The sequence below is a fragment of the Amblyomma americanum genome, chromosome 6 (assembly GCF_052857255.1).
Source record: "Amblyomma americanum isolate KBUSLIRL-KWMA chromosome 6, ASM5285725v1, whole genome shotgun sequence".
NCBI lineage: Eukaryota > Metazoa > Arthropoda > Arachnida > Ixodida > Ixodidae > Amblyomma > Amblyomma americanum.
The window spans coordinates 186,258,735-186,540,980 of record NC_135502.1 but is presented as its reverse complement, the minus strand read 5'-3'; positions in this window follow the sequence as shown (position 1 = coordinate 186,540,980).

The window sequence follows — 282,246 nt, the reverse complement described above, 5'->3', positions numbered from 1 at the left end:
ACTAGATAAACAGAATTCTTGTGAGATGGTCAGGCCGGCGCACTTGTTTTTGGCTTGGAAATACTTCAGAACTTCTAGGTGCAGCCTGCGAAGGATAGTAGACGCAGTTTAAGGGTGTTCTCCAATATCGTCCACTGCTGCTGCGTGCGAGTGCGTGCGGATCGCTGAAGTGGTGCTTTTAAATGCTGCGCCTCTGGGCCTGGCTTGCGCAGACCACTCTATGCGCAGAATCTCTGGAGATGATCGGGCCGGCGCACTTGTTTTTGGCTTCGAAATACTTCGGAACTTCTAGGTGCAGCCTGCGAAGGATAGTAGACGCAGTTTAAGCGTGTTCTCTAGAGTCGTCCACTGCTGCTGCGTGCGAGTGCCGGCGGATCGCTGAAGTGGTACTCTTAAATGCTGCGCCTGGGTGCCTGGCCTGCGCAGACCACTCTATGCGCAGATTCCCTGGAGATGATCAGGCCGGCGCACTTGGTTTTGGCTTGGAAATGCTTCGGAACTTCTAGGTACAGCCTGCGAAGGAAAGTAGACGCAGTTTAAGGGTGTTCTCCAGTGTCGTCCACAGCTGCTGCGTGCGAGCGTCGGCGGATCGCTGTCGTGCTGATTTTAAATGCTGCGCCTGGGGGCCTGGCCAGCGCAGACCACTCGATAAACAGAACTCTTGTGAGATGGTCAGGCCGGCACACTTGTTTTTGGCTTGGAAATACTTCAGAACTTCTAGGTGCAGCCTGCTAAGGGCAGTAGACGCAGTTTAAGGGTGTTCTCCAGTATTGTCCACTGCTGCTGCGTGCGAGTGCCGGCGAAACGCTGAAGTGGTGCTTTTAAATTCTGCGCCTGGGGGCCTGGCCTGCGCAGACCACTCGATGCGCAGAATCCCTTAAAGATGATCAGGCCGGCGCACTTGTTTTTGGCTTCGAAATACTTCGTAACTTCTAGGTGCAGCCTGCGAAGGATAGACGCAGTTTAAGGGTGTTCTCCAGTATCGTCCACTGCTGGTGCGTGCGAGTGCCGGCGGATCGCTGAAGTGGTACTCTTAAATGCTGCGCCCGGGTGCCTGGCCTGCGCAGACCACTCGATAAACAGCATTCTTGTGAGATTGTCAGGCCGGCGCACTTGTTTTTGGCTTGGAAATACTTCAGAATTTCTAGGTGCAGCCTGCGAAGGATAGTAGACGCAGTTTAAGGGTGTTCTCCAGTATCGTCTACTGCTGCTGCGGGCGAGTGCCTGCGGATCGCTGAAGTGGTGGTTTTAAATGCTGCGCCTGGGGGCCTCGGCTGCGCAGGCCACTCTATGCGCAGAATCCCTGGAGATGATCAGGCCGGCGCACTTGTTTTTGGCTTGGAAATACTTCGGAACTTCTAGGTGCAGCCTGCGAAGGATAGTAGACGCAGTTTAAGGGTGTTCTCCAGTGTCGTCCACTGCTGCTACGTGCGAGTGCCGGCGGATCGCTGAAGTGCTGCTTTTAAATGCTGCGCCTGGGGGCCTGGCCTGCGCAGACCACTCAATGCGCAGAATCCCTTGGAGTAGATCAGGCCGGCGCACTTGTTGTTGGCTTGGAAATGCTTCGGAACTTCTAGGTACAGCCTGCGAAGGATAGTAGACGCAGTTTAAGGGTGTTCTCCAGTGTCGTCCACAGCTGCTGCGTGCGAGTGTCGGCGGATCGCTGACGTGCTGGTTTTAAATGCTGCGCCTGGGGGCCTGGCCTGCGCAGACCACTCGATAAACAAAATTCTTGTGAGATGGTCAGGCCGGCGCACTTGTTTTTGGCTTGGAAATACTTCAGAACTTCTAGGTGCAGCCTGCGAAGGATAGTAAACGCAGTTTATGGGTGTTCTCCAGTATCGACCACTTCTGCTGCGTGCGAGTCCCGGCGGATCGCTGACGTGTTGCTTTTAAATGCGGCGCCTGGGGGCCTGGCCTGTGCAGACCACTCTATGCGCAGAATCCCTGGAGATGATCAGGCCGGCGCACTTGTTTTTGGCTTGGAAATACTTCGGAACTTCTAGGTGCAGCCTGCGAAGGATAGTAGACGCAGTTTAAGGGTGTTCTCCAGTGTCGTCCACTGCTGCTACGTGCGAGTGCCGGCGGATCGCTGAAGTGCTGCTTTTAAATGCTGCGCCTGGGGGCCTGGCCTGCGCAGACCACTCAATGCGCAGAATCCCTTGGAGTAGATCAGGCCGGCGCACTTGTTGTTGGCTTGGAAATGCTTCGGAACTTCTAGGTAGAGCCTGCGAAGGATAGTAGACGCAGTTTAGGCGTGTTCTTCAGTGTTGTCTACTGCTGCTGCGTGCGAGTGCCGGCGGATCGCTGACGTGCTGGTTTTAAATGCTGCGCCTGGGGGCCTGGCCTGCGCAGACCACTCTATAAACAGCATTCTTGTAAGATGGTCACGCCGGCGCACTTGTTTTTGGCTTGGAAATACTTCAGAACTTCTAAGTGCAGCCTGCGAAGGATAGTAGACGCAGTTTAAGGGTGTTCTCCAGTATCGTCTACTGCTGCTGCGTGCGAGTGCCGGCGGATCGCTGACGTGCTGGTTTTAAATGCTGCGCCTGGGGGCCTGGCCTGCGCAGACCACTCGATAAACAGCATTCTTGTAAGATGGTCAGGCCGGCGCACTTGTTTTTGGCTTGGAAATACTTCAGAACTTCTAAGTGCAGCCTGCGAAGGATAGTAGACGCAGTTTAAGGGTGTTCTCCAGTATCGTCTACTGCTGCTGCGTGCGAGTGCCTGCGGATCACTGAAGTGGTGCTTTTAAATGCTGCGCCTGTAGGCCTGGGCTGCGCAGACCACTCTATGCGCAGAATCCCTGGAGATGATCAGGCCGGCGCACTTGTTTTTGGCTTGGAAATACTTCGGAATTTCTAGGTGCAGCCTGCGAACGATAGTAGACGCAGTTTAAGCGTGTTCTCCAGAGTCGGCCACTGCTGCTGAGTGCGAGTGCCGGCGGATCGCTGACGTGTTGCTTTTAAATGCGGCGCCTGGGGGCCTGGCCTGCGCAGACCACTCGATGCGCAGAATTCCTTAGAGATGATCAGGCCGGCGCACTTGTTTTTCAGTTTGGAAATAATTCGGAACTTCTAGGTGCAGCATGCAAATGGTAGTAGAAGCAGTTGAAGCGTGTTCTCAAGTGTCGTCCACAGCTGCTGCGCGCGAGTGTCGGCGGATCGCTGACGTGCTGATTTTAAATGCTGCGCCTGGGGGCCTGGCCTGCGCAGACCACTCGATGCGCAGAATCCCTTGCAGATGATAAGGCCGGGCACTTGTTTTTCGGCTTGGAAATACTTCGGAACTTCTAGGTGCAGCCTGCGAATGATAGTAGACGCAGTTTAAGCGTGTCCTTCAGTGTCGTCTACTGCTGCTTGTGTGTGTGTGCCGGAGGATTGCTGATGTGCTGCTTTTAAATGCTGCGCCTGGAAGCCTGGCCTGCGCAGACCACTCGATGAGCAGAATCCCTGGGAGATGATCAGGCCGGGCACTTGTTTTTCAGTTTGGAAATAATTCAGAACTTCTAGGTGCAGCCTGCAAATGGTAGTAGACGCAGTTTAAGCGTGTTCTCTAGAGTCGTCCACTTCTGCTGCGTGCGAGTGCCGGCGGATCGCTGAGGTGCTGCTTTTAAATGCTGCGCCTGGGGGCCTGGCCTGCGCAGACCACTCGAAGCGCAGAATACCATGGAGATGATCAGGCCGGCGCACTTGTTGTTGGCTTGGAAATGCTTCGGAACTTCTAGGTACAGCCTGCGAAGGATAGTAGACGCAGTTTAAGTGTGTTCTCCAGTGTCGTCCACTGCTGCTGGGTGCGAGTGCCGGCGGATCGCTGCCGTGCTGCTTTTAAATGCTGCGCCTACGGGCCTGGCCTGCGCAGACCACTCGATGCGCAGAATCCCTTGGAGATGATCAGGTTGGGCACTTGTTTTTCGGCTTTGAAATACTTCGGAACTTCTAGGTACAGCCTGCGAAGGATGGTAGACGCAGTTTAACCGTGTTCTCTAGTGTCGTCCACTGCTGCTGCGTGCGAGTGCCAGCGGATCACTGACGTGCTGTCTTTAAATGCTTCGCCTGGGGGCCTGCTCTGCGCAGACCACTCGATGCGCAGAATTCCTTAGAGATGATCAGGCCGGCGCACCTGTTTTTCAGTTTGGAAATAATTCGGAACTTCTAGGTGCAGCATGCAAATGGTAGTAGACGCAGTTTAAGCGTGTTCTCTAGAGTCGTCCACTGCTGCTGCGTGCGAGTGCCGGCGGATCGCTGAGGTGCTGCTTTTAAATGCTGCGCCTGGGGGCCTGGCCTGCGCAGACCACTCGAAGCGCAGAATACCTTGGAGATGATCAGGCCGGCGCACTTGTTTTTGGCTTGGAAATACTTCGGAACTTCTTGGTACAGCCTGCGAAGGATAGTAGACGCAGTTTAAGCGTGTTCTCAAGTGTCGTCCACAGCTGCTGCGCGCGAGTGTCGCCGGATCGCTGACGTGCTGGTTTTAAATGCTGCGCCTGGGGGCCTGGCCTGCGCAGACCACTCGATGCGCAGAATCCCTTGGAGATGATCACGCCGGCGCACTTGTTGTTGGCTTGGAAATATTTCGGAACTTCTAGGTACAGGCTGGGAAGGATAGTAGACGCCGTTTAAGGGTGTTCTCCAGTGTCGTCCACTGCGGCTGGGTGCGAGTGCCGGCGGATCGCTGACGTGTTGCTTTTAAATGCGGCGCCTGGGGGCCTGGCCTGCGCAGACCACTCGATGCGCAGAATTCCTTAGAGATGATCAGGCCGGCGCACCTGTTTTTCAGTTTGGAAATAATTCGGAACTTCTAGGTGCAGCATGCAAATGGTAGTAGACGCAGTTTAAGCGTGTTCTCTAGAGTCGTCCACTGCTGCTGCGTGCGAGTGCCGGCGGATCGCTGAGGTGCTGCTTTTAAATGCTGCGCCTGGGGGCCTGGCCTGCGCAGACCACTCGAAGCGCAGAATACCTTGGAGATGATCAGGCCGGCGCACTTGTTTTTGGCTTGGAAATACTTCGGAACTTCTTGGTACAGCCTGCGAAGGATAGTAGACGCAGTTTAAGCGTGTTCTCAAGTGTCGTCCACAGCTGCTGCGCGCGAGTGTCGCCGGATCGCTGACGTGCTGGTTTTAAATGCTGCGCCTGGGGGCCTGGCCTGCGCAGACCACTCGATGCGCAGAATCCCTTGGAGATGATCACGCCGGCGCACTTGTTGTTGGCTTGGAAATATTTCGGAACTTCTAGGTACAGGCTGGGAAGGATAGTAGACGCCGTTTAAGGGTGTTCTCCAGTGTCGTCCACTGCGGCTGGGTGCGAGTGCCGGCGGATCGCTGACGTGCTGCTTTTAAATGCTGCGCCTGGGGGCCTGGCCTGTGCAGACCACTCGATGCGCAGAATCCCTTGGAGATGATCAGGCCGGCGCACTTGTTTTTGGCTTGGAAATAATTCGGAACTTCTAGGTACAGCCTGCGAAGGATAGTAGACGCAGTTTAAGGATGTTATCCAGTGTCGTCTACTGCTGCTGCGTGCGAGTGCCGGAGGATTGCTGACGTGCTGCTTTTAAATGCTGCGCCTGGAAGCCTGGCCTGCGCAGACCACTCGATGAGCAGAATCCCTGGGAGATGATCAGGCCGGGCAATTGTTTTTGGATTAGAAATACTTCAGAACTTCTAGGTGCAGCCTGCGAATGATAGTAGACGCAGTTTATGCGTGTTGTCCAGTGACGTCCACTGCTGATGCGTGCGAGTGCCGGTGGATCGCTGAAGTGCTGCTTTCAAATGCTGCGCCTGGGGGCCTGGCCTGCGCAGACCACTGGATGCGCAGAATCCCTTGGAGATGATCAGGCCGGCGCACTTTTTGTTGGCTTGGAAATGCTTCGGAACATTTAGGTACAGCCTGCGAAGGATAGTAGATGCATTTTAAGTGTGTTCTCCAGTGTCGTTCACTGCTGCTGGGTGCGAGTGCCGGCGGATCGCTGACGTGCTGCTTTTAAATGCTGCGCCTGCGGGCCTGGCCTGCGCAGACCGCTCGATGCGCAGAATCCCTTGGAGATGATCAGGCCGGCGCACTTGTTTTTAGCTTGGAAATACTTCGAAGCTTCAAGGTACAGCCTGCGAAGGCTAGTAGACGCCGTTTAAGGATGTTATCCGGTGTCCTCCACTGCTGCTCCGTGCGAGTGCCGGCGGATCGCTGACGTGCTGCTTTTAAATGCTGCGCCTGGGGGCCTGACCTGCGCAGACCACTCTATGCGCAGAATCCCTTGGAGATGATCAGGCCGGCGCACTTGTTTGTGGCTTGGAAATACTTCGGAACTTCTAGGTGCAGCCTGCCAAGGATAGTAGACGCAGTTTAAGGGCGTTCTCCTGTGTCGTCCACGGCTGCTGCGTGCGAGTGCCGGCGGATCGCTGAGGTGCTGCTTTTAAATGCTGCGCCTGGGGGCCTGGCCTGCGCAGACCATTCGATGCGCGGAATCCCTTGGAGATGATAAGGCCGGGCACTTGTTTTTCGGCTTGGAAATACTTCGGAACTTCTAGGTGCAGCCTGCGAATGATAGTAGACGCAGTTTAAGCGTGTCCTTCAGTGTCGTCTACTGCTGCTGCGTGTGTGTGCCAGAGGATTGCTGATGTGCTGCTTTTAAATGCTGCGCCTGGAAGCCTGGCCTGCGCAGACCACTCGATGAGCAGAATCCCTGGGAGATGATCAGGCCGGGCACTTGTTTTTGGGCTGGACATACTTATGAAATTCTAGGTGCAGCCTGCGAATGATAGAAGACGCAGTTTAAGCGTGTTGTCCAGTGACGTCCACTGCTGATGCGTGCGAGGGCCGGAGTATCGCTTAAGTGCTGCTTTTAAATGCTGCGCCTGGGGGCCTGGCCAGCGCAGACCACTCGATGCGCAGAATCCCAAGGAGATGATCAGGCCGGCGCACTTGTTTTTGGCTTGGAAATACTTCGGAACTTCTAGGTACAGCCTGCGAAGGCTAGTAGACGCCGTTTAAGGATGTTATCCAGTGTCGTCCACTGCTGCTCCGTGCGAGTGCCGGCGGATCGCTGACGTGCTGCTTTTAAATGCTGCGCCTAGGGGCCTGACCTGCGCAGACCACTCTATGCGCAGAATCCCTATAGATGATCTGGCCGGCGCACTTGTTTTTGGCTTGGAAATACTTCGTAACTTCTAGGTGCAGCCTGCGCAGGATAGACGCAGTTTAAGGGTGTTCTCCAGTATCGTCCACTGCTGCTACGTGCGAGTGCCGGCGGATCGCTGAAGTTGTACTCTTAAATGCTGCGCCTGGGTGCCTGGCCTGCGCAGACCACACTATGCGCAGAATCCCTGGAGATGATCAGGCCGGCGCACTTGGTTTTGGCTTGGAAATACTTTGTTACTTCTAGGTACAGCCTGCGAAGGATAGTAGACGCAGTTTAAGGATGTTATCCAGTGTCGTCCACCGCTGCTCCGTGCGAGTGCCGGTGGATCGCTGAAGTGCTGCTTTTAAATGCTGCGCCTGGGGGCCTGGCTTGCGCAGACCACTCGATGCGCAGAATCCCTTGGAGATGATCAGGCCGGCGCACTTGTTGTTGGCTTGGAAATGCTTCGGAACTTCTAGGTACAGCCTGCGAAGGATAGTAGACGCAGTTTGTGTGTGTTCTCCAGTGTCGTCCACTGCTGCTGGGTGCGAGTGCCGGCGGATCGCTGACGTGCTGCTTTTAAATGCTGCGCCTGCGGGCCTGGCCTGCGCAGACCACTCGATGCGCAGAATCCCTTGGAGATGATCAGGTTGGGCACTTGTTTTTCGGCTTGGAAATACTTCGGAACTTCTAGGTGCAGCCTGCGAAGGATGGTAGACGCAGTTTAACCGTGTTCTCTAGTGTCGTCCACTGCTGCTGCGTGCGAGTGCCGGCGGATCACTGACGTGCTGCCTTTAAATGCTGCGCCATGGGGCCTGGCCTGCGCGGACCACTCTAGGCGCAGAGTCCCTAGAGATGATCAGGCCAGCGCACTTGTTTTTGGCTTCGAAATACTTCGTAACTTCTAGGTGCAGCCTGCGAAGGATAGACGCAGTTTAAGGATGTTCTCCAGTATCGTCCACTGCTGCTGCGTGCGAGTGCCGGCGGATCACTGAAGTGGTGCTTTTAAATGCTGCGCCTGGGGGCCTGGGCTGCGCAGACCACTCTATGCGCAGAATCCCTGGAGATGATCAGGCCGGCGCACTTGTTTTTGGCTTGGAAATACTTCGGAACTTCTAGGTGCAGCCTGCGAAGGATAGTAGACGCAGTTTAAGGGTGTTCTCCAGTGTCGTCCACTGCTGCTACCTGCGAGTGCCGGCGGATCGCTGAAGTGGTGCTTTTAAATGCTGCGCCTGGGGGCCTGGCCTGCGCAGACCACACTATGCGCCGAATCCCTGGAGATGATCAGGCCGGCGCACTTGTTTTTGGCTTGGAAATACTTCGAAATTTCTAGGTGCAGCCTGCGAACGATAGTAGACGCAGTTTAAGCGTGTTCTCCAGAGTCGGCCACTGCTGCTGAGTGCGAGTGCCGGCGGATCGCTGACGTGTTGCTTTTAAATGCTGCGCCTGGGGGCCTGGGCTGCGCAGACCACTCTATGCGCAGAATCCCTGGAGATGATCAGGCCGGCGCACTTGTTTTTGGCTTGGAAATACTTCGGAACTTCTAGGTGCAGCCTGCGAAGGAGAGTAGACGCAGTTTAAGGGTGTTCTCCAGTGTCGTCCACTGCTGCTACCTGCGAGTGCCGGCGGATCGCTAAAGTGGTGCTTTTAAATGCTGCGCCTGGGGGCCTGACCTGCGCAGACCACACTATGCGCAGAATCCCTGGAGATGATCAGGCCGGCGCACTTGTTTTTGGCTTGGAAATACTTCGAAATTTCTAGGTGCAGCCTGCCAACGATAGTAGACGCAGTTTAAGCGTGTTCTCCAGAGTCGGCCACTGCTGCTGAGTGCGAGTGCCGGCGGATCGCTGACGTGTTGCTTTTAAATGCTGCGCCTGGGGGCCTGGGCTGCGCAGACCACTCTATGCGCAGAATCCCTGGAGATGATCAGGCCGGCGCACTTGTTTTTGGCTTGGAAATACTTCGGAACTTCTAGGTGCAGCCTGCGAACGATAGTAGACGCAGTTTAAGCGTGTTCTCCAGAGTCGGCCACTGCTGCTGAGTGCGAGTGCCGGCGGATCGCTGAAGTGGTACTTTTAAATGTTGCGCCTGGGTGCCTGGCCTGCGCAGACCACTCGATAAACAGCATTCTTGTGAGATGGTCAGGCCGGCGCACTTGTTTTTGGCTTGGAAATACTTCGGAACTTCTAGGTGCAGCCTGCGAAGGATAGTAGACGCAGTTAAAGGTGTTCTCCAGCGTCGTCCACTGCTGCTGCGTGCGAGTGCCTGCGGATCACTGAAATGGTGCTTTTAAATGCTGCGCCTGGGGGCCTGGGCTGCGCAGACCACTCTATGCGCAGAATCCCTGGAGATGATCAGGCCGGCGCACTTGTTTTTGGCTTGGAAATACTTCGGAATTTCTAGGTGCAGCCTGCGAACGATAGTAGACGCAGCTTAAGCGTGTTCTCCAGAGTCGGCCACTGCTGCTGAGTGCGAGTGCCGGCGGATCGCTGACGTGTTGCTTTTAAATGCGGCGCCTGGGGGCCTGGCCTGCGCAGACCACTCGATGCGCAGAATTCCTTAGAGATGATCAGGCCGGCGCACCTGTTTTTCAGTTTGGAAATAATTCGGAACTTCTAGGTGCAGCATGCAAATGGTAGTAGACGCAGTTTAAGCGTGTTCTCTAGAGTCGTCCACTGCTGCTGCGTGCGAGTGCCGGCGGATCGCTGAGGTGCTGCTTTTAAATGCTGCGCCTGGGGGCCTGGCCTGCGCAGACCACTCGAAGCGCAGAATACCTTGGAGATGATCAGGCCGGCGCACTTGTTTTTGGCTTGGAAATACTTCGGAACTTCTAGGTACAGGCTGGGAAGGATAGTAGACGCCGTTTAAGGGTGTTCTCCAGTGTCGTCCACTGCGGCTGGGTGCGAGTGCCGGCGGATCGCTGACGTGCTGCTTTTAAATGCTGCGCCTGGGGGCCTGGCCTGTGCAGACCACTCGATGCGCAGAATCCCTTGGAGATGATCAGGCCGGCGCACTTGTTTTTGGCTTGGAAATAATTCGGAACTTCTAGGTACAGCCTGCGAAGGATAGTAGACGCAGTTTAAGGATGTTATCCAGTGTCGTCTACTGCTGCTGCGTGCGAGTGCCGGAGGATTGCTGACGTGCTGCTTTTAAATGCTGCGCCTGGAAGCCTGGCCTGCGCAGACCACTCGATGAGCAGAATCCCTGGGAGATGATCAGGCCGGGCAATTGTTTTTGGATTAGAAATACTTCAGAACTTCTAGGTGCAGCCTGCGAATGATAGTAGACGCAGTTTATGCGTGTTGTCCAGTGACGTCCACTGCTGATGCGTGCGAGTGCCGGTGGATCGCTGAAGTGCTGCTTTTAAATGCTGCGCCTGGGGGCCTGGCCTGCGCAGACCACTGGATGCGCAGAATCCCTTGGAGATGATCAGGCCGGCGCACTTTTTGTTGGCTTGGAAATGCTTCGGAACATTTAGGTACAGCCTGCGAAGGATAGTAGATGCATTTTAAGTGTGTTCTCCAGTGTCGTTCACTGCTGCTGGGTGCGAGTGCCGGCGGATCGCTGACGTGCTGCTTTTAAATGCTGCGCCTGCGGGCCTGGCCTGCGCAGACCGCTCGATGCGCAGAATCCCTTGGAGATGATCAGGCCGGCGCACTTGTTTTTGGCTTGGAAATACTTCGAAGCTTCAAGGTACAGCCTGCGAAGGCTAGTAGACGCCGTTTAAGGATGTTATCCGGTGTCGTCCACTGCTGCTCCGTGCGAGTGCCGGCGGATCGCTGAGGTGCTGCTTTTAAATGCTGCGCCTGGGGGCCTGACCTGCGCAGACCACTCTATGCGCAGAATCCCTTGGAGATGATCAGGCCGGCGCACTTGTTTGTGGCTTGGAAATACTTCGGAACTTCTAGGTGCAGCCTGCAAAGGATAGTAGACGCAGTTTAAGGGCGTTCTCCTGTGTCGTCCACGGCTGCTGCGTGCGAGTGCCGGCGGATCGCTGAGGTGCTGCTTTTAAATGCTGCGCCTGGGGGCCTGGCCTGCGCAGACCATTCGATGCGCGGAATCCCTTGGAGATGATAAGGCCGGGCACTTGTTTTTCGGCTTGGAAATACTTCGGAACTTCTAGGTGCAGCCTGCGAATGATAGTAGACGCAGTTTAAGCGTGTCCTTCAGTGTCGTCTACTGCTGCTGCGTGTGTGTGCCAGAGGATTGCTGATGTGCTGCTTTTAAATGCTGCGCCTGGAAACCTGGCCTGCGCAGACCACTCGATGAGCAGAATCCCTGGGAGATGATCAGGCCGGGCACTTGTTTTTGGGCTGGACACACTTATGAAATTCTAGGTGCAGCCTGCGAATGATAGAAGACGCAGTTTAAGCGTGTTGTCCAGTGACGTCCACTGCTGATGCGTGCGAGGGCCGGAGTATCGCTTAAGTGCTGCTTTTAAATGCTGCGCCTAGGGGCCTGACCTGCGCAGACCACTCTATGCGCAGAATCCCTATAGATGATCAGGCCGGCGCACTTGTTTTTGGCTTGGAAATACTTCGGAACTTCTAGGTGCAGCCTGCGAAGGATAGTAGACGCAGTTTAAGGGTGTTCTCCAGTGTCGTCCACTGCTGCTACCTGCGAGTGCCGGCGGATCGCTAAAGTGGTGCTTTTAAATGCTGCGCCTGGGGGCCTGGCCTGCGCAGACCACACTATGCGCAGAATCCCTGGAGATGATCAGGCCGGCGCACTTGTTTTTGGCTTGGAAATACTTCGAAATTTCTAGGTGCAGCCTGCCAACGATAGTAGACGCAGTTTAAGCGTGTTCTCCAGAGTCGGCCACTGCTGCTGAGTGCGAGTGCCGGCGGATCGCTGACGTGTTGCTTTTAAATGCTGCGCCTTGGGGCCTGGGCTGCGCAGACCACTCTATGCGCAGAATCCCTGGAGATGATCAGGCCGGCGCACTTGTTTTTGGCTTGGAAATACTTCGGAACTTCTAGGTGCAGCCTGCGAAGGATAGTAGACGCAGTTTAAGGGTGTTCTACAGTTTCGTCCACTGCTGCTACCTGCGAGTGCCGGCGGATCGCTGAAGTGGTGCTTTTAAATGCTGCGCCTGGGGGCCTGGCCTGCGCAGACCACACTATGCGCAGAATCCCTGGAGATTATCAGGCCGGCGCAATTGTTTTTGGCTTGGAAATACTTCGAAATTTCTAGGTGCAGCATGCAAATGGTAGTAGACGCAGTTTAAGCGTGTTCTCTAGAGTCGTCCACTGCTGCTCCGTGCGAGTGCCGGCGGATCGCTGACGTGCTGCTTTTAAATGCTGCGCCTGGGGGCCTGACCTGCGCAGACCACTCTATGCGCAGAATCCCTTGGAGATGATCAGGCCGGCGCACTTGTTGTTGGCTTGGAAATGCTTCGGAACTTCTAGGTACAGCCTGCGAAGGATAGTAGACGCAGTTTATGTGTGTTCTCCAGTGTCGTCCACTGCTGCTGGGTGCGAGTGCCGGCGGATCGCTGACGTGCTGCTTTTAAATGCTGCGCGTGCGGGCCTGGCCTGCGCAGACCACTCGATGCGCAGAATCCCTTGGAGATGATCAGGTTGGGCACTTGTTTTTCGGCTTGGAAATACTTCGGAACTTCTAGGTGCAGCCTGCGAAGGATGGTAGACGCAGTTTAACCGTGTTCTCTAGTGTCGTCCACTGCTGCTGCGTGCGAGTGCCGGCGGATCACTGACGTGCTGCCTTTAAATGCTGCGCCATGGGGCCTGGCCTGCGCAGACCACTCTAGGCGCAGAGTCCCTAGAGATGATCAGGCCAGCGCACTTGTTTTTGGCTTCGAAATACTTCGTAACTTCTAGGTGCAGCCTGCGAAGGATAGACGCAGTTTAAGGATGTTCTCCAGTATCGTCCACTGCTGCTGCGTGCGAGTGCCGGCGGATCACTGAAGTGGTGCTTTTAAATGCTTCGCCTGGGGGCCTGGGCTGCGCAGACCACTCTATGCGCAGAATCCCTGGAGATGATCAGGCCGGCGCACTTGTTTTTGGCTTGGAAATACTTCGGAACTTCTAGGTGCAGTCTGCGAAGGATAGTAGACGCAGTTTAAGGGTGTTCTCCAGTGTCGTCCACTGCTGCTACCTGCGAGTGCCGGCGGATCGCTGAAGTGGTGCTTTTAAATGCTGCGCCTGGGGGCCTGGCCTGCGCAGACCACACTATGCGCCGAATCCCTGGAGATGATCAGGCCGGCGCACTTGTTTTTGGCTTGGAAATACTTCGAAATTTCTAGGTGCAGCCTGCGAACGATAGTAGACGCAGTTTAAGCGTGTTCTCCAGAGTCGGCCACTGCTGCTGAGTGCGAGTGCCGGCGGATCGCTGACGTGTTGCTTTTAAATGCTGCGCCTGGGGGCCTGGGCTGCGCAGACCACTCTATGCGCAGAATCCCTGGAGATGATCAGGCCGGCGCACTTGTTTTTGGCTTGGAAATACTTCGGAACTTCTAGGTGCAGCCTGCGAAGGATAGTAGACGCAGTTTAAGGGTGTTCTCCAGTGTCGTCCACTGCTGCTACCTGCGAGTGCCGGCGGATCGCTAAAGTGGTGCTTTTAAATGCTGCGCCTGGGGGCCTGGCCTGCGCAGACCACACTATGCGCAGAATCCCTGGAGATGATCAGGCCGGCGCACTTGTTTTTGGCTTGGAAATACTTCGAAATTTCTAGGTGCAGCCTGCCAACGATAGTAGACGCAGTTTAAGCGTGTTCTCCAGAGTCGGCCACTGCTGCTGAGTGCGAGTGCCGGCGGATCGCTGACGTGTTGCTTTTAAATGCTGCGCCTGGGGGCCTGGGCTGCGCAGACCACTCTATGCGCAGAATCCCTGGAGATGATCAGGCCGGCGCACTTGTTTTTGGCTTGGAAATACTTCGGAACTTCTAGGTGCAGCCTGCGAAGGATAGTAGACGCAGTTTAAGGGTGTTCTACAGTGTCGTCCACTGCTGCTACCTGCGAGTGCCGGCGGATCGCTGAAGTGGTGCTTTTAAATGCTGCGCCTGGGGGCCTGGCCTGCGCAGACCACACTATGCGCAGAATCCCTGGAGATTATCAGGCCGGCGCAATTGTTTTTGGCTTGGAAATACTTCGAAATTTCTAGGTGCAGCATGCAAATGGTAGTAGACGCAGTTTAAGCGTGTTCTCTAGAGTCGTCCACTGCTGCTCCGTGCGAGTGCCGGCGGATCGCTGACGTGCTGCTTTTAAATGCTGCGCCTGGGGGCCTGACCTGCGCAGACCACTCTATGCGCAGAATCCCTTGGAGATGATCAGGCCGGCGCACTTGTTTGTGGCTTGGAAATACTTCGGAACTTCTAGGTGCAGCCTGCAAAGGATAGTAGACGCAGTTTAAGGGCGTTCTCCTGTGTCGTTCACGGCTGCTGCGTGCGAGTGCCGGCGGATCGCTGAGGTGCTGCTTTTAAATGCTGCGCCTGGGGGCCTGGCCTGCGCACACCATTCGATGCGCGGAATCCCTTGGAGATGATAAGGCCGGGCACTTGTTTTTCGGCTTGGAAATACTTCGGAACTTCTAGGTGCAGCCTGCGAATGATAGTAGACGCAGTTTAAGCGTGTCCTTCAGTGTCGTCTACTGCTGCTGCGTGTGTGTGCCGGAGGATTGCTGATGTGCTGCTTTTAAATGCTGCGCCTGGAAGCCTGGCCTGCGCAGACCACTCGATGAGCAGAATCCCTGGGAGATGATCAGGCCGGGCACTTGTTTTTGGGCTGGACATACTTAGGAAATTCTAGGTGCAGCCTGCGAATGATAGAAGACGCAGTTTAAGCGTGTTGTCCAGTGACGTCCACTGCTGATGCGTGCGAGGGCCGGAGTATCGCTTAGGTGCTGCTTTTAAATGCTGCGCCTGGGGGCCTGGCCAGCGCAGACCACTCGATGCGCAGAATCCCTAGGAGATGATCAGGCCGGCGCACTTGTTTTTGGCTTGGAAATACTTCGGAACTTCTAGGTACAGCCTGCAAAGGCTAGTAGACGCCGTTTAAGGATGTTATCCAGTGTCGTCCACTGCTGCTCCGTGCGAGTGCCGGCGGATCGCTGACGTGCTGCTTTTAAATGCTGCGCCTAGTGGCCTGACCTGCGCAGACCACTCTATGCGCAGAATCCCTATAGATGATCAGGCCGGCGCACTTGTTTTTGGCTTGGAAATACTTCGTAACTTCTAGGTGCAGCCTGCGCAGGATAGACGCAGTTTAAGGGTGTTCTCCAGTATCGTCCACTGCTGCTACGTGCGAGTGCCGGCGGATCGCTGAAGTTGTACTCTTAAATGCTGCGCCTGGGTGCCTGGCCTGCGCAGACCACACTATGCGCAGAATCCCTGGAGATGATCAGGCCGGCGCACTTGGTTTTGGCTTGGAAATACTTTGTTACTTCTAGGTACAGCCTGCGGAGGATAGTAGACGCAGTTTAAGGATGTTATCCAGTGTCGTCCACCGCTGCTCCGTGCGAGTGCCGGTGGATCGCTGAAGTGCTGCTTTTAAATGCTGCGCCTGGGGGCCTGGCCTGCGCAGTCCACTCGATGCGCAGAATCCCTTGGAGATGATCAGGCCGGCGCACTTGTTTTTGGCTTGGAAATGCTTCGGAACTTCTAGGTACAGCCTGCGAAGGATAGTAGACGCAGTTTATGTGTGTTCTCCAGTGTCGTCCACTGCTGCTGGGTGCGAGTGCCGGCGGATCGCTGGCGTGCTGCTTTTAAATGCTGCGCCTGCGGGCCTGGCCTGCGCAGACCACTCGATGCGCAGAATCCCTTGGAGATGATCAGGTTGGGCACTTGTTTTTCGGCTTGGAAATACTTCGGAACTTCTAGGTGCAGCCTGCGAAGGATGGTAGACGCAGTTTAACCGTGTTCTCTAGTGTCGTCCACTGCTGCTGCGTGCGAGTGCCGGCGGATCACTGACGTGCTGCCTTTAAATGCTGCGCCATGGGGCCTGGCCTGCGCAGACCACTCTAGGCGCAGAGTCCCTAGAGATGATCAGGCCAGCGCACTTGTTTTTGGCTTCGAAATACTTCGTAACTTCTAGGTGCAGCCTGCGAAGGATAGACGCAGTTTAAGGGTGTTCTCCAGTATCGTCCACTGCTGCTGCGTGCGAGTGCCGGCGGATCACTGAAGTGGTGCTTTTAAATGCTGCGCCTGGGGGCCTGGGCTGCGCAGACCACTCTATGCGCAGAATCCCTGGAGATGATCAGGCCGGCGCACTTGTTTTTGGCTTGGAAATACTTCGGAACTTCTAGGTGCAGCCTGCGAAGGATAGTAGACGCAGTTTAAGGGTGTTCTCCAGTGTCGTCCACTGCTGCTACCTGCGAGTGCCGGCGGATCGCTGAAGTGGTGCTTTTAAATGCTGCGCCTGGGGGCCTGGCCTGCGCAGACCACACTATGCGCCGAATCCCTGGAGATGATCAGGCCGGCGCACTTGTTTTTGGCTTGGAAATACTTCGAAATTTCTAGGTGCAGCATGCGAACGATAGTAGACGCAGTTTAAGCGTGTTCTCCAGAGTCGGCCACTGCTGCTGAGTGCGAGTGCCGGCGGATCGCTGACGTGTTGCTTTTAAATGCTGCGCCTGGGGGCCTGGGCTGCGCAGACCACTCTATGCGCAGAATCCCTGGAGATGATCAGGCCGGCGCACTTGTTTTTGGCTTGGAAATACTTCGGAACTTCTAGGTGCAGCCTGCGAAGGATAGTAGACGCAGTTTAAGGGTGTTCTCCAGTGTCGTCCACTGCTGCTACCTGCGAGTGCCGGCGGAACGCTAAAGTGGTGCTTTTAAATGCTGCGCCTGGGGGCCTGGCCTGCGCAGACCACACTATGCGCAGAATCCCTGGAGATGATCAGGCCGGCGCACTTGTTTTTGGCTTGGAAATACTTCGAAATTTCTAGGTGCAGCCTGCCAACGATAGTAGACGCAGTTTAAGGGTGTTCTACAGTGTCGTCCACTGCTGCTACCTGCGAGTGCCGGCGGATCGCTGAAGTGGTGCTTTTAAATGCTGCGCCTGGGGGCCTGGCCTGCGCAGACCACACTATGCGCAGAATCCCTGGAGATTATCAGGCCGGCGCAATTGTTTTTGGCTTGGAAATACTTCGAAATTTCTAGGTGCAGCCTGCCAACGATAGTAGACGCAGTTTAAGCGTGTTCTCCAGATTCGGCCACTGCTGCTGAGTGCGAGTGCCGGCGGATCGCTGACGTGTTGCTTTTAAATGCTGCGCCTGGGGGCCTGGGCTGCGCAGACCACTCTATGCGCAGAATCCCTGGAGATGATCAGGCCGGCGCACTTGTTTTTGGCTTGGAAATACTTCGGAACTTCTAGGTGCAGCCTGCGAAGGATAGTAGACGCAGTTTAAGGTTGTTCTCCAGTGTCGTCCACTGCTGCTACCTGCGAGTGCCGGCGGATCGCTGACGTGTTGCTTTTAAATGCTGCGCCTGGGGGCCTGGGCTGCGCAGACCACTCTATGCGCAGAATCCCTGGAGATGATCAGGCCGGCGCACTTGTTTTTGGCTTGGAAATACTTCGGAACTTCTAGGTGCAGCCTGCGAAGGATAGTAGACGCAGTTTAAGGGTGTTCTACAGTGTCGTCCACTGCTGCTACCTGCGAGTGCCGGCGGATCGCTGAAGTGGTGCTTTTAAATGCTGCGCCTGGGGGCCTGGCCTGCGCAGACCACACTATGCGCAGAATCCCTGGAGATTATCAGGCCGGCGCAATTGTTTTTGGCTTGGAAATACTTCGAAATTTCTAGGTGCAGCCTGCGAACGATAGTAGACGCAGTTTAAGCGTGTTCTCCAGAGTCGGCCACTGCTGCTGAGTGCGAGTGCCGGCGGATCGCTGACGTGTTGCTTTTAAATGCGGCGCCTGGGGGCCTGGCCTGCGCAGACCACTCGATGCGCAGAATTCCTTAGAGATGATCAGGCCGGCGCACTTGTTTTTCAGTTTGGAAATAATTCAGAACTTTTAGGTGCAGCATGCAAATGGTAGTAGACGCAGTTTAAGCGTGTTCTCTAGAGTCGTCCACTGCTGCTCCGTGCGAGTGCCGGCGGATCGCTGACGTGCTGCTTTTAAATGCTGCGCCTGGGGGCCTGACCTGCGCAGACCACTCTATGCGCAGAATCCCTTGGAGATGATCAGGCCGGCGCACTTGTTTGTGGCTTGGAAATACTTCGGAACTTCTAGGTGCAGCCTGCAAAGGATAGTAGACGCAGTTTAAGGGCGTTCTCCTGTGTCGTCCACGGCTGCTGCGTGCGAGTGCCGGCGGATCGCTGAGGTGTTGCTTTTAAATGCTGCGCCTGGGGGCCTGGCCTGCGCACACCATTCGATGCGCGGAATCCCTTGGAGATGATAAGGCCGGGCACTTGTTTTTCGGCTTGGAAATACTTCGGAACTTCTAGGTGCAGCCTGCGAATGATAGTAGACGCAGTTTAAGCGTGTCCTTCAGTGTCGTCTACTGCTGCTGCGTGTGTGTGCCGGAGGATTGCTGATGTGCTGCTTTTAAATGCTGCGCCTGGAAGCCTGGCCTGCGCAGACCACTCGATGAGCAGAATCCCTGGGAGATGATCAGGCCGGGCACTTGTTTTTGGGCTGGACATACTTATGAAATTCTAGGTGCAGCCTGCGAATGATAGAAGACGCAGTTTAAGCGTGTTGTCCAGTGACGTCCACTGCTGATGCGTGCGAGGGCCGGAGTATCGCTTAAGTGCTGCTTTTAAATGCTGCGCCTGGGGGCCTGGCCAGCGCAGACCACTCGATGCGCAGAATCCCTAGGAGATGATCAGGCCGGCGCACTTGTTTTTGGCTTGGAAATACTTCGGAACTTCTAGGTACAGCCTGCAAAGGCTAGTAGACGCCGTTTAAGGATGTTATCCAGTGTCGTCCACTGCTGCTCCGTGCGAGTGCCGGCGGATCGCTGACGTGCTGCTTTTAAATGCTGCGCCTAGGGGCCTGACCTGCGCAGACCACTCTATGCGCATAATCCCTATAGATGATCAGGCCGGCGCACTTGTTTTTGGCTTGGAAATACTTCGTAACTTCTAGGTGCAGCCTGCGCAGGATAGACGCAGTTTAAGGGTGTTCTCCAGTATCGTCCACTGCTGCTACGTGCGAGTGCCGGCGGATCGCTGAAGTTGTACTCTTAAATGCTGCGCCTGGGTGCCTGGCCTGCGCAGACCACACTATGCGCAGAATCCCTGGAGATGATCAGGCCGGCGCACTTGGTTTTGGCTTGGAAATACTTTGTTACTTCTAGGTACAGCCTGCGAAGGATAGTAGACGCAGTTTAAGGATGTTATCCAGTGTCGTCCACCGCTGCTCCGTGCGAGTGCCGGTGGATCGCTGAAGTGCTGCTTTTAAATGCTGCGCCTGGGGGCCTGGCCTGCGCAGACCACTCGATGCGCAGAATCCCTTGGAGATGATCAGGCCGGCGCACTTGTTGTTGGCTTGGAAATGCTTCGGAACTTCTAGGTACAGCCTGCGAAGGATAGTAGACGCAGTTTATGTGTGTTCTCCAGTGTCGTCCACTGCTGCTGGGTGCGAGTGCCGGCGGATCGCTGACGTGCTGCTTTTAAATGCTGCGCCTGCGGGCCTGGCCTGCGCAGACCACTCGATGCGCAGAATCCCTTGGAGATGATCAGGTTGGGCACTTGTTTTTCGGCTTGGAAATACTTCGGAACTTCTAGGTGCAGCCTGCGAAGGATGGTAGACGCAGTTTAACCGTGTTCTCTAGTGTCGTCCACTGCTGCTGCGTGCGAGTGCCGGCGGATCACTGACGTGCTGCCTTTAAATGCTGCGCCATGGGGCCTGGCCTGCGCAGACCACTCTAGGCGCAGAGTCCCTAGAGATGATCAGGCCAGCGCACTTGTTTTTGGCTTCGAAATACTTCGTAACTTCTAGGTGCAGCCTGCGAAGGATAGACGCAGTTTAAGGGTGTTCTCCAGTATCGTCCACTGCTGCTGCGTGCGAGTGCCGGCGGATCACTGAAGTGGTGCTTTTAAATGCTGCGCCTGGGGGCCTGGGCTGCGCAGACCACTCTATGCGCAGAATCCCTGGAGATGATCAGGCCGGCGCACTTGTTTTTGGCTTGGAAATACTTCGGAACTTCTAGGTGCAGCCTGCGAAGGATAGTAGACGCAGTTTAAGGGTGTTCTCCAGTGTCGTCCACTGCTGCTACCTGCGAGTGCCGGCGGATCGCTGAAGTGGTGCTTTTAAATGCTGCGCCTGGGGGCCTGGCCTGCGCAGACCACACTATGCGCCGAATCCCTGGAGATGATCAGGCCGGCGCACTTGTTTTTGGCTTGGAAATACTTCGAAATTTCTAGGTGCAGCCTGCGAACGATAGTAGACGCAGTTTAAGCGTGTTCTCCAGAGTCGGCCACTGCTGCTGAGTGCGAGTGCCGGCGGATCGCTGACGTGTTGCTTTTAAATGCTGCGCCTGGGGGCCTGGGCTGCGCAGACCACTCTATGCGCAGAATCCCTGGAGATGATCAGGCCGGCGCACTTGTTTTTGGCTTGGAAATACTTCGGAACTTCTAGGTGCAGCCTGCGAAGGATAGTAGACGCAGTTTAAGGGTGTTCTACAGTGTCGTCCACTGCTGCTACCTGCGAGTGTCGGCGGATCGCTGAAGTGGTGCTTTTAAATGCTGCGCCTGGGGGCCTGGCCTGCGCAGACCACACTATGCGCAGAATCCCTGGAGATTATCAGGCCGGCGCAATTGTTTTTGGCTTGGAAATACTTCGAAATTTCTAGGTGCAGCCTGCGAACGATAGTAGACGCAGTTTAAGCGTGTTCTCCAGAGTCGGCCACTGCTGCTGAATGCGAGTGCCGGCGGATCGCTGACGTGTTGCTTTTAAATGCGGCGCCTGGGGGCCTGGCCTGCGCAGACCACTCGATGCGCAGAATTCCTTAGAGATGATCAGGCCGGCGCACTTGTTTTTCAGTTTGGAAATAATTCAGAACTTCTAGGTGCAGCATGCAAATGGTAGTAGACGCAGTTTAAGCGTGTTCTCTAGAGTCGTCCACTGCTGCTGCGTGCGAGTGCCGGCGGATCGCTGAGGTGCTGCTTTTAAATGCTGCGCCTGGGGGCCTGGCCTGCGCAGACCACTCGATGCGCAGAATCCCTAGGAGATGATCAGGCCGGCGCACTTGTTTTTGGCTTGGAAATACTTCGGAACTTCTAGGTACAGCCTGCAAAGGCTAGTAGACGCCGTTTAAGGATGTTATCCAGTGTCGTCCACTGCTGCTCCGTGCGAGTGCCGGCGGATCGCTGACGTGCTGCTTTTAAATGCTGCGCCTAGGGGCCTGACCTGCGCAGACCACTCTATGCGCATAATCCCTATAGATGATCAGGCCGGCGCACTTGTTTTTGGCTTGGAAATACTTCGTAACTTCTAGGTGCAGCCTGCGCAGGATAGACGCAGTTTAAGGGTGTTCTCCAGTATCGTCCACTGCTGCTACGTGCGAGTGCCGGCGGATCGCTGAAGTTGTACTCTTAAATGCTGCGCCTGGGTGCCTGGCCTGCGCAGACCACACTATGCGCAGAATCCCTGGAGATGATCAGGCCGGCGCACTTGGTTTTGGCTTGGAAATACTTTGTTACTTCTAGGTACAGCCTGCGAAGGATAGTAGACGCAGTTTAAGGATGTTATCCAGTGTCGTCCACCGCTGCTCCGTGCGAGTGCCGGTGGATCGCTGAAGTGCTGCTTTTAAATGCTGCGCCTGGGGGCCTGGCCTGCGCAGACCACTCGATGCGCAGAATCCCTTGGAGATGATCAGGCCGGCGCACTTGTTGTTGGCTTGGAAATGCTTCGGAACTTCTAGGTACAGCCTGCGAAGGATAGTAGACGCAGTTTATGTGTGTTCTCCAGTGTCGTCCACTGCTGCTGGGTGCGAGTGCCGGCGGATCGCTGACGTGCTGCTTTTAAATGCTGCGCCTGCGGGCCTGGCCTGCGCAGACCACTCGATGCGCAGAATCCCTTGGAGATGATCAGGTTGGGCACTTGTTTTTCGGCTTGGAAATACTTCGGAACTTCTAGGTGCAGCCTGCGAAGGATGGTAGACGCAGTTTAACCGTGTTCTCTAGTGTCGTCCACTGCTGCTGCGTGCGAGTGCCGGCGGATCACTGACGTGCTGCCTTTAAATGCTGCGCCATGGGGCCTGGCCTGCGCAGACCACTCTAGGCGCAGAGTCCCTAGAGATGATCAGGCCAGCGCACTTGTTTTTGGCTTCGAAATACTTCGTAACTTCTAGGTGCAGCCTGCGAAGGATAGACGCAGTTTAAGGGTGTTCTCCAGTATCGTCCACTGCTGCTGCGTGCGAGTGCCGGCGGATCACTGAAGTGGTGCTTTTAAATGCTGCGCCTGGGGGCCTGGGCTGCGCAGACCACTCTATGCGCAGAATCCCTGGAGATGATCAGGCCGGCGCACTTGTTTTTGGCTTGGAAATACTTCGGAACTTCTAGGTGCAGCCTGCGAAGGATAGTAGACGCAGTTTAAGGGTGTTCTCCAGTGTCGTCCACTGCTGCTACCTGCGAGTGCCGGCGGATCGCTGAAGTGGTGCTTTTAAATGCTGCGCCTGGGGGCCTGGCCTGCGCAGACCACACTATGCGCCGAATCCCTGGAGATGATCAGGCCGGCGCACTTGTTTTTGGCTTGGAAATACTTCGAAATTTCTAGGTGCAGCCTGCGAACGATAGTAGACGCAGTTTAAGCGTGTTCTCCAGAGTCGGCCACTGCTGCTGAGTGCGAGTGCCGGCGGATCGCTGACGTGTTGCTTTTAAATGCTGCGCCTGGGGGCCTGGGCTGCGCAGACCACTCTATGCGCAGAATCCCTGGAGATGATCAGGCCGGCGCACTTGTTTTTGGCTTGGAAATACTTCGGAACTTCTAGGTGCAGCCTGCGAAGGATAGTAGACGCAGTTTAAGGGTGTTCTACAGTGTCGTCCACTGCTGCTACCTGCGAGTGTCGGCGGATCGCTGAAGTGGTGCTTTTAAATGCTGCGCCTGGGGGCCTGGCCTGCGCAGACCACACTATGCGCAGAATCCCTGGAGATTATCAGGCCGGCGCAATTGTTTTTGGCTTGGAAATACTTCGAAATTTCTAGGTGCAGCCTGCGAACGATAGTAGACGCAGTTTAAGCGTGTTCTCCAGAGTCGGCCACTGCTGCTGAATGCGAGTGCCGGCGGATCGCTGACGTGTTGCTTTTAAATGCGGCGCCTGGGGGCCTGGCCTGCGCAGACCACTCGATGCGCAGAATTCCTTAGAGATGATCAGGCCGGCGCACTTGTTTTTCAGTTTGGAAATAATTCAGAACTTCTAGGTGCAGCATGCAAATGGTAGTAGACGCAGTTTAAGCGTGTTCTCTAGAGTCGTCCACTGCTGCTGCGTGCGAGTGCCGGCGGATCGCTGAAGTGGTGCTTTTAAATGCTGCGCCTGGGGGCCTGGCCTGCGCAGACCACACTATGCGCCGAATCCCTGGAGATGATCAGGCCGGCGCACTTGTTTTTGGCTTGGAAATACTTCGAAATTTCTAGGTGCAGCCTGCGAACGATAGTAGACGCAGTTTAAGCGTGTTCTCCAGAGTCGGCCACTGCTGCTGAGTGCGAGTGCCGGCGGATCGCTGAGGTGCTGCTTTTAAATGCTGCGCCTGGGGGCCTGGCCTGCGCAGACCACTCGAAGCGCAGAATACCATGGAGATGATCAGGCCGGCGCACTTGTTTTTGGCTTGGAAAAACTTCGGAACTTCTTGGTACAGAATGCGAAGGATAGTAGACGCAGTTTAAGCGTGTTCTCAAGTGTCGTCCACAGCTGCTGCGCGCGAGTGTCGGCGGATCGCTGACGTGCTGGTTTTAAATGCTGCGCCTGGGGGCCTGGCCTGCGCAGACCACTCGATGCGCAGAATCCCTTGGAGATGATAAGGCCGGGCACTTGTTTTTCGGCTTGGAAATACTTCGGAACTTCTAGGTGCAGCCTGCGAATGATAGTAGACGCAGTTTAAGCGTGCCCTTCAGTGTCGTCTACTGCTGCTGCGTGTGTGTGCCGGAGGATTGCTGATGTGCTGCTTTTAAATGCTGCGCCTGGGGGCCTGGGCTGCGCAGACCACTCTATGCGCAGAATCCCTGGAGATGATCAGGCCGGCGCACTTGTTTTTGGCTTGGAAATACTTCGAAATTTCTAGGTGCAGCCTGCGAACGATAGTAGACGCAGTTTAAGCTTGTTCTCCAGAGTCGGCCACTGCTGCTGAGTGCGAGTGCCGGAGTATCGCTGAAGTGCTGCTTTTAAATGCTGCGCCTGGGGGCCTGGCCTGCGCAGACCACTCGATGCGCAGAATCCCTTGGAGATGATCACGCCGGCGCACTTGTTGTTGGCTTGGAAATATTTCGGAACTTCTAGGTACAGGCTGCGAAGGATAGTAGACGCAGTTTAAGGGTGTTCTTCAGTGTCGTCCACTGCGGCTGGGTGCGAGTGCCGGCGGATCGCTGACGTGCTGCTTTTAAATACTGCGCCTGGGGGCCTGGCCTGCGCAGACCACTCGATGCGCAGAATCCCTTGGAGATGATCAGGCCGGCGCACTTGTTTTTGGCTTGAAAATAATTCGGAACTTCTAGGTACAGCCTGCGAAGGATAGTAGACGCAGTTTAAGGATGTTATTCAGTGTCGTCCACTGCTGCTCCGTGCGAGTGCCGGCGGATCGCTGACGTGCTGCTTTTAAATGCTGCGCTTGGGGGCCTGGCCTGCGCAGACCACTCGATGCGCAGTATCCCTTAGAAATGATCAGGCCGGGCACTTGTTATTGGCTTGGAAATACTTCCGAACTTCTAGGTGCAGCCTGAAAAGGATAGCAGGCACAGTTTAAGCGTGTTCTCCAGTGTCGTCTACTGGTGCTGCGTGCCAGTGCCGGCGGATCGCTGACGTGCTGCTTTTAAGTGCTGCGCCTGGGAGCGTGGCCTGCGCAGACCACTCGATGAGCAGAATCCCTGGGAGATGATCAGGCCGGGCAATTGTTTTTGGATTAGAAATACTTCAGAACTTCTAGGTGCAGCCTGCGAATGATAGTAGACGCAGTTTATGCGTGTTGTCCAGTGACGTCCACTGCAGATGCGTGCGAGTGCCGGTGGATCGCTGAAGTGCTGCTTTTCAATGCTGCGCCTGGGGGCCTGGCCTGCGCAGACCACTCGATGCGCAGAATCCCTTGCAGATGATCAGGCCGGCGCACTTTTTGTTGGCTTGGAAATGCTTCGGAACTTCTAGGTACAGCCTGCGAAGGATAGTAGACGCAGTTTAAGTGTGTTCTCCAGTGTCGTTCACTGCTGCTGGGTGCGAGTGCCGGCGGATCGCTGACGTGCTGCTCTTAAATGCTGCGCCTGCGGGCCTGGCCTGCGCAGACCACTCGATGCGCAGAATCCCTTGGAGGTGATCAGGCCGGCGCACTTGTTTTTGGCTTGGAAATAATTCGGAACTTCTAGGTACAGCCTGCGAAGGATAGTAGACGCAGTTTAAGGATGTTATCCAGTGTCGTGCACTGCTGCTCCGTGCGAGTGCCGGCGGATCGCTGACGTGCTGCTTTTAAATGCTGCGCTTGGGGGCCTGGCCTGCTCAGACCACTCGATGCGCAGTATCCTTTGGAAATGATCAGGCCGGGCACTTGTTTTTGGCTTGTAAATACTTCCGAACTTCTAGGTGCAGCCTGAGAAGGATAGCAGACACAGTTTAAGCGTGTTCTCCAGTGTCGTCTACTGCTGCTGCGTGCGAGTGCCGGCGGATCGCTGAGGTGCTGCTTTTAAGTGCTGCGCCTGGGAGCGTGGCCTGCGCAGACCACTCGATGAGCAGAATCTCTGGGAGATGATCAGGCCAGGCACTTGTTTATGGCTTGGAAATTCTTCGGAACTTCTAGGTGCAGCCTGCGAATGATAGTAGACGCAGTTTAAGCGTGTTCTTCAGTGTCGTCTACTGCTGCTGCGTGCGAGTGCCGGAGGATTGCTGATGTGCTGCTTTTAAATGCTGCGCCTGGAAGCCTGGCCTGCGCAGACCACTCGATGAGCAGAATCCCTGGGAGATGATCAGGCCGGGCAATTGTTTTTGGATTAGAAATACTTCAAAACTTCTAGGTGCAGCCTGCGAATGATAGTAGACGCAGTTTATGCGTGTTGTCCAGTGACGTCCACTGCTGATGCGTGCGAGTGCCGGTGGATCGCTGAAGTGCTGCTTTTAAATGCTGCGCCTGGGGGCCTGGCCTGCGCAGACCACTGGATGCGCAGAATCCCTTGGAGATGATCAGGCCGGCGCACTTCTTTTTGACTTGGAAATACTTCGAAGCTTCAAGGTACAGCCTGCGAAGGTTAGTAGACGCCGTTTAAGGATGTTATCCGGTGTCGTCCACTGCTGCTCCGTGCGAGTGCTGGCGGATCGCTGACGTGCTGCTTTTAAATGCTGCGCCTGGGGGCCTGACCAGCGCAGACCACTCTATGCGCAGAATCCCTTGGAGATGATCAGGCCGGCGCACTTGTTTGTGGCTTGGAAATACTTCGGAACTTCTAGGTGCAGCCTGCAAAGGATAGTAGACGCAGTTTAAGCGTGTTCTCCAGAGTCGGCCACTGCTGCTGAGTGCGAGTGCCGGCGGATCGCTGACGTGTTGCTTTTAAATGCTGCGCCTGGGGGCCTGGGCTGCGCAGACCACTCTATGCGCAGAATCCCTGGAGATGATCAGGCCGGCGCACTTGTTTTTGGCTTGGAAATACTTCGGAACTTCTAGGTGCAGCCTGCGAAGGAGAGTAGACGCAGTTTAAGGGTGTTCTACAGTGTCGTCCACTGCTGCTACCTGCGAGTGCCGGCGGATCGCTGAAGTGGTGCTTTTAAATGCTGCGCCTGGGGGCCTGGCCTGCGCAGACCACACTATGCGCCGAATCCCTGGAGATGATCAGGCCGGCGCACTTGTTTTTGGCTTGGAAATACTTCGAAATTTCTAGGTGCAGCCTGCGAACGATAGTAGACGCAGTTTAAGCGTGTTCTCCAGAGTCGGCCACTGCTGCTGAGTGCGAGTGCCGGCGGATCGCTGACGTGTTGCTTTTAAATGCTGCGCCTGGGGGCCTGGGCTGCGCAGACCACTCTATGCGCAGAATCCCTGGAGATGATCAGGCCGGCGCACTTGTTTTTGGCTTGGAAATACTTCGGAACTTCTAGGTGCAGCCTGCGAAGGATAGTAGACGCAGTTTAAGGGTGTTCTACAGTGTCGTCCACTGCTGCTACCTGCGAGTGCCGGCGGATCGCTGAAGTGGTGCTTTTAAATGCTGCGCCTGGGGGCCTGGCCTGCGCAGACCACACTATGCGCAGAATCCCTGGAGATTATCAGGCCGGCGCAATAGTTTTTGGCTTGGAAATACTTCGAAATTTCTAGGTGCAGCCTGCGAACGATAGTAGACGCAGTTTAAGCGTGTTCTCCAGAGTCGGCCACTTTTGCTGAGTGCGAGTGCCGGCGGATCGCTGACGTGTTGCTTTTAAATGCGGCGCCTGGGGGCCTGGCCTGCGCAGACCACTCGATGCGCAGAATTCCTTAGAGATGATCAGGCCGGCGCACTTGTTTTTCAGTTTGGAAATAATTCAGAACTTCTAGGTGCAGCATGCAAATGGTAGTAGACGCAGTTTAAGCGTGTTCTCTAGAGTCGTCCACTGCTGCTGCGTGCGAGTGCCGGCTGATCGCTGAGGGGCTGCTTTTAAATGCTGCGCCTGGGGGCCTGGCCTGCGCAGACCACTCGAAGCGCAGAATACCATGGAGATGATCAGGCCGGCGCACTTGTTTTTGGCTTGGAAAAACTTCGGAACTTCTTGGTACAGAATGCGAAGGATAGTAGACGCAGTTTAAGCGTGTTCTCAAGTGTCGTCCACAGCTGCTGCGCGCGAGTGTCGGCGGATCGCTGACGTGCTGGTTTTAAATGCTGCGCCTGGGGGCCTGGCCTGCGCAGACCACTCGATGCGCAGAATCCCTTGGAGATGATAAGGCCGGGCACTTGTTTTTCGGCTTGGAAATACTTCGGAACTTCTAGGTGCAGCCTGCGAATGATAGTAGACGCAGTTTAAGCGTGTCCTTCAGTGTCGTCTACTGCTGCTGCGTGTGTGTGCCGCAGGATTGCTGATGTGCTGCTTTTAAATGCTGCGCCTGGAAGCCTGGCCTGCGCAGACCACTCGATGAGCAGAATCCCTGGGAGATGATCAGGCCGGGCACTTGTTTTTGGGTTGGACATACTTATGAAATTCTAGGTGCAGCCTGCGAATGATAGCAGACGCAGTTTAAGCGTGTTGTCCAGTGACGTCCACTGCTGATGCGTGCGAGTGCCGGAGTATCGCTGAAGTGCTGCTTTTAAATGCTGCGCCTGGGGGCCTGGCCTGCGCAGACCACTCGATGCGCAGAATCCCTTGGAGATGATCACGCCGGCGCACTTGTTGTTGGCTTGGAAATATTTCGGAACTTCTAGGTACAGGCTGCGAAGGATAGTAGACGCAGTTTAAGTGTGTTCTCCAGTGTCGTCCACTGCGGCTGGTTGCGAGTGCCGGCGGATCGCTGACGTGCTGCTTTTAAATACTGCGCCTGGGGGCCTGGCCTGCGCAGACCACTCAATGCGCAGAATCCCTTGGAGATGATCAGGCCGGCGCACTTGTTTTTGGCTTGAAAATAATTCGGAACTTCTAGGTACAGCCTGCGAAGGATAGTAGACGCAGTTTAAGGATGTTATCCAGTGTCGTCCACTGCTGCTCCGTGCGAGTGCCGGCGGATCGCTGACGTGCTGCTTTTAAATGCTGCGCTTGGGGGCCTGGCCTGCGCAGACCACTCGATGCGCAGTATCCCTTAGAAATGATCAGGCCGGGCACTTGTTATTGGCTTGGAAATACTTCCGAACTTCTTGGTGCAGCCTGAAAAGGATAGCAGACACAGTTTATGCGTGTTCTCCAGTGTCGTCTACTGGTGCTGCGTGCCAGTGCCGGCGGATCGCTGACGTGCTGCTTTTAAGTGCTGCGCCTGGGAGCGTGGCCTGCGCAGACCACTCGATGAGCAGAATCCCTGGGAGATGATCAGGCCGGGCAATTGTTTTTGGATTAGAAATACTTCAGAACTTCTAGGTGCAGCCTGCGAATGATAGTAGACGCAGTTTATGCGTGTTGTCCAGTGACGTCCACTGCAGATGCGTGCGAGTGCCGGTGGATCGCTGAAGTGCTGCTTTTAAATGCTGCGCCTGGGGGCCTGGCCTGCGCAGACCACTCGATGCGCAGAATCTCTTGCAGATGATCAGGCCGGCGCACTTTTTGTTGGCTTGGAAATGCTTCGGAACTTCTAGGTACAGCCTGCGAAGGATAGTAGACGCAGGTTAAGTGTGTTCTCCAGTGTCGTTCACTGCTGCTGGGTGCGAGTGCCGGCGGATCGCTGACGTGCTGCTTTTAAATGCTGCGCCTGCGGGCCTGGCCTGCGCAGACCACTCGATGCGCAGAATCCCTTGGAGGTGATCAGGCCGGCGCACTTGTTTTTGGCTTGGAAATAATTCGGAACTTCTAGGTACAGCCTGCGAAGGATAGTAGACGCAGTTTAAGGATGTTATCCAGTGTCGTGCACTGCTGCTCCGTGCGAGTGCCGGCGGATCGCTGACGTGCTGCTTTTAAATGCTGCGCTTGGGGGCCTGGCCTGCTCAGACCACTCGATGCGCAGTATCCTTTGGAAATGATCACGCCGGGCACTTGTTTTTGGCTTGGAAATACTTCCGAACTTCTAGGTGCAGCCTGAGAAGGATAGCAGACACAGTTTAAGCGTGTTCTCCAGTGTCGTCTACTGCTGCTGCGTGCGAGTGCCGGCGGATCGCTGAGGTGCTGCTTTTAAGTGCTGCGCCTGGGAGCGTGGCCTGCGCAGACCACTCGATGAGCAGAATCTCTGGGAGATGATCAGGCCAGGCACTTGTTTATGGCTTGGAAATTCTTCGGAACTTCTAGGTGCAGCCTGCGAATGATAGTAGACGCAGTTTAAGCGTGTTCTTCAGTGTCGTCTACTGCTGCTGCGTGCGAGTGCCGGAGGATTGCTGATGTGCTGCTTTTAAATGCTGCGCCTGGAAGCCTGGCCTGCGCAGACCACTCGATGAGCAGAATCCCTGGGAGATGATCAGGCCGGGCAATTGTTTTTGGATTAGAAATACTTCAAAACTTCTAGGTGCAGCCTGCGAATGATAGTAGACGCAGTTTATGCGTGTTGTCCAGTGACGTCCACTGCTGATGCGTGCGAGTGCCGGTGGATCGCTGAAGTGCTGCTTTTAAATGCTGCGCCTGGGGGCCTGGCCTGCGCAGACCACTGGATGCGCAGAATCCCTTGGAGATGATCAGGCCGGCGCACTTCTTTTTGACTTGGAAATACTTCGAAGCTTCAAGGTACAGCCTGCGAAGGTTAGTAGACGCCGTTTAAGGATGTTATCCGGTGTCGTCCACTGCTGCTCCGTGCGAGTGCTGGCGGATCGCTGACGTGCTGCTTTTAAATGCTGCGCCTGGGGGCCTGACCAGCGCAGACCACTCTATGCGCAGAATCCCTTGGAGATGATCAGGCCGGCGCACTTGTTTGTGGCTTGGAAATACTTCGGAACTTCTAGGTGCAGCCTGCGAAGGAGAGTAGACGCAGTTTAAGGGTGTTCTACAGTGTCGTCCACTGCTGCTACCTGCGAGTGCCGGCGGATCGCTGAAGTGGTGCTTTTAAATGCTGCGCCTGGGGGCCTGGCCTGCGCAGACCACACTATGCGCCGAATCCCTGGAGATGATCAGGCCGGCGCACTTGTTTTTGGCTTGGAAATACTTCGAAATTTCTAGGTGCAGCCTGCGAACGATAGTAGACGCAGTTTAAGCGTGTTCTCCAGAGTCGGCCACTGCTGCTGAGTGCGAGTGCCGGCGGATCGCTGACGTGTTGCTTTTAAATGCTGCGCCTGGGGGCCTGGGCTGCGCAGACCACTCTATGCGCAGAATCCCTGGAGATGATCAGGCCGGCGCACTTGTTTTTGGCTTGGAAATACTTCGGAACTTCTAGGTGCAGCCTGCGAAGGATAGTAGACGCAGTTTAAGGGTGTTCTACAGTGTCGTCCACTGCTGCTACCTGCGAGTGCCGGCGGATCGCTGAAGTGGTGCTTTTAAATGCTGCGCCTGGGGGCCTGGCCTGCGCCGACCACACTATGCGCAGAATCCCTGGAGATTATCAGGCCGGCGCAATAGTTTTTGGCTTGGAAATACTTCGAAATTTCTAGGTGCAGCCTGCGAACGATAGTAGACGCAGTTTAAGCGTGTTCTCCAGAGTCGGCCACTTTTGCTGAGTGCGAGTGCCGGCGGATCGCTGACGTGTTGCTTTTAAATGCGGCGCCTGGGGGCCTGGCCTGCGCAGACCACTCGATGCGCAGAATTCCTTAGAGATGATCAGGCCGGCGCACTTGTTTTTCAGTTTGGAAATAATTCAGAACTTCTAGGTGCAGCATGCAAATGGTAGTAGACGCAGTTTAAGCGTGTTCTCTAGAGTCGTCCACTGCTGCTGCGTGCGAGTGCCGGCTGATCGCTGAGGGGCTGCTTTTAAATGCTGCGCCTGGGGGCCTGGCCTGCGCAGACCACTCGAAGCGCAGAATACCATGGAGATGATCAGGCCGGCGCACTTGTTTTTGGCTTGGAAAAACTTCGGAACTTCTTGGTACAGAATGCGAAGGATAGTAGACGCAGTTTAAGCGTGTTCTCAAGTGTCGTCCACAGCTGCTGCGCGCGAGTGTCGGCGGATCGCTGACGTGCTGGTTTTAAATGCTGCGCCTGGGGGCCTGGCCTGCGCAGACCACTCGATGCGCAGAATCCCTTGGAGATGATAAGGCCGGGCACTTGTTTTTCGGCTTGGAAATACTTCGGAACTTCTAGGTGCAGCCTGCGAATGATAGTAGACGCAGTTTAAGCGTGTCCTTCAGTGTCGTCTACTGCTGCTGCGTGTGTGTGCCGCAGGATTGCTGATGTGCTGCTTTTAAATGCTGCGCCTGGAAGCCTGGCCTGCGCAGACCACTCGATGAGCAGAATCCCTGGGAGATGATCAGGCCGGGCACTTGTTTTTGGCTTGAAAATAATTCGGAACTTCTAGGTACAGCCTGCGAAGGATAGTAGACGCAGTTTAAGGATGTTATCCAGTGTCGTCTACTGGTGCTGCGTGCCAGTGCCGGCGGATCGCTGACGTGCTGCTTTTAAGTGCTGCGCCTGGGAGCGTGGCCTGCGCAGACCACTCGATGAGCAGAATCCCTGGGAGATGATCAGGCCGGGCAATTGTTTTTGGATTAGAAATACTTCAGAACTTCTAGGTGCAGCCTGCGAATGATAGTAGACGCAGTTTATGCGTGTTGTCCAGTGACGTCCACTGCAGATGCGTGCGAGTGCCGGTGGATCGCTGAAGTGCTGCTTTTAAATGCTGCGCCTGGGGGCCTGGCCTGCGCAGACCACTCGATGCGCAGAATCTCTTGCAGATGATCAGGCCGGCGCACTTTTTGTTGGCTTGGAAATGCTTCGGAACTTCTAGGTACAGCCTGCGAAGGATAGTAGACGCAGGTTAAGTGTGTTCTCCAGTGTCGTTCACTGCTGCTGGGTGCGAGTGCCGGCGGATCGCTGACGTGCTGCTTTTAAATGCTGCGCCTGCGGGCCTGGCCTGCGCAGACCACTCGATGCGCAGAATCCCTTGGAGGTGATCAGGCCGGCGCACTTGTTTTTGGCTTGGAAATAATTCGGAACTTCTAGGTACAGCCTGCGAAGGATAGTAGACGCAGTTTAAGGATGTTATCCAGTGTCGTGCACTGCTGCTCCGTGCGAGTGCCGGCGGATCGCTGACGTGCTGCTTTTAAATGCTGCGCTTGGGGGCCTGGCCTGCTCAGACCACTCGATGCGCAGTATCCTTTGGAAATGATCACGCCGGGCACTTGTTTTTGGCTTGGAAATACTTCCGAACTTCTAGGTGCAGCCTGAGAAGGATAGCAGACACAGTTTAAGCGTGTTCTCCAGTGTCGTCTACTGCTGCTGCGTGCGAGTGCCGGCGGATCGCTGAGGTGCTGCTTTTAAGTGCTGCGCCTGGGAGCGTGGCCTGCGCAGACCACTCGATGAGCAGAATCTCTGGGAGATGATCAGGCCAGGCACTTGTTTATGGCTTGGAAATTCTTCGGAACTTCTAGGTGCAGCCTGCGAATGATAGTAGACGCAGTTTAAGCGTGTTCTTCAGTGTCGTCTACTGCTGCTGCGTGCGAGTGCCGGAGGATTGCTGATGTGCTGCTTTTAAATGCTGCGCCTGGAAGCCTGGCCTGCGCAGACCACTCGATGAGCAGAATCCCTGGGAGATGATCAGGCCGGGCAATTGTTTTTGGATTAGAAATACTTCAAAACTTCTAGGTGCAGCCTGCGAATGATAGTAGACGCAGTTTATGCGTGTTGTCCAGTGACGTCCACTGCTGATGCGTGCGAGTGCCGGTGGATCGCTGAAGTGCTGCTTTTAAATGCTGCGCCTGGGGGCCTGGCCTGCGCAGACCACTGGATGCGCAGAATCCCTTGGAGATGATCAGGCCGGCGCACTTTTTGTTGGCTTGGAAATGCTTCGGAACATTTAGGTGCAGCCTGCGAAGGATAGTAGACGCAGTTTAAGTGTGTTCTCCAGTGTCGTTCACTGCTGCTGGGTGCGAGTGCCGGCGGATCGCTGACGTGCTGCTTTTAAATGCTGCGCCTGCGGGCCTGGCCTGCGCAGACCGCTCGATGCGCAGAATCCCTTGGAGATGATCAGGCCGGGCACTTGTTTTTGGCTTGGAAATACTTCCGAACTTCTAGGTGCAGCCTGAGAAGGATAGCAGACACAGTTTAAGCGTTTTCTCCAGTGTCGTCTACTGCTGCTGCGTGCGTGTGCCGGCGGATCGCTGACGTGCTGCTTTTAAGTGCTGCGCCTGGGAGCGTGGCCTGCGCAGTCCACTCGATGAGAAAAATCTCTGGGAGATGATCAGGCCGGGCACTTGTTTATGGCTTGGAAATTCTTCGGAACTTCTAGGTGCAGCGTGCGAATGATAGTAGACGCAGTTTAAGCGTGTTCTTCAGTGTTGTCTACTGCTGCTGCGTGCGAGTGCCGGAGGATTGCTGACGTGCTGCTTTTAAATGCTGCGCCTGGAAGCCTGGCCTGCGCAAACCACTCTAGGCGCAGAGTCCCTAGAGATGATCAGGCCGGCGCACTTGTTTTTGGCTTCGAAATACTTCGTAACTTCTAGGTGCAGCCTGCGAAGGATAGACGCAGTTTAAGGGTGTTCTCCAGTATCGTCCACTGCTGCTGCGTGCAAGTGCCGGCGGATCGCTGAAGTGGTACTCTTAAATGCTGCGCCTGGGTGCCTGGCCTGCGCAGACCACTCGATAAACAGCATTCTTGTGAGATGGTCAGGCCGGCGCACTTGTTTTTGGCTTGGAAATACTTCAGAATTTCTAGGTGCAGCCTGCGAAGGATAGTAGACGCAGTTTAAGGGTGTTCTCCAGTATCGTCTACTGCTGCTGCGGGCGAGTGCCTGCGGATCGCTGAAGTGGTGGTTTTAAATGCTGCGCCTGGGGGCCTGGGCTGCGGAGGCCACTCTATGCGCAGAATCCCTGGAGATGATCAGGCCGGCGCACTTGTTTTTGGCTTGGAAAAACTTCGGAACTTCTAGGTGCAGCCTGCGAAGGATAGTAGACGCAGTTTAAGGGTGTTCTCCAGTGTCGTCCACTGCTGCTACGTGCGAGTGCCGGCGGATCGCTGAAGTGCTGCTTTTAAATGCTGCGCCTGGGGGCCTGGCCTGCGCAGACCACTCAATGCGCAGAATCCCTTGGAGTAGATCAGGCCGGCGCACTTGTTGTTGGCTTGGAAATGCTTCGGAACTTCTAGGTACAGCCTGCGAAGGATAGTAGACGCAGTTTAAGGGTGTTCTCCAGTGTCGTCCACAGCTGCTGCGTGCGAGTGTCGGCGGATCGCTGACGTGCTGGTTTTAAATGCTGCGCCTGGGGGCCTGGCCTGCGCAGACCACTCGATAAACAAAATTCTTGTGAGATGGTCAGACCGGCGCACTTGTTTTTGGCTTGGAAATACTTCAGAACTTCTAGGTGCAGCCTGCGAAGGATAGTAGACGCAGTTTATGGGTGTTCTCCAGTATCGACCACTGCTGCTGCGTGCGAGTCCCGGCGGATCGCTGACGTGTTGCTTTTAAATGCGGCGCCTGGGGGCCTGGCCTGTGCAGACCACTCTATGCGCAGAATCCCTGGAGATGATCAGGCCGGCGCACTTGTTTTTGGCTTGGAAATACTTCGAAACTTCTAGGTGCAGCCTGCGAAGGATAGTAGACGCAGTTTAAGGGTGTTCTCCAGTGTCGTCCACTGCTGCTACGTGCGAGTGCCGGCGGATAGCTGAAGTGCTGCTTTTAAATGCTGCGCCTGGGGGCCTGGCCTGCGCAGACCACTCAATGCGCAGAATCCCTTGGAGTAGATCAGGCCGGCGCACTTGTTGTTGGCTTGGAAATGCTTCGGAACTTCTAGGTACAGCCTGCGAAGGATAGTAGACGCAGTTTAAGGGTGTTCTCCAGTGTCGTCCACAGCAGCTGCGTGCGAGTGCCGGCGGATCGCTGACGTGCTGGTTTTAAATGCTGCGCCTGGGGGCCTGGCCTGCGCAGACCACTCGATAAACAGCATTCTTGTAAGATGGTCAGGCCGGCGCACTTGTTTTTGGCTTGGAAATACTTCGAAATTTCTAGGTGCAGCCTGCGAACGATAGTAGACGCAGTTTAAGCGTGTTCTCCAGAGTCGGCCACTGCTGCTGAGTGCGAGTGCCGGCGGATCGCTGACGTGTTGCTTTTAAATGCTGCGCCTGGGGGCCTGGGCTGCGCAGACCACTCTATGCGCAGAATCCCTGGAGATGATCAGGCCGGCGCACTTGTTTTTGGCTTGGAAATACTTCGGAACTTCGAGGTGCAGCCTGCGAAGGATAGTAGACGCAGTTTAAGGGTTTTCTCCAGTGTCGTCCACTGCTGCTACCTGCGAGTGCCGGCGGATCACTGAAGTGGTGCTTTTAAATGCTGCGCCTGGGGGCCTGGCCTGCGCAGACCACACTATGCGCAGAATCCCTGGAGATTATCAGGCCGGCGCCATTGTTTTTGGCTTGGAAATACTTCGAAATTTCTAGGTGCAGCCTGCGAACGATAGTAGACGCAGTTTAAGCGTGTTCTCCAGAGTCGGCCACTGCTGCTGAGTGCGAGTGCCGGCGGATCGCTGACGTGTTGCTTTTAAATGCGGCGCCTGGGGGCCTGGCCTGCGCAGACCACTCGATGCGCAGAATTCCTTAGAGATGATCAGGCCGGCGCACTTGTTTTTCAGTTTGGAAATAATTCAGAACTTCTAGGTGCAGCATGCAAATGGTAGTAGACGCAGTTTAAGCGTGTTCTCTAGAGTCGTCCACTGCGGCTGCGTGCGAGTGCCGGCGGATCGCTGAGGTGCTGCTTTTAAATGCTGCGCCTGGGGGCCTGGCCTGCGCAGACCACTCGAAGCGCAGAATACCATGGAGATGATCAGGCCGGCGCACTTGTTTTTGGCTTGGAAAAACTTCGGAACTTCTTGGTACAGAATGCGAAGGATAGTAGACGCAGTTTAAGCGTGTTCTCAAGTGTCGTCCACAGCTGCTGCGCGCGAGTGTCGGCGGATCGCTGACGTGCTGGTTTTAAATGCTGCGCCTGGGGGCCTGGCCTGCGCAGACCACTCGATGCGCAGAATCCCTTGGAGATGATAAGGCCAGGCACTTGTTTTTCGGCTTGGAAATACTTCGGAACTTCTAGGTGCAGCCTGCGAATGATAGTAGACGCAGTTTAAGCGTGTCCTTCAGTGTCGTCTACTGCTGCTGCGTGTGTGTGCCGGAGGATTGCTGATGTGCTGCTTTTAAATGCTGCGCCTGGAAGCCTGGCCTGCGCAGACCACTCGATGAGCAGAATCCCTGGGAGATGATCAGGCCGGGCACTTGTTTTTGGGTTGGACATACTTATGAAATTCTAGGTGCAGCCTGCGAATGATAGCAGACGCAGTTTAAGCGTGTTGTCCAGTGACGTCCACTGCTGATGCGTGCGAGTGCCGGAGTATCGCTGAAGTGCTGCTTTTAAATGCTGCGCCTGGGGGCCTGGCCTGCGCAGACCACTCGATGCGCAGAATCCCTTGGAGATGATCACGCCGGCGCCCTTGTTGTTGGCTTGGAAATATTTCGGAACTTCTAGGTACAGGCTGCGAAGGATAGTAGACGCAGTTTAAGGGTGTTCTCCAGTGTCGTCCACTGCGGCTGGGTGCGAGTGCCGGCGGGACGCGCCCGTGCTGCTTTTAAATACTGCGCCTGGGGGCCTGGCCTGCGCAGACCGCTCGATGCGCAGAATCCCTTGGAGATGATCAGGCCGGCGCACTTGTTTTTGGCTTGAAAATAATTCGGAACTTCTAGGTACAGCCTGCGAAGGATAGTAGACGCAGTTTAAGGATGTTGTCCAGTGACGTCCACTGCTGATGCGTGCGAGTGCCGGTGGATCGCTGAAGTGCTGCTTTTAAATGCTGCGCCTGGGGGCCTGGCCTGCGCAGACCACTGGATGCGCAGAATCCCTTGGAGATGATCAGGCCGGCGCACTTTTTGTTGGCTTGGAAATGCTTCGGAACATTTAGGTACAGCCTGCGAAGGATAGTAGATGCATTTTAAGTGTGTTCTCCAGTGTCGTTCACTGCTGCTGGGTGCGAGTGCCGGCGGATCGCTGACGTGCTGCTTTTAAATGCTGCGCCTGCGGGCCTGGCCTGCGCAGACCGCTCGATGCGCAGAATCCCTTGGAGATGATCAGGCCGGCGCACTTGTTTTTGGCTTGGAAATACTTCGAAGCTTCAAGGTACAGCCTGCGAAGGCTAGTAGACGCTGTTTAAGGATGTTATCCGGTGTCGTCCACTGCTGCTCCGTGCGAGTGCCGGCGGATCGCTGACGTGCTGCTTTTAAATGCTGCGCCTGGGGGCCTGACCTGCCCAGACCACTCTATGCGCAGAATCCCTTGGAGATGATCAGGCCGGCGCACTTGTTTGTGGCTTGGAAATACTTCGGAACTTCTAGGTGCAGCCTGCAAAGGATAGTAGACGCAGTTTTAGGGCGTTCTCCTGTGTCGTCCACGGCTGCTGCGTGCGAGTGCCGGCGGATCGCTGAGGTGCTGCTTTTAAATGCTGCGCCTGGGGGCCTGGCCTGCGCAGACCATTCGATGCGCGGAATCCCTTGGAGATGATAAGGCCGGGCACTTGTTTTTCGGCTTGGAAATACTTCGGAACTTCTAGGTGCAGCCTGCGAATGATAGTAGACGCAGTTTAAGCGTGTCCTTCAGTGTCGTCTACTGCTGCTGCCTGTGTGTGCCGGAGGATTGCTGATGTGCTGCTTTTAAATGCTGCGCCTGGAAGCCTGGTCTGCGCAGACCACTCGATGAGCAGAATCCCTGGGAGATGATCAGGCCGGGCACTTGTTTTTGGGCTGGACATACTTATGAAATTCTAGGTGCAGCCTGCGAATGATAGAAGACGCAGTTTAAGCGTGTTGTCAAGTGACGTCCACTGCTGATGCGTGCGAGGGCCGGAGTATCGCTTAAGTGCTGCTTTTAAATGCTGCGCCTGGGGGCCTGGCCAGCGCAGACCACTCGATGCGCAGAATCCCTAGGAGATGATCAGGCAGGCGCACTTGTTTTTGGCTTGGAAATACTTCGGAACTTCTAGGTACAGCCTGCGAAGGCTAGTAGACGCCGTTTAAGGATGTTATCCAGTGTCGTCCACTGCTGCTCCGTGCGAGTGCCGGCGGATCGCTGACGTGCTGCTTTTAAATGCTGCGCCTAGGGGCCTGACCTGCGCAGACCACTCTATGCGCAGAATCCCTATAGATGATCAGGCCGGGGCACTTGTTTTTGGCTTGGAAATACTTCGTAACTTCTAGGTGCAGCCTGCGCAGGATAGACGCAGTTTAAGGGTGTTCTCCAGTATCGTCCACTGCTGCTACGTGCGAGTGCCGGCGGATCGCTGAAGTGGTACTCTTAAATGCTGCGCCTGGGTGCCTGGCCTGCGCAGACCACACTATGCGCAGAATCCCTGGAGATGATCAGGCCGGCGCACTTGTTTTTCGGCTTGGAAATACTTCGGAACTTCTAGGTGCAGCCTGCGAAGGATGGTAGACGCAGTTTAACCGTGTTCTCAAGTGTCGTCTACTGCTGCTGCGTGCGAGTGCCGGCGGATCACTGACGTGCTGCCTTTAAATGCTGCGCCATTGGGCCTGGCCTGCGCAGACCACTCTAGGCGCAGAGTCCCTAGAGATGATCAGGCCAGCGCACTTGTTTTTGGCTTCGAAATACTTCGTAACTTCTAGGTGCAGCCTGCGAAGGATAGACGCAGTTTAAGGGTGTTCTCCAGTATCGTCCACTGCTGCTGCGTGCGAGTGCCGGCGGATCACTGAAGTGGTGCTTTTAAATGCTGCGCCTGGGGGCCTGGGCTGCGCAGACCACTCTATGCGCAGAATCCCTGGAGATTATCAGGCCGGCGCACTTGTTTTTGGCTTGGAAATACTTCGGAACTTCTAGGTGCAGCTTGCGAAGGATAGTAGACGCAGTTTAAGGGTGTTCTCCAGTGTCGTCCACTGCTGCTACCTGCGAGTGCCGGCGGATCGCTGAAGTGGTGCTTTTAAATGCTGCGCCTGGGGGCCTGGCCTGCGCAGACCACACTATGCGCCGAATCCCTGGAGATGATCAGGCCGGCGCACTTGTTTTTGGCTTGGAAATACTTCGAAATTTCTAGGTGCAGCCTGCGAACGATAGTAGACGCAGTTTAAGCGTGTTCTCCAGAGTCGGCCACTGCTGCTGAGTGCGAGTGCCTGCGGATCGCTGACGTTTTGCTTTTAAATGCTGCGCCTGGGGGCCTGGGCTGCGCAGACCACTCTATGCGCAGAATCCCTGGAGATGATCAGGCCGGCGCACTTGTTTTTGGCTTGGAAATACTTCGGAACTTCTAGGTGCAGCCTGCGAAGGATAGTAGACGCAGTTTAAGGGTGTTCTCCAGTGTCGTCCACTGCTGCTACCTGCGAGTGCCGGCGGATCGCTAAAGTGGTGCTTTTAAATGCTGCGCCTGGGGGCCTGGCCTGCGCAGACCACGCTATGCGCAGAATCCCTGGAGATGATCAGGCCGGCGCACTTGTTTTTGGCTTGGAAATACTTCGAAATTTCTAGGTGCAGCCTGCGAACGATAGTAGACGCAGTTTAAGCGTGTTCTCCAGAGTCGGCCACTGCTGCTGAGTGCGAGTGCCGGCGGATCGCTGACGTGTTGCTTTTAAATGCTGCGCCTGGGGGCCTGGGCTGCGCAGACCACTCTATGCGCAGAATCCCTGGAGATGATCAGGCCGGCGCACTTGTTTTTGGCTTGGAAATACTTCGGAACTTCTAGGTGCAGCCTGCGAAGGATAGTAGACGCAGTTTAAGGGTTTTCTCCAGTGTCGTCCACTGCTGCTACCTGCGAGTGCCGGCGGATCGCTGAAGTGGTGCTTTTAAATGCTGCGCCTGGGGGCCTGGCCTGCGCAGACCACACTATGCGCAGAATCCCTGGAGATTATCAGGCCGGCGCCATTGTTTTTGGCTTGGAAATACTTCGAAATTTCTAGGTGCAGCCTGCGAACGATAGTAGACGCAGTTTAAGCGTGTTCTCCAGAGTCGGCCACTGCTGCTGAGTGCGAGTGCCGGCGGATCGCTGACGTGTTGCTTTTAAATGCGGCGCCTGGGGGCCTGGCCTGCGCAGACCACTCGATGCGCAGAATTCCTTAGAGATGATCAGGCCGGCGCACTTGTTTTTCAGTTTGGAAATAATTCAGAACTTCTAGGTGCAGCATGCAAATGGTAGTAGACGCAGTTTAAGCGTGTTCTCTAGAGTCGTCCACTGCTGCTGCGTGCGAGTGCCGGCGGATCGCTGAGGTGCTGCTTTTAAATGCTGCGCCTGGGGGCCTGGCCTGCGCAGACCACACTATGCGCCGAATCCCTGGAGATGATCAGGCCGGCGCACTTGTTTTTGGCTTGGAAATACTTCGAAATTTCTAGGTGCAGCCTGCGAACGATAGTAGACGCAGTTTAAGCGTGTTCTCCAGAGTCGGCCACTGCTGCTGAGTGCGAGTGCCTGCGGATCGCTGACGTTTTGCTTTTAAATGCTGCGCCTGGGGGCCTGGGCTGCGCAGACCACTCTATGCGCAGAATCCCTGGAGATGATCAGGCCGGCGCACTTGTTTTTGGCTTGGAAATACTTCGGAACTTCTAGGTGCAGCCTGCGAAGGATAGTAGACGCAGTTTAAGGGTGTTCTCCAGTGTCGTCCACTGCTGCTACCTGCGAGTGCCGGCGGATCGCTAAAGTGGTGCTTTTAAATGCTGCGCCTGGGGGCCTGGCCTGCGCAGACCACGCTATGCGCAGAATCCCTGGAGATGATCAGGCCGGCGCACTTGTTTTTGGCTTGGAAATACTTCGAAATTTCTAGGTGCAGCCTGCGAACGATAGTAGACGCAGTTTAAGCGTGTTCTCCAGAGTCGGCCACTGCTGCTGAGTGCGAGTGCCGGCGGATCGCTGACGTGTTGCTTTTAAATGCTGCGCCTGGGGGCCTGGGCTGCGCAGACCACTCTATGCGCAGAATCCCTGGAGATGATCAGGCCGGCGCACTTGTTTTTGGCTTGGAAATACTTCGGAACTTCTAGGTGCAGCCTGCGAAGGATAGTAGACGCAGTTTAAGGGTTTTCTCCAGTGTCGTCCACTGCTGCTACCTGCGAGTGCCGGCGGATCGCTGAAGTGGTGCTTTTAAATGCTGCGCCTGGGGGCCTGGCCTGCGCAGACCACACTATGCGCAGAATCCCTGGAGATTATCAGGCCGGCGCCATTGTTTTTGGCTTGGAAATACTTCGAAATTTCTAGGTGCAGCCTGCGAACGATAGTAGACGCAGTTTAAGCGTGTTCTCCAGAGTCGGCCACTGCTGCTGAGTGCGAGTGCCGGCGGATCGCTGACGTGTTGCTTTTAAATGCGGCGCCTGGGGGCCTGGCCTGCGCAGACCACTCGATGCGCAGAATTCCTTAGAGATGATCAGGCCGGCGCACTTGTTTTTCAGTTTGGAAATAATTCAGAACTTCTAGGTGCAGCATGCAAATGGTAGTAGACGCAGTTTAAGCGTGTTCTCTAGAGTCGTCCACTGCTGCTGCGTGCGAGTGCCGGCGGATCGCTGAGGTGCTGCTTTTAAATGCTGCGCCTGGGGGCCTGGCCTGCGCAGACCACTCGAAGCGCAGAATACCATGGAGATGATCAGGCCGGCGCACTTGTTTTTGGCTTGGAAAAACTTCGGAACTTCTTGGTACAGAATGCGAAGGATAGTAGACGCAGTTTAAGCGTGTTCTCAAGTGTCGTCCACAGCTGCTGCGCGCGAGTGTCGGCGGATCGCTGACGTGCTGGTTTTAAATGCTGCGCCTGGGGGCCTGGCCTGCGCAGACCACTCGATGCGCAGAATCCCTTGGAGATGATAAGGCCGGGCACTTGTTTTTCGGCTTGGAAATACTTCGGAACTTCTAGGTGCAGCCTGCGAATGATTGTAGACGCAGTTTAAGCGTGTCCTTCAGTGTCGTCTACTGCTGCTGCGTGTGTGTGCCGGAGTATCGCTGAAGTGCTGCTTTTAAATGCTGCGCCTGGGGGCCTGGCCTGCGCAGACCACTCGATGCGCAGAATCCCTTGGAGATGATCACGCCGGCGCCCTTGTTGTTGGCTTGGAAATATTTCGGAACTTCTAGGTACAGGCTGCGAAGGATAGTAGACGCAGTTTAAGGGTGTTCTCCAGTGTCGTCCACTGCGGCTGGGTGCGAGTGCCGGCGGGACGCGCCCGTGCTGCTTTTAAATACTGCGCCTGGGGGCCTGGCCTGCGCAGACCGCTCGATGCGCAGAATCCCTTGGAGATGATCAGGCCGGCGCACTTGTTTTTGGCTTGAAAATAATTCGGAACTTCTAGGTACAGCCTGCGAAGGATAGTAGACGCAGTTTAAGGATGTTATCCAGTGTCGTCCACTGCTGCTCCGTGCGAGTGCCGGCGGATCGCTGACGTGCTGCTTTTAAATGCTGCGCTTGGGGGCCTGGCCTGCGCAGACCACTCGATGCGCAGTATCCCTTAGAAATGATCAGGCCGGGCACTTGTTATTGGCTTGGAAATACTTCCGAACTTCTAGGTGCAGCCTGAAAAGGATAGCAGACACAGTTTAAGTGTGTTCTCCAGTATCGTCCACTGCTGCTGCGTGCGAGTGCCTGCGGATCGCTGAAGTGGTGCTTTTAAATGCTGCGCCTGGGGGCCTGGGCTGCGCAGGCCACTCTATGCGCAGAATCCCTGGAGATGATTAGGCCGGCGCACTTGTTTTTGGCTTGGAAATACTTCGGAACTTCTAGGTGCAGCCTGCGAAGGATAGTAGACGCAGTTTAAGGGTGTTCTCCTGTGTCGTCCACTGCTGCTACGTGCGAGTGCCGGCGGATCGCTGAAGTGCTGCTTTTAAATGCTGCGCCTGGGGGCCTGGCCTACGCAGACCACTCAATGCGCAGAATCCCTTGGAGTAGATCAGGCCGGCGCACTTGTTGTTGGCTTGGAAATGCTTCGGAACGTCTAGGTACAGCCTGCGAAGGATAGTAGACGCAGTTTAAGGGTGTTCTCCAGTGTCGTCCACAGCTGCTGCGCGCGAGTGTCGGCGGATCGCTGACGTGCTGGTTTTAAATGCTGCGCCTGGGGGCCTGGCCTGCGCAGACCACTCGATAAACAGAATTCTTGTCAGATGGTCAATCCGGCGCACTTGTTTTTGGCTTGGAAATACTTCAGAACTTCTAGGTGCAGCCTGCGATGGATAGTAGACGCAGTTTAAGGGTGTTCTCCAGTATCGACCACTGCTGCTGCGTGCGAGTCCCGGCGGATCGCTGACGTGTTGCTTTTAAATGCGGCGCCTGGGGGCCTGGCCTGCGCAGACCACTCGAAGCGCAGAATACCATGGAGATGATCAGGCCGGCGCACTTGTTTTTGGCTTGGAAAAACTTCGGAACTTCTTGGTACAGAATGCGAAGGATAGTAGACGCAGTTTAAGCGTGTTCTCAAGTGTCGTCCACAGCTGCTGCGCGCGAGTGTCGGCGGATCGCTGACGTGCTGGTTTTAAATGCTGCGCCGGGGGGCCTGGCCTGCGCAGACCACTCGATGCGCAGAATCCCTTGGAGATGATAAGGCCGGGCACTTGTTTTTCGGCTTGGAAATACTTCGGAACTTCTAGGTGCAGCCTGCAAATGATATTAGACGCAGTTTAAGCGTGTCCTTCAGTGTCGTCTACTGCTGCTGCGTGTGTGTGCCGGAGGATTGCTGATGTGCTGCTTTTAAATGCTGCGCCTGGAAGCCTGGCCTGCGCAGACCACTCGATGAGCAGAATCCCTGGGAGATGATCAGGCCGGGCACTTGTTTTTGGGTTGGACATACTTATGAAATTCTAGGTGCAGCCTGCGAATGATAGCAGACGCAGTTTAAGCGTGTTGTCCAGTGACGTCCACTGCTGATGCGTGCGAGTGCCGGAGTATCGCTGAAGTGCTGCTTTTAAATGCTGCGCCTGGGGGCCTGGCCTGCGCAGACCACTCGATGCGCAGAATCCCTTGGAGATGATCACGCCGGCGCACTTGTTGTTGGCTTGGAAATATTTCGGAACTTCTATGTACAGGCTGCGAAGGATAGTAGACGCAGTTTAAGGGTGTTCTCCAGTGTCGTCCACTGCGGCTGGGTGCGAGTGCCGGCGGATCGCTGACGTGCTGCTTTTAAATACTGCGCCTGGGGGCCTGGCCTGCGCAGACCACTCGATGCGCAGAATCCCTTGGAGATGATCAGGCCGGCGCACTTGTTTTTGGCTTGGAAATAATTCGGAACTTCTAGGTACAGCCTGCGAAGGATAGTAGACGCAGTTTAAGGATGTTATCCAGTGTCGTCCACTGCTGCTCCGTGCGAGTGCCGGCGGATCGCTGACGTGCTGCTTTTAAATGCTGCGCTTGGGGGCCTGGCCTGCGCAGACCACTCGATGCGCAGTATCCCTTAGAAATGATCAGGCCGGGCACTTGTTTTTGGCTTGGAAATACTTCCGAACTTCTAGGTGCAGCCTGAAAAGGATAGCAGACACAGTTTAAGCGTGTTCTCCAGTGTCGTCTACTGGTGCTGCGTGCCAGTGCCGGCGGATCGCTGACGTGCTGCTTTTAAGTGCTGCGCCTGGGAGCGTGGCCTGCGCAGACCACTCGATGAGCAGAATCTCTGGGAGATGATCAGGCCGGGCACTTGTTTATGGCTTGGAAATTCTTCAGAACTTCTAGGTGCAGCCTGCGAATGATAGTAGACGCAGTTTATGCGTGTTGTCCAGTGACGTCCACTGCAGATGCGTGCGAGTGCCGGTGGATCGCTGAAGTGCTGCTTTTAAATGCTGCGCCTGGGGGCCTGGCCTGCGCAGACCACTCGATGAGCAGAATCCCTGGGAGATGCTCAGGCCGGCGCACTTTTTGTTGGCTTGGAAATGCTTCGGAACTTCTAGGTACAGCCTGCGAAGGATAGTAGACGCAGTTTAAGTGTGTTCTCCAGTGTCGTTCACTGCTGCTGGGTGCGAGTGCCGGCGGATCGCTGACGTGCTGCTTTTAAATGCTGCGCCTGCGGGCCTGGCCTGCGCAGACCACTCGATGCGCAGAATCCCTTGGAGATGATCAGGCCGGCGCACTTGTTTTTGGCTTGGAAATAATTCGGAACTTCTAGGTACAGCCTGCGAAGGATAGTAGACGCAGTTTAAGGATGTTATCCAGTGTCGTGCACTGCTGCTCCGTGCGAGTGCCGGCGGATCGCTGACGTGCTGCTTTTAAATGCTGCGCTTGGGGGCCTGGCCTGCTCAGACCACTCGATGCGCAGTATCCTTTGGAAATGATCAGGCCGGGCACTTGTTTTTGGCTTGGAAATACTTCCGAACTTCTAGGTGCAGCCTGAGAAGGATAGCAGACACAGTTTAAGCGTGTTCTCCAGTGTCGTCTACTGCTGCTGCGTGCGAGTGCCGGCGGATCGCTGACGTGCTGCTTTTAAGTGCTGCGCCTGGGAGCGTGGCCTGCGCAGACCACTCGATGAGCAGAATCTCTGGGAGATGATCAGGCCAGGCACTTGTTTATGGCTTGGAAATTCTTCGGAACTTCTAGGTGCAGCCTGCGAATGATAGTAGACGCAGTTTAAGCGTGTTCTTCAGTGTCGTCTACTGCTGCTGCGTGCGAGTGCCGGCGGATCGCTGACGTGCTGCTTTTAAGTGCTGCGCCTGGGAGCGTGGCCTGCGCAGACCACTCGATGAGCAGAATCTCTGGGAGATGATCAGGCCAGGCACTTGTTTATGGCTTGGAAATTCTTCGGAACTTCTAGGTGCAGCCTGCGAATGATAGTAGACGCAGTTTATGCGTGTTGTCCAGTGACGTCCACTGCTGATGCGTGCGAGTGCCGGTGGATCGCTGAAGTGCTGCTTTTAAATGCTGCGCCTGGGGGCCTGGCCTGCGCAGACCACTGGATGCGCAGAATCCCTTGGAGATGATCAGGCCGGCGCACTTTTTGTTGGCTTGGAAATGCTTCGGAACATTTAGGTACAGCCTGCGAAGGATAGTAGACGCAGTTTAAGTGTGTTCTCCAGTGTCGTTCACTGCTGCTGGGTGCGAGTGCCGGCGGATCGCTGACGTGCTGCTTTTAAATGCTGCGCCTGCGGGCCTGGCCTGCGCAGACCGCTCGATGCGCAGAATCCCTTGGAGATGATCAGGCCGGCGCACTTCTTTTTGGCTTGGAAATACTTCGAAGCTTCAAGGTACAGCCTGCGAAGGCTAGTAGACGCCGTTTAAGGATGTTATCCGGTGTCGTCCACTGCTGCTCCGTGCGAGTGCCGGCGGATCGCTGACGTGCTGCTTTTAAATGCTGCGCCTGGGGGCCTGACCAGCGCAGACCACTCTATGCGCAGAATCCCTTGGAGATGATCAGGCCGGCGTACTTGTTTGTGGCTTGGAAATACTTCGGAACTTCTAGGTGCAGCCTGCAAAGGATAGTAGACGCAGTTTAAGGGCGTTCTCCTGTGTCGTCCTCGGCTGCTGCGTGCGAGTGCCGGCGGATCGCTGAGGTGCTGCTTTTAAATGCTGCGCCTGGGGGCCTGGCCTGCGCAGACCACTCGATGCGCAGAATCCCTTGGAGATGATAAGGCCGGGCACTTGTTTTTCGGCTTGGAAATACTTCGGAGCTTCTAGGTGCAGCCTGCGAATGATAGTAGACGCAGTTTAAGCGTGTCCTTCAGTGTCGTCTACTGCTGCTGCGTGTGTGTGCCGGAGGATTGCTGATGTGCTGCTTTTAAATGCTGCGCCTGGAAGCCTGGCCTCCGCAGACCACTCGATGAGCAGAATCCCTGGGAGATGATCAGGCCGGGCACTTGTTTTTGGGTTGGACATACTTATGAAATTCTAGGTGCAGCCAGCGAATGATAGCAGACGCAGTTTAAGCGTGTTGTCCAGTGACGTCCACTGCTTATGCGTGCGAGTGCCGGGGTATCGCTGAAGTGCTGCTTTTAAATGCTGCGCCTGGGGGCCTGGCCTGCGCAGACCACTCGATGCGCAGAATCCCTAGGAGATGATCAGGCCGGCGCACTTGTTTTTGGCTTGGAAATACTTCGGAACTTCTAGGTACAGCCTGCGAAGGCTAGTAGACGCCGTTTAAGGATGTTATCCAGTGTCGTCTACTGCTGCTGCGTGCGAGTGCCGGAGGATTGCTGATGTGCTGCTTTTAAATGCTGCGCCTGGAAGCCTGGCCTGCGCAGACCACTCGATGAGCAGAATCCCTGGGAGATGATCAGGCCGGGCAATTGTTTTTGGATTAGAAATACTTCAAAACTTTTAGGTGCAGCCTGCGAATGATAGTAGACGCAGTTTATGCGTGTTGTCCAGTGACGTCCACTGCTGATGCGTGTGAGTGCCGGTGGATCGCTGAAGTGCTGCTTTTAAATGCTGCGCCTGAGGGCCTGGCCTGCGCAGACCACTGGATGCGCAGAATCCCTCGGAGATGATCAGGCCGGCGCACTTTTTGTTGGCTTGGAAATGCTTCGGAACATTTAGGTACAGCCTGCGAAGGATAGTAGACGCAGTTTAAGTGTGTTCTCCAGTGTCGTTCACTGCTGCTGGGTGCGAGTGCCGGCGGATCGCTGACGTGCTGCTTTTAAATGCTGCGCCTGCGGGCCTGGCCTGCGCAGACCGCTCGATGCGCAGAATTCCTTGGAGATGATCAGGCCGGCGCACTTGGTTTTGGCTTGGAAATACTTTGTTACTTCTAGGTGCAGCCTGCTAAGGGCATTAGACGCAGTTTAAGGGTGTTCTCCAGTATTGTCCACTGCTGCTGCGTGCGAGTGCCGGCGGATCGCTGAAGTGGTGCTTTTAAATGCTGCGCCTGGGGGCCTCGCCTGCGCAGGTCACTCGATGCGCAGAATCCCTTGGAGATGATCAGGCCGGAGCACTTGTTTTTGGCTTGGAAATACTTCGGAACTTCTAGGTACAGCCTGCGAAGGATAGTAGACGCAGTTTAAGGATGTTATCCAGCCTTCTAGGTGCAGCCTGAGAAGGATAGCAGACACAGTTTAAGCGTGTTCTCCAGTGTCGTCTACTGCTGCTGCGTGCGAGTGCCGGCGGATCGCTGACGTGCTGCTTTTATGTGCTGCGCCTGGGAGCGTGGCCTGCGCAGACCACTCGATGAGCAGAATCCCTGGGAGATGATCAGGCCGGGCAATTGTTTTTGGATTAGAAATACTTCAGAACTTCTAGGTGCAGCCTGCGAATGATAGTAGACGCAGTTTATGCGTGTTGTCCAGTGACGTCCACTGCTGATGCGTGCGTGTGCCGGTGGATCGCTGAATTGCTGCTTTTAAATGCTGCGCCTGGGGGCCTGGCCTGCGCAGGCCACTCGATGCGCAGAATCCCATGGAGATGATCAGGCCGGCGCACTTTTTGTTGGCTTGGAAATATTTCGGAACTTCTAGGTACAGCCTGCGAAGGATAGTAGACGCAGTTTAAGGGTGTTCTCCAGTGTCGTCCATGCGGCTGGGTGCGAGTGCCGGCGGATCGCTGACGTGCTGCTTTTAAATGCTGCGCCTGGGGACCTGGCCTGCGCAGACCACTCGATGCGCAGAATCCCTTGGAGATGATCAGGCCGGCGCACTTGTTTTTGGCTTGGAAATAATTCGGAACTTCTAGGTACAGCCTGCGAAGGATAGTAGACGCAGTTTAAGGATGTTATCCAGTGTCGTCCACTGCTGCTCCGTGCGAGTGCCGGCGGATCGCTGACGTGCTGCTTTTAAATGCTGCGCTTGGGGGCCTGGCTTGCGCAGACCACTCGATGCGCAGTATCCCTTGGAAATGATCAGGCCGGGCACTTGTTTTTGGCTTGGAAATACTTCCGAACTTCTAGGTGCAGCCTGAGAAGGATAGCAGACACAGTTTAAGCGTGTTCTCCAGTGTCGTCTACTGCTGCTGCGTGCGAGTGCCGGCGGATCGCTGACGTGCTGCTTTTAAGTGCTGCGCCTGGGAGCGTGGCCTGCGCAGACCACTCGATGAGCAGAATCCCTGTGAGATGATCAGGCCGGGCAATTGTTTTTGGATTAGAAATACTTCACAACTTCTAGGTGCAGCCTGCGAATGATAGTAGACGAAGTTTATGCGTGTTGTCCAGTGACGTCCACTGCTGATGCGTGCGTGTGCCGGTGGATCGCTGAATTGCTGCTTTTAAATGCTGCGCCTGGGGGCCTGGCCTGCGCAGGCCACTCGATGCGCAGAATCCCATGGAGATGATCAGGCCGGCGCACTTTTTGTTGGCTTGGAAATGCTTCGGAACTTCTAGGTACAGCCTGCGAAGGATAGTAGACGCGGTTTAAGTGTGTTCTCCAGTGTCGTTCACTGCGGGTGGGTGCGAGTGACGGCGGATCGCTGACGTGCTGCTTTTAAATGCTGCGCCTGGGGGCCTGGCCTGCGCAGACCACTCGATGCGCAGAATCCCTTGGAGATGATCAGGCCGGCGCACTTGTTTTTGGCTTGAAAATAATTCGGAACTTCTAGGTACAGCCTGCGAAGGATAGTAGACGCAGTTTAAGGATGTTATCCAGTGTCGTCCACTGCTGCTCCGTGCGAGTGCCGGCGGATCGCTGACATGCTGCTTTTAAATGCTGCGCTTAGGGCCTGGCCTGCGCAGACCACTCGATGCGCAGTATCCCTTGGAAATGATCAGGCCGGGCACTTGTTTTTGGCTTGGAAATACTTCCGAACTTCTAGGTGCAGCCTGAGAAGGATAGCAGACACAGTTTAAGCGTGTTCTCCAGTGTCGTCTACTGCTGCTGCGTGCGAGTGCCGGCGGATTGCTGACGTGCTGCTTTTAAGTGCTGCGCCTCGGAGCGTGGCCTGCGCAGACCACTCGATGAGCAGAATCTCTGGGAGATGATCAGGCCGGGCACTTGTTTATGGCTTGGAAATGCTTCGGAACTTCTAGGTACAGCCTGCAAAGGATAGTAGACGCGGTTTAAGTGTGTTCTCCAGTGTCGTTCACTGCTGCTGGGTGCGAGTGCCGGCGGATCGCTGACGTGCTGCTTTTAAATGCTGCGCCTGCGGGCCTGGCCTGCGCAGACCACTCGATGCGCAGAATCCCTTGGAGATGATCAGGTTGGGCACTTGTTTTTCGGCTTGGAAATACTTCGGAACTTCTAGGTGCAGCCTGCGAAGGATGGTAGACGCAGTTTAACCGTGTTCTCTAGTGTCGTCCACTGCTGCTCCGTGCGAGCGCCGGCGGATCGCTGACGTGCTGCATTTAAATGCTGCGCTTGGGGGCCTGGCCTGCGCAGGCCACTCGATGCGCAGAATCCATTGAAAATGATCAGGCCAGGCACTTGTTTTTGACTTGGAAATACTTCCGAACTTCTAGGTGCAGCCTGAGAAGGATAGCAGACACAGTTTAAGCGTGTTCTACAGTGTCGTCTACTGCTGCGGCGTTCGTGTGCCGCGGATCGCTGACGTGCTGCTTTTAAGTGCTGCACCTGGGTGCGTGGCCTGCGCAGACCACTCGATGAGCAGAATCTCTGGGAGATGATCAGGCCGGGCACTTGTTTATGGATTGGAAACTCTTCGGAACTTCTAGGTGCAGCCTGCGAATGATAGTAGACGCAGTTTAAGGGTGTTCTCCAATATCGTCCACTGCTGCTGCGCGCGAGTGCCTGCGGATCGCTGAAGTGGTGCTTTTAAATGCTGCGCCTGGGGGCCTGGCCTGCGCAGACCACTCTATGCGCAGAATCCCTTGGAGATGATCAGGCCGGCGCACTTGTTTTTGGCTTGGAGATACTTCGGAACTTCTAGGTACAGCCTGCGAAGGATAGTAGACGCAGTTTAAGCGTGTTCTCCAGAGTCGACCACAGCTGCTGCGTGCGAGTGTAGGCGGATCGCTGACGTGCTGGTTTTAAATGCTGCGCCTGGGGGCCTGGCCTGCGCAGACCACTCGATAAACAGCATTCTTGTGAGATGGTCAGGCCGGCGCACTTGTTTTTGGCTTGGAAATACTTCAGAACTTCTAAGTGCAGCCTGCGAAGGATAGTAGACGCAGTTTAAGGGTGTTCTCCAGAATCGTCTACTGCTGCTGCGTGTGAGTGCCTGCGGATCGCTGAAGTGGTGCTTTTAAATGCTGCGCCTGGGGGCCTGGGCTGCGCAGACCACTCTATGCGCAGAATCCCTGGAGATGATCAGGCCGGCGCACTTGTTTTTGGCTTGGAAATACTTCGGAACTTCTAGGTGCAGCCTGCGAAGGATAGTGGACGCAGTTTAAGGGTGTTCTCCAGTGTCGTCCACTGCTGCTACTTGCGAGTGCCGGCGGATCGCTGAAGTGGTGCTTTTAAATGCTGCGCCTGGGGCCTGGCCTGCGCAGACCACTCTATGCGCAGAATCCCTGGAGATGATCAGGCCGGCGCACTTGTTTTTGGCTTGGAAATACTTCGGAATTTCTAGGTGCAGCCTGCGAAGGATAGTAGACACAGTTTAAGCGTGTTCTCCAGAGTCGGCCACTGCTGCTGAGTGCGAGTGCCGGCGGATCGCTGACGTGTTGCTTTTAAATGCGGCGCCTGGGGGCCTGGCCTGCGCAGACCACTCGATGAGCAGAATTCCTTGGAGATGATCAGGCCGGCGCACTTGTTTTTCGGTTTGGAAATAATTCGGAACTTCTAGGTGCAGCATGCAAATGAGAGTAGACGCAGTTTAAGCGTGTTCTCTAGAGTCGTCCACAGCTGCTGCGTGCGAGTGTCGGCGGATCGCTGACGTGCTGGTTTTAAATGCTGCGCCTGGGGGCCTGGCCTGCGCAGACCACTCGATGCGCAGAATCCCTTGGAGATGATAAGGCCGGGCACTTGTTTTTCGGCTTGGAAATACTTCGCAACTTCTAGGTGCAGCCTGCGAATGATAGTAGACGCAGTTTAAGCGTGTCCTTCAGTGTCGTCTACTGCTTCTGCGTGCGTGTGCCGGAGGATTGCTGATGTGCTGCTTTTAAATGCTGTGCCTGGAAGCCTGGCCTGCGCAGACCACTCGATGAGCAGAATCCCTGGGAGATGATCAGGCCGAGCACTTGTTTTTGGGTTGGACATACTTCAGAAATTCTAGGTGCAGACTGCGAATGATAGCAGACGCAGTTTAAGCGTGTTGTCCAGTGACGTCCACTGCTGATGCGTGCGAGTGCCGGAGTATCGCTGAAGTGCTGCTTTTAAATGCTGCGCCTGGGGGCCTGGCCTGCGCAGACCACTCGATGCGCAGAATCCCTTGGAGATGATCACGCCGGCGCACTTGTTGTTGACTTGGAAATATTTCGGAACTTCTAGGTACAGCCTGCGAAGGATAGTAGACGCAGTTTAAGGGTGTTCTCCAGTGTCGTCCACTGCGGCTGGGTGCGAGTGACGGCGGATCGCTGACGTGCTGCTTTTAAATGCTGCGCCTGGGGGCCTGGCCTGCGCAGACCACTCGATGCGCAGAATCCCTTGGAGATGATCAGGCCGGCGCACTTGTTTTTGGCTTGAAAATAATTCGGAACTTCTAGGTACAGCCTGCGAAGGATAGTAGAGGCAGTTTAAGGATGTTATCCAGTGTCGTCCACTGCTGCTCCGTGCGAGTGCCGGCGGATCGCTGACATGCTGCTTTTAAATGCTGCGCTTGGGGGCCTGGCCTGCGCAGACCACTCGATGCGCAGTATCCCTTGGAAATGATCAGGCCGGGCACTTGTTTTTGGCTTGGAAATACTTCCGAACTTCTAGGTGCAGCCTGAGAAGGATAGCAGACACAGTTTAAGCGTGTTCTCCAGTGTCGTCTACTGCTGCTGCGTGCGAGTGCCGGCGGATTGCTGACGTGCTGCTTTTAAGTGCTGCGCCTGGGAGCGTGGCCTGCGCAGACCACTCGATGCGCAGAATCTCTGGGAGATGATCAGGCCGGGCACTTGTTTATGGCTTGGAAATTCTTCGGAACTTCTAGGTGCAGCCTGCGAATGATAGTAGACGCAGTTTAAGCGTGTTCTTCAGTGTCGTCTACTGCTGCTGCGTGCGAGTGCCGGAGGATTGCTGACGTGCTGCTTTTTAATGCTGCGCCTGGAAACCTGGCCTGCGCAGACCACTGGATGAGCAGAATCCCTGGGAGATGATCAGGCCGGGCAATTGTTTTTGGATTGGATTTACTTCACAACTTCTAGGTGCAGCCTGCAAATGATAGTAGACGCAGTTTAAGCGTGTTGTTCAGTGACGTCCACTGCTGATGCGTGCGAGTGCCGGTGGATCGCTGAAGTGCTGCTTTTAAATGCTGCGGCTGGGGGCCTGGCCTGCGCAGACCACTCGATGCGCAGAATCCCTTGGAGATGATCAGGCCGGCGCACTTGTTGTTGGCTTGGAAATGCTTCGGAACTTCTAGGTACAGCCTGCGAAGGATAGTAGACGCAGTTTAAGTGTGTTCTCCAGTGTCGTCCACTGCTGCTGGGTGCGAGTGCCGGCGGATCGCTGACGTGCTGCTTTTAAATGCTGCGCCTGCGGGCCTGGCCTGCGCAGACCACTCGATGCGCAGAATCCCTTGGAGATGATCAGGTTGGGCACTTGTTTTTCGGCTTGGAAATACTTCGCAGCTTCTAGGTGCAGCCTGCGAAGGATAGACGCAGTTTTACGGTGTACTCCAGTATCATCCACTGCTGCTGCGTGCGAGTGCCGGCGGATCACTGAAGTGGTACTCTTAAATGCTGCGCCTGGGTTCCTGGCCTGCGCAGACCACTCGATAAACAGCATTCTTGTGAGATGGTCAGGCCGGCGCACTTGTTTGTGGCTTGGAAATACTTCGGAACTTCTAGGTGCAGCCTGCAAAGGATAGTAGACGCAGTTTAAGGGTGTTCTCCAGTGTCGTCCACAGCTGCTGCGTGCGAGTGTCCGCGGATCGCTGATATGCTGGTTTTAAATGCTGCGCCTGGGGGCCTGGCCTGCGCAGACCACTCGATAAACAGAATTCTTGTGAGATGATCAGGCCGGCGCACTTGTTTTTGGCTTCGATATACTTCGGAACTTCTAGGTGCAGCCTTCGAAGGATATTAGACGCAGTTTAAGGGTGTTCTCCAGTGTCGTCCACTGCTGCTGTGTGCGAGTGCCGGCGGATCGCTGAGGTGCTGCTTTTAAATGCTGCGCCTGGTGGCCTGGCCTGCGCAGACCACTCGAAGCGCAGAATACCTTGGAGATGATCAGGCCGGCGCACTTGTTTGTGGCTTGGAAATACTTCGGAACTTCTAGGTGCAGCCTGCAAAGGATAGTAGACGCAGTTTAAGGGCGTTCTCCTGTGTCGTCCACGGCTGCTGCGTGCGAGTGCCGGCGGATCGCTGAGGTGCTGCTTTTAAATGCTGCGCCTGGGGGCCTGGCCTGCGCAGACCACTCGATGCGCAGAATCCCTTGGCGATGATCAGGCCGGCGCACTTGTTTTTGGCTTCGATATACTTCGGAACTTCTAGGTACAGCCTGCGAAGGATAGTAGACGCAGTTTAAGGATGTTATCCAGTGTCGTCCACTGCTGCTCCGTGCGAGTGCCGGCGGATCGCTAACGTGCTGCTTTTAAATGCTGCGCTTGGGGGCCTGGCCTGCGCAGGCCACTCGATGCGCAGAATCCATTGAAAATGATCAGGCCAGGCACTTGTTTTTGGCTTGGAAATACTTCCGAACTTCTAGGTGCAGCCTGAGAAGGATAGCAGACACAGTTAAAGCGTGTTCTCCAGTGTCGTCTACTGCTGCTGCGTGCGTGTGCCGGCGGACCGCTGACGTGCTGCTTTTAAGTGCTGCGCCTGGGTGCGTGGCCTGCGCAGACCACTCGATGCGCAGATTCTCTGGGAAATGATCAGGCCGGGCACTTGTTTATGGCTTGGAAATTCTTCGGAACTTCTAGGTGCAGCCTGCGAATGATAGTAGACGCAGTTTAAGCGTGTTCTTCAAAGTCGTCTACTGCTGCTGCGTGCGAGTGCCGGAGGATTGCTGACGTGCTGCTTTTAAATGCTGCACCTGGAAGCCTGGCCTGCGCAGACCACTCGATGAGCAGAATCCCTGGGAGATGATCAGGCCGGGCAATTGTTTTTGGATTGGATATACTTCAGAACTTCTAGGTGCAGCCTGCGAAGGATAGTAGACGCAGTTTAAGGGTGTTCTCCAGTGTCGTCCACAGCTGCTGCGTGCGAGTGTCGGCGGATCGCTGATGTGCTGGTTTTAAATGCTGCGCCTGGGGGCCTGGCCTGCGCAGACCGCTCGATGCGCAGAATTCCTTGGAGATGATCAGGCCGGCGCACATGTTTTTGGCTTGGAAATACTTCGGAACATCTAGGTACAGCCTGCGAAGGATAGAAGACACAGTTTAAGGATGTTATCCAGTGTCGTCCACTGCTGCTCCGTGTGAGTACCGGCGGATCGCTGACGTGCTGCTTTTAAATGCTGCGCCTGGGGGCCTGACCTGCGCAGACCACCCTATGCGCAGAATCCCTAGAGATGATCAGGCCGGCGCACTTGTTTTTGGCTGGAAATACTTCGTAACTTCTAGGTGCAGCCTGCGAAGGATAGACGCAGTTTAAGGGTGTTCTCCAGTATCGTCCACTGCTGCTGCGTGCGAGTGCCGGCGGATCGCTGAAGTGGTACTCTTAAATGCTGCGCCTGGGTGCCTGGCCTGCGCAGACCACTCTATGCGCAGAATCCCTGGAGATGATCAGGCCGGCGCACTTGGTTTTGGCTTGGAAATACTTCGGAACTTCTAGGTACAGCCTGCGAAGGATAGTAGACGCAGTTTAAGGTTGTTATCCAGTGTCGTCCACTGCTGCTCCGTGCGAGTGCCGGCGGATCGTTGACGAGCTGCTGTTAAATGCTGCGCTTGGGGGCCTGGCCTGCGCAGACCACTCGATGCGCAGTATCCCTTGGAAATGATCAGGCCGTAAACTTGTTTTTGGCTTGGAAATCCTTCCGAACTTCTAGGTGCAGCCTGAGAAGGATAGCAGACACAGTTTAAGCGTTTTCTCCAGTGTCGTCTACTGCTGCTGCGTGCGTGTGCCGGCGGATCGCTGACGTGCTGCTTTTAAGTGCTGCGCCTGGGAGCGTGGCCTGCGCAGTCCACTCGATGAGCAGAATCTCTGGGAGATGATCAGGCCGGGCAATTGTTTTTGGAATGGATATACTTCAGAACTTCTAGGTGCAGCCTGCGAATGATAGTAGACGCAGTTTAAGCGTGTTGTCCAGTGACGTCCAATGCTGATGCGTGCGAGTGCCGGCGGATCGCTGACGTGCTGCTTTTAAATGCTGCGCCTGCGGGTCTGGCCTGCGCAGACCACTCGATGCGCAGAATCATTTGGAGATGATCAGGTTGGGCACTTGGTTTTCGGCTTGGAAAAACATCGGATCTTCTAGGTGCAGCCTGCGAAGGATGGTAGACGCAGTTTAACCGTTTTCTCTAGTGTCGTCCACTGCTGCTGCGTGCGAGTGCCGGTGGATCACTGACGTGCTGCCTTTAAATGCTGCGCCTGGGGGCCTGGCCTGCGCAGACCACTCTATGCGCAGAGTCCCTAGAGATGATCAGGCCGGCGCACTTGTTTTTGGCTTGGAAATACTTCGTAACTTCTAGGTGCAGCCTGCGAAGGATAGACGCAGTTTAAGGGTGTTCTCCAGTATCGTCCACTGCTGCTGCTTGCGAGTGCCGGCGGATCGCTGAAGTGGTACTCTTAAATGCTGCGCCTGGGTGCCTGGCCTGCGCTGACCACTCGATAAACAGCATTCTTGTGAGATGGTCAGGCCGGCGCACTTGTTTTTGGCCTTGAAATACTTCAGAACTTCTAGGTGCAGCCTGCGAAGGATAGTAGACGCAGAATATAGTAGACGCAGTTTAAGCGTGTTGTCCAGTGACGTCCAATGCTGATGCGTGCGAGTGCCGGCGGATCGCTGACGTGCTGCTTTTAAATGCTGCGCCTGCGGGTCTGGCCTGCGCAGACCACTCGATGCGCAGAATCATTTGGAGATGATCAGGTTGGGCACTTGGTTTTCGGCTTGGAAAAACATCGGATCTTCTAGGTGCAGCCTGCGAAGGATGGTAGACGCAGTTTAACCGTTTTCTCTAGTGTCGTCCACTGCTGCTGCGTGCGAGTGCCGGTGGATCACTGACGTGCTGCCTTTAAATGCTGCGCCTGGGGGCCTGGCCTGCGCAGACCACTCTATGCGTAGAGTCCCTAGAGATGATCAGGCCGGCGCACTTGTTTTTGGCTTGGAAATACTTCGTAACTTCTAGGTGCAGCCTGCGAAGGATAGACGCAGTTTAAGGGTGTTCTCCAGTATCGTCCACTGCTGCTGCTTGCGAGTGCCGGCGGATCGCTGAAGTGGTACTCTTAAATGCTGCGCCTGGGTGCCTGGCCTGCGCTGACCACTCGATAAACAGCATTCTTGTGAGATGGTCAGGCCGGCGCACTTGTTTTTGGCCTTGAAATACTTCAGAACTTCTAGGTGCAGCCTGCGAAGGATAGTAGACGCAGTTTAAGGGTGTTCTCCAGTATCGTCTACTGCTGCTGCGTGCGAGTGCCTGAGGATCGCTGAAGTGGTGCATTTAAATGCTGCGCCTGGGGGCCTGGGCTGCGCAGACCACTCTATACGCAGAATCCCTGGAGATGATCAGGCCGGCGCACTTGTTTTTGGCATGGAAATACTTCGGAACTTCTAGGTGCAGCCTGCGAAGGATAGTAGACGCAGTTTAAGGGTGTTCTCCAGTGTCGTCCACTGCTGCTACGTGCAAGTGCCGGCGGATCGCTGAAGTGGTGCTTTTAAATGCTGCGCCTGGGGGCCTGGCCTGCGCAGACCACTCTATACGCAGAATCCCTTGGCGATGATCAGGTTGGGCACTTGTTTTTCGGCTTGGAAATACTTCGGAACTTCTAGGTGCAGCCTGCGAAGGATAGTAGACGCAGTTTAAGGGTGTTCTCCAGTATCGTCTACTGCTGCGGCGTGCGAGTGCCTGCGGATCGCTGAAGTGGTGCTTTTAAATGCTGCGCTTGGGGGCCTGGGCTGCGCAGACCACTCTATGCGCAGAATCCCTGGAGATGATCAGGCCGGCGCACTTGTTTTTGGCTTGGAAATACTTCGGATCTTCTAGGTGCAGCCTGCGAAGGATAGTAGACGCAGTTTAAGGGTGTTCTCCAGTGTCGTCCACTGCTGCTGCGTGCGAGTGCCGGCGGATCGCTGAGGTGCTGCTTTTAAATGCTGCGCCTGGTGGCCTGGCCTGCGCAGACCACTCGAAGCGCAGAATACCTTGGCGATGATCAGGCCGGCGCACTTGTTTTTGGCTTCGATATACTTCGGAACTTCTAGGTACAGCCTGCGAAGGATAGTAGACGCAGTTTAAGAATGTTATCCAGTGTCGTCCACTGCTGCTCCGTGCGAGTGCCGGCGGATCGCTGACGTGCTGCTTTTAAATGCTGCGCTTGGGGGCCTGGCCTGCGCAGGCCACTCGATGCGCAGAATCCATTGAAAATGATCAGGCCAGGCACTTGTTTTTGGCTTGGAAATGCTTCCGAACTTCTAGGTGCAGCCTGAGAAGGATAGCAGACACAGTTTAAGCGTGTTCTCCAGTGTCGTCTACTGCTGCTGCGTGCGTGTGCCGGCGGACCGCTGACGTGCTGCTTTTAAGTGCTGCGCCTGGGTGCGTGGCCTGCGCAGACCACTCGATGAGCAGAATCTCTGGGAGATGATCAGGCCGGGCACTTGTTTATGGCTTGGAAATTCTTCGGAACTTCTAGGTGCAGCCTGCGAATGATAGTAGACGCAGTTTAAGCGTGTTCTTCAGAGTCGTCTACTGCTGCTGCGTGCGAGTGCCGGAGGATTGCTGACGTGCTGCTTTTAAATGCTGCGCCTGGAATCCTGGCCTGCGCAGACCACTCGATGAGCAGAATCCCTGGGAGATGATCAGGCCGGGCAATTGTTTTTGGATTGGATATACTTCAGAACTTCTAGGTGCAGCCTGCGAAGGATAGTAGACGCAGTTTAAGGGTGTTCTCCAGTGTCGTCCACAGCTGCTGCGTGCGAGTGTCAGCGGATCGCTGACGTGCTGGTTTTAAATGCTGCGCCTGGGGGCCTGGCCTGCGCAGACCACTCGATAAACAGCATTCTTGTGAGATGGTCAGGCCGGCGCACTTGTTTTTGGCTTGGAAATACTTGAGAACTTCTAGGTGCAGCCTGCGAAGGATAGTAGACGCAGTTTAAGGGTGTTCTCCAGTATCGTCTACTGCTGCTGCGTGCGAGTGCCTGCGAATCGCTGAAGTGGTGCTTTTAAATGCTGCGCCTGGGGGCCTGGGCTGCGCAGACCACTCTATGCGCAGAATCCCCTGGAGATGGTCAGGCCGGCGCACTTGTTTTTGGCTTGGAAATACTTCGGATCTTCTAGGTGCAGCCTGCGAAGGATAGTAGACGCAGTTTAAGGGTGTTCTCCAGTGTCGTCCACTGCTGCTGCGTGCGAGTGCCGGCGGATCGCTGAGGTACTGCTTTTAAATGCTGCGCCTGGTGGCCTGGCCTGCGCAGACCACTCGAAGCGCAGAATACCTTGGAGATGATCAGGCCGGCGCACTTGTTTGTGGCTTGGAAATACTTCGGAACTTCTAGATGCAGCCTGCAAAGGATAGTAGACGCAGTTTAAGGGCGTTCTCCTGTGTCGTCCACGGCTGCTGCGTGCGAGTGCCGGCGGATCGCTGAGGTGCTGCTTTTAAATGCTGCGCCTGGGGGCCTGGCCTGCGCAGACCACTCGATGCGCAGAATCCCTTGGCGATGATCAGGCCAGCGCACTTGTTTTTGGCTTGGAAATACTTCAGAACTTCTAGGTGCAGCCTGAGAAGGATAGCAGACACAGTTTAAGCGTGTTCTCCAGTGTCGTCTACTGCTGCTGCGTGCGTGTGCCGGCGGACCGCTGACGTGCTGCTTTTAAGTGCTGCGCCTGGGTGCGTGGCCTGCGCAGACCACTCGATGAGCAGAATCTCTGGGAGATGATCAGGCCGGGCACTTGTTTATGGCTTGGAAATTCTTCGGAACTTCTAGGTGCAGCCTGCGAATGATAGTAGACGCAGTTTAAGCGTGTTCTTCAGAGTCGTCTACTGCTGCTGCGTGCGAGTGCCGGAGGATTGCTGACGTGCTGCTTTTAAATGCTGCACCTGGAAGCCTGGCCTGCGCAGACCACTCGATGAGCAGAATCCCTGGGAGATGATCAGGCCGGGCAATTGTTTTTGGATTGGATATACTTCAGAACTTCTAGGTGCAGCCTGCGAAGGATAGTAGACGCAGTTTAAGGGTGTTCTCCAGTGTCGTCCACAGCTGCTGCGTGCGAGTGTCGGCGGATCGCTGATGTGCTGGTTTTAAATGCTGCGCCTGGGGGCCTGGCCTGCGCAGACCACTCGTTAAACAGAATTCTTGTGAGATGGTCAGGCCGGCGCACTTGTTTTTGGCTTGGAAATACTTTAGAACTTCTAGGTGCAGCCTGCGAAGGATAGACGCAGTTTAAGGGTGTTCTCCAGTATCGTCCACTGCTGCTGCGTGCGAGTGCCGGCGGATCGCTGAAGTGGTACTCTTAAATGCTGCGCCTGGGTGCCTGGCCTGCGCAGACCACTCTATGCGCAGAATCTCTGGAGATGATCAGGCCGGCGCACTTGGTTTTGGCTTGGAAATACTTCGGAACTTCTAGGTACAGCCTGCGAAGGATAGTAGACGCAGTTTAAGGATGTTATCCAGTGTCGTCCGCTGCTGCTCCGTGCGAGTGCCGGCGGATCGCTGACGAGCTGCTGTTAAATGCTGCGCTTGGGAGCCTGGCCTGCGCAGACCACTCGATGCGCAGTATCCCTTGGAAATGATCAGGCCGGGCACTTGTTTTTGGCTTGGAAATCCTTCCGAACTTCTAGGTGCAGCCTGAGAAGGATAGCAGACACAGTTTAAGCGTTTTCTCCAGTGTCGTCTACTGCTGCTGCGTGCGTGTGCCGGCGGATCGCTGACGTGCTGCTTTTAAGTGCTGCGCCTGGGAGCGTGGCCTGCGCAGTCCACTCGATGAGCAGAATCTCTGGGAGATGATCAGGCCGGGCACTTGTTTATGGCTAGGAAATTCTTCGGAACTTCTAGGTGCAGCCTGCGAATGATAGTAGACGCAGTTTAAGCGTGTTGTCCAGTGACGTCCACTGCTGATGCGTGCGAGCGCCGGTGGAACGCTGAAGTGCTGCTTTTAAATGCTGCGCCTGGGGGCCTGGCCTGCGCAGACCACTCGATGCGCAGAATCCCTTGGAGATGATCAGGCCGGCGCACTTGTTGTTGGCTTGGAAATGCTTCGGAACTTCTAGGTACAGCCTGCGAAGGTTAGTAGACTCAGTTTAAGTGTGTTCTCCAGTGTCGTCCACTGCTGCTGGGTGCGAGTGCCGGCGGATCGCTGACGTGCTGCTTTTAAATGCTGCGCCTGCGGGTCTGGCCTGCGCAGACCACTCGATGCGCAGAATCATTTGGAGATGATCAGGTTGGGCACTTGTTTTTCGGCTTGGAAAAACTTCCGAACTTCTAGGTGCAGCCTGCGAAGGATGGTAGACGCAGTTTAACCGTGTCTCTAGTGTCGTCCACTGCTGCTGCGTGCGAGTGCCGGCGGATCACTGACGTGCTGCCTTTAAATGCTGCGCCTGGGGGCCTGGCCTGCGCAGACCACTCTATGCGCATAGTACCTAGAGATGATCAGGCCGGCGCACTTGTTTTTGGCTTGGAAATACTTCGTAACTTCTAGGTGCAGCCTGCGAAGGATAGACGCAGTTTAAGGGTGTTCTCCAGTGTCGTCCACTGCTGCTGCCTGCGAGTGCCGGCGGATCGCTGACGTGCCTCTTTTAAATGCCGCGCCTGGGGGCCTGGCCTGCGCTGACCACTCGATAAACAGCATTCTTGTGAGATGGTCAGGCCGGCGCACTTGTTTTTGGCTTTGAAATACTTCAGAACTTCTAGGTGCAGCCTGCGAAGGATAGTAGACGCAGTTTAAGGGTGTTCTCCAGTATCGTCTACTGCTGCTGCGTGCGAGTGCCTGAGGATCGCTGAAGTGGTGCATTTAAATGCTGCGCCTGGGGGCCTGGGCTGCGCAGACCACTCTATACGCAGAATCCCTGGAGATGATCAGGCCGTCGCACTTGTTTTTGGCTTGGAAATACTTCGGAACTTCTAGGTGCAGCCTGCGAAGGATAGTAGACGCAGTTTAAGTGTGTTCTCCAGTGTCGTCCACTGCTGCTACGTGCAAGTGCCGGCGGATCGCTGAAGTAGTGCTTTTAAATGCTGCGCCTGGGGGCTTGGCCTGCGCAGACCACTCTATACGCAGAATCCCTTGGCGATGATCAGGCCGGCGCACTTGTTTTTTGGCTTGGATATACTTCGGAACTTCTAGGTACAGCCTGCGAAGGATAGTAAACGCAGTTTAAGGATGTTATCCAGTGTCGTCCACTGCTGCTCCGTGCGAGTGCCGGCGGATCGCTGACGTGCTGCTTTTAAATGCTGCGCTTGGGGGCCTGGCCTGCGCAGGCCACTCGATGCGCAGAATCCATTGAAAATGATCAGGCCAGGCACTTGTTTTTGGCTTGGAAATACTTCCGAACTTCTAGGTGCAGCCTGAGAAGGATAGCAGACAGTTGAAGCGTGTTCTCCAGTGTCGTTTACTGCTTCTGCGTGCGTGTGCCGGCGGATCGCTGACGTGCTGCTTTTAAGTGCTGCGCCTGGGTGCGTGGCCTGCGCAGACCACTCGATGAGCAGAATCTCTGGGAGATGATCAGGCCGGGCACTTGTTTATGGATTGGAAATTCTTCGGAACTTCTAGGTGCAGCCTGCGAATGATAGCAGTTTAGAAGAAAATCAGTTTGGCTAGATGGTGCATTATTTAAGACAGAAATGGTAAAAGCGCTGCAAATTAGACGTACACAAGAAAGACTGACACAGGACATGCGCTATCCAGCGCATGTCCTGTGTCAGTCTTTCTTGTGTACGTCTAATTTGCAGCGCTTTTACCATTTCTGTCTCGAATGATAGTAGACGCAGTTTAAACCTGTTCTTCTGTGTCGTCTACTGCTGCTGCGTGCGAGTGCCGGAGGAATGCGGACGTGCTGCTTTTAAATGCTGCGCCTGGAAGCCTGGCCTGCGCAGACCACTCGATGAGCAGAATCCCAGGGAGATGATCAGGCCGGGAAATTGTTTTTGGATTGGATATACTTCAGAACTTCTAGGTGCAGCCTGCGAATGATAGTAGACGCAGTTTAAGAGTGTTGTCCACTGACGTCCACTGCTGATGCGTGCGAGTGCCTTTGGTTCGCTGAAGTGCTGCTTTTAAATGCTGCGCCTGGGGGCCTGGCCTGCGCAGACCACTCAATGCGCAGAATCCCTTGGAGATGATCAGGCCGGCGCACTTGTTGTTGGCTTGGAAATGCTTCGGAACTTCTAGGTACAGCCTGCGAAGGATAGTAGACGCAGTTTAAGGGTGTTCTCCAGTGTTGTCCACAGCTGCTGCGTGCGAGTGTCGGCGGATCGCTGACGCGCTGGTTTTAAATGCTGCGCCTGGGGGCCTGGCCTGCGCAGACCACTCGATAAACAGAATTCTTGTGAGATGGTCAGGCCGGCGCACTTGTTTTTGGCTTCGAAATACTTCAGAACTTCTAGGTGCAGCCTGCGAATGATATTAGACGCAGTTTAAGGGTGTTCTCCATTATCGTCCACTGCTGCTGCGTGCGAGTGCCTGCGGATCGCTGAAGTGGTGCTTTTAAATGCTGCGCCTGGGGGCCTGGCCTGCGCAGACCACTCTATGCGCAGAATCCCTGGAGATGATCAGGCGGGCGCACTTGTTTTTGGCTTGGAAATACTTCGGAACTTCTAGGTGCAGCCTGCGAAGGATAGTAGACGCAGTTTAAGGGTGTTCTTCAATATCGTCCACTGCTGCTGCGCGCGAGTGCGTGCGGATCGCTGAAGTGGTGCTTTTAAATGCTGCGCCTGGGGGCCTGGGCTGCGCAGACCCCTCTATGCGCAGAATCCCTGGAGATGATCAGGCCGGCGCACTTGTTTTTGGCTTGGAAATACTTCGGAACTTCGAGGTGCAGCCTGCGAAGGATAGTAGACGCAGTTTAAGGGTGTTCTCCAGTGTCGTCCACTGCTGCTACGTGCGAGTGCCGGCGGATCGCTGAAGTGGTGCTTTTAAATGCTGCGCCTGGGGGCCTGGCCTGCGCAGACCACTCTATGCGCAGAATCCCTTGAGATGATCAGGCCGGCGCACTTGTTTTTGGCTTGGAAATACTTCGGAATTTCTAGGTGCAGCCTGCGAAGGATAGTAGACGCAGTTTAAGCGTGTTCTCCAGAGTCGGCCACTGCTGCTGAGTGCGAGTGCCGGCGGATCGCTGACGTGTTGCTTTTAAATGCGGCGCCTGGGGGCCTGGCCTGCGCAGACCTCTCGATGAGCAGAATTCCTTGGAGATGATCAGGCCGGCGCACTTGTTTTTCGGTTTGGAAATAATTCGGAGCTTCTAGGTGCAGCATGCAAATGATAGTAGACGCAGTTTAAGCGTGTTCTCTAGAGTCGTCCACTGCTGCTGCGTGCGAGTGCCGGCGGATCGCTGAGGTGCTCCTTTTAAATGCTGCGCCTGGAGGCCTGGCCTGCGCAGACCACTCGAAGCGCAGAATACCTTGGAGATGATCAGGCCGGCGCACTTCTTTTTGGCTTGGAAATACTTCTTAACTTCTTGGTACAGCCTGCGAAGGATAGTAGACGCAGTTTAAGCGTGTTCTCAAGTGTCGTCCACAGCTGCTGCGTGCGAGTGTCGGCGGATCGCTGACGTGCTGGTTTTAAATGCTGCGCCTGGGGGCCTGGCCTGAGCAGACCACTCGATGCGCAGAATCCCTTGGAGATGATAAGGCCGGGCCCTTGTTTTTCGGCTTGGAAATACTTCGGAACTTCTAGGTGCAGACTGCGAATGATAGCAGACGCAGTTTAAGCGTGTTGTCCAGTGACGTCCACTGCTGATGCGTGCGAGTGCCGGTGTATCGCTGAAGTGGTGCTTTTAAATGCTGCGCCTGGGGGCCTGGCCTGCGCAGACCACTCGATGCGCAGAATCCCTTGGAGATGATCAGGCCGGCGCACTTGTTGTTGGCTTGAAAATATTTCGGAACTTCTAGGTACAGCCTGCGAAGGATGGTAGACGCAGTTTAAGCGTGTTCTTCAGTGTCGTCTACTGCTGCTGCGTGCGTGTGCCGGCGGATCGCTGACGTGCTGCTTTTAAGTGCTGCGCCTGGGAGCGTGGCCTGCGCAGACCACTCGATGAGCAGAATCTATGGGAGATGATCAGGCCGGGCACTTCTTTATGGCTTGGAAATTCTTCGGAACTTCTAGGTGCAGCCTGCGAATGATATTAGACGCAGTTTAAGCCTGTGCTTCAGTGTTGTCTGCTGCTGCTGCGTGCGAGTGCCGGAGGATTGCTGACGTGCTGCTTTTAAATGCTGCGCCTGGAAGCCTGGCCTGCGCAGACCACTCGATGAGCAGAATCCCTGGGAGATGATCAGGCCGGGCAATTGTTTTTGGATTAGAAATACTTCAGAACTTCTAGGTGCAGCCTGCGAATGATAGTAGACGCAGTATATGCGTGTTGTCCAGTGACGTCCACTGCTGATGCGTGCGAGTGCCGGTGGATCGCTGAAGTGCTGCTTTTAAATGCTGCGCCTGGGGGCCTGGGCTGCGCAGACCACTCGATAAACAGCATTCTTGTGAGATGGTCAGGCCGGCGCACTTGTTTTTGACTTGGAAATACTTCAGAACTTCTAGGTGCAGCCTGCGAAGGATAGTGGACGCAGTTTAAGGGTGTTCTCCAGTATCGTCTACTGCTGCTGCGTGCGAGTGCCTGCGGATCGCTGAAGTGGTGCTTTTAAATGCTGCTCCTGGGGGCCTGGGCTGCGCAGACCACTCTATGCGCAGAATTCCTGGAGATGATCAGGCTGGCGCACTTGTTTTTGGCTTGGAAATACTTCGGAATTTCTAGGTGCAGCCTGCGAAGGATAGTAGACGCAGTTTAAGCGTGTTCTCCAGAGTCGGCCACTGCTGCTGAGTGCGAGTACCGGCGGATCACTGACGTGTTGCTTTTAAATGCGGCGCCTGGGGGCCTGGCCTGCGCAGACCACTCGATGAGCAGAATTCCTTGGAGATGATCAGGCCGGCGCACTTGTTTTTCGGTTTGGAAATAATTCGGAACTTCTAGGTGCAGCATGCAAATGATAGTAGACGCAGTTTAAGCGTGTTCTCTAGAGTCGTCCACTGCTGCTGCGTGCGAGTGCCGGCGGATCGCTGAGGTGCTGCTTTTAAATGCTGCGCCTGGGGGCCTGGCCTGCGCAGACCACTCGATACGCAGAATCTATTGGCGATGATCAGGCCGGCGCACTTGTTTTTGGCTTGGATATACTTCGGAACTTCTAGGTACAGCCTGCGAAGGATAGTAGACGCAGTTTAAGGATGTTATCCAGTGTCGTCCACTGCTGCTCCGTGCGAGTGCCGGCGGATCGCTGACGTGCTGCTTTTAAATGCTGCGCTTGGGGGCCTGGCCTGCTCAGACCACTCGATGCGCAGTATCCTTTGGAAATGATCAGGCCGGGCACTTGTTTTTGGCTTGTAAATACTTCCGAACTTCTAGGTGCAGCCTGAGAAGGATAGCAGACACAGTTTAAGCGTGTTCTCCAGTGTCGTCTACTGCTGCTGCGTGCGAGTGCCGGCGGATCGCTGAGGTGCTGCTTTTAAGTGCTGCGCCTGGGAGCGTGGCCTGCGCAGACCACTCGATGAGCAGAATCTCTGGGAGATGATCAGGCCAGGCACTTGTTTATGGCTTGGAAATTCTTCGGAACTTCTAGGTGCAGCCTGCGAATGATAGTAGACGCAGTTTAAGCGTGTTCTTCAGTGTCGTCTACTGCTGCTGCGTGCGAGTGCCGGAGGATTGCTGATGTGCTGCTTTTAAATGCTGCGCCTGGAAGCCTGGCCTGCGCAGACCACTCGATGAGCAGAATCCCTGGGAGATGATCAGGCCGGGCAATTGTTTTTGGATTAGAAATACTTCAAAACTTCTAGGTGCAGCCTGCGAATGATAGTAGACGCAGTTTATGCGTGTTGTCCAGGGACGTCCACTGCTGATGCGTGCGAGTGCCGGTGGATCGCTGAAGTGCTGCTTTTAAATGCTGCGCCTGGGGGCCTGGCCTGCGCAGACCACTGAATGCGCAGAATCCCTTGGAGATGATCAGGCCGGCGCACTTTTTGTTGGCTTGGAAATGCTTCGGAACATTTAGGTACAGCCTGCGAAGGATAGTAGACGCAGTTTAAGTGTGTTCTCCAGTGTCGTTCACTGCTGCTGGGTGCGAGTGCCGGCGGATCGCTGACGTGCTGCTTTTAAATGCTGCGCCTGCGGGCCTGGCCTGCGCAGACCGCTCGATGCGCAGAATCCCTTGGAGATGATCAGGCCGGCGCACTTCTTTTTGACTTGGAAATACTTCGAAGCTTCAAGGTACAGCCTGAGAAGGTTAGTAGACGCCGTTTAAGGATGTTATCCGGTGTCGTCCACTGCTGCTCCGTGCGAGTGCTGGCGGATCGCTGACGTGCTGCTTTTAAATGCTGCGCCTGGGGGCCTGACCAGCGCAGACCACTCTATGCGCAGAATCCCTTGGAGATGATCAGGCCGGCGCACTTGTTTGTGGCTTGGAAATACTTCGGAACTTCTAGGTGCAGCCTGCAAAGGATAGTAGACGCAGTTTAAGCGTGTTCTCCAGAGTCGGCCACTGCTGCTGAGTGCGAGTGCCGGCGGATCGCTGACGTGTTGCTTTTAAATGCTGCGCCTGGGGGCCTGGGCTGCGCAGACCACTCTATGCGCAGAATCCCTGGAGATGATCAGGCCGGCGCACTTGTTTTTGGCTTGGAAATACTTCGGAACTTCTAGGTGCAGCCTGCGAAGGATAGTACACGCAGTTTAAGGGTGTTCTACAGTGTCGTCCACTGCTGCTACCTGCGAGTGCCGGCGGATCGCTGAAGTGGTGCTTTTAAATGCTGCGCCTGGGGGCCTGGCCTGCGCAGACCACACTATGCCCCGAATCCCTGGAGATGATCAGGCCGGCGCACTTGTTTTTGGCTTGGAAATACTTCGAAATTTCTAGGTGCAGCCTGCGAACGATAGTAGACGCAGTTTAAGCGTGTTCTCCAGAGTCGGCCACTGCTGCTGAGTGCGAGTGCCGGCGGATCGCTGACGTGTTGCTTTTAAATGCTGCGCCTGGGGGCCTGGGCTGCGCAGACCACACTATGCGCAGAATCCCTGGAGATGATCAGGCCGGCGCACTTGTTTTTGGCTTGGAAATACTTCGGAACTTCTAGGTGCAGCCTGCGAAGGATAGTAGACGCAGTTTAAGGGTGTTCTCCAGTGTCGTCCACTGCTGCTACCTGCGAGTGCCGGCGGATCGCTAAAGTGGTGCTTTTAAATGCTGCGCCTGGGGGCCTGGCCTGCGCAGACCACACTATGCGCAGAATCCCTGGAGATGATCAGGCCGGCGCACTTGTTTTTGGCTTGGAAATACTTCGAAATTTCTAGGTGCAGCCTGCGAACGATAGTAGACGCAGTTTAAGCGTGTTCTGCAGAGTCGGCCACTGCTGCTGAGTGCGAGTGCCGGCGGATCGCTGACGTGTTGCTTTTAAATGCTGCGCCTGGGGGCCTGGGCTGCGCAGACCACTCTATGCGCAGAATCCCTGGAGATGATCAGGCCGGCGCAATTGTTTTTGGCTTGGAAATACTTCGAAATTTCTAGGTGCAGCCTGCGAACGATAGTAGACGCAGTTTAAGCGTGTTCTCCAGAGTCGGCCACTGCTGCTGAGTGCGAGTGCCGGCGGATCGCTGACGTGTTGCTTTTAAATGCGGCGCCTGGGGGCCTGGCCTGCGCAGACCACTCGATGCGCAGAATTCCTTAGAGATGATCAGGCCGGCGCACTTGTTTTTCAGTTTGGAAATAATTCAGAACTTCTAGGTGCAGCATGCAAATGGTAGTAGACGCAGTTTAAGCGTGTTCTCTAGAGTCGTCCACTGCTGCTGCGTGCGAGTGCCGGCGGATCGCTGAGGTGCTGCTTTTAAATGCTGCGCCTGGGGGCCTGGCCTGAGCAGACCACTCGAAGCGCAGAATACCATGGAGATGATCAGGCCGGCGCACTTGTTTTTGGCTTGGAAAAACTTCGGAACTTCTTGGTACAGAACGCGAAGGATAGTAGACGCAGTTTAAGCGTGTTCTCAAGTGTCGTCCACAGCTGCTGCGCGCGAGTGTCGGCGGATCGCTGACGTGCTGGTTTTAAATGCTGCGCCTGGGGGCCTGGCCTGCGCAGACCACTCGATGCGCAGAATCCCTTGGAGATGATAAGGCCGGGCACTTGTTTTTCGGCTTGGAAATGCTTCGGAACTTCTAGGTGCAGCCTGCGAATGATAGTAGACGCAGTTTAAGCGTGTCCTTCAGTGTCGTCTACTGCTGCTGCGTGTGTGTGCCGGAGGATTGCTGATGTGCTGCTTTTAAATGCTGCGCCTGGAAGCCTGGCCTGCGCAGACCACTCGATGAGCAGAATCCCTTGGAGATGATCAGGCCGGGCTCTTGTTTTTGGGTTGGACATACTTATGAAATTCTAGGTGCAGCCTGCGAATGATAGCAGACGCAGTTTAAGCGTGTTGTCCAGTGACGTCCACTGCTGATGCGTGCGAGTGCCGGAGTATCGCTGAAGTGCTGCTTTTAAATGCTGCGCCTGGGGGCCTGGCCTGCGCAGACCACTCGATGCGCAGAATCCCTTGGAGATGGTCAGGCCGGCGCACTTGTTTTTGGCTTGGAAATACTTCGGAACTTCTAGGTACAGCCTGCGAAGGATAGTAGACGCAGTTTAAGGATGTTATCCAGTGTCGTCCACTGCTGCTCCGTGCGAGTGCCGGCGGATCGCTGACGTGCTGCTTTTAAATGCTGCGCTTGGGGGCCTGGCCTGCTCAGACCACTCGATGCGCAGTATCCTTTGGAAATGATCAGGCCGGGCACTTGTTTTTGGCTTGGAAATACTTCCGAACTTCTAGGTGCAGCCTGAGAAGGATAGCAGACACAGTTTAAGCGTGTTCTCCAGTGTCGTCTACTGCTGCTGCGTGCGAGTGCCGGCGGATCGCTGAGGTGCTGCTTTTAAGTGCTGCGCCTGGGAGCGTGGCCTGCGCAGACCACTCGATGAGCAGAATCTCTGGGAGATGATCAGGCCAGGCACTTGTTTATGGCTTGGAAATTCTTCGGAACTTCTAGGTGCAGCCTGCGAATGATAGTAGACGCAGTTTAAGCGTGTTCTTCAGTGTCGTCTACTGCTGCTGCGTGCGAGTGCCGGAGGATTGCTGATGTGCTGCTTTTAAATGCTGCGCCTGGAAGCCTGGCCTGCGCAGACCACTCGATGAGCAGAATCCCTGGGAGATGATCAGGCCGGGCAATTTTTTTTGGATTAGAAATACTTCAAAACTTCTAGGTGCAGCCTGCGAATGATAGTAGACGCAGTTTATGCGTGTTGTCCAGTGACGTCCACTGCTGATGCGTGCGAGTGCCGGTGGATCGCTGAAGTGCTGCTTTTAAATGCTGCGCCTGGGGGCCTGGCCTGCGCAGACCACTGGATGCGCAGAATCCCTTGGAGATGATCAGGCCGGCGCACTTTCTGTTGGCTTGGAAATGCTTCGGAACATTTAGGTACAGCCTGCGAAGGATAGTAGACGCAGTTTAAGTGTGTTCTCCAGTGTCGTTCACTGCTGCTGGGTGCGAGTGCCGGCGGATCGCTGACGTGCTGCTTTTAAATGCTGCGCCTGCGGGCCTGGCCTGCGCAGACCGCTCGATGCGCAGAATCCCTTGGAGATGATCAGGCCGGCGCACTTCTTTTTGACTTGGAAATAATTCGAAGCTTCAAGGTACAGCCTGCGAAGGTTAGTAGACGCCGTTTAAGGATGTTATCCGGTGTCGTCCTCTGCTGCTCCGTGCGAGTGCTGGCGGATCGCTGACGTGCTGCTTTTAAATGCTGCGCCTGGGGGCCTGACCAGCGCAGACCACTCTATGCGCAGAATCCCTTGGAGATGATCAGGCCGGCGCACTTGTTTGTGGCTTGGAAATACTTCGGAACTTCTAGGTGCTGCCTGCAAAGGATAGTAGACGCAGTTTAAGGGCGTTCTCCTGTGTCGTCCTCGGCTGCTGCGTGCGAGTGCCGGCGGATCGCTGAGGTGCTGCTTTTAAATGCTGCGCCTGGGGGCCTGGCCTGCGCAGACCATTCGATGCGCAGAATCCCTTGGAGATGATAAGGCCGGGCACTTGTTTTTCGGCTTGGAAATACTTCGGAACTTCTAGGTGCAGCCTGCGAATGATAGTAGACGCAGTTTAAGCGTGTCCTTCAGTGTCGTCTACTGCTGCTGCGTGTGTGTGCCGGAGGATTGCTGATGTGCTGCTTTTAAATGCTGCGCCTGGAAGCCTGGCCTGCGCAGACCACTCGATGAGCAGAATCCCTGGGAGATGATCAGGCCGGGCACTTGTTTTTGGGCTGGACATACTTATGAAATTCTAGGTGCAGCCTGCGAATGATAGAAGACGCAGTTTAAGCGTGTTGTCCAGTGACGTCCACTGCTGATGCGTGCGAGGGCCGGAGTATCGCTTAAGTGCTGCTTTTAAATGCTGCGCCTGGGGGCCTGGCCTGTGCAGACCACTCGATGCGCAGAATCCCTAGGAGATGATCAGGCCGGCGCACTTGTATTTGGCTTGGAAATACTTCGGAACTTCTAGGTACAGCCTGCGAAGGCTAGTAGACGCCGTTTAAGGATGTTATCCAGTGTCGTCCACTGCTGCTCCGTGCGAGTGCCGGCGGATCGCTGACGTGCTGCTTTTAAATGCTGCGCCTAGGGGCCTGACCTGCGCAGACCACTCTATGCGCAGAATCCCTATAGATGATCAGGCCGGCGCACTTGTTGTTGGCTTGGAAATGCTTCGGAACTTCTAGGTACAGCCTGCGAAGGATAGTAGACGCAGTTTATGTGTGTTCTCCAGTGTCGTCCACTGCTGCTGGGTGCGAGTGCCGGCGGATCGCTGACGTGCTGCTTTTAAATGCTGCGCAGACCACTCGATGCGCAGAATCCCTTGGAGATGATCAGGTTGGGCACTTGTTTTTCGGCTTGGAAATACTTCGGAACTTCTAGGTGCAGCCTGCGAAGGATGGTAGACGCAGCTTAACCGTGTTCTCTAGTGTCGTCCACTGCTGCTGCGTGCGAGTGCCGGCGGATCGCTGAAGTGGTGCTTTTAAATGCTGCGCCTGGAAGCCTGGCCTGCGCAGACCACTCGATGAGCAGAATCCCAGGGAGATGATCAGGCCGGGAAATTGTTTTTGGATTGGATATACTTCAGAACTTCTAGGTGCAGCCTGCGAATGATAGTAGACGCAGTTTAAGAGTGTTGTCCACTGACGTCCACTGCTGATGCGTGCGAGTGCCTTTGGCTCGCTGAAGTGCTGCTTTTAAATGCTGCGCCTGGGGGCCTGGCCTGCGCAGACCACTCAATGCGCAGAATCCCTTGGAGATGATCAGGCCGGCGCACTTGTTGTTGGCTTGGAAATACTTCGTAACTTCTAGGTGCAGCCTGCGAAGGATAGACGCAGTTTAAGGGTGTTCTCCAGTATCGTCCACTGCTGCTGCGTGCGAGTGTCGGCGGATCGCTGTCGTGCTGATTTTAAATGCTGCGCCTGGGGGCCTGGCCTGCGCAGACCACTCGATAAACAGAATTCTTGTGAGATGGTCAGGCCGGCGCACTTGTTTTTGGCTTGGAAATACTTCAGAACTTCTAGGTGCAGCCTGCTAAGGGCAGTAGACGCAGTTTAAGGGTGTTCTCCAGTATTGTCCACTGCTGCTGCGTGCGAGTGCCGGCGGATCGCTGAAGTGGTGCTTTTAAATTCTGCGCCTGGGGGCCTGGCCTGCGCAGGCCACTCGATGCGCAGAATCCCTTGGAGATGATCAGGCCGGCGCACTTGTTTTTGGCTTGGAAATACTTCGGAACTTCTAGGTACAGCCTGCGAAGGATAGTAGACGCAGTTTAAGGATGTTATCCAGTGTCGTCCACTGCTGCTCCGTGCGAGTGCCGGCGGATCGCTGACGTGCTGCTTTTAAATGCTGCGCTTGGGGGCCTGGCCTGCGCAGACCACTCGATGCGCAGTATCCCTTGGAAATGATCAGGCCGGGCACTTGTTTTTGGCTTGGAAATACTGTCGAACTTCTAGGTGCAGCCTGCGAAGGATAGTAGACGCAGTTTAAGGGTGTTCTCCAGTATCGACCACTGCTGCTGCGTGCGAGTCCCGGCGGATCGCTGACGTGTTGCTTTTAAATGCTGCGCCTGGGGGCCTGGGCTGCGCAGACCACTCTATGCGCAGAATCCCTGGAGATGATCAGGCCGGCGCAATTGTTTTTGGCTTGGAAATACTTCGAAATTTCTAGGTGCAGCCTGCGAACGATAGTAGACGCAGTTTAAGCGTGTTCTCCAGAGTCGGCCACTGCTGCTGAGTGCGAGTGCCGGCGGATCGCTGACGTGTTGCTTTTAAATGCGGCGCCTGGGGGCCTGGCCTGCGCAGACCACTCGATGCGCAGAATTCCTTAGAGATGATCAGGCCGGCGCACTTGTTTTTCAGTTTGGAAATAATTCAGAACTTCTAGGTGCAGCATGCAAATGGTAGTAGACGCAGTTTAAGCGTGTTCTCTAGAGTCGTCCACTGCTGCTGCGTGCGAGTGCCGGCGGATCGCTGAGGTGCTGCTTTTAAATGCTGCGCCTGGGGGCCTGGCCTGAGCAGACCACTCGAAGCGCAGAATACCATGGAGATGATCAGGCCGGCGCACTTGTTTTTGGCTTGGAAAAACTTCGGAACTTCTTGGTACAGAACGCGAAGGATAGTAGACGCAGTTTAAGCGTGTTCTCAAGTGTCGTCCACAGCTGCTGCGCGCGAGTGTCGGCGGATCGCTGACGTGCTGGTTTTAAATGCTGCGCCTGGGGGCCTGGCCTGCGCAGACCACTCGATGCGCAGAATCCCTTGGAGATGATCAGGCCGGGCACTTGTTTTTCGGCTTGGAAATGCTTCGGAACTTCTAGGTGCAGCCTGCGAATGATAGTAGACGCAGTTTAAGCGTGTCCTTCAGTGTCGTCTACTGCTGCTGCGTGTGTGTGCCGGAGGATTGCTGATGTGCTGCTTTTAAATGCTGCGCCTGGAAGCCTGGCCTGCGCAGACCACTCGATGAGCAGAATCCCTTGGAGATGATCAGGCCGGGCTCTTGTTTTTGGGTTGGACATACTTATGAAATTCTAAGTGCAGCCTGCGAATGATAGCAGACGCAGTTTAAGCGTGTTGTCCAGTGACGTCCACTGCTGATGCGTGCGAGTGCCGGAGTATCGCTGAAGTGCTGCTTTTAAATGCTGCGCCTGGGGGCCTGGCCTGCGCAGACCACTCGATGCGCAGAATCCCTTGGAGATGGTCAGGCCGGCGCACTTGTTTTTGGCTTGGAAATACTTCGGAACTTCTAGGTACAGCCTGCGAAGGATAGTAGACGCAGTTTAAGGATGTTATCCAGTGTCGTCCACTGCTGCTCCGTGCGAGTGCCGGCGGATCGCTGACGTGCTGCTTGTAAATGCTGCGCTTGGGGGCCTGGCCTGCGCAGACCACTCGATGCGCAGTATCCCTTAGAAATGATCAGGCCGGGCACTTGTTATTGGCTTGGAAATACTTCCGAACTTCTAGGTGCAGCCTGAAAAGGATAGCAGACACAGTTTAAGCGTGTTCTCCAGTGTCGTCTACTGGTGCTGCGTGCCAGTGCCGGCGGATCGCTGACGTGCTGCTTTTAAGTGCTGCGCCTGGGAGCGTGGCCTGCGCAGACCACTCGATGAGCAGAATCCCTGGGAGATGATCAGGCCGGGCAATTGTTTTTGGATTAGAAATACTTCAGAACTTCTAGGTGCAGCCTGCGAATGATAGTAGACGCAGTTTATGCGTGTTGTCCAGTGACGTCCACTGCAGATGCGTGCGAGTGCCGGTGGATCGCTGAAGTGCTGCTTTTAAATGCTGCGCCTGGGGGCCTGGCCTGCGCAGACCACTCGATGCGCAGAATCTCTTGCAGATGATCAGGCCGGCGCACTTTTTGTTGGCTTGGAAATGCTTCGGAACTTCTAGGTACAGCCTGCGAAGGATAGTAGACGCAGTTTAAGTGTGTTCTCCAGTGTCGTTCACTGCTGCTGGGTGCGAGTGCCGGCGGATCGCTGACGTGCTGCTTTTAAATGCTGCGCCTGCGGGCCTGGCCTGCGCAGACCACTCGATGCGCAGAATCCCTTGGAGGTGATCAGGCCGGCGCACTTGTTTTTGGCTTGGAAATAATTCGGAACTTCTAGGTACAGCCTGCGAAGGATAGTAGACGCAGTTTAAGGATGTTATCCAGTGTCGTGCACTGCTGCTCCGTGCGAGTGCCGGCGGATCGCTGACGTGCTGCTTTTAAATGCTGCGCTTGGGGGCCTGGCCTGCTCAGACCACTCGATGCGCAGTATCCTTTGGAAATGATCAGGCCGGGCACTTGTTTTTGGCTTGGAAATACTTCCGAACTTCTAGGTGCAGCCTGAGAAGGATAGCAGACACAGTTTAAGCGTGTTCTCCAGTGTCGTCTACTGCTGCTGCGTGCGAGTGCCGGCGGATCGCTGAGGTGCTGCTTTTAAGTGCTGCGCCTGGGAGCGTGGCCTGCGCAGACCACTCGATGAGCAGAATCTCTGGGAGATGATCAGGCCAGGCACTTGTTTATGGCTTGGAAATTCTTCGGAACTTCTAGGTGCAGCCTGCGAATGATAGTAGACGCAGTTTAAGCGTGTTCTTCAGTGTCGTCTACTGCTGCTGCGTGCGAGTGCCGGAGGATTGCTGATGTGCTGCTTTTAAATGCTGCGCCTGGAAGCCTGGCCTGCGCAGACCACTCGATGAGCAGAATCCCTGGGAGATGATCAGGCCGGGCAATTTTTTTTGGATTAGAAATACTTCAAAACTTCTAGGTGCAGCCTGCGAATGATAGTAGACGCAGTTTATGCGTGTTGTCCAGTGACGTCCACTGCTGATGCGTGCGAGTGCCGGTGGATCGCTGAAGTGCTGCTTTTAAATGCTGCGCCTGGGGGCCTGGCCTGCGCAGACCACTGGATGCGCAGAATCCCTTGGAGATGATCAGGCCGGCGCACTTTCTGTTGGCTTGGAAATGCTTCGGAACATTTAGGTACAGCCTGCGAAGGATAGTAGACGCAGTTTAAGTGTGTTCTCCAGTGTCGTTCACTGCTGCTGGGTGCGAGTGCCGGCGGATCGCTGACGTGCTGCTTTTAAATGCTGCGCCTGCGGGCCTGGCCTGCGCAGACCGCTCGATGCGCAGAATCCCTTGGAGATGATCAGGCCGGCGCACTTCTTTTTGACTTGGAAATAATTCGAAGCTTCAAGGTACAGCCTGCGAAGGTTAGTAGACGCCGTTTAAGGATGTTATCCGGTGTCGTCCTCTGCTGCTCCGTGCGAGTGCTGGCGGATCGCTGACGTGCTGCTTTTAAATGCTGCGCCTGGGGGCCTGACCAGCGCAGACCACTCTATGCGCAGAATCCCTTGGAGATGATCAGGCCGGCGCACTTGTTTGTGGCTTGGAAATACTTCGGAACTTCTAGGTGCTGCCTGCAAAGGATAGTAGACGCAGTTTAAGGGCGTTCTCCTGTGTCGTCCTCGGCTGCTGCGTGCGAGTGCCGGCGGATCGCTGAGGTGCTGCTTTTAAATGCTGCGCCTGGGGGCCTGGCCTGCGCAGACCATTCGATGCGCAGAATCCCTTGGAGATGATAAGGCCGGGCACTTGTTTTTCGGCTTGGAAATACTTCGGAACTTCTAGGTGCAGCCTGCGAATGATAGTAGACGCAGTTTAAGCGTGTCCTTCAGTGTCGTCTACTGCTGCTGCGTGTGTGTGCCGGAGGATTGCTGATGTGCTGCTTTTAAATGCTGCGCCTGGAAGCCTGGCCTGCGCAGACCACTCGATGAGCAGAATCCCTGGGAGATGATCAGGCCGGGCACTTGTTTTTGGGCTGGACATACTTATGAAATTCTAGGTGCAGCCTGCGAATGATAGAAGACGCAGTTTAAGCGTGTTGTCCAGTGACGTCCACTGCTGATGCGTGCGAGGGCCGGAGTATCGCTTAAGTGCTGCTTTTAAATGCTGCGCCTGGGGGCCTGGCCTGTGCAGACCACTCGATGCGCAGAATCCCTAGGAGATGATCAGGCCGGCGCACTTGTATTTGGCTTGGAAATACTTCGGAACTTCTAGGTACAGCCTGCGAAGGCTAGTAGACGCCGTTTAAGGATGTTATCCAGTGTCGTCCACTGCTGCTCCGTGCGAGTGCCGGCGGATCGCTGACGTGCTGCTTTTAAATGCTGCGCCTAGGGGCCTGACCTGCGCAGACCACTCTATGCGCAGAATCCCTATAGATGATCAGGCCGGCGCACTTGTTGTTGGCTTGGAAATGCTTCGGAACTTCTAGGTACAGCCTGCGAAGGATAGTAGACGCAGTTTATGTGTGTTCTCCAGTGTCGTCCACTGCTGCTGGGTGCGAGTGCCGGCGGATCGCTGACGTGCTGCTTTTAAATGCTGCGCAGACCACTCGATGCGCAGAATCCCTTGGAGATGATCAGGTTGGGCACTTGTTTTTCGGCTTGGAAATACTTCGGAACTTCTAGGTGCAGCCTGCGAAGGATGGTAGACGCAGCTTAACCGTGTTCTCTAGTGTCGTCCACTGCTGCTGCGTGCGAGTGCCGGCGGATTGCTGAAGTGGTGCTTTTAAATGCTGCGCCTGGAAGCCTGGCCTGCGCAGACCACTCGATGAGCAGAATCCCAGGGAGATGATCAGGCCGGGAAATTGTTTTTGGATTGGATATACTTCAGAACTTCTAGGTGCAGCCTGCGAATGATAGTAGACGCAGTTTAAGAGTGTTGTCCACTGACGTCCACTGCTGATGCGTGCGAGTGCCTTTGGTTCGCTGAAGTGCTGCTTTTAAATGCTGCGCCTGGGGGCCTGGCCTGCGCAGACCACTCAATGCGCAGAATCCCTTGGAGATGATCAGGCCGGCGCACTTGTTGTTGGCTTGGAAATACTTCGTAACTTCTAGGTGCAGCCTGCGAAGGATAGACGCAGTTTAAGGGTGTTCTCCAGTATCGTCCACTGCTGCTGCGTGCGAGTGTCGGCGGATCGCTGTCGTGCTGATTTTAAATGCTGCGCCTGGGGGCCTGGCCTGCGCAGACCACTCGATAAACAGAATTCTTGTGAGATGGTCAGGCCGGCGCACTTGTTTATGGATTGGAAATACTTCAGAACTTCTAAGTGCAGCCTGCGAAGGGTAGTAGACGCAGTTTAAGGGTGTTCTCCAGTATCGTCTACTGCTGCTGCGTGCGAGTGCCTGCGGATCTCTGAAGTGGTGCTTTTAAAAGCTGCGCCTGGGGGCCTGGGCTGCGCAGACCACTCTATGCGCAGAATCCCTGGAGATGATCAGGCCGGCGCACTTGTTTTTGGCTCGGAAATACTTAGGAACTTCTATGTGCAGCCTGCGAAGGATAGTAGACGCAGTTTAAGCGTCTTCTCCAGAGTCGGCCACTGCTGCTGAGTGCGAGTTCCGGCGGATCGCTGACGTGTTGCTTTTAAATGCGGCGCCTGGGGGCCTGGCCTGCGCAGACCACTCGATGCGCAGAATCCCTCGGAGATGATCAGGCCGGCGCACTTGTTGTTGGCTTGGAAATGCTTCGGAACTTCTAGGTACAGCCTGCGAAGGATAGTAGACGCAGTTTAAGTGTGTTCTCCCGTGCCGTCCACTGCTGCTGGGTGCGAGTGCCGGCGGATCGCTGACGTGCTGCTTTTAAATGCTGCGCCTGCGGGTCTGGCCTGCGCAGACCACTCGATGCGCAGAATCATTTGGAGATGATCAGGTTGGGCACTTGTTTTTCGGCTTGGAAATACTTCGGAACTTCTAGGTGCAGCCTGAGAAGGATGGTAGACGCAGTTTAACCGTGTTCTCTAGTGTCGTCCACTGCTGCTGCGTGCGAGTGCCGGCGGATCACTGACGTGCTGCCTTTAAATGCTGCGCCTGGGGGCCTGGCCTGCGCAGACCACTCTATGCGCAGAGTCCCTAGAGATGATCAGGCCGGCGCACTTGTTTTTGGCTTGGAAATACTTCGTAACTTCTAGGTCCAGCCTGCGAAGGATAGACGCAGTTTAAGGGTGTTCTCCAGTATCGTCCACTGCTGCTGCGTGCGAGTGCCGGCGGATCGCTGAAGTGGTACTCTTAAATGCTGCGCCTGGGTGCCTGGCCTGCGCTGACCACTCGATAAACAGCATTCTTGTGAGATGGTCAGGCCGGCGCACTTGTTTTTGGCTTTGAAATACTTCAGAACTTCTAGGTGCAGCCTGCGAAGGATAGTAGACGCAGTTTAAGCGTGTTCTCAAGTGTCGTCCACAGCTGCTGCGTGCGAGTGTCGGCGGATCGCTGACGTGCTGGTTTTAAATGCTGCGCCTGGGGGCCTGGCCTGCGCAGACCACTCGATGCGCAGAATCCCATGGAGATGCTAAGGCCGGGCACTTGTTTTTCGGCTTGGAAATACTTCGGAACTTCTAGGTGCAGCCTGCGAATGATAGTAGACGCAGTTTAAGCGTGTCCTTCATTGTCGTCTACTGCTTCTGCGTGCGTGTGCCGGAGGATTGCTGATGTGCTGCTTTAAAATGCTGCGCCTGGAAGCCTGGCCTGCGCAGACCACTCGATGAGCAGAATCCCTGGGAGATGATCAGGCCGGGCACTTGTTTTTGGGTGGGACATACTTCAGAAATTCTAGGTGCAGACTGCGAATGATAGCAGACGCAGTTTAAGCGTGTTGTCTAGTGACGTCCACTGCTGATGCGTGCGAGTGCCGGTGTATCGCTGAAGTGCTGCTTTTAAATGCTTCGCCTGGGGGCCTGGCCTGCGCAGACCACTCGATGCGCAGAATCCCTTGGAGATGATCAGGCCGGCGCACTTGTTGTTGGCTTGGAAATGCTTCAGAACTTCTAAGTGCAGCCTGCGAAGGATAGTAGACGCAGTTTAAGGGTGTTCTCCAGTATCGTCTACTGCTGCTGCGTGCGAGTGCCTGCGGATCGCTGAAGTGGTGCTTTTAAATGCTGCGCCGGGGGGTCTGGGCTGCGCAGACCACTCTATGCGCAGAATCCCTTAAGATGATCAGGCCGGCGCACTTGTTTTTGGCTTGAAAATACTTCGGAATTTCTAGGTGCAGCCTGCGAAGGATAGTAGACGCAGTTTAAGCGTGTTCTCCAGAGTCGGCCACTGCTGCTGAGTGCGAGTACCGGCGGATCACTGACGTGTTGCTTTTAAATGCTGCGCCTGGGGGCCTGGCCTGCGCAGACCACTCGATACGCAGACTCCATTGGCGATGATCAGGCCGGCGCACTTGTTTTTTGGCTTGGATATACTTCGGAACTTCTAGGTACAGCCTGCGAAGGATAGTAGACGCAGTTTAAGGATGTTATCCAGTGTCGTCCACTGCTGCTCCGTGCGAGTGCCGGCGGATCGCTGACGTGCTGCTTTTAAATGCTGCGCTTGGGGGCCTGGCCTGCGCAGGCCACTCGATGCTCAGAATAAATTGAAAATGATCAGGCCAGGCACTTGTTTTTGGCTTGGAAATACTTCCGAACTTCTAGGTGCAGCCTGAGAAGGATAGCAGACACAGTTTAAGTGTGTTCTACAGTGTCGTCTACAGCTGCTGCGTGCGTGTGCCGGCGGATCGCTGACGTGCTGCTTTTAAGTGCTGCGCCTGGGTGCGTGGCCTGCGCAGACCACTCGATGAGCAGAATCTCTGGGAGATGATCAGGCCGGGCACTTGTTTATGGATTGGAAATTCTTCGGAACTTCTAGGTGCAGCCTGCGAATGATAGTAGACGCAGTTTAAGCGTGTTCTTCAGTGTCGTCTACTGCTGCTGCGTGCGAGTGCCGGAGAATTGCTGACGTGCTGCTTTTAAATGCTGCGCCTGGAAGCCTGGCCTGCGCAGACCACTCGATGAGCAGAATCCCTGGGAGATGTTCAGGCCGGCGCACTTGTTTTTGGCTTGGAAATACTTCAGAACTTCTAGGTGCAGCCTGCGAATGATAGTAGACGCAGTTTAAGGGTGTTCTCCTATATCGTCCACTGCTGCTGCGCGCGAGTGCGTGCGGATCGCTGAAGTGGTGCTTTTAAATGCTGCGCCTGGGGGCCTGCGCTGCGCAGACCCCTCTATGCGCAGAATCCCTGGAGATGATGAGGCCGGCGCACTTTTTTTTGGCTTGGAAATACTTCGGAACTTCAAGGTGCAGCCTGCGAAGGATAGTAGACGCAGTTTAAGGGTGTTCTCCAGTGTCGTCCACTGCTGCTACGTGCGAGTGCCGGCGGATCGCTGAAGTGGTGCTTTTAAATGCTGCGCCTGGGGGCCTGGCCTGCGCAGACCACTCTATGCGCAGAATCCCTTGAGATGATCAGGCCGGCGCACTTGTTTTTGGCTTGGAAATACTTCGGAATTTCTAGGTGCAGCCTGCGAAGGATAGTAGACGCAGTTTAAGCGTGTTCTCCAGAGTTGGCCACTGCTGCTGAGTGCGAGTGCCGGCGGATCGCTGACGTGTTGCTTTTAAATGCGGCGCCTGGGGGCCTGGCCTGCGCAGACCTCTCGATGAGCAGAATTCCTTGGAGATGATCAGGCCGGCGCACTTGTTTTTCGGTTTGGAAATAATTCGGAACTTCTAGGTGCAGCATGCAAATGATAGTAGACGCAGTTTAAGCGTGTTCTCTAGAGTCGTCCACTGCTGCTGCGTGCGAGTGCCGGCGGATCGCTGAGGTGCTCCTTTTAAATGCTGCGCCTGGAGGCCTGGCCTGCGCAGACCACTCGAAGCGCAGAATACCTTGGAGATGATCAGGCCGGCGCACTTCTTTTTGGCTTGGAAATACTTCTTAACTTCTTGGTACAGCCTGCGAAGGATAGTAGACGCAGTTTAAGCGTGTTCTCAAGTGTCATCCACAGCTGCTGCGTGCGAGTGTCGGCGGATCGCTGACGTGCTGGTTTTAAATGCTGCGCGTGGGGGCCTGGCCTGCGCAGACCACTCGATGCGCAGAATCCCTTGGAGATGATAAGGCCGGGCACTTGTTTTTCGGCTTGGAAATACTTCGGAACTTCTAGGTGCAAACTGCGAATGATAGCAGACGCAGTTTAAGCGTGTTGTCCAGTGACGTCCACTGCTGATGCGTGCGAGTGCCGGTGTATCGCTGAAGTTGTGCTTTTAAATGCTGCGCCTGGGGGCCTGGCCTGCGCAGACCACTCGATGCGCAGAATCCCTTGGAGATGATCAGGCCGGCGCACTTGTTGTTGGCTTGAAAATATTTCGGAACTTCTAGGTACAGCCTGCGAAGGATGGTAGACGCAGTTTAAGCGTGTTCTTCAGTGTCGTCTACTGCTGCTGCGTGCGTTTGCCGGCGGATCGCTGACGTGCTGCTTTTATGTGCTGCGCCTGGGAGCGTGGCCTGCGCAGACCACTCGATGAGCAGAATCTCTGGGAGATGATCAGGCCGGGCACTTCTTTATGGCTTGGAAATTCTTCGGAACTTCTAGGTGCAGCCTGCGAATGATATTAGACGCAGTTTAAGCCTGTGCTTCAGTGTCGTCTGCTGCTGCTGCGTGCGAGTGCCGGAGGATTGCTGACGTGCTGCTTTTAAATGCTGCGCCTGGAAGCCTGGCCTGCGCAGACCACTCGATGAGCAGAATCCCTGGGAGATGATCAGGCCGGGCAATTGTTGTTGTTGTTGTTGACCTCACACAATGGCACATACCCACAAGGGGGATTGGCCATAACCAGGCGGTGGCTATTTAAATGACCAGTTGCATGTGGCAAGCATGGGATGACCTACCAAAATTTGGATCGCACAGTTTTCGTAGCCGAGGAGGTTGCAGGAGGTTAGGGGGGCATACAAACTAAAATTTAGGCAAAGAAGGGGTAGGGAATACTATAAGTGGTTGTAAAAACCGAAATACAGAAGCTGATAATGGGAGGGGCAGGACGAAAGATCATGAAGGTAGACGTTTTGATTCCAGTAGATAATTTTGAACGGCAGAGCAAACATTCCCATTGGTATGGCCAAGCATAGAAGCGCCAAGAGACAGAACAACCACAGAAGACAGGCGCAAACTGAGATTCTGTATTGGAACTTCTAATAGTCGCCTCCTAATCGATGAGTAACGACGGCAAAAAAGAAGAAAGTGCTCTATTGTTTCCGGCTCCGCACAATACGGACACAATGGGGAGATCGCCAGACCAGGCCTGTATAGATAAAAATTTAGTTGCGGTACTCGGCAGCGAAGCCTCGTGAAGGAAACTTCAAGATTGCGCGATCGCCAGACTGAGCTTCTCCATGGGAACAGTAGGTGCTGGAAGTCGTCCAAGGAAGTAAGCGCTGATGCACCCAGTTCGTTCATTACGGTGTACCGTCGGAAGCGTGCCGCCGTGATGTAAGCAGTTTTTGGAAGCGGGTCAACAATCGGTCCACTCAGGGCTGCCTTCGCTAAAGCATCAGCTGATTCATTTAATAGAAGACCCCTGTGCCCAGGAACCCAAAGAAATCGAATTAATGTGATGTGTGGAGGGATCAGGAAGTTTAGAATGCGAAAGAGCTGCGATTCAGTGGACGCCGAGAGGGAAGTGCATAAAGATAACGAGTCCGTAATTATTATTACTGCTGATAAAGAAATTGGTACCTTTCGCAAAGCGAGAACCACTGCTAGAAACTCAGCCAGATAGATATGAGTGAAATCTTGGAGACGGAGGGAAAAAGACCAGTCAAGGGACTGGGAGTAAATACCTACACCTGCCTTTTCTGCACACACCGAGCCATCAGTCGCAATTGCAACATGTGAGCTGAAGGTCGACAAATAATCCTGCAACATACCATTTAACCATGAGAAAGGCAGTAATTTTGCATTACGTGGATAAATATCATCGTAGATGATAGACACATTTGCAGGGATGGACCGCACCGGAACAATTTCAGGTATTCGCACATTCAGTGGGCCCAGCAAAGATTCAACGAAACAGATTTGGGGAGTTTGAAGGCGAGACCATCCGACACCCAAGAACTCCGCTCGCTGCCTTAGGAAGATCAACGCGGATGCATGCTGGTCCGAGTCGCAAAACTTTAAAAACGTTTGTACTGTCAAAAGGCGAAACCTTGCAGTAAGAGACGGCACCCGCGCTTCCAGATACAAAACATTGTTTGCCACGTATTTAGGGAGGCCCAAACACAGGCGCAGAGCTTCTCGCTCTAAGAGCAGAAGTGGGCGCATTTTGTATGCAGCTGCTCCAGAAAACAAAACGCAACCGAATTCCAAGATTGGCCGGATATACATTTTGTAAATCAGCAGCAGAGCATGTCTGCGCAAACCGCAGCGAGGGCTACTCATCCTTCGCAGAAGGCCTACCGCCCGAATCCCTTTCGCAGCAACCTGATCTATATGTGGCCGCCAAGAGAGAGAGGAATCATAAGTTACCCCGAGATACTTTAGGGAACATACCTGAGGAATGACATGATGACGATAAGACAATGAAATGTGTACCTGTTGAGTAACCGGAAAAGGTAATAAAGCGCACTTGTTTACATTAAGACTTAAGTGTAATTCAGATAACCATCGGTCAAGGGAATTTAAATATGACTGTAAAACCATATACACAGAATGTAAATCACTCGCAGCAGCAAAGAAAGCTATATCGTCTGCATACACGTACGTAGTCACGTCAGGGGAAGTCGGAATCGAACTGAGTAAGAGGTTGAATAGAACAGGGGAGAGAACTGCACCTTGAGGCACACCTCTAGATTGATGAAATTTCCTTGTAGAAACTCCGCGTTGACAACAATAAAATTCTCTGTCAGTCAGGAAAGCTGACACCCATTCCACAAAATAACTTGGCAATCCCAGAGCACGTAGTCTGTACATCAGAGGCCCATGTTCGACACTGTCATATGCTTTCGAGATGTCAAGAGTTACCAGCGCAGCATACTGTCGACGCCGGCGCGCCAGTCGGACACGGCTTTCGAGGTCAGTATGCGCACACCATATAGAGCACCCAGGCTTGAAACCAATCTGACAGGGGTTAAGTAGTCCCTTTTCAGTAATAATGGGCATGATTCGTCCATACAGCACGCGTTCAACCAATTTCACCAGGTTCGATGTCAATGAAATTGGTCGAATGTTGTCTAAGACCAACCCTTCGCCTGGCTTTTTAAGCACCGGGATAATTTTAGAAACACGCCATACATCCGGGATCCATGGGGTTCTAATAGAGTAATTTACCAGCTCCAATATAGCATTGGGGGATTCGTCGAACAGTATTTTAATCATCGCAGAGGTGACACGGTCAGGACCAGGAGCTGCAGAAGGTAACCGATTTATCACCTGGGAGAGCTCAGAAACCGAGACATTAAGGAAATCATCATAGTGATTCCCAAGCAGTTGTGGGCGAGAGAGCGCAGCCGAAAAACGGTGTTCCAAGCCTTTGCCAATTTCTTCTAATGACCTGGCAAGCTCTACTGGAGTCAGCACATTAGAGGGGATGTTGTGAGGCGGTGGCAGCCTGTTCCTTGACCTCAGAAAGCGAAACAAGGCTTGTCTGTTATTAGATTTTGATAGATGGGCATAATTCTCTTCATCATATTTTTCTTTTGCCCTAGCGACTGTGCGCTTGAAGGTAGCTGCAAGAAACTTATAATCGATCCAATTCCGGGGACATTGATTATGGATAAGTTTCTTCCAGGCTGCCTTGCGCCGCCTATAATCTTTTGAACATTCTGCATTCCACCAAGGGCTCTGAGAAGTGCCTATGCTATCGCACACTGTAAACTCTGATTGCCTCCGTACCCGATCTAAAATAGAGCATAAGCCTAACACCCTGCTCTCCTGAGACCAATTCGGCAAAGAGTGTAGTTCTGAACTGAGTGAACTTTTGAACTTGTTGTAATCGACTAGGGTGCAACTGAATCCGCCTATAGAAGTCATCGGACACACAATGTCAAAAGTGAGTGGGAAATGGTCACTGTTTGTGGCACAGTCAACCGGAGTCCAGGAGGAAACTGCTACCCCTGGGGTTGAAAACGTTAAATCCAATGCTGATCGGGAGTGCCCACGGAGAAAGGTATTTCCAAGCCAAAAACAAGTGCGCCGGCCTGACCATCTCCAAGGTATTCTGCGCTTCGAGTGGTCTGCGCAGGCCAGGCCCCCAGGCGCCGCATTTAAAAGCAGCACCTCAGCGATCCACCGGCACTCGCACGCATCAGCAGTGGACGTCACTGGACAACACGCTTAAACTGCGTCTACTATCATTCGCAGGCTGCACCTAGAAGTTCTGAAGTATATCCAATCCAAAAACAATTGCCCGGCCTGATCATCTCCCAGGGATGCTGCTCATCGAGTGGTCTGCGCAGGCCAGGTTTCCAGGCGCAGCATTTAAAAGCAGCACGTCAGCAAACCTCCGGCACTCGCACGCAGCAGCAGTAGACGTCACTGAAAAACACGCTTAAAATGCGTCTACTATCATTCGCAGGCTGCACCTAGAAGTTCCGAAGAATTTCCAAGCCATAAGCAAGTGCCCTGCCTGATCATCTCCCAGAGATTCTGCTCATCGAGTGGTCTGCGCAGGGAACGCACCCAGGCGCAGCACTTAAAAGCAGCACGTCAGCGATCCGCCGGCACACGCACGCAGCAGCAGTAGACGACACTGGAGAACACGCTTAAACTGTGTCTGCTATCCTTCTCAGGCTGCACCTAGAAGTTCGGAAGTATTTCCAAGCCAAAAACAAGTGCCTGGCCTGATCATTTCCAATGGATTCTGCGCATCGAGTGGTCTGCGCAGGCCAGGCACCCAGGCGCAGCATTTAAGAGTGCCACTTCAGCGATCCGCCGGCACTCTCACGCAGCAGCGGTGGACGATACTGGAGAACACCCTTAAAGTGCCTCTATCCTTCGCAGGCTGCACCTAGAAGTTACGAATTATTTCCAAGCCAAAAACAAGTGCGCCGGCCTGATCATCTCCATAGAATTCTGCGCATCGAGTGGTCTGCGCAGGCCAGGCCCGCAGGCGCAGCATTTAAAAGCAGCACGTCAGCGATCCGCCGGCACTCGCACGCAGCAGCAGTAGACGATACTGGAGAACACCCTTAAACTGCGTCTACTATCCTTCGCAGGCTGCACTTAGAAGTTCTGAAGCATTTCCAAGCCAAAAAGAAGTGCGCCGGCCTGACCATCTCACAAGAATGATGTTTATCGAGTGGTCTGCGCAGGCCAGGCCCCCAGGCGCAGCATTTAAAAGCAGCACTTCAGCTATACACCGGCACTCGCACGCATCAGCAGTGGACGTCACTAGACAACACGCTTAAACTGCGTCTTCTATCATTCGCAGTCTGCACCTAGAATTTCTGAAGTATGTCCCACCCAAAAACAAGTGCCCGGCCTGATCATCTCCCAGGGATTCTGCGCATAGAGTGGTCCGCGCAGGCCGGGCCCCCAGGCGCAGCATTTAAAAGCACCACTTCAGCGATCCGCCTACACTCGCACGCAGCAGCTGTTGAGGACTTTGGAGAACACGCTTAAACTGCGTCTACTATCCTTCGCAGGCTGTACCTAGAAGTTCCGAAGTATTTCCAAGCCAAAAACAAGTGCGCCGGCCTGATCATCTCCAAGGGATTCTGCGCATCGAGTGGTCTGCGCAGGCCAGGCCCCCAGGCGCAGAATTTAAAACCAGGACGTCACCGATCCGCCGGCACTCGCACGGAGCAGCAATGGACGACACTGGATAACATCCTTAAACTGCGTCTACTATCCTTGGCAGGCTGTACCTAGAAGTTCCGAAGTATATCCAAGCCAAAAACAAGTGCGCCGGCCTGATCATCGCCAAGGGATTCTGCGCATCGAGTGGTCTGCGCAGGCCAGGCCCCCAGGCGCAGCATTTAAAAGCAGCACCTCAGCGATCCGCCGTCACTCGCACGCAGCAGCCGTGGACGACACAGGAGAACACCCTTAAACTGCGTCTACTATCCTTTGCAGGCTGCACCTAGAAGTTCCGAAGTATTTCCAAGCCACAAACAAGTGCGCCGGTCTGATCATCTCCAAGGTATTCTGCGCATCGAGTGGTCTGCGCAGGCAGGCCACAGGGCGCAGCATTTAAAAGCAGCACCTCAGCGATCCGCCGGCACTCGCACGCAGCAGCAGTGGACGTCTCTAGAGAACACACTTAAACTGCGTCTACTATCCTTCGCAGGCTGCACCTAGAAATTCCGAAGTATTTCCAAGCCAAAAACAAGTGTGCCGGCCTGACCATCTCACAAGAATGCTGTTTATCGAGTGGTCTGCGCAGCCCAGGCCCCCAGGCGCAGCATTTAAAAGCACAACTTCAGCGATCCGCAGGCACTCGCACGCAGCAGCAGTAGACGATATTGGAGAACACCCTTAAACTGCGTCTACTATCCTTCGCAGGCTGCACCTAGAAGTTCCGAAGTATTTCCAAGCCAAAAACAAGTGCGCCGGCCTGATCATCTCCAGGGATTCTGCGCATAGAGTGGTCTGCGCAGGCCAGGCCCCCATGCGCAGCATTTAAAAGCACCACTTCAGCGATCCGCCTACACTCGCACGCAGCAGCTGTGGACGACTCTGGAGAACACGCTGAAACTGCGTCTACTATACTTCGCAGGCTGTACCTAGAAGTTCCGAAGTATTTCCAAGCCAAAAACAAGTGCGCCGGCCTGATCATCTCCAAGGGATTCTGCGCATCGAGTGGTGTGCGCAGGCCAGGCTTCCAGGCGCAGCATTTAAAAGCAGCACGTCAGCAATCCTCCGGAACTCGCACGCAGCAGCAGCAGACGACACTGAAGCACAGGCTTAAACTGCGTCTACTATCATTCGCAGGCTGCACCTAGAAGTTCCGAAGAATTTCCAAGCCATAAACAAGTGCCCGGCCTGATCATCTCCCAGAGATTCTGCTCATCGAGTGGTCTGCGCAGGCCACGCTCCCAGGCGCAGCCCTTAAAAGCAGCACGTCAGCGATCCGCCGGCACACGCACGCAGCAGCAGTAGACGACACTGGAGAACACGCTTAAACTGCGTCTGCTATCATTCGCAGTCTGCACCTAGAAGTTCCGAAGTGTTTCCAAGCCGAAAAACAAGTGCCCGGCCTTATCATCTCCAAGGGATTCTGCGCATCGAGTGGTCTGCGCAGGCCAGGCCCCCAGGCGCAGCATTTAAAACCAGCACGTCAGCGATCCGCCGACACTCGCACGCAGCAGCTGTGGACGACACTTGAGAACACGCTTAAACTGCGTCTACTATCCTTCGCAGGCTGTACCAAAAAGTTAAGAAGTATTTCCAAGCCAAAATCAAGTGCGCCGGCCTGACCATCTCACAAGAATGCTGTTTATCGAGTGGTCTGCGCAGGCCAGGCCCCCAGGCGCAGCATTTAAAACCAGCACGTCAGCGATCCGCCTACACTCGCACGCAGCAGCTGTGGACGAGTCTGGAGAACACGCCTAAACTGCGTCGACTATCCTTCGCAGGCTGTACCTAGAAGTTCCGAAGTATTTCCAAGCCAAAAACAAGTGCGCCGGCCTGATCATCTCCAAGGGATTCTGCGCATCGAGTGGTCTGCGCAGGCCAGGCCCCCAAGCGCAGCATTTAAAAGCAGAACGTCAGCGATCCGCCGGAACTCGCACGCAGCAGCAGTGGACGACACTGGAGAACACGCTTAAACTGCGTCTACCATACTTCGCAGGCTGTACCTAGAAGTTCCGAAATATTTCCAAGCCAACAACAAGTGCGCCGGCCTGATCATCTCCAAGGGATTCTGCGCATCGAGTGGTCTGCGCAGGCCAGGCCCCCAGGCGCAGCATTTAAAAGCAGCACTTCAGCGATACACCGGCACTCGCACGCATCAGCAGAGGACGTCACTGGACAACACGCTTAAACTGCGTCTGCTATCATTCGCAGTCTGCACCTGGAATTTCTGAAGTATGTCCAACCCAAAAACAAGTGCCCGGCCTGATCATCTCCCAGGGATTCTGCTCATCGGGTGGTCTGCGCAGGCCAGGCTTCCAGGCGCAGCATTTAAAAGCAGCACATCAGCAATCCTCCGGCACACGCACGCAGAAGCAGTAGACGACACTGAAGGACACGCTTAAACTGCGTCTACTATCATTCGCAGGCTGCACCTAGAAGTTCCGAAGTATTTCCAAGCCAAAAACAAGTGCGCCGGCCTGATCATCTCCAGGGATTCTGCGCATAGAGTGGTCTGCGCAGCCCAGGCCCCCAGGCGCAGCATTTAAAAGCACCACTTCAGCGATCCGCAGGCACTCGCACGCAGCAGCAGTAGACGATACTGGAGAACACCCTTAAACTGCGTCTACTATCCTTCGCAGGCTGCACTTAGAAGTTCTGAAGTATTTCCAAGCCAAAAACAAGTGCGCCGGCCTGACCATCTCACAAGAATGCTGTTTATCGAGTGGTCTGCGCAGGCCAGGCCCCCAGGCGCAGCATTTAAAACCAGCACGTCAGCGATCCGCCTACACTCGCACGCAGCAGCTGTGGACGACTCTGAAGAACACGCCTAAACTGCGTCTACTATCATTCGCAGGCTGTACCTAGAAGTTCCGAAGTATTTCCAAGCCAAAAACAAGTGCGCCGGCCTGATCATCTCCAAGGGATTCTGCGCATCGAGTGGTCTGCGCAGGCCAGGCCCCCAGGCGCAGCATTTAAAAGCAGCACTTCAGCGATACACCGGCACTCGCACGCATCAGCAGAGTACGTCACTGGACAACACGCTTAAACTGCGTCTGCTATCATTCGCAATCTGCACCTAGAATTTCTGAAGTATGTACAACCCAAAAACAAGTGCCCCGGCCTGATCATCTCCCAGGGAATCTGCTCATCGAGTGGTCTGCGCAGGCCAGGCCCCCAAGCGCAGCATTTAAAAGCAGAACGTCAGCGATCCGCCGGCACTCACACGCAGAAGCAGTAGACGACACTGAAGGACACGCTTAAACTGCGTCTACTATCATTCGCAGGCTGCACCTAGAAGTTCCGAAGTATTTCCAAGCCGAAAAACAATTGCCCGGCCTTATCATCTCCAAGGGATTCTGCGCATCCAGTGGTCTGCGCAGGCCAGGCCCCCAGGCGCAGCATTTAAAACCAGCCCGTCAGCGATCCGCCGACACTCGCACGCAGCAGCTGTGGACGACACTTGAGAACACGCTTAAACTGCGTCTACTATCCTTCGCAGGCTGTTCCAAGAAGTTAAGAAGTATTTCCAAGCCAAAAACAAGTGCGCCGGCCTGATCATCTGCAAGGTATTCTGCGCTTTCGAGTGGTCTGCGCAGGCCAGGCCTCCAGGCGCAGCATTTAAAAGCAGCACCTCAGCGATCCGCCGGCACTCGCACGCAGCAGCAGTGGACAACTCTAGAGAACACACTTAAACTGCGTCTATTATCCTTCGCAGGCTGCACCTAGAAATTCTGAAGTATTTCCAAGCCAAAAAACAAGTGCGCCGGCCTGATAATCTCCAGGGATTCTGCGCATAGAGTGGTCTGCGCAGCCCAGGCCCCCAGGAGCAGCATTTAAAAGCACCACTTCAGCGATCCGCAGGCACTCGCACGCAGCAGCAGGTAGACGATACTAGAGAACACCCTTAAACTGCGTCCACTATCCTTCGCAGGCCTGCACCTAGAAGTTCTGAAGTATTGCCAAGCCAAAAAACAAGTGCGCCGGCCAGACCATCTCACAAGAATGCTGTTTATCGAGTGGTCTGCGCAGCCCAGGCCCCCAGGCGCAGCATTTAAAAGCACCACTTCAGCGATCCGCCGGCACTCGCACGTAGCAGCAGTGGACGACACTGGAGAACACCCTTAAACTGCGTCTACTATCCTTTGCAGGCTGCACCTAGAAGTTCCGAAGTATTTCCAAGCCAAAAACAAGTGCGCCGGCCTGATCATCTCCAGGGATTCTGCGCATAGAGTGGTCTGCGCAGCCCAGGCCCCCAGGCGCAGCATTTAAAAGCACCACTTCAGCGATCCGCAGGCACTCGCACGCAGCAGCAGTAGACGATACTGGAGAACACCCTTAAACTGCGTCTACTATCCTTCGCAGGCTGCCCTTAGAAGTTCTGAAGTATTTCCAAGCCAAAAACAAGTGCGCCGGCCTGACCATCTCACAAGAATGCTGTTTATCGAGTGGTCTGCGCAGGCCAGGCCCCCAGGCGCAGCATTTAAAACCAGCACGTCAGCGATCCGCCTACACTCGCACGCAGCAGCTGTGGACGTCACTGGACAACACGCATATACTGCGTCTACTATCATTCGCAGGCTGCACCTAGAAGTTCTGAAGTATTTCTAATCCAAAAACAAGTGCCTCGGCCTGATCATCTCCAAGGGATTCTGCGCATCGAGTGGTCTGCGCAGGCCAGGCCCCCAGGCGCAGCATTTAAAAGCAGCACTTCAGCGATACACCGGCACTCGCACGCATCAGCAGAGGACGTCACTGGACAACACGCTTAAACTGCGTCTGCTATCATTCGCAGTCTGCACCTAGAATTTCTGAAGTATGTCCAACCCAAAAACAAGTGCCCGGCCTGATCATCTCCCAGGGATTCTGCTCATCGAGTGGTCTGCGCAGGCCAGGCTTCCAGGGCGCAGCATTTAAAAGCAGCACATCAGCAATCCTCCGGCACACGCACGCAGAAGCAGTAGACGACACTGAAGGACACGCTTAAACTGCGTCTACTACCATTCGCAGGCTGCACCTAGAAGTTCCGAAGTATTTCCAAGCCGAAAAACAAGTGCCCGGCCTTATCATCTCCAAGGGATTCTGCGCATCCAGTGGTCTGCGCAGGCCAGGCCCCCAGGCGCAGCATTTAAAACCAGCACGTCAACGATCCGCCGACACTCGCACGCAGCAGCTGTGGACGACACTTGAGAAAACGCTTAAACTGCGTCTACTATCCTTCGCAGGCTGTACCAAGAAGTTAAGAAGTATTTCCAAGCAAAAAACAAGTGCGCCGCGCCTGATCATCTCCATGGTATTCTGCGCTTCGAGTGGTCTGCGCAGGCCAGGCCTCCAGGCGCAGCATTTAAAAGCAGCACCTCAGCGATCCGCCGGCACTCGCACGCAGCAGAAGTGGACGACTGTAGAGAACACACTTAAACAGCGTCTATTATCCTTCGCAGGCTGCACCTAGAAATTCTGAAGTATTGCCAAGCCAAAAACAAGTGCGCCGGCCTGACCATCTCACAAGAATGCTGTTTATCGAGTGGTCTGCGCAGCCCAGACCCCCAGGCGCAGCATTTAAAAGCAGCACTTCAGCGATCCACCGGCACTCGCACGCATCAGCAGTGGACGTCACTGGACAACACGCATATACTGCGTCTACTATCATTCGCAGGCTGCACCTAGAAGTTCTGAAGTATTTCTAATCCAAAAACAATTGCCCGGCCTGATCATCTCCCAGGGATTCTGCTCATCGAGTGGTCTGCGCAGGCCAGGCTTCCAGGCGCAGCATTTAAAATCAGCACGTCAGCAATCCTCCGGCACTCGCACGCAGCAGCAGCAGACGACACTGAAGCACAGGCTTAAACTGCGTCTACTATCATTCGCAGGCTGCACCTAGAAGTTCCGAAGAATTTCCAAGCCATAAAGAAGTGCCCGGCCTGATCATCTCCCAGAGATTCTGCTCATCGAGTGGTCTGCGCAGGCCACGCTCCCAGGCGCAGCACTTAAAAGCAGCACGTCAGCGATCCGCCGGCACACGCACGCAGCAGCAGTAGACGACACTGAAGAACACGCTTAAACTGCGTCTACCATCCTTCGCAGGCTGTACCTAGAAGTTCCGAAATATTTTCAAGCCAACAACAAGTGCGCCGGCCTGATCATCTCCAAGGGATTCTCCGCATCGAGTGGTCTGCGCAGGCCAGGCCCCCAGGCGCAGCATTTAAAAAGCACACACTTCAGCGATACACACCGGCACTCGCACGCATCAGCAGTGGACGTCACTGGACAACACGCTTAAACTGCGTCTGCTATCATTCGCAGTCTGCACCTAGAAGTTCCGAAGTATTTCCAAGCCGAAAAACAAGTGCCCGGCCTTATCATCTCCAAGGGATTCCGCGCATCGAGTGGTCTGCGCAGGCCAGGCCCCCAGGCGCAGCATTTAAAACCAGCACGTCAGCGATCCGCCGACACTCGCACGCAGCAGCTGTGGACGACACTTGAGAACACGCTTAAACTGCGTCTACTATCCTTCGCAGGCTGTACCAAGAAGTTAAGAAGTATTTCCAAGCCAAAAAGAAGTGCGCCGGCCTGATCATCTCCAAGGTATTCTGCGCTTCGAGTGGTCTGCGCAGGCCAGGCCTCCAGGCGCAGCATTTAAAAGGAGCACCTCAGCGATCCGCCGGCACTCGCACGCAGCAGCAGTGGACGACTCTAGAAAACACGCTTAAACTGCGTCTACTATCATTTGCATGCTGCGCCTAGAAGTTCCGAATTATTTCCAAACCGAAAAACAAGTGCGCCGGCCTGATCATCTCCAAGGAATTCTGCTCATCGAGAGGTCTGCGCAGGCCAGGCCCCCAGGCGCCGCATTTAAAAGCAACACGTCAGCGATCCGCCGGCACTCGCACTCAGCAGCAGTGGCCGACTCTGGAGAACACGCTTAAACTGCGTCTACTATCCTTCGCAGGCTGCACCTAGAAATTCCGAAGTATTTCCAAGCCAAAAACAAGTGCGCCGGCCTGATCATCTCAAGGGATTCTGCGCATAGAGTGGTCTGCGCAGGCCCAGGCCCCCAGGCGCAGCATTTAAAAGCACCACTTCAGCGATCCGCCGGCACTCGCACGTAGCAGCAGTGGACGACACTGGAGAACACCCTTAAACTGCGTCTACTATCCTTCGCAGGCTGCACCTAAAAGTTCCGAAGTATTTCCAAGCCAAAAACAATTGCGCCGGCCTGATCATCTCCAGGGATTCTGCGCATAGAGGGGTCTGCGCAGCCCAGGCCCCCAGGCGCAGCATTTAAAAGCACCACTTCAGCGATCCGCAGGCACTCGCGCGCAGCAGCAGTGGACGATATTGGAGAACACCCTTACACTGCGTCTACTATCCTTCGCAGGCTGCACCTAGAAGTTCTGAAGTATTTCCAAGCCAAAAACAAGTGCGCCGGCCTGAGCATCTCCCAGGGATTCTGCTCATCGAGTGGTCTGCGCAGGCCAGGCTTCCAGGCGCAGCATTTAAAAGCAGCACGTCAGCAATCCTCCGGCACTCGCACGCAGCAGCAGTAGACGACACTGAAGAACACGCTTAAACTGCGTCTACTATCATTCGCAGGCTGCACCTAGAAGTTCCGAAGAATTTCCAATCCATAAACAAGTGCCCGGCCTGATCATCTCCCAGAGATTCTGCTCATCGAGTGGTCTGCGCAGGCCACGCACCCAGGCGCAGCACTTAAAAGCAGCACGTCAGCGATCCGCCGGCACACGCACGCAGCTGCTGTAGACGACACTGTAGAACACGCTTAAACTGTGTCTGCTGTCCTTCTCAGGCTGCACCTAGAAGTTCGGAAGTATTTCCAAGCCAAAAACAAGTGCCTGGCCTGATCATTTTCAATGGATTCTGAGCATCGAGTGGCCTGCGCAGGCCAGGCCCCCAAGCGCAGCATTTAAAAGCAGCACGTCAGCGATCCGCCGGCACTCGCACGGAGCAGCAGTGGACGACACTGGATAACATCCTTAAACTGCGTCTACTATCCTTCGCAGGCTGTACCTAGAAGTTCCGAAGTATATCCAAGCCAAAAACAAGTGCGCCGGCCTGATCATCGCCAATGGATTCTGCGTATCGAGTGGTCTGCGCAGGCCAGGCCCCCAGCCGCAGCATTTAAAAGCAGCACCTCAGCGATCCGCCGGCACTCGCACGCAGCAGCAGTGGACGACTCTAGAGAACACGCTTAAACTGCGTCTACTATCATTTGCATGCTGCACCTAGAAGTTCCGAATTATTTCCAAACAGAAAAACAAGTGCGCCGGCCTGATCATCTCCACGGAATTCTGCTCATCGAGTGGTCTGCGCAGGCCAGGCCCCCACGCGCCGCATTTAAAAGCAACACGTCAGTGATCCGCCGGTACTCGCAATCAGCAGCAGTGGCCGACTCTGGAGTACACGCTTAAACTGCGTCTACTATCCTTCGCAGGCTGCACCTAGAAATTCCGAAGTATTTCCAAGCCAAAAACAAGTGCGCCGGCCTGATCATCTAAAGGGATTCTGCGCATAGAGTGGTCTGCGCAGGCCAGGCCCCCCCAGGCGCAGCATTTAAAAGCACCACTTCAGCGATCCGCCGGCACTCGCACGTAGCAGCAGTGGACGACACTGGAGAACACCCTTAAACTGCGTCTACTATCCTTCGCAGGCTGCACCTAGAAGTTCCGAAGTATTTCCAAGCCAACAAAAAGTGCGCCGGCCTGATCATCTCCAAGGGATTCTGCGCATCGAGTGGTCTGCGCAGCCCAGGCCCCCAGGCGCAGCATTTAAAAAGCACCACTTCAGCGATCCGCAGGCACTCGCACGCAGCAGCAGTAGACGATACTGGAGAACACCCTTAAACTGCGTCTACTATCCTTCGCAGGCTGCACTTAGAAGTTCTGAAGCATTTCCAAGCCAAAAAGAAGTGCGCCGGCCTGACCATCTCACAAGAATGATGTTTATCGAGTGGTCTGCGCAGGCCAGGCCCCCAGGCGCAGCATTTAAAAGCAGCACTTCAGCTATACACCGGCACTCGCACGCATCAGCAGTGGACGTCACTAGACAACACGCTTAAACTGCGTCTTCTATCATTCGCAGTCTGCACCTAGAATTTCTGAAGTATGTCCCACCCAAAAACAAGTGCCCGGCCTGATCATCTCCCAGGGATTCTGCTCATCGAGTGGTTTGCGCAGGCCAGGCTTCCAGGCGCAGCATTTTAAAGCAGCACATCAGCAATCCTCCGGCACACGCACGCAGAAGCAGTAGACGACACTGAAGGACACGCTTAAACTGCGTCTACTATCATTCGCAGGCTGCACCTAGAAGTTCCGAAGTATTTCCAAGCCGAAAAACAAGTGCCCGGCCTTAGCATCTCCAAGGGATTCTGCGCATCGAGTGGTCTGCGCAGCCCAGGCCCCCAGGCGCAGCATTTAAAAGCACCACTTCAGCGATCCGCAGGCACTCGCACGCAGCAGCAGTAGACGATACTGGAGAACACCCTTAAACTGCGTCTACTATCCTTCGCAGGCTGCACTTAGAAGTTCTGAAGCATTTCCAAGCCAAAAAGAAGTGCGCCGGCCTGACCATCTCACAAGAATGATGTTTATCGAGTGGTCTGCGCAGGCCAGGCCCCCAGGCGCAGCATTTAAAAGCAGCACCTCAGCTATACACCGGCACTCGCACGCATCAGCAGTGGACGTCACTAGACAACACGCTTAAACTGCGTCTTCTATCATTCGCAGTCTGCACCTAGAATTTCTGAAGTATGTCCCACCCAAAAACAAGTGCCCGGCCTGATCATCTCCCAGGGATTCTGCTCATCGAGTGGTCTGCGCAGGCCAGGCTTCCAGGCGCAGCATTTTAAAGCAGCACATCAGCAATCCTCCGGCACACGCACGCAGAAGCAGTAGACGACAATGAAGGACACGCTTAAACTGCGTCTACTATCATTCGCAGGCTGCACCTAGAAGTTCCGAAGTATTTCCAAGCCAAAAACAAGTGCCTGGCCTGATCATTTCCAATGGATTCTGCGCATCGAGTGGTCTGCGCAGGCCAGGCACCCAGGCGCAGCATTTAAGAGTACCACTTCAGCGATCCGCCGGCACTCTCATGCAGCAGCGGTGGACGATACTGGAGAACACCCTTAAACTGCCTCTATCCTTCGCAGGCTGCACCTAGAAGTTACGAATTATTTCCAAGCCAAAAACAAGTGCGCCGGCCTGATCATCTCCATGGAATTCTGCGCATCGAGTGGTCTGCGCAGGCCAGGCCCGCAGGCGCAGCATTTAAAAGCAGCACGTCAGCGATCCGCCGGCACTCGCACCCAGCAGCAGTGGACGACACTGGAGAACACACTTAAACTGCGTCTGCTATCCTTCGCAGGCTGTACCTGGAAGTTCCGAGGCATTTCCAAGCCAACAAAAAGTGCGCCGGCCTGATCATCTCCAAGGGATTCTGCGCATCGAGTGGTCTGCGCAGCCCAGGCCCCCAGGCGCAGCATTTAAAAGCACAACTTCAGCGATCCGCAGGCACTCGCACGCAGCAGCAGTAGACGATACTGGAGAACACCCTTAAACTGCGTCTACTATCCTTCGCAGGCTGCACCTAGAAGTTCCGAAGTATTTCCAAGCCAAAAACAAGTGCGCCGGCCTGATCATCTCCAGGGATTCTGCGCATAGAGTGGTCTGCGCAGGCCAGGCCCCCATGCGCAGCATTTAAAAGCACCACTTCAGCGATCCGCCTACACTCGCACGCAGCAGCTGTGGACGACTCTGGAGAACACGCTGAAACTGCGTCTACTATCCTTCGCAGGCTGTACCTAGAAGTTCCGAAGTATTTCCAAGCCAAAAACAAGTGCGCCGGCCTGATCATCTCCAAGGGATTCTGCGCATCGAGTGGTCTGCGCAGGCCAGGCCCCCAGGCGCAGAATTTAAAACCAGGTCGTCAGCGATCCGCCGACACTCGCACGCAGCAGCTGTAGACGACACTGGAGAACACCCTTAAACTGCGTCTACTATCCTTCGCAGGCTGTACCTAGAAGTTCGGAAGTATTTTCAAGCCAAAAACAAGTGCCTGGCCTGAACATTTTCAATGGATTCTGCGCAACGAGTGGCCTGCGCAGGCCAGGCCCCCAAGCGCAGCATTTAAAAGGAGCACGTCACCGATCCGCCGGCACTCGCACGGAGCAGCAATGGACGACACTGGATAACATCCTTAAACTGCGTCTACTATCCTTCGCAGGCTGTACCTAGAAGTTCCGAAGTATATCCAAGCCAAAAACAAGTGCGCCGGCCTGATCATCGCCAAGGGATTCTGCGCATCGAGTGGTCTGCGCAGGCCAGGCCCCCAGGCGCAGCATTTAAAAGCAGCACCTCAGCGATCCGCCGGCACTCGCACGCAGCAGCCGTGGACGACACAGGAGAACACCCTTAAACTGCGTCTACTATCCTTTGCAGGCTGCACCTAGAAGTTCCGAAGTATTTCCAAGCCATAAACAAGTGCCCGGCCTGATCATCTCCCAGAGATTCTGCTCATCGAGTGGACTGCGCAGGCCATGCTACCAGGCGCAGCATTTAAAAGCAGCACGTCAGCGATCCGCCGGCACTCGCACGGAGCAGCAGTTTACGACACTGGATAACATCCTTAAACTGCGTCTACTATCCTTCGCAGGCTGTACCTAGAAGTTCTGAAGTATTTCCAAGCCAAAAACAAGTGCGCCGGCCTGACCATCTCCAAGGTATTCTGCGCTTCGAGTGGTCTGCGCAGGCTAGGCCCCCAGGCGCCGCATTTAAAAGCACCACTTCAGCGATACACCGGCACTCGCACGCATCAGCAGTGGACGTCACTGGACAACACGCTTAAACTGCGTCTGCTATCATTCGCAGTCTGCACCTAGAAGTTCCGAAGTATTTCCAAGCCGAAAAACAAGTGCCCGGCCTTATCATCTCCAAGGGATTCTGCGCATCGAGTGGTCTGCGCAGGCCAGGCCCCCAGGCGCAGCATTTAAAACCAGCACGTCAGCGATCCGCCGACACTCGCACGCAGCAGCTGTGGATGACACTTGAGAACACGCTTAAACTGCGTCTACTATCCTTCGCAGGCTGTACCAAGAAGTTAAGAAGTATTTCCAAACCGAAAAACAAGTGCGCCGGCCTGATCATCTCCAAGGAATTCTGCCCATCGAGAGGTCTGCGCAGGCCAGGCCCCCAGGCGCCGCATTTAAAAGCAACACGTCAGCGATCCGCCGGCACTCGCACTCAGCAGCAGTGGCCGACTCTGGAGAACACGCTTAAACTGCGTCTACTATCCTTCGCAGGCTGCACCTAGAAATTCCGAAGTATTTCCAAGCCAAAAACAAGTGCGCCGGCCTGATCATCTCAAGGGATTCTGCGCATCGAGTGGTCTGCGCAGGCCAGGCCCCCAGGCGCAGAATTTAAAACCAGGACGTCAGCGATCCGCCGACACTCGCACGCAGCAGCTGTAGACGACACTGGAGAACACCCTTAAACTGCGTCTACTATCCTTCGCAGGCTGTACCTAGAAGTTCGGAAGTATTTTCAAGCCAAAAACAAGTGCCTGGCCTGAACATTTTCAATGGATTCTGCGCAACGAGTGGCCTGCGCAGGCCAGGCCCCCAAGCGCAGCATTTAAAAGCAGCACGTCACCGATCCGCCGGCACTCGCACGGAGCAGCAATGGACGACACTGGATAACATCCTTAAACTGCGTCTACTATCCTTCGCAGGCTGTACCTAGAAGTTCCGAAGTATATCCAAGCCAAAAACAAGTGCGCCGGCCTGATCATCGCCAAGGGATTCTGCGCATCGAGTGGTTTGCGCAGGCCAGGCCAGGCGCAGCATTTAAAAGCAGCACGTCAGCGATCCGCCGACACTCGCACGCAGCAGCTGTGGATGACACTTGAGAACACGCTTAAACTGCGTCTACTATCCTTCGCAGGCTGTACCAAGAAGTTAAGAAGTATTTCCAAGCCAAAAAGAAGTGCGCCGGCCTGATCATCTCCAAGGTATTCTGCGCTTCGAGTGGTCTGCGCAGGCCAGGCCTCCAGGCGCAGCATTTAAAAGGAGCACCTCAGCGATCCGCCGGCACTCGCACGCAGCAGCAGTGGACGACTCTAGAGAACACGCTTAAACTGCGTCTACTATCATTTGCATGCTGCACCTAGAAGTTCCGAATTATTTCCAAACCGAAAAACAAGTGCGCCGGCCTGATCATCTCCAAGGAATTCTGCTCATCGAGAGGTCTGCGCAGGCCAGGCCCCCAGGCGCCGCATTTAAAAGCAACACGTCAGCGATCCGCCGCCACTCGCACTCAGCAGCAGTGGCCGACTCTGGAGAACACGCTTAAACTGCGTCTACTATCCTTCGCAGGCTGCACCTAGAAATTCCGAAGTATTTCCAAGCCAAAAACAAGTGCGCCGGCCTGATCATCTCAAGGGATTCTGCGCATCGAGTGGTCTGCGCAGGCCAGGCCCCCAGGCGCAGCATTTAAAAGCACCACTTCAGCGATCCGCCGGCACTCGCACGTAGCAGCAGTGGACGACACTGGAGAACACCCTTAAACTGCGTCTACTATCCTTCGCAGGCTGCACCTCGAAGTTCCGAAGTATTTCCAAGCCAAAAACAAGTGCGCCGGCCTGATCATCTCCAGAGATTCTGCGCATAGAGGGGTCTGCGCAGCCCAGGCCCCCAGGCGCAGCATTTAAAAGCACCACTTCAGCGATCCGCCGGCACTCGCGCGCAGCAGCAGTAGACGATATTGGAGAACACCCTTAAACTGCGTCTACTATCCTTCGCAGGCTGCACCTAGAAGTTCTGAAGTATTTCCAAGCCAAAAACAAGTGCGCCGGCCTGAGCATCTCCCAGGGATTCTGCTCATCGAGTGGTCTGCGCAGGCCAGGCTTCCAGGCGCAGCATTTAAAAGCAGCACGTCAGCAATCCTCCGGCACTCGCACGCAGCAGCAGTAGACGACACTGAAGAACACGCTTAAACTGCGTCTACTATCATTCGCAGGCTGCACCTAGAAGTTCCGAAGAATTTCCAATCCATAAACAAGTGCCCGGCCTGATCATCTCGCAGAGATTCTGCTCATCGAGTGGTCTGCGCAGGCCACGCACCCAGGCGCAGCACTTAAAAGCAGCACGTCAGCGATCCGCCGGCACACGCACGCAGCAGCTGTAGACGACACTGTAGAACACGCTTAAACTGTGTCTGCTATCCTTCTCAGGCTGCACCTAGCAGTTCGGAAGTATTTCCAAGCCAAAAACAAGTGCCTGGCCTGATCATTTTCAATGGATTCTGAGCATCGAGTGGCCTGCGCAGGCCAGGCCCCCAAGAGCAGCATTTAAAAGCAGCACGTCAGCGATCCGCCGGCACTCGCACGGAGCAGCAGTGGACGACACTGGATAACATCCTTAAACTGCGTCTACTATCCTTCGCAGGCTGTACCTAGAAGTTCCGAAGTATATCCAAGCCAAAAACAAGTGCGCCGGCCTGATCATCGCCAATGGATTCTGCGTATCGAGTGGTCTGCGCAGGCCAGGCCCCCAGGCGCAGCATTTAAAAGCAGCACCTCAGCGATCCGCCGGCACTCGCACGCAGCAGCAGTGGACGACTCTAGAGAACACGCTTAAACTGCGTCTACTATCATTTGCATGCTGCACCTAGAAGTTCCGAATTATTTCCAAACCGAAAAACAAGTGCGCCGGCTTGATCATCTCCAAGGAATTCTGCTCATCGAGTTGTCTGCGCAGGCCAGGCCCCCAGGCGCCGCATTTAAAAGCAACACGTCAGTGATCCGCCGGTACTCGCACTCAGCAGCAGTGGCCGACTCTGGAGAACACGCTTAAACTGCGTCTACTATCCTTCGCAGGCTGCACCTAGAAATTCCGAAGTATTTCCAAGCCAAAAACAAGTGCGCCAGCCTGATCATCTCCAGGGATTCTGCGCATAGAGTGGTCTGTGCAGCCCAGGCCCCCAGGAGCAGCATTTAAAAGCACCACTTCAGCGATCCGCAGGCACTCGCACGCAGCAGCAGTAGACGATACTGGAGAACACCCTTAAACTGCGTCCACTATCCTTCGCAGGCTGCACCTAGAAGTTCTGAAGTATTGCCAAGCCAAAAACAAGTGCGCCGGCCTGACCATCTCACAAGAATGCTGTTTATCGAGTGGTCTGCGCAGCCCAGGCCCCCAGGCGCAGCATTTAAAAGCAGCACTTAGCGATCCACCGGCACTCGCACGCATCAGCAGTGGACGTCACTGGACAACACGCATATACAACACGTAGACGCAGTTTAAGAATGTTCTCCAGTGTCGTCCACAGCTGCTGCGTGCGAGTGTCGGCGGATCGCTGAAGTTGTGCTTTTAAATGCTGCGCCTGGGGGGCCTGGGCTGCGCAGACCACTCTATGCGCAGAATCCCTGGAGATGATCATGCCGGCGCACTTGTTTTTGGCTTGGAAATGCTTCGGAACCTCTAGGTGCAGCCTGCGAAGGATGGTAGATGCAGTTTAAGCGTGTTCTCCAGTGTCGTCCACTGCTGATGCGTGCGAGTGCCGGCGGATCGCTGAGGTGCTGCTTTTAAATGCGGCGCCTGGGGGCCTGGCCTGCGCAGACCACTCGAAGCGCAGAATACCTTGGAGATGGTCAGGCCGGCGCACTTTTTTTGGGCTTGGAAATGCTTCGGAACTTCTAGATACAGCCTGCGAAGGATAGTAGACGCAGTTTAAGGGTGTTCTCCAGTGTCGTCCACAGCTGCTGCGTACGAGTGTCGGCGGATCGCTGAAGTGGTGCTTTTAAATGCTGCGCCTGGGAGCATGGCCTGCGCAGACCACTCGAAGCGCAGAATACCTTGGAGATGGTCAGGCCGGCGCACTTGTTTTTGGCTTAGAAATACTTCAGAACTTCTAGGTACAGCCTGCGAAGGATAGTAGACGCAGTTTAGGATGTTATCCAGTGTCGTCCACTGCTGCTATGTGCGAGTGCCGGCGGATCGCTGACGTGCTGCTTTTAAATGCTGCGCTTAGGGGCATGGCCTGCGCAGACTACTCGATGCGCAGAATCCCTTGGAGATGATCAGGCCAGGCACTTGTTTTTGGCTTGGAAATACTTCCGAACTTCTAGGTGTAGCCTCAGAAGGATAGCAGACACAGTTTAATCGTGTTCTCCAGTGTCGTCTACTGCTGCTGCGTGCGTGTGCCGGCGGATCGCTGAAGTGCTGCTTTTAAGTGCCGTTCCTGGGTGCGTGGCCTGCGCAGACCACTCGATGAGCAGAATCTCTGGGAGATGATCAGGCCGGGCACTTGTTTATGGCTTGGAAATTCTTCGGAACTTCTAGGTGCAGCCTGCAAATGATAGTAGACGCAGTTTAAGCGTGTTCTCTAGAGTCGTCCACTGCTGCTGCGTGCGAGTGCCGGTGGTTCGCTGAGGTGCTGCTTTTAAATGCGGCGCCTGGGGGCCTGGCCTGCGCAGACCACTCGAAGCGCAGAATACCTTGGAGATGGTCAGGCTGGCGCACTTGTTTTTGGCTTGGAAATGCTTCGGAACTTCTAGATACATCCTGCGAAGGATAGTAGACGCAGTTTAAGGGTGTTCTCCAGTGTCGTCCACTGCTGCTGCGTGCGAGTGCCGGTGGTTCGCTGAGGTGCTGCTTTTAAATGCGGCGCCTGGGGGCCTGGCCTGCGCAGACCACTCGAAGCGCAGAATACCTTGGAGATGGTCAGGCTGGCGCACTTGTTTTTGGCTTGGAAATGCTTCGGAACTTCTAGATACATCCTGCGAAGGATAGTAGACGCAGTTTAAGGGTGTTCTCCAGTGTCGTCCACAGCTGCTGCGTGCGAGTGTCGGCGGATCGCTGAAGTGGTGCTTTTAAATGCTGCGCCTGGGAGCATGGCCTGCGCAGACCACTCGATGCGCAGAATCCCTTGGAGATGATCAGGCCGGCGCACTTGTTGTTGGCTTGGAAATGTTTCGGAACTTCTAGGTACAGCCTGCGAAGGATAGTAGACGCAGTTTAAGTGTGTTCTCCAGTGTCGTCCACTGCTGCTGGGTGCGAGTGCGGGCGGATCGCTGACGTACTGCTTTTAAATGCTGCGCCTGCGGGCCTGGCCTGCGCAGACCACTCGATGCGCAGAATCCCTTGTAGATGATCAGGCCGGGCACTTGTTTTTCGGCATGGAAATACTTCAGAACTTCTAGGTACAGCCTGCGAAGGATAGTAGACGCAGTTTAAGGATGTTATCCAGTGTCGTCCACTGCTGCTATGTGCGAGTGCCGGCGGATCGCTGACGTGCTGCTTTTAAATGCTGCGCTTAGAGGCCTGGCCTGCGCAGACTACTCGATGCGCAGAATCCCTTGGAGATGATCAGGCCGGGCACTTGTTTTTCGGCTTGGAAATACTTCGGATCTTCTAGATGCATCCTGCGAAGGATAGTGGACGCAGTTTAACCGTGTTCTCTAGTGTCGTCCACTGCTGCTGCGTGCGAGTGCCGGCGGATCGCTGATGTGCTGCTTTTAAATGCTGCGCCTGGGTGCCTGGCCTGCGCAGACCACTCGATGCGCAGAATCCATTGGAAATGATCAGGCCAGGCACTTGTTTTTGGCTTGGAAATACTTCCGATCTTTTAGGTGTAGCCTCAGAAGGATAGCAGACACAGTTTAAGCGTGTTCTCCAGTGTCGTCTACTGCTGCTGCGTGCGTGTGCCGGCGGATCGCTGACGTGCTGCTTTTAAGTGCTGTTCCTGGGTGCCTGGCCTGCGCAGACCAATCTATGCGCAGAATCCCTGGAGATGATCAGGCCGGCGCACTTGTGTTTGGCTTGGAAATACTTCGGAACTTCTAGGTGCAGCCTGCGAAGGATAGTAGACGCAGTTTAAGGATGTTCTCCAGAGTCGGCCACTGCTGCTGCGTGCGAGTCCCGGCGGATCGCTGACGTGTTGCTTTTAAATGCGGCGCCTGGGGGCCTGGCCTGCGCCGAGCACTCGATGCGCAGAATCCCTTGGAGATGATCAGGCCGGCGCACTTGTTTTTCGGTTTGGAAATAATTCGTAACTTCTAGGTGCAGCCTGCGAAGGATAGACGCAGTTTAAGGGTGTTCTCCAGTATCGTCCACTGCTGCTGCGTGAGAGTGCCGGCGGATCGCTGAAGTGGTACTCTTAAATGCTGCGCCTGGGTGCCTGGCCTGCGCAGACCACTCGATGCGCAGAATTCATTGGAAATGATCAGGCCAGGCACTTGTTTTTGGCTTGGAAATACTTCCGAACTTCTAGGTGCAGCCTGAGAAGGATAGTAGACGCAGTTTAAGCGTGTTCTTCAGTGTCGTCTACTGCTGCTGCGTGCGAGTGCCGGAGGTTTGCTGACGTGCTGCTTTTAAATGCTGCGCCTGGAAACCTGGCCTGCGCAGACCACTCGATGAGCAGCATCCCTGGGAGATGATCAGGCCGGGCAATTGTTTTTGGATTGGATATACTTCAGAACTTCTAGGTGCAGCCTGCGAATGATAGTAGACGCAGTTTAAGCGTGTTGTCCAGTGACGTCCACTGCTGATGCGTGCGAGTGCCGTTGGATCGCTGAAGTGCTGCTTTTAAATGCTGCGCCTGGGGGCCTGGCCTGCGCAGACCACTCGATGCGCAAAATCTCTTGGAGATGATCAGGCCGGCGCACTTGTTTTTGGCTTGGAAATACTTCAGAACTTCTAAGTGCAGCCTGCGAAGGATAGTAGACGCAGTTTAAGTGTGTTCTCCAGTATCGTCTACTGCTGCTGCGTGCGAGTGCTTCGGATCGCTGAAGTGGTACTTTTAAATGCTGCGCCTGGGGGCTTGGGCTGCGCAGACCACACTATGCGCAGAATCCCTGGAGATGATCATGCCGGCGCACTTGTTTTTGGCTTGGAAATACTTCGGAACTTCTAGGTGCAGCCTGCGAAGGATAGTAGACGCAGTTTAAGGGTCTTCTCCAGTATCGTCTACTGCTGCTGAGTGCGAGTGCCGGCGGATCGCCGACGTGTTGCTTTTAAATGCGGCGCCTGGGGGCCTGGCCTGCGCAGACCACTCGATGAGCAGAATTCCTTGGAGATGATTAGGCCGGCGCACTTGTTTTTTGGTTTGGAAATAATTCGGAACTTCTAGGTGCAGCATGCAAATGATAGTAGACGCAGTTTAAGCGTGTTCTCTAGAGTCGTCCACTGCTGCTGCGTGCGAGTGCCGGCGGATCGCTGAGGTGCTGCTTTTAAATGCGGCGCCTGGGGGCCTGGCCTGCGCAGACCACTCGAAGCGCAGAATACCTTGGAGATGGTCCGGCCGGCGCAATTGTTTTTGGCTTGGAAATACTTCAGAACTTCTAGGTAGGGCCTGCGAAGGATAGTAGACGCAGTTTAAGGATGTTATCCAGTGTCGTCCACTGCTGCTCCGTGCGAGTGCCGGCGGATCGCTGACGTGCTGCTTTTAAATGCTGCGCCTGGGAGCATGGCCTGCGCAGACCACTCGATTAGCAGAATCTCTGGGAGATGATCAGGCCGGGCACTTGTTTATGGCTTGGAAATACATCGGAACTTCTAGGTGCAGCCTGCAAAGGATAGTAGACGCAGTTTAAGGGTGTTCTCCTGTGTCGTCCACGGCTGCTGCGTGCGAGTGCCGGCGGATCGCTGAGGTGCTGCTTTTAAATGCTGCGCCTGGGGGCCTGGCCTGTGCAGACCACTCGATGCGCAGAATCCCTTGGCGATGATCAGGCCGGCGCACTTGTTTTTGGCTTGGATATACTTCGGAACTTCTAGGTACAGCCTGCGAAGGATAGTAGACGCAGTTTAAGGATGTTATCCAGTGTCGTCCATTGCTGCTCCGTGCGAGTGCCGGCGGATCGGTGACGTGCTGCTTTTAAATGCTGCGCTTGGGGGCCTGGCCTGCGCAGGCCACTCGTTGCGCAGAATCCATTGAAAATGTTCAGGCCAGGCACTTGTTTTTGGCTTGGAAATACTTCCGAACTTCTAGGTACAGCCTGCGAAGGATAGTAGACGCAGTTTAAGGGTGTTCTCCAGTGTCGTCCACAGCTGCTGCGTGCGAGTGTCGGCGGATCGCTGACGTCCTGGTTTTAAATTCTGCGCCTGGGGGCCTGGCCTGCGCAGACCACTCGATGCGCAGAATCCCTTGGAGATGATCAGGCCGGCGCACTTGTTTTTGGCTTGGGAATACTTCGGAACTTCTAGGTACAGCCTGCGAAGGATAGTAGACGCAGTTTAAGCGTGTTCTCCAGAGTCGTCCACAGCTGCTGCGTGCGAGTGTAGGCGGATCGCTGAAGTGGTACTCTTAAATGCTGCGCCTGGGTGCCTGGCCTGCGCAGACCACTCGATGCGCAGAATCCATTGGAAATGATCAGGCCAGGCACTTGTTTTTGGCTTGGAAATACTTCCGAACTTCTAGGTGCAGCCTGAGAAGGATAGCAGACACAGTTTAAGCGTGTTCTCCAGTGTCGTCTACTGCTGCTGCGTGCGTGTGCCGGCGGATCGCTGACGTGCTGCTTTTAAGTGCTGTTCCTGGGTGCGTGGCCTGCGCAGACCACTCGATGAGCAGAATCTCTGGGAGATGATCAGGCCGGGCACTTGTTTATGGCATGGAAATTCTTCGGAACTTCTAGGTGCAGCCTGCGAATGATAGTAGACGCAGTTTAAGCGTGTTGTCCAGTGACGTCCACTGCTGATGCGTGTGAGTGCCGGTGGATCGCTGAAGTGCTGCTTTTAAATGCTGCGCCTGGGGGCCTGGCCTGCGCAGACCACTCAATGCGCAGAATCCCTTGGAGATGATCAGGCCGGCGCACTTGTTTTTGGATTGGAAATATTCCGAACTTCTAGGTGCAGCCTAAGAAGGATAGCAGACACAGTTTAAGAATGTTCTCCAGTGTCGTCTACTGCTGCTGCGTGCGTGTGCCGGCGGATCGCTGACGTGCTGCTTTTAAGTGCTGCGCCTGGGTGCGTGGCCTGCGCAGACCACTCGATGAGCAGAATCTCTGGGAGATGATCAGGCCGGGCACTTGTTTATGGCTTGGAAATTCTTCGGAACTTCTAGGTGCAGCCGGCGAATGATAGTAGACGACGTTTAAGCGTGTTCTTCAGTGTCGTCTACTGCTGCTGCGTGCGAGTGCCGGAGGATTGCTGACGTGCTGCTTTTAAATGCTGCACCTGGGGGCCTGGCCTGCGCAGACCACTCGATGCGCAGAATCCCTTGCAGATGATCAGGCCGGCGCACTTGTTTTTGGCTTGGAAATACTTCGTAACTTCTAGGTGCAGCCTGCGAAGGATAGACGCAGTTTAAGGGTGTTCTCCAGTATCGTCTACTGCTGCTGCGTGCGAGTGCCTGCGGATCGCTGAGGTGCTGCTTTTAAATGCTGCGCCTGGTGGCCTGGCCTGTGCAGATCACTCGAAGTGCAGAATACCTTGGAGATGATCAGGCCGGCGCACTTGTTTGTGGCTTGGAAATACTTCGGAACTTCTTGGTACAGCCTGCGAAGGATAGTAGACGCAGTTTAAGCGTGTTCGCAAGTGTCGTCCACAGCTGCTGCGTGCGAGTGTCGGCGGATCGCTGACGTGCTGGTTTTAAATGCTGCGCCTGGGGGCCTGGCCTGCGCAGACCACTCTATGCGCAGAATCCCTAGAGATGATCAGGCCGGCGCACTTGTTTTTGGCTTGGAAATACTTCGTAACTTCTAGGTGCAGCCTGCGAAGGATAGACGCAGTTTAAGGGTGTTCTCCAGTATCGTCCACTGCTGCTGCGTGCGAGTGCCGGTGTATCGCTGAAGTGCTGCTTTTAAATGCTACACCTGGGAGCCTGGCCTGCGCAGACCACTCGATGCGCAGAATCCATTGGAAATGATCAAGCCAGGCACTTGTTTTTGGCTTGGAAATACTTCCGAACTTCTAGGTGTAGCCTCAGAAGGATAGCAGACACAGTTTAAGCGTGTTCTCCAGTGTCGTCTACTGCTGCTGCGTGCGTGTGCCGGCGGATCGCTGACGTGCTGCTTTTAAGTGCTGTTCCTGGGTGCCTGGCCTGCGCAGACCAATCTATGCGCAGAGTCCCTGGAGATGATCAGGCCGGCGCACTTGTGTTTGGCTTGGAAATACTTCGGAACTTCTAGGTGCAGCCTGCGAAGGATAGTAGACGCAATTTAAGGGTGTTCTCCAGAGTCGGCCACTGCTGCGTGCGAGTCCCGGCGGATCGCTGACGTGTTGCTTTTAAATGCGGCGCCTGGGGGCCTGGCCTGCGCCGAGCACTCGATGCGCAGAATCCCTTGGAGATGATCAGGCCGGCGCACTTGTTTTTCGGTTTGGAAATAATTCGTAACTTCTAGGTGCAGCCTGCGAAGGATAGACGCAGTTTAAGGGTGTTCTCCAGTATCGTCCACTGCTGCTGCGTGAGAGAGCCGGCGGATCGCTGAAGTGGTACTCTTAAATGCTGCGCCTGGGTGCCTGGCCTGCGCAGACCACTCGATGCGCAGAATCCATTGGAAATGACCAGGCCAGGCACTTGTTTTTGGCTTGGAAATACTTCCGAACTTCTAGGTGCAGCCTGAGAAGGATAGCAGGCACAGTTTAAGCGTGTTCTCCAGTGTCGTCTACTGCTCCTGCGTGCGTGTGCCGGCGGATCGCTGACGTGCTGCTTTTAAGTGCTGCGCCTGGGTGCGTGGCCTGCGCAGACCACTCGATGAGCAGAATTTCTGGGAGATGATCAGGCCGGGCACTTGTTTATGGCTTGGAAATTCTACGGAACTTCTAGGTGCAGCCTGCGAATGATAGTAGACGCAGTTTAAGCGTGTTCTTCAGTGTCGTCTACTGCTGCTGCGTGCGAGTGCCGGAGGTTTGCTGACGTGCTGCTTTTAAATGCTGCGCCTAGAAGCCTGGCCTGCGCAGACCACTCGATGAGCAGCATCCCTGGGAGATGGTCATGCCGGGCAATTGTTTTTGGATTGGATATACTTCAGAACTTCTAGGTGCAGCCTGCGAATGATAGTAGACGCAGTTTAAGCGTGTTGTCCAGCGACGTCCACTGCTGATGCGTGCGAGTGCCGGTGGATCGCTGAAGTGCTGCTTTTAAATGCTGCGCCTGGGGGCCTGGCCTGCGCAGACCACTCGATGCGCAGAATCTCTTGGATATGATCAGGCCGGCGCACTTGTTTTTAGCTTGGAAATACTTCAGAACTTCTAAGTGCAGCCTGCGAAGGATAGTAGACGCAGTTTAAGTTTGTTCTCCAGTATCGTCTACTGCTGCTGCGTGCGAGTGCCTGCGGATCACTGAAGTGGTGCTTTTAAATGCTGCGCCTGGGAGCCTGGGCTGCGCAGACCAATCTATGCGCAGAATCCCTGGAGATGATCAGGCTGGCGCACTTGTTTTTGGCTTGGAAATACTTCGGAACTTCTAGGTGCAGCCTGCGAAGGATAGTAGACGCAGTTTAAGGGTGTTCTCCAGTATTGTCTTCTGCTGCTGAGTGCGGGTGCCGGCGGATCGCCGACGTGTTGCTTTTAAATGCGGCGCCTGGGGGCCTGGCCTGCGCAGACCACTCGATGAGCAGAATTCCTTGGAGATGATTAGGCCGGCGCACTTGTTTTTTGGTTTGGAAAGAATTCGGAACTTCTAGGTGCAGAATGCAAATGATAGTAGACGCAGTTTAAGCGTGTTCTCTAGAGTCGTTCACTGCTGCTGCGTGCGAGTGCCGGCGGATCGCTGAGGTGCTGCTTTTAAATGCTGCGCCTGGGGGCCTGGCCTGCGCAGACCACTCGAAGCGCAGAATACCTTGGAGATGGTCAGGCCGGCGCACTTGTTTTTGGCTTGGAAATACTTCGGAACTTCTAGGTACAGCCTGCGAAGGATAGTAGACGCAGTTTAAGGATGTTATCCAGTGTCGTCCACTGCTGATGCGTGCGAGTGCCGGCGGATCACTGAAGTGCTGCTTTTGAATGCTGCGCTTAGGGGCCTGGCCTGCGCAGACTACTCGATGCGCAGAATCCCTTGGATATGATCAGGCCGGGCACTTGTTTTTCGGCTTGGAAATACTTCGGATCTTCTAGATGCAGCCTGCGAAGGATAGTAGACGCAGTTTAACCGTGTTCTCTAGTGTCGTCCACTGCTGCTGCGTGCGAGTGCCGGCGGATCGCTGATGTGCTGCTTTTAAATGCTGCGCCTGGGGGCCTGGCCTGGGCAGACCACTCGATGCGCAGATTCCCTGGGAGATGATCAGGCTGGCGCACTTGTTTTTTGGCTTGGAAATACTTCGGAACATCTAGGTGCAGCCTGCGAAGGATGGTAGACGCAGTTTAAGCGTGTTCTCCAGTGTCGTCCACTGCTGATGCGTGCGAGTGCCGGTGGATCGCTGAAGTGCTGCTTTTAAGTGCTGCGCCTGGGGGCCTGGCCTGCACAGACCACTCGATGCGCAGAATCCCTTGGAAATGATCAGGCTGGCGCACTTGTTGTTGGCTTGGAAATGCTTCGGAACTTCTAGGTAGCCTGCGAAGGATAGTAGACGCAGTTTAAGTGTGTTCTCCAGTGTCGTCCACTGCTGCTGGGTGTGAGTGCCGGCGGATCGCTGACGTGCTGCTTTTAAATGCTGCGCCTGGGAGCATGGCCTGCGCAGACCACTCGATGAGCAGAATCTCTAGGAGATGATCAGGCCGGGCACTTGTTTATGGCTTGGAAATTCTTCGGAACTTCTAGGTGCAGCCTGCGAAGGATGGTAGATGCAGTTTAAGCGTGTTCTCCAGTGTCGTCCACTGCTGATGCGTGCGAGTGCCGGTGGATCGCTGAAGTGCTGCTTTTAAATGCTGCGCCTGGGGGCCTGGCCTGCGCAGACCACTCGATGCGCAGAATCCCTTGGAGATGATCAGGCCGGCGCACTTGTTGTTGGCTTGGGAATATTTCGGAACTTCTAGGTACAGCCTGCGAAGGATAGTAAACGCAGTTTAAGTGTGTTCTCCAGTGTCGTCCACTGCTGCTGGGTGCGAGTGCCGGCTGATCGCTGACGTACTGCTTTTAAATGCTGCGCCTGCGGGCCTGGCCTGCGCAGACCACTCGATGCGCACAATCCCTTGGAGATGATCAGGCCGGGCACTTGTTTTTCGGCTTGGAAATACTTCGGAACTTCTAGGTGCAGCCTGCGAAGGATGGTAGATGCAGTTTAAGCGTGTTCTCTAGTGTCGTCCTCTGCTGCTGCGTGCGAGTGCCGGCGGATCACTGACGTGCTGCCTTTAAATGCTGCGCCTGGGGGCCTGGCCTGCGCAGACCACTCTATGCGCAGAGTCCCTAGAGATGATCAGGCCGGCGCACTTGTTTTTGGCTTGGAAATACTTCGTAACTTCTAAGTGCAGCCTGCGAAGGATAGACGCAGTTTAAGGGTGTTCTCCAATATCGTCCACTGCTGCTGCGTGCGAGTCCCGGCGGATCGCTGAAGTGGTACTCTTAAATGCTGCGCTTGGGTGCCTGGCCTGCGCAGACCACTCGATGCGCAGAATCCATTGGAAATGATCAGGCCAGGCACTTGTTTTTGGCTTGGAAATACTTCCGAACTTCTAGGTGCAGCCTGAGAAGGATAGCAGACACAGTTTAAGCGTGTTCTCCAGTGTCGTCTACTGCTGCTGCGTGCGTGTGCCGGCGGATCGCTGACGTGCTGCTTTTAAGTGCTGTTCCTGGGTGCGTGGCCTGCGCAGACCACTCGATGAGCAGAATCTCTGGGAGATGATCAGGCCGGGCACTTGTTTATGGCATGGAAATTCTTCGGAACTTCTAGGTGCAGCCTGCGAATGATAGTAGACGCAGTTTAAGCGTGTTGTCCAGTGACGTCCACTGCTGATGCGTGTGAGTGCCGGTGGATCGCTGAAGTGCTGCTTTTAAATGCTGCGCCTGGGGGCCTGACCTGCGCAGACCACTCAATGCGCAGAATCCCTTGGAGATGATCAGGCCGGCGCACTTGTTTTTTACTTGGAAATATTCCGAACTTCTAGGTGCAGCCTGAGAAGGATAGCAGACACAGTTTAAGAATGTTCTCCAGTGTCGTCTACTGCTGCTGCGTGCGTGTGCCGGCGGATCACTGACGTGCTGCTTTTAAGTGCTGCGCCTGGGTGCGTGGCCTGCGCAGACCACTCGATGAGCAGAATCTCTGGGAGATGATCAGGCCGGGCACTTGTTTATGGCTTGGAAATTCTTCGGAACTTCTAGGTGCAGCCTGCGAATGATAGTAGACGACGTTTAAGCGTGTTCTTCAGTGTCGTGTACTGCTGCTGCGTGCGAGTGCCGGAGGATTGCTGACGTGCTGCTTTTAAATGCTGCGCCTCGAAGCGTGGCCTGCGCAGACCACTCGATGAGCAGAATCCCTGGTAGATGATCAAGCCGGGCAATTGTTTTTGGATTGGATATACTTCAGAACTTCTAGGTGCAGCCTGCGAATGATAGTAGACGCAGTTTATGCGTGTTGTCGAGTGACGTCCACTTCTGATGCGTGCGAGTGCCGGTGGATCGCTGAAGTGCTGCTTTTAAATGCTGCACCTGGGGGCCTGGCCTGCGCAGACCACTCGATGCGCAGAATCCCTTGCAGATGATCAGGCCGGCGCACTTGTTTTTGGCTTGGAAATACTTCGTAACTTCTAGGTGCAGCCTGCGAAGGATAGACGCAGTTTAAGGGTGTTCTCCAGTATCGTCTACTGCTGCTGCGTGGGAGTGCCTGCGGATCGCTGAGGTGCTGCTTTTAAATGCTGCGCCTGGTGGCCTGGCCTGTGCAGATCACTCGAAGTGCAGAATACCTTGGAGATGATCAGGCCGGCGCACTTGTTTGTGGCTTGGAAATACTTCGGAACTTCTTGGTACAGCCTGCGAAGGATAGTAGACGCAGTTTAAGCGTGTTCGCAAGTGTCGTCCACAGCTGCTGCGTGCGAGTGTCGGCGGATCGCTGACGTGCTGGTTTTAAATGCTGCGCCTGGGGGCCTGGCCTGCGCAGACCACTCTATGCGCAGAATCCCTAGAGATGATCAGGCCGGCGCACTTGTTTTTGGCTTGGAAATACTTCGTAACTTCTAGGTGCAGCCTGCGAAGGATAGACGCAGTTTAAGGGTGTTCTCCAGTATCGTCCACTGCTGCTGCGTGCGAGTGCCGATGTATCGCTTAAGTGCTGCTTTTAAATGCTACACCTGGGAGCCTGGCCTGCGCAGACCACTCGATGCGCAGAATCCCTTGGAGATGATCAGGTCGGCGCACTTGTTTTTGGCTTGGAAATATTTCGGAGCTTCTAGGTACAGCCCGCAAAGGATAGTAGACGCAGTTTAAGGATGTTATCCAGTGTCGTCCACTGCTGCTGCGTGCGAGTGCCGGCGGATCGCTGACGTGCTGCTTTTAAATGCTGCGCTTGGGGGCCTGGCCTGCGCAGACCACTCGATGTGCAGTATCCCTTGGAAATGATCAGGCCGGGCACTTTTTTTTTGGTTTGGAAATACTTTCGAACTTCTAGGTGCAGCCTGAGAAGGATAGCAGACACAGTTTAAGCGTGTTCTCCAGTGTCGTCTACTGCTGCTGCGTGCGTGTGCCGGCGGATCGCTGACGTGCTGCTTTGAAGTGCTGCGCCTGGGAGCGTGGCCTGCGCAGACCACTCAATGAGCAGAATCTCTGGGAGATGATCAGGCTGGGCACTTGTTTATGGCTTGGAAATTCTTCGGAACTTCTAGGTGCAGCCTGCGAATGATAGTAGACGACGTTTAAGCGTGTTCTTCAGTGTCGTCTACTGCTGCTGCGTGCGAGTGCCGGAGGATTGCTGACGTGCTGCTTTTAAATGCTGCGCCTCGAAGCCTGGCCTGCGCAGACCACTCGATGAGCAGAATCCCTGGGAGATGATCAAGCCGGGCAATTGTTTTTGGATTGCATATACTTCAGAACTTCTAGGTGCAGCCTGCGAATGATAGTAGACGCAGTTTATGCGTGTTGTCCAGTGACGTCCACTGCTGATGCGTGCGAGTGCCGGTGGATCGCTGAAGTGCTGCTTTTAAATGCTGCACCTGGGGGCCTGGCCTTCGCAGACCACTCGATGCGCAGAATCCCTTGGAGATGATCAGGCCGGCACACTTTTTCTTGGCTTGGAAAGGCTTCGGAACTTTAGGTACAGCCTGCGAAGGATAGTAGACGCAGTTTAAGTGTGTTCTCCAGTGTCGTCCACTGCTGCTGGGTGCGAGTGCCGGCGGATCGCTGACGTGCTGCTTTTAAATGCTGCGCCTGCGGGCCTGGCCTGCGCAGACCGCTCGATGCGCAGAATCCCTTGGAGATAATAAGGCCGGCGCACTTGTTTTTGGCTTGGAAATACTTCGTAACTTCTAGGTGCAGCCTGCGAAGGATAGACGCAGTTTAAGGGTGTTCTCCAGTATCGTCCACTGCTGCTGCGTGCGAGTGCCGGCGGATCGCTGACGTGCTGCTTTTAAATGCTGCGCCTGGTGGCCTGGCCTGCGCAGACCACTCGATGCGCAGAATCCCTGGGAGATGATCAGGCCGGCGCACTTGTTTTTCGGCTTGGAAATACTTCGGAACTTCTAGGTGCAGCCTGCGAAGGATGGTAGACGCAGTTTAACTGTGTTCTCTAGTGTCGTCCTCTGCTGCTGCGTGCGAGTGCCGGCGGATCACTGACGTGCTGCCTTTAAATGCTGCGCCTGGGGGCCTGGCCTGCGCAGACCACTCTTTCCGCAGAGTCCCTAGAGATGATCAGGCCGGCGCACTTGTTTTTGGCTTGGAAATACTTCGTAACTTCTAGGTGCAGCCTGCGAAGGATAGACGCAGTTTAAGGGTGTTCTCCAGTATCGTCCACTGCTGCTGCGTGCGAGTGCCGGCGGATCGCTGAAGTGGTACTCTTAAATGCTGCGCCTGGGTGCCTGGCCTGCGCAGCACACTCGATAAACAGCATTCTTGTGAGATGGTCAGGCGGCGCACTTGTTTTTGGCTTGGAAATATTTCGGAACTTCTAGGTGCAGCCCGCGAAGGATAGTAGACGCAGTTTAAGGATGTTATCCAGTGTCGTCTACTGCTGCTCCGTGCGAGTGCCGGCGGATCGCTGACGTGCTGCTTTTAAATGCTGCGCTTGGGGGCCTGGCCTGCGCAGACCATTCGATGCGCAGTATCCCTTGGAAATGATCAGGCCGAGCACTTGTTTTTGGCTTGGAAATACTTTCGAACTTCTAGGTGCAGCCTGAGAAGGATAGCAGACACAGTTTAAGCGTGTTCTCCAGTGTCGTCTACTGCTGCTGCGTGGGTGTGCCGGCGGATCGCTGACGTGGTGCTTTGAAGTGCTGCGCCTGGGAGCGTGGCCTGCGCATACCACTCGATGAGCAGAATCTCTGGGAGATGATCAGGCCGGGCACTTGTTTATGGCTTGGAAATTCTTCGGAACTTCTAGGTGCAGCCTGAGAATGATAGTAGACGACGTTTAAGCGTGTTCTTCAGTGTCGTCTACTGCTGCTGCGTGCGTGTGCCGGCGGATCGCTGACGTGCTGCTTTTAAGTGCTGCGCCTGGGATCGTGGCCTGCGCAGTCCACTCGATGAGAAAAATCTCTGGGAGATGATCAGGCCGGGCACTTGTTTATGGCTTGGAAATTCTTCGGAACTTCTAGGTGCAGCCTGCGAAGGATAGACGCAGTTTAAGGGTGTTCTCCAGTATCGTCCACTGCTGCTGCGTGCGAGTGCCGGCGGATCGCTGAAGTGGTACTCCTAAATGCTGCGCCTGGGTGCCTGGCCTGCGCAGACCACTCGATAAACAGCATTCTTGTGAGATGGTCAGGCCGGCGCACTTGTTTTTGGCTTGGAAATACTTCAGAACTTCTAGGTGCAGCCTGCGAAGGATAGACGCAGTTTAAGGGTGTTCTCCAGTATCGTCCACTGCTGCTGCGTGCGAGTGCCGGCGGATCGCTGAAGTGGTACTCCTAAATGCTGCGCCTGGGTGCCTGGCCTGCGCAGACCACTCGATAAACAGCATTCTTGTGAGATGGTCACGCCGGCGCACTTGTTTTTGGCTTGGAAATACTTCAGAACTTCTAGGTGCAGGCTGCGAAGGATAGTAGATGCAGTTTAAGGGTGTTCTCCAGTATCGTCTACTGCTGCTGCGTGCGCGTGTCTGCGGATCGCTGAAGTGGTTCTTTTAAATGCTGCGCCTGGGGGCCTGGGCTGCGCAGACCACTCTATGCGCAGAATCCCTGGAGATGATCATGCCGGCGCACTTGTTTTTGGCTTGGAAATACTTCGGAACTTCTAGGTACAGCCTGTGAAGGATAGTAGACGCAGTTTAAGGGTGTTCTCCAGTGTCGTCAACTGCTGTTACGTGCGAGTGCCGGCGGATCGCTGAAGTGGTACTCTTAAATGCTGCGCCTGGGAGCCTGGCCTGCGCAGACCACTCTATGCGCCGAATCCCTGGAGATGATCAGGCCGGCGCACTTGTTTTTGGCTTGGAAATACTTCGGAATTTCTAGGTGCAGCCTGCGAAGGATAGTAGACGCCGTTTAAGGGTGTTCTCCAGAGTCGGCCACTGCTGCTGAGTGCGAGTGCCGGCGGATCGCTGAAGTGGTACTCCTAAATGCTGCGCCTGGGTGCCTGGCCTGCGCAGACCACTCGATAAACAGCATTCTTGTGAGATGGTCAGGCCGGCGCACTTGTTTTTGGCTTGGAAATACTTCAGAACTTCTAGGTGCAGCCTGCGAAGGATAGACGCAGTTTAAGGGTGTTCTCCAGTATCGTCCACTGCTGCTGCGTGCGAGTGCCGGCGGATCGCTGAAGTGGTACTCCTAAATGCTGCGCCTGGGTGCCTGGCCTGCGCAGACCACTCGATAAACAGCATTCTTGTGAGATGGTCACGCCGGCGCACTTGTTTTTGGCTTGGAAATACTTCAGAACTTCTAGGTGCAGGCTGCGAAGGATAGTAGATGCAGTTTAAGGGTGTTCTCCAGTATCGTCTACTGCTGCTGCGTGCGCGTGTCTGCGGATCGCTGAAGTGGTTCTTTTAAATGCTGCGCCTGGTCGCCTGGGCTGCGCAGACCACTCTATGCGCAGAATCCCTGGAGATGATCAGGCCGGGGCACTTGTTTTTGGCTTGGAAATACTTCGGAACTTCTAGGTACAGCCTGCAAAGGATAGTAGACTCAGTTTAAGGGTGTTCTCCAGTGTCGTCAACTGCTGTTACGTGCGAGTGCCGGCGGATCGCTGAAGTGGTACTCTTAAATGCTGCGCCTGGGTGCCTGGCCTGCGCAGACCACTCGATAAACAGCATTCTTGTGAGATGGTCAGGCCGGCGCACTTGTTTTTGGCTTGGAAATACTTCACAACTTCTAGGTGCAGCATGCTGAGGGCAGTAGACGCAGTTTAAGGGTGTTCTCCAGTATTGTCCACTGCTGCTGCGTGCGAGTGCCGGCGGATCGCTGAAGTGGTGCTTTTAAATTCTGCGCCTGGGGGCCTGGCCTGCGCAGGCCACTCGATGCGCAGAATCCCTTGGAGATGATCAGGCCGGCGCACTTGTTTTTGGCTTGGAAATACTTCCGAACTTCTAGGTGCAGACTGAGAAGGATAGCAGACACAGTTTAAGCGTTTTCTCCAGTGTCGTCTACTGCTGCTGCGTGCGTGTGCCGGCGGATCGCTGACGTGCTGCTTTTAAGTGCTGCGCCTGGGATCGTGGCCTGCGCAGTCCACTCGATGAGAAAAATCTCTGGGAGATGATCAGGCCGGGCACTTGTTTATGGCTTGAAAATTCTTCGGAACTTCTAGGTGCAGCCTGCGAATGATAGTAGACGCAGTTTAAGCGTGTTCTTCAGTGTCGTCTACTGCTGCTGCGTGCGAGTGCCGGAGGATTGCTGACGTGCTGCTTTTAAATGCTGCGCCTGGAAGCCTGGCCTGCGCAGACCACTCTAGGCGCAGAGTCCCTAGAGATGATCAGGCCGGCGCACTTGTTTTTGGCTTCGAAATACTTCGTAACTTCTAGGTGCAGCCTGCGAAGGATAGACGCAGTTTAAGGGTGTTCTCCAGTATCGTCCACTGCTGCTGCGTGCGAGTGCCGGCGGATCGCTGAAGTGGTACTCCTAAATGCTGCGCCTGGGTGCCTGGCCTGCGCAGACCACTCGATAAACAGCATTCTTGTGAGATGGTCACGCCGGCGCACTTGTTTTTGGCTTGGAAATACTTCAGAACTTCTAGGTGCAGGCTGCGAAGGATAGTAGATGCAGTTTAAGGGTGTTCTCCAGTATCGTCTACTGCTGCTGCGTGCGCGTGTCTGCGGATCGCTGAAGTGGTTGTTTTAAATGCTGCGCCTGGGGGCCTGGGCTGCGCAGACCACTCTATGCGCAGAATCCCTGGAGATGATCATGCCGGCGCACTTGTTTTTGGCTTGGAAATACTTCGGAACTTCTAGGTACAGCCTGTGAAGGATAGTAGACGCAGTTTAAGGGTGTTCTCCAGTGTCGTCAACTGCTGTTACGTGCGAGTGCCGGCGGATCGCTGAAGTGGTACTCTTAAATGCTGCGCCTGGGAGCCTGGCCTGCGCAGACCACTCTATGCGCCGAATCCCTGGAGATGATCAGGCCGGCGCACTTGTTTTTGGCTTGGAAATACTTCGGAATTTCTAGGTGCAGCCTGCGAAGGATAGTAGACGCCGTTTAAGGGTGTTCTCCAGAGTCGGCCACTGCTGCTGAGTGCGAGTGCCGGCGGATCGCTGAAGTGGTACTCCTAAATGCTGCGCCTGGGTGCCTGGCCTGCGCAGACCACTCGATAAACAGCATTCTTGTGAGATGGTCAGGCCGGCGCACTTGTTTTTGGCTTGGAAATACTTCAGAACTTCTAGGTGCAGCCTGCGAAGGATAGACGCAGTTTAAGGGTGTTCTCCAGTATCGTCCACTGCTGCTGCGTGCGAGTGCCGGCGGATCGCTGAAGTGGTACTCCTAAATGCTGCGCCTGGGTGCCTGGCCTGCGCAGACCACTCGATAAACAGCATTCTTGTGAGATGGTCACGCCGGCGCACTTGTTTTTGGCTTGGAAATACTTCAGAACTTCTAGGTGCAGGCTGCGAAGGATAGTAGATGCAGTTTAAGGGTGTTCTCCAGTATCGTCTACTGCTGCTGCGTGCGCGTGTCTGCGGATCGCTGAAGTGGTTCTTTTAAATGCTGCGCCTGGTCGCCTGGGCTGCGCAGACCACTCTATGCGCAGAATCCCTGGAGATGATCAGGCCGGGGCACTTGTTTTTGGCTTGGAAATACTTCGGAACTTCTAGGTACAGCCTGCAAAGGATAGTAGACACAGTTTAAGCGTTTTCTCCAGTGTCGTCTACTGCTGCTGCGTGCGTGTGCCGGCGGATCGCTGACGTGCTGCTTTTAAGTGCTGCGCCTGGGATCGTGGCCTGCGCAGTCCACTCGATGAGAAAAATCTCTGGGAGATGATCAGGCCGGGCACTTGTTTATGGCTTGGAAATTCTTCGGAACTTCTAGGTGCAGCCCTGCGAATGATAGTAGACGCAGTTTAAGCGTGTTCTTCAGTGTCGTCTACTGCTGCTGCGTGCGAGTGCCGGAGGATTGCTGACGTGCTGCTTTTAAATGCTGCGCCTGGAAGCCTGGCCTGCGCAGACCACTCTAGGCGCAGAGTCCCTAGAGATGATCAGGCCGGCGCACTTGTTTTTGGCTTCGAAATACTTCGTAACTTCTAGGTGCAGCCTGCGAAGGATAGACGCAGTTTAAGGGTGTTCTCCAGTATCGTCCACTGCTGCTACGTGCGAGTGCCGGCGGATCGCTGAAGTGGTGCTTTTAAATGCTGCGCCTGTGGGCCTGGCCTGCGCAGACCACTCTATGCGCAGAATCCTTGGAGATGATCAGGCCGGCGCACTTGTTTTTGGCTTGGAAATACTTCGGAATTTCTAGGTGCAGCCTGCGAAGGATAGACGCAGTTTAAGGGTGTTCTCCAGTGTCGTCTACTGCTGCTACGTGCGAGTGCCGGCGGATCGCTGAAGTGGTGCTTTTAAATGCTGCGCCTGTGGGCCTGGCCTGCGCAGACCACTCTATGCGCAGAATCCCTGGAGATGATCAGGCCGGCGCACTTGTTTTTGGCTTGGAAATACTTCGGAATTTCTAGGTGCAGCCTGCGAAGGATAGTAGACGCAGTTTAAGGGTGTTCTCCAGTGTCGTCTACTGCTGCTACGTGCGAGTGCCGGCGGATCGCTGAAGTGGTGCTTTTAAATGCTGCGCCTGTGGGCCTGGCCTGCGCAGACCACTCTATGCGCAGAATTCCTGGAGATGATCAGGCCGGCGCACTTGTTTTTGGCTTGGAAATACTTCGGAACTTCTAGGTGCAGCCTGCGAAGGATAGTAGACGCAGTTTAAGGGTGTTCTCCAGTGTCGTCTACTGCTGCTACGTGCGAGTGCCGGCGGATCGCTGAAGTGGTGCTTTTAAATGCTGCGCCTGTGGGCCTGGCCTGCGCAGACCACTCTATGCGCAGAATCCCTGGAGATGATCAGGCCGGCGCACTTGTTTTTGGCTTGGAAATACTTCGGAATTTCTAGGTGCAGCCTGCGAAGGATAGACGCAGTTTAAGGGTGTTCTCCAGTATCGTCCACTGCTGCTGCGTGCGAGTGCCGGCGGATCGCTGAAGTGGTACTCCTAAATGCTGCGCCTGGGTGCCTGGCCCGCGCAGACCACTCGATAAACAGCATTCTTGTGAGATGGTCAGGCCGACGCACTTGTTTTTGGCTTGGAAATACTTCAGAACTTCTAGGTGCAGCCTGCGAAGGATAGTAGATGCAGTTTAAGGGTGTTCTCCAGTATCGTCTACTGCTGCTGCGTGCGCGTGTCTGCGGATCGCTGAAGTGGTTCTTTTAAATGCTGCGCCTGGGGGCCTGGGCTTCGCAGACGACTCTATGCGCAGAATTCCTGGAGACGATCAGGCCAGCGCACTTGTTTTTGGCTTGGAAATACTTCGGAACTTCTAGGTGCAGCCTGCGAAGGATAGTAGACGCAGTTTAAGGGTGTTCTCCAGTGTCGTCAACTGCTGCTACGTGCGAGTGCCGGCGGATCGCTGAAGTGGTACTCCTAAATGCTGCGCCTGGGTGCCTGGCCTGCGCAGACCACTCGATAAACAGCATTCTTGTGAGATGGTCAGGCCGACGCACTTGTTTTTGGCTTGGAAATACTTCAGAACTTCTAGGTGCAGCCTGCGAAGGATAGTAGATGCAGTTTAAGGGTGTTCTCCAGTATCGTCTACTGCTGCTGCGTCCGCGTGTCTGCGGATCGCTGAAGTGGTTCTTTTAAATGCTGCGCCTGGGGGCCTGGGCTGCGCAGACCACTCTATGCGCAGAATCCCTGGAGATGATCAGGCCGGCGCACTTGTTTTTGGCTTGGAAATACTTCGGAACTTCTAGGTACAGCCTGCGAAGGATAGTAGACGCAGTTTATGGATGTTATCCAGTGTCGTCTACTGCTGCTGCGTGCGAGTGCCGGCGGATCGCTGAAGTGGTACTCTTAAATGCTGCGCCTGGCTGCCCGGCCTGTGCAGACCACTGGATGCGCATAATCCCTTGGAGATGATTAGGCGGGGCACTTGTTTTTCGGCTTGGAAATACTTCGGAACTTCTAGGTGCAGCCTGCGAAGGATGGTAGACGCAGTGTAACCGTGTTCTCCAGTGTCGTCCACTGCTGCTGCGTGCGAGTGCCGGCGGATCACTGACGTGCTGCCTTTAAATGCTGCGCCTGGGGGCCTGGGCTGCGCAGACCACTCTATGCGCAGAGTCCCTAGAGATGATCAGGCCGGCGCACTTGTTTTTGGCTTGGAAATACTTCGGAACTTCTAGGTGCAGCCTGCGAAGGATAGTAGACGCAGTTTAAGGGTGTTCTCCAGTGTCGTCTACTGCTGCTACGTGCGAGTGCCGGCGGATCGCTGAAGTGGTGCTTTTAAATGCTGCGCCTGTGGGCCTGGCCTGCGCAGACCACTCTATGCGCAGAATCCCTGGAGATGATCAGGCCGGCGCACTTGTTTTTGGCTTGGAAATACTTCGGAATTTCTAGGTGCAGCCTGCGAAGGATAGACGCAGTTTAAGGGTGTTCTCCAGTATCGTCCACTGCTGCTGCGTGCGAGTGCCGGCGGATCGTTGAAGTGGTACTCCTAAATGCTGCGCCTGGGTGCCTGGCCTGCGCAGACCACTCGATAAACAGCATTCTTGTGAGATGGTCAGGCCGGCGCACTTGTTTTTGGCTTGGAAATACTTCAGAACTTCTAGGTGCAGCCTGCGAAGGATAGTAGATGCAGTTTAAGGGTGTTCTCCAGTATCGTCTACTGCTGCTGCGTGCGCGTGTCTGCGGATCGCTGAAGTGGTTCTTTTAAATGCTGCGCCTTGGGGCCTGGGCTGCGCAGACGACTCTATGCGCAGAATCCCTGGAGATGATCAGGCCAGCGCACTTGGTTTTGGCTTGGAAATACTTCGGAACTTCTAGGTGCAGCCTGCGAAGGATAGTAGACGCAGTTTAAGGGTGTTCTCCAGTGTCGTCAACTGCTGCTACGTGCGAGTGCCGGCGGATCGCTGAAGTGGTACTCCTAAATGCTGCGCCTGGGTGCCTGGCCTGCGCAGACCACTCGATAAACAGCATTCTTGTGAAATGGTCAGGCCGGCGCACTTGTTTTTGGCTTGGAAATACTTCAGAACTTCTAGGTGCAGCCTGCGAAGGATAGTAGAAGCAGTTTAAGGGTGTTCTCCAGAATCGTCTACTGCTGCTGCGTCCGCGTGTCTGCGGATCGCTGAAGTGGTTCTTTTAAATGCTGCGCCTGGGGCCTGGGCTGCGCAGACCACTCTATGCGCAGAATCCCTGGAGATGATCAGGCCGGCGCACTTGTTTTTGGCTAGGAAATACTTCGGAACTTCTAGGTACAGCCTGCGAAGGATAGTAGACGCAGTTTAAGGGTGTTCTCCAGTGTCGTCAACTGCTGCTACGTGCGAGTGCCGGCGGATCGCTGAAGTGGTACTCTTAAATGCTGCGCCTGGGTGCCTGGCCTGCGCAGACCACTATATGCGCAGAATCCCTGGAGATGATCAGGCCGGCGCACTTGTTTTTGGCTTAGAAATACTTCGGAACTTCTAGGTGCAGCCTGCGAACGATAGTAGACGCAGTTTAAGGGTATTCTCCAGTGTCCTCCACTGCTGCTACGTGCGGTTGCCGGCGGATCGCTGAAGTGGTGCTTTTAAATGCTGCGCCTGGGGGCCTGGCCTGCGCAGACCACTCTATGCGCAGAATCCCTGCAGATGATCAGGCCGGCGCACTTGTTTTTGGCTTGGAAACACTTCGGAATTTCAAGGTGCAGCCTGCGAAGGATAGTAGACGCAGTTTAAGCGTGTTCTCTAGAGTCGTCCACTGCTGCTGCGTGCGAGTGCCGGCGGATCGCTGAGGTGCTGCTTTTAAATGCTGCGCCTGGTGGCCTGGCCTGCGCAGATCACTCGAAGCGCAGAATATCTTGGACATGATCAGGCCGGGCACTTGTTTTTGGCTTGGAAATACTTCCGATCTTCTAGGTGCAGCCTGAGAAGGATAGCAGACACAGTTTAAGCGTGTTTTCCAGTGTCGCCTACTGCTGCTGCGCGCGTGTGCCGGCGGATCGCTGACGTGCTGCTTTTAAGTGCTGCGGCTGGGAGCGTGGCCTACGCAGACCACTCGATGAGCAGAATCTCTGGGAGATGATCAGGCCGGGCACTTGTTTATGGCTTGGAAATTCTTCGGAACTTCTAGGTGCAGCCTGCGAATGATAGTAGACGACGTTTAAGCGTGTTCTTCAGTGTCGTCTACTGCTGCTGCGTGCGAGTGCCGGAGGATTGCTGACGTGCTGCTTTTAAATGCTGCGCCTGGAAGCCTGGCCTGCGCAGACCACTCGATGAGCAGAATCCCTGGGAGATGATCAAGCCGGGCAATTGTTTTCGGATTGGATATACTTCAGAACTTCTAGGTGCAGCCTGCGAAGGATAGACGCAGTTTAAGGGTGTTCTCCAGAGTCGGCCACTGCTGCTGAGTGCGAGTGCCGGCGGATCGCTGAAGTGGTACTCCTAAATGCTGCGCCTGGGTGCCTGGCCTGCGCAGACCACTCGATAAACAGCATTCTTGTGAGATGGTCAGGCCGGCGCACTTGTTTTTGGCTTGGAAATACTTCAGAACTTCCAGGTGCAGCCTGCGAAGGATAGTAGATGCAGTTTAAGGGTGTTCTCCAGTATCGTGTACTGCTGCTGCATGCGCGTGTCTGCGGATCGCTGAAGTGGTTCTTTTAAATGCTGCGCCTGGGGGCTTGGGCTGCGCAGACCACTCGATAAACAGCATTCTTGTGAGATGGTCAGGCCGGCGCACTTGTTTTTGGCTTGGAAATACTTCAGAACTTCTAGGTGCAGCCTGCGAAGGATAGACGCAGTTTAAGGGTGTTCTCCATTATCGTCCACTGCTGCTGCGTGCGAGTGCCGGTGTATCGCTGAAGTGCTGCTTTTAAATGCTGCGCCTGGGAGCCTGGCCTGCGCAGACCACTCGATGCGCAGAATCCCTTGGAGATGATCAGGCCGGCGCACTTGTTGTTGGCTCGGAAATATTTCGGAACTTCTAGGTACAGCCTGCGAAGGATAGTAGACGCAGTTTAAGGGTGTTCTCCAGTGTCGTCCACTGCTGCTGGGTGCGAGTGCCGGCGGATCGCTGACGTGCTGCTTTTAAATGCTGCGCCTGGGTGCCTGGCCTGCGCAGACCACTCGATAAACAGCATTCTTGTGAAATGGTCAGGCCGGCGCACTTGTTTTTGGCTTGGAAATACTTCAGAACTTCTAGGTGCAGCCTGCGAAGGATAGTAGATGCAGTTTAAGGGTGTTCTCCAGAATCGTCTACTGCTGCTGCGTCCGCGTGTCTGCGGATCGCTGAAGTGGTTCTTTTAAATGCTGCGCCTGGGGCCTGGGCTGCGCAGACCACTCTATGCGCAGAATCCCTGGAGATGATCAGGCCGGCGCACTTGTTTTTGGCTAGGAAATACTTCGGAACTTCTAGGTACAGCCTGCGAAGGATAGTAGACGCAGTTTAAGGGTGTTCTCCAGTGTCGTCAACTGCTGCTACGTGCGGTTGCCGGCGGATCGCTGAAGTGGTGCTTTTAAATGCTGCGCCTGGGGGCCTGGCCTGCGCAGACCACTCTATGCGCAGAATCCCTGCAGATGATCAGGCCGGCGCACTTGTTTTTGGCTTGGAAACACTTCGGAATTTCAAGGTGCAGCCTGCGAAGGATAGTAGACGCAGTTTAAGCGTGTTCTCTAGAGTCGTCCACTGCTGCTGCGTGCGAGTGCCGGCGGATCGCTGAGGTGCTGCTTTTAAATGCTGCGCCTGGTGGCCTGGCCTGCGCAGATCACTCGAAGCGCAGAATATCTTGGACATGATCAGGCCGGGCACTTGTTTTTGGCTTGGAAATACTTCCGATCTTCTAGGTGCAGCCTGAGAAGGATAGCAGACACAGTTTAAGCGTGTTCTCCAGTGTCGCCTACTGCTGCTGCGCGCGTGTGCCGGCGGATCGCTGACGTGCTGCTTTTAAGTGCTGCGGCTGGGAGCGTGGCCTACGCAGACCACTCGATGAGCAGAATCTCTGGGAGATGATCAGGCCGGGCACTTGTTTATGGCTTGGAAATTCTTCGGAACTTCTAGGTGCAGCCTGCGAATGATAGTAGACGACGTTTAAGCGTGTTCTTCAGTGTCGTCTACTGCTGCTGCGTGCGAGTGCCGGAGGATTGCTGACGTGCTGCTTTTAAATGCTGCGCCTGGAAGCCTGGCCTGCGCAGACCACTCGATGAGCAGAATCCCTGGGAGATGATCAAGCCGGGCAATTGTTTTCGGATTGGATATACTTCAGAACTTCTAGGTGCAGCCTGCGAAGGATAGACGCTGTTTAAGGGTGTTCTCCAGAGTCGGCCACTGCTGCTGAGTGCGAGTGCCGGCGGATCGCTGAAGTGGTACTCCTAAATGCTGCGCCTGGGTGCCTGGCCTGCGCAGACCACTCGATAAACAGCATTCTTGTGAGATGGTCAGGCCGGCGCACTTGTTTTTGGCTTGGAAATACTTCAGAACTTCTGGGTGCAGCCTGCGAAGGACAGACGCAGTTTAAGGGTGTTCTCCAGTATCGTCCACTGCTGCTGCGTGCGAGTGCCGGCGGATCGCTGAAGTGGTACTCCTAAATGCTGCGCCTGGGTGCCTGGCCTGCGCAGACCACTCGATAAACAGCATTCTTGTGAGATGGTCAGGCCGGCGCACTTGTTTTTGGCTTGGAAATACTTCAGAACTTCCAGGTGCAGCCTGCGAAGGATAGTAGATGCAGTTTAAGGGTGTTCTCCAGTATCGTGTACTGCTGCTGCGTGCGCGTGTCTGCGGATCGCTGAAGTGGTTCTTTTAAATGCTGCGCCTGGGGGCTTGGGCTGCGCAGACCACTCGATAAACAGCATTCTTGTGAGATGGTCAGGCCGGCGCACTTGTTTTTGGCTTGGAAATACTTCAGAACTTCTAGGTGCAGCCTGCGAAGGATAGACGCAGTTTAAGGGTGTTCTCCATTATCGTCCACTGCTGCTGCGTGCGAGTGCCGGTGTATCGCTGAAGTGCTGCTTTTAAATGCTGCGCCTGGGAGCCTGGCCTGCGCAGACCACTCGATGCGCAGAATCCCTTGGAGATGATCAGGCCGGCGCACTTGTTGTTGGCTCGGAAATATTTCGGAACTTCTAGGTACAGCCTGCGAAGGATAGTAGACGGAGTTTAAGGGTGTTCTCCAGTGTCGTCCACTGCTGCTGGGTGCGAGTGCCGGCGGATCGCTGACGTGCTGCTTTTAAATGCTGTGCCTGGGGGCCTGCCCTGCGCAGACCACTCGATGCGCAGAAGCCCTTGGAGATGATCAGGCCGGCGCACTTGTTTTTGGCTTGAAAATAATTCGGAACTTCTAGGTACAGCCTGCGAAGGATAGTAGACGCAGTTTAAGGATGTTATCCAGTGTCGTCCACTGCTGCTCCGTGCGATTTCCGGCGGATCGCTGACGTGCTGCTTTTAAATGCTGCGCCTGTGGGGCCTGACCTGCGCAGACCACTCTAAGCGCAGAATCCCTAGTGATGATCAGGCCGGCGCACTTGTTTTTGGCTTGGAAATACTTCGTAACTTCTAGGTGCAGCCTGCGAAGGAAAGACGCTGTTTAAGGGTGTTCTCCAGTATCGTCCACTGCTGCTGCGTGCGAGTGCCGGCGGATCCCTGAAGTGGTACTCTTAAATGCTGCGCCTGGGTGCCTGGCCTGCGCAGACCACTCTATGCGCAGAATCCCTGGAGATGATCAGGCCGGCGCACTTGGTTTTGGCTTGGAAATACTTTGTTACTTCTAGGTGCAGCCTGCGAAGGATAGTACACGCAGTTTAAGGATGTTCTCCAGTATCGTCCATTGCTGCTGCGTGCGTGTGCCGGCGGATCGCTGACGTGCTGCTTTTAAGTGCTGCGGCTGGGAGCGTGGCCTACGCAGACCACTCGATGAGCAGAATCTCTGGGAGATGATCAGGCCGGGCACTTGTTTATGGCTTGGAAATTCTTCGGAACTTCTAGGTGCAGCCTGCGAATGACAGTAGACGCAGATTAAGCGTGTTCTTCAGTGTCGTCTACTGCTGCTGCGTGCGAGTGCCGGAGGATTGCTGATGTGCTGCTTTTAAATGCTGCGCCTGGAAGCCTGGCCTGCGCAGACCACTCGATGCGCAGAATCCCTTGGAGATGATCAGGCCGGGCACTTGTTTTTCTGTTTGGAAATACTTCGGAACTTCTAGGTGCAGCCTGCGAAGGATGGTAGACGCAGTTTAACCGTGTTCTCTAGTGTCGTCCACTGCTGCTGCGTGCGAGTGCCGGCGGATCGCTGACGTGCTGCTTTTAAATGCTGCGCCTGGGGGCCTGGCCTGCGCAGACCACTCGATGCGCAGAATCCCTTGGAGATGATCAGGCCAGCGCACTTTTTGTTGGCTTGTAAATGCTTCGGAACTTCTAGGTACAGCCTGCGAAGGATAGTAGACGCAGTTTAAGTGTGTTCTCCAGTGTCGTCCACTGCTGGTGGGTGCGAGTGCCGGCGGATCGCTGACGTGCTGCTTTTAAATGCTGCGCCTGCGGGCCCGGCCTGCGCAGACCGCTCGATGCGCAGAATCCCTTGGAGATGATCAGGCCAGCGCACTTGTTTTTGGGTTGGAAATACTTCGTAACTTCTAGGTGCAGCCTGCGAAGGATAGACGCAGTTTAAGGCTGTTCTCCAGAATCGTCCACTGCTGCTGCGTGCGAGTGCCGGTGTATCGCTGAAGTGCTGCTTTTAAATGCTACGCCTGGTAGCCTGGCCTGCGCAGACCACTCGATGCGCAGAATCCCTAGAGGTGATCAGGCCGGCGGACTTGTTTTTGGCTTGGAAATACTTCGTAACTTCTAGGTGCAGCCTGCGAAGGAAAGACGCTGTTTAAGGCTGTTCTCCAGTATCGTCCACTGCTGCTGCGTGCGAGTGCCGGCGGATCGCTGAAGTGGTAATCTTAAATGCTGCGCCTGGGTGCCTGGCCTGCGCAGACCACTCTATGCGCAGAATCCCTGGAGATGATCAGGCCGGCGCACTTGGTTTTGGCTTGGAAATACTTTGTTACTTCTAGGTGCAGCCTGCTAAGGGCAGTAGACGCAGTTTAAGGGTGTTCTCCAGTATTGTCCACTGCTGCTGCGTGCGAGACCCGGCGGATCGCTGAAGTGGTGCTTTTAAATGCTGCGCCTGGGGCCTGGCCTTCGCAGACCACTCGATGCGCAGAATACCTTGGAGATGATCAGGCCGGCGCACTTGGTTTTGGCTTGGAAATACTTCGGAACTTCTAGGTGCAGCCTGCGAAGGATAGTAGACGCAGTTTAAGGGTGTTCTCCAGTGTCGTCAACTGCTGCTACATGCCAGTGCCGGCGGATCGCTGACGTGCTGCTTTTAAATGCTGCGCTTGGGGGTCTGGCCTGCGCAGACCACTCGATGCGCAGTATTCCTTGGAAATGATCAGGCGGGGCACTTGTTTTTGCCTTGGAAATACTTCAGAACTTCTAGGTGCAGCCTGCGAAGGATAGACGCAGTTTAAGGGTGTTCTCCAGTATCGTCCACTGCTGCTGCGTGCGAGTGCCGGCGGATCGCTGAAGTGGTACTCCTAAATGCTGCGCCTGGGTGCCTGGCCTGCGCAGACCACTCGATAAACAGCATTCTTGTGAGATGGTCAGGCCGGCGCACTTGTTTTTGGCTTGGAAATACTTCAGAACTTCTAGGTGCAGCCTGCGAAGGATAGTAGATGCAGTTTAAGGGTGTTCTCCAGTATCGTCTACTGCTGCTGCGTGCGCGTGTCTGCGGATCGCTGAAGTGGTTCTTTTAAATGCTGCGCCTGGGGGCCTGGGCTGCGCAGACGACTCTGTGCGCAGAATCCCTGGAGATGATCAGGCCAGCGCACTTGGTTTTGGCTTGGAAATACTTCGGAACTTCTAGGTGCAGCCTGCGAAGGATAGTAGACGCAGCTTAAGGGTGTTCTCCAGTGTCGTCAACTGCTGCTACATGCGAGTGCCGGCGGATCGCTGAAGTGGTACTCCTAAATGCTGCGCCTGGGTGCCTGGCCTGCGCAGACCACTCGATAAACAGCATTCTTGTGAGATGGTCGGGCCGGCGCACTTGTTTTTGGCTTGGAAATACTTCAGAACTTCTAGGTGCAGCCTGCGAAGGATAGTAGATGCAGTTTAAGGGTGTTCTCCAGTATCGTCTACTGCTGCTGCGTCCGCGTGTCTGCGGATTGCTGAAGTGGTTCTTTTAAATGCTGCGCCTGGGGGCCAAGACTGCGCAGACCACTCTATGCGCAGAATCCGTGGAGATGATCAGGCCGGCGCACTTGTTTTTGGCTTGGAAATACTTCGGAACTTCTAGGTACAGCCTGCGAAGGATAGTAGACGCAGTTTAAGGCTGTTCTCCAGTGTCGTCAACTGCTGCTACGTGCGAGTGCCGGCGGATCGCTGAAGTGGTACTCTTAAATGCTGCGCCTGGGTGCCTGGCCTGCGCAGACCACTCGATAAACAGCATTCTTGTGAGATGGTCAGGCCGGCGCACTTGTTTTTGTCTTGGAAATACTTCACAACTTCTAGGTGCAGCCTGCGAAGGATAGTAGACGCAGTTTAAGGGTGTTCTCCAGTATCGTCTACTGCTGCTGCGTGCGAGTGCCTGCGGATCGCTGAAGTGGTGCTTTTAAATGCGGCTCCTGGGGGCCTGGGCTGCGCAGACCACTCTATGCGCAGAATCCCTGGAGATGATCAGGCCGGCGCACTTGTTTTTGGGTTGGAAATACTTCGGAACTTCTAGGTGCAGCCTGCGAAGGATAGTAGACGCAGTTTAAGGGTGTTCTCCAGTGTTCTCCACTGCTGCTAGGTGCGATTGCCGGCGTATCGCTGAAGTGGTGCTTTTAAATGCTGCGCCTGGGGGCCTGGCCTGCGCAGACCACTCTATGCGCAGAATCCCTGGAGATGATCAGGCCGGCGCACTTGTTTTTGGCTTGGAAAAACTTCGGAATTTCAAGGTGCAGCCTGCGAAGGATAGTAGACGCAGTTTAAGCGTGTTCTCTAGAGTCGTCCACTGCTGCTGCGTGCGAGTGCCGGCGGATCGCTGAGGTGCTGCTTTTAAATGCTGCGCCTGGTGGCCTGGCCTGCGCAGATCACTCGAAGCGCAGAATATCTTGGAGATGATCAGGCCGGGCACTTGTTTTTGGCTTGGAAATACTTCCGACCTTCTAGGTGCAGCCTGCGAATGATAGTAGACGCAGTTTATGCGTGTTGTCCAGTGACGTCCACTGCTGATGCGTGCGAGTGCCGGTGGATCGCTGAAGTGCTGCTTTTAAATGCTGCACCTGGGGGACTGGCCTGCGCAGACTGCTCGATGCGCAGAATCCCTTGGAGATGATCAGGCCGGCGCACTTGTTTTTGGCTTGGAAATACTTAGTAACTTCTAGGTGCAGCCTGTGAAGGATAGACGCAGTTTAAGGGTGTTTTCCAGTATCGTCCACTGCTGCTGCGTGCGAGTGCCGGCGGATCGCTGACGTGCTGCTTTTTAATGCTGCGCCTGGGGGCCTGGCCTGCGCAGACCACTCGATGCGCAGAATCCCTGGGAGATGATCAGGCCGGCGCACTTGTTTTTTGGCTTGGAAATACTTCGTAACTTCTAGGTGCAGCCTGCGAAGGATGGTAGACGCAGTTTAAGCGTGTTCTCCAGTGTCGTCTACTGCTGATGCGTGCGAGTGCCGGTGGATCGCTGAAGTGCTGCTTTTAAATGCTGCGCCTGGGGGCCTGGCCTGCGCAGACCACTCGATTCGCAGAATCCCTTGGAGATGATCAGGCCGGCGAACATGTTGTTGGCTTGGAAATGCTTAGGAACTTCTAGGTACAGCCTGCGAAAGATAGTAGACGCAGTTTAAGTGTGCTCTCCAGTGTCGTCCACTGCTGCTGGGTGCGAGTGCCGGCGGATCGCTGACGTGCTGCTTTTAAATGCTGCGCCTGCGGGCCTGGCCTGCGCAGACAACTCGATGCGCAGAATCCCTTGGAGATGATCAGGCGGGACACTTGTTTTTCGGCTTGGAAATACTTCGGAACTTCTAGGTGCAGCCTGCCAGGGATGGTAGACGCAGTTTAACCGTGTTCTCTAGTGTCGTCCACTGCTGCTGCGTGCGAGTGCCGGCGGATCACTGACGTGCTGCCTTTAAATGCTGCGCCTGGGGGCCTGGCCTGCGCAGACCACTCTATGCGCAGTCCCTAGAGATGATCAGGCCGGCGCACTTGTTTTTTGCTTGGAAATACTTCGGAACTTCTAGGTACAGCCTGCGAAGGATAGTAGAAGCAGTTTATCCGTGTTCTCTAGAGTCGTCCACTGCTGCTGCGTGCGAGTGCCGGCGGATCGCTGAGGTGCTGCTTTTAAATGCTGCGCCTGGTGGCCTGGCCTGCGCAGATCACTCGAAGCGCAGAATACCTTGGAGATGATCAGGCCTGGCACTTGTTTTTGGCTTGGAAATACTTCCGACCTTCTAGGTGCAGCCTGAGAAGGATAGCAGACACAGTTTAAGCGTGTTCTCCAGTGTCGTCTACTGCTGCTGCGTGCGTGTGCCGGCGGATCGCTGACGTGCTGCTTTTAAGTGCTGCGGCTGGGAGCGTGGCGTACGCAGACCACTCGATGAGCAGAATCTCTGGGAGATGATCAGGCCGGGCACTTGTTTATGGCTTGGAAATTCTTCGGAACTTCTAGGTGCAGCCTGCGAATGACAGTAGACGCAGATTAAGCGTGTTCTTCAGTGTCGTCTACTGCTGCTGCGTGCGAGTGCCGGAGGATTGCTGATGTGCTGCTTTTAAATGCTGCGCCTGGAAGCCTGGCCTGCGCAGACCACTCGATGCGCAGAATCCCTTGGAGATGATCAGGCCGGGCACTTGTTTTTCTGTTTGGAAATACTTCGGAACTTCTAGGTGCAGCCTGCGAAGGATGGTAGACGCAGTTTAACCGTGTTCTCTAGGGTCGTCCACTGCTGCTGCGTGCGAGTGCCGGCGGATCGCTGACGTGCTGCTTTTAAATGCTGCGCCTGGGGGCCTGGCCTGCGCAGACCACTCGATGCGCAGAATCCCTTGGAGATGATCAGGCCAGCGCACTTTTTGTTGGCTTGTAAATGCTTCGGAACTTCTAGGTACAGCCTGCGAAGGATAGTAGACGCAGTTTAAGTGTGTTCTCCAGTGTCGTCCACTGCTGCTGGGTGCGAGTGCCGGCGGATCGCTGACGTGCTGCTTTTAAATGCTGCGCCTGCGGGCCCGGCCTGCGCAGACCGCTCGATGCGCAGAATCCCTTGGAGATGATCAGGCCGGCGCACTTGTTTTTGGGTTGGAAATACTTCGTAACTTCTAGGTGCAGCCTGCGAAGGATAGACGCAGTTTAAGGCTGTTCTCCAGAATCGTCCACTGCTGCTGCGTGCGAGTGCCGGTGTATCGCTGAAGTGCTGCTTTTAAATGCTACGCCTGGTAGCCTGGCCTGCGCAGACCACTCGATGCGCAGAATCCCTTGGAGATGATCAGGCCGGCGCACTTGTTGTTGGCTCGGAAATATTTCGGAACTTCTAGGTACAGCCTGCGAAGGATAGTAGACGCAGTTTAAGGGTGTTCTCCAGTGTCGTCCACTGCTGCTGGGTTCGAGTGCCGGCGGATCGCTGACGTGCTGCTTTTAAATGCTGTGCCTGGGGGCATGGCCTGCGCAGACCACTCGATGCGCAGAATTCCTTGGAGATGATCAGGCCGGCGCACTTGTTTTTGGCTTGAAAATACTTCGGAACTTCTAGGTACAGCCTGCGAAGGATAGTAGACGCAGTTTAAGGATGTTATCCAGTGTCGTCCACTGCTGCTCCGTGCGATTGCCGGCGGATCGCTGACGTGCTGCTTTTAAATGCTGCGCCTGTGGGGCCTGACCTGCGCAGACCACTCTATGCGCAGAATCCCTAGAGGTGATCAGGCCGGCGGACTTGTTTTTGGCTTGGAAATACTTCGTAACTTCTAGGTGCAGCCTGCGAAGGAAAGACGCTGTTTAAGGCTGTTCTCCAGTATCGTCCACTGCTGCTGCGTGCGAGTGCCGGCGGATCGCTGAAGTGGTAATCTTAAATGCTGCGCCTGGGTGCCTGGCCTGCGCAGACCACTCTATGCGCAGAATCCCTGGAGATGATCAGGCCGGCGCACTTGGTTTTGGCTTGGAAATACTTTGTTACTTCTAGGTGCAGCCTGCTAAGGGCAGTAGACGCAGTTTAAGGGTGTTCTCCAGTATTGTCCACTGCTGCTGCGTGCGAGACCCGGCGGATCGCTGAAGTGGTGCTTTTAAATGCTGCGCCTGGGGCCTGGCCTTCGCAGACCACTCGATGCGCAGAATACCTTGGAGATGATCAGGCCGGCGCACTTGGTTTTGGCTTGGAAATACTTCGGAACTTCTAGGTGCAGCCTGCGAAGGATAGTAGACGCAGTTTAAGGGTGTTCTCCAGTGTCGTCAACTGCTGCTACATGCCAGTGCCGGCGGATCGCTGACGTGCTGCTTTTAAATGCTGCGCTTAGGGGTCTGGCCTGCGCAGACCACTCGATGCGCAGTATTCCTTGGAAATGATCAGGCGGGGCACTTGTTTTTGGCTTGGAAATACTTCAGAACTTCTAGGTGCAGCCTGCGAAGGATAGACGCAGTTTAAGGGTGTTCTCCAGTATCGTCCACTGCTGCTGCGTGCGAGTGCCGGCGGATCGCTGAAGTGGTACTCCTAAATGCTGCGCCTGGGTGCCTGGCCTGCGCAGACCACTCGATAAACAGCATTCTTGTGAGATGGTCAGGCCGGCGCACTTGTTTTTGGCTTGGAAATACTTCAGAACTTCTAGGTGCAGCCTGCGAAGGATAGTAGATGCAGTTTAAGGGTGTTCTCCAGTATCGTCTACTGCTGCTGCGTGCGCGTGTCTGCGGATCGCTGAAGTGGTTCTTTTAAATGCTGCGCCTGGGGGCCTGGGCTGCGCAGACGACTCTGTGCGCAGAATCCCTGGAGATGATCAGGCCAGCGCACTTGGTTTTGGCTTGGAAATACTTCGGAACTTCTAGGTGCAGCCTGCGAAGGATAGTAGACGCAGCTTAAGGGTGTTCTCCAGTGTCGTCAACTGCTGCTACATGCGAGTGCCGGCGGATCGCTGAAGTGGTACTCCTAAATGCTGCGCCTGGGTGCCTGGCCTGCGCAGACCACTCGATAAACAGCATTCTTGTGAGATGGTCGGGCCGGCGCACTTGTTTTTGGCTTGGAAATACTTCAGAACTTCTAGGTGCAGCCTGCGAAGGATAGTAGATGCAGTTTAAGGGTGTTCTCCAGTATCGTCTACTGCTGCTGCGTCCGCGTGTCTGCGGATTGCTGAAGTGGTTCTTTTAAATGCTGCGCCTGGGGGCCTAGACTGCGCAGACCACTCTATGCGCAGAATCCGTGGAGATGATCAGGCCGGCGCAATTGTTTTTGGCTTGGAAATACTTCGGAACTTCTAGGTACAGCCTGCGAAGGATAGTAGACGCAGTTTAAGGCTGTTCTCCAGTGTCGTCAACTGCTGCTACGTGCGAGTGCCGGCGGATCGCTGAAGTGGTACTCTTAAATGCTGCGCCTGGGTGCCTGGCCTGCGCAGACCACTCGATAAACAGCATTCTTGTGAGATGGTCAGGCCGGCGCACTTGTTTTTGTCTTGGAAATACTTCACAACTTCTAGGTGCAGCCTGCGAAGGATAGTAGACGCAGTTTAAGGGTGTTCTCCAGTATCGTCTACTGCTGCTGCGTGCGAGTGCCTGCGGATCGCTGAAGTGGTGCTTTTAAATGCGGCTCCTGGGGGCCTGGGCTGCGCAGACCACTCTATGCGCAGAATCCCTGGAGATGATCAGGCCGGCGCACTTGTTTTTGGGTTGGAAATACTTCGGAACTTCTAGGTGCAGCCTGCGAAGGATAGTAGACGCAGTTTAAGGGTGTTCTCCAGTGTTCTCCACTGCTGCTAGGTGCGATTGCCGGCGTATCGCTGAAGTCGTGCTTTTAAATGCTGCGCCTGGGGGCCTGGCCTGCGCAGACCACTCTATGCGCAGAATCCCTGGAGATGATCAGGCCGGCGCACTTGTTTTTGGCTTGGAAACACTTCGGAATTTCAAGGTGCAGCCTGCGAAGGATAGTAGACGCAGTTTAAGCGTGTTCTCTAGAGTCGTCCACTGCTGCTGCGTGCGAGTGCCGGCGGATCGCTGAGGTGCTGCTTTTAAATGCTGCGCCTGGTGGCCTGGCCTGCGCAGATCACTAGAAGCGCAGAATATCTTGGAGATGATCAGGCCGGGCACTTGTTTTTGGCTTGGAAATACTTCCGACCTTCTAGGTGCAGCCTGCGAATGATAGTAGACGCAGTTTATGCGTGTTGTCCAGTGACGTCCACTGCTGATGCGTGCGAGTGCCGGTGGATCGCTGAAGTGCTGCTTTTAAATGCTGCACCTGGGGGACTGGCCTGCGCAGACTGCTCGATGCGCAGAATCCCTTGGAGATGATCAGGCCGGCGCACTTGTTTTTGGCTTGGAAATACTTAGTAACTTCTAGGTGCAGCCTGTGAAGGATAGACGCAGTTTAAGGGTGTTTTCCAGTATCGTCCACTGCTGCTGCGTGCGAGTGCCGGCGGATCGCTGACGTGCTGCTTTTTAATGCTGCGCCTGGGGGCCTGGCCTGCGCAGACCACTCGATGCGCAGAATCCCTGGGAGATGATCAGGCCGGCGCACTTGTTTTTTGGCTTGGAAATACTTCGGAACTTCTAGGTGCAGCCTGCGAAGGATGGTAGACGCAGTTTAAGCGTGTTCTCCAGTGTCGTCTACTGCTGATGCGTGCGAGTGCCGGTGGATCGCTGAAGTGCTGCTTTTAAATGCTGCGCCTGGGGGCCTGGCCTGCGCAGACCACTCGATTCGCAGAATCCCTTGGAGATGATCAGGCCGGCGAACATGTTGTTGGCTTGGAAATGCTTCGGAACTTCTAGGTACAGCCTGCGAAGGATAGTAGACGCAGTTTAAGTGTGCTCTCCAGTGTCGTCCACTGCTGCTGGGTGCGAGTGCCGGCGGATCGCTGACGTGCTGCTTTTAAATGCTGCGCCTGCGGGCCTGGCCTGCGCAGACAACTCGATGCGCAGAATCCCTTGGAGATGATCAGGCGGGACACTTGTTTTTCGGCTTGGAAATACTTCGGAACTTCTAGGTGCAGCCTGCCAAGGATGGTAGACGCAGTTTAACCGTGTTCTCTAGTGTCGTCCACTGCTGCTGCGTGCGAGTGCCGGCGGATCACTGACGTGCTGCCTTTAAATGCTGCGCCTGGGGGCCTGGCCTGCGCAGACCACTCTATGCGCAGTCCCTAGAGATGATCAGGCCGGCGCACTTGTTTTTGGCTTGTAAATACTTCGGAACGTCTAGGTGCAGCCTGCGAAGGATAGTAGACGCAGTTTAAGGGTGTTCTCCAGTGTCGTCTATTGCTGCTACGTGCGAGTGCCGGCGGATCGCTGAAGTGGTGCTTTTAAATGCTGCGCCTGTGGGCCTGGCCTGCGCAGACCACTCTATGCGCAGAATCCCTGGAGATGATCAGGCCGGCGCACTTGTTTTTGGCTTGGAAATACTTCAGAACTTCTAGGTGCAGCCTGCGAAGGATAGTAGATGCAGTTTAAGGGTGTTCTCCAGTATCGTCTACTGCTGCTGCGTGCGCGTGTCTGCGGATCGCTGAAGTGGTTCTTTTAAATGCTGCGCCTGGGGGCCTGGCCTGCGCAGACCACTCCATGCGCAGAATCTCTGGAGATGATCAGGCCGGCGCACTTGTTTTTGGCTTGGAAATACTTCGGAATTTCTAGGTGCAGCCTGCGAAGGATATTAGACGCAGTTTAACGGTGTTCTCCAGAGTCGGCCACTGCTGCTGAGTGCGAGTGCCGGCGGATCGCTGAAGTGGTACTCCTAAATGCTGCGCCTGGGTGCCTGGCCTGCGCAGACCACTCGATAAACAGAATTCTTGTGAGATGGTCAGGCCGGCGCACTTGTTTTTGGCTTGGAAATACTTCAGAACTTCTAGGTGCAGCCTGCGAAGGATAGACGCAGTTTAAGGGTGTTCTCCAGTATCGTCCACTGCTTTTGCGTGCGAGTGCCGGCGGATCGCTGAAGTGGTACTCCTAAATGCTGCGCCTGGGTGCCTGGCCTGCGCAGACCACTCGATAAACAGCATTCTTGTGAGATGGTCAGGCCGGCGCACTTGTTTTTGGCTTGGAAATACTTGGGGGCCTTGGGGGCCTGGCCTGCGCAGACCACTCTATGCGCAGAATCCCTGGAGATGATCAGGCCGGCGCACTTGTTTTTGGCTTGGAAATACTTCGTAACTTCTAGGTGCAGCCTGCGAAGGAAAGACGCTGTTTAAGGGTGTTCTCCAGTATCGTCCACTGCTGCTGCGTGCGAGTGCCGGCGGATCGCTGAAGTGGTACTCTTAAATGCTGCGCCTGGGTGCCTGGCCTGCGCAGACCACTCTATGCGCAGAATCCCTGGAGATGATCAGGCCGGCGCACTTGGTTTTGGCTTGGAAATACTTTGTTACTTCTAGGTGCAGCCTGCTAAGGGCAGTAGACGCAGTTTAAGGGTGTTCTCCAGTATCGTCCACTGCTGCTGCGTGCGAGTCCCGGCGGATCGCTGAAGTGGTGCTTTTAAATGCTGCGCCTGGGGGCCTGGCCTGCGCAGACCACTCGATGCGCAGAATACCTTGGAGATGATCAGGCCGGCGCACTTGTTTTTGGCTTGGAAATATTTCGAATCTTCTAGGTACAGCCTGCGAAGGATAGTACACGCAGTTTAAGGATGTTATCCAGTGTCGTCCACTGCTGCTCCGTGCGAGTGCCGGCGGATCGCTGACGTGCTGCTTTTAAATGCTGCGCTTGGGGGCCTGGCCTGCGCAGACCACTCGATGCGCAGTATTCCTTGGAAATGATCAGGCGAAGCACTTGTTTTTGGCTTGGAAATAATTCCGAACTTCTAGGTGCAGCCTGAGAAGGGTAGCAGACACAGTTTAAGCGTTTTCTCCAGTGTCGTCTACTGCTGCTGCGTGCGTGTGCCGGCGGATCGCTGACGTGCTGCTTTTAAGTGCTGCGCCTGGTGGCCTGGCCTGCGCAGACCACTCGAAGCGCAGAATATCTTGGAGATGATCAGGCCGGCGCACTTGTTTGTGGCTTGGAAATACTTCGGAACTTCTTGGTACAGCCTGCGAAGAATAGTAGACGCAGTTTAAGCGTGTTCTCAAGTGTCGTCCACAGCTGCTGCGTGCAAATGTCGGCGGATCGCTGACGTGCTGGTTTTAAATGCTTCGCCTGGGGGCCTGGCCTGCGCAGACCACTCGATGCGCAGAATCCCTTGGAGATGATCAGGCCAGCGCACTTTTTGTTGGCTTGGAAATGCTTCGGAACTTCTAGGTACAGCCTGCGAAGGATAGTAGACGCAGTTTAGGTGTGTTCACCAGTGTCGTCCACTGCTGCTGGGTGCGAGTGCCGGCGGATCGCTGACGTGCTGCTTTTAAATGCTGCGCCTGCGGGCCCGGCCTGCGCAGACCGCTCGATGCGCAGAATCCCTTGGAGATGATCAGGCCGGCGCACTTGTTTTTGGGTTGGAAATACTTCGTAACTTCTAGGTGCAGCCTGCGAAGGATAGACGCAGTTTAAGGGTGTTCTCCAGTATCGTCTACTGCTGCTGCGTGCGAGTGCCGGTGTATTGCTGAAGTGCTGCTTTTAAACGCTACGCCTGAGAGCCTGGCCTGCGCAGACCACTCGATGCGCAGAATCCCTTGGAGATGATCAGGCCGGCGCACTTGTTGTTGGCTTGGAAATATTTCGGAACTTCTAGGTACAGCCTGCGAAGTATAGTAGACGCAGTTTAAGGGTGTTCTCCAGTGTCGTCCACTGCTGCTCCGTGCGATTGCCGGCGGATCGCTGACGTGCTGCTTTTAAATGCTGCGCCTGTGGGGCCTGACCTGCGCAGACCACTCTATGCGCAGAATCCCTAGAGATGATCAGGCCGGCGCACTTGTTTTTGGCTTGGAAATACTTCGTAACTTCTAGGTGCAGCCTGCGAAGGAAAGACGCTGTTTAAGGCTGTTCTCCAGTATCGTCCACTGCTGCTGCGTGCGAGTGCCGGCGGATCGCTGAAGTGGTACTCTTAAATGCTGCGCCTGGGTGCCTGGCCTGCGCAGACCACTCTATGCGCAGAATCCCTGGAGATGATCAGGCCGGCGCACTTGGTTTTGGCTTGGAAATACTTTGTTACTTCTAGGTGCAGCCTGCTAAGGGCAGTAGACGCAGTTTAAGGGTGTTCTCCAGTATCGTCCACTGCTGCTGCGTGCGAGTCCCGGCGGATCGCTGAAGTGGTGCTTTTAAATGCTGCGCCTGGGGGCCTGGCCTGCGCAGACCACTCGATGCGCAGAATACCTTGGAGATGATCAGGCCGGCGCACTTGTTTTTGGCTTGGAAATACTTCGGAACTTCTAGGTACAGCCTGCGAAGGATAGTACACGCAGTTTAAGGATGTTATCCAGTGTCGTCCACTGCTGCTCCGTGCGAGTGCCGGCGGATCGCTGACGTGCTGCTTTTAAATGCTGCGCTTGGGGGCCTGCCCTGCGCAGACCACTCGATGCGCAGTATTCCTTGGAAATGATCAGGCGGGGCACTTGTTTTTGGCTTGGAAATACTTCGTAACTTCTAGGTGCAGCCTGCGAAGGAAAGACGCTGTTTAAGGCTGTTCTCCAGTATCGTCCACTGCTGCTGCGTGCGAGTGCCGGCGGATCGCTGAAGTGGTACTCTTAAATGCTGCGCCTGGGTGCCTGGCCTGCGCAGACCACTCTATGCGCAGAATCCCTGGAGATGATCAGGCCGGCGCACTTGGTTTTGGCTTGGAAATACTTTGTTACTTCTAGGTTCAGCCTGCTAAGGGCAGTAGACGCAGTTTAAGGGTGTTCTCCAGTATCGTCCACTGCTGCTGCGTGCGAGTCCCGGCGGATCGCTGAAGTGGTGCTTTTAAATGCTGCGCCTGGGGGCCTGGCCTGCGCAGACCACTCGATGCGCAGAATACCTTGGAGATGATCAGGCCGGCGCACTTGTTTTTGGCTTGGAAATACTTCGGAACTTCTAGGTACAGCCTGCGAAGGATAGTACACGCAGTTTAAGGATGTTATCCAGTGTCGTCCACTGCTGCTCCGTGCGAGTGCCGGCGGATCGCTGACGTGCTGCTTTTAAATGCTGCGCTTGGGGGCCTGCCCTGCGCAGACCACTCGATGCGCAGTATTCCTTGGAAATGATCAGGCGGGGCACTTGTTTTTGGCTTGGAAATAATTCCGAACTTCTGGATGCAGCCTGAGGAGGGTAGCAGACACAGTTTAAGCGTTTTCTCCAGTGTCGTCTACTGCTGCTGCGTGCGTGTGCCGGCGGATCGCTGACGTGCTGCTTTTAAGTGCTGCGCCTGGTGGCCTGGATTGCGCAGACCACTCGAAGCGCAGAATACCTTGGAGATGATCAGGCCGGCGCACTTGTTTTTGGCTTGGAAATACTTCGGAACTTCTTGGTACAGCCTGCGAAGAATAGTAGACGCAGTTTAAGCGTGTTCTCAAGTGTCGTCCACAGCTGCTGCGTGCGAGTGTCGGCGGATCGCTGACGTGCTGGTTTTAAATGCTTCGCCTGGGGGCCTGGCCTGTGCAGACGACTCTATGCGCAGAATCCCTAGAGATGATCAGGTCGGCGCACTTGTTTTTGGCTTGGAAATACTTCGTAACTTCTAGGTGCTGCCTGCGAAGGATAGACACAGTTTAAGCGTGTTCTCCAGTGTCGTCTACTGCTGCTGCGTGCGTGTGCCGGCGGATCGCTGACGTGCTGCTTTTAAGTGCTGCGCCTGGGAGCGTGGCCTGCGCAGACAAATCGATGAGCAGAATCTCTGGGAGATGATCAGGCCGGGCACTTGTTTATGGCTTGGAAATTCTTCGGAACTTCTAGGTGCAGCCTGCGAATGACAGTAGACGCCGATTAAGCGTGTTCTTCAGTGTCGTCTACTGCTGCTGCGTGCGAGTGCCGGAGGATTGCTGATGTGCTGCTTTTAAATGCTGCGCCTGGAAGCCTGGCCTGCGCAGACCACTCGATGCGCAGAATCCCTGGGAGATGATCAGGCCGGCGCACTTGTTTTTTGGCTTGGATATACTTCAGAACTTCTAGGTGCAGCCTGCGAAGAATAGTAGACGCAGTTTAAGCGTGTTCTCAAGTGTCGTCCACAGCTGCTGCGTGCGAGTGTCGGCGGATCGCTGACGTGCTGGTTTTAAATGCTTCGCCTGGGGGCCTGGCCTGCGCAGACCACTCGATGCGTAGTATCCCTTGAAAATGATCAGGCCGGGCACTTGTTTTGGCTTGGAAATACTTCCGAACTTCTAGGTGCAGCCTGAGAAGGATAGCAGACACAGTTTAAGCGTGTTCTCCAGTGTCGTCTACTGCTGCTGCGTGCGTGTGCCGGCGGATCGCTGACGTGCTGCTTTTAAGTGCTGCGCCTGGGAGCGTGGCCTGCGCAGACAAATCGATGAGCAGAATCTCTGGGAGATGATCAGGCCGGCACTTGTTTATGGCTTGGAAATTCTTCGGAACTTCTATGTGCAGCCTGCGAATGACAGTAGACGCAGATTAAGCGTGTTCTTCAGTGTCGTCTACTGCTGCTGCGTGCGAGTGCCGGAGGAATGCTGATGTGCTGCTTTTAAATGCTGCGCCTGGAAGCCTGGCCTGCGCAGACCACTCGATGCGCAGAATCCCTGGGAGATGATCAGGCCGGCGCACTTGTTTTTTGGCTTGGATATACTTCAGAACTTCTAGGTAACAGCCTGCGAATGATAGTAGACGCAGTTTATGCGTGTTGTCCAGTGACGTCCACTGCTGATGCGTGCGAGTGCCGGTGGATCGCTGAAGTGCTGCTTTTAAATGCTGCGCCTGCGGGCCTGGCCTGCGCAGACCACTCGATGCGCAGAATCCCTTGGAGATGATCAGGCCGGGCACTTGTTTTTCGGCTTGGAAATACTTCGGAACTTCTAGGTGCAGCCTGCGAAGGATGGTAGACGCAGTTTCACCGTGTTCTCTAGTGTCATCCACTGCTGCTGCGTGCGAGGGCCGGCGGATCGCTGACGTGCTGCTTTTAAATGCTGCGCCTGGGGGCCTGGCCTGCGCAGACCACTCGATGCGCAGAATTCCTTGGAGATGATCAGGCCAGCGCACTTATTGTTGGCTTGGAAATGCTTCGGAACTTCTAGGTACAGCCTGCGAAGGATAGTAGACGCAGTTTAAGTGTGTTCTCCAGTGTCGTCCACTGCTGCTGGGTGCGAGTGCCGGCGGATCGCTGACGTGCTGCTTTTAAATGCTGCGCCTGCGGGCCCGGCCTGCGCAGAGCGCTCGATGCGCAGAATCCCTTGGAGATGATCAGGCCGGCGCACTTGTTTTTGGGTTGGAAATATTCGTAACTTCTAGGTGCAGTCTGCGAAGGATAGACGCAGTTTAAGGGTTTTCTCCAGTATCGTCCACTGCTGCTGCGTGCGAGTGCCGGTGTATCGCTGAAGTGCTGCTTTTAAATGCTACGCCTGGGAGCCTGGCCTGCGCAGACTACTCGATGCGCAGAATCCCTTGGAGATGATCAGGCCGGCGCACTTGTTGTTGGCTCGGAAATATTTCGTAACTTCTAGGTGCAGTCTGCGAAGGATAGACGCAGTTTAAGGGTTTTCTCCAGTATCGTCCACTGCTGCTGCGTGCGAGTGCCGGTGTATCGCTGACGTGCTGCTTTTAAATGCTGCGCCTGTGGGGCCTGACCTGCGCAGACCACTCTATGCGCAGAATCCCTAGAGATGATCAGGCCGGCGCACTTGTTTTTGGCTTGGAAATACTTCGTAACTTCTAGGTGCAGCGTGCGAAGGAAAGACGCTGTTTAAGGGTGTTCTCCAGTATCGTCCACTGCTGCTGCGTGCGAGTGCCGGCGGATCGCTGAAGTGGTACTCTTAAATGCTGCGCCTGGGTGCCTGGCCTGCGCAGACCACTCTATGCGCAGAATCCCTGGAGATGATCAGGCCGGCGCACTTGTTTTTGGCTTGGAAATATTTCGGATCTTCTAGGTACCGCCTGCGAAGGATAGTACACGCAGTTTAAGGATGTTATCCAGTGTCGTCCACTGCTGCTCCGTGCGAGTGCCGGCGGATCGCTGACGTGCTGCTTTCAAATTCTGCGCTTGGGGGCCTGGCCTGCGCAGACCACTCGATGCGCAGTATTCTTTGGAAATGATCAGGCGGGGCACTCGTTTTTGGCTTGGAAATAATTCCGAACTTCTAGGTGCAGCCTGAGAAGGGTAGCAGACACAGTTTAAGCGTTTTCTCCAGTGTCGTCTACTGCTGCTGCGTGCGTGTGCCGGCGGATCGCTGACGTGCTGCTTTTAAGTGCTGCGCCTGGTGGCCTGGCCTGCGCAGACCACTCGAAGCGCAGAATACCTTGGAGATGATCAGGCCGGCGCACTTGTTTGTGGCTTGGAAATACTTCGGAACTTCTTGGTACAGCCTGCGAAGAATAGTAGACGCAGTTTAAGCGTGTTCTCAAGTGTCGTCCACAGCTGCTGCGTGCAAATGTCGGCGGATCGCTGACGTGCTGGTTTTAAATGCTTCGCCTGGGGGCCTGGCCTGTGCAGACCACTCTATGCGCAGAATCCCTAGAGATAATCAGGTCGGCGCACTTGTTTTTGGCTTGGAAATACTTCGTAACTTCTAGGTGCTGCCTGCGAAGGATAGACGCAGTTTAAGGGCGTTCTCCAGTATCGTCCACTGCTGCTGCGTGCGAGTGCCGGCGGATCGCGGAAGTGGTACTGTTAAATGCTGCGCCTGGGTGCCTGGCCTGCGCAGACCACTCGATAAACAGCATTCTTGTCAGATGGTCAGGCCGGCGCACTTGTTTTTGGCTTGGAAATACTTCAGAACTTCTAAGTGTAGCCTGCAAAGGATAGTAGACGCAGTTTAAGCGTGTTCTCCAGTATCGTCTACTGCTGCTGCGTGCGAGTGCCTGCGGATCGCTGAAGTGGTTCTTTTAAATGCTGCGCCTGGGGGCCTGGGCTGCGCAGACCACTCTATGCGCAGAATCCCTGGAGATTATCAGGCCGGCACACTTGTTTTTGGCTTGGAAATATTTCGGAACTTCTAGGTGCAGCCTGCGAAGGATAGTAGACGCAGCTTAAGGGTGTTCTCCAGTATCGTCTACTGCTGCTGCGTGCGAGTGCCGGCGGATCGCTGACGTGCTGCTTTTAAATGCTGCGCTTGGGGGTCTGGCCTGCGCAGACCACTCGATGCGCAGAATCCCTTGGAGATGATCAGGCCAGCGCACTTTTTGTTGGCTTGGAAATGCTTCGGAACTTCTAGGTACAGCCTGCGAAGGATAGTAGACGCAGTTTAAGTGTGTTCTCCAGTGTCGTCCACTGCTGCTGGGTGCGAGTGCCGGCGGATCGCTGACGTGCTGCTTTTAAATGCTGCGCCTGCGGGCCCGGCCTGCACAGACCGCTCGATACGCAGAATCCTTTGGAGATGATCAGGCCGGCGCACTTGTTTTTGGGTTGGAAATACTTCGTAACTTCTAGGTGCAGCCTGCGAAGGATAGACGCAGTTTAAGGGTGTTCTCCAGTATCGTCCACTGCTGCTGCGTGCGAGTGCCGGCGGATCGCTGACGTGCTGCTTTTAAATGCTGCGCCTGGGGGCCTGGTCTGCGCAGACCACTCGATGCGCAGAATTCCTGGGAGATGATCAGGCCGGCGCACTTGTTTTTTGGCTTGGAAATACTTCGGAACTTCTAGATGCAGCCTGCGAAGGATGGTAGACGCAGTTTAAGCGTGTTCTCCAGTGTCGTCCACTGCTGATGCGTGCGAGTGCCGGTGGATCGCTGAAGTGCTGCTTTTAAATGCTGCGCCTGGGGGCCTGGCCTGCGCAGACCACTCGATGCGCAGAATCCCTTGGAGATGATCAGGCCGGCGCACATGTTGTTGGCTTGGAAATGCTTCGGAACTTCTAGGTACAGCCTGCGAAGGATAGTAGACGCAGTTTAAGTGTGCTCTCCAGTGTCGTCCACTGCTGCTGGGTGCGAGTGCCGGCGGATCGCTGACGTGCTGCTTTTAAATGCTGCGCCTGCGGGCCTGGCCTGCGCAGATCACTCGATGCGCAGAATCCCTTGGAGGTGATCAGGCGGGGCACTTGTTTTTCGGCTTGGAAATACTTCGGAACTTCTAGGTGCAGCCTGCGAAGGATGGTAGACGCAGTTTAACCGTGTTCACTAGTGTCGTCCACTGCTGCTGCGTGCGAGTGCCGGCGGATCACTGACGTGCTGCCTTTAAATGCTGCGCCTGGGGGCCTGGCCTGCGCAGACCACTCTATGCGCAGAGTCCCTAGTGATGATCAGGCCGGCGCACTAGTTTTTGGCTTGGAAATACTTCGGAACGTCTAGGTGCAGCCTGCGAAGGATAGTAGACGCAGTTTAAGGGTGTTCTCCAGTGTCGTCCACTGCTGCTACGTGCGAGTGCCGGCGGATCGCTGAAGTGGTGCTTTTAAATGCTGCGCCTGTGGGCCTGGCCTGCGCAGACCACTCTATGCGCAGAATCCCTGGAGATGATCAGGCCGGCGCACTTGTTTTTGGCTTGGAAATACTTCGGAATTTCTAGGTGCAGTCTGCGAAGGATAGTAGACGCAGTTTAAGCGTGTTCTCTAGAGTCGTCTACTGCTGCTGCGTGCGAGTGCCGGCGGATCGCTGAGGTGCTACATTTAAATGCTGCGTCTGGTGGCCTGGCCTGCGCAGACCACTTGAAGCGCAGAATACCTTGGAGATGATCAGGCCGGCGCACTTGTTTGTGGCTTGGAAATACTTCGGAACTTCTTGGTACAGCCTGCGAAGGATAGACGCAGTTTAAGTGTGTTCTCCAGTATCCTCCACTGCTGCTGCGTGCGAGTGCCGGCGGACCGCTGAAGTGGTACTCATAAATGCTGCGCCTGGGTGCCTGGCCTGCGCGCACCGCTCGATAAACAGCATTCTTGTGAGATGGTCAGGCCGGCGCACTTGTTTTTGGCTTGAAAATACTTCAGAACTTCTAGGTGCAGCCTGCGAAGGATAGTAGATGCAGTTTAAGGGTGTTCTGCAGTATCGTCTACTGCTGCTGCGTGCGCGTGTCTGCGGATCGCTGAAGTGGTTCTTTTAAATGCTGCGCCTGGGGGCGTGGGCTGCGCAGACCACTCTATGCGCAGAATCCCTGGAGATGATCAGGCCGGCGCACTTGTTTTTGGCTTGGAAATACTTCGGAACATCTAGGTGCAGCCTGCGAAGGATAGTAGACGCAGTTTAAGGGTGTTCTCCAGTGTCGTCAACTGCTGCTACGTGCGAGTGCCGGCGGATCGCTGAAGTGGTGCTTTTAAATGCTGCGCCTGGGGGCCTGGCCTGCGCAGACCACTCTATGCGCAGAATCCCTGGAGATGATCAGGCCGGCGCACTTGTTTTTTGGCTTGGAAATACTTCGGAACTTCTAGGTGCAGCCTGCGAAGGATGGTAGACGCAGTTTAAGCGTGTTCTCCAGTGTCGTCCACTGCTGATGCGTGCGAGTGCCGGTGGAACGCTGAAGTGCTGCTTTTAAATGCTGCGCCTGGGGGCCTGGCCTGCGCAGACCACTCGATGCGCAGAATCCCTTGGAGATGATCAGGCCGGCGCACATGTTGTTGGCTTGGAAATGCTTCGGAACTTCTAGGTACAGCCTGCGAAGGATAGTAGACGCAGTTTAAGTGTGCTCTCCAGTGTCGTCCACTGCTGCTGGGTCCGAGTGCCGGCGGATCGCTGACGTGCTGCTTTTAAATGCAGCGCCTGCGGGCCTGGCCTGCGCAGATCACTCGATGCGCAGAATCCCTTGGAGATGATCAGGCGGGGCACTTGTTTTTCGGCTTGGAAATACTTCGGAACTTCTAGGTGCAGCCTGCGAAGGATGGTAGACGCAGTTTAACCGTGTTCACTAGTGTTGTCCACTGCTGCTCCGTGCGAGCGCCGGCGGATCGCTGACGTGCTGCTTTTAAATGCTGCGCGTGGGGGTCTGGCCTGCGCAGACCACTCGATGCGCAGTATTCCTTGGAAATGATCAGGCGGGGCACTTGTTTTTGGCTTGGAAATAATTCCGAACTTCTAGGTGCAGCCTGAGAAGGGTAGCAGACACAGTTTAAGCGTTTTCTCCAGTGTCGTCTACTGCTGCTGCGTGCGTGTGCCGGCGGATCGCTGACGTGCTGCTTTTAAGTGCTGCGCCTGGTGGCCTGGCCTGCGCAGACCACTCGAAGCGCAGAATACCTTGGAGATGATCAGGCCGGCGCACTTGTTTGTGGCTTGGAAATACTTCGGAACTTCTAGGTGCAGCCTGCGAAGGATGGTAGACGCAGTTTAACCGTGTTCACTAGTGTTGTCCACTGCTGCTCCGTGTGAGCGCCGGCGGATCGCTGACGTGCTGCTTTTAAATGCTGCGCGTGGGGGTCTGGCCTGCGCAGACCACTCGATGCGCAGTATTCCTTGGAAATGATCAGGCGGGGCACTTGTTTTTGGCTTGGAAATAATTCCGAACTTCTAGGTGCAGCCTGAGAAGGGTAGCAGACACAGTTTAAGCGTTTTCTCCAGTGTCGTCTACTGCTGCTGCGTGCGTGTGCCGGCGGATCGCTGACGTGCTGCTTTTAAGTGCTGCGCCTGGTGGCCTGGCCTGCGCAGACCACTCGAAGCGCAGAATACCTTGGAGATGATCAGGCCGGCGCACTTGTTTGTGGCTTGGAAATACTTCGGAACTTCTTGGTACAGACTGCGAAGAATAGTAGACGCAGTTTAAGCGTGTTCTCAAGTGTCGTCCACAGCTGCTGCGTGCAAATGTCGGCGGATCGCTGACGTGCTGGTTTTAAATGCTTCGCCTGGGGGCCTGGCCTGTGCAGACCACTCTATGCGCAGAATCCTTAGAGATAATCAGGTCGGCGCACTTGTTTTTGGCTTGGAAATACTTCCTAACTTCTAGGTGCTGCCTGCGAAGGATAGACGCAGTTTAAGGGTGTTCTCCAGTATCGTCCACTGCTGCTGCGTGCGAGTGCCGGCGGATCGCTGAAGTGGTACTGTTAAATGCTGCGCCTGGGTGCCTGGCCTGCGCAGACCACTCGATAAACAGCATTCTTGTCAGATGGTCAGGCCGGCGCACTTGTTTTTGGCTTGGAAATACTTCAGAACTTCTAGGTGTAGCCTGCAAAGGATAGTAGACGCAGATTAAGCGTGTTCTCCAGTATCGTCTACTGCTGCTGCGTGCGAGTGCCTGCGGATCGCTGAAGTGGTTCTTTTAAATGCTGCGCCTGGGGGCCTGGGCTGCGCAGACCACTCTATGCGCAGAATCCCTGGAGATGATCAGGCCGGCACACTTGTTTTTGGCTTGGAAATATTTCGGAACTTCTAGGTGCAGCCTGCGAAGGATAGTAGACGCAGCTTAAGGGTGTTCTCCAGTATCGTCTACTGCTGCTGCGTGCGAGTGCCTGCGGAACGCTGAAGTGGTTCTTTTAAATGCTGCGCCTGGGGGCCTGGGCTGCGCAGACCACTCTATGCGCAGAATCCCTGGAGATGATCAGGCCGGCGCACTTGTTTTTGGCTTGGAAATATTTCGGAACTTCTAGGTTCAGCCTGCGAAGGATAGTAGACGCAGTTTAAGGGCGTTCTCCAGTGTCGTCCACTGCTGCTACGTGCGAGTGCCGGCGGATCGCTGAAGTGGTGCTTATAAATGCTGCGCCTGGGGGCCTGGCCTGCGCAGACCACTCTATGCGCAGAATCCCTGGAGATGATCAGGCCGGCGCACTTGTTTTTGGCTTGGAAATACTTCGGAATTTCTAGGTGCAGCCTGCGAAGGATAGTAGACGCAGTTTAAGGATGTTATCCAGTGTCGTCCACTGCTGCTCCGTGCGAGTGCCGGCGGATCGCTGACGTGCTGCTTTTAAATGCTGCGCTTGGGGGTCTGGCCTGCGCAGACCACTCGATGCGCAGAATCCCTTGGAGATGATCAGGCCAGCGCACTTTTTGTTGGCTTGGAAATGCTTCGGAACTTCTAGGTACAGCCTGCGAAGGATAGTAGACGCAGTTTAAGTGTGTTCTCCAGTGTCGTCCACTGCTGCTGGGTGCGAGTGCCGGCGGATCGCTGACGTGCTGCTTTTAAATGCTGCGCCTGCGGGCCCGGCCTGCACAGACCGCTCGATGCGCAGAATCCCTTGGAGATGATCAGGCCGGCGCACTTGTTTTTGGGTTGGAAATACTTCGTAACTTCTAGGTGCAGCCTGCGAAGGATAGACGCAGTTTAAGGGTGTTCTCCAGTATCGTCCACTGCTGCTGCGTGCGAGTGCCGGCGGATCGCTGACGTGCTGCTTTTAAATGCTGCGCCTGGGGGCCTGGTCTGCGCAGACCACTCGATGCGCAGAATTCCTGGGAGATGATCAGGCCGGCGCACTTGTTTTTTGGCTTGGAAATACTTCGGAACTTCTAGGTGCAGCCTGCGAAGGATGGTGGACGCAGTTTAAGCGTGTTCTCCAGTGTCGTCCACTGCTGATGCGTGCGAGTGCCGGTGGATCGCTGAAGTGCTGCTTTTAAATGCTGCGCCTGCGGGCCTGGCCTGCGCAGATCACTCGATGCGCAGAATCCCTTGGAGGTGATCAGGCGGGGCACTTGTTTTTCGGCTTGGAAATACTTCGGAACTTCTAGGTGCAGCCTGCGAAGGATGGTAGACGCAGTTTAACCGTGTTCACTAGTGTCGTCCACTGCTGCTGCGTGCGAGTGCCGGCGGATCACTGACGTGCTGCCTTTAAATGCTGCGCCTGGGGGCCTGGCCTGCGCAGACCACTCTATGCGCAGAGTCCCTAGAGATGATCAGGCCGGCGCACTAGTTTTTGGCTTGGAAATACTTCGGAACTTCTAGGTGCAGCCTGCGAAGGATAGTAGATGCAGTTTAAGGGTGTTCTGCAGTATCGTCTACTGCTGCTGCGTGCGCGTGTCTGCGGATCGCTGAAGTGGTTCTTTTAAATGCTGCGCCTGGGGGCGTGGGCTGCGCAGACCACTCTATGCGCAGAATCCCTGGAGATGATCAGGCCGGCGCACTTGTTTTTGGCTTGGAAATACTTCCGAACATCTAGGTGCAGCCTGCGAAGGATAGTAGACGCAGTTTAAGGGTGTTCTCCAGTGTCGTCAACTGCTGCTACGTGCGAGTGCCGGCGGATCGCTGAAGTGGTGCTTTTAAATGCTGCGCCTGGGGGCCTGGCCTGCGCAGACCACTCTATGCGCAGAATCCCTGGAGATGATCAGGCCGGCGCACTTGGTTTTTGGCTTGGAAATACTTCGGAACTTCTAGGTGCAGCCTGCGAAGGATGGTAGACGCAGTTTAAGCGTGTTCTCCAGTGTCGTCCACTGCTGATGCGTGCGAGTGCCGGTGGAACGCTGAAGTGCTGCTTTTAAATGCTGCGCCTGGGGGCCTGGCCTGCGCAGACCACTCGATGCGCAGAATCCCTTGGAGATGATCAAGCCGGCGCACATGTTGTTGGCTTGGAAATGCTTCGGAACTTCTAGGTACAGCCTGCGAAGGATAGTAGACGCAGTTTAAGTGTGCTCTCCAGTGTCGTCCACTGCTGCTGGGTCCGAGTGCCGGCGGATCGCTGACGTGCTGCTTTTAAATGCTGCGCCTGCGGGCCTGGCCTGCGCAGATCACTCGATGCGCAGAATCCCTTGGAGATGATCAGGCGGGGCACTTGTTTTTCGGCTTGGAAATACTTCGGAACTTCTAGGTGCAGCCTGCGAAGGATGGTAGACGCAGTTTAACCGTGTTCACTAGTGTTGTCCACTGCTGCTCCGTGCGAGCGCCGGCGGATCGCTGACGTGCTGCTTTTAAATGCTGCGCGTGGGGGTCTGGCCTGCGCAGACCACTCGATGCGCAGTATTCCTTGGAAATGATCAGGCGGGGCACTTGTTTTTGGCTTGGAAATAATTCCGAACTTCTAGGTGCAGCCTGAGAAGGGTAGCAGACACAGTTTAAGCGTTTTCTCCAGTGTCGTCTACTGCTGCTGCTTGCGTGTGCCGGCGGATCGCTGACGTGCTGCTTTTAAGTGCTGCGCCTGGTGGCCTGGCCTGCGCAGACCACTCGAAGCGCAGAATACCTTGGAGATGATCAGGCCGGCGCACTTGTTTGTGGCTTGGAAATACTTCGGAACTTCTTGGTACAGACTGCGAAGGATAGACGCAGTTTAAGGGTGTTCTCCAGTATAGTCCACTGCTGCTGCGTGCGAGTGCCGGCGGATCGCTGAAGTGGTACTCTTAAATGCTGCGCCTGGGTGCCTGGCCTGCGCAGACCACTCGATAAACAGCATTCTTGTGAGATGGTCAGGCCGGCGCACTTGTTTTTGGCTTGGAACTACTTCAGAACTTCTAGGTGTAGCCTGCAAAGGATAGTAGAAGCAGTTTAAGCGTGTTCTCCAGTATCGTCTACTGCTGCTGCATGCGAGTGCCTGCGGATCGCTGAAGTGGTTCTTTTAAATGCTGCGCCTGGGGGCCTGGGCTGCGCAGACCACTCTATGCGCAGAATCCCTGGAGGTGATCAGGCCGGCACACTTGTTTTTGGCTTGGAAATATTTCGGAACTTCTAGGTGCAGCCTGCGAAGGATAGTAGACGCAGCTTAAGGGTGTTCTCCAGTATCGTCTACTGCTGCTGCGTGCGAGTGCCTGCGGATCGCTGAAGTGGTTCTTTTAAATTCTGAGCCTGGGGGCCTGGGCTGCGCAGACCACTCTATGCGCAGAATCCCTGGAGATGATCAGGCCGGCGCACTTGTTTTTGGCTTGGAAATATTTCGGAACTTCTAGGTGCAGCCTGCGAAGGATAGTAGACGCAGTTTAAGGGCGTTATCCAGTGTCGTCCACTGCTGCTACGTGCGAGTGCCGGCGGATCGCTGAAGTGGTGCTTTTAAATGCTGCGCCTGGGGGCCTGGCCTGCGCAGACCACTCTATGCGCAGAATCCCTGGAGATGATCAGGCCGGCGCACTTGTTTTTGGCTTGGAAATACTACGGAATTTTAGGTGCAGCCTGCGAAGGATAGTAGACGCAGTTTAAGGATGTTATCCAGTGTCGTCCACTGCTGCTCCGTGCGAGTGCCGGCGGATCGCTGACGTGCTGCTTTTAAATGCTGCGCTTGGGGGCCTGGCCTGCGCAGACCACTCGATGCGTAGTATCCCTTGAAAATGATCAGGCCGGGCACTTGTTTTTGGCTTGGAAATACTTCCGAACTTTTAGGTGCAGCATGAGAAGGATAGCAGACACAGTTTAAGCGTGTTCTCCAGTGTCGTCTACTGCTGCTGCGTGCGTGTGCCGGCGGATCGCTGACGTGCTGCTTTTAAGTGTTGCGCCTGGGAGCGTGGCCTGCGCAGACAAATCGATGAGCAGAATCTCTGGGAGATGATCAGGCCGGGCACTTGTTTATGGCTTGGAAATTCTTCGGAACTTCTAGGTGCAGCCTGCGAATGACAGTAGATGCAGATTAAGCGTGTTCTTCAATGTCGTCTACTGCTGCTGCGTGCGAGTTCCGGAGGATTGCTGATGTGCTGCTTTTAAATGCTGCGCCTCGAAGCCTGGCCTGCGCAGACCACTCGATGCGCAGAATCCCTGGGAGATGATCCGGCCGGCGCACTTGTTTTTTGGCTTAGATATACTTCAGAACTTCTAGGTGCAGCCTGCGAATGATAGTAGACGCAGTTTATGCGTGTTGTCCAGTGACGTCCACAGCTGATGCGTGCGAGTGCCGGTGGATCGCTGAAGTGCTGCTTTTAAATGCTGCGCCTTCGGGCCTGGCCTGCGCAGACCACTCGATGCGCAGAATCCCTTGGAGATGATCAGGCCAAGCACTTGTTTTTCGGCTTGGAAATACTTCGGAACCTCTAGGTACAGCCTGCGAAGGATAGTAGACGCAGTTTAAGTGTGTTCTCCAGTGTCGTCCACTGCTGCTGGGTGAGAGTGCCGGCAGATCGCTGACGTGCTGCTTTTAAATGCTGTGCCTGGGGGCATGGCCTACGCAGACCACTCGATGCGCAGAATTCCTTGGAGATGATCAGGCCGGCGCACTTGTTTTTGGCTTGAAAATACTTCGGAACTTCTAGGTACAGCCTGCGAAGGATAGTAGACGCAGTTTAAGGATGTTATCCAGTGTCGTCCACTGCTGCTCCGTGCGATTGCCGGCGGATCGCTGACGTGCTGCTTTTAAATGCTGCGCCTGTGGGGCCTGACCTGCGCAGACCACTCTATGCGCAGAATCCCTAGAGATGATCAGGCCGGCGCACTTGTTTTTGGCTTGGAAATACTTCGTAACTTCTAGGTGCAGCCTGCGAAGGAAAGACGCTGTTTAAGGCTGTTCTCCAGTATCGTCCACTGCTGCTGCGTGCGAGTGCCGGCGGATCGCTGAAGTGGTACTCTTAAATGCTGCGCCTGGGTGCCTGGCCTGCGCAGACCACTCTATGCGCAGAATCCCTGGAGATGATCAGGCCGGCGCACTTGGTTTTGGCTTGGAAATACTTTGTTACTTCTAGGTGCAGCCTGCTAAGGGCAGTAGACGCAGTTTAAGGGTGTTCTCCAGTATCGTCCACTGCTGCTGCGTGCGAGTCCCGGCGGATCGCTGAAGTGGTGCTTTTAAATGCTGCGCCTGGGGGCCTGGCCTGCGCAGACCACTCGATGCGCAGAATACCTTGGAGATGATCAGGCCGGCGCACTTGTTTTTGGCTTGGAAATACTTCGGAACTTCTAGGTACAGCCTGCGAAGGATAGTACACGCAGTTTAAGGATGTTATCCAGTGTCGTCCACTGCTGCTCCGTGCGAGTGCCGGCGGATCGCTGACGTGCTGCTTTTAAATGCTGCGCTTGGGGGCCTGCCCTGCGCAGACCACTCGATGCGCAGTATTCCTTGGAAATGATCAGGCGGGGCACTTGTTTTTGGCTTGGAAATAATTCCGAACTTCTAGGTGCAGCCTGAGAAGGGTAGCAGACACAGTTTAAGCGTGTTCTCAAGTGTCGTCCACAGCTGCTGCGTGCGAGTGTCGGCGGATCGCTGACGTGCTGGTTTTAAATGCTTCGCCTGGGGGCCTGGCCTGTGCAGACCACTCTATGCGCAGAATCCCTAGAGATGATCAGGTCGGCGCACTTGTTTTTGGCTTGGAAATACTTCGTAACTTCTAGGTGCTGCCTGCGAAGGATAGACACAGTTTAAGCGTGTTCTCCAGTGTCGTCTACTGCTGCTGCGTGCGTGTGCCGGCGGATCGCTGACGTGCTGCTTTTAAGTGCTGCGCCTGGGAGCGTGGCCTGCGCAGACAAATCGATGAGCAGAATCTCTGGGAGATGATCAGGCCGGGCACTTGTTTATGGCTTGGAAATTCTTCGGAACTTCTAGGTGCAGCCTGCGAATGACAGTAGACGCAGATTAAGCGTGTTCTTCAGTGTCGTCTACTGCTGCTGCGTGCGAGTGCCGGAGGATTGCTGATGTGCTGCTTTTAAATGCTGCGCCTGGAAGCCTGGCCTGCGCAGACCACTCGATGCGCAGAATCCCTGGGAGATGATCAGGCCGGCGCACTTGTTTTTTGGCTTGGATATACTTCAGAACTTCTAGGTGCAGCCTGCGAATGATAGTAGACGCAGTTTATGCGTGTTGTCCAGTGACGTCCACTGCTGATGCGTGCGAGTGCCGGTGGATCGCTGAAGTGCTGCTTTTAAATGCTGCGCCTGGGGGCCTGGCCTGCGCACACCACTCTATGCGCAGAATCCCTGGAGATGATCAGGCCGGCGCACTTGTTTTTGCCTTGGAAATAGTTCGGAATTTCTAGGTGCAGCCTGCGAAGGATAGTAGACGCAGTTTAAGGATGTTATCCAGTGTCGTCCACTGCTGCTCCGTGCGAGTGCCGGCGGATCGCTGACGTGCTGCTTTTAAATGCTGCGCTTGGGGACCTGGCCTGCGCAGACCACTCGATGCGTAGTATACCTTGAAAATGATCAGGCCGGGCACTTGTTTTGGCTTGGAAATACTTCCGAACTTCTAGGTGCAGCCTGCGAATGACAGTAGACGCAGATTAAGCGTGTTCTTCAGTGTCGTCTACTGCTGCTGCGTGCGAGTGCCGGAGGATTGCTGATGTGCTGCTTTTAAATGCTGCGCCTGGAAGCCTGGCCTGCGCAGACCACTCGATGCGCAGAATCCCTGGGAGATGATCAGGCCGGCGCACTTGTTTTTTGGCTTGGATATACTTCAGAACTTCTAGGTGCAGCCTGCGAATGATAGTAGACGCAGTTTATGCGTGTTGTCCAGTGACGTCCACTGCTGATGCGTGCGAGTGCCGGTGGATCGCTGAAGTGCTGCTTTTAAATGCTGCGCCTGCGGGCCTGGCCTGCGCAGACCACTCGATGCGCAGAATCCCTTGGAGATGATCAGGCCGGGCACTTGTTTTTCGGCTTGGAAATACTTCGGAACTTCTAGGTGCAGCCTGCGAAGGATGGTAGACGCAGTTTAACCGTGTTCTCTAGTGTCATCCACTGCTGCTGCGTGCGAGTGCCGGCGGATCGCTGACGTGCTGCTTTTAAATGCTGCGCCTGGGGGCCTGGCCTGCGCAGACCACTCGATGCGCAGAATTCCTTGGAGATGATCAGGCCAGCGCACTTATTGTTGGCTTGGAAATGCTTCGGAACTTCTTGGCACAGCCTGCGAAGGATAGGCGCAGTTTAAGGGTGTTCTCCAGTATCCTCCACAGCTGCTGCGTGCGAGTGCCGGCGGACCGCTGAAGTGGTACTCATAAATGCTGCGCCTGGGTGCCTGGCCTGCGCACACCGCTCGATAAACAGCATTCTTGTGAGATGGTCAGGCCGGCGCACTTGTTTTTGGCTTGGAAATACTTCAGAACTTCTAGGTGCAGCCTGCGAAGGATAGTAGATGCAGTTTAAGGGTGTTCTGCAGTATCGTCTACTGCTGCTGCGTGCGCGTGTCTGCGGATCGCTGAAGTGGTTCTTTTAAATGCTGCGCCTGGGGGCGTGGGCTGCGCAGACCACTCGATGCGCAGAATTCCTGGGAGATGATCAGGCCGGCGCACTTGTTTTTGGCTTGGAAATACTTCGGAACATCTAGGTGCAGCCTGCGAAGGATAGCAGACGCAGTTTAAGGGTGTTCTCCAGTGTCGTCAACTGCTGCTACTTGCGAGTGCCGGGGGATCGCTGACGTGCTGCTTTTAAATGCTGTGCCTGGGGGCCTGGCCTGCGCAGACCACTCGATGCGCAGAATTCCTTGGAGATGATCAGGCCGGCGCACTTGTTTTTGCTTGAAAATACTTCGGAACTTCTAGGTACAGCCTGCGAAGGATAGTAGACGCAGTTTAAGGATGTTATCCAGTGTCGTCCACTGCTGCTCCGTGCGATTGCCGGCGGATCGCTGACGTGCTGCTTTTAAATGCTGCGCCTGTGGGGCCTGACCTGCGCAGACCACTCTATGCGCAGAATCCCTAGAGATGATCAGGCCGGCGCACTTGTTTTTGGCTTGGAAATACTTCGTAACTTCTAGGTGCAGCCTGCGAAGGAAAGACGCTGTTTAAGGGTGTTCTCCAGTATCGTCCACTGCTGCTGCGTGCGAGTGCCGGCGGATCGCTGAAGTGGTACTCTTAAATGCTGCGCCTGGGTGCCTGTCCTGCGCAGACCACTCTATGCGCAGAATCCCTGGAGATGATCAGGCCGGCGCACTTGGTTTTGGCTTGGAAATACTTTGTTACTTCTAGGTGCAGCCTGCTAAGGGCAGTAGACGCAGTTTAAGGGTGTTCTCCAGTATCGTCCACTGCTGCTGCGTGCGAGTCCCGGCGGATCGCTGAAGTGGTGCTTTTAAATGCTGCGCCTGGTGGCCTGGCCTGCGCAGACCACTCGATGCGCAGAATACCTTGGAGATGATCAGGCCGGCGCACTTGTTTTTGGCTTGGAAATATTTCGGATCTTCTAGGTACCGCCTGCGAAGGATAGTACACGCAGTTTAAGGATGTTATCCAGTGTCGTCCACTGCTGCTCCGTGCGAGTGCCGGCGGATCGCTGACGTGCTGCTTTTAAATGCTGCGCTTGGGGGCCTGGCCTGCGCAGACCACTCGATGCGCAGTAATCTTTGGAAATGATCAGGCGGGGCACTTGTTTTTGGCTTGGAAATAATTCCGAACTTCTAGGTGCAGCCTGAGAAGGGTAGCAGACACAGTTTAGGCGTTTTCTCCAGTGTCGTCTACTGCTGCTGCGTGCGTGTGCCGGCGGATCGCTGACGTGCTGCTTTTAAGTGCTGCGCCTGGTGGCCTGGCCTGCGCAGACCACTCGAAGCGCAGAATACCTTGGAGATGATCAGGCCGGCGCACTTGTTTGTGGCTTGGAAATACTTCGGAACTTCTTGGTACAGCCTGCGAAGAATAGTAGACGCAGTTTAAGCGTGTTCTCAAGTGTCGTCCACAGCTGCTGCGTGCAAATGTCGGCGGATCGCTGACGTGCTTGTTTTAAATGCTTCGCCTGGGGGCCTGGCCTGTGCAGACCACTCTATGTGCAGAATCCCTAGAGATAATCAGGTCGGCGCACTTGTTTTTGGCTTGGAAATACTTCGTAATTTCTAGGTGCTGCCTGCGAAGGATAGACGCAGTTTAAGGGTGTTCTCCAGTATCGTCCACTGCTGCTGCGTGCGAGTGCCGGCGGATCGCTGAAGTGGTACTCTTAAATGCTGCGCCTGGGGGCCTGGGCTGCGCAGACCACTCTATGCGCAGAATCCCTGGAGATGATCAGGCCGGCACACTTGTTTTTGGCTTGGAAATATTTCGGAACTTCTAGGTGCAGCCTGCGAAGGATAGTAGACGCAGCTTAAGGGTGTTCTCCAGTATCGTCTACTGCTGCTGCGTGCGAGTGCCTGCGGATCGCTGAAGTGGTTCTTTTAAATGCTGCGCCTGGGGGCCTGGGCTGCGCAGACCACTCTATGCGCAGAATCCCTGGAGATGATCAGGCCGGCGCACTTGTTTTTGGCTTGGAAATATTTCGGAACTTCTAGGTGCAGCCTGCGAAGGATTGTAGACGCAGTTTAAGGGCGTTCTCCAGTGTCGTCCACTGCTGCTACGTGCGAGTGCCGGCGGATCGCTGAAGTGGTGCTTTTAAATGCTGCGCCTGGGGGCCTGGCCTGCGCAGACCACTCTATGCGCAGAATCCCTGGAGATGATCAGGCCGGCGCACTTGTTTTTGGCTTGGAAATACTTCGGAATTTCTAGGTGCAGCCTGCGAAGGATAGTAGACGCAGTTTAAGGATGTTATCCAGTGTCGTCCACTGCTGCTCCGTGCGAGTGCCGGCGGATCGCTGACGTGCTGCTTTTAAATGCTGCGCTTGGGGGTCTGGCCTGCGCAGACCACTTGATGCGCAGAATCCCTTGGAGATGATCAGGCCAGCGCACTTTTTGTTGGCTTGGAAATGCTTCGGAACTTCTAGGTACAGCCTGCGAAGGATAGTAGACGCAGTTTAAGTGTGTTCTCCAGTGTCGTCCACTGCTGCTGGGTGCGAGTGCCGGAGGATCGCTGACGTGCTGCTTTTAAATGCTGCGCCTGCGGGCCCGGCCTGCACAGACCGCTCGATGCGCAGAATCCCTTGGAGATGATCAGGCCGGCACACTTGTTTTTGGGTTGGAAATACTTCGTAACTTCTAGATGCAGCCTGCGAAGGATAGACGCAGTTTAAGGGTGTTCTCCAGTATCGTCCAGGATGGTAGACGCAGTTTAACCGTGTTCACTAGTGTCGTCCACTGCTGCTGCGTGCGAGTGCCGGCGGATCACTGACGTGCTGCCTTTAAATGCTGCGCCTGGGGGCCTGGCCTGCGCAGACCACTCTATGCGCAGAGTCCCTAGAGATGATCAGGCCGGCGCACTAGTTTTTGGCTTGGAAATACTTCGGAACGTCTAGGTGCAGCCTGCGAAGGATAGTAGACGCAGTTTAAGGGTGTTCTCCAGTGTCGTCCACTGCTGCTACGTGCGAGTGCCGGCGGATCGCTGAAGTGGTGCTTTTAAATGCTGCGCCTGTGGGCCTGGCCTGCGCAGACCACTCTATGCGCAGAATCCCTAGAGATGATCAGGCCGGCGCACTTGTTTTTGGCTTGGAAATACTTCGTAACTTCTAGGTGCAGCCTGCGAAGGAAAGACGCTGTTTAAGGGTGTTCTCCAGTATCGTCCACTGCTGCTGCGTGCGAGTGCCGGCGGATCGCTGAAGTGGTACTCTTAAATGCTGCGCCTGGGTGCCTGTCCTGCGCAGACCACTCTATGCGCAGAATCCCTGGAGATGATCAGGCCGGCGCACTTGGTTTTGGCTTGGAAATACTTTGTTACTTCTAGGTGCAGCCTGCTAAGGGCAGTAGACGCAGTTTAAGGGTGTTCTCCAGTATCGTCCACTGCTGCTGCGTGCGAGTCCCGGCGGATCGCTGAAGTGGTGCTTTTAAATGCTGCGCCTGGGGGCCTGGCCTGCGCAGACCACTCGATGCGCAGAATACCTTGGAGATGATCAGGCCGGCGCACTTGTTTTTGGCTTGGAAATATTTCGGATCTTCTAGGTACCGCCTGCGAAGGATAGTACACGCAGTTTAAGGATGTTATCCAGTGTCGTCCACTGCTGCTCCGTGCGAGTGCCGGCGGATCGCTGACGTGCTGCTTTTAAATGCTGCGCTTGGGGGCCTGGCCTGCGCAGACCACTCGATGCGCAGTATTCTTTGGAAATGATCAGGCGGGGCACTTGTTGTTGGCTTGGAAATGCTTCGGAACTTCTAGGTACAGCCTGCGAAGGATAGTAGACGCAGTTTAAGTGTGCTCTCCAGTGTCGTCCACTGCTGCTGGGTCCGAGTGCCGGCGGATCGCTGACGTGCTGCTTTTAAATGCTGCGCCTGGGGGCCTGGCCTGCGCAGACCACTCGATGCGCAGAATCCCTTGGAGATGATCAAGCCGGCGCACATGTTGTTGGCTTGGAAATGCTTCGGAACTTCTAGGTACAGCCTGCGAAGGATAGTAGACGCAGTTTAAGTGTGCTCTCCAGTGTCGTCCACTGCTGCTGGGTCCGAGTGCCGGCGGATCGCTGACGTGCTGCTTTTAAATGCTGCGCCTGCGGGCCTGGCCTGCGCAGATCACTCGATGCGCAGAATCCCTTGGAGATGATCAGGCGGGGCACTTGTTTTTCGGCTTGGAAATACTTCGGAACTTCTAGGTGCAGCCTGCGAAGGATGGTAGACGCAGTTTAACCGTGTTCACTAGTGTTGTCCACTGCTGCTCCGTGCGAGCGCCGGCGGATCGCTGACGTGCTGCTTTTAAATGCTGCGCGTGGGGGTCTGGCCTGCGCAGACCACTCGATGCGCAGTATTCCTTGGAAATGATCAGGCGGGGCACTTGTTTTTGGCTTGGAAATAATTCCGAACTTCTAGGTGCAGCCTGAGAAGGGTAGCAGACACAGTTTAAGCGTTTTCTCCAGTGTCGTCTACTGCTGCTGCTTGCGTGTGCCGGCGGATCGCTGACGTGCTGCTTTTAAGTGCTGCGCCTGGTGGCCTGGCCTGCGCAGACCACTCGAAGCGCAGAATACCTTGGAGATGATCAGGCCGGCGCACTTGTTTGTGGCTTGGAAATACTTCGGAACTTCTTGGTACAGACTGCGAAGGATAGACGCAGTTTAAGGGTGTTCTCCAGTATAGTCCACTGCTGCTGCGTGCGAGTGCCGGCGGATCGCTGAAGTGGTACTCTTAAATGCTGCGCCTGGGTGCCTGGCCTGCGCAGACCACTCGATAAACAGCATTCTTGTGAGATGGTCAGGCCGGCGCACTTGTTTTTGGCTTGGAACTACTTCAGAACTTCTAGGTGTAGCCTGCAAAGGATAGTAGAAGCAGTTTAAGCGTGTTCTCCAGTATCGTCTACTGCTGCTGCGTGCGAGTGCCTGCGGATCGCTGAAGTGGTTCTTTTAAATGCTGCGCCTGGGGGCCTGGGCTGCGCAGACCACTCTATGCGCAGAATCCCTGGAGGTGATCAGGCCGGCACACTTGTTTTTGGCTTGGAAATATTTCGGAACTTCTAGGTGCAGCCTGCGAAGGATAGTAGACGCAGCTTAAGGGTGTTCTCCAGTATCGTCTACTGCTGCTGCGTGCGAGTGCCTGCGGATCGCTGAAGTGGTTCTTTTAAATTCTGAGCCTGGGGGCCTGGGCTGCGCAGACCACTCTATGCGCAGAATCCCTGGAGATGATCAGGCCGGCGCACTTGTTTTTGGCTTGGAAATATTTCGGAACTTCTAGGTGCAGCCTGCGAAGGATAGTAGACGCAGTTTAAGGGCGTTATCCAGTGTCGTCCACTGCTGCTACGTGCGAGTGCCGGCGGATCGCTGAAGTGGTGCTTTTAAATGCTGCGCCTGGGGGCCTGGCCTGCGCAGACCACTCTATGCGCAGAATCCCTGGAGATGATCAGGCCGGCGCACTTGTTTTTGGCTTGGAAATACTACGGAATTTTAGGTGCAGCCTGCGAAGGATAGTAGACGCAGTTTAAGGATGTTATCCAGTGTCGTCCACTGCTGCTCCGTGCGAGTGCCGGCGGATCGCTGACGTGCTGCTTTTAAATGCTGCGCTTGGGGGCCTGGCCTGCGCAGACCACTCGATGCGTAGTATCCCTTGAAAATGATCAGGCCGGGCACTTGTTTTTGGCTTGGAAATACTTCCGAACTTCTAGGTGCAGCATGAGAAGGATAGCAGACACAGTTTAAGCGTGTTCTCCAGTGTCGTCTACTGCTGCTGCGTGCGTGTGCCGGCGGATCGCTGACGTGCTGCTTTTAAGTGTTGCGCCTGGGAGCGTGGCCTGCGCAGACAAATCGATGAGCAGAATCTCTGGGAGATGATCAGGCCGGGCACTTGTTTATGGCTTGGAAATTCTTCGGAACTTCTAGGTGCAGCCTGCGAATGACAGTAGATGCAGATTAAGCGTGTTCTTTAATGTCGTCTACTGCTGCTGCGCGCGAGTTCCGGAGGATTGCTGATGTGCTGCTTTTAAATGCTGCGCCTCGAAGCCTGGCCTGCGCAGACCACTCGATGCGCAGAATCCCTGGGAGATGATCAGGCCGGCGCACTTGTTTTTTGGCTTAGATATACTTCAGAACATCTAGGTGCAGCCTGCGAATGATAGTAGACGCAGTTTATGCGTGTTGTCCAGTGACGTCCACTGCTGATGCGTGCGAGTGCCGGTGGATCGCTGAAGTGCTGCTTTGAAATGCTGCGCCTTCGGGCCTGGCCTGCGCAGACCACTCGATGCGCAGAATCCCTTGGAGATGATCAGGCCAAGCACTTGTTTTTCGGCTTGGAAATACTTCGGAACTTCTAGGTGCAGCCTGCGAAGGATGGTAGACGCAGTTTAACCGTGTTCTCTAGTGTCGTCCACTGCTGCTGCGTGCGAGTGCCGGCGGATCGCTGACGTGCTGCTTTTAAATGCTGCGCCTGGGGTCTGGCCTGCGCAGACCACTCGATGCGCAGAATCCCTTGGAGATGATCAGGCCAGCGCACTTTTTGTTGGCTTGGAAATGCTTCGGAACCTCTAGGTACAGCCTGCGAAGGATAGTAGACGCAGTTTAAGTGTGTTCTCCAGTGTCGTCCACTGCTGCTGGGTGAGAGTGCCGGCAGATCGCTGACGTGCTGCTTTTAAATGCTGTGCCTGGGGGCATGGCCTACGCAGACCACTCGATGCGCAGAATTCCTTGGAGATGATCAGGCCGGCGCACTTGTTTTTGGCTTGAAAATACTTCGGAACTTCTAGGTACAGCCTGCGAAGGATAGTAGACGCAGTTTAAGGATGTTATCCAGTGTCGTCCACTGCTGCTCCGTGCGATTGCCGGCGGATCGCTGACGTGCTGCTTTTAAATGCTGCGCCTGTGGGGCCTGACCTGCGCAGACCACTCTATGCGCAGAATCCCTAGAGATGATCAGGCCGGCGCACTTGTTTTTGGCTTGGAAATACTTCGTAACTTCTAGGTGCAGCCTGCGAAGGAAAGACGCTGTTTAAGGCTGTTCTCCAGTATCGTCCACTGCTGCTGCGTGCGAGTGCCGGCGGATCGCTGAAGTGGTACTCTTAAATGCTGCGCCTGGGTGCCTGGCCTGCGCAGACCACTCTATGCGCAGAATCCCTGGAGATGATCAGGCCGGCGCACTTGGTTTTGGCTTGGAAATACTTTGTTACTTCTAGGTGCAGCCTGCTAAGGGCAGTAGACGCAGTTTAAGGGTGTTCTCCAATATCGTCCACTGCTGCTGCGTGCGAGTCCCGGCGGATCGCTGAAGTGGTGCTTTTAAATGCTGCGCCTGGGGGCCTGGCCTGCGCAGACCACTCGATGCGCAGAATACCTTGGAGATGATCAGGCCGACGCACTTGTTTTTGGCTTGGAAATACTTCGGAACTTCTAGGTACAGCCTGCGAAGGATAGTACACGCAGTTTAAGGATGTTATCCAGTGTCGTCCACTGCTGCTCCGTGCGAGTGCCGGCGGATCGCTGACGTGCTGCTTTTAAATGCTGCGCTTGGGGGCCTGCCCTGCGCAGACCACTCGATGCGCAGTATTCCTTGGAAATGATCAGGCGGGGCACTTGTTTTTGGCTTGGAAATAATTCCGAACTTCTAGGTGCAGCCTGAGAAGGGTAGCAGACACAGTTTAAGCGTGTTCTCAAGTGTCGTCCACAGCTGCTGCGTGCGAGTGTCGGCGGATCGCTGACGTGCTGGTTTTAAATGCTTCGCCTGGGGGCCTGGCCTGTGCAGACCACTCTATGCGCAGAATCCCTAGAGATGATCAGGTCGGCGCACTTGTTTTTGGCTTGGAAATACTTCGTAACTTCTAGGTGCTGCCTGCGAAGGATAGACACAGTTTAAGCGTGTTCTCCAGTGTCGTCTACTGCTGCTGCGTGCGTGTGCCGGCGGATCGCTGACGTGCTGCTTTTAAGTGCTGCGCCTGGGAGCGTGGCCTGCGCAGACAAATCGATGAGCAGAATCTCTGGGAGATGATCAGGCCGGGCACTTGTTTATGGCTTGGAAATTCTTCGGAACTTCTAGGTGCAGCCTGCGAACGACAGTAGACGCAGATTAAGCGTGTTCTTCAGTGTCGTCTACTGCTGCTGCGTGCGAGTGCCGGAGGATTGCTGATGTGCTGCTTTTAAATGCTGCGCCTGGAAGCCTGGCCTGCGCAGACCACTCGATGCGCAGAATCCCTGGGAGATGATCAGGCCGGCGCACTTGTTTTTTGGCTTGGATATACTTCAGAACTTCTAGGTGCAGCCTGCGAATGATAGTAGACGCAGTTTATGCGTGTTGTCCAGTGACGTCCACTGCTGATGCGTGCGAGTGCCGGTGGATCGCTGAAGTGCTGCTTTTAAATGCTGCGCCTGGGGGCCTGGCCTGCGCACACCACTCTATGCGCAGAATCCCTGGAGATGATCAGGCCGGCGCACTTGTTTTTGCCTTGGAAATAGTTCGGAATTTCTAGGTGCAGCCTGCGAAGGATAGTAGACGCAGTTTAAGGATGTTATCCAGTGTCGTCCACTGCTGCTCCGTGCGAGTGCCGGCGGATCGCTGACGTGCTGCTTTTAAATGCTGCGCTTGGGGGCCTGGCCTGCGCAGACCACTCGATGCGTAGTATACCTTGAAAATGATCAGGCCGGGCACTTGTTTTGGCTTGGAAATACTTCCGAACTTCTAGGTGCAGCCTGAGAAGGATAGCAGACACAGTTTAAGCGTGTTCTCCAGTGTCGTCTACTGCTGCTGCTTGCGTGTGCCGGCGGATCGCTGACGTGCTGCTTTTAAGTGCTGCGCCTGGGAGCGTGGCCTGCGCAGACAAATCGATGAGCAGAATCTCTGGGAGATGATCAGGCCGGGCACTTGTTTGTGGCTTGGAAATTCTTCGGAACTTCTAGGTGCAGCCTGCGAATGACAGTAGACGCAGATTAAGCGTGTTCTTCAGTGTCGTCTACTGCTGCTGCGTGCGAGTGCCGGAGGATTGCTGATGTGCTGCTTTTAAATGCTGCGCCTGGAAGCCTGGCCTGCGCAGACCACTCGATGCGCAGAATCCCTGGGAGATGATCAGGCCGGCGCACTTGTTTTTTGGCTTGGATATACTTCAGAACTTCTAGGTGCAGCCTGCGAATGATAGTAGACGCAGTTTATGCGTGTTGTCCAGTGACGTCCACTGCTGATGCGTGCGAGTGCCGGTGGATCGCTGAAGTGCTGCTTTTAAATGCTGCGCCTGCGGGCCTGGCCTGCGCAGACCACTCGATGCGCAGAATCCCTTGGAGATGATCAGGCCGGGCACTTGTTTTTCGGCTTGGAAATACTTCGGAACTTCTAGGTGCAGCCTGCGAAGGATGGTAGACGCAGTTTAACCGTGTTCTCTAGTGTCATCCACTGCTGCTGCGTGCGAGTGCCGGCGGATCGCTGACGTGCTGCTTTTAAATGCTGCGCCTGGGGGCCTGGCCTGCGCAGACCACTCGATGCGCAGAATTCCTTGGAGATGATCAGGCCAGCGCACTTATTGTTGGCTTGGAAATGCTTCGGAACTTCTTGGTACAGCCTGCGAAGGATAGACGCAGTTTAAGGGTGTTCTCCAGTATCCTCCACTGCTGCTGCGTGCGAGTGCCGGCGGACCGCTGAAGTGGTACTCATAAATGCTGCGCCTGGGTGCCTGGCCTGCGCACACCGCTCGATAAACAGCATTCTTGTGAGATGGTCAGGCCGGCGCACTTGTTTTTGGCTTGGAAATACTTCAGAACTTCTAGGTGCAGCCTGCGAAGGATAGTAGATGCAGTTTAAGGGTGTTCTGCAGTATCGTCTACTGCTGCTGCGTGCGCGTGTCTGCGGATCGCTGAAGTGGTTCTTTTAAATGCTGCGCCTGGGGGCGTGGGCTGCGCAGACCACTCGATGCGCAGAATTCCTGGGAGATGATCAGGCCGGCGCACTTGTTTTTGGCTTGGAAATACTTCGGAACATCTAGGTGCAGCCTGCGAAGGATAGCAGACGCAGTTTAAGGGTGTTCTCCAGTGTCGTCAACTGCTGCTACGTGCGAGTGCCGGGGGATCGCTGACGTGCTGCTTTTAAATGCTGTGCCTGGGGGCCTGGCCTGCGCAGACCACTCGATGCGCAGAATTCCTTGGAGATGATCAGGCCGGCGCACTTGTTTTTGCTTGAAAATACTTCGGAACTTCTAGGTACAGCCTGCGAAGGATAGTAGACGCAGTTTAAGGATGTTATCCAGTGTCGTCCACTGCTGCTCCGTGCGATTGCCGGCGGATCGCTGACGTGCTGCTTTTAAATGCTGCGCCTGTGGGGCCTGACCTGCGCAGACCACTCTATGCGCAGAATCCCTAGAGATGATCAGGCCGGCGCACTTGTTTTTGGCTTGGAAATACTTCGTAACTTCTAGGTGCAGCCTGCGAAGGAAAGACGCTGTTTAAGGGTGTTCTCCAGTATCGTCCACTGCTGCTGCGTGCGAGTGCCGGCGGATCGCTGAAGTGGTACTCTTAAATGCTGCGCCTGGGTGCCTGTCCTGCGCAGACCACTCTATGCGCAGAATCCCTGGAGATGATCAGGCCGGCGCACTTGGTTTTGGCTTGGAAATACTTTGTTACTTCTAGGTGCAGCCTGCTAAGGGCAGTAGACGCAGTTTAAGGGTGTTCTCCAGTATCGTCCACTGCTGCTGCGTGCGAGTCCCGGCGGATCGCTGAAGTGGTGCTTTTAAATGCTGCGCCTGGGGGCCTGGCCTGCGCAGACCACTCGATGCGCAGAATACCTTGGAGATGATCAGGCCGGCGCACTTGTTTTTGGCTTGGAAATATTTCGGATCTTCTAGGTACCGCCTGCGAAGGATAGTACACGCAGTTTAAGGATGTTATCCAGTGTCGTCCACTGCTGCTCCGTGCGAGTGCCGGCGGATCGCTGACGTGCTGCTTTTAAATGCTGCGCTTGGGGGCCTGGCCTGCGCAGACCACACGATGCGCAGTAATCTTTGGAAATGATCAGGCGGGGCACTTGTTTTTGGCTTGGAAATAATTCCGAACTTCTAGGTGCAGCCTGAGAAGGGTAGCAGACACAGTTTAGGCGTTTTCTCCAGTGTCGTCTACTGCTGCTGCGTGCGTGTGCCGGCGGATCGCTGACGTGCTGCTTTTAAGTGCTGCGCCTGGTGGCCTGGCCTGCGCAGACCACTCGAAGCGCAGAATACCTTGGAGATGATCAGGCCGGCGCACTTGTTTGTGGCTTGGAAATACTTCGGAACTTCTTGGTACAGCCTGCGAAGAATAGTAGACGCAGTTTAAGCGTGTTCTCAAGTGTCGTCCACAGCTGCTGCGTGCAAATGTCGGCGGATCGCTGACGTGCTTGTTTTAAATGCTTCGCCTGGGGGCCTGGCCTGTGCAGACCACTCTATGTGCAGAATCCCTAGAGATAATCAGGTCGGCGCACTTGTTTTTGGCTTGGAAATACTTCGTAATTTCTAGGTGCTGCCTGCGAAGGATAGACGCAGTTTAAGGGTGTTCTCCAGTATCGTCCACTGCTGCTGCGTGCGAGTGCCGGCGGATCGCTGAAGTGGTACTCTTAAATGCTGCGCCTGGGGGCCTGGGCTGCGCAGTCCACTCTATGCGCAGAATCCCTGGAGATGATCAGGCCGGCACACTTGTTTTTGGCTTGGAAATATTTCGGAACTTCTAGGTGCAGCCTGCGAAGGATAGTAGACGCAGTTTAAGGGCGTTCTCCAGTGTCGTCCACTGCTGCTACGTGCGAGTGCCGGCGGATCGCTGAAGTGGTGCTTTTAAATGCTGCGCCTGGGGGCCTGGCCTGCGCAGACCACTCTATGCGCAGAATCCCTGGAGATGATCAGGCCGGCGCACTTGTTTTTGGCTTGGAAATACTTCGGAATTTCTAGGTGCAGCCTGCGAAGGATAGTAGACGCAGTTTAAGGATGTTATCCAGTGTCGTCCACTGCTGCTCCGTGCGAGTGCCGGCGGATCGCTGACGTGCTGCTTTTAAATGCTGCGCTTGGGGGTCTGGCCTGCGCAGACCACTTGAATGGCAGAATCCCTTGGAGATGATCAGGCCGGCGCACTAGTTTTTGGCTTGGAAATACTTCGGAACGTCTAGGTGCAGCCTGCGAAGGATAGTAGACGCAGTTTAAGGGTGTTCTCCAGTGTCGTCCACTGCTGCTACGTGCGAGTGCCGGCGGATCGCTGAAGTGGTGCTTTTAAATGCTGCGCCTGTGGGCCTGGCCTGCGCAGACCACTCTATGCGCAGAATCCCTAGAGATGATCAGGCCGGCGCACTTGTTTTTGGCTTGGAAATACTTCGTAACTTCTAGGTGCAGCCTGCGAAGGAAAGACGCTGTTTAAGGGTGTTCTCCAGTATCGTCCACTGCTGCTGCGTGCGAGTGCCGGCGGATCGCTGAAGTGGTACTCTTAAATGCTGCGCCTGGGTGCCTGTCCTGCGCAGACCACTCTATGCGCAGAATCCCTGGAGATGATCAGGCCGGCGCACTTGGTTTTGGCTTGGAAATACTTTGTTACTTCTAGGTGCAGCCTGCTAAGGGCAGTAGACGCAGTTTAAGGGTGTTCTCCAGTATCGTCCACTGCTGCTGCGTGCGAGTCCCGGCGGATCGCTGAAGTGGTGCTTTTAAATGCTGCGCCTGGGGGCCTGGCCTGCGCAGACCACTCGATGCGCAGAATACCTTGGAGATGATCAGGCCGGCGCACTTGTTTTTGGCTTGGAAATATTTCGGATCTTCTAGGTACTGCCTGCGAAGGATAGTACACGCAGTTTAAGGATGTTATCCAGTGTCGTCCACTGCTGCTCCGTGCGAGTGCCGGCGGATCGCTGACGTGCTGCTTTTAAATGCTGCGCTTGGGGGCCTGGCCTGCGCAGACCACTCGATGCGCAGTATTCTTTGGAAATGATCAGGCGGGGCACTTGTTTTTGGCTTGGAAATAATTCCGAACTTCTAGGTGCAGCCTGAGAAGGGTAGCAGACACAGTTTAAGCGTTTTCTCCAGTGTCGTCTACTGCTGCTGCGTGCGTGTGCCGGCGGATCGCTGACGTGCTGCTTTTAAGTGCTGCGCCTGGTGGCCTGGCCTGCGCAGACCACTCGAAGCGCAGAATACCTTGGAGATGATCAGGCCGGCGCACTTGTTTGTGGCTTGGAAATACTTCGGAACTTCTTGGTACAGCCTGCGAAGAATAGTAGACGCAGTTTAAGCGTGTTCTCAAGTGTCGTCCACAGCTGCTGCGTGCAAATGTCGGCGGATCGCTGACGTGCTGGTTTTAAATGCTTCGCCTGGGGGCCTGGCCTGTGCAGACCACTCTATGCGCAGAATCCCTAGAGATAATCAGGTCGGCGCACTTGTTTTTGGCTTGGAAATACTTCGTAATTTCTAGGTGCTGCCTGCGAAGGATAGACGCAGTTTAAGGGTGTTCTCCAGTATCGTCCACTGCTGCTGCGTGCGAGTGCCGGCGGATCGCTGACGTGCTGCTTTTAAATGCTGCGCCTGGGGGCCTGGTCTGCGCAGACCACTCGATGCGCAGAATTCCTGGGAGATGATCAGGCCGGCGCACTTGTTTTTTGGCTTGGAAATACTTCGGAACTTCTAGGTGCAGCCTGCGAAGGATGGCAGACGCAGTTTAAGCGTGTTCTCCAGTGTCGTCCACTGCTGATGCGTGCGAGTGCCGGTGGATCGCTGAAGTGCTGCTTTTAAATGCTGCGCCTGGGGGCCTGGCCTGCGCAGACCACTTGATGCGCAGAATCCCTTGGAGATGATCAGGCCGGCGCACTTGTGTTTGGCTTGGAAATATTTCGGAACTTCTAGGTGCAGCCTGCGAAGGATAGTAGACGCAGTTTAAGGGCGTTCTCCAGTGTCGTCCACTGCTGCTACGTGCGAGTGCCGGCGGATCGCTGAAGTGGTGCTTTTAAATGCTGCGCCTGGGGGCCTGGCCTGCGCAGACCACTCTATGCGCAGAATCCCTGGAGATGATCAGGCCGGCGCACTTGTTTTTGGCTTGGAAATACTTCGGAATTTCTAGGTGCAGCCTGCGAAGGATAGTAGACGCAGTTTAAGGATGTTATCCAGTGTCGTCCACTGCTGCTCCGTGCGAGTGCCGGCGGATCGCTGACGTGCTGCTTTTAAATGCTGCGCTTGGGGGTCTGGCCTGCGCAGACCACTTGATGCGCAGAATCCCTTGGAGATGATCAGGCCAGCGCACTTTTTGTTGGCTTGGAAATGCTTCGGAACTTCTAGGTACAGCCTGCGAAGGATAGTAGACGCAGTTTAAGTGTGTTCTCCAGTGTCGTCCACTGCTGCTGGGTGCGAGTGCCGGCGGATCGCTGACGTGCTGCTTTTAAATGCTGCGCCTGCGGGCCCGGCCTGCACAGACCGCTCGATGCGCAGAATCCCTTGGAGATGATCAGGCCGGCGCACTTGTTTTTGGGTTTGAAATACTTCGTAACTTCTAGATGCAGCCTGCGAAGGATAGACGCAGTTTAAGGGTGTTCTCCAGTATCGTCCACTGCTGCTGCGTGCGAGTGCCGGCGGATCGCTGACGTGCTGCTTTTAAATGCTGCGCCTGGGGGCCTGGTCTGCGCAGACCACTCGATGCGCAGAATTCCTGGGAGATGATCAGGCCGGCGCACTTGTTTTTTGGCTTGGAAATACTTCGGAACTTCTAGGTGCAGCCTGCGAAGGATGGTAGACGCAGTTTAAGCGTGTTCTCCAGTGTCGTCCACTGCTGATGCGTGCGAGTGCCGGTGGATCGCTGAAGTGCTGCTTTTAAATGCTGCGCCTGGGGGCCTGGCCTGCGCAGACCACTCGATGCGCAGAATCCCTTGGAGATGATCAGGCCGGCGCACATGTTGTTGGCTTAGAAATGCTTCGGAACTTCTAGGTACAGCCTGCGAAGGATGGTAGACGCAGTTTAAGCGTGTTCTCCAGTGTCGTCCACTGCTGATGCGTGCGAGTGCCGGCGGATCACTGACGTGCTGCCTTTAAATGCTGCGCCTGGGGGCCTGGCCTGCGCAGACCACTCTATGCGCAGAGTCCTTAGAGATGATCAGGCCGGCGCACTTGTTTTTGGCTTGAAAATACTTCGGAACGTCTAGGTGCAGCCTGCGAAGGATAGTAGACGCAGTTTAAGGGTGTTCTCCAGTGTCGTCCACTGCTTCTACGTGCGAGTGCCGGCGGATCGCTGAAGTGGTGCTTTTAAATGCTGCGCCTGTGGGCCTGGCCTGCGCAGACCACTCTATGCGCAGAATCCCTGGAGATGATCAGGCCGGCGCACTTGTTTTTCGCTTGGAAATACTTCGGAATTTCTAGGTGCAGTCTGCGAAGGATAGTAGACGCAGTTTAAGCGTGTTCTCTAGAGTCGTCCACTGCTGCTGCGTGCGAGTGCCGGCGGATCGCTGAGGTGCTACTTTTAAATGCTGCGCCTGGTGGCCTGGCCTGCGCAGACCACTCGAAGCACAGAATACCTTGGAGATGATCAGGCCGGCGCACTTGTTTGTGGCTTGGAAATACTTCGGAACTTCTTGGTACAGCCTGCGAAGGATAGACGCAGTTTAAGGGTGTTCTCCAGTATCCTCCACTGCTGCTGCGTGCGAGTGCCGGCGGACAGCTGAAGTGGTACTCATAAATGCTGCGCCTGGGTGCCTGGCCTGCGCACACCGCTTTATAAACAGCATTCTTGTGAGATGGTCAGGCCGGCGCACTTGTTTTTGGCTTGGAAATACTTCAGAACTTCTAGGTGCAGCCTGCGAAGGATAGTAGATGCAGTTTAAGGGTGTTCTGCAGTATCGTCTACTGCTGCTGCGTGCGCGTGTCTGCGGATCGCTGAAGTGGTTCTTTTAAATGCTGCGCCTGGGGGCGTGGGCTGCGCAGACCACTCTATGCGCAGAATCCCTGGAGATTATCAGGCCGGCGCACTTGTTTTTGGCTTGGAAATACTTCGGAACATCTATGTGCAGCCTGCGAAGGATAGTAGACGCAGTTTAAGGGTGTTCTCCAGTGTCGTCAACTGCTGCTACGTGCGAGTGCCAGCGGATAGCTGAAGTGGTGCTTTTAAATGCTGCGCCTGGGGGCCTGGCCTGCGCAGACCACTCTATGCGCAGAATCCCTGGAGATGATCAGGCCGGCGCACTTGTTTTTGGCTTGAAAATACTTCGGAATTTCTAGGTGCAGCCTGCGAAGGATAGTAGACGCAGTTTAAGGGTGTTCTTAAGAGTCGGCCACTGCTGCTCCGTGCGATTGCCGGCGGATCGCTGACGTGCTGCTTTTACATGCTGCGCCTGTGGGGCCTGACCTGCGCAGACCACTCTATGCGCAGAATCCCTAGAGATGATCAGGCCGGCGCACTTGTTTTTGGCTTGGAAATACTTCGTAACTTCTAGGTGCAGCCTGCGAAGGAAAGACGCTGTTTAAGGGTGTTCTCCAGTATCGCCCACTGCTGCTGCGTGCGAGTGCCGGCGGATCGCTGAAGTGGTACTCTTAAATGCTGCGCCTGGGTGCCTGGCCTGCGCAGACCACTCTATGCGCAGAATCCCTGGTGATGATCAGGCCGGCGCACTTGGTTTTGGCTTGGAAATACTTTGTTACTTCTAGGTGCAGCCTGCTAAGGGCAGTAGACGCAGTTTAAGGGTGTTCTCCAGTATCGTCCACTGCTGCTGCGTGCGAGTCCCGGCGGATCGCTGAAGTGGTGCTTTTAAATGCTGCGCCTGGGGGCCTGGCCTGCGCAGACCACTCGATGCGCAGAATACCTTGGAGATTATCAGGCCGGCGCACTTGTTTTTGGCTTGGAAATACTTCGGAACTTCTAGGTACAGCCTGCGAAGGATAGTACACGCAGTTTAAGGATGTTATCCAGTGTCGTCCACTGCTGCTCTGTGCGAGTGCCGGCGGATCGCTGACGTGCTGCTTTTAAATGCTGCGCTTGGGGGTCTGGCCTGCGCAGACCACTCGATGCGCAGTATTCCTTGGAAATGATCAGGCGGGGCACTTGTTTTTGGCTTGGAAATAATTCCGAACTTCTAGGTGCAGCCTGAGAAGGGTAGCAGACACAGTTTAAGCGTTTTCTCCAGTGTCGTCTACAGCTGCTGCGTGCGTGTGCCGGCGGATCGCTGACGTGCTGCTTTTAAGTGCTGCGCCTGGTGGCCTGGCCTGCGCAGACCACTCGAAGCGCAGAATACCTTGGAGATGATCAGGCCGGCGCACTTGTTTGTGGCTTGGAAATACTTCGGAACTTCTTGGTACAGACTGCGAAGAATAGTAGACGCAGTTTAAGCGTGTTCTCAAGTGTCGTCCACAGCTGCTGCGTGCAAATGTCGGCGGATCGCTGACGTGCTGGTTTTAAATGCTTCGCCTGGGGGCCTGGCCTGTGCAGACCACTCTATGCGCAGAATACCTAGAGGTGATCAGGTCGGCGCACTTGTTTTTGGCTTGGAAATACTTCGTAACTTCTAGGTGCTGCCTGCGAAGGATAGACGCAGTTTAAGGGTGTTCTCCAGTATCGTCCACTGCTGCTGCGTGCGAGTGCCGGCGGATCGCTGAAGTGGTACTCTTAAATGCTGCGCCTGGGTGCCTGGCCTGCGCAGACCACTCGATAAACAGCATTCTTGTGAGATGGTCAGGCCGGCGCACTTGTTTTTGGCTTGGAAATACTTCAGAACTTCTAGGTGTAGCCTGCAAAGGATAGTAGACGCAGTTTAAGCGTGTTCTCCAGTATCGTCTACTGCTGCTGCGTGCGAGTGCCTGCGGATCGCTGAAGTGGTTCTTTTAAATGCTGCGCCTGGGGGCCTGCGCTGCGCAGACCACTCTATGCGCAGAATCCCTGGAGATGATCAGACCGGCACACTTGTTTTTGGCTTGGAAATATTTCGGAACTTCTAGGTGCAGCCTGCGAAGGATAGTAGACGCAGCTTAAGGGTGTTCTCCAGTATCGTCTACTGCTGCTGCGTGCGAGTGCATGCGGATCGCTGAAGTGGTTCTTTTAAATGCTGCGCCTGGGGGCCTGGGCTGCGCAGACCACTCTATGCGCAGAATCCCTGGAGATGATCAGGCCGGCGCACTTGTTTTTGGCTTGGAAATATTTCGGAACTTCTAGGTGCAGCCTGCGAAGGATAGTGGACGCAGTTTAAGGGCGTTCTCCAGTGTCGTCCACTGCTGCTACGTGCGAGTGCCGGCGGATCGCTGAAGTGGTGCTTTTAAATGCTGCGCCTGGGGGCCTGGCCTGCGCAGACCACTCTATGCGCAGAATCCCTGGAGATGATCAGGCCGGCGCACTTGTTTTTGGCTTGGAAATACTACGGAATTTTAGGTGCAGCCTGCGAAGGATAGTAGACGCAGTTTAAGGATGTTATCCAGTGTCGTCCACTGCTGCTCCGTGCGAGTGCCGGCGGATCGCTGACGTGCTGCTTTTAAATGCTGCGCTTGGGGGCCTGGCCTGCGCAGACCACTCGATGCGTAGTATCCCTTGAAAATGATCAGGCCGGGCACTTGTTTTTGGCTTGGAAATACTTCCGAACTTCTAGGTGCAGCATGAGAAGGATAGCAGACACAGTTTAAGCGTGTTCTCCAGTGTCGTCTACTGCTGCTGCGTGCGTGTGCCGGCGGATCGCTGACGTGCTGCTTTTAAGTGTTGCGCCTGGGAGCGTGGTCTGCGCAGACAAATCGATGAGCAGAATCTCTGGGAGATGATCAGGCCGGGCACTTGTTTATGGCTTGGAAATTCTTCGGAACTTCTAGGTGCAGCCTGCGAATGACAGTAGACGCAGATTAAGCGTGTTCTTCAATGTCGTCTACTGCTGCTGCGTGCGAGTTCCGGAGGATTGCTGACGTGCTGCTTTTAAATGCTGCGCCTGGAAGCCTGGCCTGCGCAGACCACTCGATGCGCAGAATCCCTGGGAGATGATCAGGCCGGCGCACTTGTTTTTTGGCTTGGATATACTTCAGAACTTCTAGGTGCAGCCTGCGAAGGATAGTACACGCAGTTTAAGGATGTTATCCAGTGTCGTCCACTGCTGCTCCGTGCGAGTGCCGGCGGATCGCTGACGTGCTGCTTTTAAATGCTGCGCTTGGGGGTCTGGCCTGCGCAGACCACTTGATGCGCAGAATCCCTTGGAGATGATCAGGCCAGCGCACTTTTGTTGGCTTGGAAATGCTTCGGAACTTCTAGGTACAGCCTGCGAAGGATAGTAGACGCAGTTTAAGTGTGTTCTCCAGTGTCGTCCACTGCTGCTGGGTGCGAGTGCCGGCGGATCGCTGACGTGCTGCTTTTAAATGCTGCGCCTGCGGGCCCGGCCTGCACAGACCGCTCGATGCGCAGAATCCCTTGGAGATGATCAGGCCGGCGCACTTGTTTTTGGGTTTGAAATACTTCGTAACTTCTAGATGCAGCCTGCGAAGGATAGACGCAGTTTAAGGGTGTTCTCCAGTATCGTCCACTGCTGCTGCGTGCGAGTGCCGGCGGATCGCTGACGTGCTGCTTTTAAATGCTGCGCCTGGGGGCCTGGTCTGCGCAGACCACTCGATGCGCAGAATTCCTGGGAGATGATCAGGCCGGCGCACTTGTTTTTTGGCTTGGAAATACTTCGGAACTTCTAGGTGCAGCCTGCGAAGGATGGTAGACGCAGTTTAAGCGTGTCCTCCAGTGTCGTCCACTGCTGATGCGTGCGAGTGCCGGTGGATCGCTGAAGTGCTGCTTTTAAATGCTGCGCCTGGGGGCCTGGCCTGCGCAGACCACTCGATGCGCAGAATCCCTTGGAGATGATCAGGCCGGCGCACATGTTGTTGGCTTAGAAATGCTTCGGAACTTCTAGGTACAGCCTGCGAAGGATGGTAGACGCAGTTTAAGCGTGTTCTCCAGTGTCGCCCACTGCTGATGCGTGCGAGTGCCGGCGGATCACTGACGTGCTGCCTTTAAATGCTGCGCCTGGGGGCCTGGCCTGCGCAGACCACTCTATGCGCAGAGTCCCTAGAGATGATCAGGCCGGCGCACTTGTTTTTGGCTTGAAAATACTTCGGAACGTCTAGGTGCAGCCTGCGAAGGATAGTAGACGCAGTTTAAGGGTGTTCTCCAGTGTCGTCCACTGCTTCTACGTGCGAGTGCCGGCGGATCGCTGAAGTGGTGCTTTTAAATGCTGCGCCTGTGGGCCTGGCCTGCGCAGACCACTCTATGCGCAGAATCCCTGGAGATGATCAGGCCGGCGCACTTGTTTTTGGCTTGGAAATACTTCGGAATTTCTAGGTGCAGTCTGCGAAGGATAGTAGACGCAGTTTAAGCGTGTTCTCTAAAGTCGTCCACTGCTGCTGCGTGCGAGTGCCGGCGGATCGCTGAGGTGCTACTTTTAAATGCTGCGCCTGGTGGCCTGGCCTGCGCAGACCACTCGAAGCACAGAATACCTTGGAGATGATCAGGCCGGCGCACTTGTTTGTGGCTTGGAAATACTTCGGAACTTCTTGGTACAGCCTGCGAAGGATAGACGCAGTTTAAGGGTGTTCTCCAGTATCCTCCACTGCTGCTGCGTGCGAGTGCCGGCGGACCGCTGAAGTGGTACTCATAAATGCTGCGCCTGGGTGCCTGGCCTGCGCACACCGCTTTATAAACAGCATTCTTGTGAGATGGTCAGGCCGGCGCACTTGTTTTTGGCTTGGAAATACTTCAGAACTTCTAGGTGCAGCCTGCGAAGGATAGTAGATGCAGTTTAATTGTGTTCTGCAGTATCGTCTACTGCTGCTGCGTGCGCGTGTCTGCGGATCGCTGAAGTGGTTCTTTTAAATGCTGCGCCTGGGGGCGTGGGCTGCGCAGACCACTCTATGCGCAGAATCCCTGGAGATTATCAGGCCGGCGCACTTGTTTTTGGCTTGGAAATACTTCGGAACATCTATGTGCAGCCTGCGAAGGATAGTAGACGCAGTTTAAGGGTGTTCTCCAGTATCGCCCACTGCTGCTGCGTGCGAGTGCCGGCGGATCGCTGAAGTGGTACTCTTAAATGCTGCGCCTGGGTGCCTGGCCTGCGCAGACCACTCTATGCGCAGAATCCCTGGTGATGATCAGGCCGGCGCACTTGATTTTGGCTTGGAAATACTTTGTTACTTCTAGGTGCAGCCTGCTAAGGGCAGTAGACGCAGTTTAAGGGTGTTCTCCAGTATCGTCCACTGCTGCTGCGTGCGAGTCCCGGCGGATCGCTGAAGTGGTGCTTTTAAATGCTGCGCCTGGGGGCCTGGCCTGCGCAGACCACTCGATGCGCAGAATACCTTGGAGATGATCAGGCCGGCGCACTTGTTTTTGGCTTGGAAATACTTCGGAACTTCTAGGTACAGCCTGCGAAGGATAGTACACGCAGTTTAAGGATGTTATCCAGTGTCGTCCACTGCTGCTCTGTGCGAGTGCCGGCGGATCGCTGACGTGCTGCTTTTAAATGCTGCGCTTGGGGGTCTGGCCTGCGCAGACCACTCGATGCGCAGTATTCCTTGGAAATGATCAGGCGGGGCACTTGTTTTTGGCTTGGAAATAATTCCGAACTTCTAGGTGCAGCCTGAGAAGGGTAGCAGACACAGTTTAAGCGTTTTCTCCAGTGTCGTCTACAGCTGCTGCGTGCGTGTGCCGGCGGATCGCTGACGTGCTGCTTTTAAGTGCTGCGCCTGGTGGCCTGGCCTGCGCAGACCACTCGAAGCGCAGAATACCTTGGAGATGATCAGGCCGGCGCACTTGTTTGTGGCTTGGAAATACTTCGGAACTTCTTGGTACAGACTGCGAAGAATAGTAGACGCAGTTTAAGCGTGTTCTCAAGTGTCGTCCACAGCTGCTGCGTGCAAATGTCGGCGGATCGCTGACGTGCTGGTTTTAAATGCTTCGCCTGGGGGCCTGGCCTGTGCAGACCACTCTATGCGCAGAATACCTAGAGGTGATCAGGTCGGCGCACTTGTTTTTGGCTTGGAAATACTACGTAACTTCTAGGTGCTGCCTGCGAAGGATAGACGCAGTTTAAGGGTGTTCTCCAGTATCGTCCACTGCTGCTGCGTGCGAGTGCCGGCGGATCGCTGAAGTGGTACTCTTAAATGCTGCGCCTGGGTGCCTGGCCTGCGCAGACCACTCGATAAACAGCATTCTTGTGAGATGGTCAGGCCGGCGCACTTGTTTTTGGCTTGGAAATACTTCAGAACTTCTAGGTGTAGCCTGCAAAGGATAGTAGACGCAGTTTAAGCGTGTTCTCCAGTATCGTCTACTGCTGCTGCGTGCGAGTGCCTGCGGATCGCTGAAGTGGTTCTTTTAAATGCTGCGCCTGGGGGCCTGGGCTGCGCAGACCACTCTATGCGCAGAATCCCTGGAGATGATCAGACCGGCACACTTGTTTTTGGCTTGGAAATACTACGGAATTTTAGGTGCAGCCTGCGAAGGATAGTAGACGCAGTTTAAGGATGTTATCCAGTGTCGTCCACTGCTGCTCCGTGCGAGTGCCGGCGGATCGCTGACGTGCTGCTTTTAAATGCTGCGCTTGGGGGCCTGGCCTGCGCAGACCACTCGATGCGTAGTATCCCTTGAAAATGATCAGGCCGGGCACTTGTTTTTGGCTTGGAAATACTTCCGAACTTCTAGGTGCAGCATGAGAAGGATAGCAGACACAGTTTAAGCGTGTTCTCCAGTGTCGTCTACTGCTGCTGCGTGCGTGTGCCGGCGGATCGCTGACATGCTGCTTTTAAGTGTTGCGCCTGGGAGCGTGGCCTGCGCAGACAAATCGATGAGCAGAATCTCTGGGAGATGATCAGGCCGGGCACTTGTTTATGGCTTGGAAATTCTTCGGAACTTCTAGGTGCAGCCTGCGAATGACAGTAGACGCAGATTAAGCGTGTTCTTCAATGTCGTCTACTGCTGCTGCGTGCGAGTTCCGGAGGATTGCTGACGTGCTGCTTTTAAATGCTGCGCCTGGAAGCCTGGCCTGCGCAGACCACTCGATGCGCAGAATCCCTGGGAGATGATCAGGCCGGCGCACTTGTTTTTTGGCTTGGATATACTTCAGAACTTCTAGGTGCAGCCTGCGAAGGATAGTACACGCAGTTTAAGGATGTTATCCAGTGTCGTCCACTGCTGCTCCGTGCGAGTGCCGGCGGATCGCTGACGTGCTGCTTTTAAATGCTGCGCCTGGAAGCCTGGCCTGCGCAGACCACTCGATGCGCAGAATCCCTAGAGATGATCAGGCCGGCGCACTTGTTTTTTGGCTTGGATATACTTCAGAACTTCTAGGTGCAGCCTGCGAAGGATAGTACACGCAGTTTAAGGATGTTATCCAGTGTCGTCCACTGCTGCTCCGTGCGAGCGCCGGCGGATCGCTGACGTGCTGCTTTTAAATGCTGCGCTTGGGGGTCTGGCCTGCGCAGACCACTCGATGCGCAGTATTCCTTGGAAATGATCAGGCGGGGCACTTGTTTTTGGCTTGGAAATAATTCCGAACTTCTAAGTGCAGCCTGAGAAGGGTTGCAGACACAGTTTAAGCGTTTTCTCCAGTGTCGTCTACTGCTGCTGCGTGCGTGTGCCGGCGGATCGCTGACGTGCTGCTTTTAAGTGCTGCGCCTGGTGGCCTGGCCTGCGCAGACCTCTCGAAGCGCAGAATACCTTGGAGATGATCAGGCCGGCGCACTTGTTTGTGGCTTGGAAATACTTCGGAACTTCTTGGTACAGACTGCGAAGAATAGTAGACGCAGTTTAAGCGTGTTCTCAAGTGTCGGCCACAGCTGCTGCGTGCAAATGTCGGCGGATCGCTGACGTGCTGGTTTTAAATGCTTCGCCTGGGGGCCTGGCCTGTGCAGACCACTCTATGCGCAGAATACCTAGAGGTGATCATGTCGGCGCACTTGTTTTTGGCTTGGAAATACTTCGTAACTTCTAGGTGCTGCCTGCGAAGGATAGACGCAGTTTAAGGGTGTTCTCCAGTATCGTCCACTGCTGCTGCGTGCGAGTGCCGGCGGATCGCTGAAGTGGTACTCTTAAATGCTGCGCCTGGGTGTCTGGCCTGCGCAGACCACTCGATAAACAGCATTCTTGTGAGATGGTCAGGCCGGCGCACTTGCTTTTGGCTTGGAAATACTTCAGAACTTCTAGGTGTAGCCTGCAAAGGATAGTAGACGCAGTTTAAGCGTGTTCTCCAGTATCGTCTACTGCTGCTGCGTGCGAGTGCCTGCGGATCGCTGAAGTGGTTCTTTTAAATGCTGCGCCTGGGGGCCTGGGCTGCGCAGACCACTCTATGCGCAGAATCCCTGGAGATGATCAGGCCGGCACACTTGTTTGTGGCTTGGAAATACTTCGGAACTTCTTGGTACAGCCTGCGAAGGATAGACGCAGTTTAAGGGTGTTCTCCAGTATCCTCCACTGCTGCTGCGTGCGAGTGCCGGCGGACCGCTGAAGTGGTACTCATAAATGCTGCGCCTGGGTGCCTGGCCTGCGCACACCGCTTTATAAACAGCATTCTTGTGAGATGGTCAGGCCGGCGCACTTGTTTTTGGCTTGGAAATACTTCAGAACTTCTAGGTGCAGCCTGCGAAGGATAGTAGATGCAGTTTAATTGTGTTCTGCAGTATCGTCTACTGCTGCTGCGTGCGCGTGTCTGCGGATCGCTGAAGTGGTTCTTTTAAATGCTGCGCCTGGGGGCGTGGGCTGCGCAGACCACTCTATGCGCAGAATCCCTGGAGATTATCAGGCCGGCGCACTTGTTTTTGGCTTGGAAATACTTCGGAACATCTATGTGCAGCCTGCGAAGGATAGTAGACGCAGTTTAAGGGTGTTCTCCAGTATCGCCCACTGCTGCTGCGTGCGAGTGCCGGCGGATCGCTGAAGTGGTACTCTTAAATGCTGCGCCTGGGTGCCTGGCCTGCGCAGACCACTCTATGCGCAGAATCCCTGGTGATGATCAGGCCGGCGCACTTGGTTTTGGCTTGGAAATACTTTGTTACTTCTAGGTGCAGCCTGCTAAGGGCAGTAGACGCAGTTTAAGGGTGTTCTCCAGTATCGTCCACTGCTGCTGCGTGCGAGTCCCGGCGGATCGCTGAAGTGGTGCTTTTAAATGCTGCGCCTGGGGGCCTGGCCTGCGCAGACCACTCGATGCGCAGAATACCTTGGAGATGATCAGGCCGGCGCACTTGTTTTTGGCTTGGAAATACTTCGGAACTTCTAGGTACAGCCTGCGAAGGATAGTACACGCAGTTTAAGGATGTTATCCAGTGTCGTCCACTGCTGCTCTGTGCGAGTGCCGGCGGATCGCTGACGTGCTGCTTTTAAATGCTGCGCTTGGGGGTCTGGCCTGCGCAGACCACTCGATGCGCAGTATTCCTTGGAAATGATCAGGCGGGGCACTTGTTTTTGGCTTGGAAATAATTCCGAACTTCTAGGTGCAGCCTGAGAAGGGTAGCAGACACAGTTTAAGCGTTTTCTCCAGTGTCGTCTACAGCTGCTGCGTGCGTGTGCCGGCGGATCGCTGACGTGCTGCTTTTAAGTGCTGCGCCTGGTGGCCTGGCCTGCGCAGACCACTCGAAGCGCAGAATACCTTGGAGATGATCAGGCCGGCGCACTTGTTTGTGGCTTGGAAATACTTCGGAACTTCTTGGTACAGACTGCGAAGAATAGTAGACGCAGTTTAAGCGTGTTCTCAAGTGTCGTCCACAGCTGCTGCGTGCAAATGTCGGCGGATCGCTGACGTGCTGGTTTTAAATGCTTCGCCTGGGGGCCTGGCCTGTGCAGACCACTCTATGCGCAGAATACCTAGAGGTGATCAGGTCGGCGCACTTGTTTTTGGCTTGGAAATACTTCGTAACTTCTAGGTGCTGCCTGCGAAGGATAGACGCAGTTTAAGGGTGTTCTCCAGTATCGTCCACTGCTGCTGCGTGCGAGTGCCGGCGGATCGCTGAAGTGGTACTCCTAAATGCTGCGCCTGGGTGCCTGGCCTGCGCAGACCACTCGATAAACAGCATTCTTGTGAGATGGTCAGGCCGGCGCACTTGTTTTTGGCTTGGAAATACTTCAGAACTTCTAGGTGTAGCCTGCAAAGGATAGTAGACGCAGTTTAAGCGTGTTCTCCAGTATCGTCTACTGCTGCTGCGTGCGAGTGCCTGCGGATCGCTGAAGTGGTTCTTTTAAATGCTGCGCCTGGGGGCCTGGGCTGCGCAGACCACTCTATGCGCAGAATCCCTGGAGATGATCAGACCGGCACACTTGTTTTTGGCTTAGAAATATTTCGGAACTTCTAGGTGCAGCCTGCGAAGGATAGTAGACGCAGCTTAAGGGTGTTCTCCAGTATCGTCTACTGCTGCTGCGTGCGAGTGCATGCGGATCGCTGAAGTGGTTCTTTTAAATGCTGCGCCTGGGGGCCTGGGCTGCGCAGACCACTCTATGCGCAGAATCCCTGGAGATGATCAGGCCGGCGCACTTGTTTTTGGCTTGGAAATATTTCGGAACTTCTAGGTGCAGCCTGCGAAGGATAGTGGACGCAGTTTAAGGGCGTTCTCCAGTGTCGTCCACTGCTGCTACGTGCGAGTGCCGGCGGATCGCTGAAGTGGTGCTTTTAAATGCTGCGCCTGGGGGCCTGGCCTGCGCAGACCACTCTATGCGCAGAATCCCTGGAGATGATCAGGCCGGCGCACTTGTTTTTGGCTTGGAAATACTACGGAATTTTAGGTGCAGCCTGCGAAGGATAGTAGACGCAGTTTAAGGATGTTATCCAGTGTCGTCCACTGCTGCTCCGTGCGAGTGCCGGCGGATCGCTGACGTGCTGCTTTTAAATGCTGCGGTTGGGGGCCTGGCCTGCGCAGACCACTCGATGCGTAGTATCCCTTGAAAATGATCAGGCCGGGCACTTGTTTTTGGCTTGGAAATACTTCCGAACTTCTAGGTGCAGCATGAGAAGGATAGCAGACACAGTTTAAGCGTGTTCTCCAGTGTCGTCTACTGCTGCTGCGTGCGTGTGCCGGCGGATCGCTGACATGCTGCTTTTAAGTGTTGCGCCTGGGAGCGTGGCCTGCGCAGACAAATCGATGAGCAGAATCTCTGGGAGATGATCAGGCCGGGCACTTGTTTATGGCTTGGAAATTCTTCGGAACTTCTAGGTGCAGCCTGCGAATGACAGTAGACGCAGATTAAGCGTGTTCTTCAATGTCGTCTACTGCTGCTGCGTGCGAGTTCCGGAGGATTGCTGACGTGCTGCTCTTAAATGCTGCGCCTGGAAGCCTGGCCTGCGCAGACCACTCGATGCGCAGAATCCCTGGGAGATGATCAGGCCGGCGCACTTGTTTTTTGGCTTGGATATACTTCAGAACTTCTAGGTGCAGCCTGCGAAGGATAGTACACGCAGTTTAAGGATGTTATCCAGTGTCGTCCACTGCTGCTCCGTGCGAGTGCCGGCGGATCGCTGACGTGCTGCTTTTAAATGCTGCGCCTGGAAGCCTGGCCTGCGCAGACCACTCGATGCGCAGAATCCCTGGGAGATGATCAGGCCGGCGCACTTGTTTTTTGGCTTGGATATACTTCAGAACTTCTAGGTGCAGCCTGCGAAGGATAGTACATGCAGTTTAAGGATGTTATCCAGTGTCGTCCACTGCTGCTCCGTGCGAGCGCCGGCGGATCGCTGACGTGCTGCTTTTAAATGCTGCGCTTGGGGGTCTGGCCTGCGCAGACCACTCGATGCGCAGTATTCCTTGGAAATGATCAGGCGGGGCACTTGTTTTTGGCTTGGAAATAATTCCGAACTTCTAAGTGCAGCCTGAGAAGGGTTGCAGACACAGTTTAAGCGTTTTCTCCAGTGTCGTCTACTGCTGCTGCGTGCGTGTGCCGGCGGATCGCTGACGTGCTGCTTTTAAGTGCTGCGCCTGGTGGCCTGGCCTGCGCAGACCACTCGAAGCGCAGAATACCTTGGAGATGATCAGGCCGGAGCACTTGTTTGTGGCTTGGAAATACTTCGGAACTTCTTGGTACAGACTGCGAAGAATAGTAGACGCAGTTTAAGCGTGTTCTCAAGTGTCGGCCACAGCTGCTGCGTGCAAATGTCGGCGGATCGCTGACGTGCTGGTTTTAAATGCTTCGCCTAGGGGCCTGGCCTGTGCAGACCACTCTATGCGCAGAATACCTAGAGGTGATCACGTCGGCGCACTTGTTTTTGGCTTGGAAATACTTCGTAACTTCTAGGTGCTGCCTGCGAAGGATAGACGCAGTTTAAGGGTGTTCTCCAGTATCGTCCACTGCTGCTGCGTGCGAGTGCCGGCGGATCGCTGAAGTGGTACTCTTAAATGCTGCGCCTGGGTGCCTGGCCTGCGCAGACCACTCGATAAACAGCATTCTTGTGAGATGGTCAGGCCGGCGCACTTGCTTTTGGCTTGGAAATACTTCAGAACTTCTAGGTGTAGCCTGCAAAGGATAGTAGACGCAGTTTAAGCGTGTTCTCCAGTATCGTCTACTGCTGCTGCGTGCGAGTGCCTGCGGATCGCTGAAGTGGTTCTTTTAAATGCTGCGCCTGGGGGCCTGGGCTGCGCAGACCACTCTATGCGCAGAATCCCTGGAGATGATCAGGCCGGCACACTTGTTTTTGGCTTGGAAATATTTCGGAACTTCTAGGTGCAGCCTGCGAAGGATAGTAGACGCAGCTTAAGGGTGTTCTCCAGTATCGTCTACTGCTGCTGCGTGCGAGTGCCTGCGGATCGCTGAAGTGGTTCTTTTAAATGCTGAGCCTGGGGGCCTGGGCTGCGCAGACCACTCTATGTGCAGAATCCCTGGAGATGATCAGGCCGGCGCACTTGTTTTTGGCTTGGAAATATTTCGGAACTTCTAGGTGCAGCCTGCGAAGGATAGTAGACGCAGTTTAAGGGCGTTCTCCAGTGTCGTCCACTGCTGCTACGTGCGAGTGCCGGCGGATCGCTGAAGTGGTGCGTTTAAATGCTGCGCCTGGGGGCCTGGCCTGCGCAGACCACTCTATGCGCAGAATCCCTGGAGATGATCAGGCCGGCGCACTTGTTTTTGGCTTGGAAATACTACGGAAGTTTAGGTGCAGCCTGCGAAGGATAGTAGACGCAGTTTAAGGATGTTATCCAGTGTCGTCCACTGCTGCTCCGTGCGAGTGCCGTCGGATCGCTGACGTGCTGCTTTTAAATGCTGCGCTTGGGGGCCTGGCCTGCGCAGACCACTCGATGCGTAGTATCCCTTGAAAATGATCAGGCCGGGCACTTGTTTTTGGCTTGGAAATACTTCCGAACTTCTAGGTGCAGCATGAGAAGGATAGCAGACACAGTTTAAGCGTGTTCTCCAGTATCCTCCACTGCTGCTGCGTGCGAGTGCCGGCGGACCGCTGAAGTGGTACTCATAAATGCTGCGCCTGGGTGCCTGGCCTGCGCACACCGCTCGATAAACAGCATTCTTGTGAGATGGTCAGGCCGGCGCACTTGTTTTTGGCTTGGAAATACTTCAGAACTTCTAGGTGCAGCCTGCGAAGGATAGTAGATGCAGTTTAAGGGTGTTCTGCAGTATCGTCTACTGCTGCTGCGTGCGCGTGTCTGCGGATCGCTGAAGTGGTTCTTTTAAATGCTGCGCCTGGGGGCGTGGGCTGCGCAGACCACTCTATGCGCAGAATCCCTGGAGATGATCAGGCCGGCGCACTTGTTTTTGGCTTGGAAATACTTCGGAACATCTAGGTGCAGCCTGCGAAGGATAGTAGACGCAGTTTAAGGGTGTTCTCCAGTGTCGTCAACTGCTGCTACGTGCGAGTGCCGGCGGATCGCTGAAGTGGTGCTTTTAAATGCTGCGCCTGGGGTCCTGGCCTGCGCAGACCACTCTATGCGCAGAATCCCTGGAGATGATCAGGCCGGCGCACTTGTTTTTTGGCTTGGAAATACTTCGGAACTTCTAGGTGCAGCCTGCGAAGGATGGTAGACGCAGTTTAAGCGTGTTCTCCAGTGTCGTCCACTGCTGATGCGTGCGAGTGCCGGTGGATCGCTGAAGTGCTGCTTTTAAATGCTGCGCCTGGGGGCCTGGCATGCGCAGACCACTCGATGCGCAGAATCCCTTGGAGATGATCAGGCCGGCGCACATGTTGTTGGCTTGGAAATGCTTCGGAACTTCTAGGTACAGCCTGCGAAGGATAGTAGACGCAGTTTAAGTGTGCTCTCCAGTGTCGTCCACTGCTGCTGGGTCCGAGTGCCGGCGGATCGCTGACGTGCTGCTTTTAAATGCTGCGCCTGCGGGCCTGGCCTGCGCAGATCACTGGATGCGCAGAATCCCTTGGAGATGATCAGGCGGGGCACTTGTTTTTCGGCTTGGAAATACTTCGGAACTTCTAGGTGCAGCCTGCGAAGGATGGTAGACGCAGTTTAACCGTGTTCACTAGTGTCGTCCACTGCTGCTGCGTGCGAGTGCCGGCGGATCACTGACGTGCTGCCTTTAAATGCTGCGCCTGGGGGCCTGGCCTGCGCAGACCACTCTATGCGCAGAGTCCCTAGAGATGATCAGGCCGTCGCACTTGTTTTTGGCTTGAAAATACTTCGGAACGTCTAGGTACAGCCTGCGAAGGATAGTAGACGCAGTTTAACCGTGTTCTCCAGTGTCGTCCACTGCTGCTACGTGCGAGTGCCGGCGGATCGCTGAAGTGGTGCTTTTAAATGCTGCGCCTGTGGGCCTGGCCTGCGCAGACCACTCTATGCGCAGAATTCCTGGAGATGATCAGGCCGGCGCACTTGTTTTTGGCTTGGAAATACTTCGGAATTTCTAGGTGCAGTCTGCGAAGGATAGTAGACGCAGTTTAAGCGTGTTCTCTAGAGTCGTCCACTGCTGCTGCGTGCGAGTGCCGGCGGATCGCTGAGGTGCTACTTTTAAATGCTGCGCCTGGTGGCCTGGCCTGCGCAGACCACTCGAAGCGCAGAATACCTTGGAGATGATCAGGCCGGCGCACTTGTTTGTGGCTTGGAAATACTTCGGAACTTCTTGGTACAGCCTGCGAAGGATAGACGCAGTATAAGGGTGTTCTCCAGTATCCTCCACTGCTGCTGCGTGCGAGTGCCGGCGGACCGCTGAAGTGGTACTCATAAATGCTGCGTCTGGGTGCCTGGCCTGCGCACACCGCTCGATAAACAGCATTCTTGTGAGATGGTCAGGCCGGCGCACTTGTTTTTGGCTTGGAAATACTTCAGAACTTCTAGGTGCAGCCTGCGAAGGATAGTAGATGCAGTTTAAGGGTGTTCTGCAGTATCGTCTACTGCTGCTGCGTGCGCGTGTCTGCGGATCGCTGAAGTGGTTCTTTTAAATGCTGCGCCTGGGGGCGTGGGCTGCGCAGACCACTCTATGAGCAGAATCCCTGGAGATGATCATGCCGGCGCACTTGTTTTTGGCTTGGAAATACTTCGGAACATCTAGGTGCAGCCTGCGAAGGATAGTAGACGCAGTTTAAGGGTGTTCTCCAGTGTCGTCAACTGCTGCTACGTGCGAGTGCCGGCGGATCGCTGAAGTGGTGCTTTTAAATGCTGCGCCTGGGGGCCTGGCCTGCGCAGACCACTCTATGCGCAGAATCCCTGGAGATGATCAGGCCGGCGCACTTGTTTTTGGCTTGAAAATACTTCGGAATTTCTAGGTGCAGCCTGCGAAGGATAGTAGACGCAGTTTAAGGGTGTTCTTAAGAGTCGGCCACTGCTGCTCCGTGCGATTGCCGGCGGATCGCTGACGTGCTGCTTTTACATGCTGCGCCTGTGGGGCCTGACCTGCGCAGACCACTCTATGCGCAGAATCCCTAGAGATGATCAGGCCGGCGCACTTGTTTTTGGCTTGGAAATACTTCGTAACTTCTAGGTGCAGCCTGCGAAGGAGAGACGCTGTTTAAGGGTGTTCTCCAGTATCGCACACTGCTGCTGCGTGCGAGTGCCGGCGGATCGCTGAAGTGGTACTCTTAAATGCTGCGCCTGGGTGCCTGGCCTGCGCAGACCACTCTATGCGCAGAATCCCTGGTGATGATCAGGCCGGCGCACTTGGTTTTGGCTTGGAAATACTTCGGAACTTCTAGGTACAGCCTGCGAAGGATAGTACACGCAGTTTAAGGATGTTATCCAGTGTCGTCCACTGCTGCTCCGTGCGAGTGCCGGCGGATCGCTGACGTGCTGCTTTTAAATGCTGCGCTTGGGGGTCTGGCCTGCGCAGACCACTCGATGCGCAGAATACCTTGGAGATGATCAGGCCGGCGCACTTGTTTTTGGCTTGGAAATACTTCGGAACTTCTAGGTACAGCCTGCGAAGGATAGTACACGCAGTTTAAGGATGTTATCCAGTGTCGTCCACTGCTGCTCCGTGCGAGTGCCGGCGGATCGCTGACGTGCTGCTTTTAAATGCTGCGCTTGGGGGTCTGGCCTGCGCAGACCACTCGATGCGCAGTATTCCTTGGAAATAATCAGGCGGGGCACTTGTTTTTGGCTTGGAAATAATTCCGAACTTCTAGGTGCAGCCTGAGAAGGGTAGCAGACACAGTTTAAGCGTTTTCTCCAGTGTCGTCTACTGCTGCTGCGTGCGTGTGCCGGCGGATCGCTGACGTGCTGCTTTTAAGTGCTGCGCCTGGTGGCCTGGCCTGCGCAGACCACTCGAAGCGCAGAATACCTTGGAGATGATCAGGCCGGCGCACTTGTTTGTGGCTTGGAAATACTTCGGAACTTCTTGGTACAGACTGCGAAGAATAGTAGACGCAGTTTAAGCGTGTTCTCAAGTGTCGTCCACAGCTGCTGCGTGCAAATGTCGGCGGATCGCTGACGTGCTGGTTTTAAATGCTTCGCCTGGGGGCCTGGCCTGTGCAGACCACTCTATGCGCAGAGTCCCTAGAGGTGATCAGGTCGGCGCACTTGTTTTTGGCTTGGAAATACTTCGTAACTTCTAGGTTCTGCCTGCGAAGGATAGACGCAGTTTAAGGGTGTTCTCCAGTATCGTCCACTGCTGCTGCGTGCGAGTGCCGGCGGATCGCTGAAGTGGTACTCTTAAATGCTGCGCCTGGGTGCCTGGCCTGCGCAGACCACTCGATAAACAGCATTCTTGTGAGATGGTCAGACCGGCACACTTGTTTTTGGCTTGGAAATATTTCGGAACTTCTAGGTGCAGCCTGCGAAGGATAGTAGACGCAGCTTAAGGGTGTTCTCCAGTGTCGTCAACTGCTGCTACGTGCGAGTGCCGGCGGATCGCTGAAGTGGTGCTTTTAAATGCTGCGCCTGGGGGCCTGGCCTGCGCAGACCACTCTATGCGCAGAATCCCTGGAGATGATCAGGCCGGCGCACTTGTTTTTGGCTTGAAAATACTTCGGAATTTCTAGGTGCAGCCTGCGAAGGATAGTAGACGCAGTTTAAGGGTGTTCTTAAGAGTCGGCCACTGCTGCTCCGTGCGATTGCCGGCGGATCGCTGACGTGCTGCTTTTACATGCTGCGCCTGTGGGGCCTGACCTGCGCAGACCACTCTATGCGCAGAATCCCTAGAGATGATCAGGCCGGCGCACTTGTTTTTGGCTTGGAAATACTTCGTAACTTCTAGGTGCAGCCTGCGAAGGAGAGACGCTGTTTAAGGGTGTTCTCCAGTATCGCACACTGCTGCTGCGTGCGAGTGCCGGCGGATCGCTGAAGTGGTACTCTTAAATGCTGCGCCTGGGTGCCTGGCCTGCGCAGACCACTCTATGCGCAGAATCCCTGGTGATGATCAGGCCGGCGCACTTGGTTTTGGCTTGGAAATACTTCGGAACTTCTAGGTACAGCCTGCGAAGGATAGTACACGCAGTTTAAGGATGTTATCCAGTGTCGTCCACTGCTGCTCCGTGCGAGTGCCGGCGGATCGCTGACGTGCTGCTTTTAAATGCTGCGCTTGGGGGTCTGGCCTGCGCAGACCACTCGATGCGCAGAATACCTTGGAGATGATCAGGCCGGCGCACTTGTTTTTGGCTTGGAAATACTTCGGAACTTCTAGGTACAGCCTGCGAAGGATAGTACACGCAGTTTAAGGATGTTATCCAGTGTCGTCCACTGCTGCTCCGTGCGAGTGCCGGCGGATCGCTGACGTGCTGCTTTTAAATGCTGCGCTTGGGGGTCTGGCCTGCGCAGACCACTCGATGCGCAGTATTCCTTGGAAATAATCAGGCGGGGCACTTGTTTTTGGCTTGGAAATAATTCCGAACTTCTAGGTGCAGCCTGAGAAGGGTAGCAGACACAGTTTAAGCGTTTTCTCCAGTGTCGTCTACTGCTGCTGCGTGCGTGTGCCGGCGGATCGCTGACGTGCTGCTTTTAAGTGCTGCGCCTGGTGGCCTGGCCTGCGCAGACCACTCGAAGCGCAGAATACCTTGGAGATGATCAGGCCGGCGCACTTGTTTGTGGCTTGGAAATACTTCGGAACTTCTTGGTACAGACTGCGAAGAATAGTAGACGCAGTTTAAGCGTGTTCTCAAGTGTCGTCCACAGCTGCTGCGTGCAAATGTCGGCGGATCGCTGACGTGCTGGTTTTAAATGCTTCGCCTGGGGGCCTGGCCTGTGCAGACCACTCTATGCGCAGAGTCCCTAGAGGTGATCAGGTCGGCGCACTTGTTTTTGGCTTGGAAATACTTCGTAACTTCTAGGTTCTGCCTGCGAAGGATAGACGCAGTTTAAGGGTGTTCTCCAGTATCGTCTACTGCTGCTGCGTGCGAGTGCATGCGGATCGCTGAAGTGGTTCTTTTAAATGCTGCGCCTGGGGGCCTGGGCTGCGCAGACCACTCTATGCGCAGAATCCCTGGAGATGATCAGGCCGGCGCACTTGTTTTTGGCTTGGAAATATTTCGGAACTTCTAGGTGCAGCCTGCGAAGGATAGTAGACGCAGCTTAAGGGTGTTCTCCAGTATCGTCTACTGCTGCTGCGTGCGAGTGCATGCGGATCGCTGAAGTGGTTCTTTTAAATGCTGCGCCTGGGGGCCTGGGCTGCGCAGACCACTCTATGCGCAGAATCCCTGGAGATGATCAGGCCGGCGCACTTGTTTTTGGCTTGGAAATATTTCGGAACTTCTAGGTGCAGCCTGCGAAGGATAGTGGACGCAGTTTAAGGGCGTTCTCCAGTGTCGTCCACTGCTGCTACGTGCGAGTGCCGGCGGATCGCTGAAGTGGTGCTTTTAAATGCTGCGCCTGGGGGCCTGGCCTGCGCAGACCACTCTATGCGCAGAATCCCTGGAGATGATCAGGCCGGCGCACTTGTTTTTGGCTTGGAAATACTACGGAATTTTAGGTGCAGCCTGCGAAGGATAGTAGACGCAGTTTAAGGATGTTATCCAGTGTCGTCCACTGCTGCTCCGTGCGAGTGCCGGCGGATCGCTGACGTGCTGCTTTTAAATGCTGCGCTTGGGGGCCTGGCCTGCGCAGACCACTCGATGCGTAGTATCCCTTGAAAATGATCAGGCCGGGCACTTGTTTTTGGCTTGGAAATACTTCCGAACTTCTAGGTGCAGCATGAGAAGGATAGCAGACACAGTTTAAGCGTGTTCTCCAGTGTCGTCTACTGCTGCTGCGTGCGTGTGCCGGCGGATCGCTGACGTGCTGCTTTTAAGTGTTGCGCCTGGGAGCGTGGCCTGCGCAGACAAATCGATGAGCAGAATCTCTGGGAGATGATCAGGCCGGGCACTTGTTTATGGCTTGGAAATTCTTCGGAACTTCTAGGTGCAGCCTGCGAATGACAGTAGACGCAGATTAAGCGTGTTCTTCAATGTCGTGTACTGCTGCTGCGTGCGAGTTCCGGAGGATTGCTGATGTGCTGCTTTTAAATGCTGCGCCTGGAAGCCTGGCCTGCACAGACCACTCGATGCGCAGAATCCCTGGGAGATGATCAGGCCGGCGCACTTGTTTTTTGGCTTGGATATACTTCAGAACTTCTAGGTGCAGCCTGCGAAGGATAGTACACGCAGTTTAAGGATGTTATCCAGTGTCGTCCACTGCTGCTCCGTGCGAGCGCCGGCGGATCGCTGACGTGCTGCTTTTAAATGCTGCGCTTGGGGGTCTGGCCTGCGCAGACCACTCGATGCGCAGTATTCCTTGGAAATGATCAGGCGGGGCACTTGTTTTTGGCTTGGAAATAATTCCGAACTTCTAGGTGCAGCCTGAGAAGGGTTGCAGACACAGTTTAAGCGTTTTCTCCAGTGTCGTCTACTGCTGCTGCGTGCGTGTGCCGGCGGATCGCTGACGTGCTGCTTTTAAGTGCTGCGCCTGGTGGCCTGGCCTGCGCAGACCACTCGAAGTGCAGAATACCTTGGAGATGATCAGGCCGGCGCACTTGTTTGTGGCTTGGAAATACTTCGGAACTTCTTGGTACAGACTGCGAAGAATAGTAGACGCAGTTTAAGCGTGTTCTCAAGTGTCGTCCACAGCTGCTGCGTGCAAATGTCGGCGGATCGCTGACGTGCTGGTTTTAAATGCTTCGCCTGGGGGCCTGGCCTGTGCAGACCACTCTATGCTCAGAATACCTAGAGGTGATCACGTCGGCGCACTTGTTTTTGGCTTGGAAATACTTCGTAACTTCTAGGTGCTGCCTGCGAAGGATAGACGCAGTTTAAGGGTGTTCTCCAGTATCGTCCACTGCTGCTGCGTGCGAGTGCCGGCGGATCGCTGAAGTGGTACTCTTAAATGCTGCGCCTGGGTGCCTGGCCTGCGCAGACCACTCGATAAACAGCATTCTTGTGAGATGGTCAGGCCGGCGCACTTGCTTTTGGCTTGGAAATACTTCAGAACTTCTAGGTGTAGCCTGCAAAGGATAGTAGACGCAGTTTAAGCGTGTTCTCCAGTATCGTCTACTGCTGCTGCGTGCGAGTGCCTGCGGATCGCTGAAGTGGTTCTTTTAAATGCTGCGCCTGGGGGCCTGGGCTGCGCAGACCACTCTATGCGCAGAATCCCTGGAGATGATCAGGCCGGCACACTTGTTTTTGGCTTGGAAATATTTCGGAACTTCTAGGTGCTGCCTGCGAAGGATAGACGCAGTTTAAGGGTGTTCTCCAGTATCGTCCACTGCTGCTGCGTGCGAGTGCCGGCGGATCGCTGAAGTGGTACTCTTAAATGCTGCGCCTGGGTGCCTGGCCTGCGCAGACCACTCGATAAACAGCATTCTTGTGAGATGGTCAGGCCGGCGCACTTGCTTTTGGCTTGGAAATACTTCAGAACTTCTAGGTGTAGCCTGCAAAGGATAGTAGACGCAGTTTAAGCGTGTTCTCCAGTATCGTCTACTGCTGCTGCGTGCGAGTGCCTGCGGATCGCTGAAGTGGTTCTTTTAAATGCTGCGCCTGGGGGCCTGGGCTGCGCAGACCACTCTATGCGCAGAATCCCTGGAGATGATCAGGCCGGCACACTTGTTTTTGGCTTGGAAATATTTCGGAACTTCTAGGTGCAGCCTGCGAAGGATAGTAGACGCAGCTTAAGGGTGTTCTCCAGTATCGTCTACTGCTGCTGCGTGCGAGTGCCTGCGGATCGCTGAAGTGGTTCTTTTAAATGCTGAGCCTGGGGGCCTGGGCTGCGCAGACCACTCTATGCGCAGAATCCCTGGAGATGATCAGGCCGGCGCACTTGTTTTTGGCTTGGAAATATTTCGGAACTTCTAGGTGCAGCCTGCGAAGGATAGTAGACGCAGTTTAAGGGCGTTCTCCAGTGTCGTCCACTGCTGCTACGTGCGAGTGCCGGCGGATCGCTGAAGTGGTGCGTTTAAATGCTGCGCCTGGGGGCCTGGCCTGCGCAGACCACTCTATGCGCAGAATCCCTGGAGATGATCAGGCCGGCGCACTTGTTTTTGGCTTGGAAATACTACGGAATTTTAGGTGCAGCCTGCGAAGGATAGTAGACGCAGTTTAAGGATGTTATCCAGTGTCGTCCACTGCTGCTCCGTGCGAGTGCCGGCGGATCGCTGACGTGCTGCTTTTAAATGCTGCGCTTCGGGGCCTGGCCTGCGCAGACCACTCGATGCGTAGTATCCCTTGAAAATGATCAGGCCGGGCACTTGTTTTTGGCTTGGAAATACTTCCGAACTTCTAGGTGCAGCATGAGAAGGATAGCAGACACAGTTTAAGCGTGTTCTCCAGTGTCGTCTACTGCTGCTGCGTGCGTGTGCCGGCGGATCGCTGACGTGCTGCTTTTAAGTGTTGCGCCTGGGAGCGTGGCCTGCGCAGACAAATCGATGAGCAGAATCTCTGGGAGATGATCAGGCCGGGCACTTGTTTATGGCTTGGAAATTCTTCGGAACTTCTAGGTGCAGCCTGCGAATGACAGTAGATGCAGATTAAGCGTGTTCTTCAATGTCGTCTACTGCTGCTGCGTGCGAGTTCCGGCGGATCGCTGACGTGCTGCTTTTAAGTGCTGCGCCTGGTGGCCTGGCCTGCGCAGACCACTCGAAGCGCAGAATACCTTGGAGATGATCAGGCCGGCGCACTTGTTTGTGGCTTGGAAATACTTCGGAACTTCTTGGTACAGACTGCGAAGAATAGTAGACGCAGTTTAAGCGTGTTCTCAAGTGTCGTCCACAGCTGCTGCGTGCAAATGTCGGCGGATCGCTGACGTGCTGGTTTTAAATGCTTCGCCTGGGGGCCTGGCCTGTGCAGACCACTCTATGCGCAGAATACCTAGAGGTGATCACGTCGGCGCACTTGTTTTTGGCTTGGAAATACTTCGTAACTTCTAGGTGCTGCCTGCGAAGGATAGACGCAGTTTAAGGGTGTTCTCCAGTATCGTCCACTGCTGCTGCGTGCGAGTGCCGGCGGATCGCTGAAGTGGTACTCTTAAATGCTGCGCCTGGGTGCCTGGCCTGCGCAGACCACTCGATAAACAGCATTCTTGTGAGATGGTCAGGCCGGCGCACTTGCTTTTGGCTTGGAAATACTTCAGAACTTCTAGGTGTAGCCAGCAAAGGATAGTAGACGCAGTTTAAGCGTGTTCTCCAGTATCGTCTACTGCTGCTGCGTGCGAGTGCCTGCGGATCGCTGAAGTGGTTCTTTTAAATGCTGCGCCTGGGGGCCTGGGCTGCGCAGACCACTCTATGCGCAGAATCCCTGGAGATGATCAGGCCGGCACACTTGTTTTTGGCTTGGAAATATTTCGGAACTTCTAGGTGCTGCCTGCGAAGGATAGACGCAGTTTAAGGGTGTTCTCCAGTATCGTCCACTGCTGCTGCGTGCGAGTGCCGGCGGATCGCTGAAGTGGTACTCTTAAATGCTGCGCCTGGGTGCCTGGCCTGCGCAGACCACTCGATAAACAGCATTCTTGTGAGATGGTCAGGCCGGCGCACTTGCTTTTGGCTTGGAAATACTTCAGAACTTCTAGGTGTAGCCTGCAAAGGATAGTAGACGCAGTTTAAGCGTGTTCTCCAGTATCGTCTACTGCTGCTGCGTGCGAGTGCCTGCGGATCGCTGAAGTGGTTCTTTTAAATGCTGCGCCTGGGGGCCTGGGCTGCGCAGACCACTCTATGCGCAGAATCCCTGGAGATGATCAGGCCGGCACACTTGTTTTTGGCTTGGAAATACTTCGGAACTTCTAGGTGCAGCCTGCGAAGGATAGTAGACGCAGCTTAAGGGTGTTCTCCAGTATCGTCTACTGCTGCTGCGTGCGAGTGCCTGCGGATCGCTGAAGTGGTTCTTTTAAATGCTGAGCCTGGGGGCCTGGGCTGCGCAGACCACTCTATGCGCAGAATCCCTGGAGATGATCAGGCCGGCGCACTTGTTTTTGGCTTGGAAATATTTCGGAACTTCTAGGTGCAGCCTGCGAAGGATAGTAGACGCAGTTTAAGGGCGTTCTCCAGTGTCGTCCACTGCTGCTACGTGCGAGTGCCGGCGGATCGCTGAAGTGGTGCGTTTAAATGCTGCGCCTGGGGGCCTGGCCTGCGCAGACCACTCTATGCGCAGAATCCCTGGAGATGATCAGGCCGGCGCACTTGTTTTTGGCTTGGAAATACTACGGAATTTTAGGTGCAGCCTGCGAAGGATAGTTGACGCAGTTTAAGGATGTTATCCAGTGTCGTCCACTGCTGCTCCGTGCGAGTGCCGGCGGATCGCTGACGTGCTGCTTTTAAATGCTGCGCTTCGGGGCCTGGCCTGCGCAGACCACTCGATGCGTAGTATCCCTTGAAAATGATCAGGCCGGGCACTTGTTTTTGGCTTGGAAATACTTCCGAACTTCTAGGTGCAGCATGAGAAGGATAGCAGACACAGTTTAAGCGTGTTCTCCAGTGTCGTCTACTGCTGCTGCGTGCGTGTGCCGGCGGATCGCTGACGTGCTGCTTTTAAGTGTTGCGCCTGGGAGCGTGGCCTGCGCAGACAAATCGATGAGCAGAATCTGTGGGAGATGATCAGGCCGGGCACTTGTTTATGGCTTGGAAATTTTCGGAACTTCTAGGTGCAGCCTGCGAATGACAGTAGATGCAGATTAAGCGTGTTCTTCAATGTCGTCTACTGCTGCTGCGTGCGAGTTCCGGAGGATTGCTGATGTGCTGCTTTTAAATGCTGCGCCTCGAAGCCTGGCCTGCGCAGACGACTCGATGCGCAGAATCCCTGGGAGATGATCAGGCCGGCGCACTTGTTTTTTGGCTTGGATATACTTTAGAACTTCTAGGTGCAGCCTGCGAATGATAGTAGACGCAGTTTATGCGTGTTGTCCAGTGACGTCCACTGCTGATGCGTGCGAGTGCCGGTGGATCGCTGAAGTGCTGCTTTTAAATGCTGCGCCTGCGGGCCTGGCCTGCGCAGACCACTCGATGCGCAGAATCCCTTGGAGATGATCAGGCCGAGCACTTGTTTTTCGGCTTGGAAATACTTCGGAACTTCTAGGTGCAGCCTGCGAAGGATGGTAGACGCAGTTTAACCGTGTTCTCTAGTGTCGTCCACTGCTGCTGCGTGCGAGTGCCGGCGGATCGCTGACGTGCTGCTTTTAAATGCTGCGCCTGGGGTCTGGCCTGCGCAGACCACTCGATGCGCAGAATCCCTTGGAGATGATCAGGCCAGCACACTTTTTGTTGGCTTGGAAATGCTTCGGAACCTCTAGGTACAGCCTGCGAAGGATAGTAGACGCAGTTTAAGTGTGTTCTCCAGTGTCGTCCACTGCTGCTGGGTGCGAGTGCCGGCGGATCGCTGACGTGCTGCTTTTAAATGCTGCGCCTGCGGGCCCGGCCTGCACAGACCGCTCGATGCGCAGAATCCCTTGGAGATGATCAGGCCGGCGCACTTGTTTTTGGGTTGGAAATACTTCGGAACGTCTAGGTGCAGCCTGCGAAGGATAGTAGACGCAGTTTAAGGGTGTTCCCCAGTGTCGTCCACTGCTGCTACGTGCAAGTGCCGGCGGATCGCTGAAGTGGTGCTTTTAAATGCTGCGCCTGTGGGCCTGGCCTGCGCAGACCACTCTATGCGCAGAATCCCTGGAGATGATCAGGCCGGCGCACTCCTTTGTGGCTTGGAAATACTTCGGAACTTCTTGGTACAGCCTGCGAAGGATAGACGCAGTTTAAGGGTGTTCTCCAGTATCGTCCACTGCTGCTGCGTGCGAGTGCCGGCGGATCGCTGAAGTGGTACTCATAAATGCTGCGCCTGGGTGCCTGGCCTGCGCACACCGCTCGATAAACAGCATTTTTGTGAGATGGTCATGCCGGCGCACTTGTTTTTGGCTTGGAAATACTTCAGAACTTCTAGGTGCAGCCTGCGAAGGATAGTAGATGCAGTTTAAGGGTGTTCTGCAGTATCGTCTACTGCTGCTGCGTGCGCGTGTCTGCGGATCGCTGAAGTGGTTCTTTTAAATGCTGCGCCTGGGGGCGTAGGCTGCGCACACCACTCTATGCGCAGAATCCATGGAGATGATCAGGCCGGCGCACTTGTTTTTGGCTTGGAAATACTTCGGAACATCTAGGTGCAGCCTGCGAAGGATAGTAGACGCAGTTTAAGGGTGTTCTCCAGTGTCGTCAACTGCTGCTACGTGCGAGTGCCGGCGGATCGCTGAAGTGGTGCTTTTAAATGCTGCGCCTGGGGGCCTGGCCTGCGCAGACCACTCTATGCGCTGAATCCCTGGAGATGATCAGGCCGGCGCACTTGTTTTTGGCTTGGAAATACTTGGGAATTTCTAGGTGCAGCCTGCGAAGGATAGTAGACGCAGTTTAAGCGTGTTCTCTAGAGTCGTCCACTGCTGCTGCGTGCGAGTGCCGGCGGATCGCTGAGGTGCTGCTTTTAAATGCTGCGCCTGGTGGCCTGGCCGGCGCAGATCACTCGAAGCGCAGAATACCTTGGAGATGATCATGCCGGCGCACTTGTTTGTGGCTTGGAAATACTTCGGAACTTCTTGGTGCAGCCTGCGAAGGATAGTAGACGCAGTTTAAGCGTGTTCTCAAGTGTCGTCCACAGCTGCTGCGTGCGAGTGTTGGCGGATGGCTGACTTGCTGGTTTTAAATGCTGCGCCTGGGGGCCTGGCCTGCGCAGACCACTCTATGCGCAGAATCCCTAGAGATGATCAGGCCGGCGCACTTGTTTTTGGCTGGAAATACTTCGTAACTTCTAGGTGCAGCCTGCGAAGGATAGACGCAGTTTAAGGGTGTTCTCCAGTATCGTCCACTGCTGCTGCGTGCGAGTGCCGGTGTATCGCTGAAGTGCTGCTTTTAAATGCTACGCCTGGGAGCCTGGCCTACGCAGACCACTCGATGCGCAGAATCCCTTGGAGATGATCAGGCCGGCGCACTTGTTGGCTCGGAAATATTTCGGAACTTCTAGGTACAGCCTGCGAAGGATAGTAGACGCAGTTTAAGGGTGTTCTCCAGTGTCGTCCACTGCTGCTGGATGCGAGTGCCGCCGGATCGCTGACGTGCTGCTTTTAAATGCTGTGCCTGGGGGCCTGGCCTGCGCAGACCACTCGATGCGCAGAATCCCTTGAGATGATCAGGCCGGCGCACTTGTTTTTGGCTTGAAAATACTTCGGAACTTCTAGGTACAGCCTGCGAAGGATAGTAGACGCAGTTTAAGGATGTTATCCAGTGTCGTCCACTGCTGCTGCGTGCGAGTGCCGGCGGGTCGCTGAAGTGGTACTCTTAAATGGTGCGCCTGGGTGCCTGGCCTGCGCAGAGCACTCGATAAGCAGCATTCTTGTGAGATGGTGAGGCCGGCGCACTTGTTTTTGGCTTGGAAATACTTCAGAACTTCTAGGTGCACCCTGCGAAGGATAGTAGACGCAGTTTAAGGGTGTTCTCCAGTATCGTCTACTGCTGCTGCGTGCGAGTGCCTGCGGATCGCTGAAGTGGTGCTTTTAAATGCTGCGCCTGTTGGCCTGGGCTGCGCAGACCACTCTATGCGCAGAATCCCTGGAGATGATCAGGCCGGCGCTCTTGTTTTTTGCTTGGAAATACTTCGGAACTTCTAGGTGCAGCCTGCGAAGGATAGTAGACGCAGTTTAAGCGTGTTCTCCAGTGTCGTCCACTGCTGATGCGTGCGAGTGCCGGTGGATCGCTGAAGTGCTGCTTTTAAATGCTGCGCCTGGGGGCCTGGCCTGCGCAGACCACTCTATGCGCAGAGTCCCTAGAGATGATCAGGCCGGCGCACATGTTGTTGGCTTGGAAATGCTTCGGAACTTCTAGGTACAGCCTGCGAAGGATAGTAGACGCAGTTTAAGTGTGCTCTCCAGTGTCGTCCACTGCTGCTGGGTGCGAGTGCCGGCGGATCGCGGACGTGCTGCTTTTAAATGCTGCGCCTGCGGGCCTGGCCTGCGCAGATCACTCGATGCGCAGAATCCCTTGGAGATGATCAGGCGGGGCACTTGTTTTTCGGCTTGGAAATACTTCGGAACTTCTAGGTGCAGCCTGCGAAGGATAGTAGACGCAGTTTAACCGTGTTCTCTAGTGTCGTCCACTGCTGCTGCGTGCGAGTGCCGGCGGATCACTGACGTGCTGCCTTTAAATGCTGCGCCTGGGGGCCTGGCCTGCGCAGACCACTCTATGCGCAGAGTCCCTAGAGATGATCAGGCCGGCGCACTTGTTTTTGGCTTGAAAATACTTCGGAATTTCTAGGTGCAGCCTGCGAAGGATAGTAGACGCAGTTTAAGGGTGTTCTTAAGAGTCGGCCACTGCTGCTGAGTGCGAGTGCCGGCGGATCGCTGAAGTGGTACTCCTAAATGCTGCGCCTGGGTGCCTGGCCTGGGCAGACCACTCGATAAACAGCATTCTTGTGAGATGGTCAGGCCGGCGCACTTGTTTTTGGCTTGGAAATACTTCAGAACTTCTAGGTGCAGCCTGCGAAGGATAGACGCAGTTTAAGGGTGTTCTCCAGTATCGTCCAGTGCTGCTGCGTGCGAGTGCCGGCGGATCGCTGAAGTGGTACTCCTAAATGCTGCGCCTGGGTGCCTGGCCTGCGCAGACCACTCGATAAACAGCATTCTTGTGAGATGGTCAGGCCGGCGCACTTGTTTTTGGCTTGGAAATACTTCAGAACTTCTAGGTGCAGCCTGCGAAGGATAGTAGATGCAGTTTAAGGGTGTTCTCCAGTATCGTCTACTGCTGCTGCGTGCGCGTGTCTGCGGATCGCTGAAGTGGTTCTTTTAAATGCTGCGCCTGGGGGCTTGGGCTGCGCAGACCACTCTATGCGCAGAATCCCTGGAGATGATCAGGCCGGCGCACTTGTTTTTGGCTTGGAAATACTTCGGAACTTCTAGGTGCAGCCTGCGAAGGATAGTAGACGCAGTTTAAGGGTGTTCTCCAGTGTCGTCCACTGCTGCTACGTGCGAGTGCCGGCGGATCGCTGAAGTGGTGCTTTTAAATGCTGCGCCTGGGGGCCTGGCCTGCGCAGACCACTCTATGCGCAGAATCCCTGGAGATGATCAGGCCGGTGCACTTGTTTTTGGCTTGGAAATACTTCGGAATTTCTAGGTGCAGCCTGCGAAGGATAGTAGACGCAGTTTAAGCGTGTTCTCTAGAGTCGTCCACTGCTGCTGCGTGCGAGTGCCGGCGGATCGCTGAGGTGCTGCTTTTAAATGCTGCGCCTGGTGGCCTGGCCGGCGCAGATCACTCGAAGCGCAGAATACCTTGGAGATGATCAGGCCGGCGCACTTGTTTGTGGCTTGGAAATACTTCGGAACTTCTTGGTGCAGCCTGCGAAGGATAGTAGACGCAGTTTAAGCGTGTTCTCAAGTGTCGTCTACTGCTGCTGCGTGCGAGTGCCTGCGGATCGCTGAAGTGGTGCTTTTAAATGCTGCGCCTGGGGGCCTGGGCTGCGCAGACCACTCTATGCGCAGAATCCCTGGAGATGATCAGGCCGGCGCTCTTGTTTATTGCTTGGAAATACTTCGGAACTTCTAGGTGCAGCCTGCGAAGGATAGTAGACGCAGTTTAAGGGTGTTCTCTAGAGTCGTCCACTGCTGCTGCGTGCGAGTGCCGGCGGATCGCTGAGGTGCTGCTTTTAAATGCTGCGCCCGGTGGCCCGGCCTGCGCAGACCACTCGAAGGGCAGAATACCTTGGAGATGATCAGGCCGTCGCACTTGTTTGTGGCTTGGAAATACTTCGGAACTTCTTGGTACAGCCTGCGAAGGATAGTAGACGCAGTTTAAGCGTGTTCTCAAGTGTCGTCCACAGCTGCTGCATGTGAGTGTCGGCGGATCGCTGACGTGCTGGTTTTAAATGCTTCGCCTGGGGGCCTGGCCTGCGCAGACCACTCTATGCGCAGAATCCCTAGAGATAATCAGGTCGGCGCACTTGTTTTTGGCTTGGAAATACATCGTAACTTCTAGGTGCTGCCTGCGAAGGATAGACGCAGTTTAAGGGTGTTCTCCAGTATCGTCCACTGCTGCTGCGTGCAAGTACCGGCGGATCGCTGAAGTGGTACTCTTAAATGCTGCGCCTAGGTGCCTGGCCTGCGCAGACCACTCGATAAACAGCATTCTTGTGAGATGTTCAGGCCGGCGCACTTGTTTTTGGCTGGAAATACTTCAGAACTTCTAGGTGTAGCCTGCGAAGGATAGTAGACGCAGTTTAAGGGTGTTCTCCAGTATCTTCTACTGCTGCTGCGTGCGAGTGCCTGCGGATCGCTGAAGTGGTCCTTTTAAATGCTGCGCCTGGGGGCCTGGGCTGCGCAGACCACACTATGCGCAGAATCCCTGAAGATTATCAGGCCGGCGCACTTGTTTTTGGCTTGGAAATACTTCGGAACTTCTAGGTGCAGCCTGCGAAGGATAGTAGACGCAGTTTAAGGGTGTTCTCCAGTATCGTCTACTGCTGCTGCGTGCGCGTGTCTGCGGATCGCTGAAGTGGTTCTTTTAAATGCTGCGCCTGGGGGCTTGGGCTGCGCAGACCACTCTATGCGCAGAATCCCTGGAGATGATCAGGCCGGCGCACTTGTTTTTGGCTTGGAAATACTTCGTAACTTCTAGGTGCAGTCTGCGAAGGATAGACGCAGTTTAAGGGTGTTCTCCAGTATCGTCCACTGCTGCTGCGTGCGAGTGCCGGTGTATCGCTGAAGTGCTGCTTTTAAATGCTACCCCTGGGAGCCTGGCCTGCGCAGACCACTCGATGCGCAGAATCCCTTGGAGATGATCAGGCCGGCGCACTTGTTGTTGGCTCGTAAATATTTCGGAACTTCTAGGTACAGCCTGCGAAGGATAGTAGACGCAGTTTAAGGGTGTTCTCCAGTGTCGTCCACTGCTGCTGGGTGCGAGTGCCGGCGGATCGCTGACGTGCTGCTTTTAAATGCTGTGCCTGGGGGCCTGGCCTGCGCAGACCACTCGATGCGCAGAATCCCTTGAGATGATCAGGCCGGCGCACTTGTTTTTGGCTTGAAAATACTTCGGAACTTCTAGGTACAGCCTGCGAAGGATAGTAGACGCAGTTTAAGGATGTTATCCAGTGTCGTCCACTGCTGCTCCGTGCGAGTGCCGGCGGATCGCTGACGTGCTGCTTTTAAATGCTGCGCCTGTGGGGCCTGACCTGCGCAGACCACTCTATGCGCAGAGTCCCTAGAGATGATCAGGCCGGCGCACTTGTTTTTGGCTTGGAAATACTTCGTAACTTCTTGGTGCAGCCTTCGAAGGATAGACGCAGTTTAAGAGTGTTCTCTGTATCGTCCACTGCTGCTGCGTGCGAGTGCCGGCGGATCGCTGAAGTGGTGCTTTTAAATGCTGCGCCTGGGGGCCTGGGCTGCGCAGACCACTCTATGCGCAGAATCCCTGGAGATGATCAGGCCGGCGCTCTTGTTTTTCGCTTGGAAATACTTCGGAACTTCTAGGTGCAGCCTGCGAAGGATAGTAGACGCAGTTTAAGGGTGTTCTCCAGTGTCGTCCACTGCTGCTACGTGCGAGTGCCAGCGGATCGCTGAAGTGGTGCTTTTAAATGCTGCGCCTTGGGGCCTGGCCTGCGCAGACCACTCTATGCCCAGAATCCCTGGAGATGATCAGACCGGCGCACTTGTTTTTGGCTTGTAAATACTTCGGAATTTCTAGGTGCACCCTTCGAAGGATAGTAGACGCAGTTTAAGCGTGTTCTCTAGAGTCGTCCACTGCTGCTGCGTGCGAGTGCCGGCGGATCGCTGAGGTGCTGCTTTTAAATGCTGCGCCCGGTGGCCCGGCCTGCGCAGACCACTCGAAGGGCAGAATACCTTGGAGATGATCAGGCCGTCGCACTTGTTTGTGGCTTGGAAATACTTCGGAACTTCTTGGTACAGTCTGCGAAGGATAGTAGACGCAGTTTAAGCGTGTTCTCAAGTGTCGTCCACAGCTGCTGCGTGTGAGTGTCGGCGGATCGCTGACGTGCTGGTTTTAAATGCTTCGCCTGGGGGCCTGGCCTGCGCAGACCACTCTATGCGCAGAATCCCTAGAGATGATCAGGTCGGCGCACTTGTTTTTGGCTTGGAAATACATCGTAACTTCTAGGTGCTGCCTGCGAAGGATAGACGCAGTTTAAGGGTGTTCTCCAGTATCGTCCACTGCTGCTGCGTGCAAGTGCCGGCGGATCGCTGAAGTGGTACTCTTAAATGCTGCGCCTGGGTGCCTGGCCTGCGCAGACCACTCGATAAACAACATTCTTGTGAGATGGTCAGGCCGGCGCACTTGTTTTTGGCTTGGAAATACTTCAGAACTTCTAGGTGTAGCCTGCGAAGGATAGCAGACGCAGTTTAAGGGTGTTCTCCAGTATCGTCTACTGCTGCTGCGTGCGAGTGCCTGCGGATCGCTGAAGTGGTTCTTTTAAATGCTGCGCCTGGGTGCCTTGCCTGCGGAGACCACTCGATAAACAGCATTCTTGTGAGATGGTCAGGTCGGCGCACTTGTTTTTTGCTTGGAAATACTTCAGAACTTCTAGGCGCAGCCTGCGAAGGATAGTAGACGCAGTTTAAGCGTGTTCTCTAGAGTCGTCCACTGCTGCTGCGTGCGAGTGCCGGCGGATCGCTGAGGTGCTGCTTTTAAATGCTGCGCCTGGGGGCCAGACCTGCGCAGACCACTCGATGCGGAGAATCCCTTGGAGATGATCAGGCCGGGCACTTGTTTTTGGGTTGGACATACTTCGGAACTTCTAGGTGCAGCCTGCGAAGGATGGTAGACGCAGTTTAACCGTGTTCTCTAGTGTCGTCCACTGATGTTGCGTGCGAGTGCCGGCGGATCGCTGACGTGCTGCTTTTAAATGCTGCGCCTGGAAGCCTGGCCTGCGCAGACCACTCGATGAGCAGGATCCCTGGGAGATGATCAGGCGGGCAATTGTTTTTAGATTGGATATACTTCAGAACTTCTAGGTGCAGCCTGCGAATGATAGTAGACGCAGTTTATGCGTGTTGTCCAGTGACGTCCACTGCTGATTCGTGCGAGTGCCGGTGGATCGCTGAAGTGCTGCTTTTAAATGCTGCGCTTGGGGGCCTGGCCTGCGCAGACCACTCGATGCGTAGTATCCCTTTAAAATGATCAGGTCGGGCACCTGTTTTTGGCTTGGAAATACTTGCGAACTTCTAGGTGCAGCCTGAGAAGGATAGCAGACACAGTTTAAGCGAGTTCTCCAGTGTCGTCTACTGCTGCTGTGTGCGTGTGCCGGCGGATCGCTGACGTGCTGCTTTTAAGTGCTGCGCCTGGGAGCGTGGCCTGCGCAGACAAATCGATGAGCAGAATCTCTGGGAGATGATCAGGCCGGGCACTTGTTTATGGCTTGGAAATTCTTCGGAACTTCTAGGTGTGGACTGCGAATGATAGTAGACGCAGTTTAAGCGTGTTCTTCAGTGTCGTCTACTGCTGCTGCGTGCGAGTGCCGGTGGATTGCTGATGTGCTGCTTTTAAATGCTGCGCCTGGAAGCCTGGCCTGCGCAGACCACTCGATGAGCAGGATCCCTGGGAGATGATCAGGCGGGCAATTGTTTTTAGATTGGATATACTTCAGAACTTCTAGGTGCAGCCTGCGAATGATAGTAGACGCAGTTTATGCGTGTTGTCCAGTGACGTCCACTGCTGATTCGTGCGAGTGCCGGTGGATCGCTGAAGTGCTGCTTTTAAATGCTGCGCCTGCGGGCCTGGCCTGCGCAGACCACTCGATGCGCATAATCCCTTGTAGATGATCAGGACGGGCACTTGTTTTTCGGCTTGGAAATACTTCGGAACTTCTAGGTGCAGCCTGCGAAGGATGGTAGACGCAGTTTAACCGTGTTCTCTAGTGTCGTCCACTGATGTTGCGTGCGAGTGCCGGCGGATCGCTGACGTGCTGCTTTTAAATGCTGCGCCTGGGGGCCTGGCCTGCGCAGACCACTCGATGCGCAGAATCCCTTGGAGATGATCAGGCCGGCGCACTTTTTGTTGGCTTGGAAATGCTTCGGAACTTCTAGGTACAGCCTGCGAAGGATAGTAGACGCAGTTTAAGTGTTTTCTTCAGTGTCGTCCACTGCTGCTGGGTGCGAGTGCCGGCGGATCGCTGACGTGCTGCTTTTAAATGCTGCGCCTGGGGGCCTGACCTGCGCAGACCACTCTATGCGCGGAATCCCTAGAGATGATCAGGCCGGTGCACTTGTTTTTGGCTTGGAAATACTTCGTAACTTCTAGGTGCAGCCTGCGAAGGATAGACGCAGTTTAATGGTGTTCTCCAGTATCGTCCACTGCTGCTTCGTGCGAGTGCCGGCGGATCGCTGAAGTGGTACTCTTAAATGCTGCGCCTGGGTGCCTGGCCTGCGCAGACCACTCTATGCGCAGAATCCCTGGAGATGATCAGGCCGGCGCACTTGGTTTTGGCTTGGAAATAATTTGTTACTTCTAGGTGCAGCCTGCTAAGGACAGTAGACGCAGTTTAAGGGTGTTATCCAGTGTCGTCCACTGCTGCTCCGTGCGAGTGCCGGCGGATCGCTGACGTGCTGCTTTTAAATGCTGCGCTTGGGGGCCTGGCCTGCGCAGACCACTCGATGCGCAGTATCCCTTGGGAATGATCAGGCCGGGCACTTCTTTTGGCTTGGAAATACTTCCGAACTTCTACGTGCCGCCTGAGAAGGATAGCATACACAGTTTAAGCGTGTTCTCCAGTGTCGTCTACTGCTGCTGCGTGCGTGCCGGCGCATCGCTGACGTGCTGCTTTTAAGTGCTGCGCCTGGGAGCGTGGCCTGCGCAGTCCGCTCGATGAGCAGAATCTCTGGGAGATGATCAGGCCTGGCACTTGTTTATGGCTTGGAAATTCTTCGGAACTTCTATGTACAGCCTGCGAATGATAGTAGACGCAGTTTAAGCGTGTTCTTCAGTGTCGTCTACTGCTGCTGCGTGCGAGTGCCGGAGGATTGCTGACGTGCTGCTTTTAAATGCTGCGCCTGGAAGCCTGGCCTGCGCAGACTACTCGATGAGCAGATTCCCTGGGAGATGATCAGGCCGGGCAATTTTTTTTGGATTGGATATACTTCAGAACTTCTAGGTGCAGCCTGCGAATGATAGTAGACGCAGTTTAAGCGTGTTGTCCAGTGACGTCCACTGCTGAGGCGTGCGAGTGCCGGTGGATCGCTGAAGTGCTGCTTTTAAATGCTGCGCCTGGGGGCCTGGCCTGCGCACACCACTCGATGCGCAGAATCCCTTGGAGATGATCAGGCCGGGCACTTGTTTTTGGGTTGGACATACTTCAAAAATTCTAGGTGCAGCCTGCGAATGATAGCTGACGCAGTTTAAGCGTGTTGTCCAGTGACGTCCACTGCTGATTCGTGCGATTGCCGGTGTATCGCTGAAGTGCTGCTTTTAAATGCTGCGCTTGGGGGCCTGGCCTGCGCAGACCACTCGATGCGTAGTATCCCTTGAAAATGATCAGGCCGGGCACCTGTTTTTGGCTTGGAAATACTTCCGAACTTCTAGGTGCAGCCTGAGAAGGATAGCAGACACAGTTTAAGCGAGTTCTCTAGAGTCGTCTACTGCTGCTGCGTGCGTGTGCCGGCGGATCGCTGACGTGCTTCTTTTAAGTGCTGCGCCTGGGAGCGTGGCCTGCGCAGACAAATCGATGAGCAGAATCTCTGGGAGATGATCAGGCCGGGCACTTGTTTATGGCTTGGAAATTCTTCTGAACTTCTAGGTGTAGACTGCGAATGATAGTAGACGCAGTTTAAGCGTGTTGTTCAGTGTCGTCTACTGCTGCTGCGTGCGAGTGCCGGAGGATTGCTGATGTGCTGCTTTTAAATGCTGCGCCGGAAGCCTGGCCTGCGCAGACCACTCGATGAGCAGAATCCCTGGGAGATGATCAGGCGGGCAATTGTTTTTGGATTGGATATACTTCAGAACTTCTAGGTGCAGCCAGCGAATGATAGTAGACGCAGTTTATGCGTGTTGTCCAGTGACGTCCACTGCTGATTCGTGCGAGTGCCGGTGGATCGCTGAAGTGCTGCTTTTAAATGCTGCGCCTGCGGGCCTGGCCTGCGCAGACCACTCGATGCGCATAATCCCTTGGAGATGATCAGGCCGGGCACTTGTTTTTCGGCTTGGAAATACTTCGGAACTTCTAGGTGCAGCCTGCGAAGGATGGTAGACGCAGTTTAACCGTGTTCTCTAGTGTCGTCCACTGCTGTTGCGTGCGAGTGCCGGCGGATCGCTGACGTGCTGCTTTTAAATGCTGCGCCTGGGGGCCTGGCCTGCGCAGACCACTCGATGCGCAGAATCCCTTGGAGATGATCAGGCCGGCGCACTTTTTGTTGGCTTGGAAATGCTTCGGAACTTCATGGTACAGCCTGCGAAGGATAGTAGACGCAGTTTAAGTGTTTTCTTCAGTGTCGTCCACTGCTGCTGGGTGCGAGTGCCGGCGGATCGCTGACGTGCTGCTTTTAAATGCTGCGCCTGGGGGCCTGACCTGCGCAGACCACTCTATGCGCGGAATCCCTAGAGATGATCAGGCCGGTGCACTTGTTTTTGGCTTGGAAATACTTCGTAACTTCTAGGTGCAGCCTGCGAAGGATAGACGCAGTTTGATGGTGTTCTCCAGTATCGTCCACTGCTGCTTCGTGCGAGTGCCGGCGGATCGCTGAAGTGGTACTCTTAAATGCTGCGCCTGGGTGCCTGGCCTGCGCAGACCACTCTATGCGCAGAATCCCTGGAGATGATCAGGCCGGCGCACTTGGTTTTGGCTTGGAAATAATTTGTTACTTCTAGGTGCAGCCTGCTAAGGACAGTAGACGCAGTTTAAGGGTGTTATCCAGTGTCGTCCACTGCTGCTCCGTGCGAGTGCCGGCGGATCGCTGACGTGCTGCTTTTAAATGCTGCGCTTGGGGGCCTGGCCTGCGCAGACCACTCGATGCGCAGTATCCCTTGGGAATGATCAGGCCGGGCACTTCTTTTGGCTTGGAAATACTTCCGAACTTCTACGTGCCGCCTGAGAAGGATAGCATACACAGTTTAAGCGTGTTCTCCAGTGTCGTCTACTGCTGCTGCGTGCGTGCCGGCGCATCGCTGACGTGCTGCTTTTAAGTGCTGCGCCTGGGAGCGTGGCCTGCGCAGTCCACTCGATGAGCAGAATCTCTGGGAGATGATCAGGCCTGGCACTTGTTTATGGCTTGGAAATTCTTCGGAACTTCTATGTACAGCCTGCGAATGATAGTAGACGCAGTTTAAGCGTGTTCTTCAGTGTCGTCTACTGCTGCTGCGTGCGAGTGCCGGAGGATTGCTGACGTGCTGCTTTTAAATGCTGCGCCTGGAAGCCTGGCCTGCGCAGACTACTCGATGAGCAGATTCCCTGGGAGATGATCAGGCCGGGCAATTTTTTTTTGGATTGGATATACTTCAGAACTTCTAGGTGCAGCCTGCGAATGATAGTAGACGCAGTTTAAGCGTGTTGTCCAGTGACGTCCACTGCTGAGGCGTGCGAGTGCCGGTGGATCGCTGAAGTGCTGCTTTTAAATGCTGCGCCTGGGGGCCTGGCCTGCGCAGACCACTCGAGGCGCAGAATCCCTTGGAGATGATCAGGCCGGGCACTTGTTTTTGGGTTGGACATACTTCAAAAATTCTAGGTGCAGCCTGCGAATGATAGCTGACGCAGTTTTTAAGCGTGTTGTCCAGTGACGTCCACTGCTGATTCGTGCGATTGCCGGTGTATCGCTGAAGTGCTGCTTTTAAATGCTGCGCTTGGGGGCCTGGCCTGCGCAGACCACTCGATGCGTAGTATCCCTTGAAAATGATCAGGCCGGGCACCTGTTTTTGGCTTGGAAATACTTCCGAACTTCTAGGTGCAGCCTGAGAAGGATAGCAGACACAGTTTAAGCGAGTTCTCTAGAGTCGTCTACTGCTGCTGCGTGCGTGTGCCGGCGGATCGCTGACGTGCTTCTTTTAAGTGCTGCGCCTGGGAGCGTGGCCTGCGCAGACAAATCGATGAGCAGAATCTCTGGGAGATGATCAGGCCGGGCACTTGTTTATGGCTTGGAAATTCTTCAGAACTTCTAGGTGTAGACTGCGAATGATAGTAGACGCAGTTTAAGCGTGTTGTTCAGTGTCGTCTACTGCTGCTGCGTGCGAGTGCCGGAGGATTGCTGATGTGCTGCTTTTAAATGCTGCGCCGGAAGCCTGGCCTGCGCAGACCACTCGATGAGCAGAATCCCTGGGAGATGATCAGGCGGGCAATTGTTTTTGGATTGGATATACTTCAGAACTTCTAGGTGCAGCCAGCGAATGATATTAGACGCAGTTTATGCGTGTTGTCCAGTGACGTCCACTGCTGATTCGTGCGAGTGCCGGTGGATCGCTGAAGTGCTGCTTTTAAATGCTGCGCCTGCGGGCCTGGCCTGCGCAGACCACTCGATGCGCATAATCCCTTGGAGATGATCAGGCCGGGCACTTGTTTTTCGGCTTGGAAATACTTCGGAACTTCTAGGTGCAGCCTGCGAAGGATGGTAGACGCAGTTTAACCGTGTTCTCTAGTGTCGTCCACTGCTGTTGCGTGCGAGTGCCGGCGGATCGCTGACGTGCTGCTTTTAAATGCTGCGCCTGGGGGCCTGGCCTGCGCAGACCACTCGATGCGCAGAATCCCTTGGAGATGATCAGGCCGGCGCACTTTTTGTTGGCTTGGAAATGCTTCGGAACTTCATGGTACAGCCTGCGAAGGATAGTAGACGCAGTTTAAGTGTGTTCTTCAGTGTCGTCCACTGCTGCTGGGTGCGAGTGCCGGCGGATCGCTGACGTGCTGCTTTTAAATGCTGCGCCTGCGGGTCTGGCCTGCGCAGACCGCTCTATGCGCAGAATCCCTTGGAGATGATCAGGCCGGCGCACTTGTTTTTGGCTTGGAAATTCTCCGTAACTTCTAGGTGCAGCCTGCGAAGGATAGACGCAGTTTAATGGTGTTCTCCAGTATCGTCCACTGCTGCTTCGTGCGAGTGCCGGCGGATCGCTGAAGTGGTACTCTTAAATGCTGCGCCTGGGTGCCTGGCCTGCGCAGACCACTCTATGCGCAGAATCCCTGGAGATGATCAGGCCGGCGCACTTGGTTTTGGCTTGGAAATAATTTGTTACTTCTAGGTGCAGCCTGCTAAGGACAGTAGACGCAGTTTAAGGGTGTTATCCAGTGTCGTCCACTGCTGCTCCGTGCGAGTGCCGGCGGATCGCTGACGTGCTGCTTTTAAATGCTGCGCTTGGGGGCCTGGCCTGCGCAGACCACTCGATGCGCAGTATCCCTTGGGAATGATCAGGCCGGGCACTTCTTTTGGCTTGGAAATACTTCCGAACTTCTACGTGCCGCCTGAGAAGGATAGCATACACAGTTTAAGCGTGTTCTCCAGTGTCGTCTACTGCTGCTGCGTGCGTGCCGGCGCATCGCTGACGTGCTGCTTTTAAGTGCTGCGCCTGGGAGCGTGGCCTGCGCAGTCCACTCGATGAGCAGAATCTCTGGGAGATGATCAGGCCTGGCACTTGTTTATGGCTTGGAAATTCTTCGGAACTTCTATGTACAGCCTGCGAATGATAGTAGACGCAGTTTAAGCGTGTTCTTCAGTGTCGTCTACTGCTGCTGCGTGCGAGTGCCGGAGGATTGCTGACGTGCTGCTTTTAAATGCTGCGCCTGGAAGCCTGGCCTGCGCAGACTACTCGATGAGCAGATTCCCTGGGAGATGATCAGGCCGGGCAATTTTTTTTGGATTGGATATACTTCAGAACTTCTAGGTGCAGCCTGCGAATGATAGTAGACGCAGTTTAAGCGTGTTGTCCAGTGACGTCCACTGCTGAGGCGTGCGAGTGCCGGTGGATCGCTGAAGTGCTGCTTTTAAATGCTGCGCCTGGGGGCCTGGCCTGCGCAGACCACTCGAGGCGCAGAATCCCTTGGAGATGATCAGGCCGGGCACTTGTTTTTGGGTTGGACATACTTCAAAAATTCTAGGTGCAGCCTGCGAATGATAGCTGACGCAGTTTAAGCGTGTTGTCCAGTGACGTCCACTGCTGATTCGTGCGATTGCCGGTGTATCGCTGAAGTGCTGCTTTTAAATGCTGCGCTTGGGGGCCTGGCCTGCGCAGACCACTCGATGCGTAGTATCCCTTGAAAATGATCAGGCCGGGCACCTGTTTTTCGCTTGGAAATACTTCCGAACTTCTAGGTGCAGCCTGAGAAGGATAGCAGACACAGTTTAAGCGAGTTCTCTAGAGTCGTCTACTGCTGCTGCGTGCGTGTGCCGGCGGATCGCTGACGTGCTTCTTTTAAGTGCTGCGCCTGGGAGCGTAGCCTGCGCAGACAAATCGATGAGCAGAATCTCTGGGAGATGATCAGGCCGGGCACTTGTTTATGGCTTGGAAATTCTTCAGAACTTCTAGGTGTAGACTGCGAATGATAGTAGACGCAGTTTAAGCGTGTTGTTCAGTGTCGTCTACTGCTGCTGCGTGCGAGTGCCGGAGGATTGCTGATGTGCTGCTTTTAAATGCTGCGCCGGAAGCCTGGCCTGCGCAGACCACTCGATGAGCAGAATCCCTGGGAGATGATCAGGCGGGCAATTGTTTTTGGATTGGATATACTTCAGAACTTCAAAGTGCAGCCAGCGAATGATATTAGACGCAGTTTATGCGTGTTGTCCAGTGACGTCCACTGCTGATTCGTGCGAGTGCCGGTGGATCGCTGAAGTGCTGCTTTTAAATGCTGCGCCTGCGGGCCTGGCCTGCGCAGACCACTCGATGCGCATAATCCCTTGGAGATGATCAGGCCGGGCACTTGTTTTTCGGCTTGGAAATACTTCGGAACTTCTAGGTGCAGCCTGCGAAGGATGGTAGACGCAGTTTAACCGTGTTCTCTAGTGTCGTCCACTGCTGTTGCGTGCGAGTGCCGGCGGATCGCTGACGTGCTGCTTTTAAATGCTGCGCCTGGGGGCCTGGCCTGCGCAGACCACTCGATGCGCAGAATCCCTTGGAGATGATCAGGCCGGCGCACTTTTTGTTGGCTTGGAAATGCTTCGGAACTTCATGGTACAGCCTGCGAAGGATAGTAGACGCAGTTTAAGTGTGTTCTTCAGTGTCGTCCACTGCTGCTGTGTGCGAGTGCCGGCGGATCGCTGACGTGCTGCTTTTAAATGCTGCGCCTGCGGGTCTGGCCTGCGCAGACCGCTCTATGCGCAGAATCCCTTGGAGATGATCAGGCCGGCGCACTTGTTTTTGGCTTGGAAATTCTCCGTAACTTCTAGGTGCAGCCTGCGAAGGATAGACGCAGTTTAATGGTGTTCTCCAGTATCGTCCACTGCTGCTTCGTGCGAGTGCCGGCGGATCGTTGAAGTGGTACTCTTAAATGCTGCGCCTGGGTGCCTAGCCTGCGCAGACCACTCTATGCGCAGAATCCCTGGAGATGATCAGGCCGGCGCACTTGGTTTTGGCTTGGAAATAATTTGTTACTTCTAGGTGCAGCCTGCTAAGTACAGTAGACGCAGTTTAAGGGTGTTCTCCAGTATCGTCCACTGCTGCTGCGTGCGAGTGCCGTCGGATCGCTGAAGTGGTGCTTTTGAATGCTGCGTCTGGGGGCCTGGCCTGCGCAGACCACTCGATCCGCAGAATCCCTTGGAGATGATCAGGCCGGCGCACTTGTTTTTGGCTTGGAAATGCTTCGGAACTTCTAGGTACAGCCTGCGAAGGATCTTAGACGCAGTTTAAGGATGTTATCCAGTGTCGTCCACTGCTGCTCCGTGCGAGTGCCGGCGGATCGCTGACGTGCTGCTTTTAAATGCTGCGCTTGGGGGCCTGGCCTGCGCAGACCACTCGATGCGCAGTATCCCTTGGGAATGATCAGGCCGGGCACTTCTTTTGGCTTGGAAATACTTCCGAACTTCTACGTGCAGCCTGAGAAGGATAGCATACACAGTTTAAGCGTGTTCTCCAGTGTCGTCTACTGCTGCTGCGTGCGTGCCGGCGCATCGCTGACGTGCTGCTTTTAAGTGCTGCGCCTGGGAGCGTGGCCTGCGCAGTCCACTCGATGATCGGAATCTCTGGGAGATGATCAGGCCAGGCACTTGTTTATGGCTTGGAAATTCTTCGGAACTTCTATGTGCAGCCTGCGAATGATAGTAGACGCAGTTTAAGCGTGTTCTTCAGTGTCGTCTACTGCTGCTGCGTGCGATTGCCGGAGGATTGCTGACGTGCTGCTTTTAAATGCTGCGCCTGGAAGCCTGGCCAGCGCAGACCACTCGATGAGCAGATTCCCTGGGAGATGATCAGGCCGGGCAATTGTTTTTGGATTGGATATACTTCAGAACTTCTAGGTGCAGCCTGCGAATGATAGTAGACGCAGTTTAAGCGTGTTGTCCAGTGACGTCCACTGCTGAGGCGTGCGAGTGCCGGTGGATCGCTGAAGTGCTGCTTTTAAATGCTGCGCCTGGGGGCCTGGCCTGCGCAGACCACTCGATGCGCAGAATCCCTTGGAGATGATCAGGCCGGCGCAGTTGTTGTTGGCTTGGAAATGCTTCGGAACTTCTTGGCACAGCCTTCGAAGGATAGTAGACGCAGTTTAAGTGTGTTCTGCAGTGTCGTCCACTGCTGCCGGGTGCGAGTGCCGGCGGATCGCTGACGTGCTGCTTTTAAATGCTGCGCCTGCGGGCCTGGCCTGCGCATACCACTCGATGCGCAGAATCCCTTGGAGATGATCACGCCGGGCACTGGTTTTTCGGCTTGGAAATACTTCGGAACTTCGAGGTGCAGCCTGCGAAGGATGGTAGACGCAGTTTAACGGTGTTCTCCAGTATCGTCTACTGCTGCTGCGTGCGAGTGCCTGCGGATCGCTGAAGTGGTTCTTTTAAATGCTGCGCCTGGGGGCCAGACCTGTGCAGACCACTCGATGCGCAGAATCCCTTGGAGATGATCAGGCCGGGCACTTGTTTTTGGGTTGGACATACTTCAAAAATTCTAGGTGCAGCCTGCGAATGATAGCTGACGCAGTTTAAGCGTGTTGTCCAGTGACGTCCACTGCTGATTCGTGCGATTGCCGGTGTATCGCTGAAGTGCTGCTTTTAAATGCTGTGCTTGGGGGCCTGGCCTGCGCAGACCACTCGATGCGTAGTATCCCTTTAAAATGATCAGGCCGGGCACCTGTTTTTGGCTTGGAAATACTTCCGAACTTCTAGGTGCAGCCTGAGAAGGATAGCAGACACAGTTTAAGCGAGTTCTCCAGTGTCGTCTACTGCTGCTGCGTGCGTGTGCCGGCGGATCGCTGACGTGCTGCTTTTAAGTGCTGCGCCTGGGAGCGTGGCCTGCGCAGACAAATCGATGAGCAGAATCTCTGGGAGATGATCAGGCCGGGCACTTGTTTATGGCTTGGAAATTCTTCGGAACTTCTAGGTGTGGACTGCGAATGATAGTAGACGCAGTTTAAGCGTGTTCTTCAGTGTCGTCTACTGCTGCTGCGTGCGAGTGCCGGTGGATTGCTGATGTGCTGCTTTTAAATGCTGCGCCTGGAAGCCTGGCCTGCGCAGACCACTCGATGCGCAGAATCCCTTGGAGATGATCAGGCCGGCGCAGTTGTTGTTGGCTTGGAAATGCTTTGGAACTTCTAGGCACAGCCTTCGAAAGATAGTAGACGCAGTTTAAGTGTGTTCTGCAGTGTCGTCCACTGCTGCCGGGTGCGAGTGCCGGCGGATCGCTGACGTGCTGCTTTTAAATGCTGCGCCTGCGGGCCTGGCCTGCGCATACCACTCGATGCGCAGAATCCCTTGGAGATGATCACGCCGGGCACTGGTTTTTCGGCTTGGAAATACTTCGGAACTTCGAGGTGCAGCCTGCGAAGGATGGTAGACGCAGTTTAACGGTGTTCTCCAGTATCGTCTACTGCTGCTGCGTGCGAGTGCCTGCGGATCGCTGAAGTGGTACTCTTAAATGCTGCGCCTGGGTGCCTGGCCTGCGCAGACCACTCTATGCGCAGAATCCCTGGAGATGATCAGGCCGGCGCACTTGGTTTTGTCTTGGAAATAATTTGTTACTTCTAGGTGCAGCCTGCTAAGGACAGTAGACGCAGTTTAAGGGTGTTATCCAGTGTCGTCCACTGCTGCTCCGTGCGAGTGCCGGCGGATCGCTGACGTGCTGCTTTTAAATGCTGCGCTTGGGGGCCTGGCCTGCGCAGACCACTCGATGCGCAGTATCCCTTGGGAATGATCAGGCCGGGCACTTCTTTTGGCTTGGAAATACTTCCGAACTTCTACGTGCCGCCTGAGAAGGATAGCATACACAGTTTAAGCGTGTTCTCCAGTGTCGTCTACTGCTGCTGCGTGCGTGCCGGCGCATCGCTGACGTGCTGCTTTTAAGTGCTGCGCCTGGGAGCGTGGCCTGCGCAGTCCACTCGATGAGCAGAATCTCTGGGAGATGATCAGGCCTGGCACTTGTTTATGGCTTGGAAATTCTTCGGAACTTCTATGTACAGCCTGCGAATGATAGTAGACGCAGTTTAAGCGTGTTCTTCAGTGTCGTCTACTGCTGCTGCTGCGTGCGAGTGCCGGAGGACTGCTGACGTGCTGCTTTTAAATGCTGCGCCTGGAAGCCTGGCCTGCGCAGACTACTCGATGAGCAGATTCCCTGGGAGATGATCAGGCCGGGCAATTTTTTTTGGATTGGATATACTTCAGAACTTCTAGGTGCAGCCTGCGATTGATAGTAGACGCAGTTTAAGCGTGTTGTCCAGTGACGTCCACTGCTGAGGCGTGCGAGTGCCGGTGGATCGCTGACGTGCTTCTTTTAAGTGCTGCGCCTGGGAGCGTGGCCTGCGCAGACAAATCGATGAGCAGAATCTCTGGGAGATGATCAGGCCGGGCAATTGTTTTTGGATTGGATATACTTCAGAACTTCTAGGTGCAGCCTGCGAATGATAGTAGACGCAGTTTAAGCGTGTTGTCCAGTGACGTCCACTGCTGAGGCGTGCGAGTGCCGGTGGATCGCTGAAGTGCTGCTTTTAAATGCTGCGCCTGGGGGCCTGGCCTGCGCAGACCACTCGATGCGCAGAATCCCTTGGAGATGATCAGGCCGGCGCAGTTGTTGTTGGCTTGGAAATGCTTCGGAACTTCTAGGCACAGCCTTCGAAGGATAGTAGACGCAGTTTAAGTGTGTTCTGCAGTGTCGTCCACTGCTGCCGGGTGCGAGTGCCGGCGGATCGCTGACGTGCTGCTTTTAAATGCTGCGCCTGCGGGCCTGGCCTGCGCATACCACTCGATGCGCAGAATCCCTTGGAGATGATCACGCCGGGCACTGGTTTTTCGGCTTGGAAATACTTCGGAACTTCGAGGTGCAGCCTGCGAAGGATGGTAGACGCAGTTTAACGGTGTTCTCCAGTATCGTCTACTGCTGCTGCGTGCGAGTGCCTGCGGATCGCTGAAGTGGTTCTTTTAAATGCTGCGCCTGGGGGCCTGGGCTGCGCAGACCACTCTATGCGCAGAATCCCTGGAGATTATCAGGCCGGCGCACTTGTTTTTCGGTTTGGAGGAAATTCGGAACTTCTAGGTGCAGCATGCAAATGATAGTAGACGCAGTTTAAGCGTGTTCTCTAGAGTCGTCCACTGCTGCTGCGTGCGAGTGCCGGCGGATCGCTGAGGTGCTGCTTTTAAATGCTGCGCCTGGGGGCCAGACCTGTGCAGACCACTCGATGCGCAGAATCCCTTGGAGATGATCAGGCCGGGCACTTGTTTTTGGGTTGGACATACTTCAAAAATTCTAGGTGCAGCCTGCGAATGATAGCTGACGCAGTTTAAGCGTGTTGTCCAGTGACGTCCACTGCTGATTCGTGCGATTGCCGGTGTATCGCTGAAGTGCTGCTTTTAAATGCTGCGCTTGGGGGCCTGGCCTGCGCAGACCACTCGATGCGTAGTATCCCTTTAAAATGATCAGGCCGGGCACCTGTTTTTGGCTTGGAAATACTTCCGAACTTCTAGGTGCAGCCTGAGAAGGATAGCAGACACAGTTTAAGCGAGTTCTCCAGTGTCGTCTACTGCTGCTGCGTGCGTGTGCCGGCGGATCGCTGACGTGCTGCTTTTAAGTGCTGCGCCTGGGAGCGTGGCCTGCGCAGACAAATCGATGAGCAGAATCTCTGGGAGATGATCAGGCCGGGCACTTGTTTATGGCTTGGAAATTCTTCGGAACTTCTAGGTGTGGACTGCGAATGATAGTAGACGCAGTTTAAGCGTGTTCTTCAGTGTCGTCTACTGCTGCTGCGTGCGAGTGCCGGTGGATTGCTGATGTGCTGCTTTTAAATGCTGCGCCTGGAAGCCTGGCCTGCGCAGACTACTCGATGCGCATAATCCCTTGGAGATGATCAGGACGGGCACTTGTTTTTCGGCTTGGAAATACTTCGGAACTTCTAGGTGCAGCCTGCGAAGGATGGTAGACGCAGTTTAACCGTGTTCTCTAGTGTCGTCCACTGATGTTGCGTGCGAGTGCCGGCGGATCGCTGACGTGCTGCTTTTAAATGCTGCGCCTGGGGGCCTGGCCTGCGCAGACCACTCGATGCGCAGAACCCCTTGGAGATGATCAGGCCGGCGCACTTTTTGTTGGCTTGGAAATGCTTCGGAACTTCTAGGTACAGACTGCGAAGGATAGTAGACGCAGTTTAAGTGTGTTCTTCAGTGTCGTCCACTGCTGCTGGGTGCGAGTGCCGGCGGATCGCTGACGTGCTGCTTTTAAATGCTGCGCCTGGGGGCCTGACCTGCGCAGACCACTCTATGCGCGGAATACCTAGAGATGATCAGGCCGGCGCACTTGTTTTTGGCTTGGAAATACTTCGTAACTTCTAGGTGCAGCCTGCGAAGGATAGACGCAGTTTAATGGTATTCTCCAGTATCGTCCACTGCTGCTTCGTGCGAGTGCCGGCGGATCGCTGAAGTGGTACTCTTAAATGCTGCGCCTGGGTGCCTGGCCTGCGCAGACCACTCTATGCGCAGAATCCCTGGAGATGATCAGGCCGGCGCACTTGGTTTTGGCTTGGAAATAATTTGTTACTTCTAGGTGCAGCCTGCTAAGGACAGTAGACGCAGTTTAAGGGTGTTATCCAGTGTCGTCCACTGCTGCTCCGTGCGAGTGCCGGCGGATCGCTGACGTGCTGCTTTTAAATGCTGCGCTTGGGGGCCTGGCCTGCGCAGACCACTCGATGCGCAGTATCCCTTGGGAATGATCAGGCCGGGCACTTCTTTTGGCTTGGAAATACTTCCGAACTTCTACGTGCCGCCTGAGAAGGATAGCATACACAGTTTAAGCGTGTTCTCCAGTGTCGTCTACTGCTGCTGCGTGCGTGCCGGCGCATCGCTGACGTGCTGCTTTTAAGTGCTGCGCCTGGGAGAGTGGCCTGCGCAGTCCACTCGATGAGCAGAATCTCTGGGAGATGATCAGGCCTGGCACTTGTTTATGGCTTGGAAATTCTTCGGAACTTCTATGTACAGCCTGCGAATGATAGTAGACGCAGTTTAAGCGTGTTCTTCAGTGTCGTCTACTGCTGCTGCGTGCGAGTGCCGGAGGATTGCTGACGTGCTGCTTTTAAATGCTGCGCCTGGAAGCCTGGCCTGCGCAGACTACTCGATGAGCAGATTCCCTGGGAGATGATCAGGCCGGGCAATTTTTTTTGGATTGGATATACTTCAGAACTTCTAGGTGCAGCCTGCGAATGATAGTAGACGCAGTTTAAGCGTGTTGTCCAGTGACGTCCACTGCTGAGGCGTGCGAGTGCCGGTGGATCGCTGAAGTGCTGCTTTTAAATGCTGCGCCTGGGGGCCTGGCCTGCGCAGACCACTCGATGCGCAGAATCCCTTGGAGATGATCAGGCCGGGCACTTGTTTTTGGGTTGGACATACTTCAAAAATTCTAGGTGCAGCCTGCGAATGATAGCTGACGCAGTTTAAGCGTGTTGTCCAGTGACGTCCACTGCTGATTCGTGCGATTGCCGGTGTATCGCTGAAGTGCTGCTTTTAAATGCTGCGCTTGGGGGCCTGGCCTGCGCAGACCACTCGATGCGTAGTATCCCTTGAAAATGATCAGGCCGGGCACCTGTTTTTGGCTTGGAAATACTTCCGAACTTCTAGGTGCAGCCTGAGAAGGATAGCAGACACAGTTTAAGCGAGTTCTCCAGTGTCGTCTACTGCTGCTGCGTGCGTGTGCCGGCGGATCGCTGACGTGCTTCTTTTAAGTGCTGCGCCTGGGAGCGTGGCCTGCGCAGACAAATCGATGAGCAGAATCTCTGGGAGATGATCAGGCCGGGCAATTGTTTTTGGATTGGATATACTTCAGAACTTCTAGGTGCAGCCTGCGAATGATAGTAGACGCAGTTTAAGCGTGTTGTCCAGTGACGTCCACTGCTGAGGCGTGCGAGTGCCGGTGGATCGCTGAAGTGCTGCTTTTAAATGCTGCGCCTGGGGGCCTGGCCTGCGCAGACCACTCGATGCGCAGAATCCCTTGGAGATGATCAGGCCGGCGCAGTTGTTGTTGGCTTGGAAATGCTTCGGAACTTCTAGGCACAGCCTTCGAAGGATAGTAGACGCAGTTTAAGTGTGTTCTGCAGTGTCGTCCACTGCTGCCGGGTGCGAGTGCCGGCGGATCGCTGACGTGCTGCTTTTAAATGCTGCGCCTGCGGGCCTGGCCTGCGCAGACCACTCGATGCGCATAATCCCTTGGAGATGATCAGGCCGGGCACTTGTTTTTCGGCTTGGAAATACTTCGGAACTTCTAAGTGCAGCCTGCGAAGGATGGTAGACGCAGTTTAACCGTGTTCTCTAGTGTCGTCCACTGCTGTTGCGTGCGAGTGCCGGCGGATCGCTGACGTGCTGTTTTTAAATGCTGCGCCTGGGGGCCTGGCCTGCGCAGACCACTCGATGCGCAGAATCCCTTGGAGATGATCAGGCCGGCGCACTTTTTGTTGGCTTGGAAATGCTTCGGAACTTCATGGTACAGCCTGCGAAGGATAGTAGACGCAGTTTAAGTGTGTTCTTCAGTGTCGTCCACTGCTGCTGGGTGCGAGTGCCGGCGGATCGCTGACGTGCTGCTTTTAAATGCTGCGCCTGCGGGTCTGGCCTGCGCAGACCGCTCGATGCGCAGAATCCCTTGGAGATGATCAGGCCGGCGCACTTGTTTTTGGCTTGGAAATTCTTCGGAACTTCTAGGTACAGCCTGCGAAGGATAGTAGACGCAGTTTAAGGACGTTATCCAGTGTCGTCCACTGCTGCTCCTTGAGAGTGCCGGCGGATCGCTGACGTGCTGCTTTTAAATGCTGCGCCTGGGGGCCTGACCTGCGCAGACCACTCTATGCGCGGAATCCCTAGAGATGATCAGGCCGGTGCACTTGTTTTTGGCTTGGAAATACTCCGTAACTTCTAGGTGCAGCCTGCGAAGGATAGACGTAGTTTAATGGTGTTCTCCAGTATCGTCCACTGCTGCTTCGTGCGAGTGCCGTCGGATCGTTGAAGTGGTACTCTTAAATGCTGCGCCTGGGTGCCTGGCCTGCGCAGACCACTCTATGCGCAGAATCCCTGGAGATGATCAGGCCGGCGCACTTGTTTTTGGCTTGCAAATACTTCGGAACTTCTTGTACAGCCTGCGAAGGATAGTAGACGCAGTTTAAGGATGTTATCCAGTGTCGTCCACTGCTGCTCCGTGCGAGTGCCGAAGGATTGCTGACGTGCTGCTTTTAAATGCTGCGCCTGAAGCCTGGCCTGCGCAGACCACTCGATGAGCAGAATCCCTGGAAGATGATCAGGCCGGGCAATTGTTTTTTGATTGGATATACTTCAGAACTCCTAGGTGCAGCCTGCGAAGGATAGTAGACGCAGTTTAAGGGTGTTCTCCAGTATCGTCCACTGCTGCTGCGTGCGAGTGCCGGCGGATCGCTGATGTGGTGCTTTTAAATGCTACGCCTGAGGGCCTGGCCTGCGCAGACCACTCTATGTGCAGAATCCCAGGAGATGATCAGGCCGGCGCACTTGTTTTTGGCTTGGAAATACTTCGGAACTTCTAGGTGCAGCCTGCGAAGGTTAGTAGACGCAGTTTAACCGTGTTTTCCAGAGTCGGCCACTGCTGCTGCGTGCGAGTGCCGTCGGATCGCTGAAGTGGTGCTTTTGAATGCTGCGTCTGGGGGCCTGGCCTGCGCAGACCACTCGATCCGCAGAATCCCTTGGAGATGATCAGGCCGGCGCACTTGTTTTTGGCTTGGAAATACTTCGGAACTTCTATGTACAGCCTGCGAAGGATAGTAGACGCAGTTTAAGGATGTTATCCAGTGTCGTCCACTGCTGCTCCGTGCGAGTGCCGGCGGATCACTGACGTGCTGCTTTTAAATGCTGCGCTTGGGGGCCTGGCCTGCGCAGACCACTCGATGCGCAGTATCCCTTGGGAATGATCAGGCCGGGTTCTTCTTTTGGCTTGGAAATACTTCCGAACTTCTACGTGCAGCCTGAGAAGGATAGCATACACAGTTTAAGCGTGTTCTCCAGTGTCGTCTACTGCTGGTGCGTGCGTGCCGGCGCATCGCTGACGTGCTGCTTTTAAGTGCTGCGCCTGGGAGCGTGGCCTGCGCAGTCCACTCGATGAGCAGAATCTCTGGGAGATGATAAGGCCTGGCACTTGTTTATGGCTTGGAAATTCTTCGGAACTTCTAGGTGCAGCCTGCGAATGATAGTAGACGCAGTTTAAGCGTGTTCTTCAGTGTCGTCTACTGCTGCTGCGTGCGATTGCCGGAGGATTGCTGACGTGCTGCTTTTAAATGCTGCGCCTGGAAGCCTGGCCTGCGCAGACCACTCGATGAGCAGATTCCCTGGGAGATGATCAGGCCGGGCAATTTTTTTTGGATTGGATATACTTCAGAACTTCTAGGTGCAGCCTGCGAATGATAGTAGACGCAGTTTAAGCGTGTTGTCCAGTGACGTCCACTGCTGAGGCATGCGAGTGCCGGTGGATCGCTGAAGTGCTGCTTTTAAATGCTACGCCTGAGGGCCTGGCCTGCGCAGACCACTCTATGCGCATAATCCCTTGGAGATGATCAGGACGGGCACTTGTTTTTCGGCTTGGAAATACTTCGGAACTTCTAGGTGCAGCCTGCGAAGGATGGTAGACGCAGTTTAACCGTGTTCTCTAGTGTCGTCCACTGATGTTGCCTGCGAGTGCCGGCGGATCGCTGACGTGCTGCTTTTAAATGCTGCGCCTGGGGGCCTGGCCTGCGCAGACCACTCGATGCGCAGAATCCCTTGGAGATGATCAGGCCGGCGCACTTTTTGTTGGCTTGGAAATGCTTCGGAACTTCTAGGTACAGACTGCGAAGGATAGTAGACGCAGTTTAAGTGTGTTCTTCAGTGTCGTCCACTGCTGCTGGGTGCGAGTGCCGGCGGATCGCTGACGTGCTGCTTTTAAATGCTGCGCCTGGGGGCCTGACCTGCGCAGACCACTCTATGCGCGGAATACCTAGAGATGATCAGGCCGGCGCACTTGTTTTTGGCTTGGAAATACTTCGTAACTTCTAGGTGCAGCCTGCGAAGGATAGACGCAGTTTAATGGTATTCTCCAGTATCGTCCACTGCTGCTTCGTGCGAGTGCCGGCGGATCGCTGAAGTGGTACTCTTAAATGCTGCGCCTGGGTGCCTGGCCTGCGCAGACCACTCTATGCGCAGAATCCCTGGAGATGATCAGGCCGGCGCACTTGGTTTTGTCTTGGAAATAATTTGTTACTTCTAGGTGCAGCCTGCTAAGGACAGTAGACGCAGTTTAAGGGTGTTATCCAGTGTCGTCCACTGCTGCTCCGTGCGAGTGCCGGCGGATCGCTGACGTGCTGCTTTTAAATGCTGCGCTTGGGGGCCTGGCCTGCGCAGACCACTCGATGCGCAGTATCCCTTGGGAATGATCAGGCCGGGCACTTCTTTTGGCTTGGAAATACTTCCGAACTTCTACGTGCCGCCTGAGAAGGATAGCATACACAGTTTAAGCGTGTTCTCCAGTGTCGTCTACTGCTGCTGCGTGCGTGCCGGCGCATCGCTGACGTGCTGCTTTTAAGTGCTGCGCCTGGGAGCGTGGCCTGCGCAGTCCACTCGATGAGCAGAATCTCTGGGAGATGATCAGGCCTGGCACTTGTTTATGGCTTGGAAATTCTTCGGAACTTCTATGTACAGCCTGCGAATGATAGTAGACGCAGTTTAAGCGTGTTCTTCAGTGTCGTCTACTGCTGCTGCGTGCGAGTGCCGGAGGATTGCTGACGTGCTGCTTTTAAATGCTGCGCCTGGAAGCCTGGCCTGCGCAGACTACTCGATGAGCAGATTCCCTGGGAGATGATCAGGCCGGGCAATTTTTTTTGGATTGGATATACTTCAGAACTTCTAGGTGCAGCCTGCGAATGATAGTAGACGTAGTTTAAGCGTGTTGTCCAGTGACGTCCACTGCTGAGGCGTGCGAGTGCCGGTGGATCGCTGAAGTGCTGCTTTTAAATGCTGCGCCTGGGGGCCTGGCCTGCGCAGACCACTCGATGCGCAGAATCCCTTGGAGATGATCAGGCCGGGCACTTGTTTTTGGGTTGGACATACTTCAAAAATTCTAGGTGCAGCCTGCGAATGATAGCTGACGCAGTTTAAGCGTGTTGTCCAGTGACGTCCACTGCTGATTCGTGCGATTGCCGGTGTATCGCTGAAGTGCTGCTTTTAAATGCTGCGCTTGGGGGCCTGGCCTGCGCAGACCACTCGATGCGTAGTATCCCTTGAAAATGATCAGGCCGGGCACCTGTTTTTGGCTTGGAAATACTTCCGAACTTCTAGGTGCAGCCTGAGAAGGATAGCAGACACAGTTTAAGCGAGTTCTCCAGTGTCGTCTACTGCTGCTGCGTGCGTGTGCCGGCGGATCGCTGACGTGCTTCTTTTAAGTGCTGCGCCTGGGAGCGTGGCCTGCGCAGACAAATCGATGAGCAGAATCTCTGGGAGATGATCAGGCCGGGCAATTGTTTTTGGATTGGATATACTTCAGAACTTCTAGGTGCAGCCTGCGAATGATAGTAGACGCAGTTTAAGCGTGTTGTCCAGTGACGTCCACTGCTGAGGCGTGCGAGTGCCGGTGGATCGCTGAAGTGCTGCTTTTAAATGCTGCGCCTGGGGGCCTGGCCTGCGCAGACCACTCGATGCGCAGAATCCCTTGGAGATGATCAGGCCGGCGCAGTTGTTGTTGGCTTGGAAATGCTTCGGAACTTCTAGGCACAGCCTTCGAAGGATAGTAGACGCAGTTTAAGTGTGTTCTGCAGTGTCGTCCACTGCTGCCGGGTGCGAGTGCCGGCGGATCGCTGACGTGCTGCTTTTAAATGCTGCGCCTGCGGGCCTGGCCTGCGCATACCACTCGATGCGCAGAATCCCTTGGAGATGATCACGCCGGGCACTGGTTTTTCGGCTTGGAAATACTTCGGAACTTCGAGGTGCAGCCTGCGAAGGATGGTAGACGCAGTTTAACGGTGTTCTCCAGTATCGTCTACTGCTGCTGCGTGCGAGTGCCTGCGGATCGCTGAAGTGGTTCTTTTAAATGCTGCGCCTGGGGGCCTGGGCTGCGCAGACCACTCTATGCGCAGAATCCCTGGAGATTATCAGGCCGGCGCACTTGTTTTTCGGTTTGGAAGAAATTCGGAACTTCTAGGTGCAGCATGCAAATGATAGTAGACGCAGTTTAAGCGTGTTCTCTAGAGTCGTCCACTGCTGCTGCGTGCGAGTGCCGGCGGATCGCTGAGGTGCTGCTTTTAAATGCTGCGCCTGGGGGCCAGACCTGTGCAGACCACTCGATGCGCAGAATCCCTTGGAGATGATCAGGCCGGGCACTTGTTTTTGGGTTGGACATACTTCAAAAATTCTAGGTGCAGCCTGCGAATGATAGCTGACGCAGTTTAAGCGTGTTGTCCAGTGACGTCCACTGCTGATTCGTGCGATTGCCGGTGTATCGCTGAAGTGCTGCTTTTAAATGCTGCGCTTGGGGGCCTGGCCTGCGCAGACCACTCGATGCGTAGTATCCCTTTAAAATGATCAGGCCGGGCACCTGTTTTTGGCTTGGAAATACTTCCGAACTTCTAGGTGCAGCCTGAGAAGGATAGCAGACACAGTTTAAGCGAGTTCTCCAGTGTCGTCTACTGCTGCTGAGTGCGTGTGCCGGCGGATCGCTGACGTGCTGCTTTTAAGTGCTGCGCCTGGGAGCGTGGCCTGCGCAGTCCACTCGATGCGCAGAATCCCTGGAGATGATCAGGCCGGCGCACTTGGTTTTGTCTTGGAAATAATTTGTTACTTCTAGGTGCAGCCTGCTAAGGACAGTAGACGCAGTTTAAGGGTGTTATCCAGTGTCGTCCACTGCTGCTCCGTGCGAGTGCCGGCGGATCGCTGACGTGCTGCTTTTAAATGCTGCGCTTGGGGGCCTGGCCTGCGCAGACCACTCGATGCGCAGTATCCCTTGGGAATGATCAGGCCGGGCACTTCTTTTGGCTTGGAAATACTTCCGAACTTCTACGTGCCGCCTGAGAAGGATAGCATACACAGTTTAAGCGTGTTCTCCAGTGTCGTCTACTGCTGCTGCGTGCGTGCCGGCGCATCGCTGACGTGCTGCTTTTAAGTGCTGCGCCTGGGAGCGTGGCCTGCGCAGTCCACTCGATGAGCAGAATCTCTGGGAGATGATCAGGCCTGGCACTTGTTTATGGCTTGGAAATTCTTCGGAACTTCTATGTACAGCCTGCGAATGATAGTAGACGCAGTTTAAGCGTGTTCTTCAGTGTCGTCTACTGCTGCTGCGTGCGAGTGCCGGAGGATTGCTGACGTGCTGCTTTTAAATGCTGCGCCTGGAAGCCTGGCCTGCGCAGACTACTCGATGAGCAGATTCCCTGGGAGATGATCAGGCCGGGCAATTTTTTTTGGATTGGATATACTTCAGAACTTCTAGGTGCAGCCTGCGAATGATAGTAGACGCAGTTTAAGCGTGTTGTCCAGTGACGTCCACTGCTGAGGCGTGCGAGTGCCGGTGGATCGCTGAAGTGCTGCTTTTAAATGCTGCGCCTGGGGGCCTGGCCTGCGCAGACCACTCGATGCGCAGAATCCCTTGGAGATGATCAGGCCGGGCACTTGTTTTTGGGTTGGACATACTTCAAAAATTCTAGGTGCAGCCTGCGAATGATAGCTGACGCAGTTTAAGCGTGTTGTCCAGTGACGTCCACTGCTGATTCGTGCGATTGCCGGTGTATCGCTGAAGTGCTGCTTTTAAATGCTGCGCTTGGGGGCCTGGCCTGCGCAGACCACTCGATGCGTAGTATCCCTTGAAAATGATCAGGCCGGGCACCTGTTTTTGGCTTGGAAATACTTCCGAACTTCTAGGTGCAGCCTGAGAAGGATAGCAGACACAGTTTAAGCGAGTTCTCCAGTGTCGTCTGCTGCTGCTGCGTGCGTGTGCCGGCGGATCGCTGACGTGCTTCTTTTAAGTGCTGCGCCTGGGAGCGTGGCCTGCGCAGACAAATCGATGAGCAGAATCTCTGGGAGATGATCAGGCCGGGCAATTGTTTTTGGATTGGATATACTTCAGAACTTCTAGGTGCAGCCTGCGAATGATAGTAGACGCAGTTTAAGCGTGTTGTCCAGTGACGTCCACTGCTGAGGCGTGCGAGTGCCGGTGGATCGCTGAAGTGCTGCTTTTAAATGCTGCGCCTGGGGGCCTGGCCTGCGCAGACCACTCGATGCGCAGAATCCCTTGGAGATGATCAGGCCGGCGCAGTTGTTGTTGGCTTGGAAATGCTTCGGAACTTCTAGGCACAGCCTTCGAAGGATAGTAGACGCAGTTTAAGTGTGTTCTGCAGTGTCGTCCACTGCTGCCGAGTGCGAGTGCCGGCGGATCGCTGACGTGCTGCTTTTAAATGCTGCGCCTGCGGGCCTGGCCTGCGCATACCACTCGATGCGCAGAATCCCTTGGAGATGATCACGCCGGGCACTGGTTTTTCGGCTTGGAAATACTTCGGAACTTCGAGGTGCAGCCTGCGAGGGATGGTAGACGCAGTTTAACGGTGTTCTCCAGTATCGTCTACTGCTGCTGCGTGCGAGTGCCTGCGGATCGCTGAAGTGGTTCTTTTAAATGCTGCGCCTGGGGGCCTGGGCTGCGCAGACCACTCTATGCGCAGAATCCCTGGAGATTATCAGGCCGGCGCACTTGTTTTTCGGTTTGGAAGAAATTCGGAACTTCTAGGTGCAGCATGCAAATGATAGTAGACGCAGTTTAAGCGTGTTCTCTAGAGTCGTCCACTGCTGCTGCGTGCGAGTGCCGGCGGATCGCTGAGGTGCTGCTTTTAAATGCTGCGCCTGGGGGCCAGACCTGTGCAGACCACTCGATGCGCAGAATCCCTTGGAGATGATCAGGCCGGGCACTTGTTTTTGGGTTGGACATACTTCAAAAATTCTAGGTGCAGCCTGCGAATGATAGCTGACGCAGTTTAGGCGTGTTGTCCAGTGACGTCCACTGCTGATTCGTGCGATTGCCGGTGTATCGCTGAAGTGCTGCTTTTAAATGCTGCGCTTGGGGGCCTGGCCTGCGCAGACCACTCGATGCGTAGTATCCCTTTAAAATGATCAGGCCGGGCACCTGTTTTTGGCTTGGAAATACTTCCGAACTTCTAGGTGCAGCCTGAGAAGGATAGCAGACACAGTTTAAGCGAGTTCTCCAGTGTCGTCTACTGCTGCTGCGTGCGTGTGCCGGCGGATCGCTGACGTGCTGCTTTTAAGTGCTGCGCCTGGGAGCGTGGCCTGCGCAGACAAATCGATGAGCAGAATCTCTGGGAGATGATCAGGCCGGGCACTTGTTTATGGCTTGGAAATTCTTCGGAACTTCTAGGTGTGGACTGCGAATGATAGTAGACGCAGTTTAAGCGTGTTCTTCAGTGTCGTCTACTGCTGCTGCGTGCGAGTGCCGGTGGATTGCTGATGTGCTGCTTTTAAATGCTGCGCCTGGAAGCCTGGCCTGCGCAGACTACTCGATGCGCATAATCCGTTGGAGATGATCAGGACGGGCACTTGTTTTTCGGCTTGGAAATACTTCGGAACTTCTAGGTGCAGCCTGCGAAGGATGGTAGACGCAGTTTAACCGTGTTCTCTAGTGTCGTCCACTGATGTTGCGTGCGAGTGCCGGCGGATCGCTGACGTGCTGCTTTTAAATGCTGCGCCTGGGGGCCTGGCCTGCGCAGACCACTCGATGCGCAGAATTCCTTGGAGATGATCAGGCCGGCGCACTTTTTGTTGGCTTGGAAATGCTTCGGAACTTCTAGGTACAGACTGCGAAGGATAGTAGACGCAGTTTAAGTGTGTTCTTCAGTGTCGTCCACTGCTGCTGGGTGCGAGTGCCGGAGGATTGCTGACGTGCTGCTTTTAAATGCTGCGCCTGGAAGCCTGGCCTGCGCAGACTACTCGATGAGCAGATTCCCTGGGAGATGATCAGGCCGGGCAATTTTTTTTGGATTGGATATACTTCAGAACTTCTAGGTGCAGCCTGCGAATGATAGTAGACGTAGTTTAAGCGTGTTGTCCAGTGACGTCCACTGCTGAGGCGTGCGAGTGCCGGTGGATCGCTGAAGTGCTGCTTTTAAATGCTGCGCCTGGGGGCCTGGCCTGCGCAGACCACTCGATGCGCAGAATCCCTTGGAGATGATCAGGCCGGGCACTTGTTTTTGGGTTGGACATACTTCAAAAATTCTAGGTGCAGCCTGCGAATGATAGCTGACGCAGTTTAAGCGTGTTGTCCAGTGACGTCCACTGCTGATTCGTGCGATTGCCGGTGTATCGCTGAAGTGCTGCTTTTAAATGCTGCGCTTGGGGGCCTGGCCTGCGCAGACCACTCGATGCGTAGTATCCCTTGAAAATGATCAGGCCGGGCACCTGTTTTTGGCTTGGAAATACTTCCGAACTTCTAGGTGCAGCCTGAGAAGGATAGCAGACACAGTTTAAGCGAGTTCTCCAGTGTCGTCTACTGCTGCTGCGTGCGTGTGCCGGCGGATCGCTGACGTGCTTCTTTTAAGTGCTGCGCCTGGGAGCGTGGCCTGCGCAGACAAATCGATGAGCAGAATCTCTGGGAGATGATCAGGCCGGGCAATTGTTTTTGGATTGGATATACTTCAGAACTTCTAGGTGCAGCCTGCGAATGATAGTAGACGCAGTTTAAGCGTGTTGTCCAGTGACGTCCACTGCTGAGGCGTGCGAGTGCCGGTGGATCGCTGAAGTGCTGCTTTTAAATGCTGCGCCTGGGGGCCTGGCCTGCGCAGACCACTCGATGCGCAGAATCCCTTGGAGATGATCAGGCCGGCGCAGTTGTTGTTGGCTTGGAAATGCTTCGGAACTTCTAGGCACAGCCTTCGAAGGATAGTAGACGCAGTTTAAGTGTGTTCTGCAGTGTCGTCCACTGCTGCCGGGTGCGAGTGCCGGCGGATCGCTGACGTGCTGCTTTTAAATGCTGCGCCTGCGGGCCTGGCCTGCGCATACCACTCGATGCGCAGAATCCCTTGGAGATGATCACGCCGGGCACTGGTTTTTCGGCTTGGAAATACTTCGGAACTTCGAGGTGCAGCCTGCGAAGGATGGTAGACGCAGTTTAACGGTGTTCTCCAGTATCGTCTACTGCTGCTGCGTGCGAGTGCCTGCGGATCGCTGAAGTGGTTCTTTTAAATGCTGCGCCTGGGGGCCTGGGCTGCGCAGACCACTCTATGCGCAGAATCCCTGGAGATTATCAGGCCGGCGCACTTGTTTTTCGGTTTGGAAGAAATTCGGAACTTCTAGGTGCAGCATGCAAATGATAGTAGACGCAGTTTAAGCGTGTTCTCTAGAGTCGTCCACTGCTGCTGCGTGCGAGTGCCGGCGGATCGCTGAGGTGCTGCTTTTAAATGCTGCGCCTGGGGGCCAGACCTGTGCAGACCACTCGATGCGCAGAATCCCTTGGAGATGATCAGGCCGGGCACTTGTTTTTGGGTTGGACATACTTCAAAAATTCTAGGTGCAGCCTGCGAATGATAGCTGACGCAGTTTAAGCGTGTTGTCCAGTGACGTCCACTGCTGATTCGTGCGATTGCCGGTGTATCGCTGAAGTGCTGCTTTTAAATGCTGCGCTTGGGGGCCTGGCCTGCGCAGACCACTCGATGCGTAGTATCCCTTTAAAATGATCAGGCCGGGCACCTGTTTTTGGCTTGGAAATACTTCCGAACTTCTAGGTGCAGCCTGAGAAGGATAGCAGACACAGTTTAAGCGAGTTCTCCAGTGTCGTCTACTGCTGCTGAGTGCGTGTGCCGGCGGATCGCTGACGTGCTGCTTTTAAGTGCTGCGCCTGGGAGCGTGGCCTGCGCAGTCCACTCGATGCGCAGAATCCCTGGAGATGATCAGGCCGGCGCACTTGGTTTTGTCTTGGAAATAATTTGTTACTTCTAGGTGCAGCCTGCTAAGGACAGTAGACGCAGTTTAAGGGTGTTATCCAGTGTCGTCCACTGCTGCTCCGTGCGAGTGCCGGCGGATCGCTGACGTGCTGCTTTTAAATGCTGCGCTTGGGGGCCTGGCCTGCGCAGACCACTCGATGCGCAGTATCCCTTGGGAATGATCAGGCCGGGCACTTCTTTTGGCTTGGAAATACTTCCGAACTTCTACGTGCCGCCTGAGAAGGATAGCATACACAGTTTAAGCGTGTTCTCCAGTGTCGTCTACTGCTGCTGCGTGCGTGCCGGCGCATCGCTGACGTGCTGCTTTTAAGTGCTGCGCCTGGGAGCGTGGCCTGCGCAGTCCACTCGATGAGCAGAATCTCTGGGAGATGATCAGGCCTGGCACTTGTTTATGGCTTGGAAATTCTTCGGAACTTCTATGTACAGCCTGCGAATGATAGTAGACGCAGTTTAAGCGTGTTCTTCAGTGTCGTCTACTGCTGCTGCGTGCGAGTGCCGGAGGATTGCTGACGTGCTGCTTTTAAATGCTGCGCCTGGAAGCCTGGCCTGCGCAGACTACTCGATGAGCAGATTCCCTGGGAGATGATCAGGCCGGGCAATTTTTTTTGGATTGGATATACTTCAGAACTTCTAGGTGCAGCCTGCGAATGATAGTAGACGCAGTTTAAGCGTGTTGTCCAGTGACGTCCACTGCTGAGGCGTGCGAGTGCCGGTGGATCGCTGAAGTGCTGCTTTTAAATGCTGCGCCTGGGGGCCTGGCCTGCGCAGACCACTCGATGCGCAGAATCCCTTGGAGATGATCAGGCCGGGCACTTGTTTTTGGGTTGGACATACTTCAAAAATTCTAGGTGCAGCCTGCGAATGATAGCTGACGCAGTTTAAGCGTGTTGTCCAGTGACGTCCACTGCTGATTCGTGCGATTGCCGGTGTATCGCTGAAGTGCTGCTTTTAAATGCTGCGCTTGGGGGCCTGGCCTGCGCAGACCACTCGATGCGTAGTATCCCTTGAAAATGATCAGGCCGGGCACCTGTTTTTGGCTTGGAAATACTTCCGAACTTCTAGGTGCAGCCTGAGAAGGATAGCAGACACAGTTTAAGCGAGTTCTCCAGTGTCGTCTGCTGCTGCTGCGTGCGTGTGCCGGCGGATCGCTGACGTGCTTCTTTTAAGTGCTGCGCCTGGGAGCGTGGCCTGCGCAGACAAATCGATGAGCAGAATCTCTGGGAGATGATCAGGCCGGGCAATTGTTTTTGGATTGGATATACTTCAGAACTTCTAGGTGCAGCCTGCGAATGATAGTAGACGCAGTTTAAGCGTGTTGTCCAGTGACGTCCACTGCTGAGGCGTGCGAGTGCCGGTGGATCGCTGAAGTGCTGCTTTTAAATGCTGCGCCTGGGGGCCTGGCCTGCGCAGACCACTCGATGCGCAGAATCCCTTGGAGATGATCAGGCCGGCGCAGTTGTTGTTGGCTTGGAAATGCTTCGGAACTTCTAGGCACAGCCTTCGAAGGATAGTAGACGCAGTTTAAGTGTGTTCTGCAGTGTCGTCCACTGCTGCCGAGTGCGAGTGCCGGCGGATCGCTGACGTGCTGCTTTTAAATGCTGCGCCTGCGGGCCTGGCCTGCGCATACCACTCGATGCGCAGAATCCCTTGGAGATGATCACGCCGGGCACTGGTTTTTCGGCTTGGAAATACTTCGGAACTTCGAGGTGCAGCCTGCGAGGGATGGTAGACGCAGTTTAACGGTGTTCTCCAGTATCGTCTACTGCTGCTGCGTGCGAGTGCCTGCGGATCGCTGAAGTGGTTCTTTTAAATGCTGCGCCTGGGGGCCTGGGCTGCGCAGACCACTCTATGCGCAGAATCCCTGGAGATTATCAGGCCGGCGCACTTGTTTTTCGGTTTGGAAGAAATTCGGAACTTCTAGGTGCAGCATGCAAATGATAGTAGACGCAGTTTAAGCGTGTTCTCTAGAGTCGTCCACTGCTGCTGCGTGCGAGTGCCGGCGGATCGCTGAGGTGCTGCTTTTAAATGCTGCGCCTGGGGGCCAGACCTGTGCAGACCACTCGATGCGCAGAATCCCTTGGAGATGATCAGGCCGGGCACTTGTTTTTGGGTTGGACATACTTCAAAAATTCTAGGTGCAGCCTGCGAATGATAGCTGACGCAGTTTAGGCGTGTTGTCCAGTGACGTCCACTGCTGATTCGTGCGATTGCCGGTGTATCGCTGAAGTGCTGCTTTTAAATGCTGCGCTTGGGGGCCTGGCCTGCGCAGACCACTCGATGCGTAGTATCCCTTTAAAATGATCAGGCCGGGCACCTGTTTTTGGCTTGGAAATACTTCCGAACTTCTAGGTGCAGCCTGAGAAGGATAGCAGACACAGTTTAAGCGAGTTCTCCAGTGTCGTCTACTGCTGCTGCGTGCGTGTGCCGGCGGATCGCTGACGTGCTGCTTTTAAGTGCTGCGCCTGGGAGCGTGGCCTGCGCAGACAAATCGATGAGCAGAATCTCTGGGAGATGATCAGGCCGGGCACTTGTTTATGGCTTGGAAATTCTTCGGAACTTCTAGGTGTGGACTGCGAATGATAGTAGACGCAGTTTAAGCGTGTTCTTCAGTGTCGTCTACTGCTGCTGCGTGCGAGTGCCGGTGGATTGCTGATGTGCTGCTTTTAAATGCTGCGCCTGGAAGCCTGGCCTGCGCAGACTACTCGATGCGCATAATCCCTTGGAGATGATCAGGACGGGCACTTGTTTTTCGGCTTGGAAATACTTCGGAACTTCTAGGTGCAGCCTGCGAAGGATGGTAGACGCAGTTTAACCGTGTTCTCTAGTGTCGTCCACTGATGTTGCGTGCGAGTGCCGGCGGATCGCTGACGTGCTGCTTTTAAATGCTGCGCCTGGGGGCCTGGCCTGCGCAGACCACTCGATGCGCAGAATTCCTTGGAGATGATCAGGCCGGCGCACTTTTTGTTGGCTTCGAAATGCTTCGGAACTTCTAGGTACAGACTGCGAAGGATAGTAGACGCAGTTTAAGTGTGTTCTTCAGTGTCGTCCACTGCTGCTGGGTGCGAGTGCCGGCGGATCGCTGACGTGCTGCTTTTAAATGCTGCGCCTGGGGGCCTGACCTGCGCAGACCACTCTATGCGCGGAATACCTAGAGATGATCAGGCCGGCGCACTTGTTTTTGGCTTGGAAATACTTCGTAACTTCTAGGTGCAGCCTGCGAAGGATAGACGCAGTTTAATGGTATTCTCCAGTATCGTCCACTGCTGCTTCGTGCGAGTGCCGGCGGATCGCTGAAGTGGTACTCTTAAATGCTGCACCTGGGTGCCTGGCCTGCGCAGACCACTCTATGCGCGGAATCCCTGGAGATGATCAGGCCGGCGCACTTGGTTTTGGCTTGGAAATAATTTGTTACTTCTAGGTGCAGCCTGCTAAGGACAGTAGACGCAGTTTAAGGGTGTTATCCAGTGTCGTCCACTGCTGCTCCGTGCGAGTGCCGGCGGATCGCTGACGTGCTGCTTTTAAATGCTGCGCTTGGGGGCCTGGCCTGCGCAGACCACTCGATGCGCAGTATCCCTTGGGAATGATCAGGCCGGGCACTTCTTTTGGCTAGGAAATACTTCCGAACTTCTACGTGCCGCCTGAGAAGGATAGCATACACAGTTTAAGCGTGTTCTCCAGTGTCGTCTACTGCTGCTGCGTGCGTGCCGGCGCATCGCTGACGTGCTGCTTTTAAGTGCTGCGCCTGGGAGCGTGGCCTGCGCAGTCCACTCGATGAGCAGAATCTCTGGGAGATGATCAGGCCTGGCACTTGTTTATGGCTTGGAAATTCTTCGGAACTTCTATGTACAGCCTGCGAATGATAGTAGACGCAGTTTAAGCGTGTTCTTCAGTGTCGTCTACTGCTGCTGCGTGCGAGTGCCGGAGGATTGCTGACGTGCTGCTTTTAAATGCTGCGCCTGGAAGCCTGGCCTGCGCAGACTACTCGATGAGCAGATTCCCTGGGAGATGATCAGGCCGGGCAATTTTTTTTGGATTGGATATACTTCAGAACTTCTAGGTGCAGCCTGCGAATGATAGTAGACGCAGTTTAAGCGTGTTGTCCAGTGACGTCCACTGCTGAGGCGTGCGAGTGCCGGTGGATCGCTGAAGTGCTGCTTTTAAATGCTGCGCCTGGGGGCCTGGCCTGCGCAGACCACTCGATGCGCAGAATCCCTTGGAGATGATCAGGCCGGGCACTTGTTTTTGGGTTGGACATACTTCAAAAATTCTAGGTGCAGCCTGCGAATGATAGCTGACGCAGTTTAAGCGTGTTGTCCAGTGACGTCCACTGCTGATTCGTGCGATTGCCGGTGTATCGCTGAAGTGCTGCTTTTAAATGCTGCGCTTGGGGGCCTGGCCTGCGCAGACCACTCGATGCGTAGTAGCCCTTGAAAATGATCAGGCCGGGCACCTGTTTTTGGCTTGGAAATACTTCCGAACTTCTAGGTGCAGCCTGAGAAGGATAGCAGACACAGTTTAAGCGAGTTCTCCAGTGTCGTCTACTGCTGCTGCGTGCGTGTGCCGGCGGATCGCTGACGTGCTTCTTTTAAGTGCTGCGCCTGGGAGCGTGGCCTGCGCAGACAAATCGATGAGCAGAATCTCTGGGAGATGATCAGGCCGGGCACTTGTTTATGGCTTGGAAATTCTTCGGAACTTCTAGGTGTAGACTGCGAATGATAGTAGACGCAGTTTAAGCGTGTTGTTCAGTGTCGTCTACTGCTGCTGCGTGCGAGTGCCGGAGGATTGCTGATGTGCTCCTTTTAAATGCTGCGCCGGAAGCCTGGCCTGCGCAGACCACTCGATGAGCAGAATCCCTGGGAGATGATCAGGCGGGCAATTGTTTTTGGATTGGATATACTTCAGAACTTCTAGGTGCAGCCAGCGAATGATAGTAGACGCAGTTTATGCGTGTTGTCCAGTGACGTCCACTGCTGATTCGTGCGAGTGCCGGTGGATCGCTGAAGTGCTGCTTTTAAATGCTGCGCCTGCGGGCCTGGCCTGCGCAGACCACTCGATGCGCATAATCCCTTGGAGATGATCAGGCCGGGCACTTGTTTTTCGGCTTGGAAATACTTCGGAACTTCTAAGTGCAGCCTGCGAAGGATGGTAGACGCAGTTTAACCGTGTTCTCTAGTGTCGTCCACTGCTGTTGCGTGCGAGTGCCGGCGGATCGCTGACGTGCTGTTTTTAAATGCTGCGCCTGGGGGCCTGGCCTGCGCAGACCACTCGATGCGCAGAATCCCTTGGAGATGATCAGGCCGGCGCACTTTTTGTTGGCTTGGAAATGCTTCGGAACTTCATGGTACAGCCTGCGAAGGATAGTAGACGCAGTTTAAGTGTGTTCTTCAGTGTCGTCCACTGCTGCTGGGTGCGAGTGCCGGCGGATCGCTGACGTGCTGCTTTTAAATGCTGCGCCTGCGGGTCTGGCCTGCGCAGACCGCTCGATGCGCAGAATCCCTTGGAGATGATCAGGCCGGCGCACTTGTTTTTGGCTTAGAAATTCTTCGGAACTTCTAGGTACAGCCTGCGAAGGATAGTAGACGCAGTTTAAGGACGTTATTCAGTGTCGTCCACTGCTGCTCCTTGAGAGTGCCGGCGGATCGCTGACGTGCTGCTTTTAAATGCTGCGCCTGGGGGCCTGACCTGCGCAGACCACTCTATGCGCGGAATCCCTAGAGATGATCAGGCCGGCGCACTTGTTTTTGGCTTGGAAATACTCCGTAACTTCTAGGTGCAGCCTGCGAAGGATAGACGTAGTTTAATGGTGTTCTCCAGTATCGTCCACTGCTGCTTCGTGCGAGTGCCGTCGGATCGTTGAAGTGGTACTCTTAAATGCTGCGCCTGGGTGCCTGGCCTGCGCAGACCACTCTATGCGCAGAATCCCTGGAGATGATCAGGCCGGCGCACTTGTTTTTGGCTTGGAAATACTTCGGAACTTCTTGTACAGCCTGCGAAGGATAGTAGACGCAGTTTAAGGATGTTATCCAGTGTCGTCCACTGCTGCTCCGTGCGAGTGCCGAAGGATTGCTGACGTGCTGCTTTTAAATGCTGCGCCTGAAGCCTGGCCTGCGCAGACCACTCGATGAGCAGAATCCCTGGAAGATGATCAGGCCGGGCAATTGTTTTTTGATTGGATATACTTCAGAACTCCTAGGTGCAGCCTGCGAAGGATAGTAGACGCAGTTTAAGGGTGTTCTCCAGTATCGTCCACTGCTGCTGCGTGCGAGTGCCGGCGGATCGCTGAAGTGGTGCTTTTAAATGCTACGCCTGAGGGCCTGGCCTGCGCAGACCACTCTATGTGCAGAATCCCAGGAGATGATCAGGCCGGCGCACTTGTTTTTGGCTTGGAAATACTTCGGAACTTCTAGGTGCAGCCTGCGAAGGTTAGTAGACGCAGTTTAACCGTGTTTTCCAGAGTCGGCCACTGCTGCTGCGTGCGAGTGCCGTCGGATCGCTGAAGTGGTGCTTTTGAATGCTGCGTCTGGGGGCCTGGCCTGCGCAGACCACTCGATCCGCAGAATCCCTTGGAGATGATCAGGCCGGCGCACTTGTTTTTGGCTTGGAAATACTTCGGAACTTCTATGTACAGCCTGCGAAGGATAGTAGACGCAGTTTAAGGATGTTATCCAGTGTCGTCCACTGCTGCTCCGTGCGAGTGCCGGCGGATCGCTGACGTGCTGCTTTTAAATGCTGCGCTTGGGGGCCTGGCCTGCGCAGACCACTCGATGCGCAGTATCCCTTGGGAATGATCAGGCCGGGCACTTCTTTTGGCTTGGAAATACTTCCGAACTTCTACGTGCAGCCTGAGAAGGATAGCATACACAGTTTAAGCGTGTTCTCCAGTGTCGTCTACTGCTGCTGCGTGCGTGCCGGCGCATCGCTGACGTGCTGCTTTTAAGTGCTGCGCCTGGGAGCGTGGCCTGCGCAGTCCACTCGATGAGCAGAATCTCTGGGAGATGATAAGGCCTGGCACTTGTTTATGGCTTGGAAATTCTTCTTAACTTCTATGTGCAGCCTGCGAATGATAGTAGACGCAGTTTAAGCGTGTTCTTCAGTGTCGTCTACTGCTGCTGCGTGCGATTGCCGGAGGATTGCTGACGTGCTGCTTTTAAATGCTGCGCCTGGAAGCCTGGCCTGCGCAGACCACTCGATGAGCAGATTCCCTGGGAGATGATCAGGCCGGGCAATTTTTTTTTGGATTGGATATACTTCAGAACTTCTAGGTGCAGCCTGCGAATGATAGTAGACGCAGTTTAAGCGTGTTGTCCAGTGACGTCTACTGCTGAGGCATGCGAGTGCCGGTGGATCGCTGAAGTGCTGCTTTTAAATGCTGCGCCTGGGGGCCTGGCCTGCGCATACCACTCGATGCGCAGAATCCCTTGGAGATGATCACGCCGGGCACTGGTTTTTCGGCTTGGAAATACTTCGGAACTTCGAGGTGCAGCCTGCGAAGGATGGTAGACGCAGTTTAACGGTGTTCTCCAGTATCGTCTACTGCTGCTGCGTGCGAGTGCCTGCGGATCGCTGAAGTGGTTCTTTTAAATGCTGCGCCTGGGGGCCTGGGCTGCGCAGACCACTCTATGCGCAGAATCCCTGGAGATTATCAGGCCGGCGCACTTGTTTTTCGGTTTGGAAGAAATTCGGAACTTCTAGGTGCAGCATGCAAATGATAGTAGACGCAGTTTAAGCGTGTTCTCTAGAGTCGTCCACTGCTGCTGCGTGCGAGTGCCGGCGGATCGCTGAGGTGCTGCTTTTAAATGCTGCGCCTGGGGGCCAGACCTGCGCAGACCACTCGGTGCGCAGAATCCCTTGGAGATGATCAGGCCGGGCACTTGTTTATGGCTTGGAAATATTTCGGAAATTCTAGGTGCAGCCTGCGAATGATAGTACACGCAGTTTAAGCGTGTTCTTCAGTGTCGTCTACTGCTGATGCGTGCGAGTGCCGAAGGACTGCTGACGTGGTGCTTTTAAATGCTGCGCCTGGAAGCCTGGCCTTCACAGACCACTCGATGAGCAGAATCCCTGGGAGATGATCAGGCCGGGCAATTGTTTTTGGATTGGATATACTTCAGAACTTCTAGGTGCAGCCTGCGAATGATAGTAGACGCAGTTTAAGCGTGTTGTCCAGTGACGTCCAATGCTGATGCGTGCGAGTGCCGGTGGATCGCTGAAGTGCTGCTTTTAAATGCTGCGCCTGGGGGCCTGGCCTGCGCAGACCACTCGATGCGCAGAATCCCTTGGAGATGATCAGGCCGGCGCACTTGTTGTTGGCTTGGAAATGCTTCGGAACTTCTAGGAACAGCCTGCGAAGGATAGTAGACGCAGTTTAAGTGTGTTCTCCAGTGTCGCCCACTGCTGCTGGGCGCGAGTGCTGGCGGATCGCTGACGTGCTGCTTTTAAATGCTGCGCCTGGAAGCCTGGCCTGCGCAGACTACTCGATGAGCAGATTCCCTGGGAGATGATCAGGCCGGGCAATTTTTTTTGGATTGGATATACTTCAGAACTTCTAGGTGCAGCCTGCGAATGATAGTAGACGCAGTTTAAGCGTGTTGTCCAGTGACGTCCACTGCTGAGGCGTGCGAGTGCCGGTGGATCGCTGAAGTGCTGCTTTTAAATGCTGCGCCTGGGGGCCTGGCCTGCGCAGACCACTCGATGCGCAGAATCCCTTGGAGATGATCAGGCCGGCGCACTTGTTGTTGGCTTGGAAATGCTTCGGAACTTCTAGGAACAGCCTGCGAAGGATAGTAGACGCAGTTTAAGTGTGTTCTCCAGTGTCGTCTACTGCTGCTGCGTGCGAGTGCCGGAGGATTGCTGATGTGCTCCTTTTAAATGCTGCGCCGGAAGCCTGGCCTGCGCAGACCACTCGATGAGCAGAATCCCTGGGAGATGATCAGGCGGGCAATTGTTTTTTGGCTTGGAAATACTTCCGAACTTCTAGGTGCAGCCTGAGAAGGATAGCAGACACAGTTTAAGCGAGTTCTCCAGTGTCGTCTACTGCTGCTGCGTGCGTGTGCCGGCGGATCGCTGACGTGCTTCTTGTAAGTGCTGCGCCTGGGAGCGTGGCCTGCGCAGACAAATCGATGAGCAGAATCTCTGGGAGATGATCAGGCCGGGCACTTGTTTATGGCTTGGAAATTCTTCGGAACTTCTAGGTGTAGACTGCGAATGATAGTAGACGCAGTTTAAGCGTGTTGTTCAGTGTCGTCTACTGCTGCTGCGTGCGAGTGCCGGAGGATTGCTGATGTGCTCCTTTTAAATGCTGCGCCGGAAGCCTGGCCTGCGCAGAGCACTCGATGAGCAGAATCCCTGGGAGATGATCAGGCGGGCAATTGTTTTTGGATTGGATATACTTCAGAACTTCTAGGTGCAGCCAGCGAATGATAGTAGACGCAGTTTATGCGTGTTGTCCAATGACGTCCACTGCTGATTCGTGCGAGTGCCTGCGGATCGCTGAAGTGGTTCTTTTAAATGCTGCGCCTGGGGGCCTGGGCTGCGCAGACCACTCTATGCGCAGAATCCCTGGAGATTATCAGGCCGGCGCACTTGTTTTTCGGTTTGGAAGAAATTCGGAACTTCTAGGTGCAGCATGCAAATGATAGTAGACGCAGTTTAAGCGTGTTCTCTAGAGTCGTCCACTGCTGCTGCGTGCGAGTGCCGGCGGATCGCTGAGGTGCTGCTTTTAAATGCTGCGCCTGGGGGCCAGACCTGCGCAGACCACTCGGTGCGCAGAATCCCTTGGAGATGATCAGGCCGGGCACTTGTTTATGGCTTGGAAATATTTCGGAAATTCTAGGTGCAGCCTGCGAATGATAGTACACGCAGTTTAAGCGTGTTCTTCAGTGTCGTCTACTGCTGATGCGTGCGAGTGCCGAAGGACTGCTGACGTGGTGCTTTTAAATGCTGCGCCTGGAAGCCTGGCCTTCACAGACCACTCGATGAGCAGAATCCCTGGGAGATGATCAGGCCGGGCAATTGTTTTTGGATTGGATATACTTCAGAACTTCTAGGTGCAGCCTGCGAATGATAGTAGACGCAGTTTAAGCGTGTTGTCCAGTGACGTCCAATGCTGATGCGTGCGAGTGCCGGTGGATCGCTGAAGTGCTGCTTTTAAATGCTGCGCCTGGGGGCCTGGCCTGCGCAGACCACTCGATGCGCAGAATCCCTTGGAGATGATCAGGCCGGCGCACTTGTTGTTGGCTTGGAAATGCTTCGGAACTTCTAGGAACAGCCTGCGAAGGATAGTAGACGCAGTTTAAGTGTGTTCTCCAGTGTCGCCCACTGCTGCTGGGCGCGAGTGCTGGCGGATCGCTGACGTGCTGCTTTTAAATGCTGCGCCTGGAAGCCTGGCCTGCGCAGACTACTCGATGAGCAGATTCCCTGGGAGATGATCAGGCCGGGCAATTTTTTTTGGATTGGATATACTTCAGAACTTCTAGGTGCAGCCTGCGAATGATAGTAGACGCAGTTTAAGCGTGTTGTCCAGTGACGTCCACTGCTGAGGCGTGCGAGTGCCGGTGGATCGCTGAAGTGCTGCTTTTAAATGCTGCGCCTGGGGGCCTGGCCTGCGCAGACCACTCGATGCGCAGAATCCCTTGGAGATGATCAGGCCGGCGCACTTGTTGTTGGCTTGGAAATGCTTCGGAACTTCTAGGAACAGCCTGCGAAGGATAGTAGACGCAGTTTAAGTGTGTTCTCCAGTGTCGTCTACTGCTGCTGCGTGCGAGTGCCGGAGGATTGCTGATGTGCTCCTTTTAAATGCTGCGCCGGAAGCCTGGCCTGCGCAGAGCACTCGATGAGCAGAATCCCTGGGAGATGATCAGGCGGGCAATTGTTTTTGGATTGGATATACTTCAGAACTTCTAGGTGCAGCCAGCGAATGATAGTAGACGCAGTTTATGCGTGTTGTCCAATGACGTCCACTGCTGATTCGTGCGAGTGCCGGTGGATCGCTGAAGTGCTGCTTTTAAATGCTGCGCCTGCGGGCCTGGCCTGCGCAGACCACTCGATGCGCATAATCCCTTGGAGATGATCAGGCCGGGCACTTGTTTTTCGGCTTGGAAATACTTCGGAACTTCTAAGTGCAGCCTGCGAAGGATGGTAGACGCAGTTTAACCGTGTTCTCTAGTGTCGTCCACTGCTGTTGCGTGCGAGTGCCGGCGGATCGCTGACGTGCTGTTTTAAATGCTGCGCCTGGGGGCCTGGCCTGCGCAGACCACTCGATGCGCAGAATCCCTTGGAGATGATCAGGCCGGCGCACTTTTTGTTGGCTTGGAAATGCTTCGGAACTTCATGGTACAGCCTGCGAAGGATAGTAGACGCAGTTTAAGTGTGTTCTTCAGTGTCGTCCACTGCTGCTGGGTGCGAGTGCCAGGCGGATCGCTGACGTGCTGCTTTTAAATGCTGCGCCTGCGGGTCTGGCCTGCGCAGACCGCTCGATGCGCAGAATCCCTTGGAGATGATCAGGACGGCGCACTTGTTTTTGGCTTGGAAATTCTTCGGAACTTCTAGGTGCAGCCTGCGAAGGATAGACGCAGTTTAATGGTGTTCTCCAGTATCGTCCACTGCTGCTTCGTGCGAGTGCCGTCGGATCGTTGAAGTGGTACTCTTAAATGCTGCGCCTGGGTGCCTGGCCTGCGCAGACCACTCTATGCGCAGAATCCCTGGAGATGATCAGGCCGGCGCACTTGGTTTTGGCTTGGAAATAATTTGTTACTTCTAGGTGCAGCCTGCTAAGGACAGTAGACGCAGTTTAAGGGTTTTCTCCAGTATCGTCCACTGCTGCTGCGTGCGAGTGCCGGCGGATCGCTGACGTGCTGCTTTTAAATGCTGCGCTTGGGGGCCTGGCCTGCGCAGACCACTCGATGCGCAGTATCCCTTGGGAATGATCAGGCCGGGCACTTCTTTTGGCTTGGAAATACTTCCGAACTTCTACGTGCAGCCTGAGAAGGATAGCATACACAGTTTAAGCGTGTTCTCCAGTGTCGTCTACTGCTGCTGCGTGCGTGCCGGCGCATCGCTGACGTGCTGCTTTTAAGTGCTGCGCCTGGGAGCGTGGCCTGCGCAGTCCACTCGATGAGCAGAATCTCTGGGAGATGATCAGGCCTGGCACTTGTTTATGGCTTGGAAATTCTTCGGAACTTCTATGTGCAGCCTGCGAATGATAGTAGACGCAGTTTAAGCGTGTTCTTCAGTGTCGTCTACTGCTGCTGCGTGCGATTGCCGGAGGATTGCTGACGTGCTGCTTTTAAATGCTGCGCCTGGAAGCCTGGCCTGCGCAGACCACTCGATGAGCAGATTCCCTGGGAGATGATCAGGCCGGGCAATTTTTTTTGGATTGGATATACTTCAGAACTTCTAGGTGCAGCCTGCGAATGATAGTAGACGCAGTTTAAGCGTGTTGTCCAGTGACGTCCACTGCTGAGGCGTGCGAGTGCCGGTGGATCGCTGAAGTGCTGCTTTTAAATGCTGCGCCTGGGGGCCTGGCCTGCGCAGACCACTCGATGCGCAGAATCCCTTGGAGATGATCAGGCCGGCGCAGTTGTTGTTGGCTTTGAAATGCTTCGGAACTTCTAGGCACAGCCTTCGAAGGATAGTAGACGCAGTTTAAGTGTGTTCTGCAGTGTCGTCCACTGCTGCTGGGTGCGAGTGCCGGCGGATCGCTGACGTGCTGCTTTTAAATGCTGCGCCTGCGGGCCTGGCCTGCGCATACCACTCGATGCGCAGAATCCCTTGGAGATGATCAGGCCGGGCACTTGTTGTTGGCTTGGAAATACTTCGGAACTTCTAAGTGCAGCCTGCGAAGGATGGTAGACGCAGTTTAACCGTGTTCTCTAGTGTCGTCCACTGCTGTTGCGTGCGAGTGCCGGCGGATCGCTGACGTGCTGTTTTTAAATGCTGCGCTTGGGGGCCTGGCCTGCGCAGACCACTCGATGCGTAGTAGCCCTTGAAAATGATCAGGCCGGGCACCTGTTTTTTGGCTTGGAAATACTTCCGAACTTCTAGGTGCAGCCTGAGAAGGATAGCAGACACAGTTTAAGCGAGTTCTCCAGTGTCGTCTACTGCTGCTGCGTGCGTGTGCCGGCGGATCGCTGACGTGCTTCTTTTAAGTGCTGCGCCTGGGAGCGTGGCCTGCGCAGACAAATCGATGAGCAGAATCTCTGGGAGATGATCAGGCCGGGCACTTGTTTATGGCTTGGAAATTCTTCGGAACTTCTAGGTGTAGACTGCGAATGATAGTAGACGCAGTTTAAGCGTGTTGTTCAGTGTCGTCTACTGCTGCTGCGTGCGAGTGCCGGAGGATTGCTGATGTGCTCCTTTTAAATGCTGCGCCGGAAGCCTGGCCTGCGCAGAGCACTCGATGAGCAGAATCCCTGGGAGATGATCAGGCGGGCAATTGTTTTTGGATTGGATATACTTCAGAACTTCTAGGTGCAGCCAGCGAATGATAGTAGACGCAGTTTATGCGTGTTGTCCAATGACGTCCACTGCTGATTCGTGCGAGTGCCGGTGGATCGCTGAAGTGCTGCTTTTAAATGCTGCGCCTGCGGGCCTGGCCTGCGCAGACCACTCGATGCGCATAATCCCTTGGAGATGATCAGGCCGGGCACTTGTTTTTCGGCTTGGAAATACTTCGGAACTTCTAAGTGCAGCCTGCGAAGGATGGTAGACGCAGTTTAACCGTGTTCTCTAGTGTCGTCCACTGCTGTTGCGTGCGAGTGCCGGCGGATCGCTGACGTGCTGTTTTAAATGCTGCGCCTGGGGGCCTGGCCTGCGCAGACCACTCGATGCGCAGAATCCCTTGGAGATGATCAGGCCGGCGCACTTTTTGTTGGCTTGGAAATGCTTCGGAACTTCATGGTACAGCCTGCGAAGGATAGTAGACGCAGTTTAAGTGTGTTCTTCAGTGTCGTCCACTGCTGCTGGGTGCGAGTGCCGGCGGATCGCTGACGTGCTGCTTTTAAATGCTGCGCCTGCGGGTCTGGCCTGCGCAGACCGCTCGATGCGCAGAATCCCTTGGAGATGATCAGGACGGCGCACTTGTTTTTGGCTTGGAAATTCTTCGGATCTTCTAGGTGCAGCCTGCGAAGGATAGACGCAGTTTAATGGTGTTCTCCAGTATCGTCCACTGCTGCTTCGTGCGAGTGCCGTCGGATCGTTGAAGTGGTACTCTTAAATGCTGCGCCTGGGTGCCTGGCCTGCGCAGACCACTCTATGCGCAGAATCCCTGGAGATGATCAGGCCGGCGCACTTGGTTTTGGCTTGGAAATAATTTGTTACTTCTAGGTGCAGCCTGCTAAGGACAGTAGACGCAGTTTAAGGGTTTTCTCCAGTATCGTCCACTGCTGCTGCGTGCGAGTGCCGGCGGATCGCTGACGTGCTGCTTTTAAATGCTGCGCTTGGGGGCCTGGCCTGCGCAGACCACTCGATGCGCAGTATCCCTTGGGAATGATCAGGCCGGGCACTTCTTTTGGCTTGGAAATACTTCCGAACTTCTACGTGCAGCCTGAGAAGGATAGCATACACAGTTTAAGCGTGTTCTCCAGTGTCGTCTACTGCTGCTGCGTGCGTGCCGGCGCATCGCTGACGTGCTGCTTTTAAGTGCTGCGCCTGGGAGCGTGGCCTGCGCAGTCCACTCGATGAGCAGAATCTCTGGGAGATGATCAGGCCTGGCACTTGTTTATGGCTTGGAAATTCTTCGGAACTTCTATGTGCAGCCTGCGAATGATAGTAGACGCAGTTTAAGCGTGTTCTTCAGTGTCGTCTACTGCTGCTGCGTGCGATTGCCGGAGGATTGCTGACGTGCTGCTTTTAAATGCTGCGCCTGGAAGCCTGGCCTGCGCAGACCACTCGATGAGCAGATTCCCTGGGAGATGATCAGGCCGGGCAATTTTTTTTGGATTGGATATACTTCAGAACTTCTAGGTGCAGCCTGCGAATGATAGTAGACGCAGTTTAAGCGTGTTGTCCAGTGACGTCCACTGCTGAGGCGTGCGAGTGCCGGTGGATCGCTGAAGTGCTGCTTTTAAATGCTGCGCCTGGGGGCCTGGCCTGCGCAGACCACTCGATGCGCAGAATCCCTTGGAGATGATCAGGCCGGCGCAGTTGTTGTTGGCTTTGAAATGCTTCGGAACTTCTAGGCACAGCCTTCGAAGGATAGTAGACGCAGTTTAAGTGTGTTCTGCAGTGTCGTCCACTGCTGCTGGGTGCGAGTGCCGGCGGATCGCTGACGTGCTGCTTTTAAATGCTGCGCCTGCGGGCCTGGCCTGCGCATACCACTCGATGCGTAGAATCCCTTGGAGATGATCACGCCGGGCACTGGTTTTTCGGCTTGGAAATACTTCGGAACTTCGAGGTGCAGCCTGCGAAGGATGGTAGACGCAGTTTAACGGTGTTCTCCAGTATCGTCTACTGCTGCTGCGTGCGAGTGCCTGCGGATCGCTGAAGTGGTTCTTTTAAATGCTGCGCCTGGGGGCCTGGGCTGCGCAGACCACTCTATGCGCAGAATCCCTGGAGATTATCAGGCCGGCGCACTTGTTTTTCGGTTTGGAAGAAATTCGGAACTTCTAGGTGCAGCATGCAAATGATAGTAGACGCAGTTTAAGCGTGTTCTCTAGAGTCGTCCACTGCTGCTGCGTGCGAGTGCCGGCGGATCGCTGAGGTGCTGCTTTTAAATGCTGCGCCTGGGGGCCAGACCTGCGCAGACCACTCGGTGCGCAGAATCCCTTGGAGATGATCAGGCCGGGCACTTGTTTATGGCTTGGAAATATTTCGGAAATTCTAGGTGCAGCCTGCGAATGATAGTACACGCAGTTTAAGCGTGTTCTTCAGTGTCGTCTTTTGCTGATGCGTGCGAGTGCCGAAGGACTGCTGACGTGGTGCTTTTAAATGCTGCGCCTGGAAGCCTGGCCTTCACAGACCACTCGATGAGCAGAATCCCTGGGAGATGATCAGGCCGGGCAATTGTTTTTGGATTGGATATACTTCAGAACTTCTAGGTGCAGCCTGCGAATGATAGTAGACGCAGTTTAAGCGTGTTGTCCAGTGACGTCCAATGCTGATGCGTGCGAGTGCCGGTGGATCGCTGAAGTGCTGCTTTTAAATGCTGCGCCTGGGGGCCTGGCCTGCGCAGACCACTCGATGCGCAGAATCCCTTGGAGATGATCAGGCCGGTGCACTTGTTGTTGGCTTGGAAATGCTTCGGAACTTCTAGGAACAGCCTGCGAAGGATAGTAGACGCAGTTTAAGTGTGTTCTCCAGTGTCGCCCACTGCTGCTGGGCGCGAGTGCTGGCGGATCGCTGACGTGCTGCTTTTAAATGCTGCGCCTGCGGGCCTGGCCTGCGCAGACCACTCGATGCGCAGAATCCCTTGGAGATGATCAGGCCGGACACTTGTTTTTCGGCTTGTAAAAACTTCGTAACCTCTAGGTGCAGCCTGCGAAGGATAGACGCAGTTTAAGGGTGTTCTCCAGTATCGTCCACTGCTGCTGCGTGCGAGTGCCGGCGGGTCGCTGAAGTGGTGCTTTTAAATGCTGCGCCTGGGGGCCGGGCCTGCGCAGACCACTCTATGTGCAGAATCCCTGGAGATGATCAGGCCAGCGCACTTGTTTTTGGCTTCGAAATACTCCGGAACTTCCAGGTGCAGCCTGCGAAGGATAGTAGAGGCAGTTTAAGGGTGTTCTCCAGTGTCGTCCTCTGCTGCTACGTGCGAGTGCCGGCGGATCGCTGACGTGCTGCTTTTAAATGCTGCGCCTGCGGGCCTGGCCTGCGCAGACCACTCGATGCGCAGAATCACTTGGAGATGATCAGGCTGGGCACTTGTTTTTCGGCTTGGAAATACTTCGGAACTTCGAGGTGCAGCCTGCGAAGGATGGTAGACGCAGTTTAACCGTGTTCTCTAGTGTCGTCCACTGCTGCTGCGTGCGAGTGCCGGCGGATCGCTGACGTGCTGCTTTTAAATGCTGCGCCTGGGGGCCTGGCCTGCGCAGACCACTCTATGCGCAGAATCCCTAGAGATGATCAGGCCGGCGCACTTGTTTTTGTCTTGGAAACACTTCGTAACTTCTAGGTGCAGCCTGCGAAGGATAGACGCAGTTTAAGGGTGTTCTCCAGTATCGTCCACTGCTGCTGCGTGCGAGTGCCGGCGGATCGCTGAAGTGGTGCTTTTAAATGCTACGCCTGGGGGCCTGGCCAGCGCAGACCACTCTATGTGCAGAATCCCAGGAGATGATCAGGCCGGCGCACTTGTTTTTGGCTTGGAAATACTTCGGAACTTCTAGGTGCAGCCTGCGAAGGATAGTAGACGCAGTTTATGGGTGTTCTCCAGTGTCGTCCACTGCTGCTACGTGCGAGTGCCGGCGGATCGATGAAGTGGTGCTTTTAAATGCTGCGCCGGGGGGCCTGGCCTGCTTAGACCACTCTTTGCGCAGAATCCCTGGAGATGATCAGGCCGGCGCACTTGTTTTTGGCTTGGAAATATTTCGGAACTTCTAGGTGCAGCCTGCGAAGGTTAGTAGACGCAGTTTAACCGTGTTTTCCAGAGTCGGCCACTGCTGCTGCGTGCGTGTGCCGGCGGATTGCTGACGTGCTGCTTTTAAGTGCTGCGCCTGGGAGCATGGCCTGCGCAGACCACTCGATGAGCAGAATCTCTGGGAGACGATCAGGCCGGGCACTTGTTTATGGCTTGGAAATATTTCGGAAATTCTAGGTGCAGCCTGCGAAGGATAGTAGGCGCAATTTAAGTGTGTTCTCCAGTGTCGTCCACTGCTGCTGCGTGCCAGTGCCGAAGGATTGCTGACGTGCTGCTTTTAAATGCTGCGCCTGAAGCCTGGCCTGCGCAGACCACTCGATGAGCAGAATCCCTGGAAGATGATCAGGCCGGGCAATTGTTTTTTGATTGGATATACTTCAGAACTCCTAGGTGCAGCCTGCGAAGGATAGTAGACGCAGTTTAAGGGTGTTCTCCAGTATCGTCCACTGCTGCTGCGTGCGAGTGCCGGCGGATCGCTGAAGTGGTGCTTTTAAATGCTACGCCTGGGGGCCTGGCCTGCGCAGACCACTCTATGTGCAGAATCCCAGGAGATGATCAGGCCGGCGCACTTGTTTTTGGCTTGGAAATACTTCGGAACTTCTAGGTGCAGCCTGCGAAGGTTAGTAGACGCAGTTTAACCGTGTTTTCCAGAGTCGGCCACTGCTGCTGCGTGCGAGTGCCGTCGGATCGCTGAAGTGGTGCTTTTGAATGCTGCGTCTGGGGGCCTGGCCTGCGCAGACCACTCGATCCGCAGAATCCCTTGGAGATGATCAGGCCGGCGCACTTGTTTTTGGCTTGGAAATACTTCGGAACTTCTATGTACAGCCTGCGAAGGATAGTAGACGCAGTTTAAGGATGTTATCCAGTGTCGTCCACTGCTGCTCCGTGCGAGTGCCGGCGGATCGCTGACGTGCTGCTTTTAAATGCTGCGCTTGGGGGCCTGCCCTGCGCAGACCACTCGATGCGCAGTATCCCTTGGGAATGATCAGGCCGGGCACTTCTTTTGGCTTGGAAATACTTCCGAACTTCTACGTGCAGCCTGAGAAGGATAGCATACACAGTTTAAGCGTGTTCTCCAGTGTCGTCTACTGCTGCTGCGTGCGTGCCGGCGCATCGCTGACGTGCTGCTTTTAAGTGCTGCGCCTGGGAGCGTGGCCTGCGCAGTCCACTCGATGAGCAGAATCTCTGGGATATGATAAGGCCTGGCACTTGTTTATGGCTTGGAAATTCTTCGGAACTTCTATGTGCAGCCTGCGAATGATAGTAGACGCAGTTTAAGCGTGTTCTTCAGTGTCGTCTACTGCTGCTGCGTGCGATTGCCGGAGGATTGCTGACGTGCTGCTTTTAAATGCTGCGCCTGGAAGCCTGGCCTGCGCAGACCACTCGATGAGCAGATTCCCTGGGAGATGATCAGGCCGGGCAATTTTTTTTGGATTGGATATACTTCAGAACTTCTAGGTGCAGCCTGCGAATGATAGTAGACGCAGTTTAAGCGTGTTGTCCAGTGACGTCCACTGCTGAGGCGTGCGAGTGCCGGTGGATCGCTGAAGTGCTGCTTTTAAATGCTGCGCCTGGGGGCCTGGCCTGCGCAGACCACTCGATGCGCAGAATCCCTTGGAGATGATCAGGCCGGCGCAGTTGTTGTTGGCTTTGAAATGCTTCGGAACTTCTAGGCACAGCCTTCGAAGGATAGTAGACGCAGTTTAAGTGTGTTCTGCAGTGTCGTCCACTGCTGCCGGGTGCGAGTGCCGGCGGATCGCTGACGTGCTGCTTTTAAATGCTGCGCCTGCGGGCCTGGCCTGCGCATACCACTCGATGCGCAGAATCCCTTGGAGATGATCACGCCGGGCACTGGTTTTTCGGCTTGGAAATACTTCGGAACTTCGAGGTGCAGCCTGCGAAGGATGGTAGACGCAGTTTAACGGTGTTCTCCAGTATCGTCTACTGCTGCTGCGTGCGAGTGCCTTCGGATCGCTGAAGTGGTTCTTTTAAATGCTGCACCTGGGGGCCTGGGCTGCGCAGACCACTCTATGCGCAGAATCCCTGGAGATTATCAGGCCGGCGCACTTGTTTTTCGGTTTGGAAGAAATTCGGAACTTCTAGGTGCAGCATGCAAATGATAGTAGACGCAGTTTAAGCGTGTTCTCTAGAGTCGTCCACTGCTGCTGCGTGCGAGTGCCGGCGGATCGCTGAGGTGCTGCTTTTAAATGCTGCGCCTGGGGGCCAGACCTGCGCAGACCACTCGGTGCGCAGAATCCCTTGGAGATGATCAGGCCGGGCACTTGTTTATGGCTTGGAAATATTTCGGAAATTCTAGGTGCAGCCTGCGAATGATAGTACACGCAGTTTAAGCGTGTTCTTCAGTGTCGTCTACTGCTGATGCGTGCGAGTGCCGAAGGACTGCTGACGTGGTGCTTTTAAATGCTGCGCCTGGAAGCCTGGCCTTCACAGACCACTCGATGAGCAGAATCCCTGGGAGATGATCAGGCCGGGCAATTGTTTTTGGATTGGATATACTTCAGAACTTCTAGGTGCAGCCTGCGAATGATAGTAGACGCAGTTTAAGCGTGTTGTCCAGTGACGTCCAATGCTGATGCGTGCGAGTGCCGGTGGATCGCTGAAGTGCTGCTTTTAAATGCTGCGCCTGGGGGCCTGGCCTGCGCAGACCACTCGATGCGCAGAATCCCTTGGAGATGATCAGGCCGGCGCACTTGTTGTTGGCTTGGAAATGCTTCGGAACTTCTAGGAACAGCCTGCGAAGGATAGTAGACGCAGTTTAAGTGTGTTCTCCAGTGTCGCCCACTGCTGCTGGGCGCGAGTGCTGGCGGATCGCTGACGTGCTGCTTTTAAATGCTGCGCCTGCGGGCCTGGCCTGCGCAGACCACTCGATGCGCAGAATCCCTTGGAGATGATCAGGCCGGACACTTGTTTTTCGGCTTGTAAATACTTCGGAACTTCTATGTACAGCCTGCGAAGGATAGTAGACGCAGTTTAAGGATGTTATCCAGTGTCGTCCACTGCTGCTCCGTGCGAGTGCCGGCGGATCGCTGACGTGCTGCTTTTAAATGCTGCGCTTGGGGGCCTGGCCTGCGGAGACCACTCGATGCGCAGTATCCCTTGGGAATGATCAGGCCGGGCACTTCTTTTGGCTTGGAAATACTTCCGAACTTCTACGTGCAGCCTGAGAAGGATAGCATACACAGTTTAAGCGTGTTCTCCAGTGTCGTGTACTGCTGCTGCGTGCGTGCCGGCGCATCGCTGACGTGCTGCTTTTAAGTGCTGCGCCTGGGAGCGTGGCCTGCGCAGTCCACTCGATGAGCAGAATCTCTGGGAGATGATCAGGCCTGGCACTTGTTTATGGCTTGGAAATTCTTCGGAACTTCTATGTGCAGCCTGCGAATGATAGTAGACGCAGTTTAAGCGTGTTCTTCAGTGTCGTCTACTGCTGCTGCGTGCGATTGCCGGAGGATTGCTGACGTGCTGCTTTTAAATGCTGCGCCTGGAAGCCTGGCCTGCGCAGACCACTCGATGAGCAGATTCCCTGGGAGATGATCAGGCCGGGCAATTTTTTTTGGATTGGATATACTTCAGAACTTCTAGGTGCAGCCTGCGAATGATAGTAGACGCAGTTTAAGCGTGTTGTCCAGTGACGTCCACTGCTGAGGCGTGCGAGTGCCGGTGGATCGCTGAAGTGCTGCTTTTAAATGCTGCGCCTGGGGGCCTGGCCTGCGCAGACCACTCGATGCGCAGAATCCCTTGGAGATGATCAGGCCGGCGCAGTTGTTGTTGGCTTTGAAATGCTTCGGAACTTCTAGGCACAGCCTTCGAAGGATAGTAGACGCAGTTTAAGTGTGTTCTGCAGTGTCGTCCACTGCTGCCGGGTGCGATTGCCGGCGGATCGCTGACGTGCTGCTTTTAAATGCTGCGCCTGCGGGCCTGGCCTGCGCATACCACTCGATGCGCAGAATCCCTTGGAGATGATCACGCCGGGCACTGGTTTTTCGGCTTGGAAATACTTCGGAACTTCGAGGTGCAGCCTGCGAAGGATGGTAGACGCAGTTTAACGGTGTTCTCCAGTATCGTCTACTGCTGCTGCGTGCGAGTGCCTGCGGATCGCTGAAGTGGTTCTTTTAAATGCTGCGCCTGGGGGCCTGGGCTGCGCAGACCACTCTATGCGCAGAATCCCTGGAGATTATCAGGCCGGCGCACTTGTTTTTCGGTTTGGAAGAAATTCGGAACTTCTAGGTGCAGCATGCAAATGATAGTAGACGCAGTTTAAGCGTGTTCTCTAGAGTCGTCCACTGCTGCTGCGTGCGAGTGCCGGCGGATCGCTGAGGTGCTGCTTTTAAATGCTGCGCCTGGGGGCCAGACCTGCGCAGACCACTCGGTGCGCAGAATCCCTTGGAGATGATCAGGCCGGGCACTTGTTTATGGCTTGGAAATATTTCGGAAATTCTAGGTGCAGCCTGCGAATGATAGTACACGCAGTTTAAGCGTGTTCTTCAGTGTCGTCTACTGCTGATGCGTGCGAGTGCCGAAGGACTGCTGACGTGGTGCTTTTAAATGCTGCGCCTGGAAGCCTGGCCTTCACAGACCACTCGATGAGCAGAATCCCTGGGAGATGATCAGGCCGGGCAATTGTTTTTGGATTGGATATACTTCAGAACTTCTAGGTGCAGCCTGCGAATGATAGTAGACGCAGTTTAAGCGTGTTGTCCAGTGACGTCCAATGCTGATGCGTGCGAGTGCCGGTGGATCGCTGAAGTGCTGCTTTTAAATGCTGCGCCTGGGGGCCTGGCCTGCGCAGACCACTCGATGCGCAGAATCCCTTGGAGATGATCAGGCCGGCGCACTTGTTGTTGGCTTGGAAATGCTTCGGAACTTCTAGGAACAGCCTGCGAAGGATAGTAGATGCAGTTTAAGTGTGTTCTCCAGTGTCGCCCACTGCTGCTGGGCGCGAGTGCTGGCGGATCGCTGACGTGCTGCTTTTAAATGCAGCGCCTGCGGGCCTGGCCTGAGCAGACCACTCGATGCGCAGAATCCCTTGGAGATGATCATGCCGGACACTTGTTTTTCGGCTTGTAAATACTTCGGAACTTCTAGGTGCAGCCTGCGAAGGATAGTAGACGCAGTTTAACCGTGTTCTCTAGTGTCGTCCACTGCTGCTGCGTGCGAGTGCCGGCGGATCGCTGACGTGCTGCTTTTAAATGCTGCGCCTGGGGGCCTGGCCTGCGCAGACCACTCTATGCGCAGAATCCCTGGAGATGATCAGGCCGGCGCACTTGTTTTTGGCTTGGAAATACTTCGTAACCTCTAGGTGCAGCCTGCGAAGGATAGACGCAGTTTAAGGGTGTTCTCCAGTATCGTCCAGTGCTGCTGCGTGCGAGTGCCGGCGGATCGCTGAAGTGGTGCTTTTAAATGCTGCGCCTGGGGGCCGGGCCTGCGCAGACCACTCTATGTGCAGAATCCCTGGAGATGATCAGGCCAGCGCACTTGTTTTTGGCTTCGAAATACTCCGGAACTTCCAGGTGCAGCCTGCGAAGGATAGTAGAGGCAGTTTAAGGGTGTTCTCCAGTGTCGTCCTCTGCTGCTACGTGCGAGTGCCGGCGGATCGCTGACGTGCTGCTTTTAAATGCTGCGCCTGGGGGCCTGGCCTGCGCAGACCACTCGATGCGCAGAATCCCTTCGAGATGATCAGGCCGGCGCACTTGTTGTTGGCTTGGAAATGCTTCGGAACTTCTAGGAACAGCCTGCGAAGGATAGTAGACGCAGTTTAAGTGTGTTCTCCAGTGTCGCCCACTGCTGCTGGGCGCGAGTGCTGGCCAATCGCTGACGTGCTGCTTTTAAATGCTGCGCCTGCGGGCCTGGCCTGCGCAGACCACTCGATGCGCAGAATCCCTTGGAGATGATCAGGCCGGACACTTGTTTTTCGGCTTGTAAATACTTCGGAACTTCGAGGTGCAGCCTGCGAAGGATGGTAGACGCAGTTTAACCGTGTTCTCTAGTGTCGTCCGCTGCTGCTGCGTGCGAGTGCCGGCGGATCGCTGACGTGCTGCTTTTAAATGCTGCGCCTGGGGGCCTGGCCTGCGCAGACCACTCTATGCGCAGAATCCCTAGAGATGATCAGGCCGGCGCACTTGTTTTTGTCTTGGAAACACTTCGTAACTTCTAGGTGCAGCCTGCGAAGGATAGACGCAGTTTAAGGGTGTTCTCCAGTATCGTCCACTGCTGCTGCGTGCGAGTGCCGGCGGATCGCTGAAGTGGTGCTTTTAAATGCTACGCCTGGGGGCCTGGCCAGCGCAGACCACTCTATGTGCAGAATCCCAGGAGATGATCAGGCCGGCGCACTTGTTTTTGGCTTGTAAATACTTCGGAACTTCTAGGTGCAGCCTGCGAAGGATAGTAGACGCAGTTTATGGGTGTTCTCCAGTGTCGTCCACTGCTGCTGCGTGCGAGTGCCGGCGGATCGCTGACGTGCTGCTTTTAAATGCTGCGCCTGGGGGCCTGGCCTGCGCAGACCACTCTATGCGCAGAATCCCTGGAGATGATCAGGCCGGCGCACTTGTTTTTGTCTTGGAAACACTTCGTAACTTCTAGGTGCAGCCTGCGAAGGATAGACGCAGTTTAAGGGTGTTCTCCAGTATCGTCCACTGCTGCTGCGTGCGAGTGCCGGCGGATCGCTGAAGTGGTGCTTTTAAATGCTACGCCTGGGGGCCTGGCCAGCGCAGACCACTCTATGTGCAGAATCCCAGGAGATGATCAGGCCGGCGCACTTGTTTTTGGCTTGTAAATACTTCGGAACTTCTAGGTGCAGCCTGCGAAGGATAGTAGGCGCAATTTAGGTGTGTTCTCCAGTGTAGTCCACTGCTGCTGCGTGCCAGTGCCGAAGGATTGCTGACGTGCTGCTTTTAAATGCTGCGCCTGAAGCCTGGCCTGCGCAGACCACTCGATGAGCAGAATCCCTGGAAGATGATCAGGCCGGGCAATTGTTTTTTGATTGGATATACTTCAGAACTCCTAGGTGCAGCCTGCGAAGGATAGTAGACGCAATTTAAGTGTGTTCTCCAGTGTCGTCCACTGCTGCTGCGTGCGAGTGCCGGCGGATCGCTGACGTGCTGCTTTTAAATGCTGCGCCTGGGTGCCTGGCCTGCGCAGACCACTCTATGCGCAGAATCCCTGGAGATGATCAAACCGGTGCACTTGGTTTTGGCTTGGAAATACTTTGTTACTTCTAGGTGCAGCCTGCGTAGGGTAGTAGACGCAGTTTAAGGGTGTTCTCCAGTATCGTCCACTGCTGCTGCGTGCGAGTGCCGGAGGATCGCTGAAGTGGTGCTTTTAAATGCTACGCCTGGGGGCCTGGCCTGCGCAGACCACTCTATGTGCAGAATCCCAGGAGATGATCAGGCCGGCGCACTTGTTTTTGGCTTGGAAATATTTCGGAACTTCTAGGTGCAGCCTGCGAAGGTTAGTAGACGCAGTTTAACCGTGTTTTCCAGAGTCGGCCACTGCTGCTGCGTGCGTGTGCCGGCGGATTGCTGACGTGCTGCTTTTAAGTGCTGCGCCTGGCAGCGTGGCCTGCGCAGACCACTCGATGAGCAGAATCTCTGGGAGACGATCAGGGCGGGCACTTGTTTATGGCTTGGAAATATTTCGGAAATTCTAGGTGCAGCCTGCGAAGGATAGTAGGCGCAATTTAAATGTGTTCTCCAGTGTCGTCCACTGCTGCTGCGTGCGAGTGCCGAAGGATTGCTGACGTGCTGCTTTTAAATGCTGCGCCTGGAAGCCTGGCCTGCGCAGACCACTCGATGAGCAGAATCCCTGTGAGATGATCAGGCCGGGCAATTGTTTTTTGATTGGATATACTTCAGAACTCCTAGGTGCAGCCTGCGAAGGATAGTAGGCGCAATTTAAGTGTGTTCTCCAGTGTCGTCCACTGCTGCTGCGTGCGAGTGCCGGCGGATCGCTGACGTGCTGCTTTTAAATGCTGCGCCTGGGTGCCTGGCCTGCGCAGACCACTCTATGCGCAGAATCCCTGGAGATGATCAGGCCGGTGCACTTGGTTTTGGCTTGAAAATACTTTGTTACTTCTAGGTGCAGCCTGCGTAGGGTAGTAGACGCAGTTTAATGGTGTTCTCCAGTATCGTCCACTGCTGATTCGTGCGAGTGCCGGCGGATCGTTGAAGTGGTACTCTTAAATGCTGCGCCTGGGTGCCTGGCCTGCGCAGACCACTCTATGCGCAGAATCCCTGGAGATGATCAGGCCGGCGCACTTGGTTTTGGCTTGGAAATAATTTGTTACTTCTAGGTGCAGCCTGCTAAGGACAGTAGACGCAGTTTAAGGGTGTTCTCCAGTATCGTCCACTGCTGCTGCGTGCGAGTGCCGTCGGATCGCTGAAGTGGTGCTTTTGAATGCTGCGTCTGGGGGCCTGGCCTGCGCAAACCACTCGATCCGCAGAATCCCTTGGAGATGATCAGGCCGGCGCACTTGTTTTTGGCTTGGAAATACTTCCGAACTTCTACGTGCAGCCTGAGAAGGATAGCATACACAGTTTAAGCGTGTTCTCCAGTGTCGTCTACTGCTGCTGCGTGCGTGCCGGCGCATCGCTGACGTGCTGCTTTTAAGTGCTGCGCCTGGGAGCGTGGCCTGCGCAGTCCACTCGATGAGCAGAATCTCTGGGAGATGATCAGGCCTGGCACTTGTTTATGGCTTGGAAATTCTTCCGAACTTCTATGTGCAGCCTGCGAATGATAGTAGACGCAGTTTAAGCGTGTTCTTCAGTGTCGTCTACTGCTGCTGCGTGCGATTGCCGGAGGATTGCTGACGTGCTGCTTTTAAATGCTGCGCCTGGAAGCCTGGCCTGCGCAGACCACTCGATGAGCAGATTCCCTGGGAGATGATCAGGCCGGGCAATTTTTTTTGGATTGGATATACTTCAGAACTTCTAGGTGCAGCCTGCGAATGATATTAGACGCAGTTTAAGCGTGTTGTCCAGTGACGTCCACTGCTGAGGCGTGCGAGTGCCGCTGGATCGCTGAAGTGCTGCTTTTAAATGCTGCGCCTGGGGGCCTGGCCTGCGCAGACCACTCGATGCGCAGAATCCCTTGGAGATGATCAGGCCGGCGCAGTTGTTGTTGGCTTGGAAATGCTTCGGAACTTCTAGGCACAGCCTTCGAAGGATAGTAGACGCAGTTGAAGTGTGTTCTGCAGTGTCGTCCACTGCTGCCGGGTGCGAGTGCCGGCGGATCGCTGACGTGCTGCTTTTAAATGCTGCGCCTGCGGGCCTGGCCTGCGCATACCACTCGATGCGCAGAATCCCTTGGAGATGATCACGCCGGGCACTGGTTTTTCGGCTTGGAAATACTTCGGAACTTCGAGGTGCAGCCTGCGAAGGATGGTAGACGCAGTTTAACGGTGTTCTCCAGTATCGTCTACTGCTGCTGCGTGCGAGTGCCTGCGGATCGCTGACGTGCTGCTTTTAAATGCTGCGCCTGGGGGCCTGGCCTGCGCAGACCACTCTATGCGCAGAATCCCTTGGAGATGATCAGGCCGGCGCAGTTGTTGTTGGCTTGGAAATGCTTCGGAACTTCTAGGCACAGCCTTCGAAGGATAGTAGACGCAGTTGAAGTGTGTTCTGCAGTGTCGTCCACTGCTGCCGGGTGCGAGTGCCGGCGGATCGCTGACGTGCTGCTTTTAAATGCTGCGCCTGCGGGCCTGGCCTGCGCATACCACTCGATGCGCAGAATCCCTTGGAGATGATCACGCCGGGCACTGGTTTTTCGGCTTGGAAATACTTCGGAACTTCGAGGTGCAGCCTGCGAAGGATGGTAGACGCAGTTTAACGGTGTTCTCCAGTATCGTCTACTGCTGCTGCGTGCGAGTGCCTGCGGATCGCTGACGTGCTGCTTTTAAATGCTGCGCCTGGGGGCCTGGGCTGCGCAGACCACTCTATGCGCAGAATCCCTGGAGATTATCAGGCCGGCGCACTTGTTTTTCGGTTTGGAAGAAATTCGGAACTTCTAGGTGCAGCATGCAAATGATAGTAGACGCAGTTTAAGCGTGTTCTCTAGAGTCGTCCACTGCTGCTGCGTGCGAGTGCCGGCGGATCGCTGAGGTGCTGCTTTTAAATGCTGCGCCTGGGGGCCAGACCTGCGCAGACCACTCGGTGCGCAGAATCCCTTGGAGATGATCAGGCCGGGCACTTGTTTATGGCTTGGAAATATTTCGGAAATTCTAGGTGCAGCCTGCGAATGATAGTAGACGCAGTTGAAGTGTGTTCTGCAGTGTCGTCCACTGCTGCCGGGTGCGAGTGCCGGCGGATCGCTGACGTGCTGCTTTTAAATGCTGCGCCTGGAAGCCTGGCCTTCACAGACCACTCGATGAGCAGAATCCCTGGGAGATGATCAGGCCGGGCAATTGTTTTTGGATTGGATATACTTCAGAACTTCTAGGTGCAGCCTGCGAATGATAGTAGACGCAGTTTAAGCGTGTTGTCCAGTGACGTCCAATGCTGATGCGTGCGAGTGCAGGTGGATCGCTGAAGTGCTGCTTTTAAATGCTGCGCCTGGGGGCCTGGCCTGCGCAGACCACTCGATGCGCAGAATCCCTTGGAGATGATCAGGCCGGCGCACTTGTTGTTGGCTTGGAAATGCTTCGGAACTTCTAGGAACAGCCTGCGAAGGATAGTAGACGCAGTTTAAGTGTGTTCTCCAGTGTCGCCCACTGCTGCTGGGCGCGAGTGCTGGCGGATCGCTGACGTGCTGCTTTTAAATGCTGCGCCTGCGGGCCTGGCCTGCGCAGACCACTCGATGCGCAGAATCCCTTGGAGATGATCAGGCCGGACACTTGTTTTTCGGCTTGTAAATACTTCGGAACTTCTAGGTGCAGCCTGCGAAGGATAGTAGACGCAGTTTAACCGTGTTCTCTACTGTCGTCCACTGCTGCTGCGTGCGAGTGCCGGCGGATCGCTGACGTGCTGCTTTTAAATGCTGCGCCTGGGGGCCTGGCCTGCGCAGACCACTCTATGCGCAGAATCCCTGGAGATGATCAGGCCGGCGCACTTGTTTTTGGCTTGGAAATACTTCGTAACCTCTAGGTGCAGCCTGCGAAGGATAGACGCAGTTTAAGGGTGTTCTCCAGTATCGTCCACTGCTGCTGCGTGCGAGTGCCGGCGGATCGCTGAAGTGGTGCTTTTAAATGCTGCGCCTGGGGGCCGGGCCTGCGCAGACCACTCTATGTGCAGAATCCCTGGAGATGATCAGGCCAGCGCACTTGTTTTTGGCTTCGAAATACTCCGGAACTTCCAGGTGCAGCCTGCGATGGATAGTAGAGGCAGTTTAAGGGTGTTCTCCAGTGTCGTCCTCTGCTGCTACGTGCGAGTGCCGGCGGATCGCTGACGTGCTGCTTTTAAATGCTGCGCCTGGGGGCCTGGCCTGCGCAGACCACTCGATGCGCAGAATCCCTTCGAGATGATCAGGCCGGCGCACTTGTGGTTGGCTTGGAAATGCTTCAGAACTTCTAGGTACAGCCTGCGAAGGATAGTAGACGCAGTTTAAGTGTGTTCTCCAGTGTCGTCCACTGCTGCTGGGTGCGAGCGCCGGCGGATCGCTGACGTGCTGCTTTTAAATGCTGCGCCTGCGGGCCTGGCCTGCGCAGACCACTCGATGCGCAGAATCAGTTGGAGATGATCAGGCCGGGCACTTGTTTTTCGGCTTGGAAATACTTCGGAACTTCGAGGTGCAGCCTGCGAAGGATGGTAGACGCAGTTTAACCGTGTTCTCTAGTGTCGTCCACTGCTGCTGCGTGCGAGTGCCGGCGGATCGCTGACGTGCTGCTTTTAAATGCTGCGCCTGGGGGCCTGGCCTGCGCAGACCACTCTATGCGCAGAATCCCTAGAGATGATCAGGCCGGCGCACTTGTTTTTGTCTTGGAAACACTTCGTAACTTCTAGGTGCAGCCTGCGAAGGATAGACGCAGTTTAAGGGTGTTCTCCAGTATCGTCCACTGCTGCTGCGTGCGAGTGCCGGCGGATCGCTGAAGTGGTGCTTTTAAATGCTACGCCTGGGGGCCTGGCCAGCGCAGACCACTCTATGTGCAGAATCCCAGGAGATGATCAGGCCGGCGCACTTGTTTTTGGCTTGGAAATACTTCGGAACTTCTAGGTGCAGCCTGCGAAGGATAGTAGACGCAGTTTATGGGTGTTCTCCAGTGTCGTCCACTGCTGCTGCGTGCGAGTGCCGAAGGATTGCTGACGTGCTGCTTTTAAATGCTGCGCCTGGAAGCCTGGCCTGCGCAGACCACTCGATGAGCAGAATCCTTGTGAGATGATCAGGCCGGGCAATTGTTTTTTGATTGGATATACTTCAGAACTCCTAGGTGCAGCCTGCGAAGGATAGTAGGCGCAATTTAAGTGTGTTCTCCAGTGTCGTCCACTGCTGCTGCGTGCGAGTGCCGGCGGATCGCTGACGTGCTGCTTTTAAATGCTGCGCCTGGGTGCCTGGCCTGCGCAGACCACTCTATGCGCAGAATCCCTGGAGATGATCAGGCCGGTGCACTTGGTTTTGGCTTGAAAATACTTTGTTACTTCTAGGTGCAGCCTGCGTAGGGTAGTAGACGCAGTTTAAGGGTGTTCTCCAGTATCGTCCACTGCTGCTGCGTGCGAGTGCCGGCGGATCGCTGAAGTGGTGCTTTGAAATGCTACGCCTGGGGGCCTGGCCTGCGCAAACCACTCTATGTGCAGAATCCCAGGAGATGATCAGGCCGGCGCACTTGTTTTTGGCTTGGAAATACTTCGGAACTTCTAGGTACAGCCTGCGAAGGATAGTAGACGCAGTTTATGGGTGTTCTCCAGTGTCGTCCACTGCTGCTACGTGCGAGTGCCGGCGGATCGATGAAGTGGTGCTTTTAAATGCTGCGCCTGGGGGCCTGGCCTGCTTAGACCACTCTTTGCGCAGAATCCCTGGAGATGATCAGGCCGGCGCACTTGTTTTTGGCTTGGAAATACTTCGGAACTTCTAGGTGCAGCCTGCGAAGGTTAGTAGACGCAGTTTAACCGTGTTTTCCAGAGTCGGCCACTGCTGCTGCGTGCGTGTGCCGGCGGATTGCTGACGTGCTGCTTTTAAATGCTGCGCCTGGGGGCCAGACCTGCGCAGACCACTCGGTGCGCAGAATCCCTTGGAGATGATCAGGCCGGGCACTTGTTTATGGCTTGGAAATATTTCGGAAATTCTAGGTGCAGCCTGCGAAGGATAGTATGCGCAATTTAAGTGTGTTCTCCAGTGTCGTCCACTGCTGCTGCGTGCGAGTGCCGAAGGATTGCTGACGTGCTGCTTTTAAATGCTGCGCCTGGAAGCCTGGCCTGCGCAGACCACTCGATGCGCAGTATCCCTTGGGAATGATCAGGCCGGGCACTTCTTTTGGCTTGGAAATACTTCCGAACTTCTACGTGCAGCTGAGAAGGATAGCATACACAGTTTAAGCGTGTTCTCCAGTGTCGTCTACTGCTGCTGCGTGGGTGCCGGCGCATCGCTGACGTGCTGCTTTTAAGTGCTGCGCCTGGGAGCCTGGCCTGCGCAGACCACTCGATGAGCAGATTCCCTGGGAGATGATCACGCCGGGCAATTTTTTTTGGATTGGATATACTTCAGAACTTCTAGGTGCAGCCTGCGAATGATAGTAGACGCAGTTTAAGCGTGTTGTCCAGTGACGTCCACTGCTGAGGCGTGCAAGTGCCGGTGGATCGCTGAAGTGCTGCTTTTAAATGCTGCGCCTGGGGGCCTGGCCTGCGCAGACCACTCGATGCGCAGAATCCCTTGGAGATGATCAGTCCGGCGCAGTTGTTGTTGGCTTGGAAATGCTTCGGAACTTCTAGGCACAGCCTTCGAAGGATAGTAGACGCAGTTTAAGTGTGTTCTGCAGTGTCGTCCACTGCTGCCGGGTGCGAGTGCCGGCGGATCGCTGACGTGCTGCTTTTAAATGCTGCGCCTGCGGGCCTGGCCTGCGCATACCACTCGATGCGCAGAATCCCTTGGAGATGATCACGCCGGGCACTGGTTTTTCGGCTTGGAAATACTTCGGAACTTCGAGGTGCAGCCTGCGAAGGATGGTAGACGCAGTTTAACGGTGTTCTCTAGTATCGTCTACTGCTGCTGCGTGCGAGTGCCTGCGGATCGCTGAAGTGGTTCTTTTAAATGCTGCGCCTGGGGGCCTGGGCTGCGCAGACCACTCTATGCGCAGAATCCCTGGAGATTATCAGGCCGGCGCACTTGTTTTTCGGTTTGGAAGAAATTCAGAACTTCTAGGTGCAGCATGCAAATGATAGTAGACGCAGTTTAAGCGTGTTCTCTAGAGTCGTCCACTGCTGCTGCGTGCGAGTGCCGGCGGATCGCTGAGGTGCTGCTTTTAAATGATGCGCCTGGGGGCCAGACCTGCGCAGACCACTCGGTGCGCAGAATCCCTTGGAGATGATCAGGCCGGGCACTTTTTTATGGCTTGGAAATATTTCGGAAATTCTAGGTGCAGCCTGCGAATGATAGTACACGCAGTTTAAGCGTGTTCTTCAGTGTCGTCTACTGCTGCTGCGTGCGAGTGCCGAAGGACTGCTGACGTGCTGCTTTTAAATGCTGCGCCTGGAAGCCTGGCCTTCACAGACCACTCGATGAGCAGAATCCCTGGGAGATGATCAGGCCGGGCAATTGTTTTTGGATTGGATATACTTCAGAACTTCTAGGTGCAGCCTGCGAATGATAGTAGACGCAGTTTAAGCGTGTTGTCCAGTGACGTCCAATGCTGATGCGTGCGAGTGCCGGTGGATCGCTGAAGTGCTGCTTTTAAATGCTGCGCCTGGGGGCCTGGCCTGCGCAGACCACTCGATGCGCAGAATCCCTTGGAGATGATCAGGCCGGCGCACTTGTTGTTGGCTTGGAAATGCTTCGGAACTTCTAGGAACAGCCTGCGAAGGATAGTAGACGCAGTTTAAGTGTGTTCTCCAGTGTCGCCCACTGCTGCTGGGCGCGAGTGCTGGCGGATCGCTGACGTGCTGCTTTTAAATGCTGCGCCTGCGGGCCTGGCCTGCGCAGACCACTCGATGCGCAGAATCCCTTGGAGATGATCAGGCCGGACACTTGTTTTTCGGCTTGTAAATACTTCGGAACTTCTAGGTGCAGCCTGCGAAGGATAGTAGACGCAGTTTAATCGTGTTCTCTAGTGTCGTCCACTGCTGCTGCGTGCGAGTGCCGGCGGATCGCTGACGTGCTGCTTTTAAATGCTGCGCCTGGGGGCCTGGCCTGCGCAGACCACTCTATGCGCAGAATCCCTGGAGATGATCAGGCCGGCGCACTTGTTTTTGGCTTGGAAATACTTCGTAACCTCTAGGTGCAGCCTGCGAAGGATAGACGCAGTTTAAGGGTGTTCTCCAGTATCGTCCACTGCTGCTGCGTGCGAGTGCCGGCGGATCGCTGAAGTGGTGCTTTTAAATGCTGCGCCGGGGGGCCGGGCCTGCGCAGACCACTCTATGTGCAGAATCCCTGGAGATGATCAGGCCAGCGCACTTGTTTTTGGCTTCGAAATACTTCGGAACTTCTAGGTGCAGCCTGCGAAGGATAGTAGACGCAGTTTAAGGGTGTTCTCCAGTGTCGTCCTCTGCTGCTACGTGCGAGTGCCGACGGATCGCTGACGTGCTGCTTTTAAATGCTGCGCCTGGGGGCCTGGCCTGCGTAGACCACTCGATGCGCAGAATCCCTTCGAGATGATCAGGCCGGCGCACTTGTGGTTGGCTTGGAAATGCTTCAGAACTTCTAGGTACAGCCTGCGAAGGATAGTAGACGCAGTTTAAGTGTGTTCTCCAGTGTCGTCCACTGCTGCTGGGTGCGAGCGCCGGCGGATCGCTGACGTGCTGCTTTTAAATGCTGCGCCTGGGGGCCTGGCCTGCGCAGACCACTCTATGCGCAGAATCCCTAGAGATGATCAGGCCGGCGCACTTGTTTTTGGCTTGGAAATACTTCGTAACCTCTAGGTGCAGCCTGCGAAGGATAGACGCAGTTTAAGGGTGTTCTCCAGTATCGTCCACTGCTGCTGCGTGCGAGTGCCGGCGGATCGCTGAAGTGGTGCTTTTAAATGCTACGCCTGGGGGCCTGGCCAGCGCAGACAACTCTATGTGCAGAATCCCAGGAGATGATCAGGCCGGCGCACTTGTTTTTGGCTTGGAAATACTTCGGAACTTCTATGTGCAGCCTGCGAAGGATAGTAGACGCAGTTTATGGGTGTTCTCCAGTGTCGTCCACTGCTGCTGCGTGCGAGTGCCGGCGGATCGCTGAAGTGGTGCTTTTAAATGCTACGCCTGGGGGCCTGGCCTGCGCAGACCACTCTATGTGCAGAATCCCAGGAGATGATCAGGCCGGCGCACTTGTTTTTGGCTTGGAAATACTTCGGAACTTCTAGGTGCAGCCTGCGAACGTTAGTAGACGCAGTTTAACCGTGTTTTCCAGAGTCGGCCTCTGCTGCTGCGTGCGTGTGCCGGCGGATTGCTGACGTGCTGCTTTTAAGTGCTGCGCCTGGGAGCGTGGCCTGCGCAGACCACTCGATGAGCAGAATCTCTGGGAGACGATCAGGCCGGGCACTTGTTTATGGCTTGGAAATATTTCGGAAATTCTAGGTGCAGCCTGCGAAGGATAGTAGGCGCAATTTAAGTGTGTTCTCCAGTGTCGTCCACTGCTGCTGCGTGCCAGTGCCGAAGGATTGCTGACGTGCTGCTTTTAAATGCTGCGCCTGAAGCCTGGCCTGCGCAGACCACTCGATGAGCAGAATCCCTGGAAGATGATCAGGCCGGGCAATTGTTTTTTGATTGGATATACTTCAGAACTCCTAGGTGCAGCCTGCGAAGGATAGTAGACGCAATTTAAGTGTGTTCTCCAGTGTCGTCCACTGCTGCTGCGTGCGAGTACCGGCGGATCGCTGACGTGCTGCTTTTAAATGCTGCGCCTGGGTGCCTGGCCTGCGCAGACCACTCTATGCGCAGAATCCCTGGAGATGATCAAACCGGTGCACTTGGTTTTGGCTTGGAAATACTTTGTTACTTCTAGGTGCAGCCTGCGTAGGGTAGTAGACGCAGTTTAAGGGTGTTCTCCAGTATCGTCCACTGCTGCTGCGTGCGAGTGCCGGCGGATCGCTGAAGTGGTGCTTTTAAATGCTACGCCTGGGGGCCTGGCCTGCGCAGACCACTCTATGTGCAGAATCCCAGGAGATGATCAGGCCGGCGCACTTGTTTTTGGCTTGGAAATACTTCGGAACTTCTAGGTGCAGCCTGCGAACGTTAGTAGACGCAGTTTAACCGTGTTTTCCAGAGTCGGCCACTGCTGCTGCGTGCGTGTGCCGGCGGATTGCTGACGTGCTGCTTTTAAGTGCTGCGCCTGGGAGCGTGGCCTGCGCAGACCACTCGATGAGCAGAATCTCTGGGAGACGATCAGGGCGGGCACTTGTTTATGGCTTGGAAATATTTCGGAAATTTTAGGTGCAGCCTGCGAAGGATAGTAGGCGCAATTTAAGTGTGTTCTCCAGTGTCGTCCACTGCTGCTGCGTGCGAGTGCCGAAGGATTGCTGACGTGCTGCTTTTAAATGCTGCGCCTGGAAGCCTGGCCTGCGCAGACCACTCGATGAGCAGAATCCCTGTGAGATGATCAGGCCGGGCAATTGTTTTTTGATTGGATATACTTCAGAACTCCTAGGTGCAGCCTGCGAAGGATAGTAGGCGCAATTTAAGTGTGTTCTCCAGTGTCGTCCACTGCTGCTGCGTGCGAGTGCCGGCGGATCGCTGACGTGCTGCTTTTAAATGCTGCGCCTGGGTGCCTGGCCTGCGCAGACCACTCTATGCGCACAATCTCTGGAGATGATCAGGCCGGTGCACTTGGTTTTGGCTTGAAAATACTTTGTTACTTCTAGGTGCAGCCTGCGTAGGGTAGTAGACGCAGTTTAAGGGTGTTCTCCAGTATCGTCCACTGCTGCTGCGTGCGAGTGCCGGCGGATCGCTGAAGTGGTGCTTTTAAATGCTACGGCTGGGGGCCTGGCCTGCGCAGACCACTCTTTGTGCAGAATCCCAGGAGATGATCAGGCCGGCGCACTTGTTTTTGGCTTGGAAATACTTCGGAACTTCTAGGTACAGCCTGCGAAGGATAGTAGACGCAGTTTATGGGTGTTCTCCAGTGTCGTCCACTGCTGCTACGTGCGAGTGCCGGCGGATCGATGAAGGGGTGCTTTTAAATGCTGCGCCTGGGGGCCTGGCCTGCTTAGACCACTCTTTGCGCAGAATCCCTGGAGATGATCAGGCCGGCGCACTTGTTTTTGGCTTGGAAATACTTCGGAACTTCTAGGTGCAGCCTGCGAAGGTTCGTAGACGCAGTTTAACCGTGTTTTCCATAGTCGGCCACTGCTGCTGCGTGCGTGTGCCGGCGGATTGCTGACGTGCTGCTTTTAAGTGCTGCGCCTGGGAGCGTGGCCTGCGCAGACCACTCGATGAGCAGAATCTCTGGGAGACGATCAGGCCGGGCACTTGTTTATGGCTTGGAAATATTTCGAAAATTCTAGGTGCAGCCTGCGAAGGATAGTATGCGCAATTTAAGTGTGTTCTCCAGTGTCGTCCACTGCTGCTGCGTGCGAGTGCCGAAGGATTGCTGACGTGCTGCTTTTAATTGCTGCGCCTGGAAGCCTGGCCTGCGCAGACCACTCGATGAGCAGAATCCCTGGGAGATGATCAGGCCGGGCAATTGTTTTTTGATTGGATATACTTCAGAACTCCTAGGTGCAGCCTGCGAAGGATAGTAGACGCAATTTAAGTGTGTTCTCCAGTGTCGTCCACTGCTGCTGCGTGCGAGTGCCGAAGGATTGCTGACGTGCTGCTTTTAAATGTTGCGCCTGGAATCCTGGCCTGCGCAGACCACTCGATGAGCAGAATCCCTGGGATATGATCAGGCCGGCGCACTTGTTTTTGGCTTGGAAATACTTCGTAACCTCTAGATGCAGCCTGCGAAGGATAGACGCAGTTTAAGGGTGTTCTCCAGTATCGTGCACTGCTGCTGCGTGCGAGTGCCGGCGGATCGCTGAAGTGGTGCTTTTAAATGCTGCGCCTGGGTGCCTGGCCTGCGCAGACCACTCGATGAGCAGAATCCCTGGAAGATGATCAGGCCGGGCAATTGTTTTTTGATTGGATATACTTCAGAACTCCTAGGTGCAGCCTGCGAAGGATAGTAGACGCAATTTAAGTGTGTTCTCCAGTGTCGTCCACTGCTGCTGCGTGCGAGTACCGGCGGATCGCTGACGTGCTGCTTTTAAATTCTGCGCCTGGGTGCCTGGCCTGCGCAGACCACTCTATGCGCAGAATCCCTGGAGATGATCAAACCGGTGCACTTGGTTTTGGCTTGGAAATACTTTGTTACTTCTAGGTGCAGCCTGCGTAGGGTAGTAGACGCAGTTTAAGGGTGTTCTCCAGTATCGTCCACTGCTGCTGCGTGCGAGTGCCGGCGGATCGCTGAAGTGGTGCTTTTAAATGCTACGCCTGGGGGCCTGGCCTGCGCAGACCACTCTATGTGCAGAATCCCAGGAGATGATCAGGCCGGCGCACTTGTTTTTGGCTTGGAAATACTTCGGAACTTCTAGGTGCAGCCTGCGAACGTTAGTAGACGCAGTTTAACCGTGTTTTCCAGAGTCGGCCACTGCTGCTGCGTGCGTGTGCCGGCGGATTGCTGACGTGCTGCTTTTAAGTGCTGCGCCTGGGAGCGTGGCCTGCGCAGACCACTCGATGAGCAGAATCTCTGGGAGACGATCAGGGCGGGCACTTGTTTATGGCTTGGAAATATTTCGGAAATTTTAGGTGCAGCCTGCGAAGGATAGTAGGCGCAATTTAAGTGTGTTCTCCAGTGTCGTCCACTGCTGCTGCGTGCGAGTGCCGAAGGATTGCTGACGTGCTGCTTTTAAATGCTGCGCCTGGAAGCCTGGCCTGCGCAGACCACTCGATGAGCAGAATCCCTGTGAGATGATCAGGCCGGGCAATTGTTTTTTGATTGGATATACTTCAGAACTCCTAGGTGCAGCCTGCGAAGGATAGTAGGCGCAATTTAAGTGTGTTCTCCAGTGTCGTCCACTGCTGCTGCGTGCGAGTGCCGGCGGATCGCTGACGTGCTGCTTTTAAATGCTGCGCCTGGGTGCCTGGCCTGCGCAGACCACTCTATGCGCACAATCTCTGGAGATGATCAGGCCGGTGCACTTGGTTTTGGCTTGAAAATACTTTGTTACTTCTAGGTGCAGCCTGCGTAGGGTAGTAGACGCAGTTTAAGGGTGTTCTCCAGTATCGTCCACTGCTGCTGCGTGCGAGTGCCGGCGGATCGCTGAAGTGGTGCTTTTAAATGCTACGGCTGGGGGCCTGGCCTGCGCAGACCACTCTTTGTGCAGAATCCCAGGAGATGATCAGGCCGGCGCACTTGTTTTTGGCTTGGAAATACTTCGGAACTTCTAGGTACAGCCTGCGAAGGATAGTAGACGCAGTTTATGGGTGTTCTCCAGTGTCGTCCACTGCTGCTACGTGCGAGTGCCGGCGGATCGATGAAGTGGTGCTTTTAAATGCTGCGCCTGGGGGCCTGGCCTGCTTAGACCACTCTTTGCGCAGAATCCCTGGAGATGATCAGGCCGGCGCACTTGTTTTTGGCTTGGAAATACTTCGGAACTTCTAGGTGCAGCCTGCGAAGGTTCGTAGACGCAGTTTAACCGTGTTTTCCATAGTCGGCCACTGCTGCTGCGTGCGTGTGCCGGCGGATTGCTGACGTGCTGCTTTTAAGTGCTGCGCCTGGGAGCGTGGCCTGCGCAGACCACTCGATGAGCAGAATCTCTGGGAGACGATCAGGCCGGGCACTTGTTTATGGCTTGGAAATATTTCGGAAATTCTAGGTGCAGCCTGCGAAGGATAGTATGCGCAATTTAAGTGTGTTCTCCAGTGTCGTCCACTGCTGCTGCGTGCGAGTGCCGAAGGATTGCTGACGTGCTGCTTTTAATTGCTGCGCCTGGAAGCCTGGCCTGCGCAGACCACTCGATGAGCAGAATCCCTGGGAGATGATCAGGCCGGGCAATTGTTTTTTGATTGGATATACTTCAGAACTCCTAGGTGCAGCCTGCGAAGGATAGTAGACGCAATTTAAGTGTGTTCTCCAGTGTCGTCCACTGCTGCTGCGTGCGAGTGCCGAAGGATTGCTGACGTGCTGCTTTTAAATGTTGCGCCTGGAATCCTGGCCTGCGCAGACCACTCGATGAGCAGAATCCCTGGGATATGATCAGGCCGGCGCACTTGTTTTTGGCTTGGAAATACTTCGTAACCTCTAGATGCAGCCTGCGAAGGATAGACGCAGTTTAAGGGTGTTCTCCAGTATCGTGCACTGCTGCTGCGTGCGAGTGCCGGCGGATCGCTGAAGTGGTGCTTTTAAATGCTGCGCCTGGGTGCCTGGCCTGCGCAGACCACTCTATGTGCAGAATCCCTGGAGATGATCAGGCCGGCGCACTTGTTTTTGGCTTGGAAATACTTCGGAACTTCTAGGTGCAGCCTGCGAAGGATAGTAGACGCAGTTTAAGGGTGTTCTCCAGTGTCGTCCACTGCTGCTACGTGCGAGTGCCGGCGGATCGCTGAAGTGGTGCTTTTAAATGCTGCGCCTGGGGGCCTGGCCTGCGCAGACCACTCTTTGCGCAGAATCCCTGGAGATGATCAGGCCGGCGCACTTGTTTTTGGCTTGGAAATACTTCGGAACTTCTAGGTGCAGCCTGCGAAGGATATTAGACGCAGTTTAAGCGTGTTTTCCAGAGTCGGCCACTGCTGCTGCGTGCGTGTGCCGGCGGATCGCTGACGTGCTGCTTTTAAGTGCTGCGCCTGGGAGCGTGGCCTGCGCAGACCACTCGATGAGCAGAATCTCTGGAAGATGATCAGGCCGGGCAATTGTTTATGGCTTGGAAATACTTCGGAAATTCTAGGTGCAGCCTGCGAATGATAGTAGACGCAGTTTATGGGTGTTCTCCAGTGTCGTCCACTGCTGCTACGTGCGAGTGCCGGCGGATCGCTGAAGTGGTGCTTTTAAATGCTGCGCCTGGGGGCCTGGCCTGCTTAGACCACTCTTTGCGCAGAATCCCTGGAGATGATCAGGCCGGCGCACTTGTTTTTGGCTCTGAAATACTTCGGAACTCCTAGGTGCAGCCTGCGAAGGTTAGTAGACGCAGTTTAACCGTGTTTTCCAGAGTCGGCCACTGCTGCTGCGTGCGTGTGCCGGCGGATTGCTGACGTGCTGCTTTTAAGTGCTGCGCCTGGGAGCGTGGACTGCGCAGACCACTCGATGAGCAGAATCTCTGGGAGAGGATCAGGCCGGGCACTTGTTTATGGCTTGGAAATATTTCGGAAATTCTAGGTGCAGCCTGCGAAGGATAGTAGGCGCAATTTAAGTGTGTTCTCCAGTGTCGTCCACTGCTGCTGCGTGCCAGTGCCGAAGGATTGCTGACGTGCTGCTTTTAAATGCTGCGCCTGGAATCCTGGCCTGCGCAGACCACTCGATGAGCAGAATCCCTGGGAGATGATCAGGCCGGGCACTTGTTTTTCGGCTTGGATATACTTCGGAACTTCTAGGTGCAGCCTGCGAAGTATAGTAGACGCAGTTTAACCGTGTTTTCTAGTGTCGTCCACTGCTGCTGCGTGCGAGTGCCGGCGGATCGCTGACGTGCTGCTTTTAAATGCTTCGCCTGAGGGCCTGGCCTGCGCAGACCACTCTATGCGCAGAATCCCTGTAGATGATCAGGCCGGCGCACTTGTTTTTGGCTTGGAAATACTTCGTAACCTCTAGGTGCAGCCTGCGAAGGATAGACGCAGTTTAAGGGTGTTCTCCAGTATCGTCCACTGTTGCTGCGTGCGAGTGCCGGCGGATCGCTGAAGTGGTGCTTTTAAATGCTGCGCCTGGGGGCCTGGCCTGCGCAGACCACTCTATGTGCAGAATCCCTGGAGATGATCAGGCCGGCGCACTTGTTTTTGGCTTGGAAACACTTCGGAACTTCTAGGTACAGCCTGCGAAGGATAGTACACGCAGTTTAAGGATGTTATCCAGTGTCGTCCACTGCTGCTCCGTGCGAGTGCCGGCGGATCGCTGACGTGCTGCTTTTAAATGCTGCGCTTGGGGGCCTGGCCTGCGCAGACCACTCGATGCGCAGTATCCCTTGGAAATGATCAGGCCGGGCAGTTGTTTTTGGCTTGGAAATACTTCCGAGCTCCTAGGTGCAGCCTGCGAATGATAGTAGAAGCTGTTGAAGCGTGTTCTTCAGTGTCGTCTACTGCTGCTGCGTGCGAGTGCCGGAGGATTGCTGGCGTGCTGCTTTTAAATGCTGCGCCTGGAAGCCTGGCCTGCGCAGACCCCTCGATGAGCAGAATCCCCGGGAGATGATCAGGCCGGGCAATTGTTTTTGGATTGGATATACTTCAGAACTTCTAGGTGCAGCCTGCGAATGATAGTAGACGCAGTTTAAGCGTGTTGTAAAGTGACGTTCACTGCTGATGCGTGCGAGTGCCGGTGGATCGCTGAAGTGCTGCTTTTAAATGCTGCGCCTGGGGGCCTGGCCTGCACAGACCACTCGACGCTCAGAATCCCTTGGAGATGATCAGGCCGGCGCACTTGTTGTTGACTTGGAAATGCTTCGGAACTTCTAGGTACAGCCTGCGAAGGATAGTAGACGCAGTTTAAGGGTGTTCTCCAGTATCGTCCACTGCTGCTGCGTGCGAGTGCCGGCGGATCGCTGAAGTGGTACTCTTAAATGCTGCGCCTGGGTGCCTGGCCTGCGCAGACCACTCGATAAACAGCATTCTTTTGAGATGGTCAGGCCGGCGCACTTGTTTATGGCTTGGAAATACTTCAGAACTTCTAGGTGCAGCCTGCGAAGGATAGTAGACGCAGTTTAAGGGTGTTCTCCAGTATCGTCTACTGCTGCTGCGTGCGAGTGCCTGCGGATCGCTGAAGTGGTTCTTTTAAATGCTGCGCCCGGGGGCCTGGACTGCGCAGACCACTCTATGCGCAGAATCCCTGGAGATGATCAGGCCGGGGCACTTGTTTTTTCTTTGGAAATACTTCGGAACTTCTACGTGCAGCCTGCGAAGGATAGTAGACGCAGTTTAAGGGTGTTCTCCAGTGTCGTCCACTGCTGCTACGTGCGAGTGCCGGCGGATCGCTGAAGTGGTGCTTTTAAATGCTGCGCCTGGGGGCCTGGCCTGCGCAGACCACTCTATGCGCAGAATCCCTGGAGATGATCAGGCCGGCGCACTTGTTTTTGGCTTGGAAATACTTCGGAATTTCTAGGTGCAGCCTGCGAAGGATAGTAGACGCAGTTTAAGCGTGTTCTCCAGAGTCGGCCACTGCTGCTGTGTGCGAGTGCCGGCGGATCGCTGACGTGTTGCTTATAAATGCGGCGCCTGGGGGCCTGGCCTGCGCAGACCACTCGATGCGCCGAATTCCTTGGAGATGATCAGGCCGGCGCACTTGTTTTTCGGTTTGGAAATAATTCGGAACTTCTAGGTGCAGCATGCAAATGATAGTAGACGCAGTTTAAGCGTGTTCTCTAGAGTCGTCCACTGCTGCTGCGTGCGAGTGCAGGCGGATCGCTGAGGTGCTGCTTTTAATTGCTGCGCCTTGTGGCCTGGCGTGCGCAGACCACTCTATGCGCAGAGTCCCTAGAGATGATCAGGCCGGCGCACTTGTTTTTGGCTTGGAAATACTTCGTAACTTCTAGGTGCAGCCTGCGAAGGATAGACGCAGTTTAAGGGTGTTCTCCAGTATCGTCCACTGCTGCTGCGTGCGAGTGCCGGCGGGTCGCTGAAGTGGTACTCTTAAATGCTGCGCCTGGGAGCCTGGCCTGCGCAGACCACTCGATGCGCAGAATCCCTTGGAGATGATCAGGCCGGCGCACTTGTTGTTGGCTTGGAAATATTTCGGAACTTCTAGGTACAGCCTGCGAAGGATAGTAGACGCAGTTTAAGGGTGTTCTCCAGTGTCGTCCACTGCTGCTCGGTGCGAGTGCCGGCGGATCGCTGACGTGCTGCTTTTAAATGCTGCGCCTGGGGGCCTGGCCTGCGCAGACCACTCGATGCGCAGAATCCCTTGGAGATGATCAGGCCGGCGCACTTGTTTTTGGCTTCGAAATACTTCGGAACCTCTAGGTACAGCCTGCGAAGGATAGTAGACGCAGTTTAAGGATGTTATCCAGTGTCGTCCACTGCTGCTCCGTGCGAGTGCCGGCGGATCGCTGACGTGCTGCTTTTAAATGCTGCGCTTGGGGGCCTGGCCTGCGCAGACCACACGATGCGTAGTATCCCTTGGAAATGATCAGGCCGGGCACTTGTTTTTGGCTTGGAAATACTTCCGAACTTCTAGGTGCAGCCTGAGAAGGATAGCAGACACAGTTTAAGCGTGTTCTCCAGTGTCGTCCACTGCTGATGCGTGCGAGTGCCGGTGGATCGCTGAAGTGCTGCTTTTAAATGCTGCGCCTGGGGGCCTGGCCTGCGCAGACCACTCGATGCGCAGAATCCCTTGGAGATGATCAGGCCGGCGCACTTGTTGTTGGCTTGGAAATGCTTCGGAACTTCTAGGTACACCCTGCGAAGGATAGTAGACGCAGTTTAAGTGTGTTCTCCAGTGTCGTCCACTGCTGCTGGGTGCGAGTGCCGACGGATCGCTGAAGTGCTGCTTTTAAAAGCTGCGCCTGGAGGCCTGGCCTGCGCAGACCACTCGATGCGCAGAATCCCTTGGAGATGATCAGGCCGACGCACTTTTTGTTGGCTTGGATATGCTTCGGAACTTCTAGGTGCAGCCTGAGAAGGATAGCATACACAGTTTAAGCGTGTTCTCCAGTGTCGTCTACTGCTGCTGCTTGCGTGTGCCGGCGGATCGCTGACGTGCTGCTTTTAAGTGCTGCGCCTGGGAGCGTGGCCTGCGCAGTCCACTCGATGAGCAGAATCTCTGGGAGATGATCAGGCCGGGCACTTGTTTATGGCTTGGAAATTCTTCGGAACTTCTAGGTGCAGCCTGCGAATGATAGTAGACGCTGTTTAAGCGTGTTCTTCAGTGTTGTCTACTGCTGCTGCGTGCGAGTGCCGGAGGATTGCTGGCGTGCTGCTTTTAAATGCTGCGCCTGGAAGCCTGGCCTGCGCAGACCCCTCGATGAGCAGAATCCCTGGGAGATGATCAGGCCGGGCAATTGTTTTTGGATTGGATATACTTCAGAACTTCTAGGTGCAGCCTGCGAATGATAGTTGAAGCAGAATTAGCGTGTTGTAAAGTGACGTTCACTGCTGATGCGTGCGACTGCCGGTTGATCGCTGAAGTGCTGCTTTTAAATGCTGCGCCTGGGGGCCTGGCCTGCACAGACCACTCGATGCTCAGAATCCCTTGGAGATGATCAGGCCGGCGCACTTGTTGTTGACTTGGAAATGCTTCGGAACTTCTAGGTACAGCCTGCGAAGGATAGTAGACGCAGTTTAAGTGTGTTCTCCAGTGTCGTCCACTGCTGCTGGGTGCGAGTGCCGGCGGATCGCTGACGTGCTGCTTTTAAATGCTGCGCCTGCGGGCCTGGCCTCCGCAGACCACTCGATGCGCAGAATCCATTGGAGATGATCAGGCCGGGCACTTGTTTTTCGGCTTGGAAATACTTCGGAACCTCGAGGTGCAGCCTGCGAAAGATGGTAGACGCAGTTTAACCGTGTTCTCAAGTGTCGTCCACTGCTGCTGCATGCGAGTGCCGGCGGATCGCTGACGTGCTGCTTTTAAATGCTGCGCCTGGGGGCCTGGCCTGCGCAGACCACTCTATGCGCAGAATCTCTAGAGATGATCAGGCCGGCGCACTTGTTTTTGGCTTGGAAATACTTCGTAACTTCTAGGTGCAGCCTGCGAAGGATAGACGCAGTTTAAGGGTGTTCTCCAGTATCGTCCACTGCTGCTGCTTGCGAGTGCCGGCGGATCGCTGAAGTGGTACTCTTAAATGGTGCGCCTGGGTGCCTGGCCTGCGCAGACCACTCTATGCGCAGAATCCCTGAAGATGATCAGGCCGGCGCACTTGTTTTTTGCTTGGAAATACTTCGGAACTTCTAGGTGCAGCCTGCGAAGGATAGTAGACGCAGTTTAAGGGTGTTCTCCAGTGTCGTCCACTGCTGCTACGTGCGAGTGCCGGCGGATCGCAGAAGTGGTGATTTTAAATGCTGCGCCTGGGGGCCTGGCCTGCGCAGACCACTCTTTGCGCAGAATCCCTGCAGATGATCAGGCCGGCGCACAGTTTTTGGCTTGGAAATACTTCGGAACTTTAGGTGCAGCCTGCGAAGGATAGTAGACGCAGTTTAAGCGTGTTTTCCAGAGTCGGCCACTGCTGCAGCGTGCGTGTGCCGGCGGATCGCTGACGTGCTGCTTTCAAGTGCTGCGCCTGGGAGCGTGGTCTGCGCAGACCACACGATGAGCAGAATCTCTGGGAGCTGATCAGGCCGGGCACTTGTTTATGGCTTGGAAATACTTCGGAAATTCTAGGTGCAGCCTGCGAATGATAGTAGACGCAGTTTAAGCGTGTTGTCCAGTGACGTCTAATGCTGATGCGTGCGAGTGCCGGTGGATCGCTGAAGTGCTGCTTTTAAATGCTGCGCCTGGGGGACTGGCCTGCGCAGACCACTCGATGCGCAGAATCCCTTGGAGATGATCAGGCCGGCGCACTTGTTGTTGGCTTGGAAATGCTTCGGAACTTCTAGGTACAGCCTGCGAAGGAGAGTAGACGCAGTTTAAGTGTGTTCTCCAGTGTCGTCCACTGCTGCTGGGTGCGAGTGCCGGCGGATCGCTGACTTGCTGCTTTTAAATGCTGCGCCTGTGGGCCTGGCCTGCGCAGACTACTCGATGCGCAGAATCCCTTGGAGATGATCAGGCCGGGCAATTGTTTTTCGGCTTGGAAATACTTCGGAACTTCTAGGTGCAGCCTGCGAAGGATAGTAGACGCAGTTTAACCGTGTTCTCTAGTGTCGTCCACTGCTGCTGCGTGCGAGTGCCGGCGCATCGCTGACGTGCTGCTTTTAAATGCTGCGCTTGGGGGCCTGGCCTGCGCAGACCACTCGATGCGCAGTATCCCTTGGGAATGATCATGCCGGGCACTTCTTTTGGCTTGGAAATACTTCCGAACTTCTAGGTGCAGCCTGAGAAGGATAGCATACACAGTTTAAGCGTGTTCTCCAGTATCGTCCACTGCTGCTGCTTGCGAGTGCCGGCGGATCGCTGAAGTGGTACTCTTAAATGGTGCGCCTGGGTGCCTGGCCTGCGCAGACCACTCTATGCGCAGAATCCCTGGAGATGATCAGGCCGGTGCAATTGATTTGGCTTGGAAATACTTTGTTACTTCTAGGTGCAGCCTGCGTAGGGTAGTAGACGCAGTTTAAGAGTGTTTTCCAGTATCGTCCACCGCTGCTGCGTGCGAGTGCCGGCGGATCGCTGAAGTGGTGCTTTTAAATGCTGCGCCTGGGGGCCTGGCCTGCGCAGACCACTCTATGTGCAGAATCCCTGGAGATGATCAGGCCGGCGCACTTGTTTTTTGCTTGGAAATACTTCGGAACTTCTAGATGCAGCCTGCGAAGGATAGTAGACGCCGTTTAAGGGTGTTCTCCAGTGTCGTCCACTGCTGCTACGTGCGAGTGCCGGCGGATCGCAGAAGTGGTGATTTTAAATGCTGCGCCTGGGGGCCTGGCCTGCGCAGACCACTCTTTGCGCAGAATCCCTGCAGATGATCAGGCCGGCGCACTTGTTTTTGGCTTGGAAATACTTCGGAACTTTAGGTGCAGCCTGCGAAGGATAGTAGACGCAGTTTAAGCGTGTTTTCCAGAGTCGGCCACTGCTGCTGCGTGCGTGTGCCGGCGGATCGCTGACGTGCTGCTTTCAAGTGCTGCGCCTGGGAGCGTGGCCTGCGCAGACCACTCGATGAGCAGAATCTCTGGGAGATGATCAGGCCGGGCACTTGTTTGTGGCTTGGAAATACTTCGGAAATTCTAGGTGCAGCCTGCGAATGATAGTAGACGCAGTTTAGCGTGTTCTTCAGTGTCGTCTACAGCTGCTGCGTGCGAGTACCGAAGGATTGCTGACGTGCTGCTTTTAAATGCTGCGCCTGGAAGCCTGGCCTGCGCAGACCACTCGATTAGCAGAATCCCTGAGAGATGATCAGGCCGGGCAATTGTTTTTGGATTAGATATACTTCAGCACTTCTAGGTGCAGCCTGCGAATGATAGTCGACGCAGTTTAAGCGTGTTGTCCAGTGACGTCCAATGCTGATGCGTGCGAGTGCCGGTGGATCGCTGAAGTGCTGCTTTTAAATGCTGCGCCTGGGGGGCTGGCCTGCGCAGACCACTCGATGCGCAGAATCTCTGGGAGATGATCAGGCCGGGCACTTGTTTATGGCTTGGAAATTCTTCGGAACTTCTAGGTGCAGCCTGCGAATGATAGTAGACGCAGTTTAAGCGTGTTCTTCAGTGTCGTCTACTGCTGCTGCGTGCGTGTGCGGCGGATCGCTGACGTGCTGCTTTTAAGTGCTGCGCCTGGCAGTGTGGCCTGCGCAGTCCACTCGATGAGCAGAATCTCTGGGAGATGATCAGGCCGGGCACTTGTTTATGGCTTGGAAATTCTTCGGAACTTCTAGGTGCAGCCTGCGAATGATAGTAGACGCAGTTTAAGCGTGTTCTTCAGTGTCGTCTACTGCTGCTGCGTGCGTGTGCCGGCGGATCGCTTACGTGCTGCTTTTAAGTGCTGCGCCTGGGAGCGTGGCCTGCGCATTCCACTCGATGAGCAGAATCTCTGGGAGATGATCAGGCCGGGCACTTGTTTATGGCTTGGAAATTCTTCGCAACTTCTAGGTGCAGCCTGCGAATGATAGTAGACGACGTTTAAGCGTGTTCTTCAGTGTCGTCTACTGCTGCTGCGTGCGAGTGCTGGAGGAATGGTGACGTGCTGCTTTTAAATGCTGCGCCTGGAAGCCTGGCCTGCGCAGACCACTCGATGAGCAGAAACCCTGGGAGATGATCAGGCCGGGTAATTGTTTTTGGATTGGA